At 39.1% G+C, this 266,383-nt stretch overlaps 3 protein-coding genes and 2 long non-coding RNA genes across 17 annotated transcripts; 3 read left to right on the top strand and 2 right to left on the bottom strand.

Annotated features, from left to right (window-relative positions):
• Positions 1-59,223: 59,223 nt before the first annotated feature.
• On the top strand, positions 59,224-70,584 carry LOC115600707. The gene is made up of 3 exons (XR_003989118.1): positions 59,224-59,235; positions 65,675-65,677; positions 70,473-70,584. It is a non-coding gene; the product is annotated as an uncharacterized LOC115600707 (long non-coding RNA).
• A 13,089-nt stretch (positions 70,585-83,673) lies between these two features.
• LOC115619374 lies at positions 83,674-106,448 on the bottom strand. Of its 2 annotated transcripts, none has more exons than XR_003994993.1 (4): positions 106,265-106,448; positions 91,696-91,776; positions 89,462-89,552; positions 83,674-84,873 (listed from the first exon to the last, which is right to left on the bottom strand). It is a non-coding gene; the product is annotated as an uncharacterized LOC115619374 (long non-coding RNA). The 2 variants fall into 2 exon arrangements; XR_003994994.1 differs by lacking the exon at positions 106,265-106,448 and adding an exon at positions 98,443-98,674.
• A 23-nt stretch (positions 106,449-106,471) lies between these two features.
• On the top strand, positions 106,472-143,855 carry SNX2 (sorting nexin 2). 3 transcript variants are annotated; one of them, XM_030511469.1, is made up of 16 exons: positions 106,473-106,619; positions 113,162-113,279; positions 121,429-121,592; positions 122,387-122,453; positions 122,663-122,706; positions 122,802-122,943; positions 133,407-133,485; positions 134,519-134,594; positions 135,865-135,978; positions 136,206-136,299; positions 138,075-138,280; positions 139,279-139,422; positions 139,923-139,934; positions 142,314-142,394; positions 142,499-142,570; positions 143,366-143,855. In XM_030511469.1, exons 1-16 carry the CDS (start codon positions 106,512-106,514, stop codon positions 143,414-143,416), a joined length of 1,572 nt encoding a protein of 523 aa, XP_030367329.1. In that variant the 5' UTR covers positions 106,473-106,511; the 3' UTR covers positions 143,417-143,855. The 3 variants fall into 3 exon arrangements, with proteins under 3 accessions (XP_030367331.1, XP_030367329.1, XP_030367330.1); XM_030511471.1 differs by lacking the exon at positions 142,499-142,570 and having other exon boundaries at positions 106,472-106,619; XM_030511470.1 differs by lacking the exon at positions 139,923-139,934 and having other exon boundaries at positions 106,474-106,619; positions 143,366-143,849.
• Positions 143,856-150,856: 7,001 nt separating this feature from the next.
• SNX24 (sorting nexin 24) lies at positions 150,857-244,503 on the top strand. Of its 10 annotated transcripts, XM_030511459.1 has the most exons (10): positions 150,957-151,132; positions 157,883-158,023; positions 159,720-159,916; positions 196,827-196,910; positions 204,392-204,496; positions 235,916-236,026; positions 236,530-236,624; positions 237,671-237,703; positions 238,499-238,563; positions 243,475-244,503. In XM_030511459.1, exons 3-10 carry the CDS (start codon positions 159,899-159,901, stop codon positions 243,543-243,545), a joined length of 582 nt encoding a protein of 193 aa, XP_030367319.1. In that variant the 5' UTR covers positions 150,957-151,132; positions 157,883-158,023; positions 159,720-159,898; the 3' UTR covers positions 243,546-244,503. The 10 variants fall into 10 exon arrangements, with proteins under 10 accessions (XP_030367328.1, XP_030367318.1, XP_030367323.1 ...); XM_030511461.1 differs by lacking the exon at positions 159,720-159,916; XM_030511466.1 differs by lacking the exon at positions 235,916-236,026.
• A 1,527-nt stretch (positions 244,504-246,030) lies between these two features.
• PPIC (peptidylprolyl isomerase C) lies at positions 246,031-253,601 on the bottom strand. The gene is made up of 5 exons (XM_030511457.1): positions 253,423-253,601; positions 250,132-250,245; positions 249,548-249,641; positions 247,737-247,921; positions 246,031-246,596 (listed from the first exon to the last, which is right to left on the bottom strand). Exons 1-5 carry the CDS (start codon positions 253,588-253,590, stop codon positions 246,468-246,470), a joined length of 690 nt encoding a protein of 229 aa, XP_030367317.1. The 5' UTR covers positions 253,591-253,601; the 3' UTR covers positions 246,031-246,467.
• Positions 253,602-266,383: the final 12,782 nt, after the last annotated feature.

The raw sequence follows: 266,383 nt of genomic DNA, 5'->3' as shown, positions 1-266,383 counted from the left end.
GATCCCTTTACTAAAAGTTCTTTGAACCTTTCAGATAAAATACAATCTCTTACTAAACTCACTTTATTTCCAGTAAACTATGAGTACATTCTGCAAATGTGTCATACAGCACAACATCCAAAAGCAAACTACTACACAATCTTTACTTGACACATTTATTTATTTCAGATATGTATGTTTATATTTGCTTTGATTATATTGATCATTTTCCATTTGAACACTGCTACAGTTTGATGAGAAAGATCCAAATACATGAGGATTTATTTTACTGACTGTTCTAATGGAACATACAGAAGTCACAGGTAGTTTGCCAAAGAAATTTTTTATCACAAAGACTATCATAGAATCATACACTGGTTTGGGTTGGAAGGGACCTTTAAAGGTTGTCGAGTTTCAACTTCCCTGCAGTGAGCAGGGGCATAAAAAATGACAAGATTATGGAAATTAAATTTCTGCAATTGTAGAACTAGTAAGTAAATAAAAAAAAACTCAAGAGGATTTTGATTAAGTACAAAGGAGTTGCTTTTATGCAGTTTCTCTTGCCCGTTTTTGCTGTGTTCATACTGACCATTGGGCTTACTTTCTCGTCCGTGATAAGAGAGAAGGACTTCCTGAGTATGATTCATTGTACATATTATAGATATCTCATTTACAGGAGTACAAGTCCCTTCCTATTTACTACAGGGGAAGTTGAGGTAGTAGATCTCTTGGAAGAGTTACATGGTACTTGGATGCCTTTAACTAAGTGAGATAAATGTCTTTCTTTGGGTCATTCTTCTGAGTGATGTCACTTTTGTTCATACAGCTGCCATGGGCCAAGATGACTGAATGCCCCAGACACTCTGCTTATAGGCTTTGGATAAGCACAAAGTACTACTGGATGAAATAGAGCCGACTGAGGCAACAGCAAAAACCCCCACAAATAGAAACAACAAAAGCATGCACTTACAGAAATGAAAGTCTGATTTTCTTTCCACAGTTCTTATCTGTCACTTGGCAACACTTTGATTTTTGAACTAAATTGATAAACCTAGCACTCTTGCTGACCTGAGCTGTGTTGTTTAAAGAAATAACCAAACCTCCAAAAATATCTGTCAGCCAGGAACAGCAACACCTCTAACAGGCCTCCTGTCATCTGTGCGTGTATGAAAAATCTGAATGCAAAGTGAGGCGAGACACATGTGCTGCAATTGGCAGAGTGCTGAAAGAGACCATAAGGAGAGATCCTGTGTCTGGTAGACGAGCTTAAAACAAATTGGCAGGTAGCATTTTTGAAAGATGAAGAGATTTTACTACGGTCGTATGAATGGCGGAAACATCAGTCCTGCTGAGTGACCTTGACTGGCTGGAGATAAAGTCTGCTAGACTAGATATCTGTAGAATCTAGCTGAAGCAGGGGATAAAACTGGAGTTCTGTGGAAGGATTTGAAACAAGGTGTAAGCATTGTCAAGCCCTAGAAGAAAGAAATTGCCTGTTCTGGAGACCAAGGATTTAAAAGTCACCTTCTCTTTGTGGGATATCTATTTCTGGAGTACATTCTCCTACAGCACATGGTGAATCAAATTATGCAAGTATCCTACGGCAATAGAGATTACCAAATGAGATAGGATTGGGATGACAGAAGATCTTCAGAGTCTATGGTTAAAGATACCTGCTAGGTGAATGACGTATTGAAGACTCCTGTGCCAGGTAAGTGGGTAACTGAATACATCTGGGGAGGGCTGGGTGTTTCAAGTGAGAGCTACGCGCGCTCTTCTTATGGATCTCCATGGTTCCTGAGCACACTGGGGCAGAAAGCAGTTTTTGGGCTAGCTAGTGCAAAACAGAGGCCAACTTGATATAAGCATGAAAAGTAGTGTCTGAAGGGTTTTATCTCTGGAGAAGGTGAACTCATGTTGTATAAACTGCTGATTTCATTGTTCCTAATTTGTAGTTTCTTTCCTACTTAGGGCCCCACAGCCCACATGTCTGATGTCATTCCTATTAGAGATATGCTGATTCTAAGATCTTCATCTGGCTGAAGCTTGTGCTCTGCCTATTTGTATCTTTAGTAGCTGTAGAGTCCAGGTGCCATAACTCCTTCTGTTTGGTTTATAATCCTCCAGGCAGATCCCTCCTGGCATGAGTCTAAGTCAGGCTTCTGTCAGCAAAGAAAGGCATTTCCCAGGGGCAGAAGAGCTGATCAGGGATTTTGCAGAGAACATCTTCAGAAAATATCAGTTAGCCAAAGCTTTTAACAGGAGCACAAACCCCTTTTGATTACAATCATCAGCAGAAAAGGTCCTCTCCTGTCCACTCAGAAATTTCTAATCAAAAGAAGGTAGTGAAGTCATTTGCTAGTGAACTAGTGTGTGTCCTAATAAAACTGTATCTGTGGGCACCACAGATACAAAGAATGGCTTTTCATGTTCTGTCACTCCGAAAGATGTCAGACTAAAAGCTGTCTGTGTTTGTCCCGTAGTTTTGTACCAAAGGTAATAAATAGGGTGGTGGAGAGCACTAGTGAATTCCCAATTTCATGTAATTTCTGTCTCTTCTCTTTTGAAGAATGAAATCATTCGCTAGGAGCCTTGTTTTTTCATGGTTGGCTGATTCACCTGTTTATTTCAAGTATTTTGAGATGGACAGTCTCTGGATACATGCAGTGTTGAAACTGCAAGTGTGGGACTTTATTTCACCAGTAGGGTGGTGGCCTATGCTTTGTTCTGCATTAATAGAGCAGCATTTTGGTAATATTTTATCTATTTGCCTCTCAGTCTCCAAATTAGAGGGCAAACACATTGGTTTACTATGTTACTAATGATTAAAATAACTATAGTCAGCATAGTTGGTGTGTGAAGGAGATGCAGGAGACAAGTTAAACAAACAGTTTAGGTTTAATATTCATTTCACTGTAACTGTCATTCAGAAACCTTTTCATAACATCAAGCTGACATAAGATCAATGGCACAGCAGAATACAATTGACAGCATAGCAGTAAAAAAAAAAATATTCCTACATCGACTTATTTAGAACAAAATGGTAACTGTCTCAGAAGGTTCTCTGAGAGCTGATTTGTTGCATGTTTCATCACCTACCATTACAGCAATGTCAGAATAGGGCCATGCAACACAGTCAAAAGTAGAGAAAAATGTCAGCACATCATATGCTAGCTATGAATTAATGGATTAGTGATTGGATGTCATGGTGAGACAACTTTCGTCTGCATCGACTAAGATTCAGATCCCAGTACCTTTGAAATATTTCTTAGCCTTTTAAAAACCTACTTGATGAAAATTTGACAGAAAGATCTGTGAAAAATGTAATCCCTGCATTTGCAGCATCAAACTGCAAGGCTTAATTGTCTGTCATGAAATGATTTCTCAATGACATGATAGGAATAATTTCTCAAATTATATTGCATAACTTATGGTAAGTTCAGAAATGACTTTCTAACTGTACATCAACTGTACTTGAGTATAGCCTGTTGCTCAGTTAGCTTTTGTATAACCTTCATTCTCTGTTCATAAACGCATTTTGGAGTTGCAAGAAAGTACACAATTGTGCATGAGAAGTGAGTACAGTGCATGACCTGTAACCAGAATATCTGTGAATCATAGAACTATGTGAAGTATAAGTTGCCCAAGTGAAAAAGCCCAAGCACCTCACCGAACCTGCAATCCATGCTCTGCCTTTGCACTATGTCACTGCCATATCACCTTCTCGCATACACCAGACATACTGCCCACTATTTGTACCCATCTTTTCCTTCTTATATTGACCAACCAATATGTAACTTGGACCCAAATATTAGAGACTGCAGCCAGGAGAAATCTGTCCTCCTTGCATGCATTTAGTCACCAGTTTTCCACATACTTCAGATTTTGTAACATGGACTGCTTTTGTCTAACATAAACGGACAGCTATAAAAACAAGCTCAAGCCACCTGTTTCCTGAAGGACATGTTACTCTTTGTCTTTGACATCTGCACAGCTATTTCCTTTCCCACTCAAACTGCTAGGTGTTTTGTCAGGGTGCTTAATGGCAAGCAGTGTACAGGAGGAAGGAAAATAATTTTTCTGGGTGTATTTGGGAAACTGATAAGAAATCCTGAGGCAGTTAGAACACAGAGCTAGCTTTTTATCTCTTCTGCCAGTCAGCAATACTGCTCCAAGAAAAGACAAAATAAAAATCAAGTGAGTCTGGAAGGGAAAAGGCCTGAAAGGAGTTTACCCTCCATCTTCTATAGACATGAACATAAACTTACACCTAGATGGTGTACAGGTATCTGTAGGACCTTGAAAAACTGCAGAATAGGAACAAACTCAGGGGTTTTGCAAAAATCTGTGACCTAGCCATGTACATCTGTGCCTGCATATGCATGTAGATAGATATCTGTGTGGATGAGCAGTAGAAGAAGTTGTGGATATGGACAGCAAACCTAGAAATATATTTAAAAATGGACCATGAAAGTGCACAAGTGCAAAGCCATAAGGAAACACTGAAAGGCATTTGTTTGCCAAAAAGAAAAAAAAAAAGAGCAAGTGACAAAGACAATTGTCTTCCAGTACATGACTAAAATGGAGAATGGGAACAATTGTCCCTCCTTGTTGACCTGTGCGTGATCTACTAAGGGTAGAACAAGAAGCAGTGAATATAGAACTATAGCAAAGAGGACGGAGGTTATGTGTTAGCAAAACTTTCCACAAGTAATGATAGCACTGGAATCAATAGCCTGGGGGAAGACGTGAGAAAGTCATAATTGCAGGATTTTAAGAACAGGTGGGAGAAACAACTGTCAGAAATGACATGCCAGCAACAACCATCAGAAATGCCATGGGGCAGGTGGTTGAACTTGGGTGACCTCCTAAGATCCCTTTCAGGCTGCTCTCTTTTAATGGGTCTGTGATTCAAGTGCAGCAGAATCAGCTTAAGAGAGAGAAATGCTGAGGTCTTTACAACTCTTGGCTTTTATAGCACTGTCAAGACAGCCAATTCTGCCAGAGGTCTGTTATATGGCATTTATTACCTGACAACATTGATCAAATAATATCCGCATACGGGTTTGCTAAGGAATCAAATAGGTGATATGACTTTAGGCTTCCTTAAAAATATCTTCCCCAATTGCGGCAGCTTTTAAAGTAAGTTTCTGGTCTATTAATAAACCAGGTAAAATCTTTTTCCTCAGTGCGATGTCACTTTTCACTAGGAGCCGGGTTTCTGAGCTATAAGAAAAAGTTCTTTTACAGGATCCTCAGATTTCACTGTGTGCATGCAGTAGTGGCACAGGAGGTAAGAGGAGAGATCACTCACTGAGGTAGATGATCAGGTTTAGTGAAAAGGAAGAGCCTCCAGCAGCAGATAAAGGTGCCCATTTTGGTAAAGAGCAGCTAGCAAGCAAGCTAGTACAGCAAGTGTGGGATGAGAAAATGACAATCCTGAGAGTGATCCTAGTCCTGTACTTAGTCCTTAGTTCCCTTCCCTATTGCTCAGACGTGGACTCTGTCTTTCCCTAGCTGGAGATATGCACAAAAAAGCATCCTAGAGATATCAACAAGATAAATGCTGCTTCTCCCATCAGCACAGGAAAAGGTTACTTTTGCTGTTCCAGTGGTAAAGGGTTGAGTTCCTATCATGAAAATGGTGCACTGGTGAAGGGCTCTTGAAAGACAGACTTGATGCTACTGCTGCCAGGTTCTAGGAGGAAAAGAGGACAGGAGAGTTGCGTTTTCAGCAATAGCTGCTGCCTAAAGTACTCAGCAAGAGCTACTACAGTTTCCACTGCTCTGACACCTGCAAAGTGGCAGCAGCACCTTACACAAATGCCTGCTTTGTCAGTGAGGGAAGCAAGGCCTGTGCAGAAAAAGAGCTGCACTGAGAGAGCACATGTGTAAAACAGGCTGTTGGTGAGCATTTTCATGTTTTCCAGAGGGAAATGTTTGTTCCTCAAGAAAGTATCACTTGGCAATGCACAATAGGGTGTTGGTTACAACCATGTCACTCCAGGTCCTTTACTTACATGTGTAGGACCAGGTAAATAAATCAGCCAAGTTCTTCCATTTCCTGGAGCATGATGTCTGACAGTTCTCCTAGAGGAGACGAACTTTATCTTAGAGTGAAGATTTACACCCCAAAACTGTGGCTGAGGCAGCTGCATTTGTATGAATTACTTCCTGAGACACTTGATAACAAAAATACTCTTCAGATCATCCCTTGCAGATGATGCTACAGTTCACAATTGTACTTTGAGTTCATAAAATCTGAGCAGGAGAATGAAATATCCTCAAAATCTACATCCTATAATTTCTGTATCCCCTGGGAGTGCATTTCAGGAAATAATTTTAAATGCATTGCCTTTAAACAAAGTACAAGCAATGCTGTGTGCAAAGTGCTGACTGTTGTCACCTAAAAGTCACTTGGATGTCTCACTGGCTTGAAAGTGTCTGCCTGATACATTCCTGGGCATCCTCTTCTAAGCTGCTCCTCTGAAGCTAATCTTCCTCTATAGTATGAAGTTGTTAGAAAACAGTCAACCTTCTTCATGAGCATCTTTAATCCTGTGATGGAAAATTGCCACCCAGTGACACCCAGTGTCAACATTGGAGATAATTTTTGCCAGTTTTCAATAGAATTGTGCTGTGTCTTCACACACCCGAAGGTGCTGAAGGTAGATGCTTTAAAGAGTACTTCAAAACATTAAAAGACACTGTGTACAAAGATTACTCACAAAGAAATTGTAGTGTAGGTATCCATACTGAAACCTTTTTCTGTCTTCATATGAACAAGCTAAGCTAATGCCGCAATAGAGTCCACAGTAAGAGAAACAGAGAGAAAATCTTTTTTATGCTGCAGCAATAAAAACTCCAGGCATTCCCCTGCTTTGCTTTTTATTATAGTTTTACAACAAACGTAAAAGATGCACATATTTAATTAAGCAGTGTTAAATAGACAAAAATCATCTGAGGATCAAATGCTTATGCATGCTCCGATTTATTTTCAGGTTTTATTTATAAAAGTCCATGACTGGAAAAGTAGAGATGCTTGCTCTTTTTGAACATCTGGTTCCCTTGGGTAAACAAATTTGCCACATGAAAAATAGTAAGCATCTTTAGGGAGCTGTAATTCATCCTTTCCAGTCTTTCTCAGTACAAAGAGAGAAGAGATTTGTACTTCGACATAAAATTTTTAGTCCAGAATCTGAGCATGTAAAACGGGTCTGTTATTTGTTCTGAACAGCCTTTGAAACAAGGACCAGGCCATATCCAGCAGAAACTAAGGGAAAGAGAATTTGGTGTTGATTAAAACCAAAGAAGCTAAGTCATTTGGAGATCTCCATTTCCGTCTCTTAGAGAAATTCTTGGCAGCCAAGAAGCCGCTTCATACTTCCCCTGTAACTGCACCTTTTGAAGCTGGTAGAAGTCACCATCTCTTGGACTGTTAAGTTGGATATTGGAACAGAATGAATTTATTCTGAAAGCAAAGAGAGCACAGGGATCCAGAAACAGAAAAAATCAATTTCTAAAAGAGAATGGCTTTTCACTTCTACCCCTGTTCTTTAGACGGATGGATGGATGAGTATACAGATAGACAGATATTCTTTTCTACATACATGTAAATGTATGAGTATATATATAATAGAAGAATTTAAGATGGCTCATAGGTATCAGATATAACTTGGTAGCTACCTGTTAATCTTCCAGGTTTTCTCTGGAATTTTTTGCTTGTGATATACATTCATGTAGCAGAACATCTGTTAGTCAAACACTGCTTGTACAGAATAATGGTAACTTCAAAGCAGTGAAAGCATGTTGTGCAAGGCACCAGGGAGCTGTTTAAGAAATATTTCACATAAAAGCCTTTTCAGAAGCCAGTTTTCCTAATGATGTATTTAGAACTTGATACAACATAGTTTGGAAAGATTTTATGTACAAACACTTTAGAAGTTAAGTTCAAACTGTGTGCATTGAAAATCTATTGGAAACCTAGTAACTGCAAAATTTTAAGTCAGTAATATGATCATCCAATTAGCAACTATCCTTAGAGTATTAGTTTCTGTATTCTGGTTGGTTTTTTGTGCTGTTTCAAGAGCAGTGTGCTCCAAGTTTTAGAGCGTAGCTTTTTGTATTGGTCTCCAGCTTCTGGCATTAAAGTATTACAGGAACATCTTTCAGCAAACTGTTGACAAAATTATTATTGCAGGCACCAAGCTGTTAAAAAGTTGCGTTTGCAGGGAAGAATGTAGACATTGTTTGCATGCAGTCATTTGGGTGCTAAGTGGAAACTGAATGGTATCCTGAGTGTAGAGAAATTCCACAGACAGGCAGACCACGGCAGCTCAGAGATGCTCGCTGCTGGATGGCCTCGCTGATCACCAGAGGGAGACAGAGCGTGTAACATTTCAGGATAGCTCTGGAAGCGGCAAGCAATTCTCAGGGTGAAGGTAGTGCAAGATTATGCGAGTTTCCAAAACAGTGGTAGATACACATAACAACGAGGCTTTATTGCTTTATTGTTCTCGTCAGGGTGTGCACACACATGACGAGAGACAGGAGAGTAACTTTGCATCAGCTGAGGACAAAATATTCCTGAATAAAGCCAAACTCACTACTAGTAATTTTATTTTATTCCAAGTTAATGCAGTACTTCTGCAACGATGAACGGTTTGACCAAATCAACATAGTTGCACTGTGCTTTGTTGGGAGAGAACTTAAAGGGTATTTGAGACCTCATCTTCAAACCAGAGGTAACCTGTTGTTATTAAAGAGGGCATGACTACATTGACAATAATTGTTTCGAAACTCATAAATAATAATAAGATGAGTTTTGGTGGCCAGAATACTAGTGGAGAAAGTCCATTCTCTTTGATAACCACAGTGCTTGTAATTAGGCTGTGTTACACCATGGCTCAAAAGACAGCAGAGGTCATTTCTGCCTGGATGCCAGGGCTGGACACCTGCAGAGCAGTCAGATCAGCTTGTGGATGATGAACTCAAGCCTTCCCTATTTCATCAGCCAAAAAAATGATTTAGAAGTCTACAATAGTGTAGCAATGACTGCTGGAAAAAAAGTCTAGTGGCCAAAAATCATGGTACTGCTCCAGGCAATAGGCCTGCAGATCTCAGAGGCAACATAATTACCTGGATGAGATGGCTTCTCACAGTTACCTCAGCTAATCAACATCCTCTGCTCTCAAGAATTTGCATTTGATAACTGCCTATCTGCTAAACATCTTCATTCTGCTTTCTATCTCGCTGTATTGATAGGAAAGAAAAAATTGGCAACTTACTGATTTGTAAGTACTTGGGCTGTCACACAGTTTTTCGCTGAGAGCCTATTCAGTGTCATTTCCCTGACATGTCTCAGAGCAGAACCATTCTGTAATGGTCAAGATAATGTGGACTCTTAAGTACTCTGTATTCCAAAACACATGCAGAAAATCTATCATTTCTTCTGTGTGCCACTCACAGGTGCAGGAGGAACAGATCACTTATACAGCACTCATTTCAAATTATGAGGTACACTACAACTTTCACCTATTCAAACACAGTGTCATGTAGAGTTATTTAAAGAATAGGAGAGAAAAAAGAAAGACACAGCAGCTTCCACAACGTGGAAAGGCAAAAAATTCTGTTAATTGTATAGCAGGTATCTTGTTTTGTTCTGTTCAGAAAAGTGCTTTCATATAGGGCTCAGGCCTTGGTTCATTTTGGCTATTGCAACCATTCTGAATTCAGTTTAGAGAACATGTCCCATATGCCAGTTCTATGAACCCTTTCTTTTGCAGCACTAAAATAATGCCATTTCTGGATTGGCCAGGCCAACAGGATTACCTGGGTGTTAATTGCTTGGGCTTGGCTTCATTGAAAGTTTTTCACATTTAAACATCTTAAACAGATAAGCAGACACATACTATTCTTTATTTATGCTATCTTCTCTCAGATTTGCAAAGTTTCTGCTAGTTCTCCCATGAGTTCTACCTAATGGATAAAGAAAAGAAGCCATATTTATTTTCACAGGTAGTACACACATTCATCTGAATATTACCTGAATGGTAAGTTTCTGTGCTCATGTAGCATGGTTTGCTTCAGGAAATCTCTCTGTTAATGCAAACAGAAACTTAAACAGGATAAAAAGCTTTTCCAGAAGGCAAAAGCCTAACAGTATCTCTATTTTCAGCATCCATTGTAAGATCACATTGGAAAATAAACACTACTATTGTCTTTATTTCATTGGGGTTTTTTCCTCTTTTATTTAGTCATTTACACTCTATTCATCATGATAAAATTTAGCCATCTATACTGTGTCGTATTAGCCAAATATTTCTTCTAAAGAAGTTCCTTGGGAGTTTTGTCATCAGTTTTCAGCTATACTGGGATTTTTTCCCAGTGTTTACGATTAAGTAATGTCTTTCATCTCCAGCGATTTTCAGAGTTTCTCACATGCTGTGGACTGGCCCCCAGTCATTCTTAGTTCTTCGAAGAATTTGTCTCCAGTGATGGGATTTAGGTTTTAGTTCAGCACATGCAGTGTTGGGTGTGTATATATAATATTTTTATATCAAAAGCAAACACAGTTTTGTAAGAGTTTCAGCCTGTATATGCACAAAGACAGGCTGTGTGTTTTAAAGAGTCATCGTTTCATTTACTGGTAGAGCATAACATGGGAGAGCCTGACAAGGGGCAATGAAGATATTAACTATTTTGGCCTGAGAGTCAGGAAGATAGCTGAGATCCAAAGAAGCAATTTGATGCTTTCTCACCATCTGCAAAAAGATTTTCTCAGCTGGTTGGTACAGGCTGCTACAGACCAGGAGTGAGCTCATGCCTGTGTCTGTCTCACAGAACTTCCTGCTGCAGCTGCTGGAAAGCCCATTTTCTCTCTCTGCATTTTCAGGCAACTTTGCTAAGGAAAGACTATGACATCATGAAAGTGGAACACACAAGACTTTCTATGAGAGGCCAGCTTCTGAAAATTAGGTATTTTCCCCTTTTATTTGGTCTTTTAATTCAAAAAGTAAGTTACCATTTGATAGTAATAGGAAACTTCTAATAACCCTTCTTCGATTTCCATGGTTCTCATTGGGCTCTAAACCGCATAGGCCACTGATTGCTGCTCAAATTCTTCTTTACCTTCACCTGTGTTCTTTCTCCTTTCCTCTCTTTCTAGAGGAAAGGGAGGGTTAAGTCTGTGTCCTCACAAAGGAGTAATAGCTCTTCCTAAAAGACAAGTCACAAGCAAACTATTTAATTGTAAATGTCTCAATGAAGAATTGGTACACAAATGAGACATGACTTCATCCTTTAACCCAGATGCTTCACTGGTCTGGGGAACCCTGGTGGGTTTGGCCCATTTTAGTCATAGTTGTCATGGGAGATGCTTAATGACTTAGAAAGGTAGCTTTAAAAATCTCCATACAGAATCCAGCATATGGTATATTTATTGGCAAATGTTAATCCCTGTAGGAACAAGTTCTGTAGCAACAAATGATGAATTACGTGGCTTCATAAGCACTCATGTCATCAAATGCACCATTGACCTTTTTACATTTTCTCGGGGATTTTCTGCTGTGTGCAGTTTCTCTGGTTTGGAAGTGAAGCAGTTTAACAACAGGCCCTGAAGGAAACAGGTAATCAATAATTTCAGTTTTGGTTACTATTAAAGGTAAATGAGACCCATATATTTGTTGGGCAAGTAAGCAATCCAGGGTTTAGCGAAGCTTAAACAGGGCCTAACAAAGAACATGAATACTCATAATACAGGGACACAGAGTAGAATTCCTTGACAGGAGGAAAGAAGTAAAAGTAGGTCAAAGAGGTCTCACAGTGCTAGAGGAAAAAATGTTCATTTATAGCATGCTTTTTTGGGCAAGAAGTAAAACTGTGAAAATACCTCGGCCCAGTGAATAAGTCTGTTTTGAATTTTAACAGAAAATGTTTATAAGGTAGCCCTCAGCAACCAAGAGGTTGAATCCCTATTTAGGTTAACCTGAGAGATGATCTGAATCTGTTGCCTGCATCCTGTGATTATAATTTTGGTCTTTAGCTTGTTAGGTCATGGAAACTCTAGGAACCATATTGAGAACTGGAGAAGGACTACCCAAAATGACCACACTGAGAAATGGATCAAAGAAGGTCAGGATATGGTCATGTCTGTCTTTCCTCATAGCTTGAGACTAATCTGCCCACAGGAACAGCATCTGAACCATCAATTTGGCAAAATAAGACCGCCGCTGGAACCAAAGCACCACTTCCAGCAGAACAGTTTTCCAAAACTAACATTTTAAGATCTGATAGAAAGGATCAGCTATTATTATGTGTATGTAACACTCACAGCTGTGTGTGTACAGTATACAGCCTGTGCTGCATGCAAGTACCCACTGACTACAGTACAGGCACACCTGGGACAAAGAATGCTTTTTTTCTCATTAACTGCAGTCCATGTTAAATCCAAAACTATAACCCATGTTGAGCCAGCTGAAGAATTTGACCTCTTCTGCCCTTGCCTCAATCACTGCCACAGTCTACTGTACCCAGCAGTAATTCTGAAAACTGGATGCTAGAGCTGGTATCAGGTCAGGAAGCCCATCTAGGAGAAATGGAACCTATGTTTCACAAGGTGCATCTGCTGCCAAGTGAAACCCAGGAATCCATATCTACAGCGGTGATGTAGTTAGTTTTGGTCCTGATGTCTTCCAGTGCTCTGCGCAACAGCCGAGATGAACTAACTTAACACAATGTTGCAACGCATGTACCTACTGTGTCAGCTGTGGGCAAACAGATAGCTGTTGGAAACACCTATTTTCCTTGTGGGCTAATCTGTAGCAGGCGTGTAAGTAAACATGAAGGTAGGTTGTCTTGGTTGTAATTCACTTGTAATTCAGATTTTAGCACAATTCTGAGGAACAGTTAATATTAACTTACCACGCATTTCATTATGTGCCCCTAAAGTCAGTGCTAGGAATTGTGCAGTGATTAGTCAGAGGGAAAGGGTGAGCTGTTGGCTGGACTACCACCAGTGTTTCTCTGTTTTAAGGTATTTCTTACAGGGCTTTTCTCCATGGCTGGTCTGGGCTGGACCACATTTCACTGTAGAACCAGAGCAGGGTCGCAGATGAAGTTGAGCTAGAAGTGCTGCTTCCACTACTTTTGTGAAGACTGACCAGAACCACAGCGTGGGTGCAAGAAGCCGGGCATTTTCCTAGTTCCTCTCTCATTATACATCTCAGGCTGCCCATCCACATCCACAGGGGCTGTTCACCAGACACCTGACAATTACATCCCCTATCCCTGCTGCTCACCCTCAGGACTCAAGGCAAGCAAATATTTTGTCAGCACCCTAGAAACAATTCTAGACGTCCCACTTACCCAACAAGGATGAGGCAAACCACACTATACTAGCACAGGCACACTGGAGTAGTTCAAACAGACTGAATCACTTGGGGTTTGGGTTGCCAAGACAATTTTTGGGCCCTGAGAACATATACATGCCCTGGGCCTGGGCTGCCTTCCCCATCTCATCATGACTAATGGTCTTAATCAATTGGAACTGCCAAGCCTGGCTGCCAAGCAGAATATTTTTACAATCCCACTTGTATTTATGCACCAATAAATACAAAACTCAGAAAAGAAAGTGTGAAGTAGAACTTCAGGAAAAGAAACAAACTGGCAGAAAGGACTGTGAAATGATGAATGACAAGGCACTGAGGGGTGGTACCACATGCAAATACCTATGCCTGGTTCTAGTGAGTGTTGAGAGCACTTCTATAAACAAGTCTACACAGATCTCTGAAACAGCATTTGGCACCTATTTTGAGAAGTTGTCTTACTTTGAAATATGCACTGGCCTCTGCTGGAGATGCACCTGCTTTTCTGTTTTCAGTCTTTTTCAGGGACAAATGCCACCCAAATTTAGAAGCTTTGTCAGAGCACTTTAAAACATAGAACTAAACCTGTTACAAGATAACAGCCACAAAGGATCTTAGTAGGAATAGATTTTTTTTATCTATGACAGACAAACCCCATTCTTTGGAAAAGACCATTCTCCTCTCAGGCAGCATTGCAGCTTTTTTAGCCAGGCAGAGGAAAAGATGTTGTCCTTGTTTGATTCCCACTGCTAGCCAGAATAAACAGCTCATGTCCACTTGTCACAGAGGAATCATCTTGGAGGAGCTTGGTATTTTAAAGGCTGGTTTTTACACCAGCACATGATAACCCAAATATTTACTACAGCTGGTCCTATCTAAAACATCATTTCTCTTTTGTTGCTACCTAAAAAAGACATGAGAATACTAACAACTTCTCTCACATCAGATCCTCAGCTCTGCTACTACTTGTGCACTGACTGCAAGCCTACACAAGCCTATTTGACCTACCTTTATCCAGATGGGGCTGACCCTTCAGTTACAGTTATTGTAGTTTTAGGAATGCATCAAGCTTAAATGAAACTCTTGGAAAAAGCCAGAGAATATCTCAAGTAGACCCCGGGAGACAGAAAGGGTAATCCATAAAGTATGACTGCTACTTTATCCAGATTTGCATTCTCTCTGCTTTTGTTTTTTCTGGGAGAAAAAAAAAAAAATAATAAAAAAAAATTGTTATTATGGACTTCTGTTTTCTGTCAATCTCTAAGCCCAATCTTTCCTACAACAGAGGCTGTCTGCTTCTGCTCATAAGGCTAGTAAAGTAAAAAAGTGAGAATTGGATGTATTTCCGCTTATCTGAGCTCTTATATCGTTTTCTTTAGGTTTCTTGACTTCAGCAACAAGCAATGAGGTGCCAGGCAGAAACTGGAAGCAGATAAGCTTGTCAAAAGACAATAGCAAAGCAAGAAGTTTCAGTAAGAATTTGTGTTAGTTGTAAATAAGTACAGCCTCAGTCAAAACAGGGGAGGCAGACTGGCCCAGAATTACTTTACTCTAGTAAGATTAGAGGCCCTTCTCATGCATGAAGTATATGAGCTGATTTTTTGTGTAATCCACCAGGAGTGTTTTATAAGCAGAACTGCCACATGGTCATTTGTCATTATAGGGCCGGGAAGACGACTGCTGAGTTTTGCCCTTTTGTCTGCCTCCAGATGTGAAAATTGATTGTGGATTGATTGTATGGTGTATTGGCTTACTGCTAACATCATAAATAAGGGCTGTAAATCTGCCCACTTTTTAACAGCACTGGCTAAGATAAGAGGCTGCCTATGTGGGATAAGAGCCCTACCGTGATTCCCATCCAGGCATTGGTAGCAGCAGCAAGGGGGAGGATAGTGACTAATTATCTCATGTGACGTAACATGCGATTGTGGCATGGTCAGGTAGCAACAGGCACCGGTGGAAAAAAACGCTTGTGAAGAGACCTGCTCACCTCTTTACTCCCATGCAGCCTTGTCGGAAAGAGAGATACCAAGGCTTCCTGTCGGCATCCCTTCAGGAGGACAGATGCTAGGCTCTAGTATTCTGTCTAAAACAACACCGCAGTGCCGAGTGGCGCCGGCGCAGACCAAAAAAGCGCGTTTTCTCTGGAAACTCCTTTCTTCCCAGAAGGCAGCAGAGGGGGCCCTCGCCCCGCAGTGTGCTGCTGAACGCCGCCTCCTGCCCTTGCCCAGTAGAGCCTTCGGCTGGAGGAAGGAAATAAGATTTTGCCAAGTGCTTTAACTCAGAAGAATGCATTGGAACGTTTCTGTGACAAGACAGGCACCGGCATCCTGTCTGAACAAAAAATAAATAAAAATTCAAGTTATCGACGCACGAGAAGCGTTACTGCGTGTGGGCAGCTGTGCACCAATACCGTGCACCAATCCTCCTTCTCTGCAACGGGCAATCTGAGAAGATACTCTTCTCCATCACTCCCCTGTGACTAGTGCAGGCATGTCTGACAGTTTTGCTCCCTTTCTAAGGCACGGTTTGATCTTGTATGGTTTTGGAATGGGCAGGACTCGAAGACACAGCCAGTGAGATTAACTTGCTTTCTCTATATTCGGGAAGCTCAGCCACAAAGGGTGTCATGTTCTCAATCCTGCCTGATTTTTCAGGAAGGTAGAACTGCACGTTTGCATTCTTCATGAGTAGAGAACATGAAATGAGAACTTTCCAGAATATTTGCCTTTTCCATATCAAGTGTACTGGGTGAAACTGATAAAAACTCCTAAATTTATCTAATACTACGTAGTAGAAAACTACTTAGTTTTCACTAACAAGGCAGCAAATTTTTTCATCACATATAGAATTAAAGGATAGGTAGTGATTTAGCACTGGTAACCAGAATTCATCTTATTTCTGGGCCTCATGCAACAGCACAGCATTATTGTCAATGCAGTAGTGCACACAAGCATTCAAAAGTGGATCTCATTGTATGACCCTGTCATAAAGCACACTCATGATTACAACTATCACTGAAGAAGAGTTTTAGTTAATTATTATTTCATGAGGTTTCATGTTCTCTACAAGAATAAAAGAATAATGAGTTGTCATGTCGAAGGTGTTCTTGCCACATGACAGGAACTAGATGATCTTTGAGGTTTCTTCCAATCCAAACCATTCCATGGTTCTATGATGGTATGTGTAATTCACACTTATTCCATTTGTATTTGTTAAACAAGAACTGTATACTTTAGCATAAAAGACAATTCATCCCTGATGCAACAGCCTACAATTCAGAGACAAAACAGAAACAGGAAAGAAGAATGAATGGCAACAAAACTTATTTTTTTTTACTTGTGATGTTTATCCTTTCCCTGGGATTCCACGTAGTGCAGCTGTCTCACTTCATGAGGTGTTCTGTGTTCAAGCGCAATGTAACACATGATGTTTGATTCCTCAAATGGACCAACATTTTAATGACAACCTAGAAAAAATTTTATGTGGAAATTGTAGAGTACCTCCTTATCACTTCTTTTTAAAGTGGTTGGACGACAGATAGACTGTGAGAGGAAAGCAGGGATAAAAGCAGCAGGCTAAATAATCTTATTTTAATGGCAGTTTCAAGGTTTTATGCATAAAGAAGATCATAATTTTCTTTTGCATAATTTACAATCAGTCATCTGATTATTTAAAAGATATGACTAGCATGCATTTCTAAGCAATTTTTTTCCCTACAGGAAAATTCACAAGAAATGTCAAAGTTACTGCACTACTGGTCTTCAAGACGTATAACTTTTTAAGTATATGGAAAATATCTGTATATCTTTTAAAGAAAATTTTTGTGATTAATTTTGTCATCTTGGTCTTTCAGGGTTTGTTATTTTGCCAAACACATGGAGGAAAGAGAAACATGTTGAGCATGCAATATTGATTCAGATGGCATACTCAAACAGCACTGTCCATCTGTCAGAACAACCTGCTTTGGATAAACAGTGAGAAGCCAGCCAGGAAGATACTAGATTTAATGATGGCTAGGGAGGAAAAGTGAGGAAGAAATGTGTGAAACATAATCAAAATTAAAAATTTGAGATGAAAGCTCTTATCTTCTCCAGATTTGTGTGGCAAATTCATCTCTGGGAAGGCATCACAAGGTAGCATCAAGCCGAACTTTCTCAGGACCACCTGGAGCATCTGACCTGCTGCACCTCACAGAATAGCATGGACATACCGTCTGTGCATAGCTCTCATGTGCCCTCACAACAAGGAACATGAACTCCACAGAGATTAAGAGCTGAAACTAGGTTTGTGGCCTTTTGCAGCTCAGGAACTTTTGCAGGTCCCTGGGGTTTGTGTGTTTCTCATATACCTGAGCAGCAAGAATGTCTGGAGAGAGAGAACAGGTGACAGTACAGAAAAGACAGAAATTTAGACTGTTTGCTTGCACCCTTGTACCTCCATGACCTTTTGACCATCTCATGTCACCCCAGCTGTCAGCCTAGAGCCTTGGAGCCATTTGATGTACTCATGTGCCAGTGAGTAGCCAAAAAGCACAAGGAAGCTGGGACTCGGGCTGGCTGTTATCACCCAGCGATGCTGTAACACTGAACACATTTCTAGTGACCTTAGTCCTGAAACTTTCACTGAAACCAGTCAACACTTCTAATGCTTCTCCGAGTCGGGTAAGGAAGCACTGCTGTTCTGAGTTTCCTGATGAAAGAACAGTGGCAGAGTAGGTATGTGACTCTCATAGCCTTGAAACATCACATCAACAGTGTACCTCCTCTCAGCTTTCTGATCAGTGCTATGCCAGGATGTCCCTTCCATCACTTTCCCATGGGACCACAACGCTAGAGACACTACAGCTCCATGGCAGATTAAATCTACCTGGAAAGAGCTACATCCTCTTTGATACTTCCCATGTCTTCAATAAAATTGTGCATTAGAGATTTTGTTTTTCAAAGGATCCTGGCATATAATAGGTTTTGTGAAAAACAGTTGGAATAATAACAGAGTTCATATAGCGTGCAGGAATGACTTGGGATTTGGTTTTTCACAGTATCCAGGAAAACCATCCTTTACTGGCTTGCATTATGCTGCTGAGGTGCTGCTGCTAACCTGGTACTTTTCCTTGTCCATCTTGACTAAAAAGGTACTGTTTGATTTGGAAACAGAGCATTTTTTATTTTAAATGGAATAGAAAAAGATTGATATTAAGCCCTAATTGCATACACGTCAAATAACATGTCACATTTAAAGGCTGCTGTTGGAGGCAACCAGTGTAATTGTATATGGACAGTGTAATCCAATTTACCCTGTTTTGTATGATTTACTGGTATATTTTGTTGTGGGTTGTATTATTTAGTTGTTTGATAATCTCTTTCCTTTCTGTTGTGATTTATGAGACGGAATTTCTGCTTGTTTTATACCAGCATGTTGTTTTGCCGATCAAAATCTCTTCGTGCAACGATATACAAAAAAGATAGTAGAGAACAACCCGCAGAGAGTATCTAATGTTTTCTTTAAACAGATTATTTATGGGGAAATACATCGGAGGAACCAATTTGCAAAGTAACGGTTGGTTATATGTAAAGAACAAATGCTGCAATCAGCACTCTGTGGGTTTGCTTGCATATGTTTTGCAGATCCGTGCAGTTGTCTAAATGATTAATGAGGACAAAATGAAAATTCTTTTTTTGCTTTTGAGCCTTTGTACTTTTCCCTTCTCTCTCCTGATGGTGGAGTCATATCCTCTGTCTTTGCTGCATCACATTTCTTCCTCACCTTTCTAGCCTTATCTGGGACCAAGCACAAAAATGGCACAGGGCCTGGCTACTGCCATTCTCTGCTACGCAGGCTACTGCTGCAGGCTAGGGGGGTTCAGAGGTTTTTGTCTGATTTGGTGGCTTAGTGCCCCTTAGTCACAGCTCAGGAATGAAAAGAGGATGGAACAAATCCTAAGCACAGCATAAAAGCAGTGTGTTCAAGGTGTTATATATGTATGCTAAAGGCAAGATGTAGAAAAATAAGTTAATTATGATCCTTAATATCTCCTAGTGAGATGAGAATGCAGATGCTTCATTTGATCTTCTACATGGGTATCAAATTCAGATTTCATAATACATAATTTTATAAGCTCTTTCACTGATCACTTACTGAGTTTATTTATAAAAAACATCAGAATTTACTGAAATGAAGTACACTTTAGACCTGTGAAACACCTGGTTTACTATGAACTCTCCACAAAATACAGTAGTGCAGTGACAGCAATGCCAATACCATTCCACAAAGTGGAAAGAACAATATTGTAAGGGTATGCAATGCTTAAAAGAAAATTTCATGTAAAATGTTTTATGTTTTATTAGAACCAGTTCTGCTTAGACAGGCATCCATTCAGATAATCAGTGTGAGTCCCAAGCAGCTGAACGATGGTGTACAGTCATGCAGGCAGCCTTCTTAGATCACTACGGAGGTCATAAACACAGTGTTAAATTGGTGCTGTTCAGTTTTATACCTGTATGAATTCATGGTCCTGTTTCTGGCAAGAGCAAAAATCAAATTGGCTTCTGTAGGCACCCAAATTCACTCAAAATATTATCAGCTAAATCATTAAATCTCTGATTATGGCTTCATTTATTTATTATTCATATGATTCAGATGTCAGCATGATATAATCAGGAATTTAGATGGCTATAAAGAAAGAAAAAGAAAACAAGGATAAAATAATCTCTGTTGACACAGAGCAAATACATGTGTCTGAAATAACTTAGGAAGCAGGAGCCTTTTTGTTGAATTCAAAGAGCTTTGGAGGGAATGTAAAATACTTGGTACACTATTGCATGAGGTGTGCTTATACCTTTAATACATCTCACATATTTGTCAGGGAGAAGAAGTGAATCTATTTTTAGAAACAAACTTTGCCAGAGAAAAGGGAGCATGAGAAAGTGCAGTTCCCACCCAAGCTGTGAATTGGTATTTCTGGGTTAAGCGACCAGGCGGCTTGATGGGCCTACTCAGAATTACAGGTTTACAGGTTTTCTTTCTCTGTCTTTATTCCATCTTTTTTTTTTTTGATTTCTCCATCTTTTGCATTCATAAGCTCAGTGGACACTAGGCTTTTAACCAAAAGACGACAATTTATCCCCTTGAAACAAAAAAAAAACTTCACAAGTTCAGGTGACTTCAAAATTTACAGAACAAACAAAAGCAAGACAGAAAAGAAACTAACATATATTTTTTTAGCATCAAAGCTGCTGCTGCTAGCAGAAATTCAGGACTGTCCTTATTTTTATAAAATACCTAGGCAGTCAAAGAGCATTTTCCAAGGAAGAGACAAGACAAGCAGGTTGCTGGTTTAGATGGAGGAAATAAACTAGTATGGTATTCTGTTATCTTTCCCACAAAATGTAAAAATTCAAAAAATTAACTGTGGAGGCAGTGTTCAGAGAGTGTATAAACCAATGGCTTTCCTTTAATCCTTTACTAATCCCTTACTTATCTCTCCTATGTACATGCATTGTTAACAAAGATACAAATGGAGCAGAGACATGCAGGCACTCTAAAGGAGTTAAATTCCAATATTTCAAGTACAAAATGCAAAATACCCTCCACTGAAAAAGTCTTTGTACTGACCATATCATATTTAATTTTTCAGATTTGTAAATATTTTCACAGTATTTATTAGCTCACATATGTGTATTTTCGGATTATTGAGATATTTCAGTTTTTTTAAAAATTATGGTACATGTAAAGATAATGTAATGATCGCCTTTGAATTATACCAATGTTCTAAATTTTCATTATAATTTAGGAATACATAAAGGGAATGTAATTAAACTTCTACAATTTTTATGTATATTTTATGAGATAAATTGAGTTAAATATTTAGCATTTAATAGTTAATTATATGCTAAAAAAATACTTCTAGTGGAAGAAGACCGGAAGTTGGTCCCTAACTGATATTCCAGTCCTTTCCTGAAATTTCGTTCAAGACGAAGTTTGGTGGAAAAAATATAAGCTATAATATAAATATATTATTTATATATATAGTGAATGCACTACTTATATCTGAGGTACAGGCCATTCATGGCAATAATGAATTTGGCATTTGAGTGTTTCAGAGACCAGCAAGATTTTGTTAAAGGGTATGATACAACTGGAATTTTCAATCTGCTCTATTTCAGACAATTTGAAAGAAACAGGGCTGCAAAACTAAAGCATAAGTTTGTTTCAGCTTAACCTTGGTTTTTGTATCATTTCATAGGTTACTTTTATCATTTTGGTTTTAAAATTGCAGTGAAGGGGAAAACCTTTGCAGATATGACTCGTATAATCAAGTGTTGTTGATTCCACATCTGTTAGCATATATTTTAATGGCTAAATGTGAGGGATTATCAAGTCATCGAGTATGGAGGTGTCTGTGATTATATTGTTTAATGCCAGATATTCTTCTGAAAAATCTCCACTGTTCATTGTGTGTATGATGATGCTGCTGGAGGAGGTATGAAGCAAAGTTGCAAACAAAATTAACTAAAAAAAAAAACCAAACCAACAAAAACCCCCGAACTCTTTAGAGACTGGATAAATAGTAAGAAGCATGTTTAATACAACTAATTTACAGATGAATGTGGTGCCAAGCCAGAATACATTAACGAGATAAGGCTGCAGGGTCTCTAGGTAAGATAATATATTGCTTTCATTAAAAAGCAATCTGCATGGACCACATCCACTAACACTGGAAACTCTGCAGCTGTCACCTTTATCAGGGGAACAAGAGCAAGCCACTACATTTTAATCACTGGAGTTTGTCAGGAACGAAAAACAGCCAGCTTCCAACAAATCAACAGACATGTATCCTGATAAGGAGAGTGAATTGGAAAAGGACAGCTACACCCCGCACTACACCACCTATTCTGGAGTGATCAAAGCACTGTAATTGTAGCAGATAAATCTACTGAATTAGGCTCTGGGATGAAACACCCGTCTTTTCACAAAACAAATGCATGTTTACTTGAGTCATATGTGACATATTTCACTTTTTAGTTTGAGTATTCCCAGTAGTCCACAAAGACATCAGGAGAGAAAAATAGGACACTTGTATCCAAAATCCAGCAGCATTTTTTCCAAAGTAACTTTCCTGATCATTACACAGTGATTAATATTTGCACTGCAGTTACTCAGCTATTCTTTTGAGTAGCTCTGCCAATAAAAGTAAATATAATTATTTGCTAATACTCCTAGTCTTTGAATTTTTCATATCTGATTTACACAAGAGCAGATACTATTTTTCTATGGCAGATAATTATTCTTCAAAGAGATGTCAATAAAGAATTGAGAGGGGCAATGCTTGGGATAATAAAACCTCAAAGATTCTTGCAGAATGCATATTATGAGAATCAAATTTTAACCTCTGGTGAAATCACAGTTATATGGCAACTATATGGTAGGCAATGATAGCAGATATGAACCCTATTATGGATAATATAACAAGAATTTCCTGTAATGAAAGAAGCATTTACTATAAAACTGTAATGGAAAATTATTTTTTTTGTCCAAGGGAAATATGGAAATACTTGCTTGCTTGCTTGTGGAGGGACAACTATAACACTTTTTTTTAAGGCAGGGAGGGACTGATAGACAAGACTTTTTTTTTTTTTTTATGAACTAGCACAGTGAAAGAAGATTAGGTTTTGGGGAGAGGTATTTTCATGTGCAAGAGCTTTGGCGTACTGATTAAAATCAGTATAATATAATGGAGACATCTTTTAAAAAGTAGTAATTCTAATATTATGTATACAAAGCTTGGAGGGAAAGAAATATATCAGCTTCATAAGATTTACATTTCTGAACTCCCCTCTAATGTACTAAATTGGCTAGCATTATCCCATTTCCATGAGCTGGTATGGTCCTTGCTGACAGTCCAGGTGAGATCACTTAGCTAAACAGCTGACTACCATTTGCACAGCAGTTCAGGCTCTTAATCAGCAGTAAGAAGCATATAAAATAGCTATTACCTCAAAGTAACAGTATTCATCTTGAGAAATACAACTCACAAAGAATCATTACTGTGGTCTGTTATTTGTTGCTCATTAGAAGACTAAATTTAGATGGTACATGTCTTCTATTTCTAGAATTTTAAAACTTTCTGGCATTCAGCAAATATTCCAAATAAATCAATTAAATCTATGTTATTGGAACCCTTCACGGTAGTTTTGTATATCAGATCCATTCTCCCATTGCTTATTAACATACAGTAAACAATCAGCAAATGTCAAAGCCACAGATCTCAGAAATTAATTCGAGTTCATAACCAGAAACATCGTTGTTATACTGTTCTGAGAGGTAAGCCTCAGAGAAAGTGTCCTGTGTCTCCTCCGTGAGGACACACATCTCATCTACAGCAATTAAAAAGGCATGTGGAGGCAGGCACCAGCAGATACAGTCAGGTCATCGCAGAGACTCAGCAAAGTGCCAGAGCAGTTGTGCAGGACACACGTCCAAGCTTCCATTAGAAGTCTCAGACAATGGGAGCCTGATTTCCACAGGCCTGGAGCGTATATGGTCTGTAGCTGTGTGACTGCTGCTCCCTGAGCCCCTTTACCAGGCTTACATGATTATGCCAGTGCAATAAACCAGAGTTCACAGGACTGTCCACCGTATCTTTCTGCTGCTTGTAGGCCTGGCTGGCTATCCATGAGAACGGTGTGATGTGATTATGGTGGTCCTGTGCTAAGCAGGTAGCTAAGCAAACCAGCCCCTGTCACTTTCGCTGCTGTGTTTTCTGTTCTTGCTAAAAGCTGTGATAACCAGGCATCATCCCCCATTGCTCATTCACACAGAGATATGTGCACAAATCCTGTTCCCACATGCTCAGGCACACTGTAGAATGAATCCACAAATACATTATTTTCCCTGGCTTCATTGGGAGATTTTGTTTGTCTGTGTGTCTGTGTGCTTCATATCACTGTGGTCCCATATGTCTTAACTGCTACAGACGTGGGGACACAAGGTTTTATTCTGATGGGTGTAAGAAGCTCACTTAGACTGCAAAGAAAACCTCTGTTTCCAGGCTCTATTTAATACTACAATTGATCTCAAAATATAAGAGAATTATGTTGTTAAATTATGCTGGAACAAAACTGGGAATTATGATTGCATTTTCTAAATTCTCCAAATATTATCTATGAAAGAACTCCAGGCTGGATTTTATCATATGCTTGAAACCTGTTGGTTAACTGAAGACAAGAAAACCAAACATGAAATCAATCTATTTTTACGCTTCAACCCTCAGAATCAATTATTTTTTATCTCCTCTGCATTTCAACAGTCTTTTTAAGGGTAAAATAATATTCAGAATGGCATGAGAATCAAAGTTTTCTTTTTGGCTGTCATTTTCTTCTGAATAAAAATTTGTGTAATCCATCATTTGGAGAGCTACTGAAATAAAATCACCAATACTCTGTCAACACTATGAAGAAAGTCCCATTGTCTTTCTGTTTTCTTGTACTTTACAAGAGAAGATCTGAGTATTTCATGTTGATTGCTTGATTGGCTGCACTGGGACTCTTTAAAAATACTAAAAAAATCAACAGCCTGGTACAAATCAAACACAGGCTTCTATCAGTCATGAGCCTGGGGTATTATCAGAGGTTTTTACCCAGAAAGATGTCATTAAAAGTTGCAGAAATTAATTGGTACCATTGGATGTAATGGCCTTTCCTGACACAGTTTCTCAAATGTAAAGAAAAATTATGGATAAAGTAAATTCCTCATGGGATTTTTATAGATGCCTGCTTTGTTCTGTTATTGTTTATTGCAAATGTTATTACTGTGATCTATTGCCCCATCATGCTTTGTCTATACTGCTTATACCATTTCACAGCCCACAACAACTGAGGGCTTCCGTCACTGACCAAGATAGCATTTATTTTTAAATTCTATGTTTTATACATTCCTATAGCGATCTCTAGGTGTTAATTTTGTGTGTTTAAAATTTCATACTCAAACACATCTTGTTCTGATTGATTAAATGTTGTCAATGATCTTCCTAGAACAATTGCGAATCTTCTCTCAGAATGCTCGTCTTCCTCTCCAGTTAGTTTAATTGCTCTACTAAGCTGCAGAAGCTATTGGTTTATTTCAATTGTTCTGTTTTTCTAATCTATGAAACAGGTCTGTTAGAAGACAGGTTTTACTCCCTTCCTTTCTAAATTTATTGCTTATAAGACTATCTATCTTCTTAATTACAAGTTAGATTATCCTGAGAGCTAGCCTTCCAGAAAGGTAAATCTTTTAGAAATGCAGAAAAATAAGAAAAATAAGAAATTCAGCATATGCTTTACAGCAGTGCAAATATAATAGCAAATTAATCTCCCAAAATTAGATTTGAGATTCACAAAAGGTTTCATATTTAATACCAGTTGGTCTTCTTAATACCGTCTCTGAAGTCACATCATGCAATTATATTGCATTGCATTTTCCATTCTGGGTCTTGAAAGATCCACTTAAAAGGCATTTGGAACAGTAAGTCTTGCTTTAAAAAACTGATGTGAATTAAACTTTAAAGCATACTTTTCTTCATTAAACCTCCTCAGAATAGGCTGTGCATAATTTCTTGGACCTTTAGGTTAACCTGTTCAGTGTTTTCTGGTTAGCTGAACACAAGAAAACCAAACATGAAATCAATTTATTCATGTTTTTACAGAAACTTAATAGATTGATTCAGGTATGCGTTGGCAATATAACCAAAACCCAGTAAACATGGGCAAAGAGGAAGTCCCTTTGCTATACTATAGTTTCAGCAATGGAGGGGGAGAGGAGGTGGGGAGGGAGCTTCCCCTAGGCTTGGGCTCATCATACTCATATGTGAAGTAGCGTAAAAAGGATCAGCATCTTTAACCATCTGCCCAGCCTTCAGTCTGTAAACAGTGATGGTTAGCCTGTCATCTTTCAGTTTTAATCTCCTTCTGTTGTATGTGTTAGTAATCTGTCTCCTGCACATGCATTTTAACTCTGTCTGGTGATGCCATGCCACTACTCTATCTAGTTCTGGTACCTTCAGTGTACAGCTTTCAAATGCACACTTTATCTCTTTGTGACTGTCGGTTTGGTTTTGTTTGAGTAGTTTCAGAGCTGTGTTTCAGTATTCAAATTGACCACTGTGTGCTAAAGTTGTAAACCCTTGCACAGCCCCAGCAAGACTTTACTGAAAACAGGAACAATGGGCTGCATGGGCTCAAGGGATCAGTAACTCAAAACCCACAGATTTTTGTCCGTATGTTGGGGGTTTTTTTTGTGGTGTGGCTTCTCTTGCCAATGATAGTTTTATTCTATGGTAGGCCTTTGATGGCCTATTTTACATGGCACTATAGTCGCATCCTGGTTGTAATAGTCACACATCCCTATAGCAAAAGTAAGACCATTGTTATTTAGACTTTTGCTGTCACTTCAGGAAAAAAGTCTGCATTTCAAGAGCTCTAGAGGTTGAATAAAGGCAGTTCCTGCAGGGCAGCGCTGTAAGACGGGGGATGTTGACAAGTCCCATCCTGTGAGACTCAGATCAATGGGAAAGGGCTTTCTCTTCCCATCCTTGGTGATATTAAAGACCACTACTCTGCCATCTTTTTTATTTAGTGTTTATTGTTCCATCCTCGTCTCTCCATTATGGGTCAGACATCCCATATTATTTCATGATCCTCACTGGGAGTGTTGAGAAGAGCTGTATGTTTGGTATCATATTGGGTCTTCATGCAACCGTACCAAAGTGGCACACATCTAAGCTGGAGCTCACAGTGACACTGTTCTCATCTGGAATTGTTACTTTTAGGACCCCAAATATCACTATCCATGTAGATAGGTACTTGTGGGACAACACTGTGTACCATTAAAGCAGCCTGGGTACATGTATTTCGGCAGTGTCTGGAAGTTAAAGCAGTGCTTAAGGCTGGGATCTTGCTTCCTTTTGTCTGATCATCTCCCAGCTCCATATGATTTTTTCAGGTGCTCATTGTGAGTATGACGTTGAGGCCATGTAGTGAAGGTGTGACACAGCTTTTCAAGTGATATGGCATTTGCAGAAAAAGCTGTAAGTAGGCGGACACATCTTTTTTAATCAACTAAATCAACTATTCATCATATGATTTAGATTATTCACTTTTTTTAAAAGTTGTGATCTATTCTTAAACATCTCATAAAAAGGCTACATTTAACAGATGGTTTTCAACACCTACTTCAACTCCCTGTAATTCATGCCTGGAAAGCTCAAGTGACGTGTCTGAGATCTCATAACCACTGTGTGTCTTTGTACTGAAAATAGAGACTGGGTTGCACGTCAAGTGCCTTGCTCATATTTGTGTAATTTCATGGGAAGAAGAACCCTTGGGTGGTACTCTGTTTCTTCTTTCTCATTCAGAAACTTGTACAAAGGCATTCAGAAGCAATGCATCGGAAAGTTCCTGGGTGCCCATATGAGCAACCTGTACCTAGTGCACTCCCTTGGCTGTCAGCTTGCAAGATGAAGCCCTGAGGAGATGTGAGGAACATCTCCAGAGAGGGTGGGTAGTTGTCTGCTGCATTCATTTCTACCATGCAGTGTTATCTTCCCTGTACCTTATGGAGTCAGGAGGCAGGCTGCTCTCACTCACCTTTCATTTCTCCCAGGGGCTTATCCATGGATGTATGGTATGGATGCAAGGACACCAGCTTGCTAGAGCTCAACCTCTTGCTCTATTTTCCACCAGGTTGCAGCAGCAGCAACCAACAGGTCTCAGAGTAGTATTTCCTAATTATGGTCTATGTATTGCTCTTCTGACAGCCATCCTTACAAAAAAGAGTTATAAAAATCAGCCTGCCAATGTGCTCTGGAAGTGGAGTTAGGTCTTCTTAGAGGATATTTTTCTGATTCATTTAATCTGCTGACCACTTCACAATGTTAGCAGAGGGAAACCTTCATTTTTACAAGGTCATCCATGTAGACAGGCTATGAACCTCTGTGTAAAGACTTGGCAAGACACACATCAAAAAAGGCCTGTTGTGCTTCCAGTAGTGTCGAGGCAGTGTGAGCAGGACCTGCTTCTATTTGTATAGTTGTGCTATTCCCAGAGGTGCAGAGACAATATATAAGAATGTAGCCAGATCCTTTTAAAGCCCTGGAACAATGGGATGCAGATTAGACCAACTCTTTTTCAGAAATGAGTGGGTGCTTGATCCTTGGTTTGTGTAAACTGGCAGGGCTGTGACTAGCTTTAGTGGGGAACTGTAGCGATTTAAAACATTTGAGTGGCTGGCTCACCAGGCAGAGCAATGAGAAATGTAGGACAACCAAAAAGAGACATAGACCTTTAAAAATATGTTGATAATACAGATTTTTTTATATATATGCTGCAGGCTTGTCTTTAATCTTTAAAGTTCTAATCTTTTGCTGTCTTTAACACAGATGATGATATATTTTTTATATATTTTCAAAGTCATGCTCCTTTAGAGGTCTTATGGCTGTTTGTGCTTTTTTGATGTTTGAACCACCATGCAGACCTGGTAAGTAGACGAATGACCATGATAAATGTGCATAATGAGAAAGTGATAAGAATTGCAGCATCTGACATGAGTTATGTCTCTCTTGTCCAGAAATGGAGATGCTCTACTTTTATCTTTACTCTCTAATTTCTTAATTAGAAAGAAAGCATATTTTCCACCCAGTGCATATGTATTTGGCAAGCATTTTGTCTAATAACAAGATATCTCAGCCAATGACCTTATTATAGATACTGCTGCAATTTCTTGTTTAAAAATGTCTCTCCTCCCTGTAAAGCATGAGCCACATGACCAAGCAGTGATACATAACAAAAGTTGCTAGACATAAAATCTGATGGGATCCTGATGATTCGCAAAAAAAAAAAAAAAAAAAAAAAAAACACCAAACCAAAAAAAACAAAACAAAAAAGCAGGATTAGGGCCCAATCCGGCAAGCTTTTGGAAATACATGCTCATTTTCTCACATATATGGTCTGATTCCAGTTGCTGGGATTAGTTACATGAATAATGACACACATATGTATTTTGAAAACCTAGCTATTGAGATCATATTCTAATCTGAGCTCCCCAGAAAGTCTGGATCCTGAAAGCCTTATAAGGGCAAAATTCCCTTTAATGAGATTTCTCCCATTGATAGGACTCTTGCTTTAGAAAGACAGCAGAAGTGTAGCCATTGAAATAGTCCTCTAATAATGAGCCTCTACATGCTGTTGGAGAACTAGAGCTGTGGATTTTTATAGAAAATGCACTCTGTATTTAGCAACCTCAACTTTCCAGAAATCAAATGAATGGTCTCAATTAATGTACCATTCAGCACTGGGTTGCTTTCAATCCAGTGATCATTCATTGTCATTACGCCTCTACTCTGCAGAGATTTTTCAGGCCAAACACTTCCACTGAAAAAGGATACACATTTGTGGAAGAAGTGCTTAATGGATTGAACCTACTTCTCTCAAAGTGAGTGGCAAAACTGTTCACTTTTGAGTGAGAAGAAGACAAGATTAACATTAATAAAGCTATACCAAGTTAAGAAATTCTGCATGCTGTGAGCAGCAAAACTGTATTGGCTTCAAAATCTTAGAAAGAGAAATTAGAATTAATCTCTTTTGCTTACATGCTGCACAACTATTGTAAAACGGTATTTTATTCTGCCATTTAATTATTTGCATTATTTTTCTGTTACAATTCCAAATTACTTGTGCTTGAAAGCTATCATGAACGTGTACTGGGGCTTAAACCACGACAGAATAGTTGAAAGCAACTACCCAGATAACTGCAAAAGCGTATTGTGCCTTTGTTTTTCTTCTGCTTGTATCAAAAGGCAAAGTTTATAAAACATCAGAAATACTATGCGGCTTAAACCACGACGGTAGCAAACAGGAAAGAAACATTTTGTGGAGGGTGTTCACTTAGATTTTCTTGGTTTTCTTTCAAACTAAGATTTGTTTACTGGAGGCATTACAATTTAGTGAGACAAATTAGGCTAAACTTTTTATCTCTGGTGGTTTGCACATGCACTGATAGAACTAGTATTTCTTCTAAAGATTGCCTGGGAAGATAAATGAACAAGAGGAGCAATTAGAGTAAGGAAAAACTAAAGATTGGCTGACATGATTTAAGTTTACCTCTAAAGCAGTTTGTCATTTTGTCTCTATAATCTCTATCAGAATTGACTAAAACCGTAAACATAAATCATTATACTAATTTATTTCACCACACTGTGGTCTGGGAGAAGAAGATTTCATTTTTTTTCAACAGACTTTGGGGGATTCAAGGAATTGCAGAACTTTTCTAATATATATATATTAAAAAAAAAACCAAAAAAAACAACCAGCCTAAAGAATCATTGATTAGGATTTCAGCTTCTTTAAAATCTGATTTTTTTGGTATTAAGCCAAGAAATGTTTCTGTTACTATTATTAAAATATCTATTAAGAATTCAGAATAAATGAGCATGGATTTTATTTTTTAAGTGACTGTATAAAGCTTAATACAAGACAAAACGTAATGCAAGGCTATCAGTTAATACTCCACACTAGACCAGTTAATAAGTAGCCTTCTCTCCTGAGATTCATCAGAACGAAGTCTGTAGGACTGTGGAATACCTTTATGGGAGAGAAACCAGTAGATATCTGAGGACATCTGGAGTATAAATCTCCATGGGCTGTCACAAGGCCTGTTACAGACCCTCCAAAAATAGAGCTCTGTATGTCTTCATTAGGAACTGTACTAACAACACTGGCTGCCTGCAATTTTATTCAGACACTGTGGTAAAGCAAGGATTATATTATGTTGCTCTTGTCAACTGAAGATCTCCTAATAAGTGACTTTAAGGAATAGACTTTCCAGTGCCATTTAGACATCTACGTCCTGCTGACTTGCCCATTTGTGAGTGGTCTCATTTGGTATATGCCAATGGCAGCAAGATCACTGCCTAAATTTTTCCCCCCAAGGAACACCATCAGAGATTTTGTCTCCCTCTGTCCCTTTATGCCTGCACTCCTACAGACCCCTTATGACACAGGCTGTGTGTTCTCTAATTTCACCAGCAGCCAGCTATACCAAAATCAGAAAAAATGAAGTTTAGTTCTGACAGCTAGATCCAAGGAAATGGAGAAGAAGGAATTTGACTCCAGGTCTGGGAGGGCAGCCTGCAGCTAAATCTCGTTAAGCATATTGTGAATATTCTGAGTGTATTTCTAAACCTGGGCTAGGGATTCCATTTTTCTACAAAACCCTTACCTAAAAATAGGTAATTTGAGGATGACTGGAACTTCAGGGTTCTGGTTTCCTATGGAATTGTATCTCTTTGTTGATCTGCTTAGTAGTCCAAGAAGGAGAGTGTCTACCACAGACATTTCCCCTGACAGATTATTTATAGTTCTCTGTGCCCTGACTTGGCACCTGTTTTCATGAAGCCTTGAGGAGTTTAGCTTTCTTTCAGACAACTATCCCTCCATATCTCATAACTTGATGTACTCAAAGGGTTCAAATGATGTTATAAGGGAATACAGAGATAAACTTTACACATACATGCAGAACATGATTCAATAAACCGTTGAAAAATATGATAAACCAGGATCCATCAATAAGTATCTTTAAGCAGAAAGCTTTAGGGTTTTAAGAAGCCTAGCTTGCTTTGATAAATGTTTCAGTTATGAGTCTTCCATGTCTGTACTCCATTTAATTCAGACTAAATTCAGCACAAAGAGAATATGGCAGGAAAATGTGTCCTTCCATTAATTCACTGCTGCTTAATATAATGCACACACCACATACATGCACATCTCCCTGAGAAATACTTACAGGACTTGGTGTTCCACTGATTGCACTGGGCATCCACTGTGGGTGGCAGTTCATCATCCGGCCCATAGTGATCCCTTGTAGTCCCTGCAAACTACAGAAGCAGCCTGCGGGGTTGAGCGCAAGCACTGGAATAAACTTCACTACCTGTATTTTACTTTCCTTCCACTTTAGGCTTTTTTTCAACCCTCTCTTTCACTGCCAAGTATGAATAACTGAAATCCCACTCTTTTTCAGATTTGTATTTCCAGACCAGAGCTTTTACTAACTAAGCTGTGTGAGCAGCTATGAACACAAACAGAAACCTCTGACTCTGAAAAGCCAAATTCCCACAGAATACAGTAGAATTGCAGGAGCTTTTGCTTCTTTTTCAACTTTATTTCCTATGCTTTTTCTTAAAAAGCATTCTGCAAAAGATTAGGTGAGTTTCTTATCTTTCACCCCTCCCTGTCATAGGTAGACTGGCTATTACGACTGGAACAGTAATTTTCATAATTAATGGCAATGTGTGGGAACAAGAAAGCACTCATGCCCAAAAATGCCAAAGACTTCTAAACTTCTTTGAAATATTTCTAAAGTCAAGGTAAGCATTAGTGATGTAATGAACCAAGACTAGTTCCACTCCTGCCTTGGCCCTAAAGCAGAAGATGTGATTGCAAGGAGCAAATATTTCAGTGCTCTCTATACAGGTAGGCCAAGCTGAGTGAAAGCCAGAAAATTCCTGTTCGTTTGTAAATTCATTCAACAGAGGGAAAAGAGGCAAACAGTGCCAGATCTTCCGCGTGAGCAAGAGAAACCTGTTGAGAAAAGGTTCTTCCCAACTTTGAACTCCAGAGGGCAATAGTCCACAGCACGACAGGTATGTAGTCGTTTATTAGAAAAGGTCATTTCCAATAGCTTTCTTGATACCACCAGCAGCGCGGGGTGCATGCCAATAGACACATGGCAATGGTGAGTGCAGAACATATAGCCAGGGTTGCCAGAAGTGTAGCTGGTAACAGAGTGTGGGGTTATTTGGGCACACATCATTCAAGCAAACACTCTCGCACAGCTTTATTAATGCAACACACCATTAGACTCTGATTAATCAGGAACAGCAATATTTTAATACCACTAAATTCCTTACTATTATATTTGTTTTTTCAAAGGTGCACTGCATAGGGCCTATGTTTTTCAAGTAAACCACTCCCAATCTGGCTGTGTCACCAGCAATACCAGTAAGCACCCCCCCCGTCAAGCTTTTCACAGCTATTTAGTTGGGGTTATTTTTGCATTCTTTTTAAAACACCTAAGTTTTAGGGTTTCTTCTCTTGTACCATCAACTGGTGCAATAGCACAGGTTCTTCAAAATTTCACAAAGCTGTTCGATGATGACATACTTATAGAGGCAATACCTATGATGTCAGAACATTGCTATCTATAGTGTTAATCCCAGAAATGGGCACAGTAATTGCAGATTTGTTATCCCTGGGTGTGAATCTTATTTTTAAAACTGGAATCACCACATGGGGCTTAATATTGCCACGCTTGCCTTCAACTAAATCTAGAAACTGTTCTATCACCACCTTCATACCGAAAGCACTACATTTGCCTAATTTAGATACCTGAGGGTTGTATTTCCTTCTGTAGTGATAAGCTCTTGTGGCAGTGGCATTTCACCGTGCCCAGGAAACTGCTGCACAGTGAAACTGAAGAGGATCTTTTTTTAGTTATTATTCCTCCTTACTAATCAGAACAAAATTTTGTATGGATGTATTGACAAAATATAAAAGGACATTGAGGGGATCATATCTAAGATAGAAGTAAACCTCAAATTTACATTTAACTCTTTGAGTTCAATCTGAGTTTAAAACAGAGGGAGCAAAAAATCTCTCTCTGATAATTGTGAAAGCTCTGGCATAGAAATCCACAGGACAGGCAGTAAGGGTTTATAAGAAAACTGTGATTCCACAATCAACTTTACATGTTCATAATTAGCAGTTTATAGATAAGGGAAAACAAGTGGTCTAAGCAACTTACTCTCCCAGAGTTCAAGATCATTCTTCAGTAATTGATTCAGCTTGGGTGGATGGGGCTTTGAGCAACCTGGTCTAGCAGAAGGTGTCCCTGCCTGTGGCAGGGGCTTGGTACTGGATGAGCTTTAAGGTCTTTTCCTATCCAAACCATTCCATGATTCTGATTCTCTGATTCTATGATTTTGTGGAGAAGGTTAAACAAAGCTATCTGAACTTCAGTGGAGCATCTGATGCACTCTAACATGCAAAATAATCAGTTAAGGTAGAGATTAACATAAGAACTGTGAATTTGGTGGTACTTTGCTAAAACTGATGTGGCAGCTTGCTCTTTTGAACAGGAGATTAAACAGCTGCTCTAAAGTTACAGGTGGAGTTTCTGAGAGGTCATGATGGGGAGTGATATTAGTTAGCAGTCTTTGCGCAACAAGTTGTGCAGTTGTCCAAGGTGCAGAGCTGAGAGGAACTGTCAGCAGCAGGGGATCTGAGTGTCCTACAAGAGCAACCAAATAGCAGTGAGGGTTGCAGTAATAGAAACAAAAGGCACCTTAATCATAAAAACTGCCCAACTAATAACATAGGTACTGGTAAAAATCTGTGCTGCATATGAGAAACTTTGTACTTGAAAATGAGAGACAAACAGCAGTGATCATAGATCACAATATAGTCCTCAATCATATGAGAAGAAAAAACAATGAGATATAGCAGACCAGAAATATTGTACAGCGACGTTTTACAAAGATTTGTTGAGATTTCGTGAGGATGTGTGTGGCATAGTAAAGTTTTAGTGTCTGTTAAAGATAAATGAAGTCTACAGGTGTTGAGGAAGATGTTCAGGGAAGACGAGTAGCTTACAAACTCAGCCCCTTCTACTCATGTCTCTTTGATGTGTCTTTAAGGTGATGAGAGTTCCTATACTCTTTTGAATCACTCTGATGTTACAGAAAATGGCCTTTTATATGTGGATTTGTACTTGTCGTTAATTTTGTAACTTGCATGCCACTCTTCCACTTTTACCCACAGACTCTCTTTCTAGACATTCTTTTTTTCAAAGGCAAGTTTTTTGGAGGTCTTTTTCAATAGTGTCTTTTCTGAATGGGGAAATGCAGTGTCCTTGGCTTTTGCCAGAGTGTTTCTTCTTGCTCTTTTTGTAAACTTGGAGTATAAAATGTTTCCTATGTGCCATGCTAATATCAATGCTGTAACAAACATCAACATTAAATTAAAGTTCTCAAGTTATATGAGAGAACAGTTTCAGGTTAGGAGTAGTTGTGTTGCAGAGATGTTTGAAGCAAAACTGAGGCAGGCAAGTAGAGAAGGCTGCTCAGAAAACATATTAATCCTCATCCGACAGTGTGACCAGCACAGAGTGTAGTATCCAGGGGCCTGGGGGTGTGGGGGAGTGGGGAAGAGGTATTTCATGTGCAAGAAAGATTTTGTGTAGATTTCAAACTCTGTCTTTCGTAGGATGCATTAAAAAAAAAAAAAAAAAAAGCTTGCATTGAAGCAGAGCTCGCATGAGCCTGTCTTTGCCTCACTGAGCAGCTTGGCATCTGTATTTAAAAAGTAAAAACATAAAAGTAATGCCTCAAATATGCGACTAAAGCTGCCCCACATTACCAGAATTTCCATTACTACTGGTGTATATCAGTTTTCATATAAGTGAAAACAACTGGGTTTGTTCTAGAGCAAGCTTGTCTGTATCAAAAGCATGTTGTACATTCTAATGTCAAACAGTACCACTTTTCTGTAAAACAAATTTATATCTATTAACTAAGTGTTGCCTTTTGCACCCTTGCTTTTCCACATCTCTCCATTCCATCTACTTGCTTCTCGGGACACACGCAAATTGAGTATATTATACAGTGGACCAATTAGTTTTTAATGATGCAGTTTTGCTCCCTATATATTTTAATCATTATTACCAAAATTTATATCCCACCTTTGTGACTTTTTGGGCCTGTGACTGCCTGATAGAGCGCTGATGCTGAGCTACAACCCCACCCTGTCCTTTGATCCTTGAAGAAGGTACCCTTTGCCAGAGCATCTTCCATTCTGGCCACAGATTTCCTGCATCTCCAACACTTTAAAAAGCCCCTCTAAGTTAGCTTTCCGCTGTTTCCACTCAGGGTCAAGGTAAAAGGGTTGCAGGAATAGTAGCAAGGGGCTGTGTTTTCAGGTGTCATCAAACCTTCCCATACCAAAACCCGCACTGAGCTGTGTTTAATTATTTTTATTTGTTTTTCTAGGAATGGTTTATTGAGGTACCATAGCATACAAGTCTATACCACTGAGGTATATTTTATTCAAATACATCTTTCAAAAGGGGAGAAAAGGTATGACAGACGAAACGTGATTGCTAACAAGAGCTCATACAACTTTCAAAATGCGACGTGGCAGGAATCTCTTCACACTCTGGGCAAATGGCACATGGTACCGGGAGACATTAGGTTTTTAAAAGTGAAGTTAAACTGATAAATTAGACTTCATTTATTGAACAGCAGTTACAGTCAATTGCCCAGGGAGTCATTTGACACCTTTGAAGACCCTGCTAACTTAATTGGTGATAGTTTGGGGGCTGAAGGAAACATTTAAGCCTGTAGCAGCAGAACACCATGCAGCATGAAAATGGAGAAGACAGGCATTCTCACTGACAAGGGGAGTCATATATAGATTTTTGTGTCCATTGTTTTTGCTTATTTGTGTGTGTGCTTTACTCAGTCAATCAAATATAATTGACACCACTGGGTTCTGTTGTTTTGTGGATGACAGGAGTTAATGCAAGAGAAAAAAGCTGGAAGTAAACTTCCCCCTGAAAGGCTGTGTAAAGGTTTTTCCACTGGGCTTGTGACATTTTTTGCTCAATTGTATTAATTGATGTAGTGACAAGGCAGTTGGAAAGATGATGGATACTGATCACTACACTTTTCTTTTTTTCTTTCTTTTTTTTTTTTTTTTTTTAAGTATCTGGGCATTAACATAAACTGTGCCTTTGTGTAAGCAGTGGGAATGCAGCCAGTAAGAATGTAAGATGAAGGTTCAAGCACCTGCAGACAGAGTTTATGGGACTCAACAGTCATGGCTGGAGATTACTACAGAATGAGCAAGGAATCGCCTTGGGACAGATTTTTACTAAGGACACCCATGTCTCCACCTTGACTTTCCTGTTCCATTTTTCCTTATGTGTTGGAGCCCTCCAGATGTACCAGTTTCTTGCATCAGTCCAAAGGGCTAATCTGGCTCTTCCTTAGATTCAAAGTATCTCCAGATTCAGGTTGGAAACATAATGGCCTGAATAAGGTGATAGAGGAGGTCAGTATATTTTGGCTTCCACAGTTAGTTACTACAGTTAGGTGACTGGCTTCCAGCTCTGCAGAGTACAAGTGTGGTGAACCTTGGATTTAAGACATGATGTAGTAACTAACCTGTGCCTTTCTGTGAGCATACTGACAAGACCACACACACATTTGTTATTCTGCCTCACAGCTTTCCACAGAGGACACTGTAGTCACAGCACAAAGGAGATGCCCCACGTGCACATTGGCCAAGTTCAGAGACAGAGACAGAAGAAATGTGGTAACAAAAGCAGAACTTTGCCTTTGAATATAGATACTTGATCTGAGCTAACACAGACATCAATCAGTCAGTTTCCTAAGGAACATCGTCTCTAGAGTTGTCTCAGTATGTAAGTTCCATAATCATAATCTTAGTTTTTTTGAAAAGACTTGTTTCTGAACCTCATTCAAACAAGGTGGCTGAAAAGGAAGTTTGCAAGAGTCCAGGCTTCCAGAAGAGAAAGTCTGAGGCCTTGACATAAAAATGTAAGTACACCTGTGAATCAATGTTAGGGGGAGCATAGGTGTCTTCTATGAACCCACAGGTTGAATGAATATTGAACCAGTTATACTCTTCCATTTACTCATTGTCTGTGGTTGTGGTTACTAGGTTGTGATGATTAACACATTGTGTGTTAATGTCCTAATTAAAAACTTGGCTTTAAATGTCCCACCTTCTTCTTCTGGGTCCTATTACCTTTTACTGGGTTAAGTCCTACAGGTAAGAGAAAGTTGTTCCCAGAGATCTCATCTAAATGCAATGTTTCATGAAGAAAATTCAGGTAAATGCAGGAAAACCAAGGTTGGTTTTTTTTTCTTTTTTTCATAAATAAACTATTCCCATGGGTGCCTCTATGCCATAAATATCTGCTTTAGCAACGTGAAATAAAAGACTTGTGCCCACAGTTTAAGTGATCTGAATTCACTTGCTCCACTGCCACTGACATTGTGTAAGATGGCAGCAATTCAGAGTGAGAGCCACAAAAGGACTTAAAGAAAGGACTTAATGTCTTGCTCCTTCTGGAAATTCTCAGTACAAAGTATTTTCCTCCCACAATGCAGAAAGCCTCATAAGAATAGAATACCCACAAAAAGGCAACCTGCCTAGGAGAAGTCCAAGTTAACCAAAAGGAAATATGTGGAAGGGAGAGACAGAGCTCTGTTCTCTATGAGTCAGGGAAAGGTGGGCGGACACCTCTTTTAGCCAGAACTTTAGCCAGGTACAACCTCTTTTCTCTAGATTTCTAACCCGATTCTTCTCATATAACATGCTTCAGGGCTAGATTCGCTCACAAGGAATGGTGCCTGGTCATGGGTTCACTGCCCTCCATTCTGATGTGGAGCAATGATTTGTACGTGGGCTTGGGAAAGCATCATGACCCCAAATCTGTATGACACCAGCAGAAGGTTGTGCCTTTGGTTCTTGCTGGAGCTGTTTCAGGAGGGGTGGATCTGGCCAGCATGGAGCCAGGCTGTTGCTGGTGGTGGCTGAGGGAAGCAATTCTCATCTCTGAGCAATGAACAGTTTGATGCCAAGGCACCTCTGGTTGTGCAGCAGCAAAAGTGAGTATGAGTTTTGCTGGTGGATATGTGAGAGTCTGGAGACTGTCTCTTTTTGTATTTTCAGACTGCAGAATTATTTTTCTGTATTTCCATAAATCCCCAGGAAATGTGCAACAAAGAGAATCTATTGTTTCCTTCAAGTCTGACAGACTTTCCTCTTTGGATGCCTTGGTGTGCCTGATCATACTGCATAGTGTGCAATAGATGAAACAGCCAGGTGTCCTGCCAGGGCAGGTATCTCTAGAAAAAAGTTGGAAACATTTTCAAAATAAATTGTAGGTAATCAAGGGAGATACAAAAACAAAGTAGACAATATCAGTGTAGAATTACCTTAATAGTTAGTCAAAGAGTAATAAATAATTTCTTGTTATTTCTTTGGTACCTATTGATACAGTTTTCCAGTTTGGAAAGTGAAGATCCATCAACACAAATCTGCAGTCGCTTCCAAGTATTTGACTGTTATAATTTCTAATCTTACACAAAAGCCTGTAATAAGCTGCATACAATTAAACAGTATAGATGACTGTGTACTTTTAGTGTACAAGCTGATGGTAAATGAAGAGCCAGTTCGAGATGCATTTCTGCTTGAAGAATGCCAAGTAGCTACCAAAGGGAGAGCCATGAGTTTCACACTTCATTGAAGGATAGAGTGGTCTACCAACAGTGCGGGCTCCTGGTATAAAAATTGATATGCTTGCATACCTATAGGAAGGAAAATCTTTTTTTTTGCTAGGAGGACTAAGATCAAGTGAGAGGGTTAAAGGCACTACACATCAGCAAATAAGGAAGGGAGAAGGTAGGGAATGGCGAGTCATCTGAATGAGGGAAGGGGACTCTTTTGATGTAAGCTTAGTGTAAGCAGATGAATTTCTGTTCTTGTTGAGTTTTCAGCTTTGACTTTTGCATGTGTAAGTGTTCTGCCTATTTTCAGATTTCATGGGCAATTGATGTACTTAGCCTGCTTTGATTAGTGTTTTAAGGGAACTGGAAGACAGCACAATGTTCCTGTCCTAAGGATGTGGTGAGGCTATAAAATGGGGCTCAGGGGAACACCTGAAACATTTCAACTCCTCAGCACATCTTCCACACTCTAACCAAAGGATACCAGACACCCGTCTGAGCTGCACAGCCTATGGTAAAGTGCACATCGCAGGGATCAAACAACGAGAAGCTTCTCAGTGACTGTTGATGACACTGAAGGCTCTCTAAAGGCAATAAAATACTGGAACAGAGGCTTGAGCTTGGAGGCTCACAGAAGGAGATATGTTATACTTGTGCAGATGAGATTTGCTTGCTCAAGTAGGAACCTGTAAAATTATGAGGAAGACAAAAATCAGTATCTTGAAGGAAAACATAGAACTTAAATTATTCACCTGATTAAACAGAACCTTCATGATGAGACTTTCAATTTTGGTGTCAAGTTCATCTAAAGCATTTGAATTTCATTAATTTCAGTAAACTTTCAGTCACACTCCTGTAATGTCTCAGGATATATAACAGTACAACACGGAGTATGGCACAAAGAGGTGATTTCTCTGGGATAACATACACAGTGAACTGCACAATCAAATCTGGAACTAATTTTTTCTGGAACCAGTGCAAAGCCTTGTCCTTTGAAATGTACTGTTACTTCAAGTGGGTGATCATACAAGGGCATTAGTATATTACTGTCATTGTAATTTAGCAGACAGATTTTAAAACGTATAAACAGAACCAGCCACCTTCTTTTGCTAGGGAAAGTACCACATGTCTGGAATTGTGAATTTCTTGTAAGCTAATATGAAAATTGTAAGGTGTTTTCTGAAGTCCCCTGGAGGTCCAGCACTACAGATATGCCAACAAAAAAGACATACACACAAAGGATGATTTGGACATATGCAAGTGAAATGGGGTTTAGAACAATTTTTATCATTATTACTACTCTTTCCCCTTTGGATCCCTTTCAGATACTTTCCAAAGTATTGATGTCACCCTGGAGCTGACCTTACTGATTAATCCTTCAGAAGTTTGATCATATATGTATCGATTTATGTTTCTGTGATGTGTTGTGTCATTATACGAAGTAGGAGCATGAACTGGCACCACTGAAAAAATCTGTCAGTGGATGTTTTGTTCCATGTCAGCAGGAAATTTTTGTTCTATACAGCCCTTGTATGAACAGAGAGGGAGTTATTTCCCAATACTGAAATAACTCCACAGTGTTAGTACAAACAGTGTGAAACAAACGTACAGACACTCCCCCCTGCAGATGTTTTTAATTTTCTGGTTAATTTTTCCAATGTAATTATGTCAGTGTGGGAAACATTGGCAGCTACGGGTAAGTCTGTAGTCAGCATCTTTTCTGCGTTTCATTATGAAGTTGGAAATAGTCCTTTGTGCTAGGAAGATAAAATCCAGTAAAGCTTGGGAATTGTGGGTCTAGAATCTGCTATCTTTTCATAGCGGAATGGGTTCGACTTTCAATCAAAACCCAAGAAAATAAAACAAGCTAGTAGTGGTATTTCTTGTTGAGATGGTGAATATCCTAACTTAAGCTTCATCACAACAATTTTTTTAGTTATTCTTTGCTTGTTTGCATGGTAATTAGTTAAGTCCTCAAGGTAAACAAGTGGAAATCCTTATGCTAAAAATTGGAAGGAAGACCGAATTTGTTGAAAGCAAAATGCTTCTCAAAGTATTCCATAAACTGTCATTTGTGGAAACTGTGATGGCTTTGAAAGCTCACTAATGCATGATACAGCTCATCTTTCAATTCAACATCATCTACTGAAAAAAATCCATGCATTGTTATTTATTATTCTTTTTGAAGTACACTGATTGCTTCACAGAAGACATGGAAAAACATGATATTTATTCAAGAGGATTTCAGTGTATGCTTCAGCTGTGTCACAGTAACTGTGACAAAAACAGAGGCAGCAATGAATGTATCCCAGTATAAAAAACACACTTGTGATTCTACACTGTAGTACTGAGGAACACACTCTCCTACTGCTGCCGGTCCCTTCATGCTTAGTCATATATGCTATAGCTTCTAATCAAGCAACATTTTTATTTCCAAACCATCATTTGCATACTCCCTTGGATGCATACACATGCATACGGATGATGGAGCGCATTAGGCAACTACAAATCTATCTACAATTTTATTTCAGTCTTGCTTTATCTGTGTGTAAATGCGAGCCTGTGTCTGGTGTTTGTGTAAAGCTAGATTTGTCATTTATTCTCTGGCTGGATTTGCAGCAATGGAAAAGCTGTAGTGTTCTCTTAGACAAATTCCATGAGGTTATACTGTGTGTGATATGTGCTGAGACCAGCTCTGCCATGCAGAGAAATGCACCTAATCTATGTGCACATGCCAAATGAGATCACAAAATTTTGTGCTACTCCTTTTAGATATTCAGTAGGTAAATTTTGGCTTAATTTACACAGGTATCCTGACTAATCCACCAAAATTGTGGATGTAAAATAAGCAGAGGGTTTAAGATAGAGAAGGCTGGAACAGCTGTACCTAGCTGCCCATTGAATTATTAATGCCTAGTGGCGTCTTTCCAGGTTATGGCATGAAGCCACCACTGCATCACTTCTTCAGTTTCCTATGCACAGCACAGGTGAATGCAGTCCTAGACTCAACTTTCTTGCAGTAAATGGTATGGGAGCTGGCTTTTTAAATATACCCACTATTGAGGCGCTTATGTAATTAGGCTTTTCTAATGGCCCTTATCAGTACGCAGTGCCCCTTCCTACTTTATAATCAGCATCTAAATTGTACACATTAGCTCAAGATTTTAATAAGGCTTCAAAGAATCTAGGTCTGAAGAGTGCATCAAGGAAGCAATAAATATTTTAAGGAGTAACATGTATAAAATATTGTCTGCATGTGGAGATTATAATGGAAGTGCATTTCTTTTGGTAATGTCTTGGGTTAAATATTCTGAAATCAGGATACCTGCAGTATAAAATTCCATGTTTTGTAGAATTTAAAATTGCAGCCCATCAGAGCTCTGCACTTCTGCTTTTTCACTCACAGCCAAGGCAGGTGCTTTGATGTATATGCAAATATGTTAAAGTTAATGGTCCTTTTATGAATGTGAGCACTTGCCAAGATTGACCTTAAAAGCTGAACCCTTTTCAGTAAATAAATGAAAGAATAGCTTTTGAAAAGATCTCTTCACAATTTTTACTAAACCTGCTCTAAAAACCAAAGCCATTTAGGCAGAACAATGAAATTTAGTAATATTATAAAAACAGAAGGATCAGAAAACATAGAATGAAGTTGAGCCTTTCAGTGGGTTGTCTTACCCTTCTGTTTTTCCTGAACCTATGCCAATTTCATATAGATCTAAGCTTTGTTTAATTACCATGTTTATGTGTATGCTTGCATTCACCAAGCAGGATGACATTTTCAGCTGATTTAAACCAGCATTTTGAATCAATGTTGTTAGTGTTTTACATCAGTGGAGAATGCCACCTGTACTATGCAGCTGGCATGCTAAAAGAAAAAGCTAGAGTTTTCCTCATGTAGGGTGCATCTTCCTTAACACATTCACAGGTGAATAGAAGTGTGATGTGCAAGACATACTTGACACCTCCTGCAGTTGGATTCATGTAATAGACACAATACTTGTAGAGTTCTCTCTAGCTTTTGACACCTGCTCTTCATCTACCAGGTGTGATCATGCTTACATGTTGGGATGAAGCTGACAGCATTTTTGCAGGCCTTCCAGGCATTTGTGTTTTTCACTTTTCACAGTAATAGATGAAAAAGAAGCAGAGCAAACTGTTGGTGTGGTTATCCAAAGTTCATTTTCTCTTTCTGTTTATTGTCCTGCAATTGCTTCTTCAACCCATGCTATTGATCTAGGGAGGGGAGGCTTAGTGCTATGCCACAGTCACATGCTCCTTGGGGAAAGAATAAATGATGCCAGAAAAAGAAGGGGAAGAAAGGAAATTAAAAAAAAAAAACAAGGGAAAAAAAAAAAAAAAAAAAAAGCCCTGAAGATTGACTGGGGGCCCTTGTGAATTCTGTCTTACACCAGAGCATCATTTAAGTCTATGTTCTTTCATCTACCTTGTTTGCAGTAAATAGCTGCCCATTATGTCAGGTCAGGCAAGCACTGTGGCATCACAGCTCAGCAGCCATGATCAGCTTGCCAAGCATGCGGGGAACAGCCTCCAGGGAGCAGATGCATGTGTCAAGTTCTTGAGCTGTCAAAGCTCAAAGCGACAGTTTATCTGGGGGGTTTAAAACATCCTTGCAAGTTTCCCCTTCTTCTCTTCCCCCCTCCTCTTGTTGACAATCTGCTTGAAAGAAGACAGATGCTGAAGCAGTTTTCTTTAGACCTGTTTAATTCCACAAGGTGCAACGTACCAAATACAATTCTGCCAGTCTTTTAAGAGACCAAGTTGAAGAGGCAGACATGTTGTCGTGGGGAAGGCAAGGCGTTCTTTATGCAAACACAAATATTTCCGGATGAATCCGATACTATCATTGCACCTTCCTTATGTTCTTTGCCCACAATAAACAAACTACATTAAAGTTCCTTAAGCAAACAAAGAATTGTGTCTGGGGTGACATTTTTCAAGATGCTTTTCAACCCATTTTAGTTGACTATTTTATAGCCCTTTAACACAGCACTAAGTTATCAATATGATATCTATTGCATCGTTTTAGCCTTAGAACAAAATAGGGTTGTCTGCAGATTTGTTTGCATGAAAGCAAGGTTTATCTTGTAAACAGAGCTGAATTACCTATGAAAGCATATCTTAAAATGCCAGTTTTATATCACTGCCACCTTTGCAGGCTGATTCTGTTCATGGTACAAACCCAGAACCATTTGTCCTAGACATTATGTCCAATAAGGTATGCTTTAAAAATATGTTTTCTCAAAAAAAAAAAAAAATTATTCTGTACTGTCTTCACAGTTTGCCATCCTCTGATCACAAGGAAGCCCATTTTCACTCAGGGCAAACCTTTTTCTGCTCCTGAGTGCCTTTTGCCATGCATGAAAGACAATTTCTATATTTGCTTTCCAAGTTTCACCTGCATCAGGAGGAGGGGATGCATACTTTTTCAAGACATCTCTCATTTTATTGTGCTTCCTTTCTGTCTTCTACAAACACAACCCAGGCAGCCAGCAATAGAAAAGCTTCATTTGAGATGATCCTGTCATTGCCCTTCTCCATAGAACAAGAAAAGCAATAAAAGTAGTGAAAAAAACCTGAAATAGTACTCCCTCACCAGAACTTTTGTCATGCTTGACCTCTGAATAATTTACATTCTCTATCGGAAGATACAGAGTTTAGGAGTGCTTCCAGCAGGGAGAGACATAGTTTAAACTGGGGAAGAGATAGAAAGGTGCATCAGGTTTATTCTTCTGTTTTCTTCATTCTTCAGACAGTGCCCTTAAGGTATCTGCAAACGAAAGTGAAAAAAATGTTTTGGACTTCCATATGTATATCCTCAAATTCAGGGACAGCAAACTGGCCTGCATGGAGTTCTCAATTTTCTGTATGGTTCCCCAGTGCTGATCATGATACATATGCACACAGCACTGAACAAAAAGGCATTCACTCACTCTTCCTTTAACAGGTAAACAGTCAGGTTTGGAGTTAGCATCATTACTTTCTGGTAGCTCTGTCTGATTTGCACCTTCCAAAAGTCTGTCTGGAAAACTTCTCGCAGAAGCTACCTGAGTAACCGCAGAGGTCCATTATAACATCCATCCATCTTTCAGTATCTATTCTTCAGAAAGGGAATGCTCACAATAAACATATTTGCAAAAGACATCCAGCTAACATGTGAACCTCTTCTTAGAGCTCTTATGGTAGCCATGGTCTTTTCAACGGATTTCTATTATTTTCTTCTGATTTCCACCCAAATTCAGATAAAAGAAATCTATACTGACCCTGATACGACTAGAATGGCATCAAGTCTTTTTCTTTGGTCTAGACTAAAGAAAGTTTCCTATGCCTCTCCCAATTTTCTTAAAAGTGTTATGTTAGATATTGCATCCAAACCTAAACTGACAGGTTACTTACTGCCAGTAGGGCAGTGTTAACCTCAATCAGATAGATATAGCACAGAATGCCTAATGGTAGCACTAAGTTTTACATGTGTGGCCTGCATCATGCTGGACTTGTATCATGCACTGCCTGGAACTGAAAGAAAGGAAGCTCAGTCACTGTGGTAATTTTCATTTTCCCATACTATCAGCATGCTGTTAAGATAATTTCTGAAGAAAAAAAGTTGTTGCGGGTCAATTGTCACAGGTTATTTATCATTAGATTGCTCTGAAAATCCTTTTGAGTCACCTCCTGTACTTTTGCCTGGCAGCTTATCAGCCACTGGATGAGCATTTTGGGCTCTTCCAGATCTGTAAACTGAGCCTAGACACTCCGACACAGAGATGTCAAAGTACAAGGTCTGTGAGTGAATTTCCACAGTTCAAAAAAACCAAAACAAAAACCAAAAAACAAACAAAACAGGAAAGTAAGCTCCCCCAGTGGTAAAATTTCACAAGGAATGCAAGTACATACAGTAACTTCTAGGCTCCTCAAGCTTATGCTTAGCACAGCACAGGCTCAGTGGATTGCTGAGTCACAAAGTGAAGATTTGGAGTTACATCTGAGTATGTGATCTCCACCTGGCGCTCTGCGTGCGTGGGCAATGATGTTCCTCTGTGCAACTGCTTCACAAGGACAGCACAAGATGGGCTTCTAGAACAAACCTACATTATTTTCAGCCCCAGAATTCGCCTCTCTTATCTGTCCTAGTGCATAGCGAAGTGTCAATGACTGGTGTTCTTCCATTTTGTTGTATCCAGCACCCTCAATCTTTTTTTTCCACTAAGTGGCTGAACACTTGTCTGAGAAAGACTAGTAAATGGAGCAAAGGTAACACTCCATGTTAGAGATTCTTTACATCCTTTGCGTAAGCTGGTACATGGCATAGAAATACCCAGGAGGCAATTAACCTTTTTTTTCATGAAATGGAAGGTGTGAAGAATGTGTCCTAAGTACAGGGATATGCTCTGAATAATGAAGCATTGACCATGGTTTTGTTCTCTATACTGAATAACAGAACAAACCTATGAAAAATATGTGATCATCATGCATACAACCAGTTGGACAGCCTTGTGGCTGGCATGATCAGACTTTTGCGGGCATGATGCACTAAGCAAACATGGTGTTGTTCCAACATTTTTTTTTTACTCTTTTTTTCTTTTTTTTCATCTACAAAACAGAAACTGAGCAGGCAGTTTGTAAAGATAGGATTTTTCCTTAAATGGTGTTCACATATGTCTCCATGGAGAGCAATGTTTATTCATGCTCCATTGGAAAGCAGGAGTTAGATTATAGAAATTGCCAAGTACTACAGTGATTGATGAATGCATATGTTAAAATTATTTTTTCCTATTACATTGAAATCAATAACTTCGATACATTTTCTCATGAATGCCTTGAGATCAAAATCGCAATTTTTCTGCCTGTTCTATATCTTCCAGTAAATTGAGAAAGTGATAAGGTTAGCTATTTAATGTAACATTTAGATTTTGTTTTGACAGGGGCCTATGGACAGTGAGCCTGCAGCAACCCATAACCACACCTTTTGAAAGAGCTTTTCTGTGTTGTTTTGTGAAGGTTTGAAAGGCATTGTCACCATTGTCAGAAAGCCTTCCTGAACTTTGAACAGTGTTTTTAAAGCGATGTACTTGATTTTAAATAGCAGAACTGTATGGATATGGCTTTCTCCACTAAAATTCAAAATTTTAGATATGGTAAGAGAATCCAGGATACCACTGTTAGGATTCTGTTAGTGTCCTACTGGTTTTATGGTGCAGTGGAAACTCAGGAAGCCATACTTTAGGATACTGAGTCTTTATTCTTCTCAGGAATGCTCAGAATTATAACAAGAGAGCACTTCAATTCAAAAAAAACAGGCTGCAATCAGGAAAAGACAATTTATCAGAATGAAGTCTTTAAGTGGGCTTTTTCCTGTTAAAATGCATCAAACTCAATAACTGAGGTATATTATTGCTATTCAAGGAAAATTTACCTACTGATTAGAAAATGTCATTAAAAGGAAAATGATTGGCTGTAAAAGTCTTTCCCTGATAAAATGTGTTGACCTAAATGATATTCCTCAAAGGTAAGTCTGAGTGTTATGTGCTGCTCTCTTATCGATTGTTGATTCTATGTGTACCTCTGGGAACAGAAACCACAAAGAAATGTTTTGAAAGGAAAATGAGTGACCTTTTCTATGAAGGCATTTTAATACTATGTGATGCTGAAATAAATAACTAAAAGTGTAACAAAGAGGAGGAAAATCTTTGTGAAAAAGTGGGCATTTTTATATATTCAAGATGAAATCAGAATTATAATACAGCAACTGCCATTTACACTGACCACTATAACTTCAAACCAGCCATTTATATTTATGCACTCAACATTGAGAGGTAAGGTAAAGTAGCAATCTTTTGCACAGAAAGCATGAAAGCCCCATCTGGTGTGATAAATCAAGTGTTGCATCATTGTCATAGTTGAGAACCAGAAGTTTCTACAGTTTGTTTTTTTCTCCCTTTTTTCAAAAAGAAAAAAATAATCCTGGGGGTTTTTTGTTTGTCAGTATTTCAGTCAAAGATAGTGGTATTTATTAGCCAAGCCAACTTTCATATCCTTAAAAGAAGAGGCTTGGTAGATACTATAAGAGTAGAAGGAAATTAACCTACTTTTATGTAACAAATATCTTGAAGATCATGATTACTTTTAGCACAATATTTGAATCATGTTACTGGAAAGCTTATTTCTGGCCATGTGTCAGGCTGAGTTATACATGCTAAGTTACATACAAGCCTTACAGCCTACATACAACCATGTGACTTATTCTTCATCAGTTTCTTTCTGGTCTAAAGAGAACTAAACAATCCATCCCAGCCTAATGTATTCCAAATCCCCAGAGGAGGAAGGAGGGTAAGTGTGGATCTATAGAGGGTTATGACCTTTAAGAGGACTCCAATTACAGGTACTGTAGGTAATTTCTCTTGGATCTTTACATGACTCAAGACTAAGTAGTTACTATTCTCCTGTTCAAGGTATGGCTATATAAACTAACATGTATCATGAAAGTACTCCAAAATATTTTAGCTGGACATGATATTAATCAATCATAGGAGCAGTTTAATACTGAAACTAAAACACAGCAGAATGGAAATAACAGGGTAGTTATATTAGAAGCAGTTTTTGTAACATAATGCAAACAAATATATTTTGTTTAAACAGAATATTCCATCTCTGTTTTATATCTCATTATTCTTAAATCATAATAATCTTAAAACTGATCAAACTGAGATTAGCTAGTATTAAGAAGAACTAAATCGAAATATGAGATACCAAGTCTTGACAGGGGAATGGAGTAGAGGCTTAAATCTTCATCTTTCCTTCCAACAAAACCCCAAATTCCTCCTTTTTTTTATTTTCCTTTTTTTTTTTTCCTTCGAGAACAAACTGCTTAAATTGTTTCCTGATGTCTAAGTTTTTCTGTATTTTTTAAATTCTACCTGGAAACAGAAATAAAGTATTGAACATAAACATTTGCCCTGACAGAACTCAATCTGGCCAAGCATATCAAGGGCAACAAGAAAAAATTCTATATGTACATTGGGGATAAAAGGAAGATGAGGGAAAATGTGACCCCCTTCCAGAAGGACACAGGAGACCTGGTCACCCAAAACATGGAGAAGGCCGAGAAGGCTGCAAGGGAGAAGGAGGAATAAGAATGCCTGCAAAAAGGAGACTACTGCAGAGCAAAGCAGTCAGAATTTTCGCAGCATCTCCAGGGATTTCTTAGGTTGAAGGCATGGCTCAGGCCAGCTATATCACTTCTTCTATCATACCAGCCATAAGCCTGTTCTGTTGCTACAATGTTCCCTCCACATGGCTATCCAGGTTAGCCCGCTTTTCACTTAAGCACTTATCTAAGCTCCAGCACTCTTCCCCACAGACCACTTGCCTGCTCCCTGCACAGCAGTAACACTGGCACATCTCCTACCCGCTGTCACATTCCAGCAGCCAGGGCTGCCTAAGCAACAGGTCATCTGAGACTCTGCCTGCCATGGAGACTGTGGCAGCCACCCTTTAGTCAGGCAAGCTGTGTGTCAACCTCCAACCCTTGCACATACTCTCAAGTCTCTCTGATGTTACTGAAGCATTGTTTCTTGCAGTAGTTTTGGTGGCTGTTGTCCTTTTCAGGGATGATCATTGGTTTTCAAGTGCCAACACAAGCTCATATCATTTGCATCTTTCAGTTTATTTCTTAAAGTTTCGTCTTCCTTTTACAGTACCATGAATGTTCGCATCTGCATTTTCTCAAGACTACAGAATATTTGCACTGTGAGAATTGTCACTGCCTACACAGTTGCCTTTTTTTTTTTTTTTTTACATTTTTTGGTGTTCTATGACTTTTTCCAATATTTTTATGCACCTTTGCTACTGTTCTTTTTCTTTAATGTTTTTGATGTTTTTAATTTTTACTATTAGTGACTTTTTACTTTTCTAGTTTGCTCGTGCAATCTGTTTGCATTTGATTTCTATTCTTATCTCTCTTTGCATCTGATATTATTGTTTGCACAATTCATACCAATTAAATGTTTCTGGTTCACTGCACTGTTTGCGCAAGCAGCCTGCCTTCCAGGTGAGAGGCTCAGGCATGAAGGAGTAGGATAGCATTAAGATCTGTACAGAGCCTGTTGCCTGTCACACATGGTCAGTCACACTGGAAGAGAGAAGGTGAAGGGGGAAGAAATGACAAAAGAATGAGACAAGAGCAAACAGGAGGTAGTGTTAGGGGAAACACAGAAAGAATGAGCTATGAACTCAGAAAATACTAGTGTCAAATATTTCACATTTCTTACAAAACAGTGACTTACACTTTTCTAGCTCTCGCAAGTAGTAAAACAAGGAAATGGGTCCTGCCATACCCCCTGGGGTGGGATGATTCCATCCTCCATTTTCCATAAAAAAAACCAAAACAAACAAACAAAAAACAACTGCAAACCAAACACAAAACCCCACGCTATTTTATTAGCTGAGAGTCAGTCTTGAATGCAATCCAAATAGGCTTCTCACTTTACTTTCAGAACACCAAATGCACTTTGCAGCGTCATGTGGAAGTCACCAAGTCAGTAACTGAGGTCCCTCAGTAAGATGTCTTGATCCTCTGCAGAGTAGAATGTCTGATCATACTTCCAATCTTAAACTTTTCATGATCATCCCTTCATTGTAACCTGTCCTACAGTCATCATGCACCCCTTTCTTTCCTACACAGACATGGTGTGGCAGGAGAAGGTCTGGGGAGACAAGTTACGTTCTGATGGGTGTGACTGTTACAATCTCCTGGAGGCAACATTGTGAGCAGAACACAGTCATATACTTGTGAAAGAACACATTCGATTAAATAATTTTGTAGAGAGCCAACAGGCTGCCAAGCATGCCAAAGTAGAAATCTAAGCAAGAGGCTACACCAACCAGCAAGGCCACCTTCTGCAGCTGCCCCTGTGGAGAATGAAGGCGTTTTGACTGGCATGCCCAACAATGACACAAAAACCCACCTTGTGCTCCTGCTAACTTCATGTAGATCATACCCAACCTGATAATGTCTTAAACTGATCTATCAAGGGATCCAGTGTATTCCATCATGAAACTTCAGCCTTCTCAACAGATGTGTGCTGGTTGTAGTTCTGCCTTGGCAGTTCTTGCCAGTTGGATAACAACACCTCAGATGAAGGCCTTTCTTCCTAGTGACTGTCCCATGGAGAAGCAATTAGGTTTTTGCACTGAATTTTCCAAAGTTTATAAAGAAGACCATGAGATTACTCCAAAGCCAGTCAGTGTAGGCCCTTAGGACCTTTGGGTACCTTTGCTTCAGGTTCGCAAAAGCCAATGATGTTTCAAAAGAATCCACTGATATTTCACATTCCTTAAGGTAATAATAATGTATTTAAAGTAGGTGCCACACATTACAAACTTAGAGGTAGCAAATACCTTTCTGTGAAATAACAAATGTGATTACAAGTTTAGAGGTAGTAAATACCTTTCTGTGAAATAACAAATGTGATTGTGAAATAACAAATGTGATTACAGGTATAGTGAAGATTTGACAGTTATGATTGCGAGTACCCTATATTATATCCAACGTGTAGAAGATACTGTCACTGGAGTAATTTGGCTGATCCCTTAGTGCAAACCAGTATGATGGGTTTGTGACCACAATTAGCTGATCACAATGAACACAACTCTTGGAGTTCTGAATTTGTACTTAGAGGTACCAGAGATCTGTTAGCAGAACACGGTTCCCTCCAACGTTTTGTCCAAATTCACCTTTCACTTCATATAAGTAAATTAAGTTCATTACATTTAGGAACAGCTTCAATTATTTAAAGTAAAATGAAGTATTAGCAGGGATTAAAAGCTTATTTACTCAGCCTTGATTTTCTCTAAGTAACAACAAGGAGAATAACCATTCCAAATGGAATGGACTAACATATGATGCTAGTCAGACATTTTGAGCCATGGAATTATTTCTAGATGAACAGACTCTTCTAAAAGATGTTTCACAAAAATAGCGATTATTCCTTTACTTTCATATTATGTAGCCTGGATCTTTTATAATTTTTCTTCACTTACCTACCAAGATTTCATACATTTTTAAATCTTATATTTTCCTATAGAACTGTTGAACATTTCTAATGATATATGCTCCATTAGCCTCCCTTTCTGAACTTTGTTTAATTTGTCGAAGCAATTTGTAGAGTCATCTTACATCAAAACAAACCAAGTCTTTGTACCGAAGTCAGTGGTCTTACAGAAATGTTTAATATAGAGGAATCTGTCCGCAGATGACTGGAAAGGTAACCTTATTTTTGAGATATTTTTGTTTTTTAGATTGTTTTGTCATAAAAAGACCAGAAGCTGGGGGAGAGCAGGCCAGGGGAAACTTCATTGTGTACCTTATTTTGCCAGCCACAACAGGGAGCACAGTCTCACACCAGGTACTATTCTTCAAACCTACAAACAAGACTTTAGCAATGGACTAGAGTCCATGCCTTAAGAAAGATAAACAGTTTAGTGTTGCCATACAGATCTCTCTCTCTTTTTATTTTTTCTGGGGTTGTAACTAATGTTTGGCTTCATCTTGATAACATCTCTCCCATGTAAGTTCCAGATTGCACAAGATCAGGATATTTTTCAGAGTCACATTTTTGCCTTACAGCAAAATGTTGATACAATCGAGACTGGCTAGATTACAGCCAATCACAATTTTTTAAAGTCATGTTTTGTATTAACACAATAAATCTATCACATGAGCAGATAAAATTATACGCCAGATAAGATCTTATAGTTTATTTGTTTACAAAACTGCCAGGATGATTTTTAGGACCTTATTTCACTGTGTCCATGTAGACACAACTGATATAAGCACTGGATAGGATTATGGTTTTGTTCTGCGTCCAAGAAAATGTATAGTATTCTTCCTTTGTTGGGGGAAGTTGCCATGATTTAGTTTTTCCCTGAACGTCTCCATGTAGGAGGCCAGACACTCTTTTAGGCAACCGGGAGCACCTATAAAACTATTTCAGTGTTGTGATCACTCTTTTAAGGTGTACTGGTGGGGCAGCGGGAGTGTAAAATGAGCCTGTGGGTCAGCCGAAACTGTCCTGTGAACTAGAAAGGAGGAACAATATCTTTCATCTCAGGTTGTGTTTGTTTTCACAGTGACTTACAGTGGACAGATGAGTAAGCACTTCTCATTGTAGTTCTCTTTGGTGAGAGAAAGCTATTGGACAGCATCTGGCACTGGGGACTGGCAGGCTCATTTAGACCAAATTTTTGGAAATCACAGGAACAAATCCATGCAGCAGTCACCACCCAGCTTTTCCTCTCGGGGCATGGCCTGCCCCCGGTCCTGTTAGCTGGCAGGCAGAGGGTCGATGCTGTTGTTTCATGGGCTGGTTACTGCCCCTGGCCAAGAGAGCTCAGCATCACTCCAGGTTTGTCCTGGCCATGGCTCATTCTCCTCTCTCATAAAAGTAATCCATCGCATGGAGATGAGGAGCAGAAAAGTGTTGCTCATGGTTTTGGGACCATCACAGTGGACAACTGCATGTGCTTCAGGGAAAGGCCCCTAAGGTGGCTGCAGCCAAGTCTATGAGGTTAGAGCACACCACTGGAACCCACAGAAGGAAATCCCACTGTGAGCACCTTGACCTGAGAAAACCAGATGCTGTAGCAGTGAATGTACTGGATATGGATATCTAGCCAATAGGTATGCGGTGAAGTCTTGGGTATATTTTCTTCTTTGGAAAAGAAATTAAAGGGCAGAATGTTTTAGAAACTTTAAAGATAAAACTTCTTAGATTGCTTTATTATGTTGAACACTTAGTATTACAAACCAGAACAATCTTCTCTACCATATAGTAGACTGGGACCTCTATTAGTAGTATCAGTAGTCTGCACTAACACTAGTTATCTTCAGTAATTGATTATTGCAATTAAATAGGTATTTATTTAGCATTTACTTTCATTGTAGATCTACATGAAATATGTCTTTGGGATTTTTAATTGAAAGTGTTACCAGATGATCCATTTTGCAGTTGTTCAGAACAATAGTGAAAAGACTTTGTGATTGGATTTGTAGTCTTCTGCCCTTAGTCTATATACATTCTTATTGATTCAGGTAATGCATCCATCAGGGAAATAAAAATGCTAGGCCTTATTTAATTAAACCAAATTACTTTTGTGGCTTTTACACAGTTTTGCTTAATTTTTTCCCTTCTGGGAATACCATTAGCGTGTGTTGGGCTTTGCATTTTCCTTGTTACCAAAATAACAGAGCAGGATATAACTTCTGTGAATTGCAGTCATTATGTAACCTATCAGACAGCACAAATCAAAAAGCATTGATTCAACATCTTTTAAAATAACATTAAAATTTAGAAAATAATCAGAAAGATGGAGGATCTAAAATTACTTGGCTTGAATTTCTGTTGTCTTTTCATACAAACATCCTTGTATGCTCAGAATGCAGCTGACTGCAAAACAAGTTTTTGATATAAAAAGGTCTTAACTGGAGACAAGGAACAGGTAAATATCTGTAGGTAAATACCTACACAATATAACCATCAGTCATAGTGTAATCTCACTCTCATCACCCTCATCATGTAAAATCTGTAGGGATGGAGGAAGAGTTTCAGAATACTCTAGAGTATACTTCTAGAATACTTCTAGAGTATTCTAGAAGATCCAGAATTGCCATTAAGGTAACAAATTCAAATCCATAAAATTCAGAGATTACTTTGTACATGTTTGATCTCCAGTTCTTTCAAATCCATGAGTGATCGTGTGAAAAGTGTTTGCTTTAATGTTCATGAGTCTATGCACCTATGTGATTATAAAACAGGGAACATAAGTGTTATGTTCCACGGTTATGCCATATTCCTTGGTTATCCCCTTCCTAGCATGGTCTCAGCATTTCTGTGTCTTACACTTGCCTGGAATTGCCACAGGCAGATTTAGAAGGAGCTGTAAATGAATGGTAATGCTAAAGAAAACAATTTCTGCACTATATTGAGCAGGTTTTGTATATTAATAATTAGATTCTCAGCTGAGATAAACTTTAATCATTCCTGTCTAAACTGGAGTTTTCTTTCCTCTGCAAATCTTTCAGACTTCACAACAAAGAGTATCCTATTTTTCCTGTGGAGTTTGTTTCAATAGTCTATTCTGAAACACTTTCTGGGTGGGGGGAGGGGAGGGAAATAGACAAAGAATTATAATACAAATCTTATAATCTTATAATAACTGTCAACCCTCTCACTTCTGCTTGTTTTTATTTTCATAGCAGCTTATAATGGATACATCAGTTACTCAGGAGGACAGTAATTGCATTAAAGCATTAATTTGTTTTCAGTAATAATGTATCTCTAAATAACTAGATGAGTACAGAGTGAAAATTCTACTAGCAGTAATTATGCAGCAACTCCCTCAGCATCATGAGAACTTGTAGGCTCTTCCTGATTCCAGTGGGCTTTCATTTTCTTACCTGCAAATTTAGTATCACACAGGATTTCTGAACTAAATAGTTTTCCACACTATTTGCTACATGATATAACACTGAAAAACAAGCGTGGTCTCTGGCCTTAAAACCACAAATTCATCCATCCTCATAAGCCTTCTTTTCCCATACTCAATGTTTGTGTAGTTGTAAATACACTGTTTAAAGATGTTACTGGGTTTCTCTAACGAAGTGTGGAGAAAATAATAACAGAGGCTTTAACAACTGCAGTATATTCTGAGAAAATGTCCCCCATTAACGCTGTAAGAACAAGAAATGTCTCCCCACAGATGTTAAGAAAAAGTAGTGGCTCTAGCTCTGTCTGTTGGAGAGAAATTTATGTTTCCTCGAATGATTAATGTTCCTCATGAGTGAGAGCTTTTTCTTTTTGCCCAGATACTTGTTAAGACTATCTTACCCCTTGGAACTTTTAAAGAGCATCAAGGGCTGCAAGTGAGGAGGATGGGATGGGACAGCCAGGCAAGTCACAGAAGAGTAGGACGGAAAATGAAAAGCAGCTCAGCACACCACTTTTGAGAGTGTGCCAGCACCATAGCTAACCCAGAGAGATTGTAGTCCCGATTAGGCATACCGCAGTAATGGAAAACCATCAGATTCATTCAGTATTCAAGGTAGGCAGCTGTATAACAATTTGTTTCACAACAAGAAGTTGACAGAACAAATCCAAAACAACTCTGTGTGCGTGTTTACATGGGAAGCTATTGGCATCAGCAGTGCATTTGAAGGTGTGTTTCAAGTCCCTTATGCTTTTTGTAACATTTTCAAATTCATTGCTGTCTTCAAGATGACAGGAAATTCAGGTCTGCCTTCCTCCTGGGAGATCTTTATTCACAGACAAGTCAAAAACCCTTGACAAAAGGCAACCAAGGGAACTTGCTGACCTTTTAGCTGCCTGTCTAACATCAGTGCAACTATTGTTTCCTGATAAAATGAGAAATTCAATTTAAGGAGAAACGGAGCGGGTATTTGAGTAGGCTCTCATTTTATTTTTACTTCTTGGGCTGTCTCTCACACAGAAAACAAATGTAAATAAACAGGACTCTATCCTTCATTCCTCTGCAGTTTCCAGAGCTAACAATAACGCACGCAAGGGTAACATTATTCTTGTATCACTGTCCACTCCTCTGCTTTCTCATTCACTGACTGATGTTTATCTTCCCAACCTAAAACTGTCATTTAGAAATCCTGCCTTTTTATTATCCCATTAATTTTTGTCCTTAATTTTAGGAAGAGAGTCCCCCTCTGTAGAAAACCCATCAGTACTACCTTGGTTGGCTGGAAATTAGCCGATTCCTCGAACACGGTTAACAAAAGACTCTTCCATAGCTTGGAGGACAGCTATAATACCAGCATGCACAAAACCTTCTGGGTTATAAGGGTAATATAGATATGCGTCCCAACTCATCCAGCTCCTTTTCCATACGAACCCCTTTTCATCTTCCACACTTGCACCAAATGAACTATTTGTTTCTAATATTTTCAACATGAAAGTCTTGAACTATCACATGGAAAGCCTTGGCTGAAGACTGCATAAGGGACTGAAGCATCTCTCCTATGAGGAAAGGCTGAGAGAGATTGGACCCTGAAGAAGAGAAGGCTCAGGGGAATCTCATCAATATATATGAATATCTGCAGGGAGGGTGTAAAGAAAATAGAGCCAGGCTGTTTTCAGTGGTGCCCTTTCACAGGACCAGAAGCAACAAGCACACACTGAAACACAGGAGATTCCTTTTGAACATAAGAACATTTTCTCACTAGGAAGGTGATCGAGCACTGGCACAGGTTGCCCAGAGAGGCAAAAGAGTCTCCTTCTCCAGAGATATTCAAAACCCATCTAGAAACAGCCCTGGGCAGCTGCCTTCAGATGGCCCTACTTGAGCAAGATAGTTGTACCAGATGACCTCCAGAGGTCTCTTCCAACTTCAACTCTTCTGTGATTATGTGACGCATACAGGACTTTCAGAAGACAATAGATAAAGTGGGTTCTTCAAAGAAGAAGAGATGTCATTTTATCTATAGGAAGAAAATTAAAAGAACACTGGTCTTCAATTTTGAGAAAGGCAGAGGATTATTTTAGTTTTTAGTCTTCAGTGTACTAACCATTAAAAATATTTCCTAAATAAAGTTGCCTTCTCAGTTTTGGTGTGTAAATAAGGATGAATTATTTTATTTGCCATATTATATATTATTTTATCTGCCATATAGGACAGAAACTATAGGAAAATTTCAAAAATAAATTCTCTGATGCTTGTAGAAACTAACACACCAGTCTAAGAGTAAGTTGTGGTCTGTTTTGAAAGTAACCCCAAAATGTAAAAATGTTTAAGTAAAAAGCTTAATCTTAGAGATTTATACATCAGGTGTGATTTGTACATATTTATTGCATATCTTTTCCATCATTAGTTTATGCTAGTCAGTACAGCTGAATTTGGAGACTACTTTTTGGAGTGTTTTCCCACACTAAGGCTACAACAGAAAAAATATCTATTGTGAAGAGACAAATAGAAAAGGCAAATGTAAAATTATTCACACAATAATATCTGTTTAGCCTGGAGAAAAGACTGACAGGGAATCTCATCAATGAATACAAGTATCTAAAGGGCAGTTGTCAAGATGATGGGGCCAGACTCTTCTCAGTGGTGCCCAATGACAGGGGCAATGGGCACAAACACAGGAAGTTCTATCTGAATATGAGGAAGAACTTCTTTCTGTTGAGGGTGGCAGAGCACTGGAACAGGCTGCCCAGGGGGACTGTGGAGTCTCCCTCTCTGGAGACATTCAAAACCCACCTGAAAACAATCCTGTGTAACCTGCTGTAGATGACTCCCTTTTTAGCAGGGGGGTTAGACTAGATGACCTCCAGATGCTCTTCCAACCCAACCATTATGTGGTTATGTGACCTTTTTGGATTTTGTTATTTGCAGAAACATCCCTGTTATACATGGAATAACAGCATTCTAGCTTAGCTGGGTATTGCCGTACGGAAGTATGTCAGCGTTTCTTGTAGTTTCAGTTTACTGCAAGTAGCTAAAATAAACTTGGTAATTACTTGCCTCCCTCCGAGCAATCTGTGAAATCTAATGAATGGAAGAGAACAGGGATTCCTACTTCCCCCATTACATGTCCAGGAATAAACATATGGCTTGAGAGCTATCTGCTTTCTTAGCAACCCTTGCTGGTTATACGAACAGCACTTTATTTGAGCACATGGGAAACATCCTCTAGCACTGAAGCACAATTATCTTCCATAGTAACCTGCTAAAATTCCCTGGCACTGTGAAGGCCTGACATCCAGCACCCTGAAAAGCACAGAGAGCATTACTGGAACTGTTCCCAGCAGGCAGTTCACATGCAGCCAGCTTGTTTTGGACTTAAAGAGAGTTTATCTATATGGTTGTGGACTGTTCTGTGCCATTTGTCTTAGTTGACCCCATTTAATGTATTAGTATAGATTCAGCTTCTTATCTGGGCTCAGGCATGGTGATTGCTTAAGCATGGAAAGGGCAAGTATAGAGGAACTTGTGCATCAGCACAGCAGTTTTTGCAGCAACCTCCTTTTCTCTGTGTTCTACTTCTCTCTTTACATCTAAGAATTTCACTGCAGTTGAACAAAACCAAGAATCTAGTAATATTTTTCTTCAGGTAATTAGTAATATTAACATCTGCTGTAAAGATGCATGTGGAAATTGAAGTGATCAGCACTGAGTGGCTAAAGTATAAGAGCTGAAGTCTCTGATCCTCCTTGCTTATGTTCTCCTCTCTCAGTAAAGCTGCAGTTACTGTTGATGCATGAGTCCCTGAACTGCCACCTGTGGCACCACCAGCAAAATTATTATTTTTCCTTCAATCACATCCATGGTAACAAACATTACTGTACAAATACTGTGTGTGCAGGTCTGCAATGCTGATTTCCACTACCTGTGACTGAGCTATGAAGATATTTTCTCCTTAGCATTTTAACTGTGATTACTGCCCTCCCTGCTTGGGGAGTAGGAAAGAAAATGGTTTATTTTAAAGGACTTTATGGAAGGAAGGAAAAGGACAGGAAATTTTTTAGAATGAACTGGAAACATAGAATTGCCTCACTTCTCCTGAGCTTTCAAGAGATCCAGGTAAATGCTGCAGAGGTATCACAGAAATAGCATTTCAGATTGACACCACAGAGCTCTCTAGTATCTCTCCTAATTATTACATATAACTCCATAGGACCGACCTTTTCCAGTACGTCATTATCATGAATCTTGGATTGCTGATGACTTTGACAACTAGGATTTGATGATTGAAATGCTGTCTGCATGCTCCATCAAAGTACAAAAATGCTTCTCACTGGAAAAGAAAACCCTCTTCCCCATGTAATTTTGTTCTGCATTGCTTCAGAGATGAAATGATGATGTGTCTCCTTTTTTCTTTTTTTTTTTTTTTTAAGTGACTCTTTCAGTATAGTGAAGATACACTCAGGATATACAACAATCAGATCTTACCATCTGTTCCATATTTAGCCCACACATTCTGGTAGGGGTGGAAACTGCCCTTTTAGAATGGCTTTAGCTTCTGTGTGGACAATGAAAAGGCAAAACAAATTGTCATAGCTGATAAAAATGAGCCAGCTGCCTTTCCAGGGCAAATTGACTCCTCAGATTTGCATTTGCTAAAACAACCCACTTTGAGGACAGTCCATCTCCACGTGTTCTGGTACAGCCCATTAGTACGCTTGAACTTCACTGCAGTTACATTTACAGAGAACAGGGACTTTACCAGAAGGATGGTGGATCAGTTTGACAAATTTACACACCTGCTAGCCAGACTGCCACGGATCATCACTCAATCTTGTTTCTCCAAACGTCAAGCTGAAAACAGAAATGTGGAAGTAATGAGCTTTTTTGATTCCTCTCTGAGATTTTTGCAATTCTGCTCTCTGTTCTGGCTGAAATTTTGCTGCTACGGGAAACCTGGATAGCTCGGGCTACGCGAACCACAGATAAATACTTCAACTAAATTGTGGAGCTTCTGACATCTGTCTAGCTATTATTTTTCTAATACGTATAGCTTTCCTTGGAGAACACAAGTCAAGGTTAGCAGCACAGAATCCCACAACAAATTTTAGGGAAATTATACGAACACTTCCTTGATTCTCACTGGTGTATTGCTTTGGCTAAAAAACAAGGTCGCATTTACAGAAACAATTATACTCCTTATATTTCAATTCAGCTATTATGCACTACCATGGTGCTGCAACACATTAGGGCTTCATGAGGACCCAAGAAGTTAGCTAAGAAAAATTTTTTTTTTTTTCCAAAGAAAATGACTATGCATACCACCTAAACACAGGTATTTTTTTACTTTCACTTTTCCAAATTTCATTTGCTTATAGCAGGAATGCAAATAGCTTTTCCATGCAGAGATGCATACCATATTTCGATAAACTAATATGTGCATATGAACCTTTTAAGTACTCAGTACCAGAATTTTAGCTAAGCAGCATGATTTCCTCCATAACTTTGCCTTAGGCTGTCTGTGATTATGCTGTTGATGGTAGTCTCCATAGGAAAATCTGAAGGAAAGTCTTCCATGAGGGTAAGCTAATGACCCTTCTCAAAGCTGTAATGGTTGCTGTCACTGCAGCATTCCTGAGTTCTGAATCACTGGCATGGGAGCAGTTCAGTTGCCACCAAAAAGAGAGTATTTTGGATTCTCTAGGGGTGCAACAGGTCATAGCAATGCCTATGGATCCTTGAAGATGAGTAATTGTTGCTCTACCCCCAAAAAACACAAGCATTTCTATGTGGAGTAAAGATGTACTGTATAGCAAAGTTCCCATTACGTTGTTCTGTCATACAAGAAAAGAAGGTAGTCAGTCATACTGCAAATCTTATTCTTGCCATGTCCCATTGTGCAAAAGCTTCAACTTTTAAGATATGGTAGCAGTGTCGTTACACAATCTGAATTGTATGAAGCTAAAATATTTTCTAAATCTGGCTGTGGCATTCACCGGCTGGAGGAGTTCAGACTACTATTTTACTACGTAAAATATGGCCTCAGAAAGATGTGACATGGCAGTCTCTTGGCAATATTAACCACCAAGGATGTAAGACACAGATGAATAATCTGGAACATAAGCAGAGTACAGGAAGGACTGAGAAAAGAGGGCAGATGTAGTGGTGATCACACAACATACTGTGCATTTACTGGAGTGGCTGAGATGCAGTTACTTGCAGTCTACGGTGGTAAAGCTGGCATTCCGCTACTTCTTGCAGCTTTGTTGGTGTAGTCATAATTTAAAACAAGGCTCCTTCTGGGCTACTCTATCTTCTTTCTTAATCACTGGTGCCACAATGCCACTCTGGTCTCAGCTGACTACCAGGCACCCAACAAATATAACCACCCCAAAGCCATTTCCTCTTTTCTTTCACAGCTGCTTCACCTGCCATTGGGGGCCCTGCAAAGCCACTGAGCAGATGAGGCATGTCACATTGGGAGGAGATTTTTAAAGTAACCCTGAAAAAAGATCTTTTCAGCAAGACCTGTCTGAAGTGAGTTGCCAGGTCCATCAAAGGTGACATCTTTGTCTCGAAGGTGACGTCTATAAGGTATGAAAAATCTAAACACTGCAGTATGTTTCCTGAATGAGACAGAACTTGTGTATTCATTATGATTTAGATTCATTATGCTTTAGATTCATTATGCTTTAGAAAGGAAACTTCTGTGTATTGCTACAGTCACCTAGTGGTAATAGGTAAGGAGGAGATGCAAGGCTTGCCCCTTTAAAATAAAAAGCATGGTCTATGGAATAAAAAGAAAACAAAGAAAATGCACGTTCCAGATCCCTGTCCCACATAGTTCCCATGCCCTCATAGCACTTGTGCCAAGCGGCAAGACCTGTCATGACACCACTGCAGAGAATGTCTATCTTTGGAGAGAGGAAAGGTAGCTTTCAGTAGATTTAAAGCCAGCAGATGCAGTGCATCTGACATCTCCCCTCCTGTAAAGGGTGTGTTGGGTTGGGGGTAGACTGAAATGAAAGTCTGTTCAGGAAACATTCAGCTTGCAGTTGATCCCAGAGACCACTCTATTCTGAGTCTGCGCCAAGGCTGAGGATGCTGTGGCTTGAAACGAGGGAAGCAAAGCAGATCCCTCAGGCTTCAGTTCTATCCCCATTCCTCACTTTCTCTGCTGTGTGCAGAAAGGGTGAGGGAATACCCTGGAGACAATTTGCAGTCCAGTCATCTATCCAACCTACAGGATCCAAACTGAATTTAGAGATAAATCAAAGGTAATCCTGTGGGTTTTTCACAGTTTATCCCTGAAAAGCTTGTCATTTCCTCGGTATATTTATTGCTCCTGAATCTGGTTCTGACAAGGGATATTAATAAAGGGGACAGATTTATTCTTTAAGTTTAAATCATATTTAATAGAATTTACTGGTTAATATTTTAGTATGCACTAACAGTTCATCTAGCAATAATATTTTGTCCTAATTTTTCCAGATACTTTGAAGATCTCTGCACACAGCCTGAAGAAAATGAGCCGTCTGAGAGCCTGAATGAAATCCGCTTCCTGGCAGTTCCCCCAGCTGAAGTGCAGGCTCTCAAGAGATCAAGGAGAAGACCCAGACCACTACACAGTATTGATCACAGATGAACAGGCTGAGGCAACAAATCCTAGAGATAGCTCACCACTTTTTTTCTGAAGACCTTTTCAAACCTTTCTCTAATCACTGGGTAGAAAGCAGTAAATTAAAGCAGCAAGTTCAGGCTTTGGAAACACTTAGCAGACAGAGTGCAGCAGGAGAACGTATAAGAGTTTGAAATATTGTATGCTGCAAGCTTTCACGTTTACATTTGAGTCATAAGTTATGGAAGTGAGCATAAATAAGAATTAAATATCTGCAAAGTCTTTTTTCTTCTCTGCTTTGATTACAGCTCTATTTTATTTATTATTCCCAAAAGAGAGCCAAACTTCTATTATGTGACATTTCTTCTGTAAATTGTTAAAGAATCACAAAAATGAAATACTTCACAGCAGGTTTTTCCTCTATTGCTACCTGCCTGTGGTATTAGCTTAGTCCTTATCCCAATCTCCTCTTTAGTAAGTGATTTTTTTTCCTGTAGGGAAGCACCTTATTACATAGATTGTCTGCCTCTTTCTGTGATTTTCTTTAAAGCTAGGTGATTTAGCTGTACAGGGTATTTGATGCTTCTTCCACTTTCTACATTTTTGTAATATTTTCATTGTTAGTACCTGGAATATATTAAAATAAAATAAATTAAAAAAAAAAAGAAAAAAGAAAAAAAAAAAAGAAAAGAAAAAGAAAAAGAAAATAAGATCCTTGTATAAACATATGCCAAGTTGTGTACTAGTTAGAGGCTATATAGGTTTTCATGTTGTTGGTCAAAGCAGCATTTTCTTGCCCCAGTTGCACCTCTGGCCTGTTTTTCCGGATATCTCTGCTCTGACAGAAATGCTCCTCTGAATTTCAGACTTAGTTTATTTATTGCCACGTCACATTAATTTTTTCTTATATCAACACTTTTCTCTGATAGCTCTTGTCCCTCACAGGTATTAATACCTAGCTGTATTTATAGAATAGTCTTTTCTACCATTCGCTTTCATTTTGCTATACTAAACAATCCTAAAGATATAAGAAATGATGCCGTGGAGGGCATAAAGCTGAGAGTTTCATTTCTAAAACCTTATAGGTTCATCAAGCCTTTATCATCATTTATTTCATTCTTCCCCAAGCAGAGCAGCCCCTTAAGTATTGCAAGCATAATTACTAGTCCATCCTATTTGTATCATTTCTTTAATACTTGGTTTCACCTCTTACACTTGTAATAGTTGTTCTTGCAGCATGCTCTCTGAGCTTCTTGCACCAGTATAAAAACATTTCAGTTATTTCTTTCTGGACACACTCAAATTCTTCAATGAATTATATCCACATTTTTGTTGATGATTTATCTGCTGTTATCCAGTTAATCTTCATTTTTCTTATTCTTCTTTCTCTGGTCCTTTTTTGTCTGCTGTTTTGCTCTTCCGTACTTGAGGTTTCCAAATTAAAACTTAATTTGGAGAATGCATAACTGCTTCCCCTTGTTTTAAAGTTCTTATCCATCATGGCAGCATCCATTCCCAAAAGAGTGCTTCAGGGCCCAAGGAGAATCCATCGGTTAAATAGGCCAGTCCAGATACGGCTTTCTCAAGAAAGCATATGTGCAGTTGACTTCCTCATCATGTCATCCTTTCCATCAGGACAAGATGCCATTTTGAGCATTTTCCCTTTCCATCCCTGATCTTTTCCCAGGGAATCTCCTACTGTCATTTGTCCTGGTACGAAAGCTAGCATTAGATCAGGATTATCTCCTTACCTTGTGTGTGTTCCTACATCCCATCCTTGCTCCTAATGGTCAGTGACTCTTTCCTGGGGGACTGCTCAGATGGCAGCCCGACTGATTCTTCTGCTTAAGAAGATATTGAGCAGGTCAGCCAGTGCCAGTACCAGCACAGCATTCCTGCTCCATCCTTGCAACACCTGTCACTGGTCAGAGACCAGTGCTCCTTACTGCCATAACATTAAACCCTGGCCCATTGGCCACCTTTGTTACTCTCCATTTCCCAGGGGTAACACAGGGTTATTCTGTGTCCTTTTTCAAAGAAGCAGGAGCTCAGAAGTGCACAGCATTGCAGTTCCCACACAGTGGCGCTGGCTGCAGTGGGCATGAGCTGCGAACTTGTGAGAGGTTTCCTGCAAAGCTGAAATGAATATGGCAAAATCTGTAGAGGGAGATTGTGTGTTTTATCCTCAGAGCAAGCCTCAGATTTGCAGCATAATGATAGGGTTGCCTTGGTCTTTATTTTTTAAGAATTGCTAACAAAGTCTCTGCTTAAGATACTGTTTATTCTTCTGATATCAAGGACTCTGTTGAGTATCTGAGCAGTATCTTGCCTTTTCATAATTCTATCTAGGTAGTTCAGTCAACGACGAACAATGACTCAATTATCGGATTTAGTAATTTTTATTTTTGTACAGCTTTTATAGTAATTTTAATTTCATTAATTTACACGTTTATTGTTTCAATAATTTGAGAAGAGACTTATCCAATAAGTAAAGAAAAATATGCTTAGGCAACGTTCCCAAACCCAAAGAGAAAGTAACTGTTTTGTTTAATCCTGAAAATAAAATAAGATTTAAAAAAATACAGACTGGACTTTTAAAAAACCTCTGTTTTACTATTTCCTACTTTGTGCCTGCTTCTCACTGACCTGTGTTATAGCCATGATCCTGCAAACCACTAATACCTAGATGGACTTTAAATTTTGCACAGGCTTATTTTGAGGATCTGGCCAGATTGCAACAGTCAAAAGGCAAAATGTTGCTTATGCCTTTAGTTGCGTCTATTCATTTTTCTCTTTTGTGGTAGATCATGCATATAGTGTTATGTAAGAAACCGTTACTTAATAATAGATGCCCATGCAGACTATACATTTTGTTAAACACTGCTGTCTTCAGCATACAGCATTGACAGGAGATGACAGAGAAGATAACTTGCCCTCTGACACCTTATATCCTCATTCTCAGTCCATTATCCTAAACGCTGGAAGAGCCTGGACTGAGACCTCTTTGCCATCTGGCTGTCTTTCAATGTTTTCTCCTACAACAGCTATCTCCATTCTATTTATGAACTGAAGGGCATATATGGAGCTGGCTCATCACCCCACAAACCTCTGCTGTATCTGTGTCAGCACGTGATTATAGCAGTGTCTGACCACAGACTGCATATGCACAACAGTAATCCTAGCAATACTTTCAATGCAGATCTGCCAAGAAAAGTGAAATCTAGAGATCTCTTCAGTCTAGAATCCCTGTTGCTCCCAAACACAGAAAACAACCTGTAGCAAAGAATAATTCACACCATGAGCCCAAACAGTAAAGGCAAAAAACAATCCTAGTATACGGACACAGATTGAGTTAAGCTCCACACAACGGAATTATTTCTACTTTTTTTCATTAGTAGTATGTTACCAGTAAACTCACAAATAAAAGTATACCACACTGTCATCAGCCTTTTCTTAATGTACTTTGAAAATATTCATCATCTAAATCTGTCCCGCTTTCAAGCCCAGCTCTGCAAGTGAATCAAAAAGATTAAACAGAGTTGTCCCAGCTCAGGCTTTATCGTAGCAGACTGATGGTGATGCTCCCTATCCTTCCTGTCTCTTGCTCTTAAATATTTTCATAAGTAATTTTTTTGTTATTAGTTCTCATTAACACTGCCAATCTGGGGAAACACATGGCTTCTGTTAAGATGCAGGATGTCCACATGTTCCTTTCCAGGACTGCTGTAACAGGTTTTTATAAGGATTGTTTCAGGGAAAGGAAGAGAAGAGAGTATCTACATTCTCCTTTTCTTGGCCAAGAAATTTCCCTATTTCCTCAATATTTCTTCAATGTGCAAGTTGCAAAAAATGGCTATAATTCAGCTGTTGCATCACTCAAATGTCTTCTCATAATTGACATTCCGTGTACGGTTAATTGGTGCTTCCATCTTAGACCAGCCTAATTCCACATCATAAAAATCTCAGCAGCCTTCAGGTGTCAAAAGCCTGCAGGTACTCTCTGTATTTGCCTTCTTGTTTGCGTTGAATTGTTCAGCACTGACCCGCATATTGTCTACACAAAATATTTCTTTGGCGGTTCAGCATACAGTAATGTGTTGGGGTCAAATCATTATCACTTGCAAATTACTAGTATCAGGCTGCTTTTAAACATTTTCTGTCTTCTCAGAAAGGTTATTTTTAAGCAATTTTATTCCATAGTAAGCTTCACTATTTTTAATATCTGTGGCATTGTGTCATGTAAACTACTCAATATTACTACATAATACTGTCCTCTGAGAGATTCATCATTTCTTCTAGCACTTAAAAAGTAAGATGGTAATTAAAAGATGTACTTTTCCCTTAGCTCATAGTGAGCTTTTTCTGTTTATTTTTTTTAAAGTGAAATTCATATGATAGCATTCAGAAATTAAACTCTGTTTCTTAAATTGAAAAAATGTTATAGCTTGGAGCACTGATTTGCTCATTCAAGTTTTCTATCATTATCAGACAAGTGGTCATTAAATACAACAAGGAGAAAGAAAATCCATATTTTCATATGAATATTCTGAACAAGGTTTTAACAAAATTAACTGGGGGCTATGCAACCTTTTGGGAAAACACAGGCATTTTCAAAGCAGTAAAAGAAGTAAATATTCCTGGTATCTAATAGCATGTCAGACACCTTAAAATTAATCAGGCTCGATTAGGTTTACTTTTTAACACTTAGGTAATATTTTACATCAGAGGATTTTTGCTGTACTCACAGTACAGCATATAGCATATTGAGTAAAAATCCAGTCTTTTGTAAACTAGGAAATTCAGACCTGTGGTAAGGACCCACGAAACCTTACCTCTAATCCCTGGTATTGACACTGGCCAGATATCCATGCACATACCAGCATCAGCCAGTGAATAGCTGTGCTACAGAGACAGGGTGTAAACTGGACCAATTTGGCACAACAGTGATACACAGCTAGTGTAGCCTGGGCGGGGAGAAGGTAATCCTACAAGAAGACTGCCAGTGGTAGAGGAAGTATATATGTTCTGTGTTAACAGCAAATAAATTAATTAGAGAGTAAGCCAGCAATATCCAATGCTACTTCCTTGTAAAATGAAGGAGATGATAGATATGCTGTTCTTGCCTGTGGAATAAAGAGGCAAGAAGCTCAAACACAGTCAGGGATCCCTCAGATTCCTCCTTACTAGGTTGGCATTTCCTAGCAAAGTTTAGCACTTCCTTCAGCAGACAGGTAATGGAAATGATGAACTAGCAGTGGCAAATATTAAACAACTCAGATCCTCTGGGAAAATCTAGTTGCTGTGATTTAAGTCCCTGGGTGTTTCCAATGCTGGTAGCATCTCTTGACCTTACAAATGTTTTCTTTAGGAGTTCCATTCCAGGAAGCTCTGGCTCAAATGGTTTCAGTTTGCCTGACTGTATCAGGAACCCCATAAGGGAGTCTAAGGTAGTATCAGAAAAATGAGCTTTTACACTGAAAATAAAGTCAGTTATAATTTAGCAGTCATGAAAAATTGCGTACTCTTAAGGGCCTAATTCCCCTCTGTATATATTTCACTATTTTTTACCAAAAATCAGAAAGTGTAAAATGTTACCTGACTTACTTGCACTGCACTTGGGTGATGTCGATATATTGGAAACCAAGAGATTCATATTCAACATTTGAGACCTGATACTAGTGAAATTTCTTGCTCCCAGCTATGGGGAGTAAAAGCAGCCTTTTCCGTCATTTGCTGCTTTGGATTTACCCCTGGTTGTTGTTTTGGCTGAACTTCGCTCTTGTTTTAAATCTCCAGAAAATCAAACTGCGTACTTAGTCACCAAATCATCTTCCAGCTTTCAAGTAATCCAAGAGCTGTCCCACTAAGGATTTAAACCACACTCATATCGGTCACTATATGATGTCAGGGCTCAGTGTTAGGGCCAGTGTTGTTTAATATCTTCACTGATGATTTGGAGGAGGGGATCCAGTGCACCCTCAGTAAATTTGCAGACACCACCAAGTTGGCTGAGAGTGTTGATCTGCTGGAGTGTAAGAAAGCTCTGCAGAGGGATTTGGACAGGCTGGATTGATGAGCTGTGGCCAATGGTAAGAGGTTCAACAAGCCAAAGTGCCGAATTCTGCATTTGGGTCACAACAACCCCATGCAACACTACAGAGTGGCTGGAAAGCTGCTCTGTGGAAAAGGACCTAGGGGTGCTGATTGACAGAGCTGAACATGAGCCAGCTTGTGCTCAGGCAGCCAAGAAGGCAAATAGCATCCTGGCCTGTATCAGCAATCGTGTGGCCAGCAGGGCCAGGGCAGTGATCATCCCCCCGTACTGGGCACTGGGGAGGCCGCACCTCGAGTCCTGTGTTCAGTTCTGGGCCCATCACTACAAGAGAAATACTGAGGTTCTGGAGCGGGGCCAGAGAAGGGCAATGGAGCTGGAGAAGGGCCTGGAGCACAAGCCTGATGAGGAACAGTTGAGGGAACTGGGGTGTTTAGTCTGGAGAAGAGAAGGCTCAGGGGAGGCCTTGTCACCCTCCACAGCTACCTGAAAGGAGGATGGAGTGAGGTGGGGTCGGTTTGTTCTCCCAAGTAACAAGCAATAGGACAAGAGGTAACAGCCTCAAGTTGCACCAGGGGAGGTTTAGTTTGGATATTAGGAAAAATTTCTTCACAGAAAGGGTGGTCAGGCATTGGAACAGGCTGCCCAGGGAAGTAGTGGAATCACCATTCCTGTAAGTGTTCAAAAATCATGTAGATGAGGCCCTTAATGATATGGGTAGATGGTGATCTTGAAAGTCCTGGGGTAATGGTTGGACTTGGTGATCTTAAAGCTCTTTTCCAACCTAGTGGATTCTATGATTCTATGATTCTATTGATTCTATGATTCTATGTACCCATTTAGTTGGGCTGAGGATTGCAGAGTTGAGTCTGAAATCTGAAAGATGCAGAATTTTTCCAGGTTTTTCTCCTTGTTTGACCAATATCAGTAATTTTTCACTCTATGTCTCTGATGAGTGGTATGATCTGAATGTCCAAAGAGCAAACTGGAGCTCCATTTCTGGTGCTGTAGTGAAGCTCTTATAAAGACATAATGTAATATCAGCCTGTGAAGACACTAAGAAAGCTGGCATCTTTAGTGCTTTTAACATCCCCGCTCTGTCATGAGATCCCATACTAGTCTGCAAGCATTTGGCTGCTGGGGAAAAATGTGCAGCCATCCTAAAAGATAAGATATGCCCATCTGCGCTTCAAAGAAATGGAAACTAAATGTGACTGAAACACGTCAAAGTCTTCAGCTTCTGTCCCTTCTCAGAGGGCTCATCCCATACCCGGGCACTGTCATTTCATTAGGCTCAAGCCATGGGGAAACATCTTCCCCCCGCCCCCGTCTTTCCCCACTGCTCTGCACAGCACTGCCAGCTTCGAGCCCTGGCATTGCCATCCAGGGCACAGGGAGGTGTTGGACCATGAGGAGATAAAAGCTGATGGATGGTGTGGATGGCCTGGGGGATGAAATAATGGCCTGGGACCTACCCAGGAAGTATGTGGTGGGAGGCGATGATCCCTGCTACTGGCTTGGGCCTGCCTCCCACTACTGTTTGTGAAGCGGGTGAGTTTGTATTTATGAGAGCATTCACACCTTCTTGAATGGAAAATCTTACCTAAGAAAAGGTTGTAAAGTGAGTTCATGCCTTCAAAAGCATTAATCAGGCTTCCCAATCCACACATGTACTCCTCCATCACACTTCACTGGTTCCTTGTCTTCCTGCTTGTCCTCATAAACACAAATGTGTTTGACAGGTTATTCTCCTGCCTTTCTGCCACTTAACCCATATCTAATTTCACCTCTTCTTGGTATTGTAATGCAGCAAAGTCTTCCATCGCTTGTTTGATATTTTAACATCTTCAAGAGAAGCCATTGGCTCTCAGTGTTTTATAATATCTAAGTCATTTTTGCAGCTGGCAAAATCTGGGATAATCCAGCAGAAGAAGAGATGTTGTCTAATTCTTTTGTACAAACAGTGAAAAAGGAGATTTCCAAAGTTGTGCTTTCATCTTTTTTAATTACAGAGTTCACTGCTACGTTAAAAAGAAACAAAAAAACAAACAATAAAAAAAAAAAACAAACCAAAAAAACCCAACCTTCCAAACTTGGGAGTAGACCTTTGGATCTCACTAATAGGTTGTTAATACTCTGTTGTCACAAAGATATCTGAAAAGATGAGTTTGCGGGTTTTTTAAATGAAGTTGAAAAAACTGGTGTTTTTAAAAATGTGAGGGCGTGGAATGTGGGAAAAAAGAGCAGATCAAATTTATTGTTCTTTGAAGAGACTTTTAACATTATCAACTAAAGTTGGTTGATGGTCTCTGTTCAGGAGTGAAGTCTCTTCAGCAAATGAGTGTTTAATAATCCCCATGCACTCATTTTTGCAATCATTTCAGTCTTATATTAAATACGGCTGGTTCAGATGTCTCTCTGATACAAGGTATGTGTGTCAGTGTTTGGACAGAGAATAATTGGATTCATATCTCTGTTATGCTTTCAAATTGCTAGGTCAGATTTGGGTCTCTGGCTGTAAATTCTTCAATTCTATTCTCAGTCAAAGGAATGTGACAGATCTAATACCTAGAGTAAGTTATTAACTGCAATGATGCATAAACCAGTGGCACTTTCAGAAATAATAGCCTGTAGTGCTTCTGTTTTCTAAAGAAAAAAATAAAATATAATCTTATTTCTTTGTTTCTTGCAGTTAATGTAAACATTTTTCTTGATTAACCCATTAAGAACTTGAAACTGATGTGCCCATAAATTCAATCTTCTGTTACTTTTTTTATTGCAGTAATAATTTCTGCTTGGATTAGTTTTCTTTTCAAAATTATAAAAGCATGAGGAATTTATACACACACATGGCATGAAAGTATCACTAGCTATAAACAGAAAGGGCCTGTTCCTCCCACAAACTGTTTATGAAAGTCTAATACAGAATTACGGTCTGTGTGGAAAGAAATCAAGAAAGATTGGGTAACTAGGAAACTTTGCCAGCCTGTACATGTGCTCCGCTGAAACATAGAGTGACCTGTTGACTTCGTAAGACTGAAAATTCCTGGGTTTATTTCTCCTACATGCTAGTTAGTTACGGTGTGCTCCATGCTTTCCGCATTAGCCTGTTTTACCCCTGCTCTTGTAGACACCATAGTATGGCCCTCTAAGGAGGAAGCTGTGGTTGCTACACACAGTTTTCTACATGTTCCTTGGGCTTGTGGCTTGAGAGATATCTTTTTCTAACTCTCCTAACTGGCATTTTTTATGAGGACAAGTACTTCTCTGTTTAGGTAATGGGGATTAGTTGGGGCCGAGAAGGCAACCCACTATGCCTGCCAATGTGTTCTGCTTTTAAGATATTATCTTAGGGAATTTGTCTTTGTGTAGCAGTCTAAAGGATCACTGTGCTACTCTGAATATCTGAATTTGGAGGAAGGACTGTGGGAAAATTTAATAATTTGTTACTACAGAAGCTGATACAACTATTAAAGGAAAAGCACAGAGTAGCGCTCTGGCACACCAGTTCTGCGAATTTTGATACATGAAATGTAGGTGTGTCTCTCCACAGTTGGTATTTGCTTAAAGTAAGTTAAAAAACAACAACCACCCACCATATTTTACATCCTGAGATCCTCAGAAATAGGCTAGAGCACTGTGCATATCATTACTGCCAGATATTTGTGTTCTCTTTGCAGCTATTTACATTAGTAACTTCAGAAACAAGCCAATTTTTAATTTTTTGAACATGTTTTTCCAACCAGGATAATATTATCTTCCTTTGTTGTCAAAATGGTGGAACTGCTCTCCTAAGTTACTGCAAGAGAAATGATACAGAGTGTGAACTTGGACTTAGGGCTCCTATGTCCCAGAAAAATAGCTTAATTTCAGAATTATATCTCTCATTTTGACTGTAAAATTATCCTAGATCTGGGAAAAAAAAAAAAAAAAAGTTTTTGTAAAAAGTTTGCATTTCAGTATCTGCTTGCAGAAAAATTCTTTTACTGAAATATTGCATATTAACCTGAAGTAGAATATAGAGTACATAGCATAAGGCAACTCTAGAAGAAAGCAGCTTTAATGAGTGTTATATCTTTCTACTACAACTGTGGCATTTTGGCAAAATTGCCTACTTGACTAGACCCAGCAGGATTTATAAAGCTGTCGTGAAAACCTATGAGAACCAGTCCAGTTTGTCTGTAAGAATAATTTTGCTTCTTAAGTAGCATAATAATCACAAGATATGATGACACTGTATTGTCCTTTTAGAAGTGTTCTCATGGCAGTCTTCATCCTTCCCATTCAGAAGCCATGTTTAATAAGTATTAAATATTTTCCCTGAGATAGTCAGTACCAGAAGGTCTAACAGCTCTTAGCTACTATCCAGCTAAGCACTAGGGATGAGGGCAAATGACTACTTTATACTGTTATGATTGTGTTAATATCTTTCTAACCTTTTAATCTTAATTTTCAAGGTTTTTTCAATATTATGCAAAGTAATATGTATATGACATCATCATGGCTAAGTGTTTGGCCTACAGTGATAAATTTTAGGGAATCTTGAAGCTGAGACTGCTGTGCTATCTTTAATTCACCATGTTGTGTCTAGTTACAGCCAGGACCCTGAAGCATGGGGAACATTCTGTATGTATAAATCATGACCAGTCATGTGCACACTCATGTCCTTACTCTTATTTTGCTATGAGAATCACTGTCTGCTGTTTTAAGGTACCGTTGGCATTTCTGATGGTTTATGAACAGTTTATTATATACCAAATGATATATTCTGCTGTGACAGTGCAATCAGAGACATTCTGTCTGTCACACAGGTCATTGCACAGGCCACCATGTCTTAGTTGTATCAATAGCACCCTACCGCTGACAGCCAATATGAAAGCAGGAAACACATAGGATGGTGGAAACAAAGCCCCTTATTAGTACTGCTTTAATATTTTGCATAACCAAAACCTGTTGCTGCTATAGGGAGGCCATAGGTGGACTGGGGTCCCTAAGGAATGATAGATAATTTAGGTGCGAAGATCCACAAAATGCAGGAATGAGAATCATCAGCATGAAAGAAAAGGGAGCTCACGGTTCAGAAAAAAACTACTAGGATCCTTCAATTGCTACTTTGTACTACATACAAAGCTACTGTGGTGAACTTGGTGATTTGAAAGTTGTTCTCTTTGTGGGGATTGTTTTTTTTTAAATAGTGGGGAAATATTCAGTAGTTTGGGAGGTATGGCCAACTGAATTGAAACAAATTCAGTAAGTATTGAGGTTCCAAATTTTGTTTTTTAGGAAGAAAGTAGCAAAAACCCAAGCCATATCTTGGAAAAAATGTTGAAACGGGCTTTCATTTCATACTTTTGTTGATGTATTGAAGGCAGTTTTCACAATGTCACCCAGATAGTTTAAATAAACTGTTTGCATAAAAGGTTAACAAGCTGCAGTGGTAGCAGGGTCTGTGTGGGATTATATTAGAATTAATTTGATCAATTACTTTCAGTTACAGAGGTCTGCAGATGAAACAGAAGCCAGCATATGCAGCTTGGCAGATGAAGAATCAGTGCAGTCAACACATGCCGTGAAGGTAATGAACATTCTTTCAAACTTCATTTTTCATCCTGAGCAGAGAAGACAACTAAGCCAAGACACTGCTGCTTAGAGCAGCCAAAATGATAACCATAAATAATCATAATAGAAAGCCCATGTTTTAAAAGCAATTGAGAAGGATAAAATGAGTATTTTGCCATTAAAATGATGTTGTTAAACCTGGAATCTTCATTATGATTTGCCCTGGAGCACATGGAGGTTCCTCAACCTTGAGATGCAACTTCTGAATTACAAGATTCCTAAGCATTTCTTTTGATAAACTGCTTGCAAGAAGAAGCTGGGCTACACAACATTTAGTCAAATCAGGAGAAATCTCTATGACAATGCCTTTCATTTTCACAGCTGAACTGAAACTCAGGAGGACTGATTCTGCTGGCCAGCTCTCATGGAAGACAGTAGGAGGCTCATCTGTGAAAGGATGCAATGTCCTCCATGCTGTGCAGCATTCATACTCTCATATACACAAAACTCCTGATGATTCACCTGGAGCTTATAACTATAAAATAGGGTCACAGATTTGCAAGCTGCCTGCAGTCCATATCTGGAATCTGTTCCATCCTAATGAGTGAAGTTTGTTATTGGCTTGATATTTGTTAGAATCCAAGCATAACTAAAATGACACCTTAGTGGAAATTGAAAATTGTGACAACAAATGCAAAAATGTTATTTGTCATGCATTGCATTATACATATATGCTACTTTCTATCAATCAACTTCATTTTCTTTCTTTTCCTGGCTCTCACAGCATTCACAGGTCCATGAATGCTAAGGAGTTTGATTTTTTTTTTTTTAACAAATATAATAATGTTGCTCTTCTAAAAGAAGGCTGATACATATTTAAAGTGTAGATTTAGAATGTTATATTTTACTTATATGGTAACGTGGTATAAATTTTCCTTTAACTGTAGGTGTACAGTTTCCCATTAAGTTGAAATTGTCAGGTGGCATGCAGTGTTAAAAACATGGTAGCTCAGGATTCATGTTTTATATTACATAAGATTAAGGCAAAAGCTTAAAAAAATCTGTCTTCATTATAAATCTGATGTGTCCATTGGAAAAGAGAAACAGTCTGACTTTTTAAATGTAATTTTTTAAAATTACTGCATTTAAAAGTAAGATGATGCAGAAATGAAGCACATTAGTTCTGCTCAAAATCTTGTTGATCAGAATTGTTTATACCTACAATTTCTTCTTTCCAAAAAATACATGACAGCGGTGTTTGCACCCAGTAATTTTTTATTTAAAGGTGTTTAGATAACCTTATCTTTTATTGAAATATCATAGGTAGTAAAACTCACTGCAAGCCATCGTGCTCTAATTTTTAACTTCTGTGATTCAGAGACTTGCAGTATTTTCACTTTACCTGTACAAAAGCAAATTTCAATTAACCAGTTTCTGGTGGTCAGATGTCCCATTTCTCTCACTTCTCAGTACAGTCCTCTCATCCATCTTCATGTTTTACCAAGGAATTCACTTCACATTCATACCTTGGCATTTCTCAGTCATTGCTCTTTGTTACCTCTGAACACAGATTCTGGGCAAAAATCCTGCAGTTCACCTGGCACATTGATTATTGTCATGTAAGTTTTAATCTGCACTGTAAGAGCAAAGATGGCCTTATTAGACATTGCGTTATCCCTGTCTTCCTCCTTCACATCTCCTACTGTTTTTTAAATAGCTCAAATAAATGCTCTTTCAGCCCCTTCCATTTGCAGCATCTTAAAAACACAGCAAGCTGTTCATAGCACAAGAATACTCGGCAGCGGGTGGCCATCAGGTATACAGCAAACCAGGTCATTAGGATTTGCAGTTTGCAGGGAGAGCAGGGAACTTGGCATGTGTAATCAACACCCACGGTTCATTAAATGCCTCTCAGTTGTCATAGGAGATGTTGCCTGTCAAGTAGTAGCAACCCACTGCAGCCAATTTTGATAACATTATTTTCCTATCAAAAATTTGGCTATCACAGATATAATGAAATGTTGACAGTAGGAGGTTTAAAGTGTTTTCAGCATTTAGCTACTGGATGATACCACTCACAGGAGACATTTGCTTTCACCATAGCTTTTACTAGGTATGAAACTCTACCTTCACGCTGTATCCACGGCGTTATTGGCTGTCAGGACATTCTAGGTCAGGCTGTCTTGCTTGCTCTGTTTTATCTGGATATGTAAGAATGCACATCTGTAGAAATGTTTATTGACTTCTGTGAGGTTTAGAGTTTATATGTCTGGGAAAAATCAAGAAAACTAATTCAAATTAACTAAAGGTGTGAATTCAAAGGTGTGATTACTTTAACTGCATTATGTGCACATTCTCATTCAAAATTGAAGCCCTAATTTGATGTAACTACATTTGCTTCCAAAGTAAATGAATACATTCTAAATGAGAGTTGGCTACACAGAAATTGAATGTGGTTTGCCCGATCCATTTTAAAAGTTAATTCAGATTGATTTTTCTGCATGTTCTAGACAAAACCATCAGCTCTTAAATCAGCTCTCAAATGGAATGTGAAATCCTATTTCATTTAGAAGTGTAGTCTAAAATGTTACTGGCTCCTCTAAGGATTATTCTGCATGTCTGCAGCCTATGCATTATACCTAGAGATATTTTTTAAGAATCCAAATACTATTTTTGTCATTTGAATAGTTTCTACATTACAATTCCTTTGCAATAGAGGATTCCCACAGGAATGTCACTCAACTTCTCTGGACCTTTGATCAGTAACTATTGTTTTTTAAATATATGTTTTCACATCAAGATTTGAGAGCTGTTGTAAGTCTTCAGAAGGAAGAGAAATGAACAAATTATTATTCTATCATGAACTAGTACAAAACAGAACTAAGGGCTGTAAAGACTATGTATGTATGAAAAAGGTGGCATACCAGGCTAACTTACAGAAGTTACTCTAAAATTAATACAGCACACATGCATACAAATCCAAGCTCTCCATAGATTAAAAAATAATGACTATATAGTCCATAAATATGGACTATAACGTGTACCACAAAGATCCACGTTAACTGCTGGACCACTGTCGGAATGTCACGTACTTATTTGCTGGCTCTCATTACAGCAGAATGAAATGTAGTAAGAAAGATGATTGAAGATGATTCTTGATAACAACCATCCCTATCAATACAGAGGTAGTTAATGGTATTTTCTTAGAGCATGATACCATGTAGTCTATTTTACCTAGTTAGCAAATTCAGAGCAGGAGAGGAACTGTTATTATTCACAAATCTAAAGCATGCTTTATTCTTCAGAGAGAACCGTTAGTATACCATTAGTTCACCATTAGCTCAAACAACCCCATTTGTTGATTGATAGACAGATGGACAGAAAACCAATATTTATTATATGTATAACCTGTAAAGATAAGCTAGATGAAGACTTATGAAGTGCCTCAATGAGTTAGTCTAACAACTTCTACTGGCAGTCAATACAGATTTGTGCTCCTAACTTAATGGTGATTTTGATGAGAGAATAAAGATATGCCTGCCTAGGAAAGTGCAGTTGTACCACATCCTAGTGTACCGCTTCTAATTTAGTTAAGAGTCCCTGGAGAGTTTCTTTTCTGATAGCACAAACTAAGACTGTGCTGCTGCAGTGACTGTTATTGTTATCAGTGCTTGCCCTATAAAGTTGTTGCAGATAAACCACCACATGTTACTTTAGTCATACCTTCATTTTGTTGTGCAGATGAACCTGAAAAGGACAAAGCCCCTGAAAATTAGATCACTATATAAATGAGATTAAAAAAAAAAGGTAAAAAAAAAAAAAAATCAGGGGGCTGTGAAAGTAAAGGTGGAATTAAACTTGAAGATTTTTGAAGTCTGTGGGTTGAAAAGTGGGATTGTTCTGCCAGTATTTAGCTCTTATGAATACTTGATTTGACTTGCAAGTGGAATAATTTAAATGCCTAGATTCAGTTTACAGGTATGAATTTATTTATGCTAATACTCTCACAATTATAACATCTGGTCTTAAAACTGTATATTTTTCTTTCAGATCATTTGGTATTTCATAGAAATATAGAATCATAGAATAGTTAGGGTTAGAAAGGACCTTGAGATTATATAGTTCCAACCCCCCTGCCATGGGCAGGGACTCCACACACTAAACCATGTTGCCTAAGACTCCGTCCACCCTGGCCTTGAACACTGCCAGGGATGGAGCATTTACCACTTCTTTGGGCAACCTGTTCCAGTGCCTCACCACCCTCACAGTAAAGAACTTCTTCCTTATATCTATCCTGCACTTCCCCTGTTTAAGTTTGAACCTGTTACCCCTTGTCCTACCACTACAGTCCCCAATGAAGAGTCCCTCCCCAGCATCCTTATAGGCCCCCTTCAGACACTGGAAGGCTGCTATGAGGTCTCCACGCAGCCTTCTCTTCTCCAGGCTGAACAGCCCCAACTTTCTCAGCCTGTCTTCATACGGGAGGTGCTCCAGCCCCCTGATCATCCTCGTGGTCCTCCTCTGGACTTGCTCCAACAGCTCCATGTCCTTCTTATGTTGGGGACACCAGAATTGTACACAGTACTGCAAGTGGGGTCTCACAAGAGCAGAGCAGAGGGGCAGGATCATATCCTTCGACCTGCTGATCACACTCCTTTTGATGCAGCCCAGCACATGCTTGGTTTCTGGGCTGTGAGCACACACTGAAGCTGGCTCATGTCCAGTTTCTCATCAAGCAACACCTCGAAGTCCTTCTCTGCAGGGCTGCTCTGAATCTCTTCTCCACCCAACCTGTACCTGTGCCTGTGATTGCCCCAACCAGGTGTAGGACCTTGCACTTGGCTTAGTTGAACTTCATGAGGTTGGCATTGGACACCTCTCGAGCCTGCCAAGGTCCCTCTGGATGACATCCCTTCCCTCCAGCACATCAACAGAACCACACAGCTTAGTGTCGTCAGCAAACTTGCTGAGGGTGCATCAATCCCACTGTCTATGTCACTGGTAAAGATGTTGAACAGGATCGTTCCCAACACTGACCACTGAGGGACACCACTTGTTACCAGTCTCCAACTGGACATTGAGCCATTGACCGCAATTCTTTGCATGCGGCCATTCAGCTAATTCTTAATCCACCGAATGGTCCATCCATCAAATTCATGTCTCTCCAGTTTAGAGACAAGGATGTCACGCGGGACTTCATTCGAAGATCTAAGGGTACTAAATCTTCCAAAATCAAATATAAAATGCCTAGTAAGGTGACACGTTTAGATCTAAAGATTCAAATCTAAACCCTATCGTTCAGCATGGACTTGCAAAAAACCATGCAAAAAATTAAGCTCTCGGTGTGTGCTTCATGCAGAAACCAAAGCCAGTTATTGTGGTTTCAGTACTGCATTTCCATACTTATTTGTGGCTATTTATGGAAGGGATGTTCAATATTTAAAGAACTTCCTATCTTCCCTTCCTAAGACTCACGGGAATAGGAAAAATTAAATTACCTATGAAAAAGAATGTGCAGATGATAAACCTGTTTTTCACATTCATGTCCTATTTTGTGTGCTATCCCCAAGTACCTCATGGTATATATGCCTTGTCCAGAATTGGTTCTCATGTTGACAAGATGATGATAATTTGATACACAATAAAACACACTGAACGAACAAATGCTTGAATTAACTATGGAGTAAATTGATTCAATTTTCCGTTTGGTAAAGGCTATTTAATACTGCTCTCTGAAAATGCAAATATATCTCTGGGACTGCTGAAGCAAAATAGTAGAAAGTAGGGTACATTCACTGAAATGTCTGAATAGCATTACCAACTCCATGGTATAGAAGGTTTATTTAAAGTACTGTTGGTTACTTGATCTGCTAAGGGTATGGCTGTATGAGCAGTCAGCATGGTCTGATACAAATACATTTGCAAGCCTTATATCTAACATATACTGCATGTGTGTAAGCTGTTGTTAAGCTGAAATAAAGCTGTAAAAAAAAGAAATTAAAATTGGAGCTTCATTTGTGAAACCAAGCCTGCAGTTCTGACTGTAAGAGTGCAAAAAGGCCAGGGCCAGCAGACCTCTGGCATGCCGCAGTCCCTTGCACAGCTCAGTGGTGGCAAAAAGGGCTCCCTGAACTCACCCTGGACAGTATCTTAGTACTTAAAACCTGCTTTAGTGCAAGGGTGTCAGTCTAAACCACTGCCAAATACAGTGATTTATCAGGTCTGCACATATCACGCAACTGAGCTCAAGTTTATATTGCAGCCACACAGCTAGTGATGTCCCTGAGGGACAGGAATGAACGGTACTTCTACTGTGATGGTGGCATGGAGTGGAATTATCTTATGTGATATGTGAAGTGTAACTACAGAGTAAGTCATTAGCAATGACAAAATTAAGAATGAGGAACCCATTCCCATTAGGATCAATGGAAAAAATTTATAGATACTGAACTGTGAACTTTTAGATTTTGCTGCTTGACCTGTTCTAACAAAGGAATTGAAGATGTATTAACTCCCCCTATCTCTGACATAAATGAATAAAATTTAGGCCTAATTACCATTCTTCTTCAAAGAGAATTAATCAGTGGGATAAAGCATGCTTACATCCTGTTGTATTGCAAGTAATCCCTTGCTCCATTTGTGGCATCTTAAACGCTTAATCATTTCCTACTTGAGTGAGTTTTGTAATTTTTGAATCATAAATGGATTTGGGGGAAATTCCATGAAACAAGCAATTCTTTTAAGGTCACTGCTCCCTTAGTCGTCTGGGAGGTATGCGTATACATTGCATCACCAAGGAGCACTGCTTAATAGCAGCTGTAAGTCCTCTGTCTTGCAGCTCCTTGCCTCTTGGCCCCACATAAAATCTGGCTCTTCCTGGCAGGCTCTCACCACATTCTCTGCTGCAGCTGCTCTCAGCTCCTGGCCCACTGACATAAAAGGATCAGAGATCTTCCCCTCTGAACTTTAAAAGCACATTTTATTTTGTAGCTCTTAGCAAGTAACTTGTGATGTGTCCGCTTGCTCTTGAGCATGTTTTTTCCTGCTGACCCTTTTTTCTCTGTCATGTGTGTACATCCCAATTTCTTCTCCAGTATAGCCAAAATTTTCAAAAAGGTTCAAGAGGGTATTTATAGATTGCTTTACAACACCCAGCCTCCTTAAGAACCTCTTACTAATGGGTCTCTATCCAGGCAGATACCTTACTCTGTGCCAGAGGGTTTCATTCCTGTACTAAATAACAGAAATGCAAGAATAGCATATTAAGTTCTTCTCCTCCAGAAGAAATCACAGCACCTGTGAAAGCTTTCTTGCTGGGTTTCAAACTCATTTTTCAAATCCCAAAGTTGGCAGAGATTAGTTTTGATTATTCTTTGACTATTTGAAAGGATGGAAGGAGTCATTACCATATGTAGTGCAGCAGTCTCTCCAATAGAAAGTTCTGTAACAACCAGGTATCGTCTTAGCCACAGCAAATCTTTCACAAAAACAGAAGGTATCTTATAGTACTTTGGGTGGCCATCCATAGGTAACAAGTCACAGCTTTTTTGACACTGGGTGAGTACATACAGCACAGAACGACATCCACCGTCCTTATTTATAGTTTAAGACAAGAAACAATAGGTAGTTTAAACAAATGGGAAAGGCTAATAAAACAGTACCGTAAACCTAGTAGACATGAAACACTAGACCAGAAATAGAAAAATTAAAAACCTGTGTTTTACAGGTCTTTGTGACATAAAAAAACCTCTGGATAGTGTCCAGAGGCAGGTGTTGCAGTACTTATTCGCTGGCTAAAAAAATGGTAAAGGGTCAGCTCTGAGAGCAAACTTCATTAGCCTGAGGCTTCATATAGAGTACTGTAGCTGCAGTATCCAGCTTCCCTCTGTTAGGAAGCCAGACTTTTCTCTACATGCCTTCAATCATTTATACACAGACATAAAATCTTACACACTGAGAAACAAAACTCCGCTGTATTGATTTTTAATATGATACAAAACTCATTCAATGTATCTATACACAGAAGCAGCTTTAGGAAATCAGAATTAAATAAGTCCCTAACAGTTGCGTTTCACATATAGACAGATCATTTTTTTTTAAATATAGCTCTACTGATCAAAATAGAATTTTATCTGAGCACTGAAAGAAACTACTGGAGTTTTAAAGGAGTTCCTATGCCAGATGTAAATTTTATGACTTCCTAGTTTTCAGTGTTAAAGCTCGTAAGAAAAACATGCAAGTGCTTTCTATACAGTAGCAGCAGAAATATAATTTTATTTTATTCTTCTTAAAAGAGTACACATTGATTTTGTATATAATAAACTATCTTATAATAATGACTATTCATAAAAGAACAGCATCTTTCAGCCTAAAAGGTAAGAATGTGATATTGTTAGAAGGTAAAGTACCCCTCCATTAAAGGTTCCTAAGAAGTTTTTGTCTTAAAAGAATTCCTGCTTCAAGGTGCTTGCAGTCAGGGGAATACATATCTGCATCTGTTATGCACAGCACAGGTTTGGAAGGTAACCTATGTCATTTCAAGGTCTAGATGGTCAGGTCTAAATCCTTGTTTGAGGCTGAAGAACATACCCACAGGTTAAAAGCAGCAGGTGGTCTCATTAAGGTGGCCTCTACGCTTTCACGGTTTGGACTAGGCACCTAACAGTCTTGTTTCCTTGTATTTTTTGAAAGCGAATTAGCTCTTAGAAGACCTTAGGGATGAAGACAGTATCCAATGATTGTGGGCACAATCAGTGGCCACTCTTGCATGCCAGCAGCCAGCCAGAGCCTGACACCAGAGTTTCTCTGATGCTGCCATATGGTGCATACACCAGGGCACCCCAGTCGTGACAGACAAATCTGCCTTTAGGAAGCCATCTGCACTGGGCCTGGAGCAATAAAGACATCTTCTGTAAAAAAGAAATGGGACTTACTGTCTCAAATCCTGCTTACGTTCTGGGGCAGAATTATGCAGCAAGTCCCAGAAGGTGCAGAGTTACATGGGAAATTGACAGCCTCAAAAATAGTCCTCTCTGGCTCGGTCTTGCTCACTTAGGCAGTAAGACTTTTTGGGTGGAGCCAAACTATACAGTGTTTGTACAGGACCTAACACACTGGGCTCCAAGTTGATGACATGGACTCGTATATGCTATTGCATTTCAAAATACTAAGAAGCTATTTGGTTATAATATTATTATCCTGTGGATGCCAGAAAGTGCAAATGGTGTTTTTTAAAAACCTCAAAAACCATTAATCTAGCTCTGTAGAGTTGCTGTGTAATGAATAGTCACTTTCCAGCTAGTCAGAAGTCTAATTACAGCTCACTTGCAAGAAGACAATTTATCTGCAGACTCAGTTTACAGTGCAGGCACACACATGCACATGGAAGTGCATGATGAATGGTGATGAATCCATGATTCCCTTCTATATTCCTTTCTCAAAGCATGGGATTTGGTATCTGTTCAAAGCACAAAAGAGAGGATAAACAAGCATCAGTCATTTCTAATAAGAGAAGTTCAGTAAAGAGAAGCAAACAAAATCTGTATTCAGTTTACGCTACTCATAAAAGAAACAAATTCAAATGTCGAGCTTTCGAGAAAAAGCAGTGAGAAAAAAACCCTTAAGGGTAAAAAAAAAAAAAAAAAAATAAAAAGAGAGAGAGAACAAAACAAAAAACCACAAACAAAAAACAAACCAATAAACCAAAACAACAAAAAAAAAAACCCAACCTTACCACATCCTGACAGAATCATCTTGGCAAGGGGGAAAAGTTAAAAACAGATGAAGGACACAATCACTTTACTATATCCTCCACAAACAGACTAGACAAAATACACTATCAGCTCTTTAAACCACCTCTCTGTGGTCTGGAGAGGGAAGTCCTGTTGATATCAGAATGATTCTTGTGGATATGGGGGCAGCGACCTCTCTGCCCAGCTACTTCATCCTGGTGAGATGCATTCCAAAGGCAGCTGCCTAAAACCAGGCTTACTCCTCACTAAGTAGCAGTCAGTGCATTCAGACTGAAGTATTTTGACAGGTAGGAGGATACCATGGCAAAAAGCCATAGCACCAGTGCTGGAGAGCGAGGGGAGAGGCTTTGCCAAAATATACTCCCTCAAAGCTGGCTGCTTACTGTAATCACACATCATTTATTGAATATGAAAGACAGTCTGATACAGGCAGGGTGCAATGACCTTGCAATTTATTTCACTTTTCTTGTCACAGACAAGACACAGCTGGGTCAGTTTGAGGTTCTTATCTGCTCTCTGACCAATATATGCTTTTTCCCCTGCCTAACATTAGGTTTCTTTACACAGACCAATTAGGAGAAATTCCTCTTCAGACGTTAGCAGTTCAGATACAGTGCAGGTCTTTACACTGACCTGGCTAAACTACTCACTGCCAAATCTGTCCAGAGCACTGTCCAGTATCTCAGCGGTCTCCAGATTCTGTAGAGGCACTGCCTCACTGACCTTGCCCATGCTTGACCAGAATGGAAGGGGAGACCATCAGGACTCCTCCCACAGCCGTTCCAAATAGCACTTGTCCTTGCACGGTGCACCCTGACACTTAGCAGCTTGGACTGCCAGAAAAACAGTGCGGAGTTTTTTTCAGATACCATTTTGGGACATCTTAGGGTATCGCTCTGAGTCTCCCACTCCTGGAATGTACAGCCCTTATTAAATACATCCGTGAAATTCCAGACATCAGACGGTTTTCTTGAATTTCAACAGGTTAATTTCTGCTGTGGCAAACAACATTACCACATAGAAGATATTTATACAGAGTAAGATAGAACATGTATAAAAATACTAATCTTGTTAGGCAGCTCCATGTTTTAGGTGCTGCACACTCTTTAAGCTCTCCTATTATCTGCAGGTACTTTTGTTCAAATAATTAGTATGTTTTGTTGACATTATTAGGCTTGAAGGCTTGAATTACTTATAAAATTTAAAAAAATGCATCCATCTCCTTTCAGTGCATCTAAATTCCCTTTCAGTCTTTCCATAGAATACAGACAGTGCTACACTCCCTGGAACTTGACTGAATTCATTTAACTGTAGTCAACCAGGCTAAGTACACATTTGACACATAAGCAGATAACAGGATGTGGGCAACTTTCAGAAGGTGACCATCTAGTGACATGACAAATCTGCTGCTTTCATGCCAGATGCCATAAACAACCATGTATGTGCTGGCTTTTTATAATCCACAGGGCAGGTTACATAGATAGGACAGTTCAGACATCTATTCTCACAAAATATATCTGCTGTAGCTAGCAAGCATAGATTTATTTACTCAATGGGCTTACTTGCAGGAAGTCACTAACTCTTAATGTGCACAGCAGCTTAGGCTCAGAAAGGACTGTACGTGTGTTCATTCAGCAGGCCCTGCAGTAGTCCTATGACAAATACCCCTTTGTTCCAGCCATACTGTAATCTTTTTGTTTTAGTTCTGCTAACTAATACTCAGACAGTGTTTATTATTCTCCCAGGAAAGCACCACATTATTTCATTTTGCCTGAACAGATCTTCATCATTTGTTAATGTACTCTTTGTGTTTTACAGGACATTAATATGGTTTTGCATATGCTTGCCTGTCTCTTTATCTGAGGTCACAAAATTTCAGTGCAAAATGCAGCCCGATTCCTTTTCCTCATAAATGAAATGAAAGCAAAATACACAGCTCCACAGTGCTTTCACAAATCAAAGAGTAAGTGAAGGACTTAAAATTGTACCTGGCAAAAAAAAAGCTTACAGAGAGTAAAAGTCAGGGATAAAGTCACATAAGGCAAAGGTAAATAAAGTAAGAAACAAGTTTTGTGTGCCCTCAGTTTTCATAACCTTTACTCCTAGGCACTTGGGACATTGTTAAACAGTAACAAGAAGCAGCAGATTATTCACCTTACAGTGCTCTTGCAAGAATGAAAAGAGACTAGCTTCAACACTAGTGGAGTCATCCAGGCACTTCTGAATTCCCTAGTGAGCTGGGGTCATAACAGTTTAAGAAAGGGCTCTCCCAGATATCACATGGTTGATGTAGCACAACAGCACAACAAAGCCTATAGGTCCCTCCAGAGTCCCTTCTGTGTTTCACAGCACTTAAAGCCACACGAAAAGATGTCATGCCAGAAGGCGTGGAAAAATAAACCCAAACTGATGCAAGAATGTGGCTGGGGAAAATCAGCTCTTGAAAGCCAAATCTGACATTAGTTTTGGAATTCATAGAATTTATTTTTTGCACAATCATAACCTCAGCTGTTGCTCTGGGAATTATGATGTAATGTTTTTCTTCATAGCCTTTAGGCCATCAATTAATGAATTCTTGGAGATTGCTACTCTTTGTATAACATAAAATATACCAAGTTCACCTGCTTTCCCATGGTGTCCTATGAGAGGGTGATGGAGCCATTCTCCTAACTCAACTTCAATTCTAACATCAATGAACTAAACCCTGAGTCACAGGCACTGCTGGTGTAAATGTCCTGAGTATACTCCATGTCAATTCACAGTGCTTCTCAGAGAAAAGCTCACTGAAATTTTCTTTCTAGCTGCTCTCTGGTGAACTAGCTCATCACTTTCATCAGTGGAGCCTTAGACTCCTTCTGTTTTATCCCATACATTAATAGACCATGATGGATGTTGTGGAGACAGTAAAAGACTCTGAGAATTCTTTCCTACCATCAAAGCTGGCTAACAGCTCTGAAACAGACTCACCTCCTCGGAATGATGGGAGGCCCTACATACAAAGAGAATTTGTGTGAATTTTTTAAGTCAGGGAAATACAAAACATTTTAGGGTTTTTTTCATTTTTTCTTCTCCAAGGATCTACATGCTTTCCTTCTCCTAACTATTGTAGTTCTCTGTTACTGCAGCTCAGTTTTCTTGCCTACAGAAAAGAAAGGCTCCTTGCATAAGTCCCAGTATTTTTGGGGGATTGTCCAGGATCTTCACTGAAATGGATGAATGTCAGCTGACAACCGCTCAGAGCAGAACATACATCTTTCATTTATGCAAGCAATGTCACATTGCAAGTTACTATATGTGCACTAAGCTCTCTCTTGTTCCCTATTTCCAGGGAAAATGAAGCTTTTCTACCAGACATCCAGAAATATAACATGCTTCAAAACTATTTTAATTTTTTTTCTCACAAATAGAGTATAAAATTAAACATAAAGGTCCAAGCCTAATGATTTATGTTCCAAATTACCCAGTGCTTGGCATTTCTTCCATGTGCATAAACTTTTTTTTCTTTTCCATTTTAAATCACAATTTACAAACTGGAGTTTCACAACCCAGCTGCTAGCCTTGGAGATCTATTTCAGAACAGCAGAGGAAAGAACAGGTCATCTGGAGCAGAGGCTGTCATCGATTCTTCCAGCTACTCCCTAACCTGACAACGGCACTAGCTGCAGAACAATGCAGATGCAGCAACAGTTACTGTAAGAGAGTGAGGGGGAAAAAAAATCATAAAGGAGGTTGGAAATTGATTAGAAAAGACTCTGCAAGACTTTACGTTATCGAAATCCAACTTTAGCATGTCTAGACAGTTTTGGTAACACATTGGTAGCCTGGAGTTCAGAAAAATGGGATTCTGTTCTCCAGGCAGTTTTAAATAATTTTAAAAACCATTCTGTTTTACAGAGTTATTCCCTGCCTTCAGGTTTACAGCAGGAGTGTGAATACCTTCCAAGAAATAGGCTGGATAATTCCCTGGGAGGTTTTTTCCAATAGATCAGGTTAACACAAGCAGTACCCAGGTGGGACATCAGCCATCTCTTTGGCCTGGCATTCAGTTACACTGCTGGCATCAGATCTATGCTGAAAGAGTGGAGAAGGGAATCTGACGTCCAGGGGAAACAACAATCAGCTGCCAGAGAACTGACGGTGGGAAAGACCTGCTTAGAAGCAACACAGAGTAATGATTGTGCCCTTATGCGGCATGTCCAGACTACAACATAAATTCAATCAGAGTAAGGAAAAATGGACTAGGAAGGTCTTGAGATGATTATCAAAAATTACCAGCATCATTTTTGCCCTTACTGTATTTCCATTTCCTTCAGTGGAAAGATACTGTACTGCTGATGGCTCTTCTGTAACAAGTCATTTCATTCAGTTCTCTTTGCACCAACATCTGTAAAGATAACAGAGGAAATAAGGGCAAAAAAAAAAAGACAGAAGCTAGAAAGCAACAATTCTAGAAGTAAATAACATAAGGAGGAAAAGAAAAGGAAAATAAAACACAAAGTTAACAAAGGAAAACATTGGAAGGCAGGCAGGATCACCATATTGTCCCAGGTTCTGTTTAGGCATGAAGTATTTTTCCCTCTACCTTGAAATTTTCATCTCAGTTTGTTCCAAAAACTAGAATTAAAACCAAAAGATTCTATGTTCTAGAAATGGCTTGTGCATATTGTCAGATAGGAGACAAATGAGCATAAGGCAGTGGGATGAACCCAAAATTTCTTGAGGTCCATTCCAACTCCATCTCCTACGATCCCATGATAAGGCAGAATGCTATCACAAACAGATATATAACTGACAAAAATAATCGATCGGGTTGAACAAATGTGAGAGACAATGTAATTTTTTAAAGAATTCCTAAGAAAATAATGCATACAGGATTTATATTGTGACAGAATGATCTAGGTGATTTTGGTTTATGTTTCAGGATTACTATCTTGCTTCACGTGAATTGGAACACTTGTTTGTGTTGGATGCTTCCCTTTTAAAAAATCCCTTGTGGCTTCTTTTTCAGATATAAATAAAGTTGAAAAAAAATCCGTGAAGTATGGATGAAGGAGGAAAAACAACAGATCCAGACTCCAAGGTACCATTCAGTGGCAGCAGATGCCAAACATAACAAGTATGTTTTACAACAAGCTTTACACACTAGTTACGTTTTTCAAGAAAACTCTGAGACAAGAAAAAATGAGAGTCTAATTCTGCACCTCTTGATAAGCACTGTTCAACAATCCATAAAACATTGTCATCTTCCATGCAGTGAGAGAATCCAGTGCTTATTCTTGCATGTATGGCTACGGTCTAAAACTGAGCAAAAGGAATCTGCAGAAGCTGTGTAGGTCTGGAAGAAGCAGATGCCACCCTGCAGCCTAGCAGTAAGAAAATGACCCAGTCTGCTCCCTATTTTAAGGTCACCTATGCACAGGCCACTCTTGAAAGACACTGTTCAGACCACCATGTAGTGTCTCATGAAACAGTTGATCTACACATGATCAACTCCACATGTATCAGACAGTTTTCTTATATTCTGCCCAAAACTTTTCCATATGTAAATAAGCCTTTACTTTTCGCCACAGTATGAGAGAAATGCAGAATGCTTCACCATCGCTTTTCTTTACACCATTCTTTACAACTTCTCATATATTAGATTAGTATCATGTACCTCATTGTTTTCTCAGCTTTTCCTCTGATATCATGTTATTTAACCTCTTATCCTTCTTGTTGCTGTCCCCTAAAATCCTTTTAGTTTGTCTTTCTTACTGTGCTCTGAGGACACAATACTCCTGACTGTAAGCCTGAGCATGGAGTTGAGCCACAAAAACCCACAATCTGTCCCTCATGCCTTTTATAAAATGGTCCTGTAATATTCCCAGAATGAAAATTGCCTATTTTGCAGGTGATGCCTTCATGATCAACTTTTTATCTCAACCTCAATTTCCTGATGCAGTTTTGTCTCCTCACCAGTTAGTCCTTGTATTTGTATTTGTGCATTTCGTATTTGCTTTCTGTTATACATATTTTTAAAAAATTCTAACAGATAATTCTTAAGTTCTTCAATTTCAGAATTTAATCCTCTTTCAGCTCCTCTCACTTATCTATAAAATTTATTAAGTCTGAATCTGTTTTCGTCAACAAAATCACAATTGAAGGACTGACACAGAATAGATTGTCAGTTTACAATGTCTTTGCATTTTGGCTGTGCAGCATTGACTATTTGGTTTTGATATGGCTTGTTGACTCCCTGTTGTGGTTAGTGGATGAAAAACCAACTTGCTGCCACTTCCCATCAGTTTCAGATAGCTCCTCTGGAAAGTAGATATGTCTTTGAAAATGCGTATTACGATAATTACTCAAAACTATCAAGTGAAATGTTTTTTCTGAAGACAACAAATTACTTAGGGTTGCCAGTCGGTGATGTGTGATGGCTTTGATTCAGTAGATTATTATTTTTCAATATTGTGAGCCATTTCTTAGTCCTTTTTTCATTCGTATGTTCCTCACCTTGGATGGACAATGTGTGAAGGATTTCTTACCTGGCTAACTGGTGCACAGGTTTTATGATGCTTCTCTGGAGCACATATCTGTGATTTCTGTGACTGAATTTGTTTTCCACTCTGTAAAGAAGCATGAAGACAGGCTCCAGTCACACTTCTCTCACAGTAAGTTTTGACGCTCATAGCTCTCTACCAGTGTAGCTACTTAAGCTAGAGAAATGGTGTGCCTCTACAGCCGAGGTTTGAAGTTAGCCACCAGAGGGAGACTACCTAGCTCCAAATGTAACACAAAATGCTCCCACAGAAAAGGACTATTTCAGAACACACATTTTTAAAACTAAGCCTAGGAATACCGGACATCAGTGTCAGCCTTGAAGTATGTTCTAAGTATAAACTAAGTTTAAAATGTAGCTTAAACACCTGTGTTAGAAGAGGAAGTTTCTCGTTATACTGAATTCATAGAGTAACATGCTGCTTATGCCAGCCTGACATAAATGTCTGGGGAAAATGAAATCAAATGCATTGTTTTTCTTTGAGGAAGAAAAGATACAAAATCCTTTGACTGAGACCAATGAATTCTTCTAGAAGTAACATGCTCGTCTAAAATAATAAGTTCCATGTCAGCATCTTGACTTAGCAAAGAGAAATATATTCTTGGAAATAGCTTAGAGCTGTTATAAGAGAACAAAAAGCTCACTAATCCAAAATAGTATTTGTTTCTCCTTTTTTATACTTCTGGTTAAATAACAGTATGGGAATTTCCTAATGCTGATGGTTTATGTTCATGATTTTTTGAGAGAAGTGGCTTCTAAATAACATTTGCTCTCTAAACCAGAAAACCCACAATGCATTCCCATCATACTGAAGTCATAATTACAAATCTGCTAACGTTTTCCATTTTATTTCATTTGGATATTCTAATGCTTGGATCTGATAAGCAGTACAATATCAGTATTTAAGTTTGTCATCCATCAGAACCTCAGAGAGGACTTTAATTTCCTCTATGTTTTAAAAGGCTTAAGTAAAGATGTATAAGCCCTTCTCCCATGTAATACTCAAACGAGTTAAAAGCAAATGGCCATACCTTTATGTACCTCCCTATGTTCTTATTGCCAGCTTTCAAGGTATCTCCTGAGTGCTCCAGCTGTACCCTCGGCAGGCCACAAATACAGGGGAGAGGATACACAGTGTCTCACTACACCCACCCTCCAGATAAAGAGAGACTGTAAAGAGCTTTGTCTTACATAATTTTAAGCATGATATTAAAATGCCTGTAATGTAAGCAAGTATCTATCTTCACAGGTTCCTGCTGCCTAAACAGCTGCACAAAAGCAAAGGTGCCAGTGTTGCACTCTCATTTCTCCCAGTCTTCACCAGTGCTTCAGATAATGTTGCCTCTGAAGAAAGCCCTGCTACATGAGCAGCCTGCTGAACAAAAACAATGTGCCAGCATAACTTTTTCAGCCCTTCCTTGATGAATAGGTACATGGAAGTCAACCTGGAACATGGACTGTCTCAATGATGGTAAATGCTGGGGCACATACCAGGACCACAAAATGAATAAGCAGTACCTGCCAGAGGTATACTCCTGTTAACATACTGTCAGGAACAGCAGTGATGGTCAGGATGGCACACACTGCCCCAAAGTCTGTTTCCAGACCACCCACCTGCAGGGACCAGCACCCTCTCCCGTGGGGACAGATTGTGTTGTGTCACTGCATGGGCTATTCTCCATCCTTTCCTGCTCCACATTACCAGATGACCATGTGGGGAGGGGATGGGACATCTCCTCTGCTCTGGACAGCACAAATGAGGCAGCCGCTTCTCTTATTGTAGCTCCTACCACACTGAGAGCTCCAAGAAGTTTTTCCCCTTAAGGGAGTGCTACCTATAGGCACCTTCCCAGCAGGTGCCTATTGGTAGCATGGCAGTGTGCACTTTTAGGAAGTCTCTGGAGTGTTTAGGTAAAAGCCAAAGAATAACTAAAGCTCAATCCACACAGGTGTGCAAGTCTTCAAATTTTTGATCTCATTAGGAAACGGGTACCTGAACAATCTTGGGCATGTGAGGTAATATGCACACAGTTGCTGGTCTCACTGTACACCTGTGCAAATTAGAGTTGTATGCATTGCCTTTCTGTGCTGCTGACAAAACTTAGCCAAATGTAGAAACAGAGGAATCACCGCAACACAACAAAACTATGGTCCCACTCCAACCACTAAGAAAATTCTACTCCCATATAATAACATGACTACAGAATAAATCTTCCAAATGTCAACAAGCAGATCATTTATATTTCAAAACTTGAAGACTACTTAGCCTTATAATCTTTAATTTAGATTAACTATGGGTGATACTACACCATATAAATGTCAAAGTCTTTCTCGAGGTTTCAACTACCATGTTGATTTTTGTACTGAACCAGATTTAATTTTTATAGATCAAAAAGTACTTCAACTGAATAATAGTTCAATCATTGGGTACAACAAAACAAATCTTCTTTAAACATGAAAATTAATTCTTAACTATTGTTCCAAAACCATCATGTTTTCTTCACCACTTCTTACATATGCTATTCATTATTTCCTTGCCATGCGAAACCTATTTAATACTTAAGTCCTGTGTTTTTGTCATCAAGTATGTGGGAGTTGTTTCCAGGCCACCTGGGACAAAATCAGCCAGGCTTGTTCAGACTGCAATCTCAGCTGGATCCCGCCTGGAGTGGCAAAATCACTTCTGACTGCTCATCTCAGCTGGTAGGTTGGAGGGTCAGCACAGCAAGAACTTCCCATAAGATGCGGCAACAAATAACAGAGCGTGTCGCATCCTCTGCTAACACAGAGGGAACTGGCCAGACTTCTGGGCAGAGCCAAGTGACTCATCTGCACAGAGCAGAGGTTGGTACTGCTCCCAACCCATGCCTTGAACTGTCCACTGCCACCAAGCAGTTTCAGCATGTTGATCTTACTGGTTTGGCCATTCATCTGATGGCTTCCAACAGCGACCAGTCCCACTGGCATCACAAGCAAGCAGTCAGTGACTGTTGACAGCCAGGTAAGCAGCTGGGAAAACATAGCTTAGAAACACCACAAATCTGAACATCTTTCAAAAGCAAACACTTCAAAATAGCACGTATTTTGTAAAAATTGAACTGCTCTATGAAAAGGAAGGTGGATATGTTTGTTGGAGGAAACCATTCAAAACAATTCAGGGAGTTCAAATATCTTGAAATAATTAATTCCATGGACTGGTTGTATTTGTTGTTCCAGATAAATCAGCTTGTCAGCTGTTTATGATCTATATTCCTAGCATCAGGCAGGAAGCAGGAGGCTGCTCTTCCTTCTTCCGTTTTAATCTGGAAAACTGCAAACAAGAATGAGGAACTGAGATATCAGTCCACTATTCTTACATTAATGTGCTAGTGTACTAGTAGTCACAGGAAGAGAACTTAGTGATCTCCAGGACAAACAAACTTTTTTGTTGTAGCTAAAAAATTTCTCAAGCTAGAAACATATATATATAAACATATATATAGACTGATATATGAGCAGCACTGCGGAGAAGGACTTGGGGGTTTTGGTTGATGAGAAGCTTTACATGAGCTGGCTTCAGCGTGTGCTCGCAGCCCAGAAAGCCAACCGTATCCTGGGCTCCATCAAAAGGAGCGTGACCAGCAGGTCGAAGGAGGTGATCCTGCCCCTCTACTCTGCTCTCGTGAGACCCCACTTGCAGTACTGTGTACAGTTCTGGTGTCCCCAACATAAGAAGGACATGGAGCTGTTGGAGCGAGTCCAGAGGAGGACCACGAGGATGACCAAGGGGCTGGAGCACCTCCCGTATGAAGACAGGCTGAGAGAGTTGGGGCTGTTCAGCCTGGAGAAGAGAAGGCTGCGTGGAGACCTCATAGCAGTCTTCCAATATCTGAAGGGGGCCTATAAGGATGCTGGGGAGGGACTCTTCATTAGGGACTGTAGTGGTAGGACAAGGGGTAATGGCTTCAAACTTAAACAGGGGAAGTTTAGATTAGATATAAGGAAGAAGTTCTTTACAGTGAGGGTGGTGAGGCACTGGAATGGGTTACCCAAGGAAGTTGTGAATGCTCCATCCCTGGCGACGTTCAAGGCCAGGTTGGACAGAGCCTTGGGCAACATGGTTTAGCGCGAGGTGTCCCTGCCCATGGCAGGGGGGTTGGAACTAGATGATCTTAAGGTCCTTTCTAACCCTAACTATCCTATGATTCTATGATTCTATATATAGAAAGTATATATACTCTATCTAGAATATAGAGAGAGTATATAGTATATATAGAGTCTCTATATACCATATATATTCTATATATCTGTATTTATAAATTATCTATATACACTGAGAGAGAGAGAGATTTGTTATTTCCCCACCCTTCCACTCTCTATGTATTGTTTTATAGTGGCTTTTTTCATATGGACCTACATAGTTTGCACCTAAAAGATCAAAGCTAAAAAAGCTAAAAGATAGCTCGGGTCAAAGAGGGCATTCACCTGAGTTGCCCAAGGTAAGGGCCAAAGGTAGGGTAAGACTTGCTATAGGTTTCCTATCTAGTCAGTAGAAAGAAAGAAGGGAGATAAGTGGGGGTGATCTATAGCAAATTGAAATTGCTCTCTGAAGATGTCTATCTCCTCCCAGGTGAATAGGGAACATAAAAATGAGGATGCTTACATTCCAGGCAATTTAATATCATGCTTAAAATTATGTAAGACAAAGCTCTTTACACTCTGTCTTTATCTGAAACGGAAAACGTGCCTAGGACAGAAAGTCCCTCCTTACCGTAGTGCTAGGTTTTTTAAGAAAGACTGGTTAGGAAACATTAAGATGATCCCACCACATGCTACTCTGGAATGCCCATGCAGAATATCACTAACATCATTGTAAGTTCATGCTAAATTAGTCTTGAACAGATTCAGTGATCGCAGTAGTTAACTTACTGGCAGAACCACATTTGTAACCTATAGTATTGAAATGAGATGCTTGATGCCCTGTTTTTTGACATACACATTAGATTAATCAAAACAAAGAAAATATATCTTAGTATACAACATAAACTAGATAAATAGAAGATTAAAAAACTTCACACACTTTTCTATGGCTACATTTATAGTTTATGCAGGTCAACCACTTAAAAAATCCATGCTAAGGCACTGACTGAACCTCAACAGTTTGTTTCTACAGCTCCCATCTCTATCAATGGATTCTTCACTATCTTATGATGCATGCTCCTCTGAGGACTTCCCTGAGATCTCAAAGCTGTTTTCTTATGAGGAAATCTGAAAACGTGATTATTAATTTATTTAGATACTATGTTGATTGCTTTCTTAATGCTCCTAAGAGATTAATCTTTTTTTTTTTGCTCTGTGTTTAGCATCTGCTATCACCTGAAGCACGAACTTGAAGGAAATAGATTTTCCAAGCCCAAACTTATGCCTCCAAACGATAAATTTAGCTGGAGCAGAGTGAAATAAAATTTGTCAAAGAAGGACAGTGTTGTAAAGCCAGATTTTGCTTAACATGACTGAAAATATCTTAAAAAAAACCCAAATACATGTATTAGATACTGTATTAGCCCTAGCGGCAACAGTGCCAAACTTTTCTTTTGCACCGCTGTTCAGAGGATGTTTGCAAGATTTCCTTTTACTTTTTGGGAAACTCATAATCAACATTAAATTGATAAACTAATTGTTATAACAGCCAGAAACAGTGCTGTCTGGTGGAATTTAATTATGTTAGAAGTTTTCAATTTTTCCTACTTATCTTTTGTCTGATCTGGCTATAATGTAGACAAATGCCCAAAGTCAGTTTACAGCAAAATTGTAAATTATGCAAATTACAGCTGCATTTGGGTTGTGGAACTTTGAAATAAAGCAAATAGTGTTTTGTGCATACTCACTGTGCAATTTTCAATGAAAAATTGTTTTCACATGCCCTTATCTTATACGTTCACAAACTGGGGGAAAAAATCTCAGAGGATTGTAGATTATACTCCGAAAAAAAATGACTGGAAACATTTGAAACAACTTTTTTTGGCATCTAGCTCTCTTAATCCATGCAAATGCAAACATTTTGAGAAATATTTTTAAGTCTGAGTATGGGTTTTGTTTTCTTTAATCGTAGGGCTCTGTGTTTTTTAAAGCAGTAGCAGTACATATGCCAGTTTGTCTGGAGGGGAGGGAGGTAATTTTTCCTCAGACTAATTTCAGTATTATTAATAGTATTTTGAGTCGCGTTAATTCTACAGCCACTTTATAACTTTGATGAAGATAAATACCATAATCAGCCAAAAAAAGCCATGTTTAAGATTAAAACTCAATAACCTAGAGAGTTTATAATTTAGGATACATACATATGCTTTGCTGAGTGAGATTTTCTCACCTAACTGCAGTTGTCCTAAAGTCAAGCATTTATCTATATATTTGTATAAGCAAATAGGCAATGGAAATACGCACTCATCAGGCAATCTGTCCCAGCATAAGAGTTAGACAGGTAGGATTCTAGAGAAAACATCTTTTCCTTTGACTGTCTCTTCTGTAAACCACAAATTGAGCTGAATACCTAAGATTAGATTCCTGCTTTTTAGCCAGCTAAAGTTATGAGGGTAAACTGTACCCAGAATACATATGAAAATGCTAAGGGAGAGCTGAAGTGCAGGGTTTTTCAGCTATGTGTTAGATATGCATGTTCTCAAAATTCCAACAGTGGTCTCAGAGAGCAGATTTCCATTCTGTTACTTTCTGCTTTAAAATAAAAGTGAATTACCTCAAATGAAACCACACATGGCAAGCTGAGAGAGGCAAACTTTTAAAGCACTGATCCTCCATGTAAGAGCAGACAGAACACCTCCCTCCTTTTGCAGGTGCACAATTGCAGCAAAGGAGCAGCTGGAACACAAAATCCTGACCATCCACAAGTTCTTTGGAGACCCTCTTGGCAACTCTCTAGCAATGGCTTCGAAGTAATGGAAACATACAAAATACACTGTCTTCAGTGTCTGGAATATAAATAAAAATATTGTTCCTTATCCATACCACAGAACTTTTATACAAATAAATCTTAGAAAAGGATAAATTAGACAGGACTATAGTTTAATGTTTTAACAATGCAGTTCTTTCAGAAAAATCCTGTGATCAGTAAACCCTGCTCTTGTTCCTATGGTAACAACTGAAAACTATCAGCCACCTCAGCATATAGCAAGCCCTCTGTCACTGTGATCTCACAGCACTGGGAGTAGGCTTCTGTATGTGAGTATCACAGCCTCACAGCCTTGTGCCAAAGCAAGCAGGAAAATAAGCTTCCCTCCTACAGGCTCAACACTTCGCAGAACAATTAAGTGCTCCCAAGGTTTTCGGTCCAGTGGTCAACTGGAGAGGCAATTACACCAATTTTTGCTGCATGTCATTTCCATTTTTTTCCATGCTGCCATCTTCTCTACCTCAGACTTTTGCCAGGATTCTCCATAAGGTTCTCACACATGCAAAAAGCTTCCTTTTCATTCCCATTCTCCTCCACTCCCTTCTCAAATATTCTAAACTAAGATTAGCTTCAAAATTGTAACTTTCTGAAAGAGAAAGACAATATAAACTTTTGACACCTACCAAGTGATAGTCTCCATACACTAGATGGAGACTGCTTCTGGCTGAAACACATACACTGAAATGCAGCACTGGTTAGGGAATCTTTTAACAAAGTGTTTGCTTTCTGCAGGTGATTTTTTTTTTCTTTGAAAAACAGACACTTGGAAATGGATTGTTAGTTTTTTCCCCCTGAAACTGTTTTCACTATGGTTCTGACCTTGATGTTCTCACTAGATTAAATTTTCCCTGGAGAAATTACATAAAAATAAATAGTAATGTTAAATTCTCTCCTGATGAACCAGTGATGGTAAAAGTAAGGAGGCATTTCTGAGCAGTTCCTAATGCAGTACCAGAAAATAGCTGTAGAAAAAGAGGATCACCTCTGTCCCTGAAGAATGGCCCACAGTTGAAGAAACTTGCAATCCATTGAAGAAAAAATGTTTCATAGTTACATGAAACCTTTTCTCTGACCAGAGGGATTTTCAAATGGTAACTCTTGACGTGCCACACAGGGATGGCACCAACAGAGACTGCGCACTGACACTGTGCAGCCTCATTTCTCCCACTATTCTGTTTTCTTAGGTACCCTTGTACCATCCAGTTTTGGATGAAAGAATGAAGACAGCTCAAAACATCTATACAAACAGCTCTAAAAAAGTAGTCAAAGGATATGCACTGAAATTAATTGCTATATATACACCACTAGGTTGCTAAGATTGCATATGAATCTTTAAGCAGACTGATGGTTTCTAATGCTGCTATCTAAAGGACCTGGCAAGCTAGAGAATAGTAAAAAAGTTGACTTTATTGATTTGTTATCAAAATCTTGTAACAATTTATTCTCTTGAGATAAAATTGATTAATAAAATGCTGTAAATGTTCGTACTTTATGTGACCAGATGCAGACTTTAAAAGATTTCCTTACATTCTCTGACAATAGGAAAACAGGTCAAGACAGCTTTATATTTACACAAACATATGAAATTGTCTTAGTCATGGACCATGGGCTTGCAGTTACATGACCCAAAAATTTTACTGGATTGTTGCTGAACAAATAATTATTCAACATTTAGGAACCCTTAGCTCCCTTTACTGCAATTAAGATGATGATTCTCTCTGTGGCCATAAGCAGATGCTCGAAAAAGGATTAGTTCCAGGCAGGTACATATGATGCTACTACTAAGTATTGTCCCACTTCCAACCATTTGGGGTCTTTTTAGACACATGGCTTCTACGTTGGCAAGGGCTGCCTCAGGTCTGCCTGCTAACAGCATCCTTACACTTATTTTCAGCATGACTCCTGTATTGGGACACAACTCCTTACGAGCTTTGAGAGACAGCAGTCAGTGAACAGGTGATCAAAGCACAAACCAAATAAGGATACCTCGGAGGTTGCTGTGTGTCTCTCATTAAACCGTAATGACCCAGTTTAGATTTAAGGCTAGTAGTGCCAAAATAAAAAAAGCTTTGCTGGAAGGCATTCTGTCTTTTGTAAAGCATAAGCAGTGGAGGACAATCCCAACAGCAGATAAATGCATACCACAGTAACCAACGTTTCTTGCTTAGTTCTCACCTGCCGTTACTGCCTATGAAGATGGAAAAAAAGTACTATTCTTTCCTACATCATCTTATTATTCTTCTACATAGTCTTACTATTGTATCAGGGTGAACATACCCAGCTAGTGCTGCTTGAGCTTTATATTTTAGTATACTGCAATATCAGACAAACTGGGGAACAGAAATTCCCATTCCATTGATTGAGGGCGGTACATGTCACTACTCCAAAGGCAAATGAAGTATCTAGCTAGTAAAAAAACCACTCGCTCTCACATAGATAATAATGCTTTTTCTCTAATAAATGAAAACACTGACCACTCACTGACAAAGAATAAAACAAAGGTAACAAAAGAATTTTTTTAGTTTTTTTTGTGAAATAGGTAATTAAATACCCAGAGGGAAAGATGGCATATGTTTCACAGAAGAACAGTCATCATGATCTGAAGTGTAATGTTCATTTGGCTGACTGGATGAGTGGGCGCATGTTTCAAATGCACGGATTTTGTAAATATTTGTGTTCTGTCATTTTTCTTAGAAAAGCTGACTCACTGCAGACCTTTACTGCTCTGTGCAAGCACAGGCACTACACAATAGTACATTATTCCTTTTTTAGTACTTTTTAAATGGGAAAACTAAAATCTCCAAAATTCATCTACTCTAATTCTTTGCACTCTGGTGGTTGTTGTTCCCTCACTGCACATAGCCATATTCCTCACCATACCTCTTAGTGAGGAAATATTCCTTCAGTATTTCTTGAACATTTATCTTTTATGGCATTTTCATAAAGAAGCTAATGAAACATTATACGTTAATCTATTATAGAGTAGGTCCAAAACTGGTTAGAAAACAAAGTCAAAGACTATTTTTTAGGGATTACCATTTTTAGGAAAGAATACATTGTATGAAAGATGACAGTGGTCTACTGTAGGCATCATATGATTTAATATTCTCATCAGTGATGCAACAGGGAGAATGCATATTATATTTGCAAGTGTTACCAAACAGCTGTAGCATAGCAGAACAATTCAGAATGGTCTAAACAGATGGGAGTAAATGTTGGAAAAAAAAACAAAAACAAAAACAAAATTCAGTGAGGAGTGTGAGACTTCACCCCAAAGACTGACTAAACCACTTCACAGATACAAAATGAGGCCGGTATCAGTTCTGAATATGATCACAAACTGAACAAGCCCCAACAGCACCATGCTTCTACAAAGTCATATTTCATATGAGGGTGTGTATAAGTGGCAGGATAGTGATGGTTAAGCATGAGCAATATCTTTTCTGGTGCTTTATAGCAAAGAACTAAAGCAGCTTGCCTGCAGAGGTTTTGAGTCTTCTTCATCGGGCTTAAGAAAAGGCTTGAGAAACATTTTCCAGCAAATGGACTAGACAATCTCCTGTGGCTCCTTGCAGATCCAAACCACAGGGGCAGACCTCCAGCTTGTATAAGTCACCATCGCTTTTCCTTCCAAAATAGCTTCTTCTTAGTCTTGTGTTTATTCCAGTTTCACTGATATTTCAGTTGTTAAAATAATATGACATTGCAGTGGCTATTACATCATACAATACTAAAATAGAGCCAGTGAAGTCTGAAACATATAAGAAGTTACAAAAATCTGACATATTTGATTACAAAACCCTGATTCACATTGCTTAGAACTTCGTCATCTTCATTTTGCATCTAATTTAATTGGTTTTGGACTGGTGGATGGAGGTATATCCAAGCAAAGTAGTAAATGGTATATTGCTCATACCCAAATAACTCCTTGTAACTATTTCAATGTTTCAGCATCTCTGTGGCCTGAAATACAGAAATGACAGTCCTAACACTGTTGTAATGTTCCTTTTAAAAGATATTTAAAATTGACAACAAATGCATATCAGTGTAACCAGTTTTGGCATGATAAAAGGAAATCTTTTACTGTATAACAACTTCAAAGAGTGTTTATGCAGAAGGCTTTTTTTGTTTCCATATCTTCTCTGAAGGGCTGGACTGCAAAGGCTTGTAGAGCCCACAGATGTGTGGGCAGAAGGAGGAGACGTACAGCAAAAGTTTTGTGCAGCAGTCGTATTCACTTGGAGGAACTGCTGGCTGGTGGGCCAAACCAGAAATTGCTATTTCTGAAGGGTTCTCAACTTCTCTCAAGGCTAATCAAGAAAGTATGGAACCTGACAAGGGCCAGTAAAAGTAAATGAAGGGAGAGAATAGAGAACAAAAGGAATAGAAGTCCACCTCTAAAAACTGGTGTGGTGTGGGTAAGGCTAGTACTATCATTTTGTCATTTTGCTGCCTAGGTGAAGAAACTGTAAAATGCTATTGTAATCGAAAAAAAAAAAACTAAAACAACACCACAAAATCGCATCCCCCCAAAAAAAACCCCCCACTCAAAAGACACGGACAAAAATAAAACAAAAACCAAAAAACATCAAACACCAAGCAAAAACAAAACCACAAACCAAAACCCAAATCCTAGCTGCCACCATTTGGGCAACCAAGTTAGTAAACAAATTAGGTTTTAATTCTTCAATCTCTGCTCGCTGCCTTTGTAACGGGCAACATACTCCCATAGGAATACTCTGAAGATGAAATTCATCTGTGCCTGCGAAACACTCAGATTGGTGGTGACAAGTCTCAGAGGAAAGCGCATGAGGATTCAAACCTTTTCGTCTTCAGAGTAGCGTTGGAACAGCATATAATAAATGAAGCACAGAGCTAACTTTTAAGACACAATAAGGAAAAACAGTGTCTGAAACAGTGTGGTCCGTGCTTCGTGGGAAGAGGGCTCCTATAAAAATGCTAGCATGTAGCCAGGTAATTAAAGCAGGCACACCGCACATACACACGCAAAGGGCTGAAACAAGTTCTACATATAAACTTAGCCCTGATGTTTCTATTGTTCCGGTTAACTTTGCAACCTTAATTCTCATGTAGCTTTACAGAGGTGGATTTACTGGCTGCAAAGGAAGGGGTGTCTGCAGCTTCCACTAGGATATATGAGTAGCTTCCTCTCCCTTAGATTCTGACCTACTAGCATGAGGTAGAGTTGACAGCTATCAATGTATTTGTTGAATGACACACATATTAATACTCAGAGGGTGACAGGAACGAGGTTTGGCTTAAAACCGAGGTTTTGGTTTTTGCAGTAACACATCACAATCTTGTATGTGATGGGCTTTTTGCAATCATCCTAAGTTTTCCTGCAGCATTAATATTTTTCCAATTGATTGGATTTCTCTATTTTGGATTACTTTTTTTCTACTCAGATTTACTAATACACAGGTTTTCTCAAACTGAAATCTCAATCAGTTAAAAATTCAGGTCCTGTAGTTACCTGTAGTTACTCCTTTTCCCCTCTCCCACAATAACATCTATAATAGATGTCTGTGGCCACAGATCTCAGCAGCACTGGAAAACTACGTAAAAAAGAACCTAGCCTATAAATACAATGTTACTTTGAATCAGAGAAGCTAAACTACTTGCATACCCTTCCTAATGAGTGATGAAAAACCCCAACCACAGCTGACATCTTGTTTGCTCTTCATTTTATTCTGCTTCTGTAGCATACTCAAGTGGTGTGATAGATGACTACTTCAAGGTATTTCAGAGAGCTGATTTATAGTCTAGCCACACAAGAGTTAAAGGCATGGGTGGGAATCTTGATGAAGTCAGAAAACCAGTCAGTCTTGTAGCAATCTATTAAATACCTAAGTACCATGCTAGATTACCACACTTGCCAGAAATCTAAAAAATTTAATACATATCATGTGATCTTTCTAATCACAGCAAATAAAATTATGGTGAAATATCGTAACATATAATGTCAAAAGACACAGAATTATTACTGGCGTGACTGAATCATATTTTCTAGGTAAAGTGTGCAAATGCCAGTTATTTGAAAAGCTTCCAGGAACAGCAGAACAGAACAGGGATACCACATGAAATGAAAAAGGCAGTAAGGATACAATGATTGTGCCATCCACAAAAACGTAGATGCCAGTGAATTGCACTTCTGGATAAAAAATGTTTGCATATTTTGAATCGATTTTTTTTTCAATTTTTTACTGTGTATTTTTAGATCTTAGAAAGACCTCTGAATGTTATTTAGAGATCTAGTGAACAGCAACAGGCTCAGTTTAGGAATAGTGTAAAAATGTGAAGAGAGTACATTTCATCTCATAGTCACTGCAAACAACCCAAAAGCCACTACTACTCTTGTACAGAAAAGGGAAACATGGATATGCTAGTAAATCTCCCATTCCCATGAAACCCAAAAATGCTATCCAATTTGGTAAATAACAACAAAGTTACAACATCTTCTAAGTAACGTTGGTATTGTAGCTATGTTGATCTCAAAATACATCTTTTACTAGAGTAGTAGTCAATTTTTCCTGACCTGAGGAAAATGGGAAAGCTTGGATGTTCCTTTTCCATCTATTTCTGTATGTCTAAGAAGAGATATTGCCACCTTTGTTGGAACTTCTGTTCATAAATCTCCTTTATCTGATAACTTCTTTTCTATTTGTAATTGGAAACCTGGAGTTCCCGAATATCAAAGAAAACTTAGCTCTCCTGAATAGGACATTTACTCAGAGCACTGATGCCTAAAATGTCCTCAGATGTCACCAGGGACCAACACTCCAATTCTCCAAGGACAGAGCTCTCCACAATTTCTGATGTCTCAAGCTTGAGCAGTACAGATAAAATTATGCACAGCACTTACATGTTTCCAAGATAACATGTATTTCTGCTTACATACTTACAACTTTCTCATGATGTGATTGGGAAGAGGCCTCATAAGACTATTCCTTCCATTTAGTCTTTATTAGGCACTCTGCAATCACTAGAGAGGTACCACCCTTGCCCCAGATAGCTCACACCCTGTAGAAACAGGCTTACTCTTCCTGCATGAAGAGCTCTGTCTCCACTGGCCACGGTTTAGAAATTAACTTCAACGTACAAACATTAACAAGTCTTCACAAAGCAAGAACACGCTGAGTGGATGAAACCTGAACTTTATCCATATGGAAAATCAAGACACTTTTTGAAACTTGTTTCAATATTGCAGAAACAGCAGTAGCAGCTCAAATCAAGTGTTAACTAGCCTAGGTAACGCCTACCGTACGGACACTTGACATCTGACTTCATCTCTTTTAAAGCATTAGAGCTTAAAATTTTGGAAGAATTGATATCGTTTATGAGCTAGCTCACAAATGGGGGAAGAGAAGAAAAGCCATCCGGAAAGAGCAATTTAGGGAACGGGCCTCCTAATGCTTTATTTGCACAAGACATGTTACTTTAGTGGCTGTGAACACTACTGCACCCGACCAAACTGCTCTGCAACAGTGGGGCGTAGTACTTCTAATCCTCATCCCTAAGGAATATCTCACTTCGAACACCGCAATGTGCAGAGTTTCCTCGCAGGAAACCAGTTAATTCAACGACTGACCTGAACGGAAGGCAAAACTCCACCACGTTCCTCCAACGCGGTGTGGGGTGGCTGTGGTGCGCGGGTCGGGCCCGGACCGGCCCGGCCCTCCCCGCCCCGCCCCGCCGCACCGGCTGCCCGCGCCGGCAACTCAACACACCGACCGCACCGAGACACCCCGCGGCCGCCATTCCCCGGCCCCACTCACGTGTCGGGAGAGGGCGGTGCGGTTGTCACGTGAGCGCGGGGGCCGCGGCTGGAGGGTAAGATGGCGGCGGAGAGGGAGCCTCCGCCACTGGGGGAGACGCGGGCCGCCGACCTGGAGGAGCTGGAGGACGGCGAGGACCTGTTCACCAGCACTGTGTCCACTCTGGAGGTGAGAGCCCGCCCGACACCGCGGGCACCCAGCCCCGCGCTCGCGCCCTCCCCTCCTCCGCGCCCGTGCCGCGCTCCTGACCACCCGGCCTCCGGCCCTTAACGGCCCGTCCCCCCTCTGCGGCCCTGCCGCTGTTCCGGGAGCGGCGGCTCCTCGGCGCTTCCCTCCCGGCGGGCGAGGGGCCTCGGCCCTGCGGGGGCTCGGTCTTCGCCTGCCAAAAGAAACCGAAACCTCCTCTTCCGAGTACCGCAGCGGCAAGTCGCCGCTTTCCCTCGTATCTCCCCCTTCTTGTTCTGCCGGGGGGGGTGGGCAGCATAGGATAGATAGATAAATAAATAAATAAATATTTCCACCTTTCCTCTATACACGACGCCAGGTTCGCTGGGTCGTATCTTCCGTACCCCGTGTGTTGTCGTTCCCCATACACCCTTTTGCGTGGATTAATAACACCCAATTTTCTTTGTTTCGCCTCTTCCCGAAGCTTCACCTCCTTCCAGTTTGCAGAGACTGGTAGAAACTTATTTCTGTCTAAGCCTGATGCCGCTGGTACTGTGCCTGGCCCTGGGTGTCGCTGTCCACCCCCGGGGACCTTCCGGGCGGGAGCGGCCACTGCGGGCACCGAAGGCAGGAAGTAGCACGAAACGCGGTATGAAACCTGCGGTTGTTCAGAGAAATCAGGGTCTGAAAGATTTGAAAGTTTGTGGTAAATACATCTCCAAACCGCGCTCGCTTTCCGTGTCAGGACTCCCGTACAAAAACCCCAAAACAACTGAATGTGTAAATAGGTCCAACTTCTGAAAAGTGCTTATGTGTTCATTCGTTATGGTGGGAGCTTTTCCTGCTGAGTTGTTGTGGTCGTGTTTCATCTCTGTGTTTTGCCAGTATCTTCTGGAAGAACTTGGTCTTTCCTCTACATAGTTGCCCCTTTAAAAAGAAAATGATTCCTGTGGTTCTTTTCCTGAAGAGTTTCCTGTCCCTGACCTTTACAGTAGTAGGATCAGTGCATGTTTCTTTGCTTTACTCTGGCTGTTGCCTGGCCTTAACAAAAAAGGTCAGTGTAGAAAGAGGGTTATGAGTGTATTCTAAAGACACTTGCTTTCTCTCAAGTCACTTTATTTCCTTTTATAGATGCATAGTCTATGTACTGGTAGAAAAAGATCTGTGGGAAAATGCTGTGAAGGCATAGCAAACAATGTGAAATACAGTTGACAAGAACTGTGTCAACAGACTTCTGTTCATCTCTGTGTGATGCAGTGTATATCATTGGAGTCTTGTTCTCTGTGCTAAGACTGCAGTGTAATATAAATAATGTCTTTACTGATATGGTCGAGAATTAAAGCTGCAAGATATAAGACAGATTTACTGTCTAAATCACAGTTACAACGAGAAGTCCACATATTAACGATTAAAAAGAATTACTGAAAACTCCTCTAAAACTGCAAAAACTGGCCAAGAAATGCACTTCGTACTGGGTGGTTTGGCTGATGGTTCTGTTGTGCTGCTTTGTTTTTCTACACAGTCTGTTTAGGAGAAAGTAGCTAAGTAGAAAGAGGAAGCCTCTTCACTTAAAGAGAAGCTTTGAAAAGCTTTGTCAGTAAGGCCTTTTTCGAGGTCTAATCAGCTACAGCATTTAGGGAAGAGCCATAATCTTGTGATTTTCCTGCCGATTTGTGAGGAAGAGATCATGAAAATTGACTTTGAACTTCTCACCAGCTTGAACACATATCATTATTATCTTACACTGTGGGCCTAATTAAACTCCTGTCTTGAGTGTTGTTTTATTTCTATAAATATTCATGAAATAGCTGTTTCTAAATAGAAATGAAAGTTCTATAGTAACAACAGAATGGCATCATGCTTTTAGTAGTTGATCAGTAGTTGTTTGCTGATACCAGAGTATGGCAAGGGATGATGAGGTCCAAAGCCAACTAACATGAAGGCTAATGTACTTTGAAAGGGTTTCCAACTGGTTTATCTTGGAGCTGGCCATTTGCTTTTTGCATGATTAATTTAAGCCCCTGCCCGACTTTTTCTTGCTTTCAGTCTCTTTGCAGCTCACAAAAGGTGTGCTGCTTCTTTCTCACCTATGGTTAGATTGTGCTGTGGAGAAGCGGTAACATAGTTTCCACTATCTTCCATGTTAACAATGTCTCTATTTAGAAAACACATGCTAACTCATCTTAAGTTTCTTCTGACAAAATATAAAACAGATTATATTATAAATGGCAAATATGTGTAATATTTAAATACGGGAAGGCTTGCTGACTTCAGGAGTTTATCTGTATCGGCAAATGGAGAATATTGTATATTTCAAATTTCTCTGATGTGAAGAAAAAGAAGCTGGAGTTCTAACTTTCTTATGCACATACTAAAAGTTAACGTCTTGAATTAAATCCTCATAATGGAATGTAAAACATTAAAAGATCACTCTGAGCTGTAATACCTGGCATTTCTGGAGTGCAGCGGGAACACATTCTAGGACTTGAAGGCTTGCCGAGTGTCAGAGAATGAAAATGCTTCCTTTGCTATGAACACAGAGCACCTATGGACTCTGGGCACCTGGCTGAGCAGCTTGTCTGAGATGATGGGGTATTCATTTCCTCATTGTATGTCCACAGTGCCCCAGAGTAGTAGAATAATTACTAGGTTTTCATTGTGCCAACCATAATGTAATGTCTAGAGGACTGTCTCTATTAAATCCATGATCACCATCTGGTCTCCCTTTAGCTGCCAGAGGTGCTTTCATCAGTGAGAACAGCCAGACTGAATCAGACAAATGGTCTAAGCCAAGGCTGCATTTACAACAATAAACAATGGTGGATGCCGTCTGAAGAATATTGCTGTTGATTATATATGTGCTGGTAGTCACCTGCAGTGCTCTCCCAGCTAGCAAGTTTTGTAGCTCAAGGACTTCCTGAGCCCTTAGGTAACATTACGGTATTAATAATCTTCATGGACTTACCTACTTGCTAAATTTTCAAGTGCATGGGGTTTTTTGTTTTGTTTAGAACAAAACAAAACAAAAATCCGTGTCCATGATATGCACAACGGGAAGTTCTGTAAGTTAACTGTGCATTGTGAGAAGAGCAATCCCCTGTTACAAGTTTGTAATCAACAAGTTGTTAATCTGCTTTTTTTGTCCAGTGCCACTATTAGAAAAGTCTACAAACAGCTGTATGAAAGTAATTTTTGTCGACATATATTAAAAAAGTGTATGTTAAATATTCTGAAAAATTATATGTTTAGTGCACAGTCTCATTTCATAATTTCCTCGCTGTTCTTCCTCTTTGCCCTAGTCTGTTTGTCTGCCACCTTCCTTGTTTATTTGTTCTTACTTCATTTCCCCTAAACTTCTTACTCATTCTTCTATTGCCTGTCTTTGTCTTTTGTAAAGCACTTGCCATGTGAATGTGTAGGTAAGCTGCCACCTACACATTTCAACTGGTATTTATGTTCCTGGTTTTTTGGTTTGGGGGCGTGGTGGGGTGGTGTTTGGGTTTTATTATGTGTTTCTTTTTGTTTGTTGGTTTGGTTGGTTTTGGCTTGTTTTTTGTTTTTGGATTTTGTGGTGTGTGGTTTGGGTTTTTTTGGGGGTTTTTTTTTGTAATGAAAGAATACATTGAGGCACTTGAAAATGATCAGGAAGCAGTAGATGTGGTAGTCTGTCAAAGACTGTCATTTAGGACAGGGAGTGTATATAATCTCATTGTCAGTTTCTCAGTTTATGTCAAAGATCTGCAATATGTGTTTAGCTTTTGTACAGAAGGCAAAACATTAGATAGACACAGAAGTCCAGATGTTTTTAATGATACCCATTGAATTTAGCAGTGACAATTACAGAGGAAGCAGTAGAGACCACACTGGAATTCCTGACAGGAAAATATTAAGTCCTTTGACACTGTACTATACCTTTGGAGAAAACTAACTCTGTATCCAAGATTAATTGATGTAATTCTACTGGAAATACATGTCTTGTTCCTTGGTGTTAAATCCAGGCTGTAATAGAAGCATGTAGGCATTTGTTCTAGTGTAGTTGCTTGTGTCCTCTTACTTTCTCCTCGAAGTGTTACTGTCCTACCCTTGAGTCTGTTCTCTCTGCCCATGCTGTGATTTGTGAGCTTCTATATCACTGTTTCAGACAATAAGTTGGGTTAACTTTAGCAACTAGAGTAGTATGATGATCAGCTTTTGTCAACCTACTGTGTTGTGACTGCAGGGGGCTTGAAGGAGTTCAGACAAGTAGTTGAACTGGTTTGGGGGGGACTTTGCTAATTAAGAGAAGGGAGGATATCCAACATGTAGAGCTATAATTTTAGCTGACAGAAAATGTCATTCTTATTGCTTCATAAGTCAAAGCTATAAAATACTTGGTTATTGCCACTGAATGTAATGCGCAATAAAAGAGGACAAACCAGCTTGTTACTGCCATTTCAAATTGGAATGGGCCCATAGGCCTCTCACCAGTCACTTGTTTTCTAGAAAACAAGTAAAGCAGGATCCTGACTGTCCAGCATACCAGAGTGTCCTGGTCATTTGGTATCTTGATTGTTGGATGCTTGGCCTGACTTTCTTTCAGCTCCGGAGTCACTGTACCTTTCTGGAAATGGACATGTTTGTGACATTTTGTAAATTGTTGGCTTCAAGTAAGTTTAAAATTTGTAAACAGCTATGCTACCTGTGTGTGTCTGGGCCGTGAGTTTTTTTGTCAGTCTCATCTCCCATTTCTTGTTTGATACTCTTGTCTGATTTTCACTGCGCTACTAACTCTCCTAACAGCCACTTTAATCGCCATTTTAGCTGTATTTCATAGAGCTAAAAGAGCAAAGCAGGGGTAAGGTTATAAACTCTACTACCTCCATATAGTTCCGGAGTGTTTCTGCTTTGACTTTCTTTGCAGGCTAAGGCAAAATCCAGCAAGCAGTTAGAGAGGCTGCTCCTTTCATTGCTCATCACTGCAGTTTGTATATAGGTTTCTCCACATTATATGCGGGCTTTTCAGAAAGTGGCAGCCTTTGACAAAGGGAAGGGGATATAACCTCTTCTGTCATTTGAATGGAGTCATTCATTATTGCTACCATAATGTGGTTTAGAGGAATATAAAGTTTTTTGGCATCTTGGTATTTGCTTTCATCTTCTTTCTATTTTCAGCAGGTAAAACCTTGAGTTAACACCTTTCTAGGTTGAGAGAGCCTTGACTTCATATGTCCTCTGAAAAACTATTTTGTACTGTGTCTGAATTTGCCTAGCAGGATTTTTACTGTTTCTTGCTTACTTCTTCTGCACCAGAATTTCAGGTGACTGAGGTCTGGACAGATGTGGGGGCAGGATGTTGCTCTGTGCTGCTTGAAGTAAAGCAGCAGTGCCATACTCCATGTCAGGACATACACTGTTCTTGGAGAGCCAGCTATGAGAAATGCCTCTCCTTTAAAACTGTTTTCTCTGCTGTGTTTATGAAAGTACAATCTGGACAGAGTTTTCCACTGGCTTTTCAGTATTTTTCAGACTTTTAAAAATCTTTTGTAGCCTGTGGCATTTGTTGAAGTATAGCCTGAAGTGTTTACTGTCTCTTTTGAATTCTGGTTCTGAACTTAAATTAGGACAACTCTATGCAAAAACTAGAAAGCAACTGGTGGCATAATTTACACTTGCTCCTTTTATTCATGCATGCACTCATGAATAAATGTGCTGTAGTTGAAAACTCCTTAGCTAGCCATCTTGGATGAAGTTGCAGAAGTGAGTCTTGCAAATTTTCTAATACTATGGCAGTAAACACAGTTGGTAGTTATTCAACAAGGATTTTCTAACTGAAGCACTGATCTTCAGTTTGGTGTGTGAATAAGCTATACTTTTGGTAGCCCATCTGCAGTATTGCTTTAATTTTCCTGAGTTTCTTCATGTATTTTTATTTTTCACAGAGCAAGTTCTAGTTTTCAGTGAATTAAAAGAACTGTATGGCTTCCTTGTACAGTACAATGTGAAGAGAGATTATTGCCTCTGTGGCAATAATCCCCAAATTCAACCTGTTGCAAAGCTTCAGAATTTCTTACAGCCACAAGCAGCTTTGAATTGTTTGGATGGCATTAATGCATTCTTTTTACCTCTGAAAAACTGGTATAAAGCACTTGGAGATTTCTTCATTATTGTTGTTTTTCTCTGTACAAATCCAGATTTAAATCCAGGCCTTTTCAAAAGGAACGTAATCAAATTATGTTGAACAGTACTAATAAACTTATTCTAGATATTTCTGTAGCAACTTTTGTTTCATGTTGATTAAACCTGAGGAAGTGCGTGACTTTTTTTCTCTCCGATAAAGAAATAAAAGGAGCTGTTGACTAGCTCATCTTTTGTTCCTTGTTATCGTGCTAGGAGTAGGAAATGGAAATAGCTGACAGGGTTTCCTTTTGGTACATCTTGCCTTGCTTCTTTGCAATGAAAGAATGTTTGTTGCGATAACTCTTACATACTGACACATGGCAACTAGTCTCTGCTTATTATTTCACTTTTTTCTTTTTTTTTGTTGGTTTTTTTTTTTTTTTTAACAGTCAAGTCCTTCATCTCCAGAGCCAGCGAATCTTCCTGCAGAAGACCTCAGCACAAACTCCAATGGTCCAAAGCCAGCAGAAATCATGCTAGATGATGACAGAGAAGACCTCTTTGCTGGTAATTGCTTTCTTCTAATGTGTCTGTATAAACTCTTTTGCTCTTGGACTGAAAAGATTTTCCTGGGAAAGAGGGTGTCCTGGTTTCAGCTCTAACAGTTGTTTTTCTCCTTCCTAGCAGCTGGTGCAGGGTTGTGTTTTGGCTTTAGTCTGAGAATAATGCTGATAACACACTGATATTTTAGCTATTGCTGAGTGATGCTTACCCCGATCAAGGACTTTTCAGTCTCATGCTCTGCCAGTGAAGAGAGGCACAAGAACCCAGGAGGGAGCAGAGACAGGATGCCTGGCCCAAATTAGCCAAAGGAGTATTCCATACCACAGCAAATCATGCCCAGTATATAAACTGGTGGAGTTACCCAGCTCAGGTCAGGCTGGGTATCAGTCAGCGGGTGCTGAGCAATTGTATTGTGCATCACTGCTGTTTGGTTTTTTTTTTTTTTTTTCCTTTTTAGTTTTATATTCTCTTCGCTTGTTATTTCCCTCATCATTATTATTATTATTGGTTGTAGTAGTAGTTTTGTATTATACCTCAGTTACTGGACTGTTCTTATCTCGAGCCGAGGGATTTATATTTTTTCAATTCTGCTCCCCATACCTCCAGAAGCCGGGGGGGGAAGAAGTGGGAAGAGTGAGCAAGCAGCTGCGTGGTGCTGAGCTACTGACTGGGCTTAAACCACGACAGAGAGTTAAAACATTTTAACAGTTTGACAGTGATGTACAGGTTTTTTCTTGTGATACTCTGTAATGTTAGTTATGTTTATGAAATACAAGTTTCTCAGTGGTGTCAACTGTCAGTTCAGAGTGTGGCAGTGTTAGCTGCTTAGTAACATGTTCTGCTGACAGTAATAATAGTATTTATATAATTAACAATGTTCAAATCTGTGTGTAAAAAGGACTTAAGTTGCATCGATTTTTTTGTACTTAATAACCATACATAAGCTGTCCAGTCTTTTTACCAGTTATAAAGAAGGATAATTCATGTCATATTGGAAGCTGGAGGGTATTTCCTTTCTCTTAAGACTCTGTTGTTACAATGAGAAGACAGTGAACTGGCATATGGGACCATCATTTCACTATAAGTCTCTGATACTTGACAGTCCTGCATGTTTTGGAGAAAGATGTGTGAAAGTTCTGATAAATAATCAGTGAACAGACAACACATTTCTAATGCTTCATTCATCAGTCACTACTCTAGTGGCGTTTCTTGACTGTCCTACCATGCATTATGGTTGCTGTCAATTGATAGGTGTAGGAGCATTAACTATTCAAGAAAAGAAGTGTAATATTTGGAGTGCGTTATGTACATCCAAAGGTGGTTCTGAGTGCTTGCTTCTCAATACTAACATTTTTCCTATTACTACATACTGAGTCAGTTGGCAGTCTGTTCTGAATACAGTCCTCATCTCACCTTCACTGATTCCTTGGTGTAATAGTTTGAAAAGAAACTTGTTAGCCACTAGTTCTGGGATATTTTGTACAGATACATATATACACATGCCCATTACCTTTGTTCTGAACTTACTAAATATGTATTTGCATATACGTGAACTTATATTTGTTCATGACAGTGTTAGAATGTATTGACTAGTTTCCTGATTCCCTGAAAGTGTTTTAAGAGACAAAGAGAATAAAGAGTGAAAGGTTAATCTTACTTATTTTGTATTTATATTACCTGATCTTATGAAGACCAGCAGTGCTTTAGCAATGAAGCTTTCTAGTACTAGTAATTTGGTTATTTAGCTTCAGTATATAAACCCAGCTTTTTGTAACCATAGAGCCATCTGGAATGGGTATTTTAGGAAAGCCTGTTCTCCTTTGGATAATATTAAAAAAAAAAAAAGGTAGCTGGAGTAAATATTGAGGGGAACCAGACAGAAGCAGCAAATTTTAGCAGCTAGACTGATTCAGCTGAAATGAATGCTATGAGGAAAACACACAGGACTGATTTCATGAGTTTGAGTTTTGCTATGAAAGACATTCTCTTAAATGCATGCAGTACTGAACTGAAAGAATCTAACATACTTCATGTCTAACACAACTAAGACTGGTCTTTAAAAGGTCAATTTATATGCAGACTGAGGCTAGTGCAAAGTCTCAACTAGAGGAAAAAAACAAGAGTGATTTATGGAGCCTAAGACAGGATATGACATCTTTCATGGATACTGTTCAAAGCTGGAAGTTTATGCAATACAGTTGTACCCTAGTGATGAACTTCTGTCTTTGTATCACTGTCAGCGTAGGTGTTCTCAAAAACAATGTCCAATTTATGTTGCAGGGCTCTGCACTTATGAATATAACTATTCTTTTCCTTTTTAGGACTGTTTTGCTAGACAATGATGTTAATCCATCTGATTTTCTGATACTGGTTTGCAATGAATAGAAACAATGTGAAAAGGCAGCATGAGGTATCTATTTTCTTGCTTCCAGCATGATTGCATAGTCCTGGCTCTCTATGAAAGCAGGACTTAATTTACAAGGGAGTGTGACTGGGTTTTTTCCTATAACATGCTGAAATTCCAAAGCAACCTATCTTGGCACAGCTTGGAGAGGAAGAGAATGATGTTCCACAGCTTTCTAACTTATGTTGCTTCTTCATATTGAATTATTAGACACTGTAAAATGTGGGTAAAGAAAATCTATAGGTTTGAAAAGGAGTCCATGTGAAAGGAGGGACTCTGGCGCTTTGAGGGCATAAACAATTCTAGTTTTGCAGACTTATTTGTAGAAAATGTGATAGCATGTGTCTCTAGCTATTGTAGGCTTGATAAATCTTTTTCATTATACCATCTAAAAATGCAACCTAATAGAAAAGGAGGTGAGGGAGAACAAATTATATGATTTCTGGTACTGTTTTAATGCAGTGCAGAACCTGGGATTTTTTAGGCTTTTTTGACTATGCTTAAAACCTCTTTGCTACTGTGTTTCTGCAGCAGCCACAGAACAGTATGTGCAATAAAATGTTTTAGATACTCATTACCTTGTCTCTGGCGACTCATAAGTGACTCATTAAAACTGGGTTTCCAAGGTGGAAGAAAATGAGTTTTCCAGCTGTCATTGGAGACCAGTAAATTTTGCTGCTGTATTAGTATTGTGGTTCTTGTTCTGTAAAAAAGCAAAGTATCTTGCCAAACCTGCGTAAGCACTGTCATCCTTAGAATAAAAGTCAGTGTGTTGATTATTTGGCAAAAAAATGATTATGTTAGCTTACCTTGTAGAGCTCTTACATTTGGAGACCATAATGGCCAGTGCTCCAAATCAGGTAGTATGAAGAGTATGTTGAGGAGCTTTAGGGTATGTCTTAGAACCTGGCTGCCCATGAGCTGTAGGGTGAAGAACTAGAGACCGAATTAATCTTCCAAAATGTTGGCCTGAAGTTCTGTTTACAGCTGCAGAAATGTGCCTTGGACGGCCTGTGCAGGACGTAGCTGTCTGTGCCTTCTGCCTTTAGTGCTCGTACATAATGAGCAGGTCTGCGAGGTTGTACCAGTGCTCTGTCACTGGTTTTGGAAAAGTGGCAAAGTACCATTTTTCCTCTGCCCTAGTCTGGTAAAAGATTACTTTTACTGTTCTTCTGTTGTTTGTTTGGGTTTTGTAGGGTTTTTTGTTTGTTGTGGTTTGTGGGGGTTTTTTGGTTGGGTTCCCCCCCGTCTCAGTTCTCAGAAGCGTTTGGAATAGATTATTTTATGTAGTTACCTAGCTACTGTGTCCTGGTGGAAAGACAAGGCACTGGGGAGATGGAGTGATGTTTGGTTTTCATTTAGTTTTTGTTTTGTTTTTCTTCAGGTCATGATAGGTTTGTCTTAAGGTTTTTCCCTCGGAGTTAATACAGAAAAGGTGATGCTAATTCTGGGGACCAGACAAGACATGTATTTTAAGCCCAGCTTAAGCAGAAGTTTCTAGCTGATGTCTGTCAAACTGTTGTCATGTGGTGTATTTGATCAGAAGAACTTGGTGCAGATGCTTCTTCTGCAAGAAACAAGTGCACAAAAGCATGTGAACGTACAGCTTGAAGTTAGAAGAAGGAAGATTAGTGGCTGACTGTTAAAACTATTTCTGTTCCCATTAAGATTATCCTTAGTACTCCTAGTATAACAGTAAGGGTCATGGGCTATGACTTATGAGTAGTAATTCTTCTAGTTCTGTTAGGACGTTTGTCTCTGAAATATTGCTACACCAGGAGAAGCCTATCTTAATAACTTGTCCTCTGTTCTGGACAACAGTTGCTTTCTTGCTTAGAGTTTCTACTTCAATTTACTTCCATTTAAGTGATCACCTGAGTAAATTTTCAAAGATAGTTCAACCTCTCAAGTCATGTCAGAATGTTAGAGGTCTGACATTTAGAAATGTTACCAGTAAAAATAACTAACTCAGCTATAATGAGCTGCTAGTGAGAAATTGCAATCTTGCGCTTTTTAAGATGATGTTTGGCAAATACTGGTGGTGAAAAATAAGCATCTTGATAGTGATTCATAACAAATGGCTGTTTATGGATTATAAAGTAGGTATTTATGTGTAGAAGTCTTACAGTACTAGATTGGGGGTGGTTAATATGTGCTGATAACTGCCATAGCTGATGTGAGTGTTGGATCTCAATGTTTTCCTCTTAGAAGCTGGATAGAGCCATTGCCTTTCATTGCGCAAGAAGAGCTTATGTTTTTGAGAACTTCCCCAGAAAGCAAGACATCTAGATTTCATTTTTCATGCAAATAGTAATACAGAATGTTTGGAAACAAAACCAAAATGGAACAAAACAACAATAACAAAAACAACCATGAAACTACAACCTAAGTTTTCAGGGGAAAACTAAAAAGAATAAATCAAGAGAATGTTTCTGAAAGTGCCCTATCTTCTACTCTGAAGCCTAACAAATTTATCTTTCCATGAAAAACAAACAAGCAAACAAAAAAAGAAAAACCACAGAAAACAAAGAGAAGAATTTTCAGTGAAACTTTTACATCTAGCTATGTCATCTGATTTCTCAAAGTGAAAGAATGTATGTGAGACACACAAATGCCAAAGTTCATCATAACAAATCTTTTTCTTGGGGAATAGATCTTCAGCTTATGTACTACTCAAAGACTGCTTTTCTGAGGGAAAAGAAAATAGCTAGAAAGTGTAAAAGCCTGCTGTTATTATGTGAAGCTAATACTTCTTTTCCCTTCAGAATCTTTTAATGCTTTTGTTTAAAACAAGAAGTACATCATCCTTGTGTCTGTCCTGCTCTGTTCCATCACCCCCTTCCACTATCTTTTACATTTCATTCTTCTAGATTTACATAATGTCTGGGATGCGTGCAGACTTGGGGGGAGAGGTAGCGGGAGGGAGGATGGCATGAATTCTCCTCTCCCTTAAAAAACTGACTTTCTGCTTTCAAGTAGATACTATTTTCTCTGGTAAGTTCCTCCAGGAAAATAGAAAAGAAGGGCTAGTAGGCAGCATCTTCAAAAATTTGCTCATGCCCAACCAACCTGGGGTTGCACAGCTTTAAAAATACCAGTATGGGTGGAGTCTAATGTCGCTGGTCTTGCTGAAAGGAAACCTCCTTGCCTTTCCAACTGCTTGTTCTTGCTGATTTTTGTTTTACAGAAATAATGCACCAGCTTAGCGATAGCTTCAGCTATCTGCAGAACAGTGGCAGGGGGCTAATCCTGGCTGGTGTTCATGTTATGCACAACCTAGACCAATGCATGATACTGATGGCTGTGTGGATACAAGTCTGAAAAAGGGTGCTGGGATGAAGTGTGCTTGTATTTTATCTGATAGCAGTGCTAGTTTGTTATGTTGAATTCACACACTTTTTTTCATGAAGTTATGCTTTTACGGTAACAAGAATGCTTTCTCAGCTGCTGAAAGGGAGAAATCTCTGTGCTTTGAATCATTTCATTACTTGTTTTATAAGCCTGTCTAAAATTTGAAGGTACAGAGAAGTACTTAGTGATGAGTAATGGTTTGTTTCCCAAACACACATGCTGGAATATAGCTGGTGATAGAAAAAGGAAGAATTGAAGTGGAATTGCTTTATTTTACATTTTTTAATTACTTTTTTTATATATATAACATACTGTGTTACATACATACGTATATACTTTTTCCTGATAAATGTTTCTGTGAGATAGTAATTTGTATAACATAAAACATATATGTTGAGTGCTGTTAGCCACCAAATGAGAGAACTACCTCTTTTCCGTGTTTAAATGTTGTTCTTCTACCAATCTAAAAGCTTATTTTTGCAACTGCCTCAGCATGACTTCCCACCTGATCTGAGGTTTTGAATTAAGGTTGTTTTTTGATTTAAGGTACAGTATCCTTCCTGTGGCATTTGAGGGTAGGAAGCACCAGTAGGATTCTTCAGAAAAATTTAGCAGTCAGAATAAAGGAATAATAGGAAAATAAATCTTTTCAAAGAAAGCTTTTAGATAATCTTTCGTTCATATTAAAAATGGATAATATGAAAAGGTGCTTGCTTTGAAGGTTAGTTTGAAATCTATAACTATGGAAGTCTGAGGGCAGCGACATTGGCACAGGTTGCCCAAAGAAGCTGTGGCTGCCCCATCCCTGGCAGTGTTCAAGTGGATGGGGCTTTGAGCAACCTGGTCTAGTGGAAAATGTCCCTTCCAACCTAAACCATGTGATGATTCTATGAATTTGAAATTAGGAAGAGCACTGCCAACAGGTTGAGGGAAGTGATCATTCCCTTCTGCTCAGCCCCTCATGTAGTGGGGCCACATCTGGAGCGCTGAGTCCAGGTCTGGCCTACCCAATACAACAGAGACATGGACAGACAGGGGGGAGTCAAGTGCAGGGCCATGAAGATGATCAAGGACATGAAGATGAAGTCTATGATATATGAGTAGAGACTGAGAGAGCTGGCTTGTGCATCTTGGAGAAGAGCAGGCTCTAGGGGGAATCCTGCAGTGTATAAATACCTGATGGGAGGGAATGGAGAAGAGGGAACCAGACTTCTCAGTGGCACCCACTGGCAGGCCAAGTGGCAATGGACACAAACTGAAATACAAGTAATACATGAGAAAAAAAAAAAGGGGGGGTTTGGTTTGGTTGGTTGGGGTGTTTTGTTTTTGGCAGTGGTGGTTTGTTTTTACACACTGTAACTATTTCACAAATTTTAAAGCATGTACCAGGCTTTAAAAAGTCTAGATGAAAGATGGTGTATTTTCTTTTGAAAATTCAGTGATTTGTATAGACGGAAGCTGCACAGGTCTTTTCCAGGTTGCATAGTAAACATTTTTGGTAACTGTAACTCGGAGAGGATCTGTTTTAGTGCCTTTTTACCTGCTTGGTAAAGTACTTGCCACAGGAAGTCTCATTTGTTAACGAGACTTGAGATCAGTTGGAAAGTCAATTTTGGTATCGAATAACTGTTCTGTGGTCAGTGTTAGCTTTTAAGGAACTAGAATTCTTGAAAATGCACATCTGGCTAGAACCACAGCATTAGTTATTTAGACCAGAACAGGAACATCTATATATCCAGGAAGTGTGTAGTTTGCCAGTGGTCAAATCTAGAAAGTGGAGGAAGGCATGCAGGATTTGTAGAGCAGAGATTTATGTCCTATTTAAAGATAGAGGAACTGCTATGGTCTGAGAAAAGTATTCAGTTTCTAGTGAACTGTTTTAAGTCCCCAAAAGACTGAAGATAGAAAGATAGTTAGTCTTACTGGCGAGAATGTAAGTATTCCTTATACACCTGCTAGTATTTCTGTTTTACAGTTTGTGGGGCAGGGATGTATTGCGGTTGTGCAACTTGATTAAACACATGGCTTGGTCTGCTCAGTTATCAGCCTATGTGACTAAATCAGCTGTTGTTCGAAGTGTGAAAACTAAAATTGGTCCAGGTACTGAAAAAGAGCTGCTTGTGTGGTTGAAAAAAAAAAATAAAAAAATCATTAGTTTCTGAAATATCTCATGCAAAAATAAATTAGTTGGCACTTGTGACTTCTCTAAGAGACTCTTTACCTAACAGTATAGTTAAAATAAAAAAAAAAAAATAGGCAACATATGTTACAGGATAGTTACAGATGATCTTATTAAACTTGTATATCAGTTTTGTGTATGTGTGTGTGTTTGTAATTTTGTGATGCATATCTATCTTTGTTGCAGGAAAACTTTGCTAACTAAAAATGTTTTTCTAGAAGCAACAGAAGAAGTTTCGTTGGACAGTCCAGAGAGGGATCCAATACTTTCACCAGAACCTACTCCTGCAATCACTCCTGTAACACCTACTACATTAGTAGCTCCCAGAATGGAGTCAAAAATTGTAGCAGCCCCTGTGATTTTTGATAGATCCAGAGAAGAGGTATGTGGTAAACTTCTAAATTCTGAAAATGTCTTGTTGCTTTTTTGAAGGTTTTTCTGTTTTTAAAATCAGAGTTCCTAAATGTTGACTCATGGGATCATCATTTGCTAAAGAGAAGTAGGTAAAAGAAAACCTATTCTGTTTATTTTGCATATAAAGTTTAGTGTGAATTTGACTCATGACAATACCTTGAGGTCTCTGTTTTTATCAAACTTAAGCTATATGAAAGACTCTGAAATTCTGCATTGTTAGATCTCAGGCAAGTATCAGAAAATTTTCTGTTATTTTTCTCTTCCGCAGCTTTTCTGCTACAGAAAACCTTAAATAAAAAGGAATTTCTGCCTTTTTATTAGAGGCATATAGAAACATTACAAATGAGTGACACAAATAGTATCTCCTGGCATTGTAGGTGATAAAATGAAAATACTCCTGAGATAAATATTTTCTAAAACTTTTGAGGCCAACAAGTCCTGAGAAAAGGTTGCCATACTAAAAGCTTTGCAGGAAGGCTTCAGTCTTAGAATCATGGAATCATTTGGGTTGGAAAAGACCTTTAAGATAATCAAGTCCAACCATAGACCTAGCACTGCCAAATCCACCACATGAACTGTGTTGCAGTGACAATCAGTGTTAGAAATTATATTCGCTCAATATTTGGTGGCAAGTCTGGAAGGAGTTTTTAATTAAACAAACATACTGACTTTTCCTCCTCCTTCCTCTATACCTTTATACTTTTAACCATACATAACATGAAAGCACATAATCTTGTTAAATATGGCATATCTTTTTCCTAGGTTGAAGAGGAAGCAAATGGAGATTTGTTTGATATAGAAATCAATGTATCTGACCCAGAGAAAGTTGGTAAGTTCCTCGAGCCTAGTAAGTCAGATGATAGGCTGTCTTATCCCTTGAAGACTATTCTGAGATTTTAGCATGATTTCTTATTCAGTTATCTTTTGGCAGTTATTAGAATCTAAATGGAAAGCTATCTGATGTGTATTTTTGAACAAAAAGTGCGTAGAGGGGTTAAAATAATTTGCCCTAGGATAAGAATCTTAATTTTCTTACAGGAGATGGCATGAATGCTTATATGGCTTACAGAGTAACAACAAAGGTAACTAGTGCAACAAATATTTGCGTATAACTTTGTATTGTAGCTGAATGGATGGATCAGTAATTCACAACAAATATATTTTTATTTCTTTTAAGACGTCACTTTCCATGTTCCACAAAAATGAATTCTCTGTTAAAAGAAGATTCAGTGATTTTCTTGGCTTGCACAGCAAATTAGCAACAAAGTACATGCATATTGGTTACATTGTGCCTCCAGCTCCAGAGAAAAGTATTGTAGGTAAGTGTAATTCCTGTAAGGTTGAATTTAAGCATGACATTTAAGTACTGTAATACAAATTAAGTATTTTAATACCTGTTAGGCTTGTAAAATAAATACTTTTTCTGGACAAATATTAATTATTGCTTATCAGGTGGTCTGAACCTCATACCACCTCCTTATTCTTTATTAAATATTCTGTTTGTTCTTTATTGTAGGAAAGTTCAGGTTAAATTGGAAAGATAAGTACTGGTCTCTTTCTAACTCACCAGCATTGATAATAAGAACGACATTTGTCTGAATACATGGCCTTCTGTTTCTTATCTATCATTCTTTCTTCACTATTGCCCTTCAAGGGCTGATTAGTCTATCAAAACAAAGATGTTAAATGAGAGTTTATTTTTAACTTGTGCTGTTATCAGTTGCCTGCAATATACAGAGCTTCATACGTACTCCACCTCTAATACTGAAGTCTGTTTCTTTTGACCATGGTGAACACTAAAACCTCTACTTAATTCTTCTTAATTCAAAAGACACTTTGAGTAATGCTAGTCTATGTGAATGCCTTGAAGAATCAGATCCTTTCTCCATGAACTAAGAAGCGTGTGTGATGCATTGAAGCATCTTCAGTTTTATGAGCTCTAAGTTCTTTCATAATAACTAAATCTTTGTAAAACGTGTTGAAGTCTTTTGGCTCACCCATATAAATAAGTGATTGGACTCTAGAACAATGATATGTGGGGAATGGCAGGATTTGGAGTTTTTGTTTCTAATAGTTTTGACCGTAAAGCTAATGAGAGCTGTAACTTTTCATGTCAATAGGAGTAGGCAGACTGAGTAGATGTAGGCAGCAGGAAACTTGGAAAAATCATGCTTTTAATTCTGTGGAAAAGCACGGTATTTTTCAGTCAGTAAGACTGAAAATTTAGTTTGAATTTTTGGTAGTTCTTGAAAGTAATGTGTGAGTCTGTAATAACCAATTTTTCATGTAACAAAAATTAGCTTAATCACAGATGCTGACAGGGTTTATAAAGATGGAATAAAGCTTCTAGTCATGCCTGTTGGATGAGAAAAGATTTAACACATTTATGACAGTGTGCAGTTACATGGAAATGCAAGTTTGTACTTGCATCACAAATTCATCTGAAGACAAAGCTTGGACTGGATTTGAGGTACCACTTGAACAAAGCCAGCATAAATATTGATGTATTTGGAAGTGTGTAAAAGGGTGGGACTTATTGCAGTGTAAGCAAGCGACTGGCTGTCACTTCAGATCCTTTTATAGAGACTTTGTTAAGCTACAGATAAGTTGGGAAAACACACAGACTCTGTAGGACATTTTCCAAAGAGCAGGAAACTCCTGCTGTAAACTTGAACTTCAGTGCACAGGTGGTATTTAGTTATGTACAAAAATATGTAGTCCATCTACTTCTGATTCTGGAGGTAAGAAGGGACTTGAGGCTGATTTAAAATGAGTCATCTTAAAGCAGAGAGTTGACAAAACAGCTGAATGTAGGATGATGTGTTGTGTTTACATCGTGTTCATTTTTAAAGTCTTAATAGAAACATCATACATCTGGTGTTACACAGTGTATTGTATGAAAGTCCTTAGTCTGTTCGTTCTGTTACACTGTTGATAACACCAGGAGTTTTAAGCTCCAGTTGTATTTTGGTGACAGGTGGGTGGGGATGGCATTTCAGACCTTAGCCACAAATTCAAATGGTCAGTTACTGACTATGGAATAATAGGATAAAACTGAGTCAGTGGTGAGATGGAGTTGGACCACAAACAATTCATCCAAACTGCCTCACTATTTATATATGTGTGTTAGAAAATAATGTGTTCTGGTTTTAGAAAATAATCCGTGAAGTCATGGATCCTTTCCAGTGAGGGATTAGAAGAGTGCTTGGGCAACAGAAACTGCCTTTACACTTTGTCCTGGGTTCAGCTACAGCAGTCATTTTTCTCCTTCTTAGTAGCTGGTGCAGTGCTGTGTTTTTTAACTTTCAGCCTGGGAACAACGCTGATAACACTGATGTTTTTAGTTGTTGCTAAGTAATGTTTACTCCGACCAAGGACTTTCTCAGTCTCATGCTTTGCCAGGGAGGAGGGGAAGCCGGGAGGAAGCAGAGACAGCACACCTGACCCAAATTAGCCAACGGGGTATTCCATACCATGGCACGTCATGGCCAGTATATAAACCAGGGGGAGTTACCCGGAAGGCCCAGATCACTGCTCGGGTCGGGCTGGGTATCGGTCGGCGGGTGGTGAGCAATTGTATCCTCTCCCCTTGTTATTTCACTAATCATTATTATCATTGGTGGTAGCAGTAGTGGTTTTGTATTATACCTTAGTTGCGGGACTGATCTTATCTCAACCCGTGGGAGTTACATTCTTTCGATTCTCCTCCCCATCCCTCCGGGAGTGGGGGGAGGAAGAAGGCGGGGAGTGAGCGAGCGGCTGTGTGGTTCCGAGTTACCGGCTGGGCTCAAACCACGACAGTTCTTTGTGGCGCCCAACGTGGGGCACGAAGGCTTGAGATAACGACAGATCTGACCAGAATGTGTCTAATCATATTTGTGATAAGCATTCATTGTTACTACTTGTCACAATGGTGATTATTTGGCTCTCAGACTTGTTGCGCTTGATCTCAGAGTTTCAGCATGTCGTACCTTACTTACAGCCAGTATTTGCTGTTTTAGTGTTTATCGGCTGGGGGGCCTGGGCTAAGGTTCTTGTTTCACTGTACTTCGTGGTAATGACTTGTAATACAATAGACTCATTGATCATGAAACTGGTCTGGTTTGTGCTTCCAGCGTGGCCATCACCTCTATACATTGGGAGGTATATAATGAAATATTTTAGCATTTGCATATCTTTTTTTTTCTCCTCGGGGGTCAACCTACGAAGGAGGCATTCCCTTACACCTCCCGTTCCCCCACCAGCCTATTTTCAAAGCAGTTGAGAGTTCTGAAGGTTTTGGATGGCCTTTGAATACCCTTGAGACCTGCCTGCTGATTGTGCTGGGGTTCAGCATGTTGGCACACATACGGAGTGTGTTTTATCCACGGCCATCACGCCCTGGGAACACCCTATTTCGCCTGATCTTGAAAGTTAAGCAGTATCGGGTTCAAATCTGGTCTAGGGTTAGACGACGATATAGGAGGACCACCAAGAGATTTTCCCCGAGGCTGGACAGTCATGAGTGGCAGCGTGTGTGGGATAGTATGGGCAAGTATCTAGGCCAGTGGGCCCCTCCAGTGCTTTGGAACTTCACCACTGAACAAGTGCAACATCCGGAAAAACTAGTAAAACACTTAAACGAGGTGTGCTGTCATCCTGGTTATACCAGAGAGGGACAAATCATGGCAACGTGCTGGGGCTTGGCCTATGCCTACAGAGCCCTGCTCAACACTATCCAGCACCTTCAGAGGGAAAAAAATGTCTCTGGATCTGATGGCAAAGCAACAGGCAACGCAGCTACTCCAACTACAAGCACAGCAGCTACTCAAACCCTGACCACAACAGACAACGCAGCTACTCCAAGTACAGCAGCTACATCAACCCCAGTGACAAGCACAGCAGCTACTCAAACCCTGACCACAACAGACAACGCAGCTACTCCAAGCACAGCAGCTACACCAACCCCAGTGACAAGCACAGCAGCTACTCAAACCCCGGCAACAGACACTGCAGCCACTCCAATCCTAGTGGCAGACAGTGCAGCCATTCCAACCACAGTGACAAACACTGCAGCTAAACCAAATGGCCAGTTTATGAGAATGTCTGTTGCCCCTGTAAGCAAAAGCAAATGAGAGGCACAAAGAGCAACCCGTGAAGCGAAGAAAGATGAAGACCCAACGCCATTACTAAACGGAACAGGATCTGAACAAGAGTTACTACTACGTGGATCAGAGGAAGAGGAAGAAGAAGAAGAGGCGACTTCTGGACCCCGAACCTCAACCGAGCTGCAGAATATGCGAAAAGATTTCACCCGTCTTCCAAGGGAGCACATTGTCACCTGGTTGCTCCGATGCTGGGACAGCGGGGCCGACGGTCACGAACTAGAAGGTAGGGAAGCCAAGCAGCTGGGATCACTTGCTAAGGAAGGAGGAATTGACAAAGCGATTGCAAGAGAGAAGCGAGCCCTCAGTCTTTGGAGGCGGCTCCTGGCAGCTGTGAAGGAAAGGTTTCCCTACAAGGGCGATATTACGAGTCGCTCAGCCAACTGGACCACGATAGAGAGAAGCATCCAGTCCCTGAGGGAATCAGCCATTCTAGAGATGATCTATCGTAGGCCGGATGCCAGGAACACATCCATAGATCCAGATGAAGTCGAATGTACACAACCCATGTGGCGGAAACTTACGTGGAGTGCACCATCATCATATGCCCACACATTGGCATCAATGACCTGGAATGACGGAATATCACCAACAGTGGATTATCTGATTCATCAACTCCGAGAGTTCGAAGACAATCTCACCCCTTCCATCATTTCAGCTGTGGAAAAACTGTCCCAGGAGTTCAAACAATTGAGAGACGATTTATCCAATCTATCCAGCTCCCCACGCGTACCAACCCATGTCTCAGCTATTAACAGAAGGCGCCCTACTGCTCGAGAAAGAAAATATAGGAGGTACACGCCACGGGCCACCCTATGGTTTTACCTGCAGGATCACGGAGAAGACATGAGAAAGTGGGATGGAAAACCTACTTCAGCTCTGGAGCAATGGGTGCGTGAACTGAAGAGGAGATCAATGGTCAAGGATGATCCTCCCAGGAAAGCTGCTGCTCCAGTCTCTGGTGAGCAGTTTCCCAGATGGAGTGGAAGAGCTGATTTTACTCCAGCTCCTGTGATAAGGAATACTAATCCCTTTCTACAAGACATAAGTGGAGAATTTTATGATCGCTATTAGAGGGGCCCTGCCTCCAGCCAGGTGGAGGAGAGGGATAATCAGGTTTACTGGACTGTGTGGATCAGATGGCCTGGCACATCAGTCCCACAGAAGTATAAGGCTCTAGTAGATACCGGTGCACAGTGTACTCTGATGCCATCAAGGTATCAAGGGGTGAAACCCATTTCTATTTCTGGAGTGACAGGAGGATCCCAAGCGTTAACTATGCTGGAAGCTGAGATCAGCCTGACTGGGAGGAAGTGGCAAAAGCACCCCATTGTGACTGGTCCAGGGGCTCCATGCATCCTTGGCAGTACTCAGGAGAGGGTACTTCAAAGACCCAAAAGGGTATAGATGGGCTTTTGGCATCACTGCCTTGGAAACAGAGGAAATTAAGCAGCTGTCCACCTTGCCCAGACTCTCAGAGGATCCTTCTGTTGTGGGGTTGCTGAAGGTCGAAGAACAACAAGTGCCAATCACAATCACAACAGTGCACCGGCAGCAATATCGCACCAACCGAGACTCCTTGATTCCCATCCATAAGCTGATCCGTAGACTGGAGAGCCAAGGAGTGATCACCAGGACCCACTCGCCCTTTAATAGCCCCATATGGCCAGTGCAAAAGTCTAATGGAGAGTGGAGACTAACAGTAGACTATCGTGGGCTGAATGAAGTCACACCACCATTGAGTGCTGCTGTACCGGACATGCTAGAACTTCAATACAGAGTCAAAGGCAGCCAAGTGGTATGCCACAATTGACATTGCCAATGCGTTTTTCTCAATCCCTTTGGCAGCAGAATGCAGGCCACAGTTTGCTTTCACTTGGAGGGGCGTCCAGTACACTTGGAACCGACTGCCCCAGGGGTGGAAACACAGCCCTACCATCTGCCATGGATTGATCCAGACTGCACTGGAACAGGGGCAAGCTCCAGAACACCTGCAATACATTGATGACATCATCGTGTGGGGTGATACAGCGGAAGAAGTTTTTGAGAAAGGGAGGAAGATAATCCAAACCCTGCTGAAGGCCAGTTTTGCCATAAAACGGAGTAAGGTCAAGAGACCTGCACAGGAGATTCAGTTTTTGGGAATAAAATGGCAAGATGGACGTCGCCAGATCCCCACAGATGTGATCAACAAGATAACAGCAATGTCTCCACCAACTAACAAGAAAGAAACACAAGCTTTCTTAGGTGTTGTGGGGTTCTGGAGAATGCACATCCCAAATTACAGTCTGATTGTAAGCCCTCTCTACCACGTGACCCGGAAGAAGAATGATTTCAAATGGGGCCCTGAGCAACAACAAGCCTTTGAACAAATTAAACGAGAAATAGTTCATGCAGTAGCCCTTGGACCAGTCCGGGCCGGGCCAGATGTGAAAAATGTGCTCTATACCGCAGCTGGGGAGAATGGTCCTACCTGGAGCCTCTGGCAGAAAGCTCCAGGGGAGGCTCGAGGTCGACCCCTTGGCTTTTGGAGTCGGGGATACAGAGGATCCGAGGCCAACTACCCTCCCACTGAAAAAGAGATACTGGCAGCCTATGAAGGGGTTCGAGCTGCTTCAGAAGTGATTGGAACTGAAGCACAGCTCCTCCTGGCACCCCGGTTGCCTGTGCTGGGCTGGATGTTCAAGGGCAGGGTCTCCTCTACACATCATGCAACTGATGCTACATGGAGTAAGTGAGCCGCACTAATTACACAACGAGCTCGAATAGGAAATCCCAGTCGTCCAGGAATTCTAGAAGTCATCATGGACTGGCCAGAGGTCAAAGATTTTGGGATGTCACCAGAAGAGGAGGTGACGCATGCTGAAGAGGCCCCACCATATAATGAACTGTCAGAGAGTGAAAAGCAATATGCCTTGTTTACTGATGGGTCCTGCTGTATTGTGGGAAAGCATCGGAGATGGAAGGCAGCTGTGTGGAGTCCCCTGTGACAAGTTGCAGAAAGTGCTGAAGGAGAGGGTGAATCAAGTCAGTTTGCAGAGGTGAAAGCCATCCAGCTGGCCTTGGACATTGCTGAACGAGAAAAATGGCCAGTACTTTATCTCTATACTGACTCATGGATGGTGGCAAATGCCCTGTGGGGGTGGTTGCAGCAATGGAAACAGAGCAACTGGCAACGCAGAAGTAAACCCATCTGGGCTGCTGCATTGTGGCAAGATATCGCTGCTCGGGTGCAGAACCTGGTGGTGAAGGTACGCCACGTGGATGCTCATGTACCCAAGAGTCAGGCCACTGAGGAACACCAGAACAACCAGCAAGTGGATAAAGCTGCTAAGATTGAAGTGGCTCAGATGGACTTGGATTGGCACCATAAGGGTGAATTATTTTTATCCCGGTGGGCCCATGATACCTCAGGCCATCCAGGCAGAGATGCAACGTATAGATGGGCTCATGATCGCGGGGTGGACTTAACGATGGACACTATTGCCCAGGTTATTCACGAATGTGAAACGTGCTGCAATTAAGCAAGCCAAGCGGTTAAAGCCTCTCTGGTATGGAGAATGATGGCTCAAGTACAAGTATGGGGAGGCCTGGCAGATTGACTATATTACACTCCCACCGATCCACCAAGGCAAGCGCTATGTGCTTACCATGGTGGAAGCAACCACCGGATGGCTGGAAACATACGCTGTGTCCCATGCTACTGCCCGGAACACTATCCTGGGCCTTGAGAAACAAGTTTTGTGGTGACACAGCACCCCAGAGAGAATTGAGTCAGACAATGGGACTCATTTCCGGAACAACCTTATAGACACTTGGGCCAAAGAGCATGGCATTGAGGGGGTATAGCACATCCCCTACCATGCACCAGCCTCTGGGAAAATCGAACGGTACAATGGGCTGTTAAAAACTACGCTGAGAGCAATGGGTGGTGGGACTTTCAAACACTGGGATACACATTTACCAAAAGCCACCTGGTTGGTCAACACGAGGGGATCTGCCAACAGGGCTGGCCCAGCCCAATCAGAACTTTTACGTACTGTAGAGAGGGATAAAGTTCCTGTGGTGCACATAAAGAATTTGTTGGGGAAGACAGTCTGGGTTATTCCTGCTTCAGGTAAAGGCAAACCCACTCATGGCGTTGCTTTTGCGCAGGGACCTGGAGGTACTTGGTGAGTAATGCGGGAAGATGGGGAAGTCCAATGTGTACTTCAAGTGGATTTAATCTTGGGGGAAAACAGCCAATGAACTCAATTGTACGCTGTTGCCTGCTCTATAACACTTTTATAGCCCACCGGCTAGATATCTTCAGGTCGCCAGCAACTGACCCTGACTTCCCTCCGATCATCACCTCAACAAAGAATGAATTTTGAGGAAACCAGACGAGCTCAGCAGTGACCAGACGAGTTTGGTGGTGTCATCAGCAGGCAACACCCCGACACTACACACCGTCCCTCCTGCCCTGAAAGACTATTACAAGAGATGGAGCCTGACATCATGGACTGGATGAATTCAGCAATTTCATAGGGATTGGTCCATGGACTAGGGAATGATATCTTTCTCTTTGTGTGTGGGTGTGGGTGTATATATATGTGTATATATGGGACAGGGGCAATGGTGTGTTGAGAGATGTGGGATTTGAGCATAATGTGAATGGTATGGAATAAGGGGTGGATACTGTCTTGGGTTCAGCTACAGCAGTCATTTTTCTCCTTCTTAGTAGCTGGTGCAGTGCTGTGGTTTTGACTTTCAGCCTGGGAACAATGCTGATAACACTGATGTTTTTAGTTGTTGCTAAGTAATGTTTACTCCAACCAAGGACTTTCTCAGTCTCATGCTTTGCCAGGGAGGAGGGGAAGCCGGGAGGAAGCAGAGACAGCACACCTGACCCAAATTAGCCAAAGGGGTATTCCATACCATGGCATGTCATGCCCAGTATATAAACCAGGGGGAGTTACCCGGAACGCGAGATCATTGCTCGGGTCGGGATGGGTATTGGTGAGCAATTGTATCCTCTCCCCTTGTTATTATTTCACTAATCATCATTATCATTGGTGGTAGCAGTAGTGGTTTTGTATTATACCTTAGTTACTGGACTCCTCTTGTCTCACCCCGTGGGAGTTACATTCTTTTGATTCTTCTCCCCATCCCTCCAGGAGCAGAGGAAGGAAGAAGGAGGGGAGTGAGCGAGCGGCTGTGTGGTTCCAAGTTACCGGCTGGGCTCAAACCACGACACACTTGCATTTAAATAGACTTATATTAGTAGAGAAATAAACTTGACATGATACCTAGAAATAACTGGGTAAATATCACAAGGCAGGAATTCCTCACATTGGACATTTGGTTATTACATATTAGGTTTTTTTCCTTGCTATCAAATGTGAAGGATCTTTTGTATTAAACTGCAGCATTTCATGCTTCCTGCAGTGAAATACTAATGAATAGTATCTAATGCAAGAATATGAGGCATGTGAATTACCTTACCTCAATACATTAATCCTTGTACTTAAAGACATACTTGATTTTACAGATATATTTGAGGACTTACATTTACATTGTGTACTATACCTCTAAAAAGTGCCGATCAGACTTATTTTCATGATGTTACAGAGAAGGGAAAAACTAAGGCTTCACTGAGAGGTTAAGGATCCCTCCTTCTTCCTGTAAGGATGCTGTTTGTCCCCTTCGTGGGTTACTGCGTGAAACTTCTAAAGCCAGCAGTGAGATCAGTAGATGAACAAGTTTGGGAAGTGTTGACCTGTCAGGTCACAGACTACATATTCAGAATCTCAGACTTAGAACTTTTAGCTGGAGAAGCACAGAACTAACATAGCAGGAATATGTTTGGACTGTATCATAACAGACCTCTCTTGTGTTTTAGGAAATAAAATGAATGTGCAATGTTTCATGGTGGTTCTGATAGGACTCAGGTACCTAATCTCTTCAGGGTTTAGGTCTTTAGTAGGAAAAACACTGACCTCAGTCTGACAGTTTCTGAGTTCTTGTGTTGCTGAGGTTGAATGTATTTCCCATACCATGATACATCAATAACTCTGGCTCCCCTGTCATAGTTTTTTGGCCACTCTCGATTTGGGTAGAGGAAGTGATGTAAAGCTGCCTGTATTTTATTCTACTAATATTATTCTCCATTCAGTTCATGGTTGTTCATATGCTTCGGAATTTTCAGAGCTGGTTAGTTTGCCTTAGTTGACTAGAAATTTTTAGGTTTAGAAATTAAAAAATAATAGAATGAAAATATTGGTAGTAAACTTAATAGGCTTACAACCTGAGATTTATTTTACTATTCTGCTTTATTTGGGTAACTGTTTTCTTCTTCTGAACATGAGTGACCAGTAAGACTCTGATCTTCATTTAGATTGTCTTCATAAATGCAAATTCAACTAGTTTTGTGTAACTTAGTCACAACTAATATATTACACGTAACTGCATATTTCACAGAGCTGATTCCACAAAACCATGCAGCATGCAGTGTTGATGTTTTTTCTATTCTTGTGTAGTGTTTTTCATTGTAATTTGACTTAAATACATAAGCTTGGGTGAGCTTTGTCTTCTAATCACATCACTTATGTTAATGATTGATTTGTGGTAAAACCAGTGTGATGCCATTTTCTTCAAAGGCATGACCAAGGTTAAAGTAGGCAAGGAAGATTCTTCATCTACTGAATTTGTAGAGAAAAGAAGAGCAGCCCTAGAAAGGTAATGTACGCATCTAAAACTTGTTTAGCCTCAGAATGACTTGTAATATATTGCGTGGGCTCTGTAATTGGGGTCTGGGCCATCTGTAATTAGATGAGTTCTGGAGGCTGTATGCAGCTGCCAATTTTTTGTGTAGAAATGGAGTAATTCCAATTAATAATGGGAAACGCAGCCTTATTCATAGAGAGGATTATAGCTATCTCTTTCAAACTGGTTGGTGCTTAAAATTAAGATTGTAGAGATTCAGTAAGTAAAACTTTTTTTATCACTTTAACTTAGGCATTTTAGGGTTAAGGAATCAAGGCATATGAGCAGTGTACCTGTTGCATGGAAAATCAACTCTTGGGCAGTGAGACAGGTGAAAGAGACCTTCAGTCACCTGAAAGTAAAATGGCCTTCTGACAACTTAGAGCACATTGAGGAGACTCGCTGAATTTTGGCATAAGAAATAGTTGATCTCTTTCACTCAGCACTGGTATACCACTAATACTGTTGAAGTATCTTTGCCGTGGAAGGGCAAATCCACTGCTGATCCACTGCATCATTTTGCCATGTGGACACGACTAGTAAAGCCTTCAGAAAATAACTATTAAAACTTACACAAGTATACAGCTTCAATGTTGGTATAATTTTATAGTATGCTTGTTGCTGTAATGCAATCACATCGTATGAGACCAGTAGACCATATAACAGTAAAGTCAAAGGTTTTAGATTGTATATCGAAACAGATAATGTGCGAAGCTCTGGAACTTCTGGAGTTTGAGAGCCAATTTTAAACAAAAAACATGTATAAATATGGTTTGAAGAATCAGCAGAGAGGTAAAGAAATGAAGGGTAATGGAGACTGAACTATCATCTGACCCTTTAGAGATGACATTTTAAGACTATTCAAGCCCCATTAGATAATGAGGGAGGTTGTGTGCTGCATTTTACCCTGCATTTTACCTGTTCTTTAGATGAAGGACACTTTTCAATGCTGTCAGGCTCATTAACTCTGTTTTGTTATCTAATATTTTAATTTTTAAAATCATAGGTACCTACAGCGAACAGTAAAACACCCAACCTTGTTGCAGGATCCAGATTTAAGACAGTTCTTGGAAAGTTCTGAGGTATTTAAGTTCTCTTAAGTTCCTGTTTGTTTCTAGATATGGTAACCTACAAAGCAATATATTCTCTTTGTATTAAGACCTAATTCCCTAAATTTGTATGCAATCGAATTGGACTGTAGCCTTCATGGGACAGAATGGCAGAGGCTACTTAGGTAATGGTGTTCCTCTGCCTGTGAGAAAAGCTAGAGTGGTAGTGTCCAAAGGCTATTTGCTATTGCTGTCCTCACACAAGTTCGTCTGTCCAGTTCTAACTGAAGCTCATTATACATGGTGAAAATCCATAATTGATGTTACTGACTGTTACATAAGATCAAGAATTAAAATGGCTTGGAAGGAGGTCTTTTGCCTCGAAGAGCCCAACTTGAGGTGTGTTGGCGTGATAATGTGAAAATGCTAGCAGTGCTCCTGGCCAGGCTAGATTTTTTGTGAATAGATAACTCCAGTCACTCATGCTATCAATCTGGCACCTTTCACAACATTTAGTATATTGTTAAAGATACATAATATCTCTTTATAAATGTGCATAGTGGATTCACTGTAATACTGAGCTGTCTTTTGGCCAATGTCAATATCTTAGTTATACTAATAAGTCACAAAGACCTCACTACTGACAAAAGCATCAATAGCTAACTTACGGCAGATTTGTCAATGCTGCTGACAGACAAAACATCACATGAAGGGTAAATGGTCTGACATAGGGGCCACCTTGTATGGCATATTCAAACTAGCCTGAATAATAATATCAATTAAATTTGTTATCCCTGAGGATTTCTAAGTACCTAAGCAAATACCCAGTTCTCTTGATATGCATGAGGTAGGTTTTAAAATCTGGCCTATACTGAAAAGCAGAAAGACATGAACCTTTTATAATCAGCACACAGTGCAAGTCTTGCATTACAGTTAACTGATTTACAGAATTTCTTTCATCTAGTTTGTTGTAAATCTAAGCTTTTCTGTTCCTGTAGTGGCAGTTCGTTTTCTGTAGTGTATAGGTGGCTAGTTAGGACCTTTGGCTAGTTGATAACAACTTTGGACAAGTGGGTTATTTGTTCCATTTAAATGTAAAGATGTAGAAGAAAAGTAAATAGTTTGTATTTTTAACTTTTCCTCTTGAGAATGTAAAAGTAGTAAATCTGAGAAATTAGATTCCACTATATTGAAACATATAGGAGTAAAGAAAACGCTATATCCTTTTCTTTCCCCCTTGTGCCCAGTTAAACCTCCATCCTTTTAACCAGTCTGTTTGCCCTTATTTGTCATTCAATTCCAGCTGCCGAGAGCAGTTAACACCCAGGCTCTGAGTGGAGCAGGAATATTGAGGATGGTGAACAAGGCTGCCGACGCTGTCAACAAAATGACAATCAAGATGAATGAATCGGATGCAGTAAGAGCTGATTTTTCGGCTTGAATAATGAGACAAATTAATGAGCTTCAACAATTGCATTTTAAAGCTGTAGAAGTAGAAAATGGGTTATTAATTTGCTTATTGGCTTGAATTCTTAGTTGTATCAGTTGACCACCCTGGCAGTGCCTGGCTAATTTGCTTCTTTAAAACCAGAAATGTTGTTAGTAATCTAATTTGTAATGCTTGACTATTTCATCTTTTGTCAGTGGTTTGAAGAAAAACAGCAACAATTTGAGAATCTGGATCAGCAACTTAGGAAACTTCATGCCAGCGTCGAAGCATTAGTCTGCCACAGAAAAGGTAACTACATTTTCATGTGGCTGCATGAACTTTAGGATATGGTAGTGAAACAAGAACTTAGTGTGTCAGAGCTCTTAATTGATTAATAGTTATACAGTATATTTTAATGCAGAAATCTAGTTGTACCTTTTGTTCAAACTGCTCTAGCATTTATGTATACCTGTTTTTAATTTTAGCCAGAATATCTGTCATTCCTAAAGCTACTATATTGATTTAGCATAAATGTTTTTCTTGCAGAGATTCAATACCTTACCTAGCAAGTGATCCTGCCACAATAGACATCTATAAATGTATCTCTAGATACCATGGCAAGAGTCATTTTCTTCTGAATACAAAGTGGCTGCATAAATCCATTTAAACACCTTTTGGTTCAGTATTGCTCTGTTAACTGAGTTTAAACTCTTAAACAGGAATTTACTCTTCTTAGTTTGGTCCCCATATTGATACATCAGCTACTGTTAAAGTAAACTTTTCTGGAAAGATAAGTAGTCTCAGTATATCAGCTTTTGGTTTACTTACTTTAGAGAGAAGCAAAGCCTGTAAGTTTATATTTCAATCACCTGTGCTGCTGTTTTGTCAAAGATTGCTTTCCATCAGATGATTTAAAACACCCAAAACATCAAAACTTTGATTTGTGATTCAAGGAAGACCATAAGTGTGCCTTCTGACACTACCATATTATCTTAAAATATGGGATCGCTTTTCAGCTCTACACTTTTGAAAGTGTCTGAAAATGTCCTAATTTGCTTTCTCATGACTCTATCAGGAATTACTCTCAAATAAAAAAAAAATGTTGGCCAGATGTCCTCAGGACTAAGGGGTGTTTTAAAAAGTAATGGACCATGGAAGTCTTTCTTTACTATTGATTTGACACCTCCTCATACACTTGAAGGAGTTTTTGGTTTTGTTTGGTTTTAAAAGAGTTGTGTTTAAATTGTAGGGATTTTAAATATCTGAAGACATTTTGCTTCTGTAAACATTTCTGTTGTTCTAATGATTCCTTAGAGGCAGCACAGTTGCAAACATACCTGCACTTTTAATCCTGAAGTAATTTGGATTAAACATTTATTCAAAGGTCCTTCATAGGACTTAACTTAGTACGGGATGGCTTTCATGGGATTTGATAAGATAATTGCCTAGTATTTGTTAACAGATAAGCTCAAAACTTTACCTTCATGGATGTCAGCCATGCTGATACGAGTTTGATTATTTTTTTCTTTTAAGGCATGTCAGAATGTGGCAGTGCATTACAGTATGCACAGTTAAAGGTAATTCAGTTAATAAAACAGTTCAACGGAAATAAATTCCACTCACGGGCGTGGTTGTTGTGTGAAATGGTTGGGGGTTTTTTTCCACTCTGAACTGCATGGAGCAACTGTGCTAGAGACCTGTTAAAATTGTTCTGAATTTGCGCCGTAGGTTACTTGGCCTTTGTTTTGTGGGCTTGAATTTCCTATGAACTAGGCAGTTGGAAAATAACTGAAGTGACAGGTTTTTTTCATGTCTTTTGCTAGACAAAATAGGCATGACATTTACATGCTCAGCAAAACATTTTCTAAAGAGGAGAGGTTTTGTGCAGTAGTTTTTATCCTAAATGCAGTTTCACTGAGATCTTCTTGTATATTTTATCATGAGCTTTAGGAAATACAGCTTGTGTTTTCAGCTGGTGAAGTTAGGGTTGAAATAGGGCAGAGGTCTCTGCTCCAGTGATCTATGCTGCAGAGTAAATATAATAAACTAGCTACATTGTACTGAACATTACTTATGTATTTCAGAGCTTTCAGCCAACACAGCTGCTTTTGCTAAAAGTGCTGCCATGTTAGGTAACTCTGAGGACCACACTGCTCTATCTAGAGCTTTGTCTCAGCTTGCAGAGGTTGAGGAGAAGATAGATCAATTGCATCAAGAACAAGCTTTTGCCGATTTCTATGTCTTCTCAGAACTGCTTGGTGATTACATTCGTCTCATTGCTGCAGTAAAAGTGAGTACTACTAGGAAAAATACCAGGTTTTGTGTTTAAAGTCACATTCCCCAATTTGTAGATTTAGGGTAAATGAATGTGTGCATTTGCACACATTGTAACACAGTTAGGACGAAGCTTTTGCGTTAATTCTAGCTGAGTAAAATGAATGCATCCATAATCAGTTATTCCAATGATAAAAATGGATGTGATCAAAAATGGGAATGGATTAATAAGATCCAGACAAAATGTAAATGGTGAGCACCATCTACTTTGAGTAGTACTAATTATTCACAATATTTAAGGGCACCATACATTACTGTGTCTAAGCATACTGTACTTGTTCTTTCGGGTTACTTATTTTTAAGTATGCTCATTATGAGAACATAATTTGTCTGTGTTTGGTAGATAGCAAATAGTTTCTGTAAATAAGAAATAGATGCAATTTGTATCATCTTATTAAAGAAAATAAGCTATTTTAGTGTAAGTCATGCTGCACAGCATTAGTAAGTTTTGATATGGGAAGAGATGTCTATGAATTTTAACCAGGAGTATCTTTAAACTTGCCAGGTTGTCAAAGTATACATTTATCCTTTTTTCATTATTTTTTTTTTTTAAATGTGTATACTTTAATCCTGCTCCTTAGTCCATTGCTAGCAAAAATGTATTGCTGAATATGCATGTAATCCATATGCATGAGCAGTTTGCTACAATCTGCACTTAGAGTGTATTTGCATAATAAAGCACTTTATAGTGGTTGTTTTGGTAGTGTTTTGATGGAATGAAGCACATAAAATGGTTTGGGGCACTAAGGTGTCTGCTCTGAAAAGGCTTCTGAATACCCTGTTATTTGTGGAAGGTACTGAGCTGTGCTAGCATGCTGTCAAATGAAATGCAAGAAGGCGTGGTAGACACGGTGAGGTTTCTTTAAGCATACTCATTCCAAAATTACCTTTTCCTACTAGGAATTTGGATAGCTCTTACAATTTCAGTTTTAATAAATTTGTCTATCCTTGCAGGGTGTGTTTGATCATCGAATGAAATGCTGGCAGAAGTGGCAAGATGCTCAGGTCACTTTACAAAAAAAACGTGAAGCTGAAGCAAAGCTCCAGCTTGCCAACAAACCTGATAAACTGCAGCAAGCTAAAGATGAGATAAAAGAGGTAATGTTACCAAGCATTATTTTGGAGATCAGACTTTCTGCATTAACTCATTCATTCTGCATTTGTGCACTACTTTATGCCTTTTTTTTTTTAACAAATGTCTTACTCATTTGCTGTTTTTCATATTTATCAAAATTGTTAAAAGGTATTTGTTTAAAATATTAAATGTGTGCAATTGTTACTCATTGTAAGATCTGTAAGGCAGTTAGTACTGTCTCTACAGAGTCTGGGAGATGGGAGGGAGGAAACATGGACAAGTTAATGCTTTTAACTGTTAACAGATTGCTTGGGTAGAGCAGAGGGGCACCTTTTGGCTTCTAAAGATAAAAGCCAGCTAAGACAACTAATGGAGAACTGTTCCCATGTTTTGCTTAATTATGCAGCATATCTACCCATATATATATATATATGTATGTATATATGGTGTAATTTCAGTAAAAATAAATCTAACATGTTGAAGTGTCATAATTTATACACTTTTTCTATCATGCTTCACTAAGGAAATTGAAGAGGTAGGACAACTTAATTACTTAACATCAATGCATTCTAACTATGCACCAGTATTCTTCCATTAAATAATGGGAGAACATCATTGCAGATTTCAAGCTCTCTTATGCAGTTACTTTGTTTGGCTTCCTCACTGGTCACAAACCACATGCCACTTTGTTCTTTCTGCCCTTCAGTTTATTTTGCATATGGTATTGAAGTTACTCATTAACCTGGTGTTCTTTTTCTTTTTTACTGGGAAAACAATGTCACTCTTGTGTGATCACTTTCTTGTTGGTTGCCTCTCTTGATGTCATCCATCCCTCCACTATCCAAGTGAGCTGGAACTCCTCATCAAAAATACTTCCTAAGTATTGGAAGTAGCAGGAAATGCTCCGTGACCCTTTCTCAGTCCCAGTATTAAAAGAGTTAATGATGTTGTTCCTGAAAGATTTATTTTTCCTACTTTATTAGATGATTATAGGAGGTCGTTAGTAAATCCACAATTTGAATATGCTGATTGAAGGTTATTGCTGCCATTGAAATACGTTCAGAGTTGCTGAATTCTGCAATAGTAGTCCTTCTGACAGAGAAATTGTGAAGTGGAAGCCTGTACACAGCTTGAGCTTCATACATGACTGCTTTTTGCAGATAAAAGGCCAAAGAACCTTATTGAGTAAGGAGAAATTTCTCCTTGTCAGAAACTGTAAGATGGCAGACTGTTATTCAGTGATAATTTTTATAGGACCTGACATTTGGACTTGATGAAACTCAGATTTTGGAGGCCTGCAGAGGCTTTGACTGAAGTCTCAGGCACTTCTGGTTGCTGTGGTAGGAAGGCACAGGCAGTCTTAATCTATCTTTTCCTTGACTGGGTTTTGTATTTTGTTTCAGTTAATTAGTAACTCTAAAGGCTGTTCTTTCATGAAGGACATCCTATTATGATTTATTGCATAGCTTCATAATGTATGTCCGAAAAGACAAAAAAGGTATTCTGAAAAAATATAAACTAAAAATACAAACACATAGATACTTATTGGAACATAGATGATGTTCATCTCATATCACAGTAGTAAATTGACACTGCACCATAAAATGTTTTCATGAATAAATAACACCACTGGATTGCTAACAGGAACATGCTATATTTAAGTATGTTGCTTCCCTGCTGTCTTTCTCTGAGGAAGGTAAGTGTTACTGGATATATTGGCTCCCATGATTCAGTAAATATGTTGAGATGAGCAGATACAGTTTCATTTTTAAATATGTTAGTCTGCGTGCACCCAAAGTGTGAGGCTGATAGGATTTTTTTTTTTCAGTATATCTATACAGCTAGCTTAAATTTAACAATGTAATATATGTGTAAAAGTAGTTATAAGGTAATGCAGATGATGATGAGCTCTTATTGTGTAACTGGATATCTCTTCCCATAACCTAAGGAGAAACATAACCTAGTGTAATGTATTGTTACATGAATGCCACGCTCTCAACTCATGCTTTCTGCGAAAACAGTTCCCACTGAACAAGAAAGTATGTGCTTTGGCTTGCTTAAGCAACATTCATTTTGACTGAAAAGCTAGTAAACACATCCTCAGTAGCTTGTCATCTGCAACAGAAATATGATAATTATATACTTGACTGATTAAATGAAGATTTAATCATCTCTTCTGGGGTTGGGAAAACACAGAGAACTAACTTGTGAGACTCTTTCATACTTGATTGGACAGGTAGCCACAGAAAGCTTACAGGTTTAGATTCCTTTTATAGCAGTGTTTGTAAATGGAATAGTGAGTAAAGCTTTAGAGATCCCTCTTGTTTTCTACGAAATCTTTTAGAAATGTTATTATGTGTTCCTTAACTGCAATGCTAAGGTATTTTTACATTTCACCTACAAATAGCATTACCTTAGAGATACCATTGTTTTAACTGATCTGATGACATCCTATTACATAAATTATCATAGAAGCATAGAATGGTTTGGGTTGGAAAAGACCTCAAGACCATCTAGTTCCAGCGGGCAGGGGCACCTTCCACTAGACCAGGTGGCTCCAAGCCCCCTCCAGCCTGGCCTTGAACGCTACCAGGGATGGGGCAGCCACATCTTTCTCTGGGCAACCTGTTCGAGTTCTAGCACTGTTCTAGTGCTTCACCACTCACAGTAAAGAATTTCTTCCTTATATCTAACCTAAATCTCCCCTGTTTAAGCTTGAAAGTTTTACTTTGAAATTGTCTTTGTAAGACCTTCCCTTAAGAATGCCAGAAAACCAAATAACTTCTGAGCTTTTGAGTGACTATCACTAATACACTAAAAAAAAAAGTTCATGTGTGTGTTATACACACACACTGATAGACTGAATGGGCAACACAAAGTCTTATCTCTGCATGTCTTTCCTTTCCTTTGCCAGTGGGAGACAAAAGTTCAGCAAGGGGAAAAAGATTTTGAACAGATCTCCAAAACCATTCGCCAGGAAGTGGGAAGATTTGAGGCATGTATAATTTTGTCCAAGTAAATGACAGTTTTACTGTAGATAATACTGACATTCCAAGTAAAATTTAAGAGGTTAATATGCCATAATTTATTTATTAACAGAAGGAACGAGTGAAAGACTTTAAAACTGTTATTATCGAGTACTTAGAGTCATTAGTGCAAACACAGCAGCAGGTAAGATAAAATTTAAGTTTTGTACAACTTAATATTCAATACTTTCCATACTAGGTTAGTTAAAAAAGCTGGGCTTTAAGTATAGCCATTTCTAAAACATAAAGAAAATTACTTCTAGTCTGTACTGTATTGCAGAGTAATGTAGTGATTGCAGTTTCCCGGCTATTGCTATCTCCTTTGCGTGGCTCTGATTGAGGAAAGCAAGGGAGAAGCTCTCGTATGAGCAAGCAGAGGGTCGTCTTGTCTTCTGAAACTGATGTAATACTTTCACTTATAGATTGGAGTAAATTGTAATGAGTGTGTGCTTACACTTACCAAAGAAGCTTGTATCCTTAAATGTTTATTACTCTTTAAAAAAGGTATAAAATCTTACTAAATATTGTAAAGCAGTAAAACAGATTCCAGTGACTACCTGGAGTGTCTGGAGTTTTTCCTTTGTTTATTCCAGGAATACAACCCTTCAGCTTTGTTCCATTAATCTAAAAAAAAAAAAAAAAAAAAGTGTTAGCCTTAGGGGTAAAAATAGCAAACTGACCTTCCAAACAAATTCTGTGTAATTGTATTCTCTAGCGTTGTGTTCAGCGTGTGGTAACAACTCTGTTGCTATAGCAGATTTATGGATTTATTGCTTGTATTTTTCTTTGCTTTACATAATAACATGAATGGATAATATGAAGCACCTATGTTCTTGTTTTGTCCAGTGGACACAAGTTTACCACAAGAGGAGGAAGGTATATGTGTTTTCTTTTCTAACATTCACTACTTAATAATGAGAGTTTTTCCCTTCTCTTCAAGCTAATAAAATACTGGGAGGCATTCCTACCTGAAGCCAAAGCTATCGCCTAAAAGAAGAGTATTCCAAATGACAAGACACTCTGGATGCTTGTCCTGGATAAAACTAAATTCCACAGTGAAATCACTTTAAATCATCCAAATAAACCACACTATATTTTAGAAATTAACATGTGGCTTTTTTTATATACTACAGCATTTTATTAACAAGCTGCATGTCCTGACCCTCTCTGAAGTGGACTGTGGCATGATGTTCTGCAATACATTGCTGAATTGAACACTATTGTGTCTTAATACTTGCACTGAAATGTGCACTGCAAGGCCAGAAAGCTGATATTTTTGTTCTTTAAAATACAATGTTCCGTAGTATGTTTACCTGATCTTTATGAAACAAATTTAATTGCATTGATTAATGTTCACTTAAAACATTCCTGTACAAAAATCATGTTTTTGTGATTACAATAATAAAGGGATGTACCTTGTGAAACATTAAGCACTCTGGTTCTGCGTCTGTAGATATTTACTGGTGTTCTTAGAAGTAGTATTTAGAATCATAGGTTCATAGAATGGTTTGGGTTGGAAGGTACCCTAAAGCTCATCAAGTTCCAACCCCTTGCCATGAGCAGAAGGGACACCTTCCACTAGAGCAGGTTGCTCCAAGCCCTGTCCAGCCTGGCCTTGAACACTGCGAGGGATGGGGCGAGGGATGGGGCAGCCACAGCTTCTCTTGGCAACCTGTGCCAGTGTGTCTCACCACCCTCATAGTAGAAAATTTGTTCCTAATATCTAATATAAATCTCCCCTCTTTCAGTTTAAAGCCATTCGCCCTTGCCCTGTTGCTACATGCCCTTGTAAAAAGTCCCTCTCCAGATTTCTTGTAGGCCCCCTTTAGACTGTTATAAGGTCTCTCCTGAGCCTTCTCTCCTCCAGGCTGAACAAGCCCAACTCTCTCAACCTGTCTTTATAGGAGAGGTGCTCCAGCCCCCTGATCATCTTTGCGGCCTCATCTGGACACACTCAGTCAGGTCCACATCCGTCTTGTGTGGGGCCCCAGAGCTTAATATAGTACTCAAAGTAGGCTCTCATGAGAGTGGAGTAGAGGGGCAGAATCACCTTCCTTGACCTGCTGGTCACGTTCCTTCTGAGGTAGCCCAGCACACGGGTGGTTTCTGGGCTGCGAGCGCACACTGAAGCTGGCTCATGTTCAGTTTCTCATCAAACAACACCCCAAGTCCTTCTCCTAAGGGCTGCTCTCAATCCAGTCTCTGCCCAACCTGTGTTTGTTCTTGGGATTGCCCTGACCCATATGCAGGACCTTGCATTTTGCTTTGTTGAATTTCATGAGGTTGGCATTGGCCCACCTCTCCAGCCTGTCAAGGTTCCTCTGGATGGCAACCCTTCCCTTCAGTGTACCAACCGCACCACACAGCTCGGTGTCGTTGGCAAACTTGCTGAGGGTGCATCGATCCCACTGTCCATGTTGCTGACAAAGATGTTGAACAGTGCTGGTCCCAGTTACTGATTCACGAGGAATACCACTTGTCACTGGTCTCCACTTGGACATCAAGCTGTTGACCACAACTCTCTAAGTGTGATCATCCAGACAATTCTTTATTGAGCAGGTGGTCCATCCACCAAATCCATGCTTCTCCAGTTTAGAGACAAGGATGCTGTGCGGGACAGTGTCAAATGCCCTGCACAAGTTGAGGTAAACAACGTCAGTCACTCTTTCCTTGTCCACCAACACTGTGGTGGCCATAGAAGGCCACCAAATTTGTCAAGCACGATTTGCCCTTAATGAAGCCACACTGGCTGTCACCAATTACTCCTTATTGTCCATGTGCCTTAGCATAGATTCCAGGGGGACCTGCTCCATGACCTGGCCAGGCACCAAGATGAGACTGACTGGTCTGTAGTTCCCTAGGTCTTCCTTTTTCAACTTTTTAAAAATGGGGGTTGTATTCTCCTTTCCCATTCAGCAGGAACTTCACCAGGCTGCCACAACTTCTCTAATATGATGGATAATGGCTTGGCAACTTCATCTGCCAGTTCCCTCAGGACCTGTGGACACCTGGATGTTTGCGCTCAAGAACAAGTAAACACCCAATACTATTTCTAAACAGAATGGAAACCTAAATTCAGCTGGAAGATCATACACTCTGATTTATGCAATGAAATTAGTGTAAACTTTCCAGATTAGCATCTCCTGTCATGAAATGCTAAAACTTCAAGCTTGTAACACCTTGTGCATGAGTGTTTAAGTCATTTAGCTTATAACTGCTTTTTGCAAAGCTCAAGTATGCAACAGGTTTATGGTTAAGCAATTGATTAGGCCTAACACTCGACTAAGCATTATTATATTCTTGACTTTGGCTTGCTTGGTGCTAATGCAAATTGACCAACAACTCAACATTAAACTTCAGATTTGTGCCAGTGAGGCTGAAAGCGGGTACTTACAGAATTAAAGGCTCAATTTGGACAAACAGTGCTCACAATGGGTAAACATACACTTTCATGATGTTTTTCTTTAGGTGTTTCATTGAGCTTTCTTAGCTTTTATTTTTTTTTTCTTCTATCAGTACTAAAATTCAGTTGAATTATGGATCAGATTTCTCTCTGTGATGAGAGAATGAGAAATAGCTTTCACATTAGTCTATTAGTAGGGGTTAACATGACTTTCTGTTTCTACACTAGTCAACCAAAAACAAGAATTGAGTTGTGTAAGAGTTTTTTCTTTGTGAGTTAAAAATATATGACATGATATGGCTCAAATTGAAGATATAGTTACCTCTTAAACTGATGTTCAGTCCACAGTAAGTCTCTGGTTCTTTAGTGACAGTCCCTTTTAAAATGGAATATTCTGCTTCCCTATCTATCCCTTTTTTTACCTCTCCTAAGGTATTTCCCTCTGAAGGCCTCATATGGGAGTTTGTGTTTTGGCATCTCTGGAGTTCATGCCCCAGATATGTCAGTTTCTTTCAAATTCTGGTGGAGATGAGCTGTCGGCTAGTATACCCTGTGCATTTAAGTAAACAGCCAACATCCACTAAAATTATGTTTACAGTGAAACAATTATCTTAAAAACAAACAAAAAAAAAAAAAAAAAAAGAAAACTTTTTTTTTTTTTAATGTGTAATAATTTGAATCTCTGGCAAAATATGAGTCCATTACAACCAAAAAAAAAAAAAAAGTTCAATATTAAAACATGTAAGGAGCCAAAGTTTCAGGTTGTTCAGAACATTACTGGTTACCTGCTAAGGGGATTCTTCTTTTTTAAAAAAAATTGTGGCCTCCATAGTTGAATGAGCTTGCTAACAGGTAAAATAAATAACTTTTGACTTGACTGCTAAAACATTACATCTGTTTTTTGTCATTAAGAAAATATGTCATTAAGTAAGAGAGTCTCAGAAGAGTATGGAAGGCAGCTCAGGCAGAATCCGTCTAGCAGGGTATATGTATGAAAACTAAAGTAAAAGAAATATGCAATGAAAATGGGAGAGCAAGAATAGATGAGATAAACCAAGTGCTTTAGAGAGATCAAGATAAGAGAAGCACAAGGAAGAAAGATAGCACAAATCATGAGAGAGGAAATGCTTTATCTTGGCCTCACATCTGGTGTGGAACTTCCATGGGAGGTGTCAGCAGTGTAGAGGAGCACTGCACCGTATAAAAACCTGTGGTTATCTTACATTGTACTAACACATTGACTTCCCCCCCTTGCCCCAGCCACCCAAGTGCTCACGCACTCAAGCTGTTCAGAAAACTACCTACTTACCAGCTCCAAACATTGTGGCTGTTAGAAGTACTGAGCTCTGTATTTGATTCTGTGAATTCCTGTAGAAAACTGACTGAACTTTCTGGCGTTATGATTCTGCCTGTCTTCTTTCCAAGTGGTCTTGTTTGTACTGATTGGCTGATTAAAGTGTTACGTGATGTTTTAGAAAGAACTATACCTCTTTTAGAAAAAAAGCCATCTAAATCTTTAAAGGAATAAAGACGACATGAATCCCTTAAAAAGCAAATGCTGCTTTACTCAAGTATGTTCAGTCTTGCTACTATTTACTTAGGAGACCAGTATCTGTAGGTGTACAGTGAGATACAACTTTACTTAAAACCAGTCTTTCTGGTAGCAACTGAAAAATTGGCAAACTGAGGTTGTGATCTCACAATCTTATTAAGGACTATCTTTTTTTAATCTGCCCTCTTGTTTTGATGTGTACATTACTTATCACTTTGATTAGAATTCTTATGTGCATTTCTTTGCCTACTCCTGTTCTGGAAATTAGCCATTCAGAAAGTCCTTTAATCATGAAGATTAGTGGAAAATGACCTTTCAGAGTTGCCTGTGTTCATTCCTTTTTTGCTCCCATGTATCATTCCAGCGCGATGAATGCTGAATTTGCCCCCCCACATCCCCATCGGAGGAATTGCACAGTGACAACTTCAGAAAAAAAACCCACAGAAATGACCAACAAAGAGAGGAGGGGGTTTTGTTTTCCAAAATATATTTCATTTTTAGATAGTCTTAAAGTTTGATTGTGAAAATGCCACATTCTTATTTAAATTCAATAAATTATTAAACATTCAATTATTTGAGTGTGGCATACTTCACTGATTGGACCTTGTTCTAAATAGTGACGATGTTTCTGTAATCATGGAAGGTTAAGCTAGAGTCTAATGACAGGCAACAGGTAAAATTGGAGTACAGTTTTAAGACCGTATTGGATGGGCCTTTGAGCAACCTAGTCTAGTGGAAGGTGTCCCTGCCTGTGGCAGGGAGGTTGGAACTTGATGACCTTTAAGGTCTCTTCTGACCCAAACCATTCTGTGATTTCATGATTTGATGATATTTATTAATTTATTTTACATCCTGGATCAAGTTAACTTAAGAATATAACCCAAGATACTGATATGTGTAACAAAACCCAGCACTGAAGACCAAGACCTGCAGCTCGTGTCTTCCAGGGCCTGCTCAACAGATGAATTTGAAGGCAGCCTATGTAATTGTTATCAGTAGAGCTAAACCCTTTTGCAGTTTTGCTTTTAATACAGGAGTTTATACGTTACACTGGTTCAAATCAAGCTACATTTAAAATATATTCTCCTTGCTTTTTTGTTTGTAGGAATCATTGTATCATTTGTGCAATTAGCTTTCAAAACTAAGAATCCTGGATGGTTTTCAGCACACATTGACAGCATTTTATGAATGAATGTTTCTTAAATTTTTCATCGTCAATGTATGAGACAGAAAGACAATCCTTGGCCAGTCAGCCATGTGGAGAAATCCTATCTTTTCTTTAGATGTAACTTTAAAGATTAGCCAACTAATGATGATGTATTCTGCAAATTAAGTATTTAACATTCCAAAACATATTGATGTATTTGAATTCAGCTCACCATGCAATCTTCCTTGTTCCTCTTGGCTGATGCACAGTCAAAAGTTCCATTATGTATTATTGAATTTGAAACCAGATTAATGTCTCAAAGTTTTCTCTGTTAATAAGTTACATGGCATTAGGGAGAGAAGTAGCTTCTTGAAATAATTGGTTATTAGATTGCAAACAACCATAAATAGTGCCCCTGTGACATTTTTCTACTGGTTTCTCATCAGCATAAATGCATTACAGCATAAATGGTGTCATTCGAATTGTCCATTCATTTTGTATTAGGGAAAGAACAGAAACTAAGCTTGAAGACTGTAGTCTTAACCAGAAACTAACACTAATGATAGCATGGTAATTATTTTCTAGCATGCCCACATTTACCGGACCTATTAGGCTATTATTATATGGCTAGTCTATCTTTGGGATGATTGCAGTGTAATTATCAGTCATGCTTTGGGGGCAAATGGGATTTCTTGCTGACTCCCTTCAGCCATCATTGTGTTTTCCAAGGACATGGTCCCTACAGAGAAACCACATGGGGGCTGGAAACCTGTTCACTCTTGTCACCACTACCACAGAGCAGCACTGGGACTGTCCTGCTGATCACCAGCAGTTGAGGACACTGGCTCAGCAGCAGTCAGAAACAAACGCCCGAGGACCATCTTGCTTTGACTTCAGGTCATTTATTATATGTGTGGTTGTTACTGTTTATTAGCAAAGTTTACCAAAGACAGCTAGTGTTAGTTTGCTTTAGTCCTCTTGTTTTTTGTTATTTTGTACTGAAATTTTCCGGTCACAGGTCTTTGCTTAGAGCACAATATAATTAAATTTAACTAGCAGTCAAACAATGAGAAATGGAGGGAGAAAGATCTTGTAACATGTTTCCTCCTGATGTTACTAGTCTAGCAGGAAGCAAATTAGTTTTCAGAAGGTGTTTCAAAAGCTGATCTTAGAAGCACTGAGATAGCATAACCACAAAGGTTAGATAACCAGTTGGTTTCTGTCCATTTTTGAGGTATGTTTTTATACTTTGCTCTGCTTGTGTAAAATCAAACCCTGCATGCACATAAATTCATAATGGTAGTTACTCCTTACAAGATCAGTGGGAAATAATGATGTTGCGCATCTTAACCATTTAGCCTCTGAGACTCTCCAGCATTCATAAAATGTTACAAGGTGAGTTTTAAGGTGTTGCCATTTAATACAGCTGCGGTTTGCTGTCATTTTGCAGTGCTTCCAAATGGTTTGGAGCTTGGGGTTAGCAAACTTGGAATTGTGAGGTGGGAGTGCTTCCCTGTACAACAGCATTGCCTGCTAAAGCAATCTAGTATTCTACCTCCCGCTTCTGCCACCATTACTTCTTAAATCATCAACACAGCCGCTTATTTGGGGGAAGAAGTTTAATTTAATTTGCCCAATGACTAGAAATCATCTGTACTTTTTAAAAAGGGTTTAGTTTCGTAGAGTCATTGACTGGTTTGGGTTGGAAGAGACCTTAAAGCTCATCCAGGTCAAACCCCCTGCCATGGGCAGGGACACCTTCCACTAGACCAGGTTGCTCAAAACCCCGTCTAACCTGGCCTTGAACACTGCCAGAGGTGGGGCATTTGCTCTGCTAAATAATGAAGTAAGAAGCTGCTTCGGAGGAATAGCCACAACATTGGAACTCCTCAGCACTCAACTTCTCCCCCGACCTTCACTTCATGTACCAGTTCACAACTGGCATTATGAAAGGTGCTGTATTTGCACAGCTACCGGGAGTTTGTTGACCAAGGCGGCACAGGAAGTGGTTTGAGCTGTGGTGTGGATTTAGGACTGGATAAACACATCCTTTTTTCTCCTCGTTTTTCTGTGCTCCGAAGCAGCGCAACTGCCCTGTCACGTTAAAGCCGCGGCTCTCAAACCTTGTTTTTAAAAGCACGGATTTCAGAGGAACCTGCGCTCTCTTTACCTCACACCTCTCCCACCAGAGCTGGCTACCTTTGCCCTTCCCTCACGGTGCCATAGCAGCTCTGCTGCCCGGTGAACAGCCCCGCAACAGATAGACCCCGGCACCGTTCCCTCGTACCCCTTTACGGCGGCCTGCCCCTCCCCCTGCCCGCCGTGCAGCAGCCGATCCCTCGCCGACCCGCACCCTCAGCCGTGAGGGGCGACCGGACGAAGCGACCGCAGCACTCCAGGACCAAAGGCCGGGCCGCGCGCCCCGCCCCGCCTCGCGTCATATGCGCGGCGTCACGTGCTGCGTGCAGATGGCTGCGGCGGCGCCGCTCGCCGGGAGCCACCGGCCCTGACGGGGAGCCGGTGCCCCTGACCCGGCCCGGCCGCCATGGAGGTGTACATCCCCTCCTTCCGCTACGAGGAGAGCGAGCTGGAGCGGGGATACACGGTGAGCGGCGGGGCTGCGATGCGGCGGGGCCGCGCCGGGGGCCAGGCCGCCGCGAAGGTGCTGGCCTGAGGGGCCGCGGGGCAAGGCCGCCCTGTCGTGCCCTGGCTCCCCGTGCCCTGGCACCCGCGGCGCAGGACGGCGGGCCTCGTCCCGTCCGGGCGGCTCCTGCCCCACGCGAGCGTCCCGCTGTGGAGCGGCGGCAGTGACAGTGGCAGCAGTGGCCAATGCGGCGTAGCCGGCGGGTTGCCGCCCGGCCCCGCTGAGAAAGGCTCGTCTGGGCGCTGAGGCCAGGTCAGGCTTAAGGCTTGCGAGCCCTGTGCGGAGCCAGATGTGGTGAGGGGGCTTTTGCGTGAGGAAAGGCTGAGAAAGCTGGGACTGTGCAGCCTGGAGAAGGCTCGAGAGATCTCAGCGCTGTGTACAAATAGTCTGGATGAAAGGAAAAAAGGAGGAGGAGCCAGACTTTTCTCCTTGGTGCCTAATGACAGGACAAGTGCCAGTGGGCACACATCAAAATACAGAGAATACCATTTAAAAATAAGACAAAACCTTTTTGTTAGCATTAGGGTAGTCAAGCACTGGTGCAGGTTGCCCAGAGAACTGTGAAGTCTCCATCCTTGGAGATTCTCAAAACTTGACTGCGCATGGTCATGGGCAGCCTGATCTAGCAGACCCTGCTTGAGCAGAGAAGTTAGTCTACTCGATTTTCAGAGGTCCTTTTGACCTCAGTGGTTTTTTCATTCCATGGAGCTGTTGGGCTTTAACACTTTTCCACCTGTTGGTAGGTGGAAAGCCCAGTCAAAAGCCCAAGGCGTTTGACTGAAGATGGATATTCAAAGCTAGCTTCTTTTACTAAATCTACTCCTTCAGTAGTTCTGAGCTGTTAAGAAATACTAGGGAAAAAAGTAGAATTCTAATTCTGTAGAATTGCCAAAAAATTGATCCATGTAGACATAGTTGTGTGAAGCAAGTGCATCTACTTGGTGCTAGTGGTGTTTATTGTTTGGTGAGTATTTGCAAGTTTTGCAAACCCATTTAGATGTGTTAATATAGGGGTGTAACTGCATTAATATTTCTGCTTTTAAGCTGAACTTAAATGCAGGTGGTTCCCTATAACATGTCTGCATGATTTTGGGGAAAGAACCAGCTTTAAAACATTCCAATTGAGTCTGATTCCAGCATGTCCCAGTTGGGCAGGATAGCTGAAGTGACAGAATGATTTCTAAGATGTGCTTATCACACAAGTAGGGTTTTTCATAGCAATATAAATTTTTAGTCTTTGTTTTAGTGTTGGGGTTTTTTTTATTTCTTTAATAGTAATTCTGTCAGTGAATCCTGCTATCTAGAGGATTTGGGTTTTTTAAATATTATAAATGTTAGGCTGTGTAAGCTTCAAACGAAGCTTTTGAAACACATTTCAAAAAGAAATGAAATTGTCTTTCTAGAAGTCTTTCATGAAAATGAACTTGAAAGTGAAAATGTTTGATTATTGCAGCACTGTTCATTATTATAGCACTGTTCCTCTCAGGTCACTGGTGCTGAGTCAAACTCATGGATCTGAAACCTGCTCTAGCTTAGTAGTTTGGTAATTGTGCCTGCATGATTACTTTGCCTCTTCAGTCAGATGAGCAGGATCTATACCACATCCCATACAAAAATTATCATGCTTTACACTGTCAAATGCATCAGTTCAGGGATTTCCCTGACAATGAGTCTGTTCTAGAAGTCATAGCTCTGGGTGAGTCATGCTGGTGGGGGACGATATGGAAGCCTGTTCTGAAAGTAATGTGGTGTATTTCCTTTATGTTTTAAATAGCTTTGGGTTATGCATGAGCAATGCTTATTCTAATGTAATTGTCAGTTTGTTACATTGCTAAGTAATTTGCATAAATATTGTTCCAAGCATAGAAATTAATGGCTGGTGCAAATGGGTACGCTATAAATCTTCCTTCCAGCAAAACTGAGTTTACTGAGAACTTGTCATTGCTCTGTACTAGCTAGAAAGATGCTGTGTAGGCAGAAATATTAGCCTAAGAAAAAACAGTAACATAGGAATTATTTTGCATTGAGCAAAAAGGTGATTTCACTTGGGTGGTTGGAGCTTGTGAATGTGTCTGTGTCCAGACCACATCAGCTGTCATTCTTTTGGACATCATTATATGGGTGTTAACAGTCAGAAGCTGTGGGTTTGGTAGGTTGGCTGAAACCACGACAATAACATATGGGGATTGTAGAGTATTGAAGTCTTTGTGATTAAGTAGGTGTTTCACCAGTTCCATGCTACCTGAATCTATTGAGTTACAAAAGTTGAGATAAGTGGAGGAAGTGGCACTATGAAGTATTTAATCTCTGTGAAATGTAACCTTTAAATTAAAGGGATTGGTGCCATCCTGGAGTAGTGCACTGTATCAGAGTGAAATATGTTTTTTTCTATGAAATTATATAGGGAATACAATTTCAGTTCTTGTGCATCATCAGTATATAGTATTAACATCTAAAACAGTATGCTGATAAAGGTCAAAGAAATTGTGTCCCTCTGGTGAGCACAACTGTCAAACTGATGACAACTTACAAGGAGAGGGCTGAAGTGCTGAACTTTTTTGCCATATATACGGCTATGGGACCTGATGAGATGTATCCCAAAGTCCTGGTCCTGAGGGAACTGGCCGATGAAGTTGCCAAGCTGACCTCCATGGTGTTTGAAAAGTCATGGCAGTCAGGTAAAGTCCCTATGGAATGGAGAAAGGGAAACACTACTTTTAAAAAGGGTAGAAAGGAGGACCTTGGGAGCTACCAAACTGTCAGCCTCACCTCTATGCCTGGGAAGACCATGGAATAGATCCTCCTAGAAGCTATGTTAAGGTACAGCAAGGACAGGGAGGTGTTTTGAGAGAGCCAGCACAGCTTCACCAAGGGCAAGTCTTGCCTGACCAACCTAGTGGCCTTCTAGGATGGAGTGACTACCTCAGTGGACATGGGAAGAGCTACAGATGTTGTCTGTCTGGACTTCTGTAAGGCCTTTGACATGGTCCCCCACAACATGCTTTTCTCTGAATTGGAGAGATATGGATTTGATGGGTGGACTCTTAGCTGGATGAAGAGCTGGCTGGCTGGTCACATCCAGAGGGTAGTTGTCAATGGCCCAGTGTCCAGATAGAAATCAGTGATAAGTGGAATCCCTCAGGAGTCCATATTAGGACCAGTACTATTTAGTATCTTCATCAAGGACATAGACAGTGGGATTGAGTGCACCCTCAGCAAATTTGCAGATGACACCAAGCTGAGTAGTGCAGTTCATTCAGTAGAAGGAAGGGATGCCATCCAGAGGGATCTTAACAGGCTTGAGGAGTGGGTCTATGTGAACATCATAAAGTTCAGCGAAGTCCAAGTGCAAGGTACTGTACCTAGGTCAGGGCCATCCTCTGTCAGTACAGACTAGGGGATAAAGGGATTGAGAGCAGCTCAGTGGAGAAGGACTTGGGGGTACTGGTGGACAAAAAGCTGGACACAGGCTCATAACATAGAAAGCCAACCATATCCTGGACTGCATCAGAGGAGGTGTGACCAGCAGGTCAAGGGAAGTGATTCCACCCCTCTACTCTGCTTTGGTAAAACCCACATGGAGGATGGCATCCAACTCTGGTGTCCTCAGCACAGGAAAGACATGGACCTGTTGGAGCACAGTCAGAGGAGGGCCACAAAATGGTCAGAGGGGTGGGACACGTCTGTCATGAGGGAAGGCTGAGAGAGTTGGTGGTGTTCAGCCTGGGGAAGAGAAGGTTACAGGGAGATCTTATTGCAGCCTTTCAATACTTAAAGGGGGCTTATAAGAAAAATGGACAGAGACTTTTTACAAAGTCCTGTTGTGACAGGACAAGGGGCAACAGTTTTAAACTGAAAGATGGGAGATTTAGTTAGGACATAAGGAAGAAATTTTCTATAATGAAGGTGGCGAAACATTGGAACAGGTTGCACAGAGAGGTGGTAGATGTCCCATCCCATGAAACATTCAAGGTCAGGTTGGATGGGGCTCTGAGCAACTTCATGTAGTTGAAAATGTCCCTTCCCATGTCAGGAAGTTGAACTAGATGAGCTTTAAAGGTCCTTTCCCACCCAAAACATTCTGATTCTGTGATCACAGGAGTGCTACTTTACACAGTCTGTCTTTTACTGTTCCCTTTCCCACATCTGCTAACTTGCTTAGAATTAAAATGTATTCTTGGAGTAACTGAAACAAGGAGCTATCAGATTATGTGATTAATAGCAGAAAAGGCTGATGGAGCTTGGCGCAGATAGAACATTGTTCATGTGCTGGCTCCCCACCAGCCCAGTAACGTGACATGGGGTTGCAGAGGATGTCTTCCGCACTGTGACTGTCAGAAGCCGCTGCAGAGAAACAGGACTGAAAGAGGGGGATTTGAGAAGTGTGGTGATGGTCATCCTAGTTTCTTTGGTAGAAACAGTGGTCATGACCTCCTGCATGAAATGAGAGACTGCAAGAAGACCCCTTCCTCTCTGTGGTGGCTCTGCATGGCTACCAAAACATGCTTTCCCAATATCTCCGGGTTTCTGGTTCCTTATCTATAGCAGAACAGAATTCAGTTCCTCTTGGATTCAGCCTGCCACTGTGTATTTTCACTTCCTGGAAAGTCACAAAAAAGAGTGTTTGTTCTTTAAGGAAGCTTATTACCAACTTTATTGGTTTGTTTTCAGCTTGCTTTCCCTGAAACCTGTTGTTTCAGATGATTTTCTCCTTGGTATGGCTAGGCAGCACTGGGAAAGTGGAATGAACAGGGACCCGTCAGCCACTGTCTAGCTGTAGAAGCAGAATGTAGAATGCAATTCTGGAGACAGGGCAGAAGCGACTTGCCACAGAAACTGAAAATTTCTCTCTAGCTTCAAAGGGAAAACTACAGAGAAATTAGGAAATAGAAAGGGTGGGGTCTCAACCAATGAGAGATTGATTTGGGGAAAGAAAAGATTAGAAAGAAAAATGAGGAAGAAATGTTTAATGCAACACTTGAGATGGGGATCTGTCAACAAAGTAGTGGGAAACACAGTCTTTTCAGTCTTTGTTCCAGAAGCTCAGCTTTACTGAAGCACACTTCCTATGGTATAGAACATTTTCACCACCACCACCTTCCTCCCGCCATGCAGATCACATACACACTCCCCTAGCACACCCCCTTACCCCCCCAAAAAAATAAAAACAACAACCCTCAAACAAAATAACAAAAAAACCCAGAGTAAATTTGCACTTGTTCCAGTTCTGTTTGGGGTATACACAAAATGATAAAACATAGAGTAAGGAAAATGTCCGTTTTCCTCATGGTCAATTAGATTTCATTGTCAGTTTAAATTGATGACACTAGCTTCCAAACTATTGAGCCTGTGCTAATAAATGCAACAGTTGTTCATAATTTGGCGGTGAATGACCTTTAAATGTAGATGCTTACTAAGGATGTCCCTAGAGAACAATTCAACTTCGAAATGACACCCATGTGTTCTTGTTATCGTTTAAATATGCTCCCTTTGTCAATATCAGAATAATAAATACTGGTTAGATTTCTAATGTTGATTCAGATGCTAGGAAACTTACTGAATAAATTAGTGTACATTTGATTTATATTGACCAAAAAAATTTTACAGTGGTATATTACACGCCAAGGTGACATATATTTAAATATGTTGTAGAGCAGCAGGCATATTTGACTGACACATGTGCTTACTACGTTTTTAATTAATACTTCCAATACTGCTCCTCAGATTGCTGCTGGAGTTGCAAATGTTGTGGAAGTAAGACATGACATGTAAAATCCTGAAGTACTGTGGATTTTTTAAAAGTCCATAAACTTTACCTCCATAGAAGAAGCAGTTTTAATATTAGGCTATCGTCTTGTTTCTGAAAGTATAAAAAAACTACAAGGATTTAAAATTTGGTATACCTTATATGTTACAGCATTCTTTACTGTTAAATTAAATGTGCATAGGATCGAAGAGGGAAGTCGTTAGATGTTCTTCCGTATGAAGCCTATGAGTAAGCCACAGTAGGAAGTGATAAATGTGAAAGATATAGGAGAAATATTTCTAAGTATTGTAGTTATAGAGTATGAATGGGGTCATTACATGAATAAGTTTATGTAAAAAAACTTTGAAGCATTACTATTCTAACCCTTTCAGTGAGTCTCTAGACTTTGTGAGTTCAGTAGTTTTAAAATATCTGTGCAGGCTCTGTGTGCCTTGGCTGTGAAATCTGCCAGCATGAAGACTTCCTGCTTACCAGTCTGGCTTGTACAAACTCACCACTCATTACCTCATGTCACAGGTCCTGTTGAGATCAATCACAGACCAGTTACTCTAAGTTCAAAGAAGTTAAACAGAAATGTTAGTTCTGTTAGATCAATCAGGATTTTTTTTTTTTTTTTTTTTTTCTTTTTGAATTTTCTTAGTGTCTTCATAGAGAATTTTGTAGTTACTCCACAGGGGAGTCAGGGTAGGTCTGTACGAATACTTTCCTACGTGGGGTGATGAAGAGGATAAAGATAGTTTGACAGATGGCAATGATTCTGTAATGTCAGAAAAATGCAATTTTGACCACTGTTTTTTCCAGTTCCAATGAAGGAGCATTTATTAGTGGGAGAAATAGGCTTGGTAGTTTAGGTCAAACATTGTTGTTACTGAAAATACTTTTTGTGTGTGTGCGTGTTAACTTGTGCATTTGTCAGCAGTAATGATTAAATTTCTTTTCTCCAGTCAGTTTTCTTGTTGACAGACTTTAAGTCAGTGATATGAAACTGACCACTTGGTACGCAGTGGGAACTTAAAGAGTATGAAGTAAGACACAGCGAATTCTGCAGTGCAGATGAAAGCAGCTAAGACAGAAACTGGAAAAAGGTAAAACCAAAATGGAAACTGACTGAATGTATACATAACAATCATTTAAAGCCGTTTTCTTTTTTGTGTGTTTAATCTGCTTTGGGGTATAGACAGATTAGACAGACATATAGCTCCAGTGATCTCTAATTCTTGTGCAATTGCTCAACCACTTGCCTTCTCCTTCCCCCGATTCACAGTCATGAAATTCTGATGGAAATGGCCATGCAAGATTTCTCTGCTGAAGAAATCGCTTTTTCTGTATTCCTGAGAGGGGGTCAGCAGTAGGATAAAGAAGCAGCAGCTTGATTGCCTGTATTCATTAACCATCTGAAAGACCAAATGTTGACACATTCTGTCAGTAAAACATAACTGCAAAACACCAGTTACCCAATTCTCTCCCAAGACCTCTGATTTGTGGTTTTGATGAGGAAGTTACATTTTCAGAAAGATAGAAAGTAGCAGAGCATTCAGACATGCATCATAATGAAGATATATTTGAATTCCATTGACTCTATGAGAGGTAGTGGCAAATCTTTGTTAATAGTATAATGCTACCAATGGAATTATTTCATCAGAGGATCCACGCAAGCTGCTCTTGCTGGTGTTTTCCATCCATATAGCATCAATTTGTGATACTTGTCAAATCCTGTCAAAGATAGCATTAAGCACATGCACGTTTTTTACTTCCCATGAGAAAGAACACACCAGGCTTTCAAACACAAAATGAGGGAAGATGTATAGTAGATATCTCTCTTTTTTTATTACTGTAAAACACATTTTAGTTTGTCTTTGAACTTTTAATGCCTGATGTAATTCATTCCAGGTTTAAATGATAAAGTAATTTTGGAATTTCAATATATGATACCATTTTTATATTAGGTGACTGGTGATTCCTGAAGAAGCTGAAGATGTGTTTTTCATCTACAGTAGTGACTAGGCTATTAAATTAATGAAGTTAATATTGCAGTAGCAGTTTTAGAAAGCTGTCTTTTTAATAATAGGTATTTATTTTTAGAAAAACTGGAAACGTTACATGAAAATTCTTCAAACCGTTGCAATTCAAAATTATTTGTTGGAAAATACCACCAGATATCCACCTGCTTATAAAGTTTAATTTTTGCAGTCTTTGTGAAGAATGTTGTCTGTGCTGCTAATTTGCATGGATTCTTCTTGAATTTAGCTGTCTCTCTTTTTAAGTTCCTTTGTGAAATTTTTATATGGAGGAATTTCAAGGATTGGTTGTATGGAGGTTGAATATCCATAAATCTTAGTGGGTTTTGTAATGATTAACTTTGAATTCATAATTATTATCAATTATTATCTTTGAATTCACAGGAAATAGGAAACAAATTGGTGAGACTTTATATGGCAGCTTAATGACCTAACTGTTTCTTTCTTAATAGGTTAGTGAGGACAAAGTTTAGTCAGTCAGCTGTCAAGATGGAGAAAGGTCTTCCTGGCACCCTGGCAGTGAGGAGAATATAGAGAAGACAGGCTCTTGTCAGAGCACTTGGTGGTAGAATTTCAGTGCTATGTTTAGGTATAATGGAAGTACTTATGTTAGGTGTGCCCCATGGAAATGTACTGGTGGAGGGTTTCTAGCTACTACATTTTGAATACTCTTATTGTGAGCAACCATTTTTTTCTCCATTCTCCATTATGCAAGAACTGCTTGAGGACTCATATCAACTTTTCGTTTTCTGTTTCCTATAAGCTTGTCTGTGGCTTGGGGAAGGTTGAAACAGCATTTTTGTAGAGCTTTCTGGAAGGCGACATTGGTGACAAAGCAGAAGTGTCATCATTCCCTTTGAAAGTGGCATTGTATTTTTGATGGGAAATGAAAGGAGAAGTGTCCTGAAGATGTCCTGATGATAAAGATCTTGTAGCTAGAACATGGATACTTTCTTTCCAGTAAGAGTCTTTTTTTTTAATTATTATTTCAATCTATGTATCATGTTCTAAACATTTCACATTTCATAAACAAATAAATACTGTTTGGTTATGGAGGTTTTTGTTTGTTTAGTTAGGGGTGTTTTTTTAAATAAGGTATTTGAGCACAACAGCAATGCTTGGATACTTCTAGGCATTGCAATAAGACAGGGTGCAAAGAGCATGAGAAAGGAGCAGCATCTTCATTCCATGTTCTAGATAAAATATGTTTCCTCTCATTCCTCCGCTGCTTGTGCAGTGAGAGCTCCACCTCCTGTTCAAAACAATGTGCAGTTCTAAAAATGTATAAATAGGAAATCTGAGAAAATGCTTTTGGATGTTGAAGCTGCCACCAGTGAGCTACAGTAAGTAACTTACAAGAAATGATGGCCAAGCCTCCACTGCATCTTCCATTTACTATATTATTTATTTGTATGTCACAGTGTTTGTGGATCTCAGTTAAGACCAGGGCCTATAGGTGACAGTTGTTGAATTGTGTACATGGTACAGAGAGTTTCAAAAATCACTCTTGAAAGGGGTTGCTTACACTTGATAACAGTGTTTTCTTGATGAGATGCTGTGAATGGTTATGTCAATCCAAAACGTTACTGTTCAGGCTACTGAAATCTTTAATGTAGTGAAAATGGTATAAAACGTCTGTAAGTCTTTTCTCCCACTAGTCTACCTTGAAAATTGTGAGAGAATTACCAATTGTTGTTATTTTATTTTTTATATTCCTTGTCTCTCCTGTAATTGATTCGCTTTTTAAAAATGGATTCCTTTTTTATACTAGGGTATAAAAGGTATTCATGTGCTGCAAGTATCTCCAAATTGGAAAATAATGAAATTTAAAGCTTTCCTATCATCTTTTGCATAAAGACAAATAAAGAATCTTGATTATATGGTGAAACAATCAGTTGTTCAGCAGCAAGTTTGTATTGATTACAATGAACTGCTTTTAGGAAAAGTGACCATATGTACCTCAGCTAACTGCCTTTATTTCTGGTCTTGCATAGGACTCTTGTTTCTTTGCATATAGATTCCCTTCTGTAGTCTTTACGTAGTAATCAAGCTCTTTCCAGGAATAGGACTCCCTACTTGACCATCAGTCAAGATGGTAATTACTATCTTATCTTCCTTGTTCTTTTGAGATGTGGAAGCATAAGGAGCATGCCTTCAGTTTAATCATAGATTAATGGACTGACAGATTTATAGAAATGTGAAGGAATGTTATAAAAATATTTGCTTTGCTTGAAATATGAAGAAATGGATATTCAGGGAAAAAATACAAACGAAATTTGGAGTTGAATGCTGTGCTGTTATAGATTCAGAAACTAGGATTAGCCTACTGCTTTTCTGATTTTATTACAAATTCTAAGAAAAATAATGTCCAATGATGACATACTCTAAATGAAACTCCAAACCACTCAGTGCTTAAAAATAAGTTAGAAACCATTTAAAAGCTAAGTTTTAATTAAAGATCCATTCTCCCTCTGAAAGCCAAAGACCTAACTTCCATTTTCACATTGCAGTGAGGGAGCATAAAGAGACGGAAAATACTGAGAACATCTATTTTTGGTATTGAATAGAAAATGTCAGAGGCCTTTCCTTTTGCTGAGCACTCAGAATGTGGATGTGTGATTGGTAGGGGTGGAATCTTTGCACTATTTCCTCTGCATGTTTTAAAAATTCCTGTTTGACACAGAGATTACAAAGCTCAAGCAGATTCTGAAGTATGGCTGAGTATGGGGTTTTTTAGTTTCCTTTCCATATTTCTGCTCTATATCAAAATCTGTTGTTTTGGGCATTTCAGTTTACCTCCCTTTAGTGAAAAAGTTATGATGCTAGACTTCCAGATTTAGCCATAAATTCTTAGTGCCTCTTGGGAAGAGGGAAAGAATATTTTTAGATGTACTTTAAAACAACTTGGGAAGAACTCGTTAAGAGTGTTACTGAGGATAGTAATTGTATCGTCTCAAATAAGACAATCCTTATGTTGGCCTGAATTAGAGACAAAGTTGGAGAACATACCCTAAGCTCAGCACTTGTAGCTAAGTCCTGTAACATTTTCTCTTTACTTTTTGGTGCCTACTTGCTACTACGTATTTGTCAGAAACATAAAGAGAATACATTAATGGGAATCAGTGTTAAGGTACCTGGTAGAGTAATTTTTTGTCTATGTGCATTTAGTCTTCATATTTGATTTTTTCCTTTACTGCTAAATGGTTTGTATCTAATTGTAGCTGTAGAAAAACTCTTAAATACATTTTTAAGGCTGAAGAAACCTGGTACCATCTGGTTTGTAATACAGCACTCTAAATTAAAAGCCTGATTTTTGCCTAGACCATGGGAGAAAGAAGGGAATTCCTATGGAAAGAAGAAATTGTTCTGTAAACTAAGAAGATATGACTAGAAGTTAGTTTCTTAAACCTAAAGCTACTGCTTTTTCTACACACACACACAGACACCCCCCCCCCCCTTTTATTTTTTTTATTTTTTTTTTATTTGTAAGTATGAATGTTTTGGATATCACTCTTTATAAATTCAGTGGCCAGGATAATACTGCAACACAAAACTTTCCTAACTGCTTAGGTGTTTAAATAATATGTTTTGTGAACTGCTACAGAAAATATAGTTACTTTAGTTTTGAAGTGTATTTGGTGTCTGGGGAAGAACTGACAACATGCTGCACATTCAAAACTGTTTTTTGCTACTCACCAACTAAATTGTCAAAAATTGCTGATTTGAAAGGGGGTAAAAACCTGCTTAAAGTAATCACAGATACAAATGTTATCTGTCATGGGCGAAGAACTTAATGCCTCATTTCTCAAATGAGTTTTTACAATAACGAGATAGTGAAAAGTGAAAAGCTCATGAACTTGCCTGCATGGTTATTTCCAACCTCAACTCTTCTAACAAGCTCCCAAAGTTGTTGTTGCTTATAGAGGTGGAAAATAGACCTGATAAAAATGTTTAGTCGGCAGGGCTGTGTTTTATTTATCATATCACAGAAGAACAATGTTTTGTTGCATCATGGTCAAAATACAAGCGACCTTGCTTGTTCATGAATGCTCAAAGCCTAGAGATAAGAGGCAAAATAATAGAGTACAATAGAAAGAGTGTAGTGTAATTATTTGTGGCTTGTCAAGTGAAGCCCTCTCAGGCCCCAAGTGATTCAAATCTGGGAACTCTGCACAATTCTGTACAGTAACCGCAGCCAGCATCAGAGAAATCTCACCCAGCTTCTCCGACAGTACTGAAATTGCATCAGTTTGTCATGCACTGAGCATGCCAGCTTCACACAATATCATTTGCTTGCAAATGGGCCTGGCCTCAACGCCCTGAGACACATTCTTTGGTATCTGACTCTTGGCCTGTGATTTGTCATGTCTCTAGTGCTATCGGCGTAAAGTAATTTTAATAGATTCTGATGGTTTGCTTGTGGAAGGTAAAGAATGCACTACAGATTGTGTCAGGTAGCTTTCTATGGCATGTAGCATGGTAGAGGCCCTCATGATGGTGATAGCCAAAGAAAGGATGTGGAGAAATGAAAATCCTATTTTGAGTGGTATTTAACGCTCCCCTTCTCAACACCCTGCTGTGGACATCCTTGCTAACTCAGCAGGTTCGAGAACTTAGCAGCCCAACAAAGCAGTGTTATGTGTGCTTAAGGGTTGTTTACAGATGGAACATTTAGCCAAAAATCAGAGGCTTTTTTTCTCCCTATTCAAAAATTAAAGTATGTAAAATGTGTAAAAATGTTTATTAGTTTCCAGGGACTAAACGTACATACTTTTTTCTTAATGTTTAACTCTGTATTGTTTGGAGTTTTAGTAGTCTAAATAAAATCACTGCTTTTTTTATCAAGTATGTTCATTAATACTGTAAAGTAAAACCAAAACAAAGCTTGTACAATTTATCCTGAAATGTATGTTGTGTAAAATAACATCAGTATGATCTAGAGTGTAGATTCCTGAAGAATTTCTTCATAGATTTTAACTGCAATAGTTACTTGACAATTACTGAATTACTAAATCTTTGTTTGGAATAGTTTTCTTGCATTATGAGTAAGTATATGGAATTTTTTCACTCTTCCTTTGACACCACTGAGATGAGATTATTTTGCCATTGACAACTCTGTGTCATTTTTTTTCAGCTGACTTCCTTAATTGATTACAACTTTGGTGTTGGAGCCTTCAGCATAGCTCTCCAGAATTCTGCTGACATTAATCGATTAATGTGAAGGTGTTAGTTAGTGATTTCATCTAAGAAACATTCAAAACCGTGTCAGTAATCTGTTCTTAAAAACTGCCAGACCATTGAATCTTGTTATTTTGAACATGTTAGTTTGGGTTAACAAGGATTTCTCTGGAGAGGAAAAAAAAAAAATAAAAAAGGAAAACAGTAATGCATCTTATGGGAAGAGCAGATTTGTATTTTATTGTTGTACATTAATATAGCATACATGTACATGCCTTAATATTTAACAGATCATTTTTAAATGTATTCTTATTAATATTTATGGTATCTCTAAGAAACTTACAAAAATGCTTGAGCACAAACTATTTCTTCTTAGTTTTACCTAGGGAATTTCTGACAGCAGTGTAACTCTGAGCACCCCGCTAGCAAGTCTGTGCAGGTCTGCCACTTTCTTTCCTACTGTAGTTTCCACATTTACTTAGCAGTTTTGCATAGCTAAGCAAAACTTTAAAATGAGCATGCATTTTTTGTTCTAAATATATTCAGAAAAGTACTCTTCTGTTATACAATACCTCGGAGAAATTCTAGGTTAGGATCAGAACTCTACTCAATATTGCATATAAAAAAAAAGGAGAGTTTCTTTTTAAGCTTGACACAGACCAACTTTTGAAAGTATGTTTTGCTTTTATTTCTTGGTGGAGGTTTTTGGTAGGTGATCAGCTGGCTTATGTGTATGTTAGCTGTGCATCAGTAAAACAGCTCTGCCTTATTTCCCAGTGGAAAAATGCGGTTGGTTGTGGAAAGTAGAAGTTAGTTGAATCCAGTAAGCATGCTGTTAACAGGAGGTTTGTTCATACTGAAGGCAGTCTGAATCAGTTGCCACTAAGCAAACATCAAAACCAATAAAGTACTGTGGTCAGTGCAATCTTCTTAAATTCAGATATGGGCAGAACATAGATGTGCATGCACACATGTGTTTGAACATGTGTGGGTGCAGGTCTACAAAAGCACAGGCATATGTCAAAAATTGAAGGATTTATTGGGGTGTATTGCAGAGTGGTCTGTTTGAGGTCTTGTATGAGTTAATGTTTTAATGACCTGGTTGATAGAGGAAGAGTGTCCTTATTTAAATTTGCTATCAAAACCAAGGTGGAAGAGACTGTGAGCATGTTGGAGAACAAGAATAGAATTTAAAATAATTTTGATGAATTGGAAAGATTGCTTAGGAAAATGGGGTGCTAATTCAATAGGAACTGCATGCCAAGTGCTATATTTATCAAAAATAATCAGCAGCACAGAGTAAGGTCCAATAGATTATTAGATAACAGATATTCCTAAGAGGATCTGGGGCTTATCGTGCATTGCAAGATGGCCATGTCACTGATGTCGTGCTGTTTCAGAAAAAGCAAATGCATGTTGGAGTTTCAAAGGATGCATGTAAAAAAGCAATCAGTGATGAGAACTGTATACTAAGCGTGGAGTACCGTGTCCAATTTTAGGTACTGCACTCTAAGAAACGTGAGTGTATGGGAAAGTGTCCACAGGAAAAGGCAGTGTAGGAGGAAATATGCCATGTTACACTGTTTTCTGGATCTTTGATCACTGTGAAGAGTGAAATACACCAGGGGTGGCTTAGGTCAAAAAGAGAGCCCTGAGCAGGAACTTCATAACAATCCTCAGTAACATAAAAGGCTGTTGAAAAAAGAAAGAAGGCAATCAGTCTGTGGACTGGAGATGCTGTTCTCCTATGTTGTGCAATTCCTGTCCTATCCACCAGAAATAAGAAAGACTAATTACGAAGTGGTGCTAAATAATAAAGATTATGCAGCATCAGATCACCCTTCAGGAGTAGGATATGGAAGCTTCATCTGTATGAGGCTTAGATGTGTCTGTCAAGAGAGTAAGAAGGAGGTATCTGGCTCACCTGGAGGCAGGTGTCTGGCTCACCCTGGAGGCAGCAGGGTGAGCCAGATAAATCCCAGAAATACAGAGCCAGAATAGACATGAGGTCTTTCAGAACTGGGAGATAATATGCAGAAAACGAGTGTAAGCGAATTGTGTGGACGTTCTGAAGCCCAGCTGGGCATCTCCCAGCAAAGTCTTCCTCAAGCTTCTTTTTGTGAACTTCCCTTGACTCTTGGCAATTGTCCTTTGCATTATTTCAAAGATTTTACCCATATCCATCCTGTGGCTTTCTAAAACCCCTGAGAACTCACCCAAAGTAGCTCTTTCTTTTTCTCTTCTCCTGGGAATGGTAGGAGTATCTCATAGTGGAACAGTTACTGAAACAATCATGAGCTTGTCTATGCAGGAGAAGAAACATCTTTTGTTAGTTTGCTCAAGAGATCCATTTGCATGGTCTTCCTGGGAGGAGGTCATTCTTTTCTGCTCCCAGCTTTAAATTTTGGGGTAACAACAGTACTTGGAGCAGACTTGTCAAATCAGATTTTTCTCTCCTTTTTTAAACACTGCAAGTATTATTCAGTAAAGCATTTGCGTCCAGTATGCGTCTTGTTTAGTACTTCAGAATTGGATTGCCTGTATCTGTTTCTATCACTGTAAATGTACATAGCTCTATATATACATAGTCAAGAAACTGCATATTTTCAGTGCCACTCTTCCCTCTTCCTGCGTGCAATATTTGCCATAAAGTGAAAGCATTCTAAATGTTTAAATTGCTAGATGGGTAGCTTATTAAGAGGTGGCTAGATTGGTGGCTTAACTGTGAAGCAGAAAGCAGCACAGGAGTCCTTATCAGAGCTCTGGGCCTCCAATCCCAGTCCAGCCCTTTGTCCTCATCTGTCTTGTTAAAAAAGGAGACATATTTGTAGGAGGGAAAAGCCATGCAGGAGCCTTTCCCACAGTTAACACCTGAAAAGCACAGGCATCTTCTGCCTCAATCCTGTCACATGTGAAGAGGCATAAAGGTAGGCTGTACAAGTTTGTAAAGCTAGAAGGGTCTTCAGGTTTCCTAATGACTGAGATAACAGAACAAAGACCCAGCAGTTTGTGCCGCTTACTCCCAAGTATTTTCCAAAGCTGATGAAAGAATTGTATTTTTTAAAAGAGAATTTCAGAGGCATTTATAGGGCAATCATTGTTACATACCTTTATTTGCAGAACTTACTGTAGGTGTTACCTGATCTTGCATTTGGTTAATGAATTAGTCAAGCATATGTTTTGAACTTTGTGGGATGAGCTGCTGCTTGTCAGTGTGTGCTTCAGTGCTCAAAGATCAGTGTCATCTCCTTTTCCTTATGTTTTCTTGCATGTTCACTGGTAATACAAACCTTGTCTCTGCCCTGATGCAAGAGGCATTACGTGGTGACTCTAAGTAAAGTTCTTGTGTACTTGTTCCCATGTGCCTTCTGTTGAGCACTGACATGCTCCATGACATCACAAACCATGTACTTTGTCAGAAGTCACAGACAGAGCAAGGCAATACAGCAGTGCTCTAGCCACCTGCCACTGTAGTCCTCTTGCTCCTCTTAGAGACATCCACAAATCGTTTAGCTTCACTTGATTCTTGATGTATGTAACTCTGTTGTTGTTCATGTTTAGATGTAGCATTTTGTCCTTGACACCAAAGAAATGATCAAAGAATCTTCTGCAGCTTATGCAAGAGTAGTACCTTAAAACAGAAGGCTTGGTGCAAAATACTGAATGTGCAGCAGGATGGTGACGCGCCTCTGTCCCGAACACTAAATATAAACCCGTTGTATTGCACTGTTGTCCTTGGCATTAGCAGGATGATTAATGCTATGCAATTTAGAAGTCACTAGTATGCAAGAATCATGGTCACTAACAAGGAATATGACTACTGTAAAAAGTTTTTATCCTCGTGGCTCAGGCATGTATTTTTTAAAGTAGCAGGGTCAGGTTATGGTGGGCAATGTGTTAAGTAGGCAACATGAGTCAACATTTATGCATTCCCCAGTTACAAACCCTATTTTACCGCCTGCATTACAGCAGTTTATAGATAGTAAAACATGATTCCATTTACAAATCATGAATAGACTTTCCAAAGAGCATTGGAGACCAATTTACCATTCTCTGGAATTTACATTACCTAGGGAACACAAGTTAGTAGCCAGGTAACCTGTCTGATGGCTGACATATATTGACTGTCAGCCTTTTGGAGGCCTCAATGCCGGATCACCCAAGCACTGGAGACAGAAGATACAACTTTGGTTACTAACATCCTAATGAGCGTTCAGTGTGCGCATGGACTGCCCAGCTGCTAGTGGGAGGGGGAGGGGGGGGTGCGGCAGGGCGGGGAGGGCAGTCAGAAAAGACAAGGTACCCTGAGAGAATACTCTGAGCAGGAGCAGAGTGGAAATCCTCAAGTCAGCCAGATATGCTTTTATACCCATGCAGTCACAATGTGGCTTTGCACTGCTGTACAGAGATCAGGGATTTGAAAGTAATACAGATAAAAAGCTGTGGTTTGATCAGAGCAGCCTACTGATGTAGTAGTACATCTGGTACTGATGCTGGCTTGGCAATAGCTTTGGCATTGTGTTGCTTCCTCCTACCACAGAGTGGCAGTCAGGGTTTCTAATAGACTTAGGGCCCTTCTTTTGGTGTGGACAGCTTGGAAACGTAAAAAGTCCCCTTTCATAAAATCATAGAATGGTTTGGGTTGGAAGGAACCTTTAAAAATCATCTAGTCCAACCTCCTACCATGGGAAGGGACATCTTCCAATAGATTGGGTTGCTGATCAGATCCAACCTCACCTTTGGCACTTTCAGTGATGGTGTATCTGTAACTTCTGTAGGTGACCTGTTTCAGTGTCTCACTCACCATGCTCAATGTAAAAAAAAATAATACAAATTTCTTCCTTATGTCCTAACTAAATCTCCCATCTTTCAGTTTAAAACTGTTGCCCCTTGTCCTGTCACAACAGGACTTTGTAAAAAGTCTCTCTCCATTTTTCCTATAAAGCCCCTTTAAGTATTGAAGGGCTGCAGTAAGATCTCCCTGTAACCTCCTCTTCCCCAGGCTGAACAACAATAACTCGCACTCTTCCCTCATGACAGAGGTGTCCCATCCCTCTGGCCATTTTTGTGGCCCTCCTCTGATCCTGCTCCAACAGGTCCATGCTGTACTCCAAGTGGGGTCTTACCAGAGCAGAGTAGAGGGGCAGAATCGCCTCCCTTGACTTCTGGTCACATTTCTTCTGATGCAGTGCAGGGTATGGTTGGTTTCTGGGCTGCGAGCCCTCATTGCCAGCTCATGTTGTGCTTTTCATCTGCCTGTACCCCCAAGTCCTTCCAGCAGCACTGTTCTCAGTCCCTTTATCCCCTAGTCTGTATTGATGGTGGGGATGGCCCTGACCCAGGTACAAGACCTTGCACTTGGACTTTGTTGAACTTTATGATGTTAACATAGGGCCACGCCTCAAGCCTGTTAAGGTCTCTTCGGATGGCATCCCTTCCCTCTACTGAATGAATTGCACTACTCAGCTTGGTGTCTACTTCAGTTCTGTGTTTAGATGGCGCTTACAAGGCCATCATGAGCAAGACCCACCACAATAATGGTCAAACACTCACTGAATAGTGCCAAGATCTTAAGAAATAAGTTTTTAATTATGTCTTGAGGCATTAAGACTGAAGGGATTGATTAAGTTGTACATGCACAGCATTATTTCTTGAATTCCCCGACTTTGGAGTGCTTGACTTTTAACTTCAGTGTTCTTTTTTTGTTTTTTTTTTTAGACATAAAAATGTCTAAATTTATACATCTACAGTGGTTGTTGTAGTACTTGGTATTTCAGTGAAAACAATAGCAAAGTTCACTGTATAGTTTTGGAAGAAAAAAAAAATTACAACAAAACAGAGTTACAGGCTTCTTAAATGTTTTATAGCATGTCACTGTTCTTTTTTTTTTTTCTTTTATTCTCCTTTGTCTAACATTGTAAATATTCAAATACGGCTCCCAAAAACAAAAACTCTATAAAATGTTCAGCTTCTGTTGAAGGCTCTAAGGATTTCGTGTGCTAAGTTAGAACTGGTTGAATGCATTTTGAAAATATTTTTTTGCTGTAATTGTTCGCTTCAACAACCTTAACTAGTGGTCAGAAGTAAGAAGCAGGATGCAGGCCAGTCTGCTGGTGACCACTTGGAAGCTCTGACGTTCTGCCTCTGGGTTCCAGCTACTCTTGAGCATCTGGGACGAGGATGTCTTCTGTAAGTTCCTGGTATGAGCACGTATTGAGCAACACTGGACTTACTTGGTTTAGATGCAGTGGAAACTTGCAGTCATCACAATATTCTGTTCCTTTTAATTTGCAGGGATTCTGAAGCAGAGTAGATTTCTATTTCTATTGCTTATGCTTTCCAAGCAAAGGTTTCCTTCAGGAGTGGGAAATAGCACTGCTTTCTTTTACTAGATTCTTGGAATTAATCTTGGCTGAAATGAAGTCAGAGGCAAATGTTTGTTTTGTTTGGTCAATCTCCCACACACTTTATGTTGTAGTATTATGTGTGTAATTAAAAAGCCCAATGGTGAAAGAAATACATTTGGAATTCACATTTAGCGTAAGCTTTGTTGTTTTCTAGTTGTTGTTTATCCTAGTTGGATACTGATTTCAGACATGTGTGTGTATGTATATCTAATTATATATATATTTATAAAAAATCGTAGAACATTCAGCACTTCAGATAAACACCGTAATCTTATTAAATGGTGAGTGTACTCATCTTAGTATTAAGATCTTGAACTGATCCTGCTACAGCATGAATTGCTTAAATTAATAAAATAGTGTATTAGGTGATAAAGTATGTGTATTACACAGCACATTATTGGTTACCTAGCTTATTATTTAGTTGTATATTAAAGCAGAAAATATTTAGACAAATAACTAGATACTTTTGTGACCTTGTGTTTTATGTATAAAACAGTAGTAGCAAGCACAGTCTGATTCATGGGGGCTTATTGTCATAATTGCTATTCATGTTTAATTGGGAAAGTACAGGAAGTATACATTTTTCTCATTTAAAACCTCTAGTTGACTGAAGTTTGTTTCTCCTGGGTGTTTTTAAGAAAATTTTTGGGGAAAAATTGAAACTCTTCATGATAATGTGGCTTTTGGCTATAGGTATTGGTATATGGTGAGTGTTCTTTACAAGCCATTCATTTGATTATTTTATTTAGAATAATAATGAGTGAATGTTTAAAAGTCCATAGAAAGCACTGGAGTATTTTTGCCTCTATGGAGTTATTAGTATTAGTCATTCTGTAACTTGAATAAGGTATGCATGCTCTTTATGTGAGGATTAGCCACGTAAGGTAGCTCAGGTACACTCCTTGGAGTGGTCGATGGATTTTGTCACTTTGTGTCTTTGAGGGGGTGCCTAGCGGACCAGTAGGGGTCACTCTATGCATTGAATTTAGGAAATACATAAGTCATTTTAATTACTTTATTTAATTGCATATGCTAGCACACTTGGAAATAATAAATCATAGACAGTAGTTCATTATTTATTATAGCAGTCTATTGTCTTCGAGTTGGGAGTATCTGTGCAAAACGTATATAATAGTTAACGTTTTATAAGGTAAGTGCAAAGTGCAGATATGTCGAAGACATATGTCTAATGCATGTCTAATGCTACAGTTTAGGTATCACGATGATACAGTTTAGGAGGATCTGGCTTTGAAAGGGTCTTCACAGCTTGCTGAAAATAGGAGTGTGCTGAGAAGAAAGCGGTTCTGGCTGGAGCTGCTGTATTTTCTTGTCCTAACACAATAAAATAGACTGGAAAGTGTGATGAGGCAGATTGATGTGCCACATAAATGCTTCAGTAATGTTTTCTTGCATTTCACTCAAAAAACAAATTTTAAGCCATTTTAACAAGTCTGGCAGAAAGATATACCAAACATGTTTTTCCTTCTAAAATGTGCGTCTGAAATAGGTGGCTGACGATACCTAGCTCTGCTAAGTCAGGCAGTTAATCGTGCCACTAGTTCATAATCAATGTGGTCACTTCGAACCAATATATAAGATCCATCTGTTTCTAGTTTTTCTGTAGTGACGGTGTTGTGAAATATCTCTTTCCCTTCTGCCCTCTCCTAAAATCTGTATCTTAGGATTTGAAATGTTTCTATATGAGGTTGAAGAAAGATGAAAGCACATAAGCATTTTAATCCTTTCTTAAATGGGGCATTTATCCAGTTTTAACTTAAATGTGAAGACTGAGATTTCTTGTTTATAATACTTTCACGACTGAGATTTCTTCAGGAGGGAAGCATTGCACATAATTAGATGGAACTAGATATGCTGTTTATTTTCATATCCTTCCTATGATCTCCTCTTCCGCAATTGTTGCACTACTTTCTGTACATGTGTTATTCTTGCCACAGCTGTGCCTTCAGGAGCCTTATTTCAAAATGTTTTGAAGCTGTTGAGAATCTTCAGTGTAAGTGGTCTGTGCAAAAAGCCCTGTTTTCCAGGAAAAACCACCCAGGCTGGTGCCCTAGCTGAGATCCAGAACCTGAGAATTCAGGTTTTGATTCAGGCAAGTGAAAGTGGTCTGGTGGTTTGCCTCAGAAAAGCATGGAGAACCATGTGGAGTCAGGTGAGGCAGAGACTAAGAGCATATTTGTAATACTCATAGTTCTCTGCTTCACATGCTGCCTATAAGGATAAAGTGATTAATATATGTAGTAGTGGTACAACAGCAGATGGGAGCAGAAAGGGGAAATAGCAAGATAGTAAGCAGCAGCATCTCTTGTTTTTCTGTGCCTGCTGAGATTTGCTTAATTTGATTGATGAGCAGTATCTGAAAACTTGTGCTGATCACTGTTGCATGCATTTCTCTGTGACAAGACAACCAAAGATTTGCTCAAGTGTGTGTCTGTCTTTTTTTTTCAGTGAAGTGGTTGAAATTCTAGTTATGTTGGTAATTTTTGCGTTATAATAAAGAACGTCTTTGTTTCTTCCTTTACATAATTGTCATCTCTTCATGAAGAGTTTTATAGCATGAGAGAGAGGGAATGGTGGAGAAACAAGTGATGGAAAAGAGTTATTAATCTTTTCCTTATATTCTCATTTCATAAAATTGATATTTTTCTTGATTAAGCAGTCTAAAAAGTGATATCTTACAAGCAGAGAAATGCCTTCAAATGACGATACATTTTCGATTGGAATAGAGTAACAAATTCCGTAATCCAGTAAGAAAAAGCTATCAGCTTCTTTTCAGCAAATGTTACTTGAATTAACAAAACTACTTCAGCTTCAGTGTAAATATTTTTTAGTATAGCATAAGACTACTTGGTTTTCATTCTTCTAACAATTGTTCTCTGCATCTCCAGTGCAGTCGTTGTAGCTTAAGTGAATCACAGCTTTTCTGGATTCTCTCTGTTCCCAGGTATACTAATTGTTCTGGTCATCTGAGCTTAATATATTTAACACATTTTTATGTAGCCTCTGTTTCTTCAAAACTGATCTTTGAAACCAAAGCTTGCTCTCCTTTTAATTTCAAATACATTATTATCTTCTATTATATCAAAACTTTAAAAGATTGAATATGTGAATATTTCCACCTCTTCAGCTGATGAGTATGTAGCAAAATTCTTCAGTAGCTCAAGTTAATGTTACGTTGCTAACATGGTAGCAACTGAGATTATTAGTTTCAGTTAGGTAATATAGGTTAACTATAGCACATACTAATTAACATGACCTACGTATGATTTATTGTAATGGTTCTGATGAATGAGTAGTGATAATTGGGATATTATATTATGCTGGTGTTTTTTAAAGGGAATAGTTGGTTAGGGTAAATGATTGCTGCATTACTCAGTGATTAATTTTATTACCTTTTTTGCATTTTTTTTTTTCTTCGGAAAAGCTATCCATTCCAAGGTAGACAGAAATAAAGCTTTCCAGGTGAGTTCAGGGGGTTGATATGGATTAAGAATATGACAAAATGTCAGCATAATGTATTATAACTTCAGATAGCAACTTGGTAAACAAGAGATTGGGGGTGAGGGGGAGAAATCCTTTTGCTTCTTCCTCCATGGGGGAAACATAGACATGTGTCTCTTCAAAATACATCCAAAGAATGGTTTTAGAAGTATGTTGACAAGATCACCAGATTTGTCTGTTCAGCTCAAGGAAACGGATTCCAGGATCTGAGAAGATAAAAATATTTTATCACTTTATTGATTGAAACAGTGCTTCTGTGGTTTTAAATGAATGTGTAATTCTTTCTTTATGTACTGCATTGTTGTACATACATTATAAATTTAGATTCTATTTGTAGGCTTTTTATTTCTTAAATCACATATGTAGCTATTTACTTAATCGCGTTTTCAGGTATACTTGTACTTAACATAAAACCTTTAAAAAGGTAAAAAAATCAGTAAAATATAATAATAATTTTTTTTTTTTTTAAATAGTTCACGGCCCCAAATAGTAATATAAGTGAGAGTTGATAACAGTCAAGCCACCTCAGCAGGATGAAGACTTATTACATCGTATAATAGTGAATGTTGCACTGGTTTTTGAAGTTACTGCTCGTACACTGAATTTTGTACAGACCACAGATCGATCATTTTGCCAAGGAGCAGAGTAAGACGACTGAAGCTAGAGGAGGGAGCAAAAAGTGACATGGAAGTGCACTGCAGAAGTTGTCACAAGATCCTCAGCGTGGGACCCTTTCAGTGACGTCCCTTTAGGGCAAAGATGAACCCGTGCTCAAAGGAGCCCTCTTAAGTGATGTGTTTTCCAATGGAAAGATCTGGTTATGTGATGCAGGTTGTAGTGTCTTATGCTTTGGGATTCAAGATAGCAGAACTGTAATTTACTGCAGATTAGTAAACATGGTGTTTGTTTTTCTTAGTCTTTCAGGATTCCTTTTAAAAATGTTAGGTTCTTGATTTATTGTAAATATTTTATAGAACAACAGCCTATGGCACTAAAATCTATACTTATCCGCTAACAAAGAAAGATACCTCTAATGCGTAAGGAATCCAAATACTAGTTTTTCTTTTGACTTTGACTTAAACTCCATTGAGTTTAACTAGGAAAAACAGAAAAGTCATTGCTTCAGCTTAGTGTGCCTGTCTAGAAAAAAGTGATGATACCGCTACAGGCATGCTTTGAGCAATGGCTTGGGCATTTACCCAGTTCATATATCCCTGTCATAAAGAGTCAGCTTCTGTTCTTTTGAAGTCAGATGCAGTGATGTAGGCTTTGTGTGAATTATTCACAGGGAAGAAAAAGTCTTCTGTCTCTTCTAAAACAGAAAGAAATGCCTGTGGTGTATGTTTTCTCATAATGAAATAAAGGAATATTAAAATAATGTCCTGAATTGAACAAGTAATTTAGATTATTGCATGCTGCAATTAGGATCTGCTTTACAAAAATCCAAATCTAAAAATAGTTAAGAAGTAACATTATCAGATGTGAAAATTGTTTTATGTTACGCAGAGATTGAAAGAACATAGTGTGTATATTATAATTCACTTTCAAGTTTTGCATGTCCTCTATGCATCCATATGTCAGCAGCCTGTCCTACGTTCTGTTTTCAGTCCTTCTAGCTTCTATTCTGTTAGAGTGGAAATGTATGGCTTCTTGCTTTTTGTGAGAGAACTCATTCCAAGGTATGTCCAGCAAAATTTGGGAATTATTAATACTGTGTTGTGTATCTTTGATTTTCAGGTGACTCAAAATTGATTAATTTCATTGAATTAAGAGAGGTGTTTCTTGTGCTTTAGATAGATACTTTGCACTTAAAATGAAGCAAACAGTTCTAGATCCAGGGTTAATTTAAAAGTAAGTTCACTTGGGTGTTTTGGTTTGGGTTTTTTTTTCTTTTTTCATAATTGGTTATGAATTGTTGCCATCATCAGTATCAGTATCAAGGCTCTGAGCCCAGATATTTATGCATATCAGACAACTGAGATGAAGAGAATTTCCTGTTTTCTATATAAGCACAAAGTACAAGAACCAGACTTGGAAAGGACAAAATGTAATTTGTCTGCAACTTCTTGTCTAAAGATATTCTTGACAATTCTGAGTTCTTATGAATAAAATCTTATGTAGTAAAGGGTTTTATGGCAGAATGTGGAACACTTCTTTGTCTTTGCGGGGTTTTTTTTTTGTGTGTTTTATTTTGTTTAAAAAAAAAAAGAAAAGGTCAGTGCTAAAATAAGTTTCTTAAACATACATAAAATAAAATCCTATCTATACTGTCTATTGTCTGGAGTACTTCCTCTTCCCTTCCCACTAACTTTGAGAAGATTACAGAGTTTGCTTTTCAGATATTTGGCATCACATACATTGAATATGTGACTGTTTTTTTACTTTCTGTTTTCCCCTTAGTGCTGTACATGTTAAAAGTGCATGGGTTCGTGTATGTGCAAATAAATGCAGACAGCTAACCGTAGTATCTGAGATGGCACAGTTTCTGTTAGATATACCAAGCTGTTTGGTAAGATTAAGTCTTTCATTTTATTTTTCTGAATCATTGTAAGTATTGGAGTCTGGACTGAAATCTTCCATCACAAGTAATTAGTACACATTGAAAGTCGTCTTAAATTTCAGTAAAATAAATTAATTTGCTTCTAAGAGGGGGAAAAAAAAGAAAAAGAACCCCCCCAAAAAACCCAATCACAAAAGCAAAGGGAAAAAAGTGTTTTGCCAGGGCTAATGAAATAAATTCAGTCTTGTAACTGTTGTGCTGCTGCCTTTTTTTCTTTTTTTCCTTTAGAGTAGAAATGGGAAGTTTTATTAGAGTGGGTTATTGTTAGACTGGGAAAAATAATTGCTCTGTACCTGAAACTTGATCCAAACTTAGCCAGATGACCTCAGAAAATCTCTGTTTATCCCAAGGTTTTTTTCAGCCTGAAAGCAAAATTCTTCTAGATTTTTTCTCAGCATATGTGTTACAAGAACACCAAGGAAAGAACAAGACACACTTCTAAGTTATTCTTTTTGTCTAAAAGAAGTTTCAGTGATACAACTGAACTGAAAATGGCGAGAGTGCTGTCATATTTCTCTTTCGTTTTTAATAAATCATATATAGGGTAGTCCTTGTTGTTTCTACTGAGAAATAGCAGAATACGTACTCCGTTTGTTAAGACATGATTCACTTGCATTTCTCAGTTATTTTTAAAGCTTGGATTTCTCTAGTTGTGTAGGGCTTGGATTTAGTCAATTTATAGTCTCATGCTGCTTGTCTAAGTTAAGTGATAGGAAATGCCTTCTTTGAGACCTGAGTCTTTTATCTCTATCCCCTTGAAACTGAAATAATTTTCTGAGTGTCTGAGGTGGCCAGTAGTTTTGGTTTGAATCTGAAAACTCTTTTCAATTTTGAGTAGTTAACCTGAATGCAAGGCTGAGCAACACTTACCCACTGTGAAGTGCGACTTTTGCACTGTCAGCATCTTTTTCCCCTCTGTATTTTTTATTTTGAAGCAAAGACCTACTGCTCTTGTCTACTGTAAGATACAAAATAGAAAGCAAGTTCTTCTGAGGTTTGTGCTGTGATCAGTGTACCCCTAGATGTTTCATGATTGCAAGTTTTTCCAGTAACATACTGGCTTTTTGAATCACTCGGGTATACTTTATGTTAAAACTGCTTTGAGTTTTCCAGTTAGACTGCTAATGCAAACATAGATTCTGCAAAGAATGGTTGTATACTGTAATTATATCCTTATAGGTTACTCTGTGGAAAATATGTTTACATTGGATGTAGTTTTCTACTCAAGATAACAAAAAGAAGAAAGTAATAAAGATAATATTTTAGCTGCAGCACAGTTTGTATGGAGAGCTTCTGCCCAAGAACTCTACAGTGTTGAAATCAATACAGTTTGAAAGACACTCATGCAGCTGATATAATAACCTCTGAAATACTAATGAACAGTTATCACTTCCATTGGGAAACTACCAGTCCCAAGCATAAAAATGGTCATTTAAAATGTCTCTACTAAGCACCACACAATTCTGCAGAACTAAATCTCGAGAAGATCTTGCTCCCTAAATGGTAATTCCATCTTTTTTTTAAAGGTCAGCTCAATTAGATTTTGGCAAGATTGAGTCTTCAGTGTCTGTTCATGTATTCATCAGGACACGTTGGCTGGTAGTTTGCAAGTGTTCATGAGCAAAATGGGTTAGTAATACATTGGTACCAGTACAGATAGATTGTCCTCATCACCGCATAGACAAACCCTCATGAGAACTGTTCAATTCTTTAAACACTAGTGGCATGATCTAATGAAGTTGTGTTCTGTTAAGCACTTGTATACAAGGGAGCAAAATGTCATCACCTGAGTGTGGCTGCATTTCTGTGATACAACCTCATCTGTTCCGTCAACTAGTTTTGCTCTGATCAATAAGCAGTTTTCTGTGGCCTTTCACTACTGTCAGATGTCATTGAATGGTGTAAATACACGTCAGAAACTAGAAACTTGACAGCCCCCCTAGACTAAAGAGAGAAATGTGAGAGGTGGTGTACTGCTGGGGTGGGATAGACAGAAATGACAGCTGATCTCTGCTGTGTATAAACGATTTGATATTGCTACATACATACAAGATTTTTCATTTTCCATAAGCATGCAACAAAATGACTGTGGCTTATACAAGTCAAATCATTCAAAAAGACTGAAGAGAAAAAGAAGGCTTTTTGTATTACAGGACTGCACTGACCACAGTGTTTTAAATGGCCCACTTAAAAGTTACCTCTACTTTTGTCTTCTCATAATAAATCTTCAGTCTTACTTGCTGTTAAAATGAAGGAAGATTAAATAAATATAGAAAATGTTCTCCTAGGCAGCATACAATAGGTAATATGTTATTTATGTTAACATACTCTTTCACAGCGCCAGATAATTAATTTCTTCAATATTTTACCACAGAATTGAGAAATGGTGGGCTTTTGGTTGGTTGAGGAAGCTTAAAAAACCTCAAAATTGGTAAGAGGGGAGTGAAGAACAAAATAGTTGTATTCCATAGTGGAGATTTGTAGCCGAAATGTGCAATATTTTTCTCATTTGAATTTTTTTTTATACACTTCATGATTCCAGTGAGGATCAACTGCAATAGGAATTAGTACAAAGAGGAGAGAGCTTAGTACTAATCAGTATTTCATTTATAGTTGGCTGTATTATGGGTCTTACACTGTGGAACAGACTCTAGCTCCAATTTTACCATAAGGAGTTTACAACACAAGTTCCAGAGCACAATCTTCTGGGTGGAGAGGAAATTTCTATAATAGATGGTTGGAGCTAGATAAACATTTAAGCTGTTTTGACAGGAGCATGGCATTTGGCTTTTTGTCTCGAGGGTTGGTTTAGCCCTTCCTATGCAGCATAGGCATCTTACCTTTACCGTGTTTGCTACTGCACAAGAAGGAAAACATGGAAGTTGTGATTTTGGAGAGAAACTGAATATATGAATAAAATGAAATTTTTTCTGAAAAATTCATGGGTTTACTATCTAAAGTAACACCTGCTAATGCATTAACAGATTGATCTGTAGTCTACCTACCCTGTAATAGCAGTCTCATTGAGGCTGCCCTCTACTTCTCTCTCCTGGCCACTGGTAAAACTGCTGAGAAGGGTGTTATCTTTGTGTGATGTTGCGTACATGTGTATACAGGTGTGTAAATGAAGTACCGATCTATCATATCCAGTTGAGTATTTGTTACCTCAATAATACTATCATACTTTAGTGTTCTTATCCGTTACACTGAAGTGTGATTTGTATGAAGAAAAGCTCAACAGCCCTCAGATTTGGTGTTGTGCTTCCACGGGGAGAGGCTTTGGGCATGTGCCATGTGGCCAGTGCTTATGTACTGGGGATTTGGCCTTCACCGGTCACTCACCATACTGCCCATGTGTACCAGAATGTCTCATCTGAAAGGCCTGGTTTCAGAACAGGAATTGCAACTGCATCGTCTTCTGGAGACCTCAGTTTGGGCTCTCAGGTTACCATCACCTGAGGGGGTTTCTGCAAGGCTTTCAAGCAATAGTTCTCTTCAGCTGGAAAACTTAGACCAGGTTTCTTGAGTTGAGCATGAATCTTAGTTAAACTAAACCAGTCAAAATTAACTGTATTCCTTATTTTCTCAGACATCAGCTCTTGCTTCTACCTTTCCTTTATATTGTTAATTATTTGGTGCAAGTTACCTTTATGTTGTATACAGGGAGTGGCTAGCTGGTCATCTGCTGTTACACATTTGTACCAATGGAAAGTGATGCTGAGTTACTAATTGCGACTCTGCTAGCATACTTTAATTAATTTACTGCATATAATGAACTATTGTGGTGAAAGAGAGGCTGTTGGAAAGTTCTGTGTGGGTTGATGTTTATTTTAAATCAGAAAATTATTTTGAGTTAATTTCTATTTTGTTGTTTTTCTATTTGGCTTATGAACTCACTCAGAGCCAGTATTTTTGCCTTGCAAGTGAGAAACATTACCACTCTTTCTGATACATAAAATGACCAAAATGAATTTACAGCAACCCCTAGTGTGTGTTGAATAATTGTCAGAAAACCAGAGTGGTGTCAAGGTGTAGCTGTTAAGTGGGACTTTTGTTACGGGCTTCATTGCGGCTAGGGTGTTACCCACTTCTTTGTGGAAGAGAAAGGGAAATGAAATCATTGCCCAGAAGGAGAATATTCCAGCTGCAGTCTTGTGTGTCTGGACTCAACTGTCTTGAGAACAGGTACTGAAATTCTCTAAAAACTAGCAAGAGGGTTCTGCTACAACTTAGTGCCTTCCTGTGCTTTAGGACATTTCTTGGGTTTAAAACAATTACTGTGTGTTTTCTACCTATTATATTTTTTACCTATTCACCTTTATTTTACTTTGAATACTTGGTTGCTAGAACTGACAAGTAAAATTAGGTTATCTAATAGTCCAAAATAACCCCTCCAAATACTGTAACCTCCCGAATACATTGAAAATCCCGAAATGAAGAGGGAAAAATGACACTTTCCCATTATTCACAATCCCACTTTTGATATTTTAAAAACTCTTTCTAGAGCTGTTTCTGCAGCAGTTCTGAAATACGCTTTCAATCCCAATACACTGCCACAGTGATACGAAGATTAAAACTCATTTGTGATAACAGGGAGTTGTGTGGTCACCCCAAACATACGCTGATCATAGCAATTTTCCATACCATTCTGATTTTTCTCTCTGTGTATTGTATATTAAAGTAAACACCTGGCCAGGTTTGGGGTTTAGTTCGGGGTTTTGTTGCCTTTTTTTTTTTTTTTATTTACAGATATTGCCATGTTTCTGTCACTTCAACTTCTTGTTCCTTATTAAGACTTCAGAGATAAAAACCAGTAGCTCAGTAATTGCTTTCTTGAATCTGCCTTTAATAATTACATTTAGTAAAGCTGTATCGAAAATTAGAAAGGCAGAGACTAATGGAAAACTAGATTTTTCACTGAATTAGAAAGCAAGACAATCCATATATTGACAACATTTCAAGTTGAAACAGATCAAGAAAACTGTTTTGGACTGTCTGTGCAAAGAGGCAAACACAGGCCTGATGTGCAGTGGCATCTGCATTTTATACAGGCAGAGAAACTATAAGAGATTTCATGTAAATAGGTGTCCTGAGAGGGGACAGTACAAATCTGATTTGGAAGCAAGTCACTTGAGGTTTTTTTCAGTCAGAGAACCTCTTTTTTCATTGCATTAACAAAAAGTCTACAAAGTACAACTTTTCACTGATTAAAATACCTTGAAATGGGAGGTGAGGGGAAGAGGAAACATATTTTAAATTCTTTTTTTAAGCTGGATCATAATCTGCAGAATAATGTTTGTTGAGGTTGGTATGAAGGCATTGTAAGCCAGCTTGTATGAAGGGGGTAGAAGAAGGAATGAGTAGGGTCATTGTTTAGTCATTACTGGGACTTTTCACAAAAAATTTTAAGGCATTTGAGTTCCCATTTTAAGAACAAGCGAAAACATGAAAAATGTTTTCAGACTTCTATTCCTGATATATTGAATATTTTAAATGCCTCTAACTACAAGCAAGCAATGTATTTATTTATTTATTTACCAGGCACAGTGTGTTCATTAATGGATGCTTCATGGTAACTTAAAAATTTAAAAAAAACAACTCACAAACAAAAAAAACCCAACAAAACAAACCAAACAACTTTAAAAGGTATACAGATCTTGCAGTGTAAATAGATCATCTCTTAGTTATGTATTGTTAGTTGGAGCTAAAAGCTTGTGCTTACAAGATCTGTATTTTAAACCAGGTTTATTTACTGTTCTGTCTCCACATGCTTTCCCTTTTCATGTAGGAACTGAGCTGTTTTGTTGGTAAATATAGTTTGTGTGTCTTTGAGGTTCTGTAGTGTTTTGAGGTTGGATTTGCTTCAGTTATCTGCTGAATAGGCACTGTGCCTAACAAAGGTTGTTTTACTACTTTCAGCATTTTTAGAGACCTTTATTTTTACCCAACAGTACAGTCACACTTACTTGCTACACACTTAATAATAGTTTGCTTTGACTGCATAATGCTTTCTTCTGCTGCTTTTTAGGACATTAACAAAATTGGGCATATGTCTTGCCCAAATCTTTGCAAGGTTTGGATCAATGTGCATCAGCAGAGTGTAGATCCTGTGATTTTATGGCACCTTGGAGCAATTAAAATAAACATGGAAAAAGAGAGTTTTGCTTATGTAAATGTATACAGTTTGTTTATTGGCTACTCATTTTACTGTAGATTGCTTCTGAATTTTCAGTTTCCAGTATGTTTCATTGAACATAGGCTGATGGTTTGTAAGCTTCTGAACGTAAAAAAGCATTGATCTTCTCTTACTAGAAACTTCATCTTTAATCATAATCACATAAGATAGAATATAAATAGTAACTTTCATTGTGTTATATACACATTAATAAGTATGTAGTCTTAAGTGCATGATTAATACATGTTGGTGATCTGATAAGCTTTTTCATTAATCCAGCAACTTTTATGACATATTGAGAGCTTTAGTTGTTGCTAGTTACCTTTTGAACCTTTGTTGAGGAAGTGTGCTGTACTGTTCAGTGATAACAACAAATATTCATCATTAGATCCCCAGCAGTCTGAGAAATTTCACTCTTCTTTGTAGAACCCATAAAAGCTAATAGTAACCTTATTTGGAATGGAAATAATGAATGTGTAAGAAAGCACTGCTGAAGTCACAGAGGAAATGGAGAGAACCACAAAGGTGATGTCAGCTTGAGATTCCCTCCTAGCTCTCTGGGATTGCTGTTTGAGCAAACCAGCATTATTTGTAGTTTAGGAAGGATTTTGTCAATGGTGAATAAATTACTGTTTGAATGGTGACTTGTCGACCTGATTTTTTTCCCTGTATCCAGTGGGAAAGATGAAAGGCTCTTAAGAAGAGAAATAGTGTGAACCTAATGGGACTATCTACTGTCTCCCATCCCACCCATCTTCTTCAAAATATTGCAACAGGATCTTCACAGAAACAAGTTCAGGATATATCTGATATCCTACATCAGAATAAATTTAACCCTTCAAGGTAGTTACTTCGCAAAGCGGAAGGGCAAATTGCTGCCCAGTAACACAAAACTGTGCAAATATGTGACAGAGTAAAAGCTGGAAATATATAACTGGATCTTTGAACTGTCACCCAAAAATGAGCACAGAACAGGAAGCAAATATTTTTGTCTTTTTAATTTTCCTCCTGAGTTAAAAGGAGCTTGCATAGGATCACAGAGTCATTTAGGTTGGTAGGGGCCCATGGAGATGCAGGTACCCCCCACTTCACCCCTGCTCAAACAGGGCCAGCATAGGTCAGATCGCACAGGGTCTTGTCCTGCCATGTTTCAGCTTTCTCCACTACCTCTCCAGGCCCTGGCTCCAGTGTTTATCCAATGTGAACTTTCTGATGAAACTATTAAATAGTCCAGATTTGGCAGTAGATCTGGTCATGCTCTTACTTTTCTAAAAGCTTGAGTTTTGCATGCAGTTATTTCCCATTTGTTCTTTTTAAAAATAACATTTTTTGATAAAAAAATGTTGGTTTCAGTACAAAGGTCCGGGAATGGGATTATACATTTTACAATGTTTATTTCTGATGGGTAGCATTTTACAAGCTACTTATTTATTTCACAGATGGATATCATGACACATGCTGGGGAAAGACTTTTTTGAAACCCAGCATGTTGGGTGACATGTAGATAAAGCAACAACTGTCCAAAAGCATTCAAGTCCTAGGGTTTTTTTCTGAAATTATTTTGTGACTATTATCTTGTCACAGTAAACTGCAGTAATAATTAATATTTTCCTTTAAGACCATTATAAATCCTATCAGTCTTTATGGTCAGAAATGTTGCGTTCGGTTTTAGTAGGGCATTACAATTTCATGTAGAAATGATGGTCAAGATCTTAGAAAGCTAACATGTGATATGGGAATAAGAAAATGTCAGTCTAACACTAACAGTTTTTTACCCACACACTTAAATGAATTGGTTTGCTCTTTTTTTCCGTGATCTTAGAGAAATTAGAGGAGTTTGTTCTACTTTAAAAATCCTCCACTGGTTTCACTATTTGTTAGTAATTGCAGTGATTAAGAAGTTTGAGGAAAAATACCTTTTTTTCCTTTTATGTGTTTCAAGAATACCAGAAATATGAATACTATTTGGTGATTTTTCAGTTACGTAGTGTCAATGTACGCCAAAAACAGTCGCTAGAGCAAAATCCTGCAGTGGTGCATGGTTTTGCAGGTTAATGTCTCTTTAGACTTCTCTCATGAGGCAGAGGAGCAAAGAGTTATTTTTCCCTGAGGCTCTCTTTCCCCAGGTAGAAAAATCAATACTGCATTTTCTGGAATAGCTCTTCTGTTTCCTTCTCTACCTCTTCAGTATACCCTACAAGTAGGAGCTGAGAAATGTTGGATCTATGTGTATAACAGCAGTGGTCCCTGCAATGATACAACTTCTCATGTTAAATCAGCTAGATGCTGGCACCGGCAGTGTGTGTAGTAGTTGACTTCAGGAAGCATTTGAGCTTGTGTGTGCACTTGCCAGGTTTGGTGGTGGGGTTTTGGTTTTTTGTTGTTCTTGTTTTTCCCCCTACATTTTACATGCAATACTTATCAAAAGCCTTCCTGACAAAATCAGGAAGAAGTGAGTAAGTGCCAGAGTTAGTTTCTCATGTCCTGAAATAAAGATCTGTACAACAGTATGCTAGGTGAAATGTGTTTGTTGTCTGCACAGGCGTAAACATGTACATCTCTGCTCTGCATCCACTGGGTCTCTGAAGGCTCGGCATTTTAACCTAGGAAAAAGCATGAAATAAATTGTTCAGTGTTGCGGAAGTGCTTGCATTATAGATCTAAAGTTTCCAAAGTGACTGTGATGTTACCATTTGCCTTAATCTCAAGGCCATATTTTCCATACATGTGGTTTTCCTGCCTTTTTAAATGTTTTTTAATTTTTACAAGGAAAGAGCCCTAAGGGCATTATCTCCAGGGCTCATTTGTTCCCATGACACTGTCAATCCTTCATGCTGAGCTGAGAAGGCACTCACTAGGGAAAAGTAGCGTGTGACTGACCACTCCAAGTAAGTATGTGCAGTGACACTGGGTTGCGTTGTGTGAATAGCTTAAATGACACTATGAGTACTTAAGCTCACAATCAGTGTTTCTTAATAGTTTCCATTTTTTCTACTTTCTACCATAGCAGGTCATTGGGAATAAAGGGAACGGAGTACATAATTTGGATAGGTACTGCCCCAAACATATGGCCATTGAATGTGGAGCTTTTAGGTCCCTAGTGTAGACCTCTAGACTAAGAGGTGTTTGATATTTTTTTTATCTACCGTCTGCTCCACCAGCAGTGGAGGGAGGGAGGGGGATACTGTGTGTTACCAATGAGTTCTCACAGTGAGCACATCCAGTGACATACTTTTCCAATTCATACATGACGAAATCATGCATTCCCTTCAAGGTTACAGGAGCTGGAGTACTTTAGACTAAAAGCCCCTTCTCCTGGTTTTCCTTGGCCTGCTTTTTTTAATGGTAGTGCTGTATGGTCTTCTCAAGTGTTCCCTGTGCCGTAGTGTAGATTCCTGTCCAGCATCTCTTTCTTACAAAAACTTAAAAGCATCCTCCAGTCTTTTTTCTGCTCCCTAATATCATAGTGGCTCCTGAACCATAGAAAAGTATTCTGTAGGCCTGACATTTACCCCAGGTTTGTGGGGATGCCATACATATGCAGTCAGTAGGGATGCACTGTAAAAATAACAGAGCACCAGGAATGCTGATGCCATTGGAAGACGTGCATTATGCACATACTTTGTGCAAAGTTTTGTTAAGAGTTAGGCTTTGTTCCAGAAGTTTATGGGTTAGCCAAATTTGACTCCCAGCTGTCTTTCTGGTTTTCTCATCTTAGTCCTGGGGGAATTCATGTGAAATGGCATGGGCTTTCTTTTGGGTTGAATTTGGAGGTTTTGATTTGTTTTTTTGGCATGGGTAAAGTAAAATATATTTTTCGTTAAGTTTGTGTTTGGACTGTCTCAGCTGTAACTTTCTAAAAATATTTTCTGTCTGAACCACATACCTGGTATGAAAAACCTAAGCCCAAAAATTAAAGGTTGGCAAAACTATATGTAACTGAGAACAGTCTTGTAATGGAAAATATTAGATTATTATAATCATTCCTAGCACTGCCATTTACTCTTATGTTTTATTAAACTAACTTCATCTCAGGTCCTTTGCAAATATTATTGAGATGTTAATTGAAAATAGTAGTGTGTGTGAGCTGAAGTATGAAACAGGAAGGGTGTAAGACAAATATCCTTTTGTTACCCATTTAGATTTCTTACCTGTGAAAATGTATGTGGGTGAAAGAAAAGAGAAGTAGGAACAGAGGCTGTACAGAAAGATGAGCAACTGCTGAGACAGTTGAAGATAAGATGGCACCTTCCACACGTATAGGATAAGTTAAGCTGCATTTTTTCTGCACTGTAAATTGGGAAATGGCACTTTCTATAAATACATAAAAGAATCAACTTTCACTACAACTAAGAACTGAAAGTAAACTAAGTGAAGTTTACATTCCTTCTGCAGGGAGGCACTGGAGACTCACAATAATAGAACCTTTGTAACTGAAAAAAAATATTTGAATAAGTTATTTATGGCAGTGTTTTTGTGAATAGAAAGGACTAAAGTTTTATATGCAGTACAGAAGGTTAGAACCAGGAAAATGGTGAAATTTGATGAGGTTTGCGTAGGGGAGTGAAGTTTTCGGTAAGTTCATAATAAGACAAAAAGAAAGTTTGAAGCCTCAGAATGAGGGAAGGAGTGATATCTGTGACAGTACTGCATTGTGTCTGTAGTGACTTCTTACTGTTATTCTTTTTGATAGTACTTTTAAATTTGTCTAATTGAATTTAGAGGTTTCAATAGGGGAATTGGTTGGTATCTGCAGCTGATGAACATTCAGAATTTTCTAATAGAGTTAATAAAGATTTCTTTTTCACCCAAGAACCAGGACATGAGATGTGACTCTCAAATTCCAGCTAAAAATTAGTATATGGATATTATTTCTTCATTGTGCTGTATTTAGGAACCTATTAGCTTTTATTACTGAAGTGTTCAAGCCAGGTTGGTTCTTCAGCAGCCTGTGCTTGGCTGTTTCTAAATTTTTCTTCTTTGAGGAAAAGAAAGTCACAGATTTTTAGACCTGTCAGTGATACTTTTTGACTCTGATGCTTCTAGTTAACATTTGAAGAGATTGGCGTATTGGGTTGTCTTCAGTTCAAGTGACAGTCAGCAATTAAACGTTTAGCACAATTTTCAATCATCCATTGCCTGTCACTTTGTTTGCACTATGCATGTTTTTATCTCCATGTTTCCAGCATCAGACTCGATTCATAACTTATTTAAAATCTTTCTGAAATGTGTTGGATACATAATACTTTATCTGCCTGAATACATGTGCAGGCATGTAATTACTTGATGTTTGCCTCCCTATCTTCCAAGTGATTGAGAGGCTAGTTGCAAATTAACATAATTCTTACTGAATCAATTTTCATTGTCTTTCAAATGATAAATATTTAATTGTACAAACATTTCTTTGATAGGTTATTCAATCTTGTGTCACAAGATTGCTAATAGGATACTTTATATATTATCCTGGATATTGTTTTGTGTTAGTATTTCTACTACCTTTGAACCTATACAATATGTTGATGTAGTCTCCATAAGTAGTTTAGATGTTGCCTTTTCTCAGACATGGGTGTTTGAGTCAAATTCTGTGCTGCCTTAGCTCTTCCACTAAGGCCAGTGCAGTTCTTCTTAAAAATCTGCAATTCAGCTACTTGTTGTGTTTTATTCAGTAACTCTAAGGAAAGAAAATTAAGAAATATTTTTTCTCTTCCCTTAATCCATTGTGCTCAAGTCAAATCCGAACCCTGCATCCCTCTGAACTTCACACTCGCCCTGCTCCTCTTTGTGGGACGCCTGCGCTTTGCTGACTGCAGCTCCCATAGGTATACCTGGATAGAGCCAGGCTGGCCCCATTGGCACTGACCTTTGTCTGGACTTTGACACCAATTTTGCATCTTGTGCTGCCCACCCTGCTGCTACTGCTATACTGCCAGCAGTACGTGAAATAGTTTAAATCTGGTTTAGGAATATCTGCATTCACTGTGGCCACTAAGCCAAATAATTCCAATGCTTAAATGTAATATATGAAGGATCTTTGCTAAGCTGCACAGATATTTAGGAAGGCAACATCTTTGACTACTTTGACTACCACTCTTAAAAAATGATTCAGATGAACTACTTATGTTGACAGGTAAAGTGTCACAGAGACTTCTCAGATGGGTTACTGCAGAGAAAAAAGTGCAAGCTGGCTATGTGGTATTTCTTCCCCCCAGTATTTACTCACCATGAAGAATATGGAGCTGATTTTAACAGGTTGTGTATAATGTAACGTGACTAAATACTGTTGTGTTTCATGTTCATATGTGTTTAGTTAGTCACTAGCAGAGAAAAAGGCTAAATTCACATACCATGGCAGACATACCATGGAATATAAGACATGCCAGCTCGTTTGGCATACAATGCCAGCTCCTTTGAAGTGTAGTGCTTATCACACTGCTGTGTGTATACTATTTTAATGTGTTCTTTGACACATATTTGACATCTTCATTTCTAAAGAAAACATCTGTGCTTTGGAAGTCTTAGGTGACCCAGGTGTTCTCCAGACAGCAAATACAAGTGTAAGCAAAGTAATACAGTCTTAAACTTTCTAAAAAAAAACCTTAGTCTTGTGTCTACCCTCTCAATAAAAGGAGTTTTTTGGAGCTATTTTGCTGCAGGTGGGGGCACTTTCGTTGTCACTGGGAATTTCATCCTGCCTTGGGCAGTGGGAGGACTCTATAGACTACAGATAAAATAGCAGAGGATTTTGTGACGAAATAGAAAAGTCCTTATGTTTCATGAAACTTAGACATTTCATGTAAATATACTTTCACCATCAGTTTTTTTTTTTCAATATTCAAGTATTTTATCGCAATATACTATTTCTATTGGAAAGTTAATCTTTTCCATAAAAAGGCTTATGGTTGTTCTATTAGTAGAACACTTCCAATAAGAGACATTGAGATGATCCAGATGAACAAATAGAGCAGAGCAGGCTAATTTTTTTGTCTCTGTAACTGTAGGCATTAATATTTGTTAGCAACTTTCTCCTTATTCAGTAAAAGATCAACACATTTTTCCTCAAGTTTGATTCTAAGGAAGTTAGCTAAATAGGTGACCACAGTGCCAATGAGGTTTTAAAAGGCTGTCATCTGTGTAACAGTTGTGCTCTTCAAGGCTAATGAAGAAAACTATGAAAAACAAGTCAGATGTTGTAGCTTCTTGGTTAGGTTACAAATTAGATTTCCATACTCAGTGTTTCGCTGGCAAGGGAGAGGCTTTTTAGCTTGGAAAGCCAAGTAAGTTATTTTTCAGGAAATGACAGAGAAGTTCCTATGGGATTTTATGAACCATGTGTTTGGAAAAGATTGGTTTAAAGAGAGTTGAAAAAATCAGAAAACTACTTACTCTTTTATGTCAGCTACTCTTTCATTCAACAGTGACAGCTCCATAGAAGCCTCCCTCGAGCTTCCCATGTTGTAGGAATTACAAAACTGTCTCACTGGGTTGCAGTATAGTTTGTTTTACTATCTCTTTCTGTAAACCCTAAGAAATAGGACATATACTTCTCAAAGGCCATATTCAGAAAGAATACCCCCAAGTCCTATGCATGCCTTTTATATGTAATTCCTACCAACACTGTGCCATTTTATGAGTGGAGGAAGCCCATACTGCAAAAGTGCATAGGAGAAGGAGTGGGAAAGACAAATTGCATGCTGAAAGGTTCTCAAAGAGACTGTAGTCTGGTTAAGATAGCTGCTTAGCTGCTGGTACAAGTAACACTGGTAAGTGTTAGTGAAGAGATAACTTTTTCAGTAAATAACTGGCTGAAGGTTACATAAAATTAGTAAAGAAGCATCTTATTTTAGTAATGAAGATCCAAGTTAGATTGCAGTAACATGAGATTTAACAGGAGTCAGTGAAACAACATATTTGTCCTCTCAATGGGTTTATGTCACGGTACAAAATCTATTTATTGTATTACAAAAAGTATAGGGCTGTTTCTAGGAGGGGTCAGGTAACTGCTTCACACATGCTACAGCTGTTGGGAATACTCTCTAGAAATCCTGTAGTGAACATTTCACTTCCCTGGCATGGTCTCCTTCACAGACCTGAGAAAGCAACATCATAATTGCATAGTGCTAAGTCTTGATTTCCATAGTTAATATGGACTTCTTGTGCTGTAACTTAATATTGTACATTTGTAATTGGGACTAAGTGAAACATTCTGATTTCGTACAACAGACATGACACGGCTTGGGCTGGGGGAAAGGAGCTGTTTGTGGGTCCTAACCAAATTTTGAGTTGGCTTCAGGTAAGGTAAGTACATCTTACAATGGGTAATGTAATGGATATGGATCTCTTTGGGGCCCTTCAGTAAAAGTGAAACACTTGTGCTGAGTAGAGCTGTCCTGCTGGAGGTTCAAGCACAGGCACAACAAGCAGTTGCTGAGGCCAGCTGGGAGGAGGAGGTAGCTGTGGACTCATTGCCTGCCTCTGAGGACCAGTGCTCCAAATTGACTGCACTAGTCAAGCTGCCCCCCTGCAACTCCTGCTTTCTGCCTCCCCTCATGGCCATCAGGAAAAAGGGTTCAGCACATCTGAGGGCTGTTACTAGGGACAATGGATGACTGCCAGCTCTTTTCCTGTGCAGCCTTCCCCCAACACTCTGATTACTCTCAGTTTCTAATACCTGATGTTTCACTTCTTTTCCTTTACTGCCTCTTACACCCACTTTCATCCCTTCTTAGGGCCTCAGCAAAACCGAACAGAGCAAACTGGGGTCTTCAGAGGTGTTCTCCTTTTTTCTTTACTGTGCCCCAAATTGTTTCCTAGCTCCATAGCAGGAAGGGGACATTTTCCATATGGGAAGACCATGCACGAGCTTGTGTAGGGGCTGCTCATGTAGAGTGGGGAGAGCAATTGCTGTAGAGAGGAGGCAAAGATGTGTCTATAAGCAGTTTACCTATGCACGGAAGGTCTTAAGTCTCAGCAAGGGGTCATGGTGGAGATTAATTCGAAGTAGTAGACATGGGGGAGATAACCCAAAGTAAACAGCAGATGCAAGACAGGGGAGTGCCAGAACTTGGGAGGATGTGGTTTGAGAGAAAAAGGGAGATTTCCCTCACCTCATGCCTCCATGATCCATGTCAGCCTGTCTCCGTGCCCTTGAGCTGCTCTATGCCCACTCCAGGACTGAGTTTTGCTACTCCCCTTTCCAAAGGATGAAGTCAGAATAAGTTAATTTGTTTTCATTTGGGGGATAGCGAGATTCAGTTTTATCAAGGCTGCTCTGAAGTTTGAGTTGGCTCCGAATGCTGTCCTAGTCTCTGCCTCTGCTGTGGAGGGCATTCAGAGGTATGGAGCATTGCCATGAGGCACTTACACCCCTGATATACCGAATTGCTGCTATAGCTACGTGCAGCTCTGGTTACCACCACCCCCCAGGTGCTCCTACTGATTCTGTGGAATATTATTTTCCCTTGGATCAGTTGGATGGGAATAGGTTTAAAGTCATCTTTTGATCTCTACTATGTGCCATAGTCTTCTTCCAGTCATAGAACAACTGAGACAGAAAATGTGCCATTGTCTGTACAATAGTGAAACACTGAACACATGGAAATCTTATTAATGTTTCATGGACCTTAGCTGTCATTTCATTTGCTCTGGAATTCCTTCCATGCAGCCATGACAAAGGTTTAAGGTTGAGTTTCTTGACACTTCGAATGCATTAGCTGTTCCTGAGGCAAAAGTCTTGTCAACCATACTGAAGCACCTAAAGGGACGTATTTATTTCTGAGAGTAATATTTTAAATAAAATTAGTGTTGTTAAGCTTGGTCTAGAGAGAGAAAAGCACAGTACTAGAATTTCGTGGGGTTTTCTTTCCTAGTGAATGTTAGACAAATGTATCTGTTTTTTGTAAACTTCTCTTTTTCTACCTTTGGTTTTTGTATCTCCTCATTCTAAGCAAGGCTGCCTGTTTCTCAACTGTGATTTTTCAGAAATTGATACACTTTGCAATTCATTTTTCCATGTATAAATATACACAATATAATAATATTAATCTACTGTAATTGTAAACTGTGTAGTTAATGTAATTTGCATAAGTGAATATGAAAGTGCGATCAGTGTATTTCTCATATAATAGAAAACCAAACTGAGAAGTTACTGTTCTTTTTAGGTTTTCTCCCTACTCCTGGTCATGTTTGTCATTCTTGCTTGGTTTTTGTTAAACCAATCATTCTGGGTTTTTTGAAGTAAAGTTACTGAAGCTGCCTGTTTTCGCATCAAATTAGCAGTGAAGAGATGTCCTTTTGTATCTAGTGTAAGCATTTGACATAGGTAAGAACTGAAGGAGGGCAGTATCAGTGTTATTTACCACAGAGTTCCTGAGGTGCACTTCAGACATTGGTGGGCTTACAGGAAAGCATGTGTGGTTCTTATATGTCTTAGTTGTTCCTGTTTTCTTCCATTTGTGCTTTTTGTCTTGAAAATTCAAAGTGTAGAGTACCGATTGTTTGCCCACACATAATCCAGAGTAGTTACTACATTGTACTGTCCAGTTTCTGCAGTGAGAAATGTAAGTATTCTTGAAAATAATGAAAATGGATCATTGAGTTAAGAGGTTTACTAATGATCAGAAACTGATAAATTTGGGGAAATAGTAAAATTAGGCATACTTGTTAACAATAACAAATGAAGAAAATAGTTTCCAAGATCTGAATAGAATCTGTATCACTGGAACAAAGTGGAAGCAAAGAAGAGAGACAAAAAAATTTGGGTTTTATTGTTGGGTTTTTTTAAAATCATATGTAAATCTGTTTTGTAGTTGGACCTGAAAGTTTTTACTCTCTTATTAACAAAAACCATAGGAATTCTTCTTGAAGAGTTTCCTTCACAGGTTTGATGGTTATGAATTACAGTGGCAAATCTGCAATTCCGCTAGGCAAAAGATCAACATTATTCATACTGATACCCAATCCAAAGGTGTTTGTCCCGTACTGCATTTATGTGGGTTAAATTCTGTTGGAAGAATGCTTTTAATGAATAATGATCTTATGGCATTGTGCAGATATCTTTAATAACTGTTGTGGCAGCAACCAAGAAGGGTAAGATATTTCTACTTTGAGAGTACTCATAAAGAGTTTTTTAATTGGTGTCTTTATATCTATGGTCCCTTGTATCCCAGTCAGGATGAACTACAAATCTTTCAGTGCAGTGTAATTTCTGGTATTTCAGTGACTATGGGAAAAGCATTTTACTTATTCAGTGATTAATTGTTGCATTTTTCATTTAACTAACTGTCACTTATAAAAAGTCATATGTCTTTTCAGAGTTATCTGTTCATAGAACATGAACATTTTTACAAGAAAAGTAATTTCCTTCCAGTGTTGCATTTTTTCCCCCATAGTTCTTCCGTCTTTATTTTGGCACTTTCATCTGTGTTCACCAGTTTCCTTACATTGTTTTTCTGTCAAGGCCTGCAATTGCTCAGTTAAATTTGTGTGAGATTTGTCTATAGCTATTTTGAATCCATGAAGAGATCCTATCTCTCTCATAAACTAATGTATCTTTCTGTCTTTCACACAAAGCCATGTCATTATATGAAATAGAGGCACAGAAACTCACTTCTGTGCCATTAGTTTGCTCTTGTGAATTGTGATCTGGTAAACAGGAGGCAAACCTAGAATTTGTGCTGTCTGAATAAAGTCATTTAATAATATGAAGTTCATAAACACAATATGTGTTATCTCAGTTACTTGCATTTCTGGGTTTTAAGTTACGTTATAAATCAATTCAATATTTAGATTTGCATTAAATGAAAATACTTACAGATTGTCCACTTATATTTCTGAAATATAGGTGCCACAGTAAGTAGATTAGAAACGCCATTTGCAGGGTTTTGTTTTCAGACAGTAGTTTTCAGCTTCGTGCATAGCAGATCTGTTGTCTAGCTTTGTAAATTTTAGATGGCTGCTAAAGCTGGATCCAAGAGCTTTGGATGATAGGAGGCAAAGTTAAAGCCTCTGTACTGTCAAAGGCATTTGAGGGTGTAAAGATAGCAGATTTGTGCATCTGGAAGTTATGCCACTGTGCATGGGAAACTGTGGTTCTCTTTTCTCATGTCTTCTGTGAATGTGACCGCCAAATATATTCTTTAGTGTCATGTTGTTAGCAAAAATTATAAAACAGTAATTAAAACTTTTCTAAGATGAAAACGGAGAATTAATAAATGCTGCATACTTTTCAGTATTCTGTAGCCAATTCTGTAAGTCCTTAATCAGTGATGAAACACAGAACAAAACACATACATGCTTTGAAAAGAAGGACCGCAGAGGGATTTATATTTAATTTCTTCCCCATATCCAACTATTCTCCTTTAAAAAATGACAGGTTTATAGTCTTCAGAGAGAAAGACATTTCTCTGAAGTTGCGCATAGATGACTAAAACCAAAATGGGACTGTGCAAGCCAAGCCATGATTCACAAGAAAGTTACCTGTCAAGGGACTGCTTATAGCTGAGGCAGGAGCCCCTTGCACTTCCCCAAATTGCTTGGCAAACCCTGTAGCCAACAGAAGTGCTAAAGTAACAGTGGTGTAAAGGCTTTTAGCTGACCGAGTTGTAAATAGGAATTATGAGTTGCTCATAATTCCTGGAGATTTAATATCACGTTAATTCAGAATTGTCACGACACCTTAACTAGTGACTCATCACTTCTAACGTAACTAGTTTCATATTCTGTTATCCATTCTTCCCACCAAGATAACTTGAAACTCCTTCAAGGCAGTAGCTTTCCTGTGCAATCCAAAGCATTTTGTTCCTTGCAGAACTATTTCTTTTACACAGTGTGTAGAATATAAGATGTAAATCATGTTTTCCTCTCATATAATTAGGATTAAGTCTCAAATGAAGGAAAAAGTCTACATTGATTTTTCTTTGCGTGTGATTCTCTTTACAACTCAGAACTTACAACATATTCCTTAGGGTGCCTTGGAGTTTATTCACTTGTAGAGGAAAATTGTTTAATAGCCAATAGCTGTTCTCCCAGAATAGGCTAAATAGATTAGGGGAAAGGTGGGGGAAACAATACACCCAAATAAGGTCATCTGGTCACAGTGGTTAGCACACAGAAATAGTCCTTTTCAAAGAGGTAGAATATAGCACAAATGATTACAAGGATCTGAACTAATTTTGGTAATGTAAACATTGGTGTGAAATAACTGCAGTCCCATCCATACTGCATTCAAACAAAAGTAAATTAAATCCATTTCAGTCTGGATTTAATAAAATGCTGTCTGTTTCTAATGTGGTTTGGCTAGCAAGTGAAGACCATGGGATTTTGACCTGTTTGAAAGGTTCTAGTGGATGATACAAAGTGTTTATCCAGCTGGGCATGTTGTGACAGAAACAGGCATAAACACTGTTTGCAAATTTATTTCAAAGAACTTTTTATTTGGCCTAAGTTTTGAGTCTTGATGTAATCATGTGTCCTGAACATTGTCTCTCATTGGCCTGTAAATAATTATTTCCAGCATTTTCTGAGCAAAACAGAAAACAAAGAAGTCCTAGAGAGACCAGGCACCTTTTCTGTATTGCTTTTCTGATTATTTTGTCTTCATTTAATAGACCGCGTTTTCTTGAGCACTTCAAAATGTTTCTCATCACTTGCCCTCAGAACTGACCCAGTGACCTGAGAATCAAGAAAATGTCATGTTAGTGACTACTAATTAGTGGACCCAGAGAGGAGCTTCTTCTGGCCCCTCAACCTTCCAGAGACAGCAACAAAAGCTGTCATGCATATCATACAAAGAAATCAAGCATTTGCCATGTTTGGGAGTTTGTTCTCGTGTTTTTTCCTGGGGTGTAGATAGTAGCACAAGCTCCGTTGAGACTATAGATGAATTTGTATGTTAGGAGGAAATTAACCAACAACAGAGCATTTGCATTTATGTCTCCTTTTCCATGCTTAACATAATTCTTCAGTTACCCAGTTCTTACTGAACAAGTCTGTGCAAGTAACATTAATCTCTGTTTTGTTACTTATAATTTTCAGGTCTTTAAAATAGAGGTGCTAATGAGTGGAAGGAAACATTTTGTGGAGAAGAGGTATAGTGAATTCCATGCACTTCATAAAAAGGTAGTAATTTTCTTTATAAGATGTAACTTTGTTTTGCCTGAGTTGTGATGTTTTCCTTTCTCAAAATTGTTACTATAAATGGTTTATCTTAAATACATCTTGTGATTCATGTATCTGGAAATGAGTTCCCAACTAACTCAAATTCTGCTTTTTGTGGAGGGGAGTGATGACTTCTCACATGTTACTAACTCTCCTTTTTTTATTGTTTACATGTTGTATTGCTAAAATGCTCTCTGTAGTATGATTTTCTTTCCTTCTTGTAAAATCACAAAATAAGACACATTCCCATAGCAAATAAATACATTACTTGGTTTTATTCAGTTAGGCAAATAACTCGTTAGTTCTTTAAATTGTGTTGCTAACCTGCTATATATAAAGCTGAAAAAACAACTCTCATACATCAGAAAGTATACATGAAGAAGACTGAGTAGGGCATCTCACTCTGCTGTTCCGCATATAATGAATGTGATATAAGATACGAAATACCTGATAACCTTGTCTCCTGAATCATCTTAATAATGTATAACAAGGAACTCAGTACTTTCAAGTTTGGTTATCCACTAATTGTTCATCTGAAAGGCTTATGGAGACCAAGTGTTGTGAAGGAAATTCTGGAACAGAATTACGGCCCATTGCCAGAGTTGAACTGCAATGAAGAGCTTCAGTCCTTTGCTCCTAGGACCGGGGTCAGCTGGACATCTGTTGGTTTGTAGCTCTTAGTGGCAGTGGAGTTGTGCACACTCGGCTGCTTTGACTGGTACTGCTTGCCTTAAGTACAGAAAAGCTTCTCTGCAAGCAACAAAGAGCACAGGTGTTTACAGTTCCTGCCACTGCAGTGTCAGAGGAGCTTACCCACGCTAGCATGTATGCTCATGGTCCTGAATCAGCTCAGGAATCATCTCATTCAGGGAAGAAGTGTTGTACTCGTGGCAGACGGGATGGCTTTACCAGACATATATGCTTATGGATATAAGCAAGCTCATGTCAACAAAAGGCAACTATTAAACCATCAGTTTGTTGGCCCTCAAAAGTCCGAAGAACAAGAGTATATTTTGCTTAACTGAATTATAATTAAGATGTGCAAGTATTTCTTGCCTTTTTGCTTCTTGCCGCAGTTGTGGTATCAGCTGCCACTTTTTAATATTTCCTTGTTTATTGTTTTAATTTAGATGTGTCTCAGATATTTTCCCCATTGTATTCTCATTAAATATGACACCTCATGAGCAACAGTGTCAGAATCAGTGGTATAACTTGCCCACCAGAACGCCTTGCAACACACGTGCTTTGTTTTACATTTGAGACTGATACTGCAATTGAAAGTGAAGCAGGTGAGCAGATATACAACTAAGTTAGGAAGCATTTAGAGAGGAAAATAGGGATTTATATGTTTAAAAGGCACCCTGCCCATGGTTATAATAGAATAGAACAGAATATTTTCAATTGCCAGGGACCTACAAGGATCATATAGTCCAACTGCCTGACCCCTTCAGGGCTGACCAAAAGTTAACGCGTGTTATAAAGGGCATATGAGTCCAAATGAGTCTAAAACACTGATACACTTAAGTCATCGACCACCTCTCCAGGAAACCTGTTCCGGTGTTTCACCACCCTCTCATTAAAGAAATGCTGCCTAATGTTCAGTCTGAACCTTCTCTAATGCATGTTTGAACCATTCTCACATGTCCTGGCACTGAGTACTAGGGGTCAGAGCTCAGCACCTCCCTCTCCACTTTCCCTCCTCAGGAAGCTGCAGAGAGCAATGAGGTCGTCCCTCAGCCTACTTGTCTCCAAACTAGACAAACCCAGAGACCCCAGCCACTCCTCACAGGACATGCCTTTCGTCCCCTCCACCAGCTTTATGCCCTCCTCTGGACACATTCAAGGACCTCCACATTTTTCAGCTGTGAGGCCAGAACTGCACACATTAGTCAGGATGAGGCTGCACCATCACTGAATCAGAACGTGACTATCGGATTAAAAAGTTATTGAACGATGAGCAAGGAGAACGGATATGTTGTGTGGCTCCATAAGTTTATCCTTCACAGTGAAAAATTCTAAAAATAAAGCTTCACATTTTTATGTGAAAAATAAAACCAGGGAATTAAAATTACAGGAGCAATTGGAACTGGAATGGAGTATTTCTCCCACACACACACTTTATCATGGCATGCAGTGTAAATTATAAATGATGAGCTATAAAGTACAAGGAGAGAAACAAGGAGGGTTTGTGTTTGTATAGCACCTTTAACATTTAAAAGGTCTTAAATAAGTTCGTCAATTTCCCCACGTGGGAAAAGCATTTGTTTCTTATATTACTGGGAGAGATAAGGCATGATCTAGTTTTCAGGGCCAGGCTGGACAGGGCTTTGAGCAACCTGGTCTAGCGGAAGGTGTCCCTGCCCATGGAAGGGGGTTGGAACTGGATGAGATTTAAGGTCTCTTCTAACCCAGACATTCTGTGATTCTACGAATACAGCAGAATAATCACCTATTTTGATGAGTTAGCCGTGCTGTGTGTGATGCACTCCAGGATGGGGTTTGCTCTCTTGGCTGTCAGGGCACACTGCTGACTGACACTGAGCTGCTGTGAACCAGCTCCGCAGATCATTTCTGCAGGGCTGCTCCACAACCACTCCTCTCCCAGTTTATACTTGTACGCGGTATTACTCCATCCCAGGTGCAGATTCTGGCATTTAGACTTGTTAAATTTCATCCCATGAATCATTGCCCAAGACTCAAACCTACCTAGATCCCTCTGTAAGACCTGTTGTCCCTTGAGAGTCAACAGCACCTCCCAGTTTGCCATCATCAGCAAACTTGCTAATGGTGCATTCGAATCCTGCATCCAGATCATTTATAAAAATATTGAACAGAACTGTTCCTAGAATTGAGCCCTGAGGAACACTGCTGGTGACCAGCTGTCAGCCAGATGTAGCCCCATTTGCTACAAATCTTTGAGCTCTGCACGTCAGCCGGTTCTTCACCCAGCGTATTGTGAACCTGCTCATTTCACAGCTGGACAACTTGTCCAGAGGGATGTTGTGAGGGGACAGTATCAAAAACCTAATTAATATCCAGAAAAGCTACATACACTGCCTTCCTTTCATCCACTAGGTTGGTGACCTTATCAGAGTTGGGCTTGTTCAGCCTGAAGAAGAGAAGGCTCCAGGGAGACCTTATAGGAGCCTTCCAATACCTTAAGGGGGCCTACAAGAAGAAGGACTTTTTACAAGAGCATGTAGCGACAGGAAAAGGGGGAATGGCTTTAAACTGACAGAGGCGAAATTTAGATTAGACATTAGGAAGAAGTTCTTTGATGAAAGGGTGGTGAGGTAGTGGCACAGGTTGCCCAGAGAAGCTGTGGCTGCCCCATCCCTGGCAGTGTTCAAGGCCAGGTTGAGCAACCTGGTCTAGTGGAAGGTGTCCCTGCCAAGGGCAGGGGAGTTGGAACTGGGTGAGCTTTAAGGTCCCTTCCAACCCAAACCATTCTATGATTCTATGACTTTCTTTTTGTAAACACATGTTGACTGTGCCTGGTGATTGCATTGTCTTTTAGATGCCTTTCAGTAGTACCTAGTATAATCTCCATAATTTTTCCAGAAACTGAGGTAAGACTGACAGAACTGTAGTTCCCTGGGTCTTCCCTCTTGCCCTTGTAAAGTGGAACAACATTGACGAGCTTCCAGTCCACAAAGACCTCCCCAGACTCACAAGACCTTTGGTATATAATTGAGAGGCGTCCTGCCATAACATGTGCTAGCTGCTTCAGAGCTCTGGGGTGAATCCCATCAGTGAGCATTCAGCTGATACAGCTGGTCCCTTATAATTTCAGCATTCACAAATGGAAAGTCACTCTTCCCACACTTGTGGTCCTCCAACTCCAGGGACCGGGCATCCCAAGATCTATCAGTATTCTTAAAGACTGAGGAGAAAAAAACAAAAAGGCATTGAATGCTTCCACTTTTGCTTTTTCTTTTTCCCACTGAAGTTGTCTAATTTCACCGCAATTTCTGGAGTTGCACAGTTACTCCACATGGAAGTCACAAATGATTGCAGTCTCACTCTCAGATGTGTCTCCTTGTACACTGCTTCCTCTGCAGTTAACTTCCTTTGCAGACATTTCTCCTTAGAACACCAGAAAAAACATAAATGATGTTCCCTTTCTTTCTCTCCAGAAACAGCAGCAAAATAAACAGCAAAATAAACAAACCTGAAAAACGGTTATTCTAACCGGACGCGTTGCACCACTCTTCAGTTTGTTCCATCTTATTCTTCATCTGCTTGTTGTCTGTTTATATTACTTTGTAAACTTGATAGTGACTTTTCTTTATTTGTTCCTTGTCCCTGGCAAAGCACCCAGCATATTTTGCAACAATATACCTCTTTTCTTAAGTCTTACTTTTTGAAGCTGTAGTAAAGTTTCAGTAGAAATGTTTGAACAACTCATGCTCTGAACCTTTCTTAGTGCTTTCAGTATTACAGAAATACTGGAAAAAGCATTCTCTGGTAATACAGTATGCAATTTCACCCTTCTCTGTTTTGTGTTAGAGCAGAAAATCTCAATGCTCTTAAAAAAAGTAGGGTGTGTATTTGAACAGTTTTTGTTGGAGAAGAATATTTTGCACTTGTATCTTGATTGTTCTTTGTGAACAATTTGTTAACATCTCATGACACTATTTATACTCAGGTCCAGATACCAGTTTGTTTTCAGCGTGCTAGTAAGGTATTTATTTTTTGTTCCTCTCTTACCCATTAATTTAAAATGTAAATTTCACTCTAAATTGCTGTGAGTACATGGTAATTGGAAAGGTATCTTTAGACTTACTCATATTCAAGGTGCCCTTAGTGCTGGAGATGTCTGTAGTGAGCTGGAGAAACAAAGCTTCTGTAGAGAACAACCATGGTAGAAAATGGGAATAAAGGCTGAAGGGGAGATTGTGCCTTTCACCAGGGAAGGACATACTCATCTAGCATTGTATGAAGGAAGGAGGACTCCAATGCTAATATAAGAGATTACTCATTCGTCAGAATGCCAATTAATGTTTTGATTAATTTTTTCATTAGTATTTTTTTAAAGCAAAGACATTTCCAAGAACACAGGTGAATATTTCTCCTTCCTGGGTTCAACATTTTTTACATTCCAGTTGTGTAAAAAAAGTAAAACCCCACTTCTTGTGCCATCTGGCTGTAGTGGAAAAGGTTTAAAATCTTTTCAAGGCTACACCAGGAGTACGAATTATTTCCTTGACAGAAACTATCCACTGCTGTTGTTTTTTTGAAATAATTTTGCATAGGCCGTTATACTTTGCCCTGGTTCTGAAAGGCAAACTGGGCCTTTCAAGCTATGCACTATTCACATTACGGTATTTTATTCAAGTCTGAACAAAAGTTTTATAATTCACTTATGGAGAGCTTTTTAGAAAGAATTAAATTCTTTCTATATGTATAGAATAGTTAAAAATACAACCATTTATTGCCTAATTATTTTTTATACTTTTCTTCCTATACATTTTTAAATATTGGTAGTTCTTTTTAAGCACCAGAATGCTAGAAGCTGACAGCATTACAGCTACTGCAGTGAAATCTCTGAAAATCTTAAGCTCTTTATATCCTGTTTTGCAAGTTATTTATAATTTTAGAATAATTAGTGTACATTATAAATCTTATTGACTTCACAGTTGGACAAATAATTCTTTACTTGGTAATTTGTGCCATCTTTTAGTCTTGCAGGAAATAGAGACTACAGTATGTCAAATAGGCATTAGGTGAGTGTTATGGACCTAATGTATAACACAGTAGGAAGATATAACACAGTAATTGTGCTCAGATAAATAATTGTTTTGTAGGGACAGGTCTGAAGAAATATAGGTAACGCATACATAGATTTGTGTAATATTCTTTGACTTTTTAATAATTATTTGTTGCAATATATTATTTCAAGCATAAGAAAGTGGGCTTATTTACTTTTACATCTGTAAAGCATGTTCTTTATACCTATACATAGTACCTGTGCTTGCATATTTAAGCAATTGGGTTTTGGATGCTTTATGCGAGAGGGCCACAGAGCACAAAAGGATTGTTAATCATCAGCTGATGATACCAGCCGCAGAGCATTTATTCAGTAAGCAGCTAGGCCTTGGTGGATGCTTGTTTTGTTTCAGATTTGTCTCCTCTCATCTGGAGCATTCTCCTCATTTGTTACTCACCTGCAGGTGCTGTCATATTTCGCAACAACTGCGACCATAGTTTCTTCAACATTCTCAACCAATTTAGATGAAAAAATGGGGGGTTATATTCCAGCTTTAAGATCAGTCAGTAAAAATACATGGATTTGGAGTTTTGCTTTGGTGGGTTGTTTTCTCACTTCATGTTTAATTGCAATTTAGCACTGTTAAGAAATAAGGAAGTGGCAAAATGTTTCCAGAGCAATTGAGGTTTCCTGGCTGTAGCTTCGTTACTTGTGATTGTAGAGACGTTGATATGTTGGCACTGCTTTTTGCTATAGTGACATCTCAGCAAGCTCAGAAATGAAATGTAAATTCTCAGTCTCCCGTGGGTATGCATGTCAAAGTCAATTTTGAGTTTCTTTCCTTGCATTCCTTGCCTCAGATTTACTCAGAGGCAATATCCAACAGAAGGAATGTCTAGTGTCACCTTCTATTAAAATGCAGTGAAGTCTATTTCAGTTATGATTTTTGTGCTGTGGTTTTGAGGAAAACAGTAATATTTTTGTGTTTTGAAAAAATATGTTGCTCCAGCAAGAGGATTTTTAGTGTTGTCAGAATGTATGTGTCCATCGGTATGCACTCATGTATTCATGTACACGTTTCCGTATATATCTGTGAAAGCTTTCGTACGGGAATCTTTAGAGAAATAATTATGGAGAACTATTGGAAATACATTCAGTGATGATCTTTCTATTTCTCAGTATAAGATATTAAACAGAACTGTCAATCTGTTGGTGCAATTTGAGAACATGGATATTTTTCCCTCTTGATTGCCAGCTCTCCAGAGAAATGGTTAGCTCTCCTCCCTGTACTTCTTCCACCTGTTCATAGTTGCCTAAATCCAGAGTTCCAAATTGTCACCGTGTTTTGTCAGCGCACTTGGCAAAGCAGTAGCTGGGTATGTTGCAGTGTCATTGTGAGGTATCATCCCAGGTTGACTAATGGGGAACTCCTTCAAGTACTCTCATGTAGCTGTTGTCATTTTGTTTTAAGGCAGTTAGTCACAACAAATTGTTCGTAGGGTTCCTCTTCACTGTCCAGGGCAGCTAGACCTGGAGATTTGTAATGGCAACATGTAGGTATGAAGTCTTCTGTTACTTCAGTGAGCTGATGGTTAGTAATTTCATTGCTGTGCTGTTGTACTTTATGCATTATTATGTTACCTCTACTGCTTCATCTCTAAGAGAAATCTCATTTACTTGAAAGAGATGCTATTAGACTTACTTTCTTTTCTGAATTTCTTTTCATTTGCAGCTCAAGAAATTCATAAGAACTCCAGAGATCCCTTCAAAGCACGTGAGAAACTGGGTCCCCAAAGTCCTGGAGCAGCGACGGCAAGGCTTGGAGTTGTACTTGCAGGTGAGTCTCCTCTCAGCACTGTGAAAGTAAAATCAGCATCCATTTTCAAAGCGGTGGTGTCCAAAGCATTTGAAGGTATGAAGTGGGGTGGATTTTTGACAGGCAATTTTTGAGGTGGGAAATGAGCTGGATACTTACCAGCAATGATGATTTCTGTTCACTTAGCAAGCGTAGCAGCTAGAAATCCAGACTGTTCTGCATTTTTATTCCAAATTCATGCAAAAGCTGCTGACTGACTTTGGTGTACCTACTAGTACCTCATTTTCCTGTGCCTGAAATGGGGAAAATAATGCTATTGTTTTGACTGTACCAATCAAAAGTGTTGCAGAAGAGGTAAGAGGAGGCCTTATTTAACTCAGCTCTATTTAAACACAGTAGGAAGGAATCAGCTCATCAAATTTATATCCTTCTACTGTACATGCCTGTATCTGAATTGTTCTAGTTGAAATAAGCACCTGTCATCCTATATTCATAGAATCATAGAATCATAGAATCGTAAGGGTTGGAAAGGACCTTAAGATCATCTAGTTCCAACCCCCCTGCCATGGGCAGGGACACCTTGCCCTAAACCATGTGGCTCAAGGCTCTGTCCAACCTGGCCTTGAACACCGCCAGGGATGGAGCATCCACAACCTCCCTGGGCAACCCATTCCAGTGCTTCACCACCCTCACTGTAAAGAACTTCTTCCTTATATCTAATCTAAACTTCCTCTGTTTAAGTTTGAAGCCATTACCCCTTGTCCTACCACTACAGTCCCTAAGGAAGAGTCCCTCCCCAGCATCCTTGTAGACCCCCTTCAGATACTGGAAGGCTGCTATGAGGTCACCACGCAGCCTTCTCTTCTCCAGGCTGAACAGCCCCAACTTTCTCAGCCTGTCTTCATATGGGAGGTGCTCCAGCCCTCTTATCATCCTCGTGGCCCTCCTCTGGACTCGCTCCAACAGCTCCATGTCCTTTTTATGTTGAGGACACCAGAACTGTACGCAGTACTCCAAGTGGGGTCTCACAAGAGCAGAGTAGAGGGGCAGGATCACCTCCTTCGACCTGCTGGTCACGCTTCTTTTGATGCAGCCCAGGATACGGTTGGCTTTCTGGGCTGCAAGTGCACACTGCCGGCTCATGTTAAGCTTTTCGTCAACCAACACTCCCAAGTCCTTTTCTGCAGGGCTGCTCTGAATCTCTTCTCTGCCCAGCCTGTAGCAGTGCCTGGGGTTGCCCCGACCCAGGTGTAGGACCTTGCACTTGGCTTGGTTAAACTTCATAAGGTTGACATTGGCCCACTTCACAAGCGTGTCAAGGTCCCTCTGGATGGCATCCCTTCCCTCCAGCGTATCAACCGAACCACACAGCTTGGTGTCATCGGCAAACTTGCTGAGGGCGCACTCAATTCCACTGTCCATGTCACCGACAAAGATGTTGAACAGGACCGGTCCCAACACCGATCCCTGAGGGACACCACTCGTTACAGGTTTCCAACTGGACATCGAGCCATTTACCACAACTCTTTGCGTGCGGCCATCGAGCCAGTTTTTTATCCACCGAGTGGTCCATCTATCAAATTGATGTCTCTCCAATTTAGAGACAAGGATGTCATGTGGGACAGTGTCGAATGCTTTGCACAAGTCCAGGTAGATGACATCAACTGCTCTGCCGCTGTCCATCAGTTCCGTGGCTCCATCATAGAAGGCCACCAAATTGGTCAGGCAGGATTTCCCCTTAGTGAAGCCATGTTGGCTGTCACCAACCACCTCATTGTTTTTCATGTGCCTTAGCATGTTTTCCAGGAGAAACTGTTCCAGGTTTTGCCAGGCACAGAGGTGAGACTGACTGGTCTGTAGTTCCCCGGGTCTTCCACCTTCCCCTTCTTGAAAATGGGGGTTATATTACCCTTCTTCCAGTCATTGGGAACTTCACCTGACTGCCAGGATTTTTCGAATATGATGGACAGTGGCTTAGCAACTTCATTCGCCAGCTCCTTCAGGACCCGTGGATGGATTTCGTCAGGTCCCATGGACTTGTGCACGTTCAGGTTCTTAAGATGGTCTCGAACCTGATCCTCTCCTACAGTGGGCCTAAGGTCTTCGTTCTCACAGTCCCTGCATTTGCTTTCCAAGACTTGGGTTGTGTGGTCAGAGCATTTGCTGGTGAAGACTGAGGCAAACTCCCAGATTCTACCTATTTGGGTTCTGATTTTGCTACAGACTGTAATAGGATTCTTCAGGAGTGATTTAGACATACAGACATCTAAATGTACCAGCGACAAATACCAGCCTTTTTTAATAAATGGAATTTCTACTTTCACCATGATTGCTTTAAAAATCCCTTGTGATGTAGTTTCATAGCCATTTCTCTGGTGACAAAGCCAGATTAAGGTGTTGCCCTGATGTGTTCCCAGTTCAGTGCACGTTCAGCTGTACTAATGCAAGTGCTGTTTTATTGAGAGGGACCATAGAAATTACCTGAGTCAAAAGATAATTATTTTTGGAGGAAGACAAGACTGAGAATATTCTATTTTTACTCAGATCAGAGTAGTAAAAATTTCATAGCTCTGATTTATGACATCATGACAATTGCAGTGGCACAACTGGAAGAATGGTGAAATGTAAGGTAATGGACAGTGAGTTGCATTCATAGAGAACAGATGGTAGCCTGCACTGCTCAGGAACCTCCCTGATTCTCAGAAAAGTTTGCAAAAGAAAACTGTTTAAGGAGGAGAATAGAATTACAGTGTGACAGAATTACTTGTGGCATTCCAGTTTTAAAAAGTAATTTGGAAATAAGCAGGAAAACACAGCTTAGATTTTGTTCTGCGGCACAGGGAGCATTTCAGGCAACATAGTTCATTTTACATTTTAAAATATTTAATTAGTTTTGTTAAATGCAAAAATTTAATCATTTTTCCTCCTTGCTTTATGGTATTTATAGCATGTTTGACATCTAAAAATTCCGTTTATTGTGTGGGTGAAAAAACATTGCTGTTGGAGAGACTTTGGTTTTGAAAAGGGATAGTACATTTTTGGTTTTGATGGCTGTCAGCACAGCTTACTCCATCATCAGTATGTTTTTCCGTTACAGCCATTTTCTGTGATTATTTAGCTTTTTTTTTTTTTTCCTGTTTTTCATACAACTGTCTTTTGGAACATATTGCAACTAAGGCATCAATTTCTGTTATGAGATTGATTTTGTTAAAAAGATACAGGGGTAAATCAGTTAGCAATTTATAATTGCTGATAAACTTTAAAAGAACATCTCCCCCTGCTGGAAGAGTCAATCAGCTCTTGTTCTTATACAGTCTGGTAGGTACAGTTAACTTTTTCTGTCTTCTACCACCATTGGCTATCATAGGAACATGCAATGGTTTATATTGGAAGGGACTGATGGACGTAATTTGATTAAAACATGACAAGTCTCTGAATTATATCCATAATCGTGCATACTAAATTAAAGAAGAACAAAAGTTGTTGAATTCTTGGCAAAGTCACTAATTTCTGATTCTGCTAACAGAAAGCAGAACTAATCATCAGTGAAATTTTAACTTGTAATATAATGAAGAGCCTGATTTTAGACAGTTAGAAGTTCATACTGAGACACTTCAGTTATCAGAAGGTTTTTAATAGTGCCAAGCATTTTCTAAGACACAGTGTAGAAATGTGCTACAATTTCAGAAGACATGATCAGTTTTTAACTTAACAATATGTATATAAAATATTGCAAACATATTTTCAGGTGATACTAATGAGAGTTAATCTCTAAGAGCAGTTTGGCTACTACCATCACTAGTCAGTTGTGGTACTAGTGGCCAGCCATTTGTGCAACTGGTGAACTATTACGGAGTCATAGTAGTCACTTTTTCAAAATCCAGCCAGAATGTCATGCAGAGATTGAGCATTTACACAGATGTTACATTCGCATATATTTTATTCCTTTCTCATAATTGCAGTTTGCACCTGGAAAACCTGCACACACAAGAAGTAGCATGCCATGCAGATTGCAGTCAAATACAGAGCTGTATCTGACATGGTCTAATCATACTGGGTTCTTAATATGTTTTTAATTAAGTAGTCTTCTATAGTTAAATGCAGATAAAAATGATATAAAATTAGAGTAGTAAAATCAGTCTGTATCAAGTAATAAAGAGAGCAAGAAACTCCCCTGTCTGAGCTGGAGGGTGCTGCAGTTGCAAGTACCTTGTTAGTTCTTTGTGACTTTTTCATGATGAAATAGCCCTCTTAAATCCTTTTAACACGGGTTTTTTGTCTCTTGGAGTGGAAAGACGGGAGCTCAGAATCATTTCATTATGTCTTTCAGAAGAATACCAAAATTGTGAATAAGCAAAATATTAAATTATGAGATAAAAATAGCAATTTTCTTGAATTTATCAGTATACATGGTTGGCTAATATTCATCAGACAGCTTATTTTTCTCCTGCTCTTGAAAAGTTGAGTGGGAAATTTTTTTGTTGTAATAGACCAGTTTTCATTGAATTGTGAAAGAATGATTTATTATTTTTAAGTGACTTTCATATATTACAAGTTTGATCGGAATTTACAACTTTTGTTTTTAACACTGTGGAACAATTGACTAGTAAACACTAATATGCGTAGTAATTCAACTGCACATATAATAATAATACAGAGCCCTTGTGAATACTGAGAACAATCCACTGACAAGAAGAAAGGTGATTATGTTTAATTTATTAATGAGGAAGCAGATGCAAAGATAAGTGAATGGCAGAGTATGGCACCAAACATTCAAGCAAATTAGTATTAACCAATAACCTATTGCTTCTCTGCTGATCTGTGGTAACTGTCTCTGTCCATGATCTTAACCTAGAGCACAAAAGGCTTGAGCTGGTTTATTCTTCGTTAAATAAAAAAATGCCTATTACTAACAGTGAAAGAGGACTAAGCCAGTTCGCATTACCTTGTGGTGGCTATCAACTAAGAGTTACCATAAATCAACTGGTGTGTATTATAAATTCCAACTTAATAGTTACTTACTTGAATATCTGAGCTTGTAGCTTGTAATATAGCAGAAATGAGAATCCAGGTGATTTTGACTTCAAATTTGTACAATATATCATTGGATTATACTATGGCTGACAAAAATCTCCCTGATAGTAGTGTTAGGTTGCATCAAGATTTGAATTTAGCTATTATTTGTTTATGGTTACAAAATGTCTTTTATCAGTATGTTTCCTGAAGAGTTTGGTATAAAGGAAAGGTAGAAGATACAGATTTGAGGGAGCTGGTTGTGTAGGGAGGAGCCCCTAATTTGAGAAGGACTGCCAGGTGGACTGCACTGAAAGTCTGTGATTCCTGATAGTATGTTTGTGAGCCTAGCTAGAGAAATATATTTGCTTGAAAGTACCAGAAGATGAAGGTAAGTGTGGAAGATGACAGGACAGAATGTTAAGCAGCATTGTAGCTTCTGGGTGGCAGTTGTTTGAGTTTTGGGGGTTTTTTTAATCCACTGTATAATCTTGTACTGATGGTGTATCACAAAGCAATACAGAAATATCATCTGCTCTGGAAGCATATTTAAAGGAGGCATAGATCACTTGAAATGCTCCCTCTTGCAAAATTATTGTTTTGTATGAGTTCAGTAAGTCATCTTGTGAATGGGCCAACTGAAGAGGTAGATAGGGTTTCATTTTGGACATTGAAGACATTGTTGGGATTCCTAAGGGCAGCACTGAGAGACCTTATCTAAATGGTTATCGAAGCAGCTGCAGCTGCATTGTCAATCTGATCAGTATTTGTTACAAATAGATTTTATATAATGTGCTCCTGGAGGAGCAGTTTTTATGGAGCTTATTTCCAGTGAATTGATAATGGGGAAGAATTTGATCTAGCCACCTGCTCTCTACTGATTTGGAGTTAGGTCATATCCTTGTCCCAGTAAGCTGACACTGGATGTTATTGCCATCCAGTCTCTCTGCCCCAGGGACTTGCCCTTTGACAGGTCTGCCTTTTAAAGTTCAATGGAATAGATATTTTCTAACCCCCTTGGGCAGAAGAAATCTCATCATTTGCTGATATCATCAGTCCAACAAGGTAACAGGCATCATTAACAGAATTCATTGTGAAGTGGCACCCACACCTCAGCATGAGACTGTGTAGCTGCTGCTAGTCTTCACTGAAATGTTTTGGGTATGGAGGGGGATTTTGGAGGAGGCCCATCTTTTTGATGAGTTTCAGGATACTAACTCATTTCTTGTGCTCCTCGTGACCTGAAGAAATTCTTCTTGCGACTGGCAAGATTCTGATATAAAACAGAGGGCTGTAAACCTTCTGAGCTGCTCTGTATGTATGTAAGGTCTGTAGGTACATATGTCTCTAACCAGAGTTAATACTTAGAGGTAATATTTCTCTCTTGGCTGTGGTCAAGAACACATACTTGCCTTTTATTTACTCGTGAACTTTTTGAAAAGAGAACAGTCCTGATTCCTGGAGATAAGATTGGTTAAAGTGCTGCTTGGCTGTGAGACTTGAAGACTTGATGAACTTCAGCATTCCAGCAGTTTCAGGAATCCAAATCTTCAAAATGAATTATGGAGTTTATGGAACTGGACTAGAGATTTGTTTTCCATTTAAGGAAATAATCTGGAGATTTGAGAAGCACTTCAACCTATATTTCAGTATTCTTCAAAATGCAGTTGTCTTTAAAAAATATTTTAGCTACCTATCTTTCCTGAAAAATATAAATAAAACCGTATCTGTTACGATTTTGCTCTTAAGAAAGTAAAATCTAATCCTATACTCCTTAGCTGTCTTAGTTTCCAGCAGGGTGGAGTTAGGAAAACAGTGGATGAAGTGTTGAATAATGTGTAGTTGCTTTATGGGTAAGTTAATCAGAAATATAAAGGAGAAAATCACACATTATTATAATGCAGTTTTTTTACTCTTTTTGAGGGAACAGTGGCTGAGATTAAAAAAAAAAAAAGAAGACAAATGAGCTATTTGTGCAGTTAGTGACTGCAGAAGGAAGATTATCTTACAGAAAATTTGGCCCAAAGTGTTGTTTCTTCATGTGCCATGATGATTTTCTTTAATTATTTCAGTAAGTGTTGATAAATTCCTTGTGGTAAAGTTTAAATAAATAAATAGCCTTTTCTGACAGGACAGTGGGTATGAACAAATCAATAAATATGAATGGAAGGATTAAATAACCTTCACTAGCCCCAGAAAACCCTCTGATTTTAGTCATCAATCCAAATTATATTCTAAAACTTTTGAACTGTCTTTTAAGTTGATTTAGTTATGTTCTGTTGCTTCATAAAAGTTTCAAATTAAAAAACTAAAATACTGAAAGGATCTTTTTGTTGATTTGGAAGCTCTGTTGCAGAGCATTTCAGAGTTAATAGAGCATTTCATATTGCAACTGAGGATAAAAATCCGCTTTCTTTGAGTGTCACTCATTGCCCCTTTTCACTATCATTCTGGGGAGTGAGATAATTTATTTTCTTAGGGGTTTTTTATCAAATTGTGAAGAAAAAGAATTTTCCATCACCTAGTGGGAAGTTTCATTAGTTCTTCACTGCTTAACTGATTGAATTTCTGTTGGCATCTTGCAGTCCTAACAAGAAGGAATGCAAACTCAGCCATTTATAACCTTGTCCTTCCTCAAGAAGACTGAAAGTTCTCTGCTCTAAGAAAAGCCATCTAGACTCCTGACGCCAGATTGCAAGTACTCCACATCGTGCATTGGCTAAACCCTTGCCTTTCAATAGCCAAATACTCCTCTGTAACTGTAGCTGAAATACTGCTTCAGAGCTGTCTTGACTGGAGTAGGATCAGAAAGTGAGGAAAACAAATCCTTGGTGATGCACTGGATTTTTCACTGTTTTCTCTTCTGTTTGTGAAGTGAAGATAAAAATGTCCCATGGTAGTACATAAAAGTCAGCCTAAGCTCTTCTAGGTGGAATGAAAGCTAGGATTTCATATAAAGACAGGGAGATCTTGGTTGTGAGTTGGTTGAAGCTGACATAGTTCTCTAGAATCAGAAGCAATATGTAAGCGCTTTCTAAATGGAACAGTTCTTTATCAATATTAAAGAAGGAAAAAAATTTAATATCTGTAGAGGTAGATGGTTTTGAACCAGTGCTGTTGGAGCTGTTCGGAAATATTGAGATCTCTGTGTGTGATGCATGCGTTTTTATGAGACGTCTGTTTGTGTTTGCCCAGTAAAAATAAATCAAGTTGGTTACTATTTAATTCTGGAAGTGTCATGGTAAAATGATCTTGGAACTATTCAATGATCATTCAGCTACTCAGATTTTATTTCTGTGCAGTTCACATTCCTCACATGTATCCATTTTGTCAATGTTCATATTCCTTACAATTGTTCTTCCTTTATATTCTCAGAAATGCATTCTGTATCAAGCATTTTGTTATTCCTGTATTCCTGTATGTCTTTGCCAAAGGATGTTGTGAATGCAAAACTTTAAATCGGTTCCAGGGGCAACTGCAAAGGTTCATGGAAGAGTAGTTTATATCAAGCAGAGAAAGTCCTCAAGCTGCACATGCCTTTCAAGGCTGTTTGTTAGAACATTGAAGGAAAATTACTTATATGTTAGTCTTGTTCATTTATACTCTTCCTTGGTATCCATTTTAGCCATTTTTGGAGATAGGATACTTACAAATGGACTTTTGGTCTGAACCATTATGTTTTTTCTCATATAGCCCTTGAAGTAATTAAGGGCATACTTGTGCTTCAGCTTTTCATTAGATTTGGTTAAACATTAATGTGTTTTCGTGAACTGAGCCCTGTGTTTATCACAAACACTATTCTTAAAAAAAAGAGATTAAATCATATGGCTGAGAAGACATGATTGAATCATATTGATATACTGAAGAGGTACACAGGTCAGATGCCACTGTGCAAAGCATTGGTAAAGGCATTTTAAGACCAATTGCTTTACATGTGGAAGGTAATTGACTTAATTGGCTGTATATTTAAAAGCTGAACTCAGAGGAAGAAATTTTAAGCTATAGAACTTTTGTGCAAAATGTGAGCCTATTTTTGTACTTTTCCACCTTATCCTGTTCATGTCTGACCTGTGGGTTTTCTCCCACTAGACTTCTGTTTAAACATTGCCCATGTTTGAGAGCAGGAGCTGGGTAGACATCACTTCGACTTCCTTATGTCATTCAGTAACCACCACAAAGATTTCTGCAGAGGCAATCCTCCTCTTTGTCCAATGTGCACATTTGCTTTTGGGATCTACTTCTAATTGGCTTATTTGCAGGGAAAAAAAAAAATAAAAAAAATCTCATCAAGTCCAGAACAGATGCTTATCTTCCTGATTGCTGTTTCTGGAAACCAGTTTTGTTTTAAATGCAGGTGAATACATTGGGAAGAATGAGTCTAACATTAGAAAGTTGCAAGTCAAAGTTGGATTCAGTGAAATAAGATTTAACTGATGTTTTGCTGGCAAGTCTGTTGAATCTGTTAATCACATTGAAAATTCTCTCCATTATCCAAAATTATTCAATGTCTTCCTTTTCTAACTCCATTTAGTCTGCAGTAATCAAGGTTGAACTGTACCTGTTAGGAGCTCTAAAAGCAATGGTATGATAAGTGTAAAAAGACAAAATGTTCTTTGTCCTCATTAAAGGTTGTGAGCAGAGTGTTAAATAATATTAATGGCCGGGATTGTCAGTACTTAACAGTACTTTCCTAGTACAAGTGATTTTATTGATCGATACAGTCTCAATGTAACAGGGCAGATTATTCTACTGATTTTATCGAAACCTTAACTAAGTTTGTTAGTGTACCACGTATCTTTAAATAGATCTAGATGATGATGTAGATTAAGAAAAGCAGACCACCATCCATCTTTTTTTGATCGGTTAATAACTTAAATCCATCATTGCTGTGACCAGCTTTTTTAAGATGCTGTTGTGCATACATGTTTCTTGGGTGGTACAGACACATAGCTGGTTTTAGATGGCTGTGGGTTTTAAAGAAGCGTGCTTGATACACGCAGGATTGCGTATTTGTTAGGAGGCAGAAAGCAAAGGAAAACAAGAAAGCAAAATAATTCTGTAGATAATTTAAAGGAGAGCCATTTATTAACAAACAGTGTCTGTTTGCAGAGGTGTTTCCTGCAGAAATATTCCAAGCATTTTTCAAACAAACAGGCTTAGGAAAATTATCTGGTTTATGTTTTAAGAGTTACATTTTTTGCTTTTCAAGTGGTACTGTGTTGTAGTTTATGATTCATATTTTTTCCTTCATCTACAATAATGTTTGGGTTTGCTGTATAGAATTGTGCTGCGTGAACACTCTCGTTACACTCTTACATGTTAGAGCTAATCAAAATAAATTTTACTCAGTTAAAAGCAAAATTTACGTTAGAAGTCATAAACGGTTTAGAAATCATGTCTAAGTACTTGTTCTCTTTTCATTATACTGTATATAATAACACTATTGTGCCACATACTTTCACCCAAGTGAAGATGAACATCAAACCATACTAATTATGCATTTCTATACAGTGAGAAACAGTCTCTGTCATGACCTGCATATGCTCAGAATAACTGTAAGATATTTTCAGGGGAGAGAAATTAAGTTCTGCCTAAGATGTCACAACCTGATAAAGCAGAACTAGGGATATTCAAACTTAAGTGCTGGTGCACAGCTATATTCACTGTAGCCTACTGATGACCAATTGTTCTATAGCCATGATTGCTTCTAGAGCAGTAGAAAGTGTGAGATACTGATCTCATTTAGCCATGATGAAAGAAAAAATGGTCGCCTTCCTTATCCTGAAGGTGACCCTTCATTTGACATGTAGGCATTAAATTTTCTTTTTCCTTGATATATATTTCATATATTTGCTTGAGCATCTTTGGAAGGGGAAAAAAAAAAGTCAAAAAAATTTTGTCCATTATAATAAGCGGATGAAGGAGGGAGCTGTAGTTCCTGCAAAGAGTCTTTATAATCACCCCTTGAAGTATGGTAGACAGTTTCTTTTGTCCTTTTCATCGATCTACAGCATTTTAAATGCATTTTCATTTCCTATTCTATGTTGGTTTACATAACCTAATACTTGCTTTTTGGTGTACAAATGACTATCGCTTTTTTTAATTGGACTTTTAAGGCAAGTTAAGCCTTAAGGGCTTTTTCTTCAAAATTAATCTGTACAGTTACTTAATGAATTGCCAGTGAGTTCGCGAAGAAGTGAATAATTCTGTCTTTAAAGCAGGATTTGAATTTGCAAGTAAGACATAGGCCATGTTTGGAGGTGAGAAGAAGAAAACGAAATATTGAATGTATGCTGCATAACTTAATACCATCCATTCTGTGCTTTGGATGAAGACCTGTTTCTGGAGGAAAAAAGTAGTGTGGGATCATATGACATATGTAAGAAACAATAAATAAATCCTTACGCATGAGGAAGTTGAATAAAAGTTTGATCAATAAACTTCACCTGGCAATTCTTTACTTTGAAGTGTGCCATAATAATAAGTTTAATGTTTTTATCTAACAATCTATCATCATAGGGTTTTACCAGAAAGATATTGAATTTATTTAACTCAGAATTCTTGAGCTTCTGCTTATAGAGACGTTGCAAGGAAAGAGCACAGGTCAGAAAAATCCTTTACAGGAAGGGATACTTAAGCAAGAAGTTAGACCGTCGGTAGCTAGAGAGGTGAAAGGAGGAGGAGACGACTAGTCTTCCTCACCTAGGTTGTGTGAAAGTAGTCAGTGAGCCGTCTCCTTTGGTCTTACAGTAAATTGGACTCCTGCATTAGATACAATTCCCTTGTGTTTCTTTTCTTTTCTTGGCTTCTATGCAATCTTTTCTAAAGGAAATGTTGAAGGATCTCAGAGTGAACTAAGGGGACAAGGTCCTGTGCTCATGGGTAGCTTATTATCTTCTGCTAACATTGTCTGTCTCCACACACATCAGTATTTCTTGCCTTTATTTCTCTTTTCACCTGCTTATTATCTCTGTAATCTGAATGTAATATAGATTTAGTTAAGTGTGAAAAGGTTAATTTTACTGAAACTCTTGATTGTAGAATGTCTTGACTGCGGGTACATTTACAAACAAATATACATCACTGAATGGTATCTAAATTTATAAATGTGATAGGGATTCTTCCTGTTGACTTTAAAAACATGAACATTAAAATAAGAAACTTTCATAGAATTGCTTCTCATAAATACTATGAATGATATATAAGAAAATCTTCAAGACGTATTGATAGGAAAATTGTTCGGTGATGCAGTTTCTTTTTAATTTCTCATAACTATTGTTGTCTTTATCTAATATAATTTTTCTTCTGTAGGTGAAAAAAGTTTGAAGAAACAAAGCATGAAGTAGAAGTAGAACCTTTAATTTCATTAGGCATGTTGTAACTGGTGAAGATTAATGTATATATCTCTTGCTAATTCTTTTCAATTACTCAGTTCATATAAATTCCCAAACCTTGTTAATTATGCTGAAGTCAAGTAGTAATTTTTAACAGTATTTCCACAGCTAGGGAATTTTCCTGGTCTAACCTTGCCCTCCTGTAGAAACTCTCAGCAGATTAGGTATTCTGACTCTAGTCCATTCATTTTCAGCACAAGCCTAATTGCTGCCGACTGCCTGCCACAGGTGCCCTGGTTATCGTACATTTAAGGGATGCAGGTTCTTCTGAGAACAAATAAGGAAAGATTAATTGTTTGTTTTGTTTCATCCCAAGAGAAATGTGGGAGCTTAATCAAGAAAAATAATTTCTTCTGTTGATTTGGCTTATTTGTGGAAAGGGATAATTGTATAGAGGCAGGCATAGAGCTATGCATTTTGAAAGAAATTTTGCTGTTTACCTTCTTGGGAGGCAAAGATAGAGCAAAATGAATGTAACACAACATTGGAATTGATGGGGATGGTTCACATTTCTCATAGTAAGTAATTTGGCTGCTGGGCTTTTATTTGAACCAATATTGCTAGTTGGTATTGTCATTTGTTTTGTCTGCTGCTTTGGATATCTAATCAAGGAGACAATAGTAGGGGGAAAAATGCTTTTCCAAATAGTCCTTAATTGCTAGAGCACGAAGTGAGCTAAACAGTCTGGTATTTCCAATTAAAGAACTTGTTTCCAGCAGGCACCATTAAATCTATCTTTCCCAATCTGATAAATAAGCTATCAAAGAGTGGAACAGATTAATTGAGAGCAATTAGTTCAAAGCTCTGTATAACAGTCAGAGTAAAACAATGTTATCAATGAATGCAAATTTTACGTAAAGCAGTAAGAAGCAGTGGTGCAAGAAAATACAGTTGCAAGTAACCACTAAGAACAAAGGAAAGTTTTATCTGTGATATAGAAATTAGTCTTGTTTGTTTCTCCTCACAACAGAAGCACTAAAAGCCTTTTCTTTTCAAGACCTCAGTTGCAGGAGTGTCAAATTGTATTTGACACCTCTGCTGTGTACATTTCTCCTTGAACATGCTGCAGGAAATAACAGACGTGGGAAAATCTCAGATCCTACAATTCAGAGCTTATCACAAGATGCATTCCAGTTGCATCTGAAGTTCAAGAAAGCCCTGCTTACACTACAACATTTGTGTTTGTTACTGCCTAGTACATGGTAATCTCATAAGTGTGGTCTGCTTCTGTTAATAACCAGTAACCCATGTGTCTGATAAAGACTTAAGCCTAGCATGTTGGACTTTGATTTGTCCTTAATACAGGTGGGTGTCCCTAATTATACATATCTAGACATTTTTGATGGATGTTCTTTTCTTCCAGCTGTCAATGCACACCCAATGCTATCGACCCATGTGGTATAAGCATCATTCTGCGTGTGGGTCCTCTAGATACTTCTCTTAATGACAAACAAATGACACCTGGATGATCCTCTTAAGTGCCAGCCTTTTGCCTTTTGAGAATGAGTGCATCAGCATGAGGAGAAAGCCTCTCTGTCACCTTAGATGTCAAAATAAATTTATAGGCTTTGAGTATTAGTATGTTCAAAGAAGGTATTACATGTTGGTTCAGTTGTTGGTATTTGTTGTGTATATAAGGCTTTGGAGTAATAGTGCTCCATCAAGAAGAAGGCAGGAGAAGATACACATAGTCAATTGCACGCTAAACAGGCTTATTTTTAAGTCAGTTTTTACAGAATTACATTGGCTAGGTAAGTTGTATTGCTGCAGTGCGTGTTGGCATCACTCATGTAAACTGACAGCACAAATACACCAGCTGCCACAGCTTTTAAAACTGCTGTCTTGGAACAGCAGTTTGTGTGGTGTGTCCATGGCCTTTACAGCAGCAGAGTGGCTGGAGTCTGCTTTTGTAGAATTACAGTTTTAAAATGGTTGGATAAAAATCTTATTTCTTACGCTGTTGCAACCCACTGGCTATGTCTATTCTAGGAAAATGAAAAGGTCAGTGATAACTTTCCCAATAAAATGTTCTGAGAAAATGTCATTCCAGTTATGTGTATCTGACTGGGGGAGTTCTTCCTCCATTTTTTAGTGTCTTATCTTTTTGTATTTCCAGAATATCATCATCAGTAGGGAAATACAGCATTCATAGCTGTGCTAGTATGGTATCATGTCAGCTCATGAACTGATGGTAACAGACATGCTGCAACAGACATAGCACTTTGAACACAGGTCATTTGCAGTATTTTTCTTTAAATCCTTGCTGGCAAGTCATTGGGAGATTACAGTTGTATTCTGAGTAATTGTATTCTGAGCAGTTTTCCTGTAATGTTGGCTTCTGGAAAACGTTCAGAACATCTCCAGGAAATCAGGAGGAAGTTAGCCAAGTGAAACCTCTACCAGTTTCGCCAGATGTCGGGGCATCCAGATGCCCAAGTGCACTTTTCAGCATGGGATCCAGACCACACACCTGGTTCAGTGAAGAAGATTCCTAATGTAACATTTCAGAAGCACTCTTAAAGTAACAAGAGATTACAGAGGAGCAAAGACCATGCACAGGGTTCATAATCACAGACACCAGCATTTAAGCAGCTGTCTCTACATTATCCAGTCAGATGGTTCTCTCTGTATTTGGACTCAGTCAAGGTCATGCAGCGATACACGCTAATAGTTTTGAACAGCAGCAGTCATATAACTTCAGGCTTAGGAAGCAGTTTGCTTTTTTGTAATGACATTGTATTTATATGCCATGAAATAGTGCTTACCTGCTTTACAGGTGGATTTTTTTATAATTAATCAAATTCAGGCAAGTTTAATCATGCAACCTTAATTACTTATTCAACTTTAAAAGCTGGAATTATGAGGACAGGATCTGCAAGAGTAATTTACCATACGATGTTGGGGTCTTTTCATAGTATTGGAAATAAAGATTAGTGTGTTTTGTGATGAATTTGTGCTCTAATGGTGCAGGAGGCTGTTGTTAAATGTGGTCCAATGCAGATGCTCAGGAACAGTATTATTAATGTAAAAGTACAGACAGCTCTTCAGTGATCTAGCAGCCAGGCTTGCAATCTCAGAAAAAACCCTGGATGTGGCAAAAAAAAAAAAGAAAAAAAAATCCCAATTGCTTGAGATTGGTCAATTATTTAAGCCCAATTTTACAAAATGGTGATGTTCACCAAGGAAGTAAGAAGGAAGTCTGCCATCGACCATTAATTGATGCTGACATATGGGGCAGATGGAGGAGCCGGGTTTGTTAATGTGTGGATGGACAGGGCGCTAATCTATCATCACAAGTAAATCATGTTCAGAATCTAAATTATTTTTCATGTAGTATATTTATCAGTTATAACCAGCATGTTATCATATTTATATTTGTATGTTATCTCAGACACTACATTTTTATATTTACAGCAGATTCTTTCAACTTCATATGTCACTGCCCATCTTCCCACCTTTTCTCGTTTTGTTGGTTTTTCCCTGAAATTTCATTTTGTCCCCTTGACTGGTTTATTCAATCTACATATCACTCATAGTTTTGTCTTTTAATGATCACGTATTGAAGGATACCTCTGTGTCCAGTCAACAAAGAAAGCAAGGAGTTTTGTAGACTTCAGTTCAGCTATAGATCCTTTCTGAACCCTTATACTATATCCACATATGCTTTGATTTCAGGGCGCCAGTTCTCAAGCATACTTGCACTGGTGGCATAGTCTTTTTTATTTTAGTATCATGGTTTATTTTATTATCATAGTCTCTTTTATTTGCTTATCATGGAGTCTAGAGTCTGATTAAGCTCCCTGTACCACAGTATTAGAGTATTGTTCTGTCCTTGCGTTGAGGCACCAAGAATTGTGACAAAATAACAATTTAAGGTTAGCTTCAAATGCCAAGGCTTATTTGCAGGGTAAACAAGAGCCTTTGGGGAAAGAATACGTGTGCAACACAGTCTTTTTGCAAATTCTTCTGGCATGGGAAACCCAGAGACCAAATATTGATGTCAGAAAAGAATAATAGAAGTAAAGAAGACTGCTGTCTAGAAGTGCCAGGATATATGATTTGTGAATTCTTGATTCTCAGTCCACTTTACTGGCCAAAATAAGTAGCTCTCCAGGTGCTGAGTAAGGAATATCAACCAATTGCTAAGTGTGATAATAGCATCAAAACCATGAGATTATAGAGAGCAATTCGGCATTTTTGCAGTATTTTCATGTTATAATATTTTTTAACAGAAATCCAGGCAGCTATGTTACTTCTGTTAGGGAGCTAACTTGCAATCTTATTTCTCCTTTCCGGAGAAGTCATCCTGTTTTCAATAACAAGAATATGGAGAGTTTTAACCAAATTAGAATGTTGTCTGCAAAATTACTATGCTGTGATAAATGCCACCCTCTGACTGCTGCTGTGTTTCTGCCGTCAGCACAGCAGAAGTAAATAAGCATTTGCTGACCAAGTTAGGATGGTCTCTTTTCACAAGGAATTGCATTGTTCCTCACCTTTATCAAGGACTCCCTTGCTAGTGAGTTTTGGGAGGGACAAGTGTCAAGGAACAGAACCATAATGAAGTACCTGTGATTGAGCAAGGTTTACATTGCTCCGTTAATTCTGTAAAAACTTGTCAGTTTGCCACCCAAATAAATGCCTAGAGTGCGTAAAACATGGAGCAGAGTGACCTCTGGAAGAAAAATCAATGGCAATTCATATTTCATATGTCTATAATTGCTTGTGAAAGCATGGCAGCAGTTTGTTTATAGAGCATCTTGTTCTACCAGGGATTGTCTCCTGACTTTTTCTTCTTCTCTGTGGTGGTGCCTCTGGTGGACTGTGAATCACAGCCAGATGCAGCAATAGACAGGTTTTATTGGTGGTGATTTTTTGTTATTGTTTTCACATTACTGTCTTCAGAATTGCTGCACCATGCTCTGTTTAAACCAGGGCACTAATCTATAGTCACAAGTAAATTGTGTTCACAACTGTTTCTTGGCAGACTCCTGAAGCTAGTTTTTACCTTCTTTTCAGTAGGCAAGGCTTTATCTTCTGTGATGTTATCCATTTGCTAGTGTTTTAACCATCAAACTGAATCCATTTTGTGCCCTTCATTTTTAAGCAATTTGTCAGAGAGGCAAGGAATTCTCACAGCCGGGTAATTTAAAGACAGAATTTTGAAAATATCTTTTTTCCCTCTGCTTTGCTTTGCTTTGTTTTTTCATTTTTTTTAAGAAGCTGTTTTAAGATTTGTATCCCCACTGAGGACTTAGATGTCATAGGGATAGAGAAAATGCCGCTCACTTTATGGATTACTGTTAGGTCAACAAAACTTTGGCAGCATTGATTAACTTGACAGTGAGTACAGCAGTACATTTATCACTTATGGCTGTGCTGTAGAAAATCTAATAAGAGGCAAACAATTCCCTTTAGAGCAGTAACAGGCTCACTGTGGCTAACGGTGCATGCACTGGAAATTTCTGACTTTAAATTATACCCTTGCTGCTAGTTGGGTCATTGACTCAAAGCTACTGCGCTTTCACTACTGAGTTCTGTATTATTAATTTGATCAAAATTCTTTTGGCTTCTGTAAATGTGATCAAACCATATATTGGAGTTCATGTAAACTCATAAGCTTTTTTGAAGAAGGCACGCAGAAGGAGCTTGATCCAAGCTTCATTATGCAGAAGGGGCAGCTGCCTGTTATAACTACAGATGTTTGGGGTCTTACAGGGTCTTTTTTTTTCAAAAAAGTCTTTTCTTTCGCAAGAAAAATTTTGAACTGTTGCTTACAAATCAGCTTCTAATTCACACATTTAAATAAACCCAAAACCCAAACCTGTCTTACATTTAGTAAGTTTCACTGGTTGGTCAGAAGGACCTTTTTCATATGTTCAAACGTGTGCTTTGTTAATTACCAGTAATTACCTTAAAAATTCTACACAGGTTGATTTATAAATATGTTCTTCCAGTTGTCTTGTTTTTGTAAGAATTATGAGAACCAAACAACGAACAAGACATTTTCTGTCTCTCCTGTGTATAAGTGCTGCTGCTTAACTGTAAGTGTTTGGTTCTAATCTGATCATGAAATGATGTTTTATTCAGCATTGCTTGGCTTCGCCTTAATAAATCTTTTCTAGAAGTCTACGACCAGTACATTGGGAATTGTCTTTGCATTTTAAATCTAGAGAAAACAGGTTTTTGGTTTTGTTTCTTTAAGTCCTGCACTTGGTAGTTCTCTGAAATGGAAGCCCTGCATAAGGCACTCTTCTACAGAAGTGTACCAAGCTTTCTTTCGTTCAAATAACCAAAAATGAGGAAGGGCCACATATCTGAATAATTGTGTTTTCTAGGTACAAGCAGGAAGGAACAATGAAGAAAATGCAGTATTAAGTGCAGATCAGAACATACAGTGTGCAGCTACATTTGTGGCTTTTATCTTTGTGATATAATCTGCAAAATTGCTGTTCAAATGAGAGAGTAATTATTTTTTTTATTAGCATAAATGGCTCTCTAGAGTAGACAGCCTTTGTGAGTAGCAATTGTTATTTCAAGTATTTTGTGTTATTTTAGCAAACTGTTTAAATTGGAGGTTTCGTTCTGCAGTATCTGTAAAAATGATGTCGTTTTCTTTGTTGGGAGAGAAGTATTCTACTTGAGTCAATTGTCAGGAGGCTTAATGTAATAAGGCAGTTTGTGGTCTGACTAAAAGAAACACTGTGCAAAAGAAATTCCCATAGCAGTTTGTTTTTAACAGAAAAACTGAGTTCACCTGAAACATAAATACATTGAAAGCCAAGACTTAATAAAGTAGAGCAGCGTTAGAAGGAAACAGAGTGGATTGCTGTCCGAAGTATGTCTTGTAGTGGCTACAATTTAACCAGGTATCTGTGTTAATGATAGTAGACCTCCATCAACAGCATAACAGCAGATTCTTTGCAACAAATTATCAGGCAAGCTGACATAAGTACCCTCTGCACAGAGAGGGGGGAAAAATACAATTAAAATAGTGCTTCCTGTTTCAAGGTTTTGTTTTTTTTTTTAATTTGCAGCATAAAGTTGTGTTTCTCTTACTGCATTTTTAGAGGTAAGAAGACACATTTCCACACTTTTTCCTGGGTTCATACAATAAAGGAGTTACCCTACTGCCTGCCTTACCGAACAGAGACCTGATATTGATTAACTATCACACTGGCATCAGAACTACTCTTAGGATTCAATTTTTTTGTTGTTTTGCATATTTTATTGATCAAAACTGGTAAATGAGTATCAAGCGTGCAAGAAGACGATGAATTGTTTACTTGCATAAAATAACCTTTCAATAAGGGAAGATGCATTGCTCACACTTTTGGTGCTGTTCTGCTGCCCGAAGCAGATGGCATTCAGCTGCTATTGATTTGCTTCTATAGTTACAGAGCAGCATGTAACAAGGCATGCTCATTTCTCTGAAAGAGAGGTGAGGTTTTTTGCCAGGGTGTCACTATTGAAAAAGGAAGGACAAGGCATTTTGAGGATTGTTTGGAGTTGGGGTTTTTGGCATGAAGTAAAAGGGGAAACTTGCAACTTCTGTTAGCAGTTCTGTGCAAACAAAAAGCAGGGTTTGTGTGCTTGCAGAGAAGGGGAGTTACTTTGTCTGGTTCTAGCACTTCTGGTAACATTAATTCTCACTGCAGATTGAATCTGTGAGCAAGCAAGTACTTAAGGTTGTAGAGAGCATCCAGAATTTAGAATCAGAGGCTCTACACCATACTTCTTAGCTGCTGTATTTTTTATTTATACTTTTTTTTTTTTTCCCCTGCTTGTTTAGAGACTGTCAACTCCTTAGCAAGACAAAGTCATGCTGCAGTATGCTGGGTTTGATTCTGCAAATAGTTCATTTCACTGATGAGTAAAGAATTCAATAATTTGCTGTTGGATCTCTCCTGTAATGGATGCGACTGGGAAGAGGGACAAACAGAGCTTTTTCTGAAAATTTGAAAGGGTATTTAATGCAAAATTTTGGCATGAACAAGATCTCTGACAGATTTTAATGAAAAATACATATATGATAAAGGAAGGTTTCAGTAAATAGAGCATAGGAATTACTGTTATAAGACAAAACATGTTAGATAATTGAAAGTCTCATTTCTGGAGGAGTAGTATGGTGGGTGGTAAAAAGAAGCGGGGTGCAGTCCTCAATCAATCTGGTTTAACACAGAAGTAACCCATCTGTCAAGGCCCACATGTGTGGTAGTACAAGAATTAACAAACTCAGCCTATTGATGACAAAACTGGACCAGTTAAATATTCTGACAACACATATTAAAGTCTTCCTTGCCTGTGTGACTGTTCTGCAGTGACTGTTACTGCTGGAAGTGCTTACTGTTGATTTTTGAACAGTCTTGAGCATCTTCCTGCTCTGATGTTGTTTGGCAAAATAATTTACTCTGTTATGAGTGCCCTGCTATCCTCCAAGTCATTTATATTGTCTGTCTTTTTAATGAAAATAATCCATGAATTATGGCCACTGACAAAACATTCTCACAGCATAGTTAGTAGCTAGTTATTCATCAAGAATTTAATTTAAACGTGCATATTAGTGTCTGTTAAAAAATGTCTTACTTCATCTGTTCAAACGTCTGTTCTCTGACATTGATTCCAACTTGCCTGTGTAATTTATGAAATGCTCTCTAAGCTTTTTTAATATCCATATGGTTAGATGTCACTACATCTTGACTGTTTTCTTATGCTGCTTCTGTAGCATAAGCAGGCAAGAAGAGATTGTCTGAACCTTTAACTTTAACCTGTTGGTTTCAATGTAGAGTAGAAATTTCTTATGAATGTTTTCCAAAGAGAGCAAACCTTGTTGAATTTCTCAGAAAACTGATGCTTCTGAGTCAATGGCTAATGCTGTCAGCACAGCATTTACTGCATTGTTCTAAGTTGATTGTGTCTTGGTCTCCTGTGATGCTAGGGAAATGTTTAAAACATAAGAATTATTACAAACAGAACGTAATTTAATATGATCTGGAAAAGTGCATGTTTAAAAACAGGTTTTTCTTTGCTACAGTGGTTCTACGAGAAAGCCAGTTGCTTTCACAAATTAGAATAAAGACATTTATACTATTGTTCTATTCCTGTGGTATCTATTTATACTGTGAAGACTGACTGTGGTTTTCCTCAGCCCCCCAGTCTCTCTCATTTCTGAGTTTGTTAGTGATCAAAACTTACTTTGTGCTGCTTTGCCTTTGTGTAAACAACAACCTCATTAACTACAGAATTAGGATATCAGAGTAAGTTGTTGGTATATTAATAATGTGGGGGAACAAAACAAAAGAAAAAAACCCACAGATTTTTACCTCACTTTTGCTGCTACAAGTAAGTAAATGTCTTGCAACTGCAGTGTGTATTTTCTTATTAAGCTGATTAAAATGTAATGGAAGCTTCAGAGGTTTTAAAATTAAGCTTACCAGTTTCCTTGCAGTGACTCTTCCAACATTGCAAAATAGCCTAGAGTCCTCATTCAACACCGCATTTTGTGCTCAAAGAGCTACCAACACTAAACTAAAACTGAAAAAAAACCTAAAAAAAAAAAATCCCCCAAAAACCTCACCATATAAATCTAAACATATTTGGTCAGCTACATTACCCCTTGTTACCTCTGCAGAAATGACACTGTGAGTTTACTAACCCCAGGTGCAACGAATTCCCTGTGCTTTCTACATTCTCTTGTTTGGACTTTGGAGTGCGTACCTGCTGCTTAGTCTAATTAGTTTCAAAGGGAATGTCGAATCATTTCTCAAGAGTTTACTGTGACCCAAAACCTCTGACAAGAAAATATCAGGGAGACAAAATAAGAAGTTATTGTAGAGTTGAACAGCATTTTTGTTACAGTATTTTGTGGAAACAGTGCAGATGAGGAAGTCATCTCTCGATGATTTCTAGATTTTTGGTACGACATTTGCATGAAATTAACCTTCTTGTGGGAGAGCAAGACTGAGAGACTTGGTTTTCGTAGCTAACTTCCTCAGTCTTCATCATACACCTGGCTCTTTGCTTGTTCCCAGCAAAACCGGCAAAATTAGAGCTGTGGGATGCTTTTTTATGAAGCAAAAAAGAAGTGAAAATGCTATTTCAAGGCTATTCTTAAATGTTTCAGTATTGTTCTGGGCTTTTTCAGTTCTCTCCAGCTGCTTTATTTGACCAAACCCACATTATCCAACCAAAAAATCCAAGATCCAATTCAACGTAAGTGTTTTAACAGAATAGTCTGTGACATTATCCAGAGATGGGAGGCTTGGGGAGATGAAGAGAAAGTTGATCATCCTGCAGAGCTATGCCTCTGTTTCTCTGACTGTTGAGGTAATATTGCCACACTTGGATCTGAAGAATGGAGTACAGCTTAGTTCTTTAATTGCTGCCTTCAGGTTTGCTCATAGTTTTTCTTCTTATAAAGGACTATTTACAAGCATAGTAAATACAGTAGATAGAAAATACGGCAGTGCAGGAAAAAATAGTAAACATTCTGTGTAGAGATAAATGACAATTTTCTTCAAACTCCTCTTTGAAATGAAACATAATAAAAGGAGAAAAAATACTTTTATATATTTTAGTATGTCTAGAAAGTAAACATGCAAATACAAACCTGCAGCCATTTTGCAGCCAAATCTGTATTCTCTGTCAAGCAGCATTTTTCATGAAATATGAATTAATATATCTCACATTGTGACTACATTAAACATCTAGCGAATTGCAATAACAGTCATTTACTTCTATTTTACATTCAGAAATGTATTTTCTCTCAGACAATTTGTATTCAGTACAGGTAAACCAAGGCAAATGGTATCTGGTTCCAGGTAATGTCTTAAGTTTTCTTAAAATATTTGTTGTGTTCCTTTAACTCTTTCCTGTTTTATCTTTGTTTTGTCCTAATAATATTTGGCTTTGCAAATCTTTAAGGAATGTGTATTTTTAAAATAAAACTCCTCAGAGTTGACAGCAGGGAAGAGGTGTTGGATTATCATCCCTGCATCACCCCTTTGTCTTCACTACCTGCAAGTGGGGATGCTGCCCACCAGCAGCAGGTCAGGCTCCAGCTTGATCCTCTGTTCCTGGCAGTCCTTCACGTAGGATCCACTAAGCAGAACAGAGCTCCCATGTTTCTTCAGCAAATCTCCAGTCTCTCTGCTACTGGGAGAGGAAGGAGGGAGAGGGGCTGTGGGTGCATGGAAGCCAACAAGTTACCTTTCAGTATGGAGTTCTGCTGGTGAGTACTGGCAGGTGGGAGCAGCCTCTCCCAACCACCTAAATGGCACAAAGGATGAAGGAAATGGGGAGAGGACAGAGTGAGTTGGCCATCTTCCTTCTCTGGGAGAGCCATCTGCTACTGTGGACTAGTACAATTAACCGTGTAACTCAGCTGGCATAGCATAAAATAATATTTGGAGCAGATTAGACCAGAGGTTTCTCTGGGAGAATAGCCTGTGCCTGATAGTGCTCAAAAGCTGGTACATGAGGAAGAACAGAGAGAACATGCTTTGACAATTCTTTCTGAACACACTCTGCATTTCCATGCATTTTCAGTTCAATGAATTCCTCTTCCATCATTCTGTGCAGTCTCTCCTTTAAACAAACACATTTTTTAGCATCGGCAATGTCCTGTGGCCCATGATTCAACTACCTATTCCATGAAGAAGTCTCTCCTTCTCTCTCAATCCTCTCCTTTTTCATAATATTAACGTATAATAATGATTTCTAATAATTCCTTTTCTAATAATTTCTAATAAGTTTGACATCAGTTTTTTTAGGTTGCTGCTGGATAGCAAGCTTATCTTTTGAGGGATACATCGTAGCCCCCAGCATCTCACTTCTCTGATCACTAATGGTCAACCTGTAGCCCACCACTGTTATTTTTTCCAATATGCACCACTGTGGGCTGTGTTCTCCTATCCTTTCTTTCAGGACTTGTAACTACTTACTTATCTTTGCAAGGATCATGGCTGTTCAGTTTACCTTGAAGTCTTTGATGGGGGTCTTTGTCAAAAGCCTTTGGAAATGAAGGTAGGCTTTAACAACAGGGCCGTATTTGTCTGTGCATCTTGATCCTGTCAGGGACTGCAGTAAGTTTTGAAACAGGGCCTCCCTTAACAGCAGCCCTGTGATCCTTTTCCATCCAGATGTATTTATCCATGTGCAACTTACTGCAGTTGTTGCTAACGTCCCTGCTACTGGTGTACCAATTTATAAATCCCCAGTTCTCTTATGGACTTTTTTTTTTAACATTTTTGACTTTTTTTTTTATTCTTCCGGTTCTAAAGCAGCCATAGACAACATGGTATAGACCATGCCAGGTCCAGAACTTGGGCCACAACAACCCCATGCAACGCTACAGGCTGGAGGAAGAGTGGCTGAAAGCTGCTCAGTGGAAGAAGACCTGGGAATGTTGGTAATCAGCTGGCTGAACATGAGCCAGCTTGTGCCCAGGCAGCCAAGAACACCAACGGCATCCTGGCCTGTATCAGCAATCGTGTGGCCAGCAGGGCCAGGGCAGTGATCATCCCCCTGTACTGGGCATTGATGAGGCTGCACCTTGAATCCTCTGTTCCGTTCTGGGCCTCTCACTAGGAGAGAGACATTGAGGTGCTGGAGCAGGGCCAGAGAAGGGCAACGAAGCTGATGAAGGGTCTGGAGCACAAGCCTGATGAGGAACGGCTGAGGGACCTAGGGTGTTTAGTCTGGAGAAGAGAAGGCTCAGGGGAGACCTTATCACTCTTATACAACTGAAAAGAGGTTGTAGCGAGGTGGGGGTCGGTGTCTTCTCAGAAGTACCAAGTGATAGGACAAAAGGAAATGGCCTCAAGTTGTGCCATGGGAGGTTTAGACTGGATATTAGTAAAATTTCGTCACAGAATGCGTTGTCAAGCATTGGAACAGGCTGCCCAGCAAGTGGTGGAGTCACTATCCCTGGAGGTATTTGAAGAACGTGTAGACATATGCTTGGGGACATGGTTTAGTGGTCTTGGCAGTGCTAGGTTAATTATGGTACTTGATGATCTTAAAGGTCTTTTCCAACCTAAATGATCCTATGATTCTAAGAAAGGGTCATCTCATTCTAAGAAGACAAGAACATGCACTAAATCCCAGTATTTAGAGAAGCATTCTTAGGACAGAAGAAACATTTGCGAATTTGGAAAACATGGAACTCATGTTTTCAGTTCCAGCTTTATTTGCCTTAAAGTATGTATTTGTGATAGTCTTTAATTACCTGATCTGGTACTGTTGTGGGTTTTTGCTCCTTTATCTCATCTGACCTGCCCAGTACAGAAGAGCATAGAAAGAGGGCAGCATCTGATTGTGAGAAACAAAAAAACTTCCAGTTTCCAAACTTTGCAGGTGTTTTAGTTTGCAACCTGAATGTTGAAGGGGAGGGGGTCATTTACAGTGTATTTGTATTTAGTTCCTTTAAGCTTTCAGAAACAGTACTGCAAGTGTTAACCTCTTCTGCTTTGCTTATTGTGTACTGTGTATTGTAAATGTGGTTGCTTTTTTCAAACCTTCTTCCCCTGTACTTTGAGGAGACTTTTCCAAGCATAACTACCTAATTTCTTTACCATCCTAGAATGTGTATTTTCTAGATCTACTGACTGATATATATGTATATTATTGTCTAAGGTATTCCTGCACCTGTTTGTTACCAGCAGCATTATTGACAGGGTCTTAATTACTTGTTAATTGTCCATTGTCTTAAGGGTCCAGTGACTTTTAAAAAACACCTCAATTAAGCCATTTTAAAATCAACGTTTATTTTGGTGTCTTTTTTGTCATTAATGGATCTGTTTACTCTTTGCACTACTTTTTCCTGTTACTTATTTTTAAAAGCCTTTCTTGTTCCTACTAACTTTTTTTTTCTTTTTAGTATCATTAGCTCATCGTGCCCTTCTGCTTCTTTTCCTTTTGCTCTGTTGATTTCTTCATTTCTCAGTGAGCTTTGTCTTAACCTCTAGTCCTCTGAGCAGTGTCTCAGGAAATTATATTGACTGCTTCCTTTAATTTTTATTTTTCAAAGGAACTGTAGTCTGTTGCACTTTGTTTCTAATATTTCAAGGGTTAATCTCCTATTTTGCTGCAGAGATATTCACTGTTTGCTCCCACTACATTACGTTCCCAGTTTTCAAAAAAATATTCAATGTTGTATTTTTCACATCAAATGACTTATGTTTGTACACTTAGCCTCAAGTCAATTTGCTCTCCACTTAGTAGTTAAATATTAGTTGGAACTGCAAATGCATAATTAACTAGCTTTCTAACTAAAGTACTGACTAACCTAAAACTTAGTGGGTAGTAATTTTAATGAAAATTATTAAGTGCTTTAAAGTTACGTTAAATAAGGCTTAAATAAAAATGTTGATAGCTTATAGACACTGTCATAAATTTCTGCATACATATTTTCAGTGATGATCCAGCAATCATATAACTTACGTGGCTTCCTTTCCATCTGGTTCATTTATTCTCCGTGTATTTTGACAATGCTGTGATAGATGGATTTGTCACTCAGGAGATACCTTGCGAGTTTTAAGCTCAATGGAAGTATAACAAATGAATCTGAAAGTTGGTGCAGGAATTTTTCTACTCCAGTCTTGAGGTTCAGAGGTGCAATTCCCCTCTGTGCCTTTTTTTACTGTTGACCTCCCTTTGATATGCAGCCTAGGAGTGCTAGCTAGCTGGTACTTCACATGGAGCATCACTTCTTTATTGTTATATATGTGTTTACATGCTTCTTGAATCTTTATGTAGAGTTTTAAGCATGTTTGATGACCTGCTGTATTGAAAAACTGCCCCATCAGTGCATGTTTCTAGTAGTAATGAAAGGTGGAAATTCCTTAGTACAACTTAAGTGACAACTTATTTATAAATAATTCTTGTATGAATATCTTGTATGAATAACCTATAACAACATCCTGACTGAAGAAGGAAGTGGTTTCTTCATAGTTCTTCACAATAGATAATACAAAACATTATTGTGTGCTATGACTTTAAAAAAAGGAAAGCTGGCTGTTAGAAGTCTGGTTCCTTCGTCTACTTGGTTTTTAGTTAATGTGTTCTTTTGGTAACTTTTTTATCATTTCATGGAACTGTATAAAGCACTTCAGGAAAAGCAGGTTAATAGAAGAATATAGACTCTAAAGTGTTCTAAAAGATGTGGGGTTTGGTCCCAGTGGAGACTGACACTCCAGCCTACTTACTATAGCTGGAACGTATTGATTTTCTTCTCCCCCATTTTAGCTGCACCACTGAATTAGGTATTGTGAAGCATCTTTCCCTGTGAAGAGAGGAAAAACTGTCATGAACTTTTTCACCCGAACAGTACAGCATTTCAAACTAAACCTGATTGAATGGAAAAGTCTGTAAGGACTCTTAAAAAACCTTGTAACTCAGCTCCCCTCTCACATTTTTCACTCTCCAACAACTGTTCCAGTAACCTTGAGAAAGTATGATAGGTGAGAATGGAAAGAAATTGATATTTATCTCTTTTTTCATTAAAACCAACAACAATAATAATAATAATTATTATAATCTGGAAACGATGCATTCCTGTGGCATGATCTCCTAAGGTTAGCAAAATGGTCTTGTTCAGGTTTTCAGCAGGATGTTCAGTTACTCTTATAATTGGCTGATGAGTAGGTTTGGACCTAACTAGAATGGCAGTGTTCGATTTCGCAGTGTCCTCTGTGAAGATATGTCACCATTTACCCTGGCTTTAGTGACAATTTTCTAAAAAGGAAACTCGTGGGAAATCATTATGCTGTTTATATGTCTCCCTTGTTGGAGAGCATTATCCTGTGATATTTTAGCACTGTTTTCCACTGCATGATGGCATCTAGGTAAGGTTAAGGCAGAACAAGTCCCTTTGCAATTTTGTGGCTATATTTTACTTGCTGAAAGAGAAAAGATAACCAACAATTAAGTATTTCAGATGTCACTGTAAGAACATGTGCAACTAATCAATTACATCCTTAGGGAACATGATTTTATGAAACTGATAAGGTAGAAAAATTGAGATTTTTGTGATTTGTGTTACATAATAATGATTGCACCCTTTCGATGAAAAAGACATTTCTGCTGATGTAAATACCAGGCTTTCCCTTGTGTATGTTGTTTTGGGTTTTTTTCCTGAAACGTGGAGTAGTTCATTAAAGTGTGACAGTAACAGATAAACACCCTTTACGATTTTTTAAGAAAATATGGTGCTTATACTCTTAGTTTAGCTGAAATCAATGAGTTTGAAAAATGTTTTTCTGGAGTCATTTCCCAAATCACTTGCCAGTCTGTTAGGTGTTCTAGTTTTTGAGGTTTTTATTTATTTTAGGAAGGCAATACACATGCTGGTTGTGGCTTTTTTCTTAAATTAGTCTACTTAGCACTCTGGGGCCCATAATTGAAACTCATCGCTATGGTCTTGATCCAATTCAGATTAATTGGAAATTCACATTACAAATAAACTAATTGTGAGGTTTTATTTGTTTGAAAATATCTATCTTTTAAGTTTCTGCTTGCAGAGCAAACAGGTTATAGTTATATTTACAAGCCAATGACATATATTCACTTGAACAAAGGCTACAGTTGAACATGTCACATCATAAATTATTGACAGTAGTTTAGAGACTTTACCCTCTGGTACCTTTTCTGCTCAGCTATTATTTAAAGATCATCAAGTTTGCAAAATATGTATTTCTTAAAAGTTTTCAGTTAGATGTTAAAAATCTGTTCTGTTACAAGTTATCCCAGGTAAATTAAACCAATTATGTTAACATTTATTTCTGATTTAAGAGTATTTTTTTGAACAACTTAAATAGGAAGCTGAGAGTGCTTTTATTTTACTCTGGACGTCCACTTTGGGCCACCAGCAGATGTAGGAAATGCAGCTACACAGACACACCCCCCAGTAGGGCTGGGGTTTGGGTTTTTTTGGGGGGATTTTTTGGGGGTTTGGTTTTTTTTCCTCATTTGGTTGTTGGGTTTTTTGGGTTTGGGGTTTTTTTGTGTGTGTGTGTGCGTGTGGGTTTGTTTGTTGTTTTTTTTTTTGTTTGGTTTGGGCTTTTTTTGTTGTTGTTGTTCTTGTTGTTGTTCCCAAGGTTTTTTTCTTTTCCTTTGGTTTCTACCATATATATTAAATGGCTGGATTATACACTGGCCCTTTTTTCATACCAAAGCAAATGAAGTTAAGCAAGAAGGTAATTTGCCCCTTATCAGTATAATTAACTTGTACATTCATTTATTTTTTAATTCCTTAAAATGCATGTCACATTACATCCGTTGAAAAATCCTCCTTTGTACAATGCAGTCATTCCTACCTTCATAAAATTCTGGAAATGACAGAAATCCCAGTCAACAGAGGCAACATCCAAGATATAGTACAGTGCAAATCGCCTTTACTTCTCTGCAAATTTTACATTTTCGAGTTTATTGATCACCAAAGCAGAATTATTGGCAGTTAACAAACTATATGGATTAGCACACTAAACCAGATGCTATTTCCTTATATCTTTTTCTGAAATACATTTGGTTGGGGCAGGGTTAGCAGGGCTTGGGTTGACTTGATGCACGTCATGGTGAAAAAAAAAAAAAAGAAAAATAAGATATTAATCTGGAGTGAGTGGAAGTAGAAACAAATAAGAGCTGTTGGGAGTTTTCCTGTTATACAGTGATGTATCCTTCTCTTCTTCCCTGATAATCACTGTTCTGTTGAGCAGCCTCAGCAGGCAGCTCAACTTTTGGAAGAAGCTGTCAGTAGGTGCAAGTATGAGGTTGCATGTAAGCATTGGATGCCCTTAAACATCTTTGTACAACTTTTTGCAGATCTTCATTGTATATGATTATTAAGATGATTTATTTGAGCAAACAACACTCATTGTTATGCAATTCACACACCTTCTGTGTGTGCACCCACCTCCACCCCTCCTTCTATGCATAACCTGAATGCAGAACAGGATAAATTCTGCAGCAGCAGAGTGCTCACTTTGCAGAATGCAAATGAAGTGGCATTTTTTAATGCAGCATCTTCATACAGAGGTGAACTGAAAGGCTAACACTTGCCAACATTTCAGACCTCCCTGTTTGTTACATCCATTGAAATCTAGAACAGGAGAGTTCAAAAGCTGCCTTTTTCCTGGGGTTTTTTTTTCAGACTTGTTGGTGATGGCCTCAGCTGTTGAAGAACTGTAGATTCGGAATTCAGATTTGTGAATGTAACATAAAAAAAGAACCAGTTCTCAAATATCTTTGTTTTCAAATGCGTTTCTCTCTTTAAGTCTATGCATGTCTTATGTAATTTTAACACTAACTGGGTTTTCAGTATACAAATAACCAAACCATTTGCTATAAAACCTGCTATAAGATCTAGATGAACTTCTTCTTGCAACCTAATTTTTTTTTTTTTTGTAATTTTGTTATTCTCTACATCCTGTTGTGTCTCCTTAGTAATAATTATATTGTAAGGGAATACACACACAGGAATATGTTACCGCCTGAATGTAAGCAGAGTAATGTTTTTTCCCATCACCAGTCTTGTTTCTTTTCTGGGTTTGCTTCTTCTGACATAGGGTGTGAAAATGATCAGGATAGATGTGGGTAGCTTTACTTGTGCAGGTTGTTTCATTTATAAATCTAGTGAAGTTTCTTCCGTGCATACACCTTCTCCGGATCAGGCCATTATGAAGGAAGGCTTTTTAGGGAAGAGCTTGTGGCTTTCATTTGCATGTGAAGTATGTGTGTTATCAGAATATATGGCAGTATGAACAGCAAATAAATAGGGCTTAATCTTTCAGGTGAGACATTGGTTGAATTTATGAACTATTCTGTTTGCCCCATGAAAATGAAAGATCAATGATTCTTTTTGGTCTGGTTCTTTGAAACTGTAAGAGATCTACTTTTTCCTTTAAGAGTCATGATGAGTCCTTTAAGACTCGTGATTGTTTCATGATGAACATGCACTTAAGCATCTCATTTATTTGCTGCATATTTTTAAGTGTACTTGTAATTTACTGAAAATTGTAAATCATCTCATCAACAGAAAACAAAGGAGGATGGAGTCTTCATGTCATTGCTGTGGAAGAATGTGGCAGGTCTAGCCGGCAGCTCTTTGGTCAGAGCTCTGTCACTAGGAGTCACAGTGCAAACAGGAGTATGTTGCAAGCTCATGTCAAGCTAAGCAAAGTGTTTCTTTCCCTTGTTAGCATTTACCAAGGCATGTGTTAATAAAATTGCACCAAGTGGAGACTTCAATTTTCCACTGGTGTGGCAGACAGGAGTCTTCTGTGAGGTGAACGTAAAAGCACTGTGTTGTAGCTGATTTATGTTTTAAATAAACAGGATTTTATTCACAAGTGAGTGTGCCAGTAGCTTAGTTCCAGAATCAGACTTCTCTGCTTGAGAGGGATCTAGCTTGGCACCAGTGATGGCAGGTGAAAAACAATGTAGTAGCATGAACTGAATGTATTTGTATGTGATTCATTAAGAACTGTGGTTTTCCTACTGAAGTACTCCAAAATAGGTGTAAGAAAAATGAGTAATTGTCAAGTGTTGCAAATGGGAAATGTTTTGGTAGCTTGAATAAAAGTGTGCGATATCTAAGATACTAAAAAATCTTGGGTTTCTATTGTGCCTTTTTTCTTTATTTTTTTACAGACAGTCATTTTAGAAAATGAAGAGCTCCCTAAAATATTTCTTGATTTCCTGAATGTTCGCCATGTACCTAGCTTGCCAAAAGCAGAAAGCTGTGGGTAAGCTCTCATTTACTGAAAAATACATGGAGGCCAAAAGGCCCATATTCACTTAGTGCTGATCCAATTCCATTGACTTAAAATGGTCTTGCTGCCAACTCTAACACTGTAAAATAAATGGGCATAAGGTTCATGTTGAGAATGTTTATATATCCCCAAAAGGTGGTAAAATAAATCCAGACTGTTCAAAGACACAAGTAAGGTTTCATGTAATATTTTTGGAAAGGAAAGGAGAGTTTAGATGAGAAAAACATGATTTTCTCATAGATCTTGAAGTATCTACTGAAATGTACAATACTCATAAACACTCACTAAAGTTGCATAGAAAGCTTTGCATGTGTCTAATGGTCATAGTAACTGCACAAAATAGAAGTTCATTCTATGATCCTTCTATGATCTCCCTTTGTATGTTTGAAAATGGGGTCTTTCACCTTTCTGATGACATCAACCCAAATGGCCCCATTGCCTTTCTGTTGGGAAGGGTTCTTGATCAGGATGGGAGAAGGGGATCTTTGTGTGATTGTAATGACTACAGAATGTAGTAATGTGTAATGACTACAGAAATACTCCAAATAGTGTAAAACTGGAGGCTCTATTACCATCTGCAACTTTGGGGGAGGCTGTGTGGATCTGCAGTGGAGAGGAGGCAAGGTGAAAAAAGTGGAGGTAATTTTGAGGCCCTCTGTACGCTCAGAGGTGTCTGGCCCAGGGCAGTCTCCAGAGGGACTCAGAAGCTTACTGACTTGCAGTTTTCACTTGCAGTGAATGACCTCAGTCAATACCTTCTGTGGGACTGTACCCCAACGCTTCATAGATAAATATATACACTTGTGAATCTGTTTCAGTAAAATGGATGCTGTCATTTCCAAGTAGTGGTTGTTGTAAAAAGATCTCCCACATTTATTCCATCACACGACATTATGCAACTACTGACTAGTAAAAGATTCCTCCTTTTGATGGTTCTTTTAAAGGATTTTTTGGTTTGTTTTTTTTTTACTGTAGAGTTAATTTTGTTTAACCAAAGTTTCTTCTCACTTTACTTGCAGCTCTTTTGATGAAACAGAATCTGAAGAATCAAGGTAAGCCTGATGCCTACTTTTTCAAGGACACCAGATTAAAAAACTACTTGAAATTATTGGTGTTTGCTGTATTTGTTTGGTGCAGTCGACAAAATGGCAGTAGTTTAGTATTAAAATTAGATGTGTTTGTTAAATATTATGGCTAGTTTCATCAGCTATGGTAGATCCACCCATTGTAGTGTGAATTGAGCATCCTTATGCTTTTATTGAGAAATTCCTTGCAAAACCCTACTAGAGTACTGCTAGCTCTGAAATAATTTCTGTGAATGTTTTTACCCATTGAAATGTATTTTAAGTAACAAGAAGATTTACCAGAAGGAATTAGAGGTTTGGGTTCTCCCCTATGCATTTGACAGGGCTTTGTATCTACCTGGTTGAACTACTTGGCATGCGCACGTACAGAGCAGAGGGAAGAGGGCTGGTAGGGGATGTCTGTACTGTGGCCAGGATGGGAGACAGCCCTGCGAGGAGCTACCAACGGCAGTGATTGTAGGTGATCTTGCAGCCTGCATTACATCAGGTACCAGGGAGGTCTCAAAGCCAGCTGCCAGCTGCCCCTCCAGGACACAGCCCCTTCACCTCAGCTTCACATTAGCAGTTTTGCTGTGCAGCCAAGGAACGGTGAGCTTTGCTCCCAGGAGATAGAACCTGCTCTTTTTGGGCAGCACTGGTGTGCAGAAGCACACTGGCCATGGCTCCTGCGTGGCTCGGACACCTCACTTTATCAAAGCTAGTTTGTACAATATTCTGTTTGCTGTCCCTTGATACTGACATCCCTGTTCTTGACCTTTCCAGCAAACTGTCCCACCAGCCTGTGCTGCTGTTCCTAAGGGATCCATATGTCTTGCCTAAAGCCAACGGTAATCAAACCTGTCATCTGTTAACAGTGCTTTACTGCTCTGACCCTGCACCACATAAACCACGTTATTATTAATACTGGTCAGATGACACTGGTCCAAAATCTAATAACCTGCCAATAAAATGATAGTTCTTGTGTAAGAAACCATTAAGACACTAAATGGGGTGGGCAATTTATAAAAGGGTGGAATTTTATCCCCCAGTTCTTCTCTCAGACAAACCTACTGAGAATTCAAGTCAAAAGACAAAGAACATATTGCTTTTCTTTTCTTCTTCTTGACCCTTTGGGCTGTTTTGCCTGAAGGATTTGAACTTAGAAACCCAGTCCTTTGTAAGTGCTTTTTCCCTAAACACCAGTTTATCTCCTGCAAGCATGTTTGTATTTCCATTTGGATTACTACTATTTCTTATCATTTATAACCTCTAGAGCTCTTTTGGGGGAGTGGGGAGGGAGAAGAATGTATACTTTAATTGATGCATTTCACAGAACATTTGTGTTAACCTTCATCTCTTAATACATGGTTCAAAAAAGTATTTGAAAGAGCTGCTAATAAACTCTTTTTTCCTTTTGCTTTTTTTTTTTTAATAAAAAGTAAGTTCTTTGCATTATTAATTCAGAGAACTTACCCTCTGTTTTAAATTAAATGTGTGCAGGTAAAAAAAAAATATTTTTAGTAGTGTGTTCCTCCTGGTTTTATCATTTTACTTGTTTGAACTGATACTTCTACTAAATTTTGTATTAAAAATGTAATTACACTTTCAAGGGAGAATTTTCTCCCAGAGCTGCAAATTAAGATTTTTTTTTTTTCATGTAGCATTTTGTTTGATTTTAGAAAATACTGCACTGAAATCAAGAGGGAGGTTCTTGAGCTGCCTTGAACATCATAAAATTTTTAAGAGTGTATTTAGGAAAGAACACATGTTTGCTTGCAGTTTCTTAGCCAGTGAAGTGTGCTTCGTTCAGATTTTCTCAAGATGTATATAAATACCTGAAGGGAGGGTGTAAAGAAGACAAAGCCAGGCTCTTTTCAGTGGTGCCCAGTGGCAGACACTCTTGCTGTGAGAGTGACTGAGCCCTGGCACAGGTCACCAGAGAGGAGGTGGAGTTTCCATCCTTAGAGATGCTGAAGAGCTCTCTGGACATGCTCCTGGGCAACTGGCTCTGGGTGTCCCTACTTGAGCAGGAGGTTGGACCAGACCACCTCTGGAGGTCTTTTCCAGTTGCAGTCGTTCTGTGATTCTGTTATTTTTTTCAGGCTATTTTTCAAAACCATAGGACCAGGCTTATGTATTTTGAGAGGTGTAAATAGTCTCTCTGGCTGGCAGTGTCCACTCTAGCTAGTGGTGTGGGCCAGTGGTATTGACCCTGTAGAGTCTTCCTGAACTTGAAGTTGTAGTTCTAGAGTGAAACAGTGAGTGCAGAGATCTTGTGTGACCAAGGTCCACATCAGAAGACACATTAAAAGGTTGTTTAGTTTTTAGTCTTTTAGACTTGACTTAGCACTGGTCTGGTCACCTGGACTGAATGCACATCTGAGGCTGGAGCACACATCACAAAATCAATACACCAAAGCACAGGTTGGTAATGGAGAGATGATCACTTTACAAGATCACTCCTGACCCAAGTGACAACACAATGCAGAAGAACCTGCAGAAATACCCCTGTCTAAAAGTTGGTCCAGATGCTACCTATACTAGTATTTAGAGTGGATCACATTGCATGTTTTAATCTAACTGTTTAAAGCTCCTCCTAATTGCAAACTTGGATTCCTCGAGAGCAAGGTGTAAATTATGAACATAATTTAATTCCGTATCATTCATGAGAGAGAAAATGGATTTCATGGTCAGTTACTCTGAAAATGAAGACAGCACTTAGTGTTTCTAGCCAACATGTAACGTTTTGCTGTAAGACTTCTAGTCAGGATTTTGCAGTTTTGTGATGGTATTTGTCTTCCTTCCCTAACGTATACTCTGAGTAAGGCTGAGCTTCCTTTTCTTGCAATCATTAGGAACTTCGTAATGAATTTCGTAACTACTTCTGTAAGTAGTGTGTTACTTGGATTAAGATAAAAGCCTCTTCTAATGCATGCCATGTTTAAATATTAAGTAGGCCTCATTAATGACATCTGAAACAAAAGACTTCTATGGCCTTTGCCAAGGCATTTTCTGGCCTTGACACACAGTATTTAGAATGTCATGTGGCAGATGAATATTCTTTGTATCTGAAGACCCTAAAACATCAAATTCATTTGCAAGTTACTCTTTAACTTGAATTAAAACACAAATTAGAATGTGAGTTGTAGTTTAAAGAGGGAAGAAAACCGAGTCGTAAGTCTGGAAGCTCTACTGGTTAGAGTCTAGTCTAGTTAGAAAGAAACAAAGTTTTTACAGGTTTTAGACATTGCCTTTAATTCTTCCTTTATTTTCAGTTTGCAGCATAGAGAAAATATAGATGAGCTTTCTAAAATTTTCCTTCTCAGATCAGTTCTTACTTTGATAGACTCTGATTCATTTGTAAAAAAACAGCCAAGGTTGTTCAAACTGAGACCAAAAATAAGTGTCCAAATGAATAACTATTCAGTTTGTGTAGTCTTCGAAGGTGATCTGTGAGGGTTGTTTGGCTCAGAAGTGGAGTTGTTCTTCCCTGGATACAGGAATGCCTGTGTTAACATTTTCCCATAAAATAGGAGATCGTGTATTTGTGGGGTTTTTTAATGAAATTCACAGTTCTGTCTGCAACATATTACTCGAAGAACACTTTTTCCTCCCCTTCATTGCACTGTTACTTGTCTTCATAAAATACCATCTTGCTATTATTCTGATGACTGGACTTAAAACATTTTTGAGTTGCAAGACAACTTTGCAAAAATAAGACTCACAGTTAAAACCCTCATTGATTTTCACTCTCGCTTTTCCATGATGTTTCTGAGTGCATGAGCACATCGCCTTTTGTGTAAGGTGGCCATTCCATTTTTAGGGGGTGGGGAAAAAACCCCAACATGTACTATTTTTAAGAAAAATTAAGGAAAAATCTAAAATGCTGCAAATTGAAAATGGTTCCTCAGAAGCTAAAAAATGGAATCTCAGATTTATTGTCACAGGTTCAAAAACTGTTCTGATGATTCTTTAAGCCATATTAAGTATCACAGATTTGCAAGATTGTGCTTCCCTGTATTTATACATTTAACTTAAATTAATATACTTTATTTTTTTTAGCAACAAAGCCTCACAGTAAATCTGATGCTGTAAAGTTGTATCATTTTTTAAATCAATACTCATTTTCCTATATATTCTGTATGTTACAGAAGATCCAGTAAAAACTGGTTTCTGGAACTGCAGCGTTTAATTTAGAAGAAAAGCATCAGATTGCCCTTACAAGTGTATTTTTAATAACATTAATGACAACAGCATAGGGTTATTCTACCACGGTGACTGGGGATAGCTGAGCTTGCAGAACTTGAGGAATCATTATTGGTTTCAAAATATTAACAAGTAATTTATAATTATGACTTACTATGAGAAGCTGGGAGAATTATTCATGTATTGTTCACAGTGGATGTTGCAGTTCGTTAGAACTTCCTAAAATATGTTTATAGCATCTTTAATACATGGGAATCACCTTATTAATACCTATGAGATAACACCTCTGAGCTAGTAAGGATTTTTTTTTTTCCTTAACCAAGTCCAAATCTACTTTTTGCTCAATATTTTTACCTCCAGAAATATTTTAACGAAAGAATGAGGGGCAAAACCTAACTCCCACCCACATTCGGTGGTCTAACTTACCAAGTATCTAATGATTTTTATAAAAGTTACATCTCCCCATTTTGAATAACCTGTAGACTGATAAGTGAAGGAAAGATCTGATTAGTGTGGAAAGTTCTGTATAAGAACAGGTTGCCCAAATAAGTGGTAAATGCTCCATCCCTGGCAGTGTTCAAGGCCAGGCTGAACAGAGCCTTAGGCGACATAGTCTAGTGGAAGGTGTCCCAGCCCATGGCAGGGGTGTTGATCTCGATGAACTTAACGTCCTTTCCAACTATAACCAGTCTGTGATTCTATGATTCTATAAATAGTCTGTTCTTCTAGGCCAGTCCATATCCCAGCATAGTAGCAATTTTAAGATTGTAAGACGTGATCAGAAATTCTTACTCTTAATGCCCTCTGATTTAAGTGAACCCTCCATTAAAAACGCAGGAGTTGGTGCATTTGAAAAATAGTTTCACTTCAGTAATGTACATTCTTACGTTCCCCTGCATGGATCTATTACTGTGTTCTATCAGGAAATTCTTTTATGCTAAATTTGATATGAAAATTCAGTGCCAGTTTCCTCTACATTTGTGGTAAGAAAGAACATAGTGGCAGTTTTGTAACTTCAGATATTATAGGATGACTTTTTGTCATGCATGACGTTTTACGTTGATTAGACACCCTGAAATTTTCCTGCCTCAAATAATCATCTCTGACTGTACAGGCATCCTCAAGTCTTCTCAGGCTAAACATCTCTGTAAACCACAATGGAAAAACAGCTTTGAAGTATTCCCAGTAGCAATCTTGGAATTTCTTCAAGTATATTGAGATTTTGTTAGAAATTGAATTGCCAGTGTAATCCATCTTCCTTGTGAGAAAAGATTCAGATAAAGAGCTGGAGCCTAGCAGCATTAAGTATTAGAACATCCCTTTGAATCAATAAGCTACAAATCTGGCAGCGCATTCATGCAATGCCCAGTGCTACACTAAAGTGGCTTTAATGCTGAACCAGCATTACTAATGGCACATCCCCAGCACGGGTGAACAGTGGAGTGATGCAGTAACCCACATCATATGAGGCCTTACCTAGTTAAGTCTCATAAAAACATTTATATTGTGCTGGCACAGGTAAGAAAGCAAGGTTCTTTCTTTTTTCTTTTCAGATGACTTTCCAAACGTAGTTATAGAAGGCATTCTACATGGAATATTTTATCCTCATTTACTGCCCAGGTAGAAGTAATGCGCGGCTAGAAGAAGCTGAAACAAGTCTCCGAGTCACGTGTAATGGAATTAACAGGAATAAGTATCTGAGATGTGGAAATTATGCTCAGAAGGAAAAGGCACAACCTCAGTTTAGGTTCAAGCATTAGATCTTTTTAAATAAAATCACCACAATTGCTGCTTTAAAAAAAAAAATTATATGGAAACAACAGTATTGAAATTATTTATACCTTTATATGTTGATATGTTCTAACTATTTAACACTAAAACCTGAAAGTCATACACTGAATTACACTAACCTTTGAAAAGAATTGAAAGCTTTACTAATTATTTCTGTAATTTCTATCATAAATTACACTAAGCGTTTTTTACAACGGGATTTTTCCCAGCATACTACCCATTGCTGGCACTGGATGTATTAAAAGTGCTGGCACTTAAGAGACTGTGTGAGAAATTGCACCAAAAAAAAAAAAAAAAAGATTAAGGCAAGAAGAAACTGAAAGCAACTTTCAGTATTTTGTTCATTTCTCTTAAATTATTTTGAATCTGCTCCTTAGTATCAGGTTGGAAAAGAGCCAGTGCACCTGTATGGAGAGTTTCTATTGGAAAACATGCTTTCATGTTTTGAAATACATAGCTCGCTCTCAGGAAATTTTGTAGATTTCAGCTGAAATGATTTTATCTACCAGGGGATTTTTCATGGCATTTACGCAACTCCATTCAGTTATGACATCTAATCTGTGTATGTTTACTCTTCACATCAACTTGCAGACTGTAATCCATATCTTAACATTTTGTAAGTCACAGAGCACACAGCTCTGTGGTAAGCTAAAGCAAGAATATGATTAAGTAGTAAATTAATAAAACTAAAAATGATAGATGTATAATTATATATATATATTTGTTCAGATTTAACTGGAAATTTGTATGTGTGCTACTGGACCTTACAAAATAAAGTACTAGAACATGAATGTACTGCTTCAGTGTGTTTTCTTTGCATTTCTATTCAAACATTTCTCTGAGCTTATGTCATCAGAGATGGTCTCACTGACACCTCCACACGGAGCACAAGAAAATACCTGGTGGTCTGCTCATTTAAGACTCTCAGCAGCATGCTATGTGAGCATGAGAGACTTATAAAAGTGCATGTTTTGGTGGAAAAAAATCAGCGTAATTGAAGAGCCAGCGAGTCACTGGGCTCAGAGAAAGGAAGCGTTGCAGAAAAGCCATACTGGCAAAGCTAGGCAGGGCAGCAGTCTGGTCCTGGCAGCGCATGGGTTTTGAAGCTGCCTGGGAGTGATGAAAGGGTGGGCCTGTGACCACAGCATTTGTTCAGTCAGCAGAACTCTCTACATCATCTGCAGCATCAGCTGCCAGAAAAGCTTTCACCTACTTGCAGAAATTGAGCTATCTGGGGGAGTCTGAGGCTTTCTCACTCTTACTAACACTCCTTCCCGGTGCTGCTTCCCAGAGAATTTTACTTGAAGCACTAGAAATAAAAATGAACAGCGGTAAGATGGAAGCCTGATTGCCTAGTACTAGGCACATTCAGAGACCCTCCTCTAACTCTGTTTAAAGAGGACAGTCACCCTTTCTTGTGTTTCTACAAGAAGTGTCAGTATTTACCCTCAAGAGAGGCCCCAGCGCTGCAAATGGTGAACCAGCAGAAGCACCCCTTGAACTGCAGGTGACCTCTCAGGTGAAGCAGAGGTAAGTACCTGCCCACAGTGTTTTCCTGGGGGGTGCCAGTAGGTACCTACATGCTCTGCGCTGTCCCATTCACGCTCTCCCCTGCAGCACACAGTCTGGATACCACACCCGGTCACCAAGACACCCTTCAGGAAACTTGTTACCACAAAGGTAAGTGGTGTGCTGTAAACTGTGCAGGTGGGCGAATCTTTCTGCAGATCTTAGCATCGGCTATTCTAGCCCGAGTTTTGAAACACTGGAAACTCAAGAGAAAAAAATCCACATCTCTCTCTTTCCTGTGAAGCACTACGTGACTCATTAAAGAACCTAACAAACTGAGCTGCCTCTAAGTGGTACCTTACGCTGACCTTGTTTCAAAGCTACCAGTTAAGCTGTCAGCTTGAGTTACTTCAGAAGCATTATAAAAACAGTGAACCTAAAGTTGCATCTCTGACATAGAGCAAAACTGCAAAAAAAGCAGCATTTATCACAACTAACTTTAGCTAGGAGTTACAAAATTCACTGTGCTGTAAAGCAAGGACTCTTCTGTTTTAAACAGTTACTAACTGATTATCTTATTTAACAGTAGACAGAGCTGTTCTTTCTTGATTACAGGACTGCATGTGAATACTGTTGCTTTTTAGGAAGACAGCATGGATTTTGACACACTAAGATTAGAGAAATTTACCATCCCTGCTCTAACCTTACCACCTTGTTTCCTGGGAAGCAGCACCCCCTACACATTTTGCAGAATCAAATAAGGTGATAAAAGAGGCTGGGGATATGGGGGGAAAGGATATAGAAAAAGCTTTTCATTAAGTCTTTATTTGAAATCAAAGTTAGTTTATTAAAAACACGTTTTTGGTTGTTTTTTTTTCAATTTTAGAAATGCTGATACTGTTACAGAAAATAATATTTTCAGTTGAAAAGGTGGAAACGCTGCAAAAATTTCCAAAAATAACAAAGTGACTTTATTTCAGACCTTGAAAAAATAGAAATGCATCTAAAATTTTTCATTAAAGACTTTTTCTGCAATTTAATGAGATATGTCATGAACTTCAAGGAGGGACAGCTCCATAAAATTGTTATATAAATGCTCGTATCTTTTATGTGTTTGGCAAATATAAGTATTACCTAATACAGCCTGATATATTTTGAGCAGAAAACTCAATAGATGATTGAGATCAGTCAAAAACAAGCCTTAAAGAGACGTGGTAAGTTTTACTTTCCATTCTGACTGTTGGTCTCACCAGTCACCTACTTCAACTACAAATGGTTCTTTTACAGCTATTTTGCCACTGTTCACAATCACACAGTCTTGAAGGGGCCGGTCGTGTTCATCTGTCTGCTGGAGTTCTATCGAGTGCACCACAGACTGTTAACAAAAAAGAGGAGAGTTCAGTTTATCCAGGGAAACTCCAGTGGCTCAAGAGTGGGACCACGTGAACAGCTAAGCACTCCAAGCATTACTATATACTAAGCCACTTTAAAGACCTTTACCCTGCTGAGTTCTCATATGGCTTTTTTTTCCCCCACATGAACAGTCATGCCACTCTACAATGCAAACACAGTTGACAGAAGAAGGAAGGTTGTTTGCCCTTACATAAAAACCTTAACCCAACAAAAATATTATGCAGGGGCAACTCAAAATATCCTTTCAGCTTATTGACCCTAGCACATACAGGGCCTATCTGTAGCCTATGAGCAGAAAGTGTAATCCAGAGATCATAAAGAATGAGAGGTACTTGTTTTTCTAATCGTAACAGCATAACTGAGCTTCAAGAAATCTGGTGCATTAATCGAAACTAAAAATTAGTCTGAGTTTCTCCTCAAAAATTTTCAGCTACTACTGTAGCTCATGAGAACCAACTTCAGTATGAATGAGGGAGTGGGGGAAAGTGTTCTGATGAGGTTTTCAGCCTCCTCAAAGAACTGGTCAGTACAGCACTTCAGGTTTCCCCCGTTCATTCCAAAACACAGATTAAACTGAATGACTTAAAAGGAAAACCAGACTACTATGAGTATGATCAGTTGGAAGTACCATTTTTCAATTTAAATTCTATTTGGCTTTTGATCAGTTTTGCATGTTTGTATACTTTACATTCAAGCCTAACAGTGAAAGCGTTATCCATAACTAGTACATGCTACAAAATTAGACTTTAGCTTGTAGAAATACAATTATTTCATTGCTAACAGCATTAGTGAAAGGGGAACCTGAACTTTCTGCATTTGTAATTTGCAAAGGTGTCAGTGCTGATTTCGGTGGTTGGTGGCCTAAACAACAGCTGTGAAAGCCAGAGCCATGATGCAAGTTTCCATTTCTGCAGTCACCATTTGCTATTTCACTTCTAAATCATCCAGCTTCAGGCTCTTCACAATCTCTTCTACCACGTACATACTAAATAACACTCAACTGTTTGGAACCACAGTGGTGTAAATTACACTAATGTAGATAAAACATGGCAGATCTTGTCCAGATTTTCTTGGATTAATCTTGCCACTATTTTCAGCTTACCATTCCATCAAGGACTTTGCCAAACACTACATGTTTTCCATCTAACCAGGAAGGCTTTGTCACACTGATAAAGAACTGGGATCCATTGGTGTCTGGACCAGAATTAGCCATGCTAACCCATCCAATTCCGTAGTGTTTAAGCTTGAAGTTCTCATCTGGAAACTTTTCCCCATAGATGCTTCTTCCTATGATATAAAATCAGAAAGCAAACTTAAAAAATAAAAAATAAAACCCCCTTTATTTCAAAAATGGGAAAAACGAAGTGTATATTCAGGACTTGAAGATTCATTGTTTGAGTAAACACAGCAACATCACTGTTCCATTGTCAGTGATTCCACACTAAAAGCATTTTGGTGTAAGGAAAAAGATAAGCTAAAACATCGCATGTAAGGAGAGAATATTTAAAGCTGATGATGATTTAAAGCTGATCCTTTGAATTTAACAAGCAAGCTGAGCACCTTCAAAGGTCCTGCTTACATACACCACCGAACACGTGTACTTCAACCTATTCAACAAATTTAAATTATTTATTTATGGCCACTAAAACTTAGGTTGCCATGTTTTATGACAATTTTAATGTTTACTTTCTCAACCTTTCCTCCTAATAATAAATCGCTTTAGTCATGTCTAGAAATATATGTAGACTAAATGGAGGTTAGCCTAAAAGGCTTGTTGTGAATTTGTACCATCCATATTACATAAGGATTTTGTTGTTTCTAAGATAGTTCAGAACAGAAAACATTTGAGTCATGTTTAAACCACTATTACTTTGAAAAGAGAAGGCAGTCTGTCTCATTCTTTATTTGTACAGTGCCTAGCACAGTGGTCACGCTGCTCCCAACACCACCAGATACTATCCCAATAAACGGTATTAGCAAGCAAAAAACACTGCCTACCTTTAATGCTAAAACCGTGTCTTTGGTATAGCCTTCACCATTGTTCACTGCAAGGAAAAGGAATGTGTGTTTTCCATTCTGTCCGAGCTGGGAAATCCCTAACATTGTATGCAGGCAGTTCAAATCCTAGCACATGAAGCATGTGTGTGTAAAGGAAGAGATCAGAAGCCACAATGCAAGAGATGTTGCACTGGGATTGCCCTCCTTAGTGGACTAAACTACTCTTCTGCAGGCTCAAGAGTGATAGACACAGCCAGAATTCACACCATCAGTAAGTTCATGGTTTTAAATTTAGTATGGGGAAAAAAAGGGGAGAGGGCATGACTCTAATTTTCTAATTTCACTACCCATTTTGAAATTCCCTCCCAAAGCACGTTTCTGAAGTGTCCACAGAACCGGCTGAGCTCCTTCCCTACCTGCCTTCCTTCCCTCTACGCGATTTCACTGTTTCATCACGCATTAGTTTTCTGCTGGATGACTTGAACTGGTTCGCGTATACATGCAATCAGTGAGTGTCTCAGTGGAGGAGTGCTGTCCCAAAGCAGAGCAGGGGAAGGGGGGAGACATCCATCTTTTGGAGATAGTATGTTGTAGGAGCAGCTCAGCTGGTTGCATGGCTCCAGCCCACCACGCAAAGCCATGCTTCTTGAATGGGGGACAAGTCACAAACAGAAAAGAGCTATCTGCAAAAATTGAGGACAAAGGAAGCTCTACACATACTTAAGATCAAGTAATCCAAATAATTGCAGCTCATGTTCCAAGATGCCTGGAAAAGTACTAGATGATCTAAAACTTTTTTTCTTTTTTTCTCATTTATGTGAGCTGAAAGACTGAGAGAATTATGTGGGTTTGCCCATCTTTTCAGCAGACATTCAAAGAAAGGAAAGGGAACCTGGAAGATACTAAGCATGTTACCTCCTGATCCATCTCCAGCTGTAAAGTCTCCCCCTTGAATCATGAAGTCTTTGATCACACGATGAAATTTACTTCCTTTGTATCCATATCCTCTCTAAGAAAATGAAAGAATTATTTAAATTAATATAACATCCAGTTCTATACAGTCGTCAGATGGAAACACGCAGGGTGAATGACCAGATTTCACAGAATATACCACCACCAGATACAAATACTGGCAAGAACATTAAACTGAGATGCAGGTGAATGCAGATGACTGCACTGCCACAAAGCAGGTATTTTGCAGGTGATCAAAGCCACTGTCTTTATTTGACTGATATCCTACGACAGTACCTCTACATGCTAGATCTGCATGGCAAGGACAGTCTGAGGTAGCAATATCCAGCATCTCATAATTACATCTTGTGAACCAAGCCCCAAGGACCTGAGAAGTCACACACCAGCGCACAGCCTTGGGAATGGCACTCTTGCACAGGCTCCACTGAATTAAGATTGACAGTTCACAATTGAAACAGCATTAAACAAATATTTACTTCTCAAACCAAACTTCAGTACACTTAAGTGGAAGAAAACTGCAAACATACTTCTCCAGTTGCCAGCGTAATGAAGTTCTCCACAGTCTTTGGGACAACTTTTCCAAACAATCCAATTACAATTCTGCCAACATCTTTGTCTCCAATCTTCACGTCAAAGAACACCTGAACATTTTTGAGGAGAACAAAAGTGATACAAACATGAGCGCAACAGTAAGGCCAAGCTTTTGAAAGTGCAAGGTGCTAAGAAACCGCTTCTGGCTGGTCTATATTAATAGTAACTCTCAGTTCCTGAGTGTGCTGTTTTAGAAAAATACTTTCAGAGCTACCAAAATCAGCTTATGCAGAAAAATGTTTGAGAACTGGTGAATTCACATGTTGTTTCTTATTGCTTTTAAATGCTCAATGAGATTGCTGTATCACAAGTTTGAAGGTAGTGTTCAAGAAGACTCTTCCCAGACATGCATGTCTTTAAAGCTGTACGGAAAAGATGAATCATGAAAGTAGGGAAGAACTCCAGTGTGGTGAACAATAACAAGGAAGTATAGTACTGACAATCGCCACAAATGATAGTTTGCTATCCACTCATAATCTTCACTGTTCTAGGCATTACTATGTATGTGATTAAGTATAGGCTAAAGCCTAAATGTCATTAAATTGACAAAGAGTAGGAAGACAATCCTACAGCTCAAACAAGGAGTCACCTTCCTAAATATGAATTCAAACCTGGCAGAGAAAGGACCAGGCTACATTATTCAGCTGACTGCCTAAAAGCTTGAACATAAATGTTGCTAAAAAGCAACTTCAAAAAGGCGAATGAGTTATAAAGCATTTGCATACAGTTCAGAATATATGAATACGTACTTGAACGTGCAAAAATGTTCCAAAAATTACTGAAAATAGAAACAGCTGTCAGGAAATGAGACATTTTGAGGTTCTGAAAAAGTTACATTAAGACTATTACAACTTCTAGGAACCAGCAATGTGTATTCCTATGATGTGGTATTTGCTGTTCCTTGTGGCGCTCAACCAAATATTACTTGTCTGCAACGCTAAGAAATTAGTCCAATAATGATAATAAATGACCACAGTCTCTCCAATGTGAATGCCTCTTTCATGCTCTCCTACTAAACATTTCTACCATTTCTTCATCTTCCATGTGGTTTTGACTGTTGAACTTTTGGCTAACGCTATAAAAGCTCTATAAAGAAAATAAAATTCCTTTTGATAGACCTCATTCATTTCCTTGGCACTAAATAACATAAAATTCTTAGATGTGTGGCTCCCAAAGTATTAACGGCACACTTTAACCAACTTTTTAACATTTTTATAAACACACTTCTCCGAATTTTGCTGCCAGGATTACCTAGGTAAGGAGTATTGCCTGCCTATAAACACACCTTATTTTGCCTGGAAATGTTGTCCTAATAGAAGGACTGCCTGAAATATATAACCATATGTAAGTAACACAACTGAGGCTGCCAGTGACCCCAGATAGCAGTAACACCAAACACTTTCACAGACCACATGGAGACAAGTCCATTACATACTGTAAACCTAACCCAACCAGAAGGCTTCAACCATGGCAAAGCTACTCGCCCAAGCAGCAAACCCAGTACTTCCAAAAGCATCAGCTTATTCTTTGAACAAACAGTAAGTTCCTGGCTTCCTGTTAGGGCTCCACACACCTGTGCTACATGCCCGGTGATTTTCAGGCGGCTCTGCGCTTCCAAAGAGTGCACCACATAACGTGTCTGTGCATATTTCTGGCCAGGAAATCAAACACGGAAACATGTGGTAGCCCTAGGTGCTGCTTTTGCATAGAAAAGCCATGTTCTCTTAGGCATATTTCCTCAAGTTCTCTGGAAAGTCAATGAGCATACAGGCACTACTGCGCTAGTCAACACAGCAGCCTCAAATCTCAGAAAACATCTTGACAGATTCTTCACCAAAAACTCTTAAAGAAATATTATAACTTTTCAGTCTTATTAATCTTTTCACATAATCTTATTTACAATTTGCAGTAAGCATTTCAAGACTGAAATGAAAAAAAAAAAAGTGCACCAGTAAGAGTGGCTGGTTCTCATCAATATATTCATGTATAATTTGCACAAGATGGCGTATATGAAATTAAAAAATGGCCAAGAGTACTCATTTATTTGGGGGCAGGCGGAAGAAGTTGACTGTGAAACAAAGATTTCATGATTCCTACAGACCAAGTAATAAAATGACAAATAAACTCTCAATAAATACAAAATACTGCCTATGGAAGAGGACTACACAGCCACAACAAGGGGTCCTAAATCGGCTACCGCTCCGAAAAGACATCTGGAGTCACCCTGAGCAGTTTGATGAAAAGTTTGGCTCTGGGCTTGTGAAGATCAGAGAAGAAAAATTAATTTTAGAAATAATTAGACATGGATAAGGACAAGAGATGAGCATAATTATGTATCGTATACATTTGCACTATGCGTTCACAGCCTGAGTGCTTTATGTACTTCTATCTTCTCTCTCACAGAGTGATAAAACCGATCTAAAAAAGGTAAAGAAAAGGGCAGCACAGATGCTCAAAGATTTGGAACATAGGAAGAGAGACGAAATAAAACTATGCAAGCTGGAAAAGAGAACTGCAGTGATTTGATGAGCTCCGTAAAGTTATGACTGGCTTGCACAAGGAAGATCAGCAGCTGCAATTATCTGTGTCCCACAATCAGGAAAGGGCACAAAACGAAACCCCAGGCGGAAGGTCTGAAAAAGCGAAGTACTTCATGCACAATTAAACTGCACTGTATCGCCAGCAGACGATTCGGAGGCCACAACCTATGGGACTTACCCTCAAAAAAGAATCAAATCCACGGACTGCAAGTCCGCAGCCAGCAGAGACCCCGCAGCAGCAAGGTTTAACTTTTGAAGTTACCGTTTCTGTAAGGCAGAGAGGCAGGCTTCGCTAACCGCAAGTTTGAGGTGCGCCAGCGCCAACAGAATGGGGGCATGTGGTTAAAAAACCCGAAACCAAAACACTTACAAAACGGGAAAGCGAAGGCATTTGTCCAAGCCCTACCCGAACCGGAGGCAGGGGCCTCTCTCCCGCCCGGCATCCGGCCCGGGAAACAGCGAGGGACCGGCGTTACGCTGCGGGACCGCGGTGAGAGGCGGCCCGCACCCTCCCAGAACCCGCCGACAACGGGCGCGGAGCTGGCAGGAAAACCATCCCCTGCGGGGCCCGCTAAGAAGACGCCGCGGCCCCCTCACGACCGACCCACCGACCCCGGCTCGCCTCAGGCCGGCGCCCGGGGCGACTTCCCGCTCGGCAGAGCCACCCCGGCCGCGGGCGAGAGTCACCTTGGCTGTCACGCTGGGTCCCCTCTTCTTGAAGCTCTCGGCCGCCGGGGCCAGGAGGCAAAGACAAGCGACAGCGCCAAGCACCGCCGCCGGCGCCCCGCGGACCATGGCGCTGAAGCGACCGCTGCGGCGCCTGCGCCCGCCGCCGGGCGGCTCCTCCCGCGCCATGTGGCGGGGGGGTCGGCGGGGGAGCGGCGGGGCGGTGACCCACCCACCCACCCATCGGAGCCGCGGCCGGCGCGGGCTCTGGGTAACTGTGGAGGGTTGGTGGAGGGCTGAGGCGTGCGGGGCCCGCCCGGAGCGCGGCCGTCGGGATCCCTGTCTGTGCTGAGGTGGGCGCTGGCGAAGTGCGTTGCAGCCGCCTGCCCTCAGGCCCCTCCGCTCTCCAGCGGGCCGAGTTCCATACGTGGTGGGTAGGGGGGCTGCCAGGGTGAGCCCCGGGTCCCCGGTTGCGTTTGGGGTGCTTATAGATATTGCGGCGCACGGGGAGAAGCGTGGTATCCTGGGGCACAGCCTCACCAAGCAGGAGCGGGAGTCACCCGTGAGAGGTTAAGAAGCCGTGCTTTTGGCTTCAGCTGCCTACACGGGGGCGTTTCTTGAAGAGCCCGCGTTTGGGTGAGGTAGCCAAAATAGTAGATGTTCAGGGGATCTTGGAAGTGGATCATTGGTCTTTCATCTTTGGGGTACCCAACATGCTGAGTAGAAACACAACCCTCTAAGGCACTTGTCCTCGTTTACTCCTCGTTTCGTTATGTTAGCAGTAGAGATGACTGGCACCCATGTCAGCACCCCAGGCTGTGAACAGTAACAAGCTACACCAAATGAATTCATCAAATGTCTTTTCCAAGCCATTGCCTACTAAGACAGGGAGAAGGGATCCCAGTCTACAAAATTACTTTGCCTTTGACACTGACCTGTAATCTGCACTCTTCTCTGAATCACGTGCATTCAGAACCAAACGGTGGTGGTGCTACAGTCCTTAGCAAATACACAGCTTGTGACACACAGTGAAATTTGTGGTTTACAAGTGCCAGCATATCAAAGGAAAATGATTAATGGCTACTTTCTGCAAGCAGGAAGCTGACAATGGCCTTGCAAACACAGCGGTTAAACTCGGCAGCACTGTGTTCCTGGGTGTGTGGCATAGCACCTATGCAGACAGTTTGGTGCTGGTTACGAGGCCAGCCCACAGCTCAGATGCCTGAGGAAGAACAAGTTCTGCACTGTCACACACACATTGTCATCGCTGTTGAGCTTCCCAGGTTGAGACTGTGCCTCTGTTAGCAAGTAGTAGATACAGCAGTTACAGAATCATTGAATCATTTAGATTGGAAAACACCCTTAAAATCAAGCCCAACCATTAACCTAGCACTGCCAAATCTGCCACTAAACTATGTCAGTAAGTGCTATGTCTACATGTCTTAAATACCTCTGGGGATGGTGACTGTACCACTTCCCTGGGCAGCCTGTTCCAGTGCTTGACAACCTGTTCCATGAAGAAATTTTTTCTAATGTCCAGTCTAAACCTCTCCTGGCACAACTTGAGGCCTTTTCCTCTTGTCCTATTACTTGGTATTTCTGAGAAGACACCGACCCCCACCTCACTCCATCCTCCTTTCAGGTAGTTGTAGAGAGCAATAAGGTTCCTCCTGAGCCTTCTCTTCTCCAGACTAAACACCCTAGTTCCCTCAGCCTTTCCTCATCAGACTTGTGCTCCAGACCCTTCACCAGCTTCGTTGCCCTTCTCTGGCCCTGCTCCAGCACCTCAATGTCTCTCTTGTAGTGATGGGCCCAGAACTGAACATAGAATTCGAGGCACAGCCTCACCAGTGCCCAGTACAGGGGGATGATCACTGCCCTGGCCCTGCTGGCCACACGATTGCTGATACAGGCCAGGATGCCGTTGGTGTTCTTGGCTGCCTGGGCACAAGCTGGCTCATGTTCAGCCAGCTGATTACCAACATTCCCAGGTCTTCTTCCACTGAGCAGCTTTCAGCCACTCTTCCTCCAGCCTGTAGCGTTGCATGGGGTTGTTGCGGCCCAAGTTCCGGACCTGGCACTTTGCCTTGTTGAAACTCATACCATTGGCCACAGCGCATCGACCCCAGCCTGTCCAAATCCCTCTGCAGAGCCTTGCTATCCTCCAGCAGATCAGCACTCCCAGCCAACTTGGTGTCATCTGCAAATTTACTGAGGGTGCATTCAATCCCCTCCTCCAGATCACTGCTAAAGATATTAGACAGAACTGGCCCCAGTATGGAGCCCTGGGGAACACCACTTGTCACCAGCTGCCAACTGGATTTAACCACTCTTTGGGCCAGGCCATCCATCCAGTTTTTAGCCAGCAGAGTATGCCTGCCCAAGCCATGAGCAGATGTTTTCTGTCCTGTGTGCTTTTCGGGTGGCCTGTCCAGCTGACCAGATACCTCCTAGCAGTTGAAGAGTACTGGGTGTCCTTCTGGAACACTTCTGGTTTAGTTTCATCTGACAAGAATCTAGTTTGTGCATGGCAAGACCTCTGCAGCGAGAGCCAAAGCACAGTAAGTGGGGGTGTTGGAAACATCTGCTTCAAAAGTGCACTCCTGATCCAAACTAAAAAGAACCATAGATATACCCTAATTCACACCTTTTAATGTAGGTTGATTATAGACTGTTAATATTTGGGGATGTCACTTTTCTGCTGTTTTCTATTCTGCCCCATGTGCTGCCTATACTAGTGCATCCTGGTGCAGTAAGATTTCTCATCAGGCCGCTTTAGTAAAAACTCATTTCCCAGGCGCAGCAGAGCGTGGTGGTTACTTGATTCCACGCTACATAGCACATGAACAGAAACACTGAATTATCATTTTGCTGAATTGATGACTGACATGAATAGATTCCCTTTCCTTAAGAGGTGTAACGCATCTGAGGTTTTATCTCCTCAGTCAAAGAAGCACCTGGACTAATCTAGGGCTTAACTTTGGCACCTGGCCCATGTGTTGCATTCTGTAAAACTGAAGGCTTTACTAAAGCCCTGCCCATGGGGACACTGCCCCAGTGTCAGCACTGGGGTTCAGGGAGTGTTTCAAGAAATTTACCCAGTTTCCCTGTAGCTAATTAGGTCCATTCATCTTAGTGCTGAAACAAAACTAGTCCATGTGTTTATAGGTGGTTAAAGTACTTCTGTGATCCCGTAGTTGCTGTATTCAAACTTACATTCTTATTTAAATAACAAAGCAGGCCCAAAACTTTACTGTCTCTTTTGCTAGATTGTTTGTTATGTCAGTGCACTTTCAATGAGTATGTGAGTAGGAGAGTTTACTCAGAGTTAACTGAATATGTGTTTATTTTCTCTGCCAGTTTGATAAGGTACGGAGAATTTAAAATTATGATTCAGCTGCCTTCCTTGCATTGCGTCACCACATAATAATGGTGTTGGACTAGCTCTGAGTTAAGATTTACTGCAGAAATACAACAAAATCCAAAAATATACTGGTTTGTTGCGGTAGTTGGGTATAAATTTTAAAGAGACTGCACATTGTACAAATATGTTAGAAAATAGTTAGGGATTTTAACTAAATATACACAGCAGCCCATGTATTTATCTAATCACATAAATTTCAATAGTTAAAAATCCAGAAGATGAGAACTTACCATTTCCAGCTCTCTTTATCACTATAATCTACCTTTATTATAGCTACCTATTCAGTATTTGTCTGCTCAGACATTACCCTTACGCTAAACAAGCAATGGTACAGGCTGTGGGATGTTCAGAGGAATGTCATGAAAATTGGAAAAAGCTTGTCTTGGAGCATGTATGGGGGCATGTTAAAATTCTTCAGCAGTCTGAAGGTAATATTTTTACATTTGCAGTGAGTGGTACAGAGCATTTTCGATACTCCAGATGTATGCGAGTCACAAGGTGAATGTTGACAAAAATGTGGGAAAAGGTGGAGCCATAGCTAATTCTAAGCTTTGAATCTGAAAGAAGACAAATACTGGCTGTTGAGATTGTATTTTCTCAGAGCAATTCAGTCAGAGTACTATGCTCAAATCATGAGCTGCAGAGGAACAAGCGGTGAGCTGGGAAGACAAGAAAAGATGGTGTGCCTGGGCAACTCCTTAATTTAATGCTCCTTAGTACAGAACGGCCTATTCAGTGTAGGTATGCTGAACAAAACTATCCCAGAGTTTCCTTTCACTATCAGTAAAAATGTTGGTGTTTGCAAGGATGACTTCCCTGTTTATTGAAGTGTAAATATGTTTCATCCATGTACAAGGTGGCAGTATGAGGCAGGAAGAATGAAATGAGTACTGAAGAAGTTTAAAAACAGCAACATGAGACAGGATCTGGTTTACATTATCTTGGAAAGTTTATGCACTTTGTTGATGCTGCTAAATAATTTTTGGAAGAAGATAAAACAATGTTTAAAGAGGAAATCTTGAAGAGGCAGAAACTTAGTATGTTCAATGAAAACTCAATTTTACACAGAAAATCTCTTCCTAAAGCTGAAATAAGTACATGTTCTTTTTATAAGAATTTGATATCGTGACGATCAAACTGAAAATACACAAAAGCCAGACAAACAGTGGGCTTTGTACTAACTGTGAAAAGACAGAAATCCTTACAATAAAACTAAGAAGTAATATGTAAATACATGTTAAGACGTTTGTTTTTGTTGTGGGTTTTGGTTTTGGTTTTTTTTTTTGCTTTAATTATGAATATCTTGATGATTTGGGAGATCTCTGCAATTTCTTTACATGGACAAACTGATTCCAGTCTGCTGAGGACTACACTGAATTCACTGTGGCTTTGCAGAGGGACAGTTTCTCTATAATAAAAAAAAAAAAAGTGCAAGATCAGGAGAGGGTCTACAGCAGAAGACCATTCTCTCCTGTTCTATCCTCCCAAGCCATGAACAATTCGTTCACCTCTTCAGAACAGCTGATTTGAAGACTATTATCATTTGTCCCGACGGTTTTCTTTTCCGTGGACTAAACAACCTCAATTCCTTCAGTCTTTCCACATGGGTCAAATATTAGAGCAGGCGTCATCTGGCTGTGTAGCTTTTAGTTGAAATATTACTTTTATCCTTAAATGGGAGTAGGAGTTACAGATAAGCACATTTTGTCATTGCTTGCCTTTTTTTTCATTTCTTTTTTTAAATTGATCAAGTGACATGAGGGTATTGTGACAAAAATTACGTAGCCCATTAGAAGAATATGTTCGAACTATTTTGTGTTTGTAATATGGTGCACAGGACGTTTTGTGTTTTAGAGCTAGCACATGTGCGTTATTTTGGTGCTTGTTGTTTCTGAAGTAATTAAGCCTTTAGAAGAATATCTTGCTACTGTTTGACAGTCTTCAATTTAAGTAATAGTATCTGTAATGATGTGTTTCTTTGCTTCTGATAGGCTCTTTACAATTTGAAATGATGGGCACAGAAGAAAGATATATTAAGCATATAGCATCTGACAGATTTTGATTTCTAGTAGTACTAGCAGCAGTAATTCCAGCACTTCCTTTCTGCACTATGGTGTTTTAGTGAGCTATGATTTAGTGTAGTGATATAGAAATATTTCATATCCAAACTGCTCTAGTATATCATGTTATACAGGTAAGAAGAATTCTGGGCATGACATGCGTAATAATAATGCTTTATGGTTCTATAGGCACTTTCATCAATGTTAACTGCTTGACAGCTGCCAAGACAAAACTTGGAGTAAGCACTGTGTTCTGTAAGGCTGCTGTAACTGTGCCTTTATTTTTCTTTCCTCACTTTGAAATAGGTTTTTGATTCTTAAACGTGAATCACTGAAAGTGTGTCATCTTTCTCAGGCCTGATGTTTCTCAATATTGTTTCACAATGCCGTCATATTACTTGTCTTAGGTTTTTAATGTATCAGCAGCAGAGTATTAAAGCAAAACTTTAATCCCATAAAGACTATGAAACTACACCACTTCATCTTATACATTGTCTGAATTATAAAATTGTTAAAAGCTATAAAAGACCAGGGCCATTGTGGCTGCATATAACTCTAAGAGACCATGGTTAAAATAACCAACTGAAGGTCCACAAATTGTAAGTCACTATATATGCCCTTCATGAATAATGAAGAAAGAGGTTTATGGTGAGTTTTGTTTCTGTTTTTTTGTCTTTTCCTTTGTGTGACTTCAGAAAGATGGAGTATATCATATGTGCTGTCTCTTCTATTAAATCACTTGTAAAATGGCTTAGACTTCTCCTGTCATCTGGTGCACTTATGCAAAATAAATGTGTCCTATGCTCCGGATAAGTGTCTTCCTTTTGGTGAATAGTTTTTAAGCTTTTTAGATTTTGTATCCGAACACAATTTGAAGTGTCACACTTTCCACTCTAATGGTCAAAGCATTTATTTAGGTGATACCAGCAACGTGTTTTTCAAAATAGTGCAGCTGGAGCCAGAACCATTTTTGCTTTGAGCACGTTTGTAATTGCACATCTTACTGCAGTGAGCATTTAGCACATAGTCATTCATTTGGATCCTGTTTTTCATAATGTCTGCAGTTGCGTAAGATTCGTTATGTGAAAAGAAACGATCTAGCAGGAAAGCCTGTAAGGAAGTGTACAGTCAGATTTATTTGTTTTCAAGGTAAAAAAGCTAAAACTTAGCTAAAAAAGATAAAACCTCATAGCATCTTAAAATTATGTTGGGGTTGCATTTTGGATTTTTTTTTTTTCCCTTCTCTCTGATTATTACCTACAATAAAGATTCTAGTTCTCCAAACACTTTTGCATGTCCCTTTACTATGACTGTGGTCTCTCTTCCATGGAACTACTCACACCTAAAGGTAAGTACATAAGTGTTTGAAAAGCATGCCTTTGTCAATATCTGTAAATTCCAGTAATTGATACTTCTAGCCTGATAATGCCCAGAAGCGCAAATCACGATATTCAGCCTGTGGGTCTGGGCTCTTACGGGAAATGCGGGGAGAATTCCTTCATTAAAAAGGCAAATGAGAAAACAGAAAAGTTGTGAAGCAACATCCTGTCACGTGTCCATGGTGAAGAATTGATCCAGCTTTGCTCTTTTCTTGTGAGATTTTTAATTTTTATTGGTATACTTGCTGGGGTTTTTTTGAGCAAGGGGAAGGTGGGGAAAGAAGGAAATAGGAAGAGTGAAACAGAGAAAGCTCATTAATTGTTTAGGATGTAAATAACAACTCAATAAGTAACACTCAGAAGACAACTAATGTACTCAGCATTGAGAAAGCATGTGAATGGGATTGGTCCCCACCTTCAAAATACCAGAGAAGATTGTTAATAGTAAAGAGAGAAAGCAGGGCTTGCGACTGTTGGAGAAGACAGTGATAATAACAAGTATAAGAGCTTTTCCTTTACAAGTCATAGTGAAAGGAGTCTTATATTTAGAGAGCTTATGTATGACAAGGGATAATTTTAGAAAAGACCTGACTATCTAGAACCAGGGAAAAGGCTGCTTTCAGGATGGTTTTACGTGGACAAAAATATGTTGGTGGTTTGTTCCAAAATGAGTGAAAGGTGAGGATAAATGATATTTCTTTCTTCAACTCTGGAGCCTGCTGTGCTGACAGAAGTACAAAGTTAGTTTCGTGGAAACACGGCTTAAAAGATCCAGAGAAAACAGATATGTTTAATTTCAGTGTCCCTGAAGTTCAGCATTGTTACTCCCATGCTAAACACAGTGTCTGATCAAGGACCCCATCTATCTAGTAGGTTTCTAATCAGTAAGATGCAGTGTTCCTGAAAATATGAATTAATTTACTATCTACAGAGCACACTACATAAGAAAGTTATCTTAAGCTACCTACAAAGATTTGGGGCCAGTTCTTCACCTGCATATTTCCTTTTAACTTTGAAAGAGATTTCATGCTTATGCATATGCAATTGCCCGCATACACATGACTTAAATACCACCCTATTTGTTGCACGTTTCAGGTCATTATGTACTAAAATACATGAAAATATATACTGAAGTAAAGAAAGTATTTTTTAAGAGCTGTAATATTCTTCCTGGAGATGTTGCAAATTAGATACCAAATTTCTGAGAAATACATACCGTGATCCTTTGTCTACATGAAATAATTTTGTCTGGATTTTTGTAAGTTAAATCTGTGCAGTAGCTAAAGGAACTCTGCCAGTGTTTCCTAAGAGTCTAGAAAAGGCCACTAGTGCTTCTTACAAGATAGTGAGTGCTCAGGCAAGTATACATAGTTGGTGCTTTTCCCTTAGTATCTTTTGTTTGAACAGTGTTACAGTCAGTCATTTGTAAAGTTCTGGACAGTGATCCTCGTTAAGAATTTCTGTGTCACAGTATCAAGGAAAGTTAGATGATTTCTTGCACTTGAAAAAGAAAAGCCATATCCTGACTAGCGTGATACAATAATTCTGCATGTATTGACATATTACTGGTGTTTGCATGGGTATTGCCAACATTCAAATGAATGCCATTGAAGCTATCTTCTTTCCCTCTCCATTACCTTATTCGAAGTTGATTCTTCCTATTCCAAGTGATACGTTTTATAAAAATCCTACTCTGGAGTGCTTTGTACATTCTGCATGTTGTGCCCAGTAACTTGTTACAGAAGTCACCCTTATATTTTTTCACTGTTTTTTGTTGGGTTTTTTTCTTAATGCCAGTAATGAATGGTAATGTGAGTGTGTTATTTTTGAGAAAGGAATCCTAGATAATTAGGAAATAATTCTGGTTCTCAGTTTTGGACAGCTGCACTGATGGCAGTGGGACCCTTTTGTGGTGGGTTGGCCTTGATGGACACCACATGCCCACCACCCTGCTCTATCGCTCCCCTCCTCAGCAGGATGGGAGAAAATAAGACGGATAAAAATATAGTGAGTCAAGATAAAGACAGTTTCGTAAAGCAAAAGCAGAAGTGAAGTAAAAAAGATTTATTCTCTACTTCTCATGAGTAGGCAATGTCCAGCCATTTCCTGGCAAGTAGGGCTCCAGTGCACGTAGCAGTTGCTCTGGAAGAAAACCATTGTAATAACAAATGCCTTCCCTTCCTTCTCCTTTCTCTTAGGTTTATTGCTGAGCAGATGGTCTGGAATATCCCTTTTGTCAGTTTGGGTCAGCTGTCCTGGCTGTGTCCCCGCTCAGTCTCTTGCACACCCCCAGCCTACTGGGTGAGGATGAGGATGTTGGAGAGAGCCCTTATACTGTGCAAGCACTGCTCAGCAGTAGCAAAAGCACTGGCGTGTTATCAGCACTGTTCTAGCCACAAACACAATGCGCTGCACCATGAGGGATGCTATGAGGAAAATTAACTATTCCAGCCAGACCCAATACACCTTTACATTGAAAAGTCAGATGTTCAGAGTGGCCAGAAGGATCTGAACACTGAATTCCCATTGTTGAAAGAGGAACCAAGAGGCCTGATACGAAAAGCTGGGGATTTTCAACACTTTGTTCACTTTTTGGAAAGGAGCTTTTGGCATTAGGGAACTTCTCAGTATTAAGACTTCACAGGCTTAAGCTAGTGGAAATGAATAATGCTTTTAAGATTTTTTCAAGTGTCAGCAACCCCCCTAAGCCCTGAAGACTGCACAAAGCATTTTAAAACAAGAACTTCTTACAAAATACATAGAATATACATAATGCATGGAAATGCAATTGTCTGGAATGACAATTTGCTCATACTGCTGTCACTTCTCAATATTTAATTCATCAGAAACTGATGCTTATGACATGTTTTCCACTTGCCATTTGTGTTCTCTTTATTTCCTGTGAAGCAAGACTGCTAAGTCTTAACGGTAAGTATTTCTTCTTAGTACAATGCCATTAAATGTTTTACTGGGTTTTTGGTTTTATCACCCATTGATACGAAGCACTGTAACATTTCAGAAAAAGTAGAAACAGTCTGGGAAATTTAAATTAGTCTGAATGAGCAGAGCAGGTCCTGATGTAGTTGAGGACGTCCCTGCTCATTGCAAGAGGGTTGAACTAAATGACCTCTAAAGGTCCATTCCAACCCAAATCATTCTAGGATTCTATACAAAGGAATCAAATTTGTGATTGTGAGCAAAGTGGTATAAATAGCTCAAGGATCAGATGTGTTAGTATCATTTTACTGGGAACTGCTTTCAGAAATACGACTTCATCTTGTGTTTTATATCTTGAAATGTTAGTGTAATTGTAACGTACTGAAACTTTTATTATTTCTTCAGTCTTTAGATTGCTTATACTTTGCTGGATGCCATATTTTCTCTTTGTTTGGAAGCATACCTTAATTACATAATGTTTTGGATGGCACGTCTCACAGTATTTTGGTTGACAAAGTAATAATTTGGAAGGTGAAACAGATTACGGAATCCCATTTATATTATTTCACCCATTAAGTTATAGATAATCCTCATTGGCCTAAAAGCTTTACATTCATTATTGATTTGCAGTTCAAAATAGACTTTGGTGTATTTGGATCAAATTCCACAAATGCTACCTGGAATCTGATTTATTTTTATGTCAATTTTTACATATCTTAAAATGTAGCCCTGGTTTGTAGCAGAAGCAGCAGAGTAGAAAAAGAGCAGATGTTTCTCTGATTGTATCTAGGGATGTGTCAATGGTATTCGTAGAAAGAGAGAAAATTTGGCTTGGCAAACTCTGGTGGCATTTTTCTGCTCATTAAAACATCAGATTGATAAAGTCCATGTACCACTCTGTTCCAAAATGTTCAAGCTTCTTTAAACATTAGCATTCTTATGATTTCATTGGTACTGCAGGCTTCTAGGGAGCTCACTTTTTACAGATCTCTTCCTTCACATCTTTCCTTCCACCAACCTGACAAGTGAGAAAAACGTTGCCCCTAAGACTGCCAGTTGTGGCTGCTGCTGAAGACAACGGATTACAGTGAATACTCGAAATTCAGTTCCAGGAAAGCTTTCTCCATTCTGGGGCTATGCCCTGTCTCTCTCCCAGTTGACAGAAAAGCCAGCACTTTCTTAGATTTAGCAATGTTTTGTGTCAAAATTCTCTAACTTCAGACAGCATGGCCAGGGAAGTGACAGCTTTATATGTATTGCTTTGTAGAAGACCTCAGTAGTGTTTTAAATCCGGAGTTTATTCACAACTGTTGTGCTCATACATTGCTATAAAAGCAGACTGATATATCATGTGACATGCAAACTACTGTTTTCACACTTAGGACATCAGTCTGTAAATCTGAACCAGTAAATCTTCTTGAACGTAAAGGCAAAATTGGTACTCATTTCATAAACACATTGGCTATGTATATTATGTCTAATGCAGCAAATGTTGCCCTAGAGGGTAAACAATGTCATCCACAGCTGAAGTGTTGTCTTTTAATGACATGGTTCATAAATTATAATGTCATTAGGAAATTAGATTCAAATGGTTCAGAAAAGCAGAACGAGTGTTTGAAATGTAAATTAGAACTTGGATCTTTTTTTCTGCTTCTTTAGCATCAGTGTAAACTCAGTTCTTACAAAGTGGTGTTTGCTTCTGTCAAAGCAGGATATAGAAGAGCACATAACAGCACATGAACAGCGTATTGGTGAAGCCTTCCAGCAGGGGTGTCCTTGTTGGCTGGCCTTCTCTTCTCTCTGTCTTCTGTCTGTGATGCTTCCCCATTAATTGGTTTTTCTGTCTGAGTAGGATTTTTACATTTGGTAGTGCAGATTTGGTATGTTTGGCAGCCTGTAAGTATCAACTTGGCTAAGTTTTTGTAGTGAGACTGAGAGCATCCATGGATGGTCTTTTCTGCCAGAAGGTATGAGTCGTGGAATAGACATTTCACAACCATGGTCTGATTAAATAAAGCTTATCCATAGCTGTAGCTGAACCTCTTACCAATTCAAAGATAGAGGCGTGTTTCATACTGCTTTTTTCAGACCTAGGATAGGTCTGTGTGGCTATAGACATTATCACAAGTCATATTTCAGCCATGACCTGGGTGACCGAAATTTTCAAGGGTCACAGTCCTGATTTCTAGAGATAGATAAGATGACCATGGGTTTCAGATCAGTTCATTATAAAGAACCTTTCTCTGAAACCTGGGACAGGAGCAGGTCATCTGTAAGGGACAGCTAAGAAGACAGGCACAAGTTCATACTGTGGCAAGCTGGGGTAAACCTGAAGTTAAGGTTTCAGCTTTCCTTCCCTTCTCTTCCCTTCCCACTGACTCTTTCTAAGATTTAGAAAAAGTTTTAGTTCATCTGCTTCCTCAGTGACTTATATCACTACCTCATTGCTACACAGAGTTCAGTGGCTCAGTTGCAGTCCCCATCTGTATTTTTAAAGGTTACCATTGGGCAAGTAAGTGACAAGTCCTCACTGGAACAGCTTCCAGCAGTATAATGACAACTGTGTCTCTACCTTCCAGTGGATGTTGTTGCCTCCACTATTAAAACATCAGGATGCCAACAAGAAATCAAGTGCAACTAGCTCATCCTGAATCACAGCAAGGTCAAAATCGTGCTGTGAGGTGATGCTTTGATTCCTGTCTGAGATACAGTTTCCAGCAGTATACAAACCTCTGCCGTCACTCTGTGTAGGCTTGGCTTCCTGTCTGAAATTGGATAATTGGGTAGCATCAGGGTCTACAATTGCCTTGTTTAACATTTTGCTTTCCTGGAAACTTTGTCTCTCTCTGCTATGCAAGGACCTGGTTATCAGCAACCAGTGAATTTTGCTGAGATCTTGAACAAATCTCAGGTGCTGCAGTTGAAGCTGACCAGCTGAGTCTGTTAAGAACCCTTCAGTCACTGAGCTCCTATCCAACTTTGCATCTGCTTTTCCGGTAGGATCACCTTCAAAGTCATGAATTGTCTGAGTGACTTGAATGAAAGCAATTGTCCTTCCCTAAACCTGTGCTTTTGTCGCCTACTAATATTGCCTTTCTGCATCTACCTAGTAATAATGTCAGCAAAGCAAACTCAATAGAAAGTAGTAGGAAGTATATTTTCGAAGGGTTTTTCCATGTATT

The sequence above is a fragment of the Strigops habroptila genome, chromosome Z (assembly GCF_004027225.2).
Source record: "Strigops habroptila isolate Jane chromosome Z, bStrHab1.2.pri, whole genome shotgun sequence".
Classification (NCBI taxonomy): Eukaryota; Metazoa; Chordata; class Aves; order Psittaciformes; family Psittacidae; genus Strigops; species Strigops habroptila.
This window is presented reverse-complemented; position numbering and strand designations above follow the sequence as displayed.

Bases quoted from the DNA above. Each gene is read 5' to 3' on its own strand.
- SNX2 (XM_030511469.1), top strand. From the start codon at position 106,512: ATGGCGGCGGAGAGGGAGCCTCCGCCACTGGGGGAGACGCGGGCCGCC. The intron at 138,281-139,278 runs GTGAGTACTACT...CTATCCTTGCAG, and splicing joins GTCTCATTGCTGCAGTAAAA to GGTGTGTTTGATCATCGAAT. The intron at 142,395-142,498 runs GCATGTATAATT...ATTTATTAACAG, and splicing joins AGGAAGTGGGAAGATTTGAG to AAGGAACGAGTGAAAGACTT.
- SNX24 (XM_030511458.1), top strand. From the start codon at position 151,073: ATGGAGGTGTACATCCCCTCCTTCCGCTACGAGGAGAGCGAGCTGGAG. The intron at 204,497-235,915 runs GTGAGTCTCCTC...TCTCATCAACAG, and splicing joins GCTTGGAGTTGTACTTGCAG to AAAACAAAGGAGGATGGAGT. The intron at 236,625-237,670 runs GTAAGCTCTCAT...CTTTACTTGCAG, and splicing joins CCAAAAGCAGAAAGCTGTGG to CTCTTTTGATGAAACAGAAT.
- PPIC (XM_030511457.1), bottom strand. From the start codon at position 253,590: ATGGCGCGGGAGGAGCCGCCCGGCGGCGGGCGCAGGCGCCGCAGCGGT. The intron at 250,246-253,422 runs GTGACTCTCGCC...AAAAATGTTCAG, and splicing joins GACCCAGCGTGACAGCCAAG to GTGTTCTTTGACGTGAAGAT. The intron at 249,642-250,131 runs GTATGTTTGCAG...TCATTTTCTTAG, and splicing joins TTACGCTGGCAACTGGAGAA to AGAGGATATGGATACAAAGG.